The sequence below is a fragment of the Gopherus evgoodei genome, chromosome 1, assembly GCF_007399415.2.
Source record: "Gopherus evgoodei ecotype Sinaloan lineage chromosome 1, rGopEvg1_v1.p, whole genome shotgun sequence".
NCBI lineage: Eukaryota > Metazoa > Chordata > Testudines > Testudinidae > Gopherus > Gopherus evgoodei.
The window spans coordinates 212,099,244-212,387,601 of record NC_044322.1 but is presented as its reverse complement, the minus strand read 5'-3'; the positions used below and the strand labels follow the sequence as shown (position 1 = coordinate 212,387,601).

General features: G+C 45.4%; 5 protein-coding genes and 1 long non-coding RNA gene across 13 annotated transcripts in view; 4 read left to right on the top strand and 2 right to left on the bottom strand.

The window, feature by feature from the left end:
• Positions 1-25,707, top strand: part of VTCN1 (V-set domain containing T cell activation inhibitor 1) — a 40,297-nt gene extending 14,590 nt beyond the window's left edge. For 2 of the 3 annotated variants that reach the window (XM_030534522.1, XM_030534543.1), the window contains exons 2-6: positions 12,859-12,923; positions 16,642-16,989; positions 23,232-23,510; positions 24,653-24,819; positions 25,579-25,707. In XM_030534522.1, coding sequence (XP_030390382.1) covers positions 12,859-12,923; positions 16,642-16,989; positions 23,232-23,510; positions 24,653-24,774 — 814 coding nt within the window. In that variant the 3' untranslated portion in view covers positions 24,775-24,819; positions 25,579-25,707. Of the gene's footprint in view, positions 1-12,858; positions 12,924-16,641; positions 16,990-23,231; positions 23,511-24,652; positions 24,820-25,449 lie in introns of all 3 variants that reach the window. The other variant, XM_030534532.1, reaches the window with a different exon arrangement.
• A 3,042-nt stretch (positions 25,708-28,749) lies between these two features.
• Positions 28,750-54,707, bottom strand: CTC1 (CST telomere replication complex component 1). Of its 3 annotated transcripts, none has more exons than XM_030534499.1 (24): positions 54,626-54,707; positions 54,376-54,533; positions 51,912-52,161; positions 49,677-49,876; positions 46,006-46,150; positions 45,338-45,631; positions 45,026-45,154; positions 44,411-44,640; positions 39,470-39,644; positions 39,189-39,389; positions 38,857-38,983; positions 38,547-38,661; positions 37,132-37,594; positions 36,531-36,620; positions 35,821-35,964; positions 35,433-35,503; positions 33,673-33,782; positions 32,535-32,700; positions 32,115-32,201; positions 31,862-32,039; positions 31,244-31,308; positions 30,842-31,007; positions 30,584-30,710; positions 28,750-29,240 (listed from the first exon to the last, which is right to left on the bottom strand). In XM_030534499.1, exons 1-24 carry the CDS (start codon positions 54,686-54,688, stop codon positions 29,077-29,079), a joined length of 3,918 nt encoding a protein of 1,305 aa, XP_030390359.1. In that variant the 5' UTR covers positions 54,689-54,707; the 3' UTR covers positions 28,750-29,076. The 3 variants fall into 3 exon arrangements, with proteins under 3 accessions (XP_030390359.1, XP_030390370.1, XP_030390349.1); XM_030534489.1 differs by having other exon boundaries at positions 28,751-29,240; positions 46,006-46,153; XM_030534510.1 differs by lacking the exon at positions 35,821-35,964 and having other exon boundaries at positions 46,006-46,153.
• A 7,637-nt stretch (positions 54,708-62,344) lies between these two features.
• TNFRSF1A (TNF receptor superfamily member 1A) lies at positions 62,345-77,821 on the top strand. Of its 2 annotated transcripts, none has more exons than XM_030534461.1 (10): positions 62,345-62,530; positions 70,585-70,759; positions 71,289-71,417; positions 71,774-71,920; positions 73,796-73,874; positions 74,109-74,191; positions 74,423-74,545; positions 74,890-74,927; positions 75,770-75,920; positions 76,492-77,821. In XM_030534461.1, exons 1-10 carry the CDS (start codon positions 62,492-62,494, stop codon positions 76,758-76,760), a joined length of 1,233 nt encoding a protein of 410 aa, XP_030390321.1. In that variant the 5' UTR covers positions 62,345-62,491; the 3' UTR covers positions 76,761-77,821. The 2 variants fall into 2 exon arrangements, with proteins under 2 accessions (XP_030390321.1, XP_030390311.1); XM_030534451.1 differs by having other exon boundaries at positions 62,347-62,530; positions 74,109-74,200.
• On the bottom strand, positions 73,881-85,990 carry LOC115635545. Of its 3 annotated transcripts, none has more exons than XR_003996627.1 (4): positions 85,475-85,990; positions 83,889-84,002; positions 81,099-81,237; positions 73,881-74,108 (listed from the first exon to the last, which is right to left on the bottom strand). It is a non-coding gene; the product is annotated as an uncharacterized LOC115635545 (long non-coding RNA). The 3 variants fall into 3 exon arrangements; XR_003996626.1 differs by lacking the exon at positions 73,881-74,108 and adding an exon at positions 78,548-78,706; XR_003996628.1 differs by lacking the exons at positions 73,881-74,108; positions 85,475-85,990 and adding exons at positions 78,548-78,706; positions 84,583-84,978.
• A 340-nt stretch (positions 85,991-86,330) lies between these two features.
• METTL16 (methyltransferase like 16) lies at positions 86,331-130,572 on the top strand. The gene is given in 10 exon segments (XM_030534437.1): positions 86,331-86,520; positions 87,755-87,954; positions 97,777-97,875; positions 97,878-97,916; positions 107,482-107,597; positions 108,910-109,052; positions 113,550-113,619; positions 124,228-124,317; positions 127,293-127,466; positions 127,575-130,572. Coding segments are annotated over 10 exon segments (1,677 nt in total). The 5' UTR covers positions 86,331-86,392; the 3' UTR covers positions 128,193-130,572.
• Positions 130,573-133,950: 3,378 nt separating this feature from the next.
• On the top strand, positions 133,951-281,452 carry POLQ (DNA polymerase theta). The gene is given in 31 exon segments (XM_030534424.1): positions 133,951-133,982; positions 136,948-137,130; positions 143,416-143,546; positions 146,091-146,247; positions 153,078-153,186; positions 154,932-155,149; positions 165,571-165,732; positions 165,849-165,995; positions 167,828-167,860; positions 167,863-168,039; positions 175,869-176,011; positions 178,141-178,345; positions 187,904-188,043; positions 202,995-203,188; positions 203,547-203,671; positions 217,760-218,003; positions 225,747-228,994; positions 230,451-230,597; positions 231,189-231,385; positions 239,832-240,072; positions 241,545-241,738; positions 244,480-244,617; positions 246,709-246,883; positions 258,878-259,007; positions 260,930-261,048; positions 261,641-261,825; positions 262,609-262,720; positions 264,327-264,451; positions 266,297-266,450; positions 269,101-269,210; positions 281,145-281,452. Coding segments are annotated over 30 exon segments (7,743 nt in total). The 5' UTR covers positions 133,951-133,982; positions 136,948-136,961; the 3' UTR covers positions 281,259-281,452.
• The last annotated feature ends 6,906 nt before the right edge of the window (positions 281,453-288,358 follow it).

The following is a 288,358-nucleotide window of genomic DNA, read 5'->3' as shown; positions in this document are numbered from 1 at the left end:
TCCTGGGGGAGCAGGAAGGTTGACACCACAGGAGTGGTCTGGAAGCTGTTTGGGGCTGATGGGATGAGGTCCCAAACATGAGTGCCAAATCTGCGTACTGGAAGAGTCTTGGCAGGGATCACTGGTGAATGTGGTCCCTGGGTCTTCCTGATCTTCTATGTCCCCACTGGGCACTTCATGGACCTAGATGACCCCATGCTCAGACTCCATATAGAGTCTGGTGCAGATGTTGGAGCAGGAGCCAATAACTGGCCCACTGGGTGGCTGTTGACTTTGGTACCCTAGATTCCCCTTAAGGGCCCTGTGTGGAACCATGGCCCCTGAAGTTTCAGCCTCTGTCTTCAAGACATCTCCAGTGAGGTGGCCCCAGAGCCAGAGCACTATGTCCTGATGGGCTCAGCTGTGCAGTGGGCTGGAGAGTGGGACACCCCTGGAGAGAAGAGGCCTATCACTTTATGAGGTATTAGGCTCTGGAAAGATCAAGGAACATGATTCATATTGTGAGTATCCTTTCTGGCACTCTGGACTGGGCATGACCTCAGCACCAAGCCAAACCCTGTTGGGGAGAGCAAAAGTTCTCTAAATTCTATCTAAACTCACAATCTAACTTAATTTTCTTGACTTATATTGAACTATCACTTAGATTGAACGATTTTTGGGGAAGGGACTGTTTTATTCTGTGTTTGCAAAGCACTTAGCACAGTGGGGTTTTGGTCCATGAGTAGGGCTCCTAGGCTTTACCAGAATAGTAATAACAATTTTTAAAAACTAACTGTAGAAAGGGGCATTGAGTGATGGTCTGTGGACACTGGCAGGGGTTCAGCTTATGATCTCTAACAGCATATTAACTATAAACATTTCAATTGTCCAACTCTATCAGTGTCTAAAAAACAAATTTGAGGGGAATTTTTGCTAAAATAAATTAAAAAAACAGTGATTTCCCAAACAAGACCTCAATGTATTACTTAGGTTATTAAGAGCCACTGCTAATTCTTATGTTTTGAGAAAAAAATTTAGATATACATGCATAGGCACCGACTCCATGGGTGCTCCAGGGCTGGAGCACCCATGGGGAAAAATTAGTGGGTGCTCTGCACCCACCAGCAGCCAAGCTCCTCCCTCCTAGCCTCCTTCTCCCCCCACAGCATGCTGCTCCTCCCCCTCCCTCCCTCGCCGCATAATAGCTGTTTGGCGGTGCTTAAGACTTTCCAGGAGGGAGGGGGAGGAGGAGGAGGAGGAGAAGAGGCAGGGCATGGGTGGGGACTTGGGGGAAGAGGGTGGGGCTGAGGTGGAAAAAGGCGGGGTGAGGCGGGGACTTTGGGGAAGGAGTGAAATAGGGGTGCGTCGAGGGCGGTGCAGGGGCAGGGCCAGGGGCGAGCACTCACTGGGCAGAGGGGAAGTCAGCGCCTATGTTTATATGTTAGAACATTTGAACTTGTGCTCAATAAGTAAAATATGGTTCTTATGTTACCACATTAGCAAATGTTAAAAGTTCAGTTATTTGGGGAAAAAATAAAAAACCTACAATTTCTGCAGTCCTCATTGACTAGGGTAATATGATAACTGACACTAAGTACAAAACTCAGCACATTGTGTTCAGTGATAATTTGTAATCCATGTTGGATAAATATTTAATGTCCTCAGTTACAAAACATAATTTTCAATTATCTCATTAGTAGAGCTGAGCAAATAATGGATTTTTTGGTTTGCTGGCAAGTCTTAAAAATATATATGTATTGTTTTGGGTTGAATTGAAAATGAAATTTTCAGTAAATTGAAATGTTCAGAATTGGTTTCAGGTCAAATGAAATGTTTCATTCTGATTTTGAGTATTTTAAACCCCTTCTTTATTTTTAAAAATTAAATTAAAGAAATTTCCAAATGAAAAGTCATTTTGAATTGAAAAATGGAAACGTTTCATTTAGAAAATATGGTAATAAAATGCTTCATATGTTTTGGAATTTGTTTATTTTTTTCAGACCAAAACAATTCAGAGAAATGTACATGAATTCTTGAAATATTTTGGGGTTGCCAAATCTTCATCTTTCATTAAAAAAAAAAAGGTTGAAAAAACAACCCCAGCTCTATTATTAGCTGAAAGTTTCTTCTGCTAGGAAATTCATCTTGAAAATCTATCATATTAAAGACAATGTCAGCAGTGAACTTGCAAAACTATATTCTTACTTATATGTAGATGTGACTAAGTTTCAAAGTAAAAAAACCCAGTATCTGGATTCTACCATTCCAGCATAGACACGCACTATAAACATTTTGCAGCTCCAGAGGACAATCTATCCACTCAGGCCACTTCATGGCATGACTGAGGGAGGAATCAGCATTATCAATAAAATCAATTTGCAAACACCTAGAAGATAATGAGGTATAAGTAACACTCAGCATGAATTTGTCAAGAATAAATCATGTCAAACCAACCTAATAACTTTCTTTGATAGGGTAACAAGCCTTGTGGATAGTGGGGAAGCGGTAGAAGGCTTTTGATACTATCTTGCATGACCTTCTCACAAACAAACAAGGCAAATACAACCTTGATGGAGCTACTGTAAGGTGGGTGCTTAACTGGTTGGAAAACCATTCCCAGAGAGTAGTTATCAGTGGTTCATATTAATGCTGGAAGGGCATATTGAGTGGGATCCTGCAGGGATAAGTTCTGGATCTGGTTCTCGTCAATATCTTCATCAATAATTTAGATAACAGCATAGCGAAAACACTTACCAAGTTTACAGACAATACCAAGCTGGGACGGGTTGCAAGTGCTTTGGAGGATAGGCTTAAAATTCAAAATGATCTGGACAAACTGGAGAAATGGTCTGAAGTAACTAGGATGAAATTCAATAAGGACGAATGCAAAATACTCCACTTAGGAAGGAACAATTAGCTGCACACATGCAAAATGGGAAATGACTGCGTAGGAAGGAGTACCGCGTAGGAAGGGTCATAGTGGATCATACACTAAATATGAGTCAGCAGTGTAACACTTGCTAAAAAAGTGAACTTCATTCTGGGATATATTAGCACAAGTGTCGTAAGCAAGACACGAGAAGTAATTCTTCTGCTCTACTCTGCACTGATTAGGCCTCAACTGGAGTATTGTGTCCAGTTCTGGGCACTACATTTCAGGAAAGATGTGGACAAATAGGAGAAAATCCAGAGAAGAGCAACAAAAATGATTAAAGATCTAGAAAACATAACCTTTGAGGGAAGATTGAAAAAATTGGGTTTGTTTAGTCTGGAGAAGAGAAGATTGAGAGCTGTCATGATAACAGTTTTCAAATTTGTAAAAGGTTATTACAAGGAGGAGGGACGTAAATTGTTCTTGTTAGCCTCTGAGGATAGGACAAGAAGCAATGGGCTTAAATTGCAGCAAGGGAGGTTTAGGTTGGACATTAGGAAAAACTTCTTAACTGTCAGGGTCATTAAGCACTGGAATAAATTGCCTAGGGAGGTTGTGGAATCTCTGTCATTGGAGATTTTTAAGAGCAGATTGGACAAACACCTTTCAGGGATGGTCTAGAATACTTGGTTCTGCCATGGGTGCAGGAAACTGGACAAGATGACCTCTTGAGGTCCTTTCCAGTACTATGATTATATATGGAAATAATGACACCATCTAGTTAATTTAAGATTTTTGCTTGCATACAATTCTTAAAGCCCTGTTGACAACAATGGCAAAGGAAAAATTGGTGGCTGGCACTTTTATGGTCACTGTGCCAGTAGAATGGACTTTCATAATTTAAGGTGTCCACAACCATAATCTGTGAATTTCTAAAAGCCCTTATTAAACTATTTGACCCCAAAATAAAACATTTGATAATATAGGGTCTTCGTTTTGCCACCCTCAATCACTTGTGTAAATATTTATGGGATTAGGCCCAGAATATTGAAAGAATTCTAAAAAAAAAATAAAATTGAAGGCTGCCATTACTACAGAGGTCGAGTTAGGTTTTGATCTGTTGCACCTGTAGCCATTGCTGAAAATTTCTGTGTTGTTAATAAATGGTGACTATTTCCCAAGTGACGACTTCCATAGTTTTTCTTACATTTTTAAGGCCAGAAGGAACATGATCATCTAGTCAGACCTCCTGCACAACACAGACTATAGAATTTCACCCAGTGATTTCTGCATAGAGCTCACTAACTTGTGGTTGAACTAAAGTATCTCTGTTAGAAAGATATCCAGTGTTACTTTAAGATTTCCTATTTTGTAATGTGTGAGTCTTTTTAATGATAGTACTTGTTTGGAATTGCCATCTGCAACCTTACAAATGTACCTCAACAGAACTTTTCATTTATGGTATCTGCTCCATTATTCCGGTCAGGCCACTGCTTCTAGTCTGATATCCTGACTACTAGATTGAACCACTGAACCCTCCTGCTGTCATACTGGATGAAGCCATTAGACTAGCATCTCAAGTCCTGCCACTGGGCTGGGTTAGAGCATTGGTCCATCTAAACTGATTATCTATAGCTGCCAGTCCAGATCAAACCACTGGTCCATCTAGTCCTTCCTTTTTGTTTCTAGCCATGGCCAGGGTCTGGACTTCAGAGGAAGGTGGAAATCTGTATAATACTCCTGGCTCATTATTCTGTGCAAAGCATATAGGAATAGGATGAGAGTTAAGGAAATTCTTCCCTGACCGCTACAACAATCATCTTAAAATATGATACAGGAAATTTGATTGCATAATATCTGTTCCTGTTTTAAATGCTGCCTGTACATCTTTGGGGGGAAGGGATAGCTCAGTGGTTTGTGCATTGGCCTGCTAAACCCAGAGTTGTGAAGTCAATCCTTGAGAGAGCCACTTAGGGATCTGGGGCAAAAATCAGTACTTGGTCCAGCTAGTGAAGGCAGGGGGCTGGACTCAATGACCTTTCAAGGTCCCTTCTAGTTCTAGGAGATACATATATCTCCAATTATTTTTTTTTTTACTCTGTTTCAACTCTTTCTATATTTTCTATATTCCAGTGGGGTATCTCAATAGGTTTTATTCATCTGCCAGGAAAACAATTACAGGTGAAACCAACTCCCAGTCTATTGACAGGCCAATCCCTGCTACCAGCCTACAAGTAGCACTGAGATAAATAGCTGAAGTCTGTCAGAGCTCTTTGGCCCACAGGTAGCAGTCAGAAGCCTTTGATTTCACTAGCAGGAGGCTCTACGTGGCTTGGTGCCATGAGGAGCTGAGCAGGAGGGTGATTTTAACTGACACTCAAGCAATTACACTTTGGAGAGGGGCTCAACATGCACCAGTCTGCAGTGAGAGGGAGAATGTCACAGCCCAGTCTCCTGCACCAAAGGTGGGCCTACTGAGCAGGAGCATTATTTGCCAGCTCTGAAGGCCCCAGCAGGAGTGAAGTGTCCCTGGAAGTGAGAGAACAGAGATTGTGAGGGCAGTGAAGTGAGTGTCCAGTCTCTCCTAAAGTGAAGAATGAATGAATGCAGAGGACAGCAGAGCAAAGGAGCCCTGCCACCAAGCAGTGGGGATCCAGGCCCTGTGGGAGGGGATGGGGAAGTAGGAGGGTTAAACTGAATGGCATCTGGAGGGAGAGGAGGGCAAGCAAAAAGTATGAACAATGCAAATGTGTTCTGAATAAGCATCTAAACATTTGAGTACTTCTCCGACAGTAACGCCAGCTCTGAACCTTTTGAGGCTCCCTCCTCATCAGCCAGTCTGCTCCCCATGACAGACTTCTGAAAGGCACAGGTGCAGGCCTGATACTGATGGAGTTTTTGTGGCATTAAATGATAGACTGGCAATTCCTGTCCTGACCGTTATCTCCATCGCCTTGTCTACACTAGAACTGAGGCACAGTACACCAGTTAACTGGTTAGTCCCATTTGTTACGCAAACAGGTCTGTGGAGCCACACTAGCCACCACTGAACCAGTTAACGATTTGCCTGGTGTCTGAACTAGCCTAAGTTCCCTCTAAGCTGTGTGGCCGCACAGATGCACAGCTGCCTATTAAGCCCCACTCAGGAGCTCAGAGGCACCCCTCCTGCCAGCCCCAGTGCAGACCTCCCCTGGCAGGAGCCCCTCCCTCAGTCCGGCCCAGGCCCACTGGAATGGCTCAGCTGCCGCAGCTGGGGAGAGGTGCCTCTTCCCCTGCTCCGAGCTGTTGCGGCAGGAGAGGGCTGGGGGGAGTCATGTATCCCCACCACATTCCCGGGGAAGCCTGCACCTCCAAACCCTCATCCCCAGCCCCACCCCAGAGCTTGCACCCCCACACCCCAACCCTCTGCCCCTGAGCCCCCTCTCATACCCCAAACTCCTCATCCCCAGCCCCACCCCAGCCAGAGCCCTCACCCACCCCACCCCACCCCAATCCTCTGCCCCAGCCCTGAGCCCCCTCCCACACTACCCTTAGCCCCACACCTAATCTCCATATTGGTGCACATAACAAAATTCATTCTGCACATGGACTTAAAAAAATTAGAGGGGACACTGGCACTAGCCCATCTCTCGACCCATTCAGCTGCAACAGGGTCTTCTCCCTGCAGGAGTGTGGGAGAACATGTCAGGAGAGGTGCTGCTAGCTCAGTTCCTCTGGCAGCTGCGTTGGCCAGTGACCCCGGCTTTAACTAACTGGCCAAGATCTGGCCCCACACCACATTGTATCCCAGTCCCCAGACACGCCTCAGCAGCTTGCAACAAATGAACCAACTGTGGTTGGTTGGCTGAGGCACTGCATGGCTGGAGCCAAGGGTATTAGTGGAGACAGAGAGGAGATGCACTTTTAGGAGTGGTTAATGTGAGGGGCATTTCACAGGGAGGTATATTGGGCGGGGTATGGCTGAAGGGAACATGGGGTGGGGGGGCGGATAAGAGGGGATTCTCAGCCACCATTCATAGCTGAGTGTCTGGCTGAGACAACAACCAGAGTAGTGTGGCTGGGAGCTCCACTCTTTAAACTCCTCTATGGTGGGAGGCTATATGTTAGTGACCTCCAGCTACAATGGCACATAAATAATTGGATGACAGTTAATGTCAATCCTCCTGAAAGGGCTGGGCTGTGTAGCATGACTTGTAGCATGACTGAGTAATGACTAAGGAGCTTTTCAGTGTAGGTGCATAGGTATTATAGTTGTCCAGGAGGAACACAAGATGTTAATTTGACATTGCATTCTATATGATTTTATGAAAATATGCTAATGAGTGTGAATATAATGTAACTGGAATATGCTGCATGCAAAAGGTCTCTTGTAAGGTATCATTACAAAGCTTATAATCTACTGAGTGTGGTCATCCTATTTGTATGTATGTGTCATTCTTGTGTCTAAAACTAGAAATATGAAATATAACTCTGAGGGCCTATTGTAATAATGCAAAGTGTGGGCCATTAATGGTGGTTTGGAATCTTGATGGCTCCCATCAGCCAGGACAATTGACTGTGGATGGCTCTATTGGCAGGCAGGCCTTCCTGTAAGTCAGGCTGGGAGGAATGAAGGCTTGGGGCGTCACAGGACATGTGACCATGTCATCTGGTACTGATATCCATATTAAACCTGATGCTTTTCCGTTTAGGAGGGGTGGGGACCCAGAGAGACAAAAGATTCCCTCCTTTTGCCAAAGTTATAAAAGCGGGTGGAACAGAACAAAGGGTGCTGCAATCAGCTATCACCTGAGCTGGAACAAGGGCTGTACCAGAGGAAAGGATTGGGCCCAGACTAGGAAGGCATCCAGTCTGTGAAAGAAGCTTATTGAAACATCTGAAGGTTAGGTTTTATCCATATTCAGTTTTCTTACTGCACTAGGTTTAGACTTGCGTGTTTTATTTTATTTTGCTTGGTAATTCTCTTTGTTCTGTCTGTTACTACTTGGAACCACTAAAATCCTACTTTATGTATTTAATAAAATCACTTTTTACTTATTAATTAACCCAGAGTATGTATTAATACCTGGGGAGGGGCAAACAGCTGTGCATATCTCTCTATCAGTGTTATAGAGGGCGAACAATTTATGAGTTTACCCTGTATAAGCTTTATACAGGGTAAAACAGATTTATTTGGAGTTTGGACCCCATTGGGAACTGGGCATCTAAGTGCTGAGACAGGAACACTTCTTAAGCTGTTTTCAGTTAAGCCTGCAGTTTGTGGGACGTAGTTCAGACCTAGGTCTGTGTTTGCAGCAGGCAAGCGTGTCTGGATCAAATCAGGCAGCCACTGAAGTCCTAAGCTGGCACAGGAAAAATAGACTCAGAGGTAGTCAAAGCACATTGGGTGGCAGTCCCAAGGGGATTTCTGTGATCCAACCCATCACAGTTAATCATGGCAATTTTTTCTGGTGTAGACTAGGCCACTGTGACAGATTGCACCCCTGTATTCACCCCTTGCACACTATTATAATAATCTTTGTGCAAAGTATCCTTTGTGAGGCATCATTTAAAAATTTATAATTTGCTGGTCATTATTGTCCTGGTAAAATGTGTGTGGCAAAGTTGTATGAAAAGTTATAAGATTCCACTGGGGAGTAGCCAATCAATTCCTCAGAGACAAGGGGCAAGCTAACGTCTCAGTCAGGTGTAAACATAGTCAATGGGCCATTATCTCCTATATGGCTATTCATTGACAGGAAAAGGGGCATGGGCAGAAAAATCTACATCTTAGCAAAGAAATAGCATGAGGTTCCTGTCCACCCAATCTGCCTGTAAACATGATCCCAGCTAGCGATGCTTCTTAATTTTGACCAGACATCCTGTTTTTAAAGGAACAGTCCCATATTTAAGCTCTCCTGCAGGTGTCCTGACTTTTTCTTAAAGACAGGAAAATCGTCCCATATTTTCTGTCTTTTCTGCTTCCTCCCCCTCCCCCGCCATCAGTACTGTCAGGTCCCTGCTCACCAGCTACCCACCCATGAGTGTGGAGTGAGGGATCCAGTGGCCGAAGATGGATGTGGGTGGGTGTGACATTATTGACATAAACTGTGACTGTATAGATCATTATTACAACCAGGGTCCTATGATTGTACCAGTTCTTGTACAGAGGAAGCCAAGTGGGGTGTCTACGGAAAGGTTGTAGTTAGCTGGTTATGATTATGCTGTCTGTATGTGTATATCAGTTTTTTATTTGAAGTTACGAATATTGGTTATGTACTTGTTTTCTCCTAAGTAGCCTCAGTGAAGCATTTGGTCAACTTCTGGAGAAAGGACTATTCTCAGTAAGTGCCCAATCAAGAAACATTTACGTGACAATGGACTTTGGGAGATGCCAGTCGACATCTGAACTTTCCTGGGAATGTTCAAACTAACATGTAAAGACTGGCGTCGGCCTGCAAAAAGCTGAATTGTTCATAGACATGTGACTTGCCCAAGTGGCTACAGACTCCATCTTATTGCTGTGATTTTGCACAGGAGAACAAAGGGGTTTCCGCTCACAAGAGAGAATATAAAAGGCCCTGGAAACCCCTCCATTCTGTCTTCTGCTAGCTCAAAAGATAGCCTCTCCACCCCAAAGAGATGCCTGAAAGAAACTGGAACAAAGGACAGTAACTGTGGGGGTGTGAGTGATTGCCGGACCCAGACTAGGAAGGAGTCTAGTCTGTGAAAGAAGCTTATTGTAACATATCTGAGGGTGAGATTTACTGCATTTAGCTTCCTACTGTATTAGGCTTAGATTGTGTGTTTTTGTTTTATTTTGTGTGGTAATTTACTTTGTTCTGTCTGTTATTACTTGGAACCACTTAAATCCTACTTTTTATATTTAATAAAATCACTTTTTGCTTGTTAATTGACCCAGAATAAGTAAAAGTAATTCCTGGAGGAACAAACAGCTGTGCATATCTCTCTATCAGTGTTATAGACGGTAGGCAATTTAGGAGTTCACCCTCTGTAAGCTTTATACAGAGTTAAACGGATTTATTTGGGGTTTGGATCCCATTGGGAACTGGGTATTTGGGTGCTAGAGACAGGAGCACTTTCTAAGCCGTCTTCAGTTAAGTCTGCAGTTTTTCAGGGACGTGGCTCAGACCCTGGGTCTGTGTTGGAGCAGACTGGTATGTCTGGCTCAACAAGGCAGGGTTCTGACGTCCCAAGCTGCCAGAGAAAAAGGGCTCAGAGGTAGCCTCAGCACATCAGGTGGCAGTCCCACGGGGATCTCTGTGACCCAACCCATCACAGTGTGTAAAGCTGGTGCAGGGGGGAAGATGCAGTGCATGAGACCGGCCACTCCCCCTGCTGGTCTGTCAGCACAGCCCCTGCTGCGTGCCAGCTCTCAGCCAGCAAGGTCACACCCCTTGTTCCATTTCCAGCCAGCGCAGCTGCATGCTGCGAGCTGGTGAGTGCAGGCAGTTCACCAGGTGGCAGCCGGTTATGTGTCACCTCTGCTGCCCACCCATTGGCATATTAGGCTGCATTAGTAGGAGCATTGCCAGCCGATCAAGGGAAGTGATTATTCCCATCCATTTGGCACTGGTGAGGCCACATCTGGAGTATTTCATCCAGTTTTGGGCCCGCCACTACAGAAGGGATGTGAACAAATTGGAGAGAGTCCAGCGGAGGGCAACAAAAAAGATTAGGGGCCTGGAGCACATAACATATGAGGAGAGGCTGAGAGAACTGGTTTTATTTAGGCTGCAGAAGAGAAGAGTGAGGGAGGATTTGATAGCAGCCTTCACCTGAAGGGGGGTTCCAAAGAGGATGGAGCTCAGCTGTTCTCAGTGGTGGCAGATGACAGAGCAAGGAAAAAAGGTCTCAAGTTCAGAAGGGGAGGTCTAGATTGGATATCAGGAAAACTATTTCACTAGGAGGCTGGCGAAGCACTGGAATGGATTACCTAGGGAGATGGTGGACTCTCCATCCTTAGAGGTTTTTAAGGCCTGGCTTGACAAAGCCCTGCTTGGGATTATTTAGTTGGGGTTGGTCCTGCTTTGAGAAGGGGATTGGACTAGATGACCTCCTGAGGTCTCTTCCAACCCTAATCTTGTATGATTCTAAAAACTCTACTTTGAATTTAACATTATTTAAGATAGCCCCCCGGTTGCATATTTTTATTTTTCTTGTAACCATTTCTGACTTTTATGTCTCATTACTTGTGTTCACTTAAAATCTCTCTCTTTGTAGTTAATAAACTTGTTTTATTGTTTTGTCTAATCCAGTGTGCTTACATTGAAGTGTTTGGGGAAGCTCCATTTGATGTGACAAAATCTGTGCACATTATTTCCATTGATGAACTAACAGACCTATATAAATCTGTATTGTCCCCCAGAGAGCTGGGCAGCACAGAACATACACCTCTGGAGGGAAATCTGGGACTGAAAGTTGGGGGTCACCCTGCAGTATAACCAGGCTAGTGAAAGCCACTGTGTGGCTGGTTGCAGCACACAGAGACCAAGCTGGGAATGACTTGCTTGCTGGAGGCTGTTTGTGAGCAGTCTGAGACAAACAACTGGGATAAACAACTTACATACACTTTATGTGTTTTATGACATTTGTTTGTTACCTCCCCTTGTACCTTGTTCCTGATGTCCCAGACAAAACATCCCTATTCGTTATTTTGTTACACTCCAGTCTAGTACAAGATAAGATGGTTTATCCATACAGATGCTCCCCCGACTTAGGCAATCGTTCCATTCTGGAAAGCTTTGCATAACTCGAATTTTGCGTAAATTGTAAATGTATACCCATACGTTATGCAAAAATTTCCACAACTCGAAAATCCTATTTCTGGCTTATGGAACGTTTTCTGTAAGTGTGAATTTGCATAAGTCGGGTCTTGCTTAACCCAGGGAACGTCTGCACTAGCCTTCTGGAATGTATTTAGATAAATGTTTAGTGCCTGCTAACGCCTGTGTTTTAGCAATGCTAGCAGGAACTTTGCCACGTTCACATACTGGACAGTGAACATGTAAGCATCTGCTTTAATGCATGGCCTGACTCTGGTTCACAACCTCTGGTTCATACCTAAGGTCTTGCACCAGGCCCAGTATTCCAGACCCTTTCTCTACTAAACATGCAAGGTGCTGAGCTCTCTGTTTTGACACACCAAAACGTGTGTGAGTAGTCCCATGGGTTTCAGCAGGGCTCCTGGCATGATTACAATTAAATGTGCATCCGTGATTTACTGCCCCAAGGACAGAGTGCTGAGTACCTTGCAGGATCAAGTCCCCAAAACTCAGGCTAAGGTGTCAGAGGGACCCTCAGAACTGGAAGGGCTCCATTTACAGGTCAGAGAGGGCAGATACCACTCACTGGATATCTCACTGGTCTGAGACGGTTGAATGATCTTCCCTAAGAAGCAGGGACCATCACAAACCTCATCCACCTTCCACTCCAAGGGCAAGGTGCAGTTCGTTGTCTTTGCCGTCTCTGATATAAACATAGAACAACATGAGTATTAAAAACCAACCAAAAAACCAACCAGGAAACCCTAGCTAATACAAGACACTCCCTTCACTGTACATGCTTTTTCCCCCAGGGAGGGGATGAGAGAACAAACAACGTGTGACAGATGTTAGTCATGTTGCTTAATGCACTATGGGAAAATGCTCAGATACTGCAGTGATCAGACCAGTATAAGAACCTATATAGAATAGATATGTCAACAAAGGGAAGAAATACTAATGAATGAGATGAGCCAGCCTTTCTCCCTGTAAAAGTCCTGACCTGACCACCCACCCCCAGCTCTGCTGGTGCACCGCATTCCTGGCCTGCACAGCTCACTGCTACTCCAGTCCTGCAAATGTCACCATGATGCTAATCCACCTCACTTTTAGACCTGCAGCTCCCCGTTATCCCAGCTCTGATTTTCTTCCTTGATCAGAGACTGAGAACTATGCCCAAGTGTATGATAATGTTATGATTTAGAGGAGAGAGTCTGTTAAATAATTTTGTATTTTTTTTAATAGCATGATCACCATCATCATAATCCTGGTAGCAGTGATTGTGCTGATCATCGGCTTTGGTGTTTCAGGTATGTGATTACTCGGATTACGTCCTGGCAGCATTTTTTCCCCAATCTGAGCATAGTTCTGTTACATCTTAGTTGGTGTTTTGGAAGCACATGCCACTGGGCAATTATCCTGCTGAAGGATGGTCTTCCCTGCCCCTCCGCCCTGTGAGTTTGCTTCAACTGAAATTTTAGGCTTCTTGTGAATCTCAGAATATTTTAGTACTGGAGAGAGTCTATGATAACTTTTTTAATTGAGTCTGGGGTCCTGCATTCTAATCCTAGCTCAGACCCTAGAACGCTTTTTAGTATCTGCCATAGAATATCAGGGTTGGAAGAGACTTCAGGAGGTCATCTAGTCCAACCCCCTGGTCAAAGTAGGACCAACACCAACTAAGTCATCCCAGCCAGGGCTTTATCAAGCCGGCCCTTAAAAACCTGTAAGGATGGAGATTCCACCACTGCCCTAGGTAAACCCATTCCAGTGCTTCACCACCCTCCTAGTGAAATAGCTATTTCCTAATATCCAACCTAAACCTCCCCAACTGCAGCTTGAGACCATTGCTTCTTGTTCTGTCATCTGCCACCACTGAGAACAGCTGAGCTCCATCCTCTTTGGAACCCCCCCTCAGGTAGTTGAAGGCTGCGCTCAAATCCCCGCTTTCTCTTCTCTTCTGCAGACTAAATAAGTCTAGTTCCCTCAGCCTCTCCTCGTAAGTCATGTGCTCCAGTCCTCTAATCATTTTTGTTGCCCTCCACTGGACTCTCTCCAATTTGTCCACATCCCTTCTGTAGTGGAGGGACCAAAACTGGATGCAGTACTGGAAGCAGTGCTGAATTGAGGGAATAATCACTTCCCTCGATCTGCTGGCAATGCTCCTACTAATACAGCCCAAAATGCCATTGGCCTTCTTGGCAACAAGGGTGCACTGCTGACTCATATCCAGCTTCTAGTCCTCTGTTATCCGGAGGTCCTTTTCTGCAGAAGTCCTTTTCTGTCAAGTCACTTTGTTGTGTCAGTTTTCCCCCTCTGTGGAAAAAAACAGTATGTGATCACGTAATTAAAGACTGTCATAATGCGTATACACAAGAGGGAAGAATTAAGTTCCACAAGCCACTTGATTACTGTCATTTCCTGCCTTCTGAGGGTTTTTTCACTTTGGAATCTTAATAGCATTCTTTTAACGTAGTTTGTTTTGTATATAAGTTCCTAGGGTTTTAAAGAGGAAAAAACAAATTCTGTTTATAAGCAATTATCATGACCACCTCTTACACATTATTATGAGGATTTGCACTCACAACCTTCAACACTGGAGCACATTTGCAACTTGTGCTAACTGGACAGCTCTTCTAGCTGACAGCAGGCACAGACTGCTATACTCTATGGACCAGCTGCTACAGGATTCATATAATAGCGGGTTACATATGCAAGGAAAATCCATTATACAGTCAGCATAGCCAAGTACATAGAAGCTGTGTGGCTAAATAGAGCTACCAAATTAGAGTACTAGGTTCTGTTCCTAGTTCTGCTCTAATATCTCAGTGGGGTGTGAAGCCTTGTTTCATAATGTGCATTGTGAAAGACATGGTGAGTGGATGAAGTGAAAATTAATCTTATGATGTTTTGGCTCCTGGTCCAGTGCACCTTCCCCATGACCAGTGAAATCTGGTGGTGTGGGATGGAGGAGGGATAGAAGGATCCATTTTGTCTATGATTCTATTCGGCCTTTTATACAGCCCTCGGTACTGTAGTACTATCTAAAAGTGCATATGGTGAGATGACTAGTGATCTGTCATGTGTGATTGTTCTTTCTCTCTTCCTCTTCCCATGGAGATTCTGTGTGCTTTATGTTTTATTTTGTTTCAAATAATGTAATCTGTACACTTTGCTATGTGTACTCAAGACAGCAGGCTGAAGCAATGCCCCAGCAATGAAAGGGGATGAGTTTTGTGATGCTTCTTTGTTCCTGGGTAGTTTATTCTAGTTTTGGATCAGCCTCTGAGAAAGCTTTACAAAGATGAGCCCTAGCACTGTGCCTGAGGAATGGAGTAGTCAACCAGCATCCTCATTGCAGAGCTCTAGGCAATCTTTTAGGTATTCTTGTACCAAACTGTTGAGGACCAAGGCCTTGAAGTTGACTTGCTATTCTGTAGGAAGCCACCATAAAGAGCAAGAGCAGGTTTGAGATCCTTACAGTAGTCAGTGTTGCTGAGTAAACATGCTGCTGCATTCTAATCTAATTGAACTTTCCTGACAGCTGAGGGCTTCCTGCCAAGCTATATGGCATTGCCATAGTCCAGATGGGAGAAGACAAAGGCATTTATTACTGAGGCCAGGTCATCATCTGCCAGGATGGGACACAGTCTCCTGACTAGCTGTAGAGGATAGAACATGCTACTTGCAGTTGTTGATAGAACAGGTTGCTTGCCTGTATCCCATTCAGAGGTCAGTTCTGTTCACTCATAGGAAAGAACTAAGGGGAATCAGGAGGAAGAATTGTGTTTACAGTTAATACAATTAAAATTGGGAGGCCAGATAGCCAGCCAGGATGGCCCTAAGCAAATGTCTATCTCCACTCTGACAGCACATTTGATCCCATCCCTTTTTCAAAAGTGTTATGAATATTACTGATTGTGTCATTTGGTATGTATATAGTATCCATTATATAAACCCTTTTTAAATTGGCTTTGTTCACTTGCATTTATACTTTCCCCATTTAATGCCCTTTAGTTGATTTTTTTTCTTTTATTTCTGCTCCATATGTTATCTTTTCTTCCATCTTTTTCAGTCTATTTTCCTCTCCATATCACTGTTCTCTATTTCCTTCTCTTCCCCTTCTTTTCCCTTCCTATTCTGTGTTCTCTTCTGCCTTCTTCCAAATTTCCCACCTCTCTGTCCTCTCTCACTATAAATTCTTTCTTTAACTTCTTTCTATGTGTATGTACAGCACCTAGCACAATGTGATCTCATTTGGGGCCCTAGAAGCTAATGTAGTACAAATAAAAATAATAATAAAGGAGATAGAGGGGCTTAACTGCCTGACACAGTGCTTGTGGTCTGTTGCCTTACATACTTGCCTCGTTAGTCAGTGGCTAACATATTCCTCCTTTTAAAATTCAGTCTCCTTCCTTCTCTTCTTATTTCTTTCATCTGGATACAGGATGACCCAACCTGCCAGGTTGCCTTGGGTGTGAACCAAAGACAATAGGAGAGTTCTGTCTTAGAAGGGAAAAACCCTGAGTTAGGGATTCACTGGGCTGCCAGGCCATCAATACACAAGGGAGATTCAGCCCTGCTTCTGAGCATAATGGGAATTAATCTCATTAAAAACCTCCTGCTGTCTCCCTAGGGTACTTTGGGTGAGAGAGCCTATAGAGGAGTAGAATCAAGCTAGTAGAGAACATGCTTTTATAACCTTTATAGAAACGATTTTCTCTTGTTCTTTTGAGAGGAACAACTTTTCAGAGTGGGAAGGTACATTGTATAAACACCCAAAAGTGCTCTGTAAAAAGTCTTTTTATGAAACACAAGAACCAGACTCCAGTAGCGTTAGCCACACCAGGATCTGCAGTAGCCAGCTGCTAGTGCCCTTCTGAGGTGGTTAAAGGCATTCTGCCTCCGCCTTTGTCATTCACATTGCAGCAAGAGCCAATTAATGCCCAGGGTGTTCTGGCTTGCTGCTGTCCTTTACACATCACATTATCATGGCACTGGCACTGAACGTGTGCTCTTTCATTGCAGGGAGACGCTCCATCAGCGTCACCACACTAACCTCCGCTGGGAACATTGGGGAAGATGGCATCTTGGGCTGCACTTTCGAACCTGACATCAAGCTCAGCAACACAGAGATCCGGTGGGCTAAAGCTGGGGTCTCTGGGATGGTGCATGAGTTTAAAGGCGGCAAGGACCATCTAAAGGACCAGGATGAAGTGTTCAAGGGCCGGACAGCAATATTTGCAGAGCAGGTGATTGGTGGGAATGCCTCTTTGATGCTGAGAGATGTGCAGCTCTCCGACGCTGGTGCTTACAGGTGTTCTGTCACCACATCCAAAGGGAATGGAGAAGCAGGGCTGGAATATAAGACTGGAGGTGAGGAAAACCTAGTGAGAGAGCCAAAAAAGCCAAACCAAACCCAGAAGGAGTTGTTTCCAGAATTCTGTTACTGATGACAGGCCCGGCTAATGTAGATAGGCGCCATGCAAACTGAGCTGCACGGCTCTGCTCATACAGCAGAATCCTCACATTTAGCATCCTCTTCTATTCCACTCCAGGGTCCTGCCAGAGCTCTGCCAACTCATTTCTGTCCAAACATGCAGCACCCTCTTCTCTAACAGTCCTTGGACATTGTACACCTCTGTCAAGTCCCTCACTCTTGACCTACAGCCCTACTGCTAAATCCAGTGCTGGGGTCACTCCACCACTACACGTCTGCCAGTGCTCCTCAGTCCTAATCTGCAACAGCTGCTGCTATTCCATTCCTAAGCCTCGTGCCATAAATCACTCTGTGATGTGGGCAAACACCCTCAAGCAATCAAGGACAGTGTGCTAAATCCCGTGAACTTGCATTTGTACCTGTAGGGCAGTAAAATGAATCCATGATTCTGAAGATAGATGTCAAGTCACGCTACAGCCAACTCTGGAATTCAGCTTCCAGAGCTGTGTGAGCTTCCAGTTAAACATGCATGGGACCTCCCTGCATGAGAGTTTTTGATGAGCCCTTTGGAACTCAAAGGTACAAGGGTAAATCCAGGCATAGCTCCCAAATGTACCAGTCTTTTTCTGTGCTTCCTTCTGTCTCAACTGTTCCTGAGACTTGCTGTATCTTCCCTGTGGTTCTCTAGCAAAACATTTGAGTAAGGAGAAATGAGGGACTAAGTAAGTAATTCACTGTGGGGAATCTGAGGTTTGTGCCCTGCTTCAGAAACTGGCAGGTGTTTGAGACCTGGGAGTTGACAGGTTACTCTGCTCCTAGTGGAAGCAGTGCTTCCTGTCATGTGAGACTAGTGAAAGAGTTGCTTTCTTCTAACACTGCAAAAGGAGCTTTCTTAGGCCTTGTCTTCCCTGGGATTTTTGCATGACATCTGCTGCAGATTCTGCCATGCCAAGGGTATTCTCAAAAAGGGAGTTGCAGCCAGTTTCCTCTCCCTTTGTGCTACTCAGGGACAGGGCCAGCTCCAGGCACCAGTGGAGGAAGCATGTTCCTGGGGAGGTACATGCTAAGGGACGGCATTCCGTCCATTCTTGGGGCGGCTCAGTCCGGGCGGCTTTTTTCTTTCTTTCTTTTTTTGCTTGCGGCAGCAAAAATGGTAGAGTCGGCCCTGCTCAGGGCAGATCAGGACAGAGAATCTGGCCTTCTGGCCTTCATTAGTCCTTCTCTGTGCTAACTGTTCAAATTCACAGGGCTTTGCTTTACTTTGTAGATCTGTAAAATCATGCTAAGTTACAGTAGCTGGAGCAAACTTCTTGTAGAGAAAATATTTCTTTCATCAGTGACATTCGTGCATTCTGCCAGGTATTCCTGACATATCAGGATGAATTTGTGCAGCAGTTTGCTGTCCCCTTCATTCTCCCACTCGACTATATTGTAGATCTCTAATGGACGATTTAACCCACTGTGATCTGTCCAAGGGAAAGATTCTTGCTTCCAGGAAAATTTGAAAGCACTGCAGCAACCTCCTTCCATTCTCTGCCAGAATGAGGCATCTAGAATTATCTGTGGCCAGAAGTGTATTGCTGTAGGTCAAAGGATAAGAGGGTAGGGAAAGTAAACAAGAGAAATGAATGTAGAAGAGTTTCCTTGGAGCTTCCAAAGGAATTCAGGGACTTCCCCTCCCCTTTCCATGTCTTTGCTCTGGGAAATAAAATTATTTTTAAATGCCCCATTTATAAACATAATTTAACTTTTCTGCCATTGACTGTTTTTGCCTTTCTCGGTTGCGCAGCTGACTACATAAAGGGCCTGATTCTAATGTCAGACATACACATTATTTATAGGATCGACCCATCTACCTGGTAGTGATTTCATAGCAATCCAGGTGGGTCTTGTGTAATAATAATTAGATTTTATTAATTATTGAGTGACGGCATCTTCTTTCCATAGCTCAGATCAAAATTAGAGTTGAGTGAACTACTTCTAGCACAGAATTGATTGTCACATCTGTAGCCCTTTCCTGTTTGCCAGTTTCCCACAAACTTTGATCTTTGCTAATTTGTTCATTATTCAAAGACAATAAGAAAAATATTTATTCTAACATTAGTGCCAATGGGTTGGTCATATCATGGCTATTATTTCAGATGTTTACTAGTGGATCCTTGTGATTGTTCACCTAGTGATGCTATAGTTTCTGCTCCATGATTGGAGGCCTGAAACTTTTTGAAAATAGGCTTTAAATTACTAAAACATTGTCATGTTGAAGGTAGTCATGCAGATTCTTCAAGGGCAAGCCTCTGCACTATCAAATATTTACATGAGTGTTTGTGATACTTTTTACTTTGTATGAAAATTTTAGTTACATTCATCCAAATCTTTGACACAGACTGGTTGTGGTTAATCCAGTCACGTTTGCAGAAAGAGAATTAGCATGGTTGTGAATAGCATTGCAGCTAATCTGCAGGTTTCATCATACAGAAGTTCACAGTATTCATCTAGCAGTAGTTATAACTAGCTTTCCATTACTAGCTTGATATGTTTGTTTGTTTTTAACCTTCCTCAGAAAACACCACTTCTAGAATTTCTTATGGGTGCTCTCCTGCTAGAGGAGACTTTTTCAGAGCTATTTCAAGGTAACCAGATACAATATTTTTGAAGACATGGTACTAGCATAGTTGTATTTTCAAAATAAAAAATCAGGGACGCTGTGATGATATTTTTAGGGTCACAAAATAGTTATAGAAAAGGCAAAAATGCACTTTACAAATATGTGTTGGTATTACTATTGCCAGCTTGTGACTAAACAGTAGCACAAACATAATTCTTGGAGTGGAGAATATTTGTTCAGTACTTGAATATTCTGAATTAGTTTATGGTGAAACACTGCATTGACTTTGAGCAAAATAACTGCTTTGAGAGAGTCTACACTCATTTGACTTTTCTCTGCACTCCAGATACTGTTCATCACATTGAACATGTATTCCACTTGACTTTGTTCCAGGTAACACACAGCAATGAAAAAAAAACCAGGACAAACTGATTGGCATGGTAAATCTGGTATAGGTGTCTATTTTACATAAGACCACGCATTCAAAAGAGCTCAACCCTCACAATTAGGGCTAAATTTTCAATCGTGGGTGCTGACTGCTTCTGAAAATTCTGCCATAATAATCAAATCTATCGCTACTATAAATGAGTACAATGCCAGTCAATAGGATTTCACCTGCTTATGTCATCTTTGAATTTGTTTTATGCCTGTAAGAGCTCATTTCACTAAAGAGTTATATGGATTGTACGTCACTGGATGTAGTTACCATAAGTCAGTACATGCACATGGCGTCCATACATGTTTAATGTGCTTGCTGTTACACCCACACCAGTGCTGCCCTCAGCCATATGAGTGACAATGTCTTCTGGGCATACATCCCAGAGTTCCCAGACCCCAGCCACATTGCAGTGCTTTGAGGATGATTGCGAATGACCTTTGGAGACACCTTCATGAGCAGCCAGGGGAATTGTGAGAGGAGAGGTCAAACTCTTGCAGCTTTCACAATTTGAGGACCCTTCCCTGACAACCACCCATCACTGTTGGGGGAAAAAAAATCCCCCAATTCCTTGTGGGCTGGTTCTCCATGATAATCATGGATCCAGAAGTCACCAACTTTTTAAAAAGTTCCAGCCCAACCACATGGGCCCCAGTTGCAGGCCAACTTGTTTAGAGACTAATTTGCAAATGCTCTTTCTAGAGCATGGAGGCTGCACAACCCCAAAAACTGTTATCTCTGGTATAGCAGGGGTGGCAGCATTAGCAACTGACAGCCTAACAATGGGGGACTGAGCAAGAAGAACGGGCCTGTCGTAATTAGTTGAGTGAATGGCTGGATGGGCTTCTGGCGGGTGAAGTGCACACAGTCAATCAATATTATTAGACCAGGCCCAAGGGTACAAAATACTGGTACCTCATTGTTCTTCAGACCTAGGCTGGGCAGCAGCAGTTCTGAACTCTCACGTAAGGAACTCTGCTTTTCTGGAACTGAAGCACCAGAGTATCAGGATGCAGGGCCGCCCAGAGGATTCCGGGGGCCTGGGGCTGTTGGCGGCAAGCGGCTCCGGTGGACCTCCCACAGGCGTGCCTGTGGAGGGTCTGCTGGTCCCGCGGCTCTGGTGGAGCATCCGTAGGCGTGCCTGCGGGAGGTCCACTGGAGCCACGGGACTGGCAAGCTGCAGGGCACCCCCTGCGCGGCGAAATGTCTAGAGCTGGCCCTGTTTGGCAGCGGGGGGCCCCCGCCGCGGGTCTTCGGGGCACTTCGGCAGTGGGTCCCGGAACGGAAGGGCCCCCCCACCGCCGAATTACTGCCGAAGACCGGGTTGCACTTCAGCAGCAGGTCCCGCTTTGGTGGTAATTCACTGGTGGGGGGGGGTCCTTCTGCCCCCCCCCCCCCGCTGGCAAAGACCGGGAGCGGAAGAAGCTCCAGGGCTCGGCCCCGCAAGAGTTTTCCGGACCCCCTGGAGCGAGTGAAGGACCCCGCTCCAGGGGCCCCAAAAAACTCATGGGGGCCCCTGCGGAGCCCGGGGCCTGGGGCAAATTGCCCCCGCTTGCACCCCCCTCTGGGCGGCCCTGTCTGGATGAGAGGCCTTGTTGTCTGTGCAGAAGCTTATGGCAATTAGCCTGGAGGAACTGGCTACCTCTGATTGGTGCAGGTCACTTGGTAACCAGTTTGGAATCAGTAAATCCTCTGTGGATTCTGCAGTGGTGGAAATTTGTGATGCTATAAATCAGTGGGCCCCAAACTTTTTACCTCGCAACCCTTCCTTACCCTTGTCTGCACCCTCGGGAGCAGGCCTATGGCTCTGGGAAGGGGGGATGCAGACGGGGTAAGGGGATCAAGGCTGGGGCCACAGCTGGGGGCAGAGGGGGGAGTGGATCCTCGGCCAGGCCAGGCCAGGCCCCTCAGTGTGATGCTGGCAGCCACAGCCAGGAGCAGATCCCGAGGCATGGGCTGGCAGCTGGGGCCAGGAGCAGAGCTGGGTGGAACTCTGTCCCTGCCCCCTAGAGGGCTGGTCCTTGCCCCAGTCGTGCTGCCTCTGAACATTACTTGGTACCCCCAGATTAAAGACCTCTGCTATAAATGGTAGTAATTCTACAAGCACATTTGCCTATTTTTCTTGAATATATTTTCTCTTCCTTGTTGTTATGTGAAAGATTCTCAGAAGAGGGGAAAGTGGCTAGTTGACTAAAAGGGAAACAGTGACCCTGACTCTACACTTCAATCAATGTCAACTGGAAAACTAAGAACAATATTTTGCCCTCTAATCTTTTGGGTACAATAATCATAGGAATTCCTTTTCACAACAGTAAATAAAGTGTTCTGTGAGAAGTGTTTGGATAGCATTTTAAAAAGTGCCTGAGTTAAGAACACAGGGGGAATTGGTGCTCCTAACTCATGAAAGCACCTCTGAAACTCCCACTTTTTGTTTTAAGTTGACTGTCTCTTTAATTGTTGTACAGAGTGTTGTAGCCCTGTTGGTCCCAGGATATGAGAGAGACAAGGTGAGTGAGGTAATAACTTTTATTGGACCCACTTCTGTTGTGGGGAGAGACAAGTTTTTTAAATTATACAGAGCTCTTCTTCAGGTCTGGGAAAGGTCCTCCCAGTGTCACATACAAAATGTTACCCTCACAACTCCCTCAGGCTGCAGCAATTTGTACACTTACTGCTTCCACAGTGGAGGTTACAAGCCTTGTGAACCCCCCCAGAGGGCCCATTGCTGTCAGGGGCTAAGCACTTAGCTCCCACTGATTTCAGGGGGTGCTCAGTATCCCAGAGGGGATGCCTGGTTTCTCACAGGATCAGGCCCAGATGCAGTAAGGTTCAGGGTTATTAGCACTGTAGGTGCCTCAGTGGAACTTGTTAACTGTCTGGGGCTGAATGTAGAATTCCTTATACCTGAGCAACTTTCATTTTCCAAGCTAACTGCCTCGAACTCTGCCTGCCATGGAAGGATGAAGACTGATACTTGAATCTCTGGTTTCAAGGTAAGTAGGTACAGTGCTTAGATGTTACAGCAATAGTCACTCTAGAAATAAGATACAGAAGACAGGCACAGCAGGTATTTTATACCTGATGTCTAAAGGTTCCAGTTTTGTTCACCTCTCTTCTCTTTTTAACTGATTCTACAGCTTTCAGCTCTCCAGAGATGCACGTGGATTACAACAGCAGCATGGACACCCTGCGCTGTGAGGCTCCCCGGTGGTTCCCTCAACCTGTTGTGATTTGGACCTCACACAATAACACAAGGGACAATTTATCTGAGGTCTCCAACACCAGCTTCAAGCTGAACTCTGAGAATGTGACTATGAATGTGGTATCTGTTCTGCACAACATTACAGCTAATACTACCTATACTTGTGTAATCAAGAATGACATTGCCAAAGCTACAGGGAACATCAAAGTGACAGGTACCTTCCAGCACCACTTAAAGGCATTAGACATGGGATGAAGATGTGTTAACTACTGCATGTGGGCTCACGCGTTCTGGAATTTGGAGTTAGCTACAGAGCCTTTCCAATTGCTGGTTCTAATCCAGACCCCAGCTGGGGTTGGCTGGGTGGCTCAGGGGGACTATGGGACCTTTCACCTCCCTGTTGCTTGTTCTAAATCTGCTCCTAGTTTAGGGCTTGTCTACACGTACAACGCTGCAACTGCACCGTTGCACTGCTGAAGCACTTTAGTGAAGTTGCTACTGTGCAGATAGGAGAGCTTCTCCCATCGGCATAATTAAGCCACTTCCGTGATTATGGCGGTAGCTACGTTGATGGGAGAAGCTGTCTCGTCAGCACAGTGCTGTCTGCAGCAGGGTTAGGTCAGTGTAACTGCATCATCTGTGGGAACAGGGGTTTCACACCTCTGACTGATGTAAATTTGTGGTGCAGACCTGGACTCAGTCAAAGGGAAATTTATCTGAGCATATCTGAAAATATTCTTACCGAGTAATAAAGTCCACAGATCCACTGTGATGAGTCTTCAGCCTGCATGTAATTTAGGGGCAGAACTGGACCTGTCAGTCACTGACACTAGGGGAATGTATTGACAATTGAGAACTTCCGTAGCTGGGATCATTCCATTTGACGGTCTCTCATTTGAGATGGTGTTCACTACAGCTTGACAAGTCAAACTCTCTCCCCTGCTGCAGAGCACGGGAATAGAGCTGATAGTGCAAACATTTGGAAATTTGAAACTGTTTGATGAGCTCTCCATGGGGATACTTTCCTCTAACATAAAAGCACCTTTATCTGGATGACTGCAGATGTTCTGTTTGTTTCAAAAGTGGATTGCATCTTTTGGACCTTGTTGTTCTGAAGGAAATTTTCAGATAAACTCAGACAAATTTTCCTACACTTCACCATGCTGAGGTCCACGGAACTGTCACAATGGGAATTTCACAGCAGTGTGCCTCCAGGATGGGAAGCAGGATCATTCTTTACCCATGGACATTAAGGAAAGGAAACTCTGGATGCTCATCTTCCCTGTGGTGGGAACAAATACATGAATAAGATAATTGTGCCCTTCATTCTGGCAGTATTTTTTTCTTCCTTTACAGATTCCAGCATCAAGAAGACAGTTCATTTGCAGCTATTGACCACGAACATGGCATCAGGCTCCTTATCCCCTCTTGCCCTTTCCTGGATACTTCTGTCTCTCCTGTACCTGATGGCTTTGTAGTGCTTGATCTCCATAAAGAAATGTGAAGAGGAGTTGGAACTGGAGGTAAGATTGGAAGAAGTGCAGAGGACAGATCAGTGTATGGAGACTGTCATTACTGAGCCTTATTAAAGCAACAGGTTGGATCCCAGACCTCTGTGGCTATGGTAATAGCTCTTTTTGCTGGCTGAATCTCCCCCACTCCCGCTTTTGAAGCTAGCATTACAGATGTGTCCTTTCCTGGCTTCCTTCATTCTCCCACATCCCTCCCAACTTTCTCTGATTCTTTCCCTATATTCCCTCCCTCCTTCCCAAATGCTTATTCTTCTACTCAACCCCTTCTGCCTCACATCCTTCCCTGCATGGTCAGAGGCTCAACAGTGCACAGTGCAGCAGGAGACAGCAACAGGTAACCAACTAAAACAAAAAGCCATTGGTCTCTCCCTACAGGACAGATAGCACAGCTGTGCTGAGTCTGAGAAGAAAACTTCAGTTTTGTCTTCCCTGTTGGACTCAGAACTGTCACTATGGCCACCTTCAGGCATGGGGTTATAGAGAGGAACTGACTAGCAGCAGCATCAGATTAGTGCGGGCTTTGCTGCTGTTACTGGGTGGTTGGTTGGTTGATGGACCTGGGTTTAAAAAAAAGATGTCAGATGGGATGGGACGTTAATTCATTTTTCTTGTATCTGAAAGATGAAGAATTCCACAAGGATACCAGGCAAGATTAAGTAGGAAGGACGACGTCTTAATCAGAGGAATGAGATACATTTTCTTTCTTAGATAATGTAGTGATCAAAACTTTGTTTTTATCTATCTATAAAGGCTCTATCCATGATCACGCAGCTGGAAAAAGGACTTGCCACATTGGATCAGATCAATGATGCCTTGAGTTCAGCATATTATAATATGCAAATTGTGTATTTTTTTCTTAAAATGACCTATAACATTTGATTATCTAGGCCTCACTAATCTATCAGAATTCTCTGAATGTGTCAATAAAACAGTGGATGAAAAAACTGGTTGATAATTTATTTGAACTTTGTCGAAGACTTTTTAAAAGTCCCATACAGAAGAAGCTTTATAGTCATGATGTGAGAAGCTGGCTAAGAGAGAAAACAAAGGCTGGGAATAAATGAATTTTCATCATGGCAAAGGGTGAATGGTGGGGTGCTATATTAGGGTTTTGGTTGTTTAATATATATTAATTTGGAAAATAGTGATTTGTGAAGTAGCAATACTTGGAGATGACCCAAACTCTATTTAGGTTACCAATACCAATAAGAACCAAGGGACCTAACCAAGCTGAGTGAGTAGGCAACATGCTGGCAGATAAAATTCAGGGTTGACAAATGAAAGTAATGCATACTGGAGGTAATAATTGCCAATTCAGGGAAAGGAGCTGAGCATCACTGCAGACATCTCAATGAAAATCTCTGCTGAATGTGCAGAAGAGAACAAAATGTTAGCATGCAGAAAGGATGAGAAGGCAAATAATATGGAGAACATTATAATGCTATTATAAAAGTAATCTAGGATATTGTGTTGAGTTCTGGTCAGCTGCTTTAAAAAAAGATGTAGTAGAAGTAAAGGGGGTTCACGGAGGAAAACTGGTCAGGAACATTTTGACAACACTTTTCAATTGGAAAGTGCTGATTTATTTTAACAAAGCTTTTGCAGAAACATGTTTTGATGAAACTTTGGTTGGAAGATTTCTGATTCTGGGTGTGATTTCTAATCAAAAGCAGAGTGCACCACACCAGAATAGCCTGGTGGTTAGGGGACACATCTTGATTGTAGGAATCAAGCCACAGCCAGGACTTGAACTTAGGGCTCCTCATCACAGCTGAATGCTCTAATCACCTGGCTTTTCTAGGGGGGAAATCTCTCATTCAAAAGCTTTTCAAAAGTCTTGGATTCTTTCTGCATCGGAACACAAATGTTGAAACCGATAAAAAATTTTCACAAACAGAAATCTTGTTTTCCAGCCAACCCTATTCACAGATGGATGACAAAAATGATCTGTAGTTTGAAAAACTCTCATATGAAGAGAAATTGAAAGAACTAGGATAGTTTACCTTAGAAAGGAGCAAATAGGAGGGGACACAAATATATAAAATAAGCAATGGTCTAAAGACAACAGATTTCTAACTCCTATTTATCTTGTCTCGTAACACAAGAACTAGGGAACAGTCACAATGAAATTGAAAGGTGACAAATTTAAAACTGGTGAAAAGGAGAGTTCGTAACTGGATTGTTGAACATACTGCTACAGAATACTGAGGACGAGATCTTAGTAGGATTAAAAAAGATACTATAGATATTTACAGTAAAAGCTGTTTTATCCAGCACTTCATCAGCCAGAAAGTTCAATAAACCAGCATTTCTGATCTTCAGTGAAATTCCAGTTTACAGTCCAGTTGGCACAGGGCCAGCAGGGGGTTGGGGTGTGGGAGGGTGTGTGGGGAATGTGGGCTCTGGGAGGGAGTTTGGGTACAAGAGGGGGCTTGGGGCAGCAGGTTGGGGTGCAGGGTGCCAGATCTGGGGGGCACTCACCCCTGGCAGCTCACTGCAAGCGGCAATCTGTACCAGCTGCTCCTAGGTTCCCGGCCAATGGGAGCTGCAGAGCTGGCACGCGGGGCGGGGGCAGCACACAGAGCCACCTGCCATGCCTCTGCCTAGGAGCAGCTGGGACAGATCACCTCTTGCAGGTACCCACCCAAGGTGAGCAACCCCTGGATCTGGCACCCTGCAACCCCTCCCATGCCTCAACCCGCTGCCCTGAGCCTCTTCCCGCACCCAAACTCCCTCCCTCTTAGTTAACCGGCATTTTTCACTTACCATCACCACCCATTCCCTCAACATGCCAGATAAAACAGCTTTTACTGTATATGGATAGCAAGAATATTAAATGATTCTTCATATAGTAATTAACTAGTTATAGAGCCAACAAATGCTAAAGAAATTATTTATCAAATAAATCATTCAACCAGTAATGGCAGTAACATTCTACCAGCTCTCATCAGCATGCAGATCCACAAATCCTTTTGCTGGTCATACAATTATTCAGGCCTAATAACATCTCTCTAGTTTTAGGCTTTCGGACTGCTTGGAGAGTGAATTGCAGATGTTGGCTATATGCTACACCCAGTAGCATTTTGAATTTTCTCCCTAAATTTACTAGTCAGTTTTATTGTGTGGCTTTTTTCGTGTGTGGTTTCTATATAACCCTTGAAAAGAGTCGTTCTTCTAAGATGATCCTTAAGTGGGTCTTTTTGCATTTTGTGGGCAGTGCCTAATGTTAGCTTGAGGAGGGGTAAGAGACTGACACAGAGCAGCCATTTTGGAGCATCTGACTGAGTCTAGTGAGAAGAGCCAGAAGGCCAAAGCTTTCGTTATGTGGACTTAAACTTGTATGACTGTTTGCTTCAATTCATGTTCATGTGCCTTTTTAAAACCTGTTTCAGTCTGGCCAACTGATATCACAGCTCACCTCTTTGTTCATTGATATCAATGAACTTATTACTCTTCCCAGCTACGTGTCTTAGCAATATCTCCTCCAAACACGCAAGTGACAGGACCATAACTATAGGTTGAGGAATGCAAAGCACCCAGCCAGTCCATCCCCTTCCTCTGCACTTCACTCCTGGCACCCGTACGCGGCTCCTGGCTCAGCTTGCCAAATAGCTTGTCCTTAGGTGCATCACTGCCCCATATAATGCAAGGGGCTCAGAATTCCACTGGGTAGCAGGGTGCCTAGGACTGGCACTGCACTGCCTAAGTCCCCTTTGAATCTAGACCCACCCAGATGCTTTTCAAACCACTTTCTATGGGGGCTGCTGGTTTTCAGCTTTGATTCTGTGCCCCTCCCCATTTCTGCTGTTTGGTTTCTCAGGCAGGCAAGCCAATCTAGGCAGCTCAGTGCCCAGCTCTCAAACCTGGTACAAATGCTCTTCCGCCCAAGTTCTCTACAAACACCCATGGCAGTCTTTCCATTTTATTAAAAATACTTTTATTTACATTAGATATGATACTGTAAAATACACACAAACTGTATTGTGTCCAGCCCACAGCTGAGTGCTAAGAGGGGACGAGCACTTGTCACTCCCAGATTTTTAGCCCTCAATTGGCCATGTCAAGAGTCCCAGAATGACATCCCTCAGGAAATCAATTCCATCCCTCAGTCACTGACCCCAAAGCCCTAACAACAAACACCCTAGTCACAGCCCACAGCCTGTAGTCTCAGCCCGAACACACGTGTAGCCAAGCTGTAACAGAGGCTCTCTCATTCCTTCCCTATGGACAGAGGTGAGAGACCAGGCCTCAAGCTGAGTGACCGATCGATGTTTTGATCCTCTTGCTGCTCAGACCGCACAAGACTTTGGGATCTGCCTCCTGGATGTTCAGGCACGTCAGGCTCAGTCGAGCTCCCACTCGGGACACAAATTCCATCTCACCACACAGAAACCTTCTCGGCTGCAGTGAATCTAAGGAAAAGGAAAATACAAGTAGCCCACTGATAAGCTCACATTCCGTCCACTCACCCAGGACTGTGTGGCAACATAAGACTTGGAGGTTGGCTGCAGCAGCTGTTTAACAGATGCTCAGCAGTGCAGGACAAGAAGTGAACACTGTAACCAACCAACTGTGGAGAGACTAAGAAAGACAGAACGCTGGGTTATGGAAACCAATGCTCTCATTGTGAGGGAAAGAGCATTTTTACTTTTTATGACTAAAGTCAGCATGTAAGAATTAAGAGCTATGCACTGCTCACCCAGCAGGTGTATGGGGATAGGCACCTACTCCCACTAATGCCAGCACCAGCTTTACAAACAAGAAATTTACACCTCGCGTGAAAGATGTCATCTCCAGCAGGACAGCACCCTCACTGAGTCACCCATCCCACATACTGCAGCACAGTACCACTTTGGGAGCATGCTAAAGTCCTGGGCTCAGTGCCAACTGATAGAGGAGAGTCTCCCAGCAGCACAGCACCCTCTTGCACCAGTGCAGCATTGGGATCAATATTGATTGGTGGAAGATCTCCATGAGGTGCCAGCACTATGCACTCTGGGATCTTGCCAGCAAACTCCAATCCAAGTCTTGACTTGACCTGTTCTTGTCTGATATCAGGATCTTACAGCTTCCTAAAGATGACATCTGTGTGTTAGGAACATTGGAGAAGTGGAAACTCATTCCAGGAGCGAGAATATGCAGAAGTCACCACAAGAAGCAGCTCCAGTTCTCCAGAGAGCTCTCCAATAAGGATAGTGAAGACAAGACTCGATGTTTCTCATGTAAACAAACAATTCTCAGCAATAACCTTTCCAGTCTCTCTCTACATCAGAAAGAGCCAACAAAGGCAGATACACTCCCCTCTTCTCCCTCCCCAGACCTTTAACTGAAGTCTAAGAGTGACAACTATCCTGCTAAAAATTTTAGCAGAAAAATCCCACTTTTTCTGGCATCATGGACAGAACTTGAACATGGCAGCACCACATTCCTTCCCCCAGCAGCCTGACCTTTGAGAGACAGCATGGTCACTTTTCTAACCATAAATCCACCAAGCCATGCCAAAGCACATGAATCAATATCCCACACAGCCTGGCTGAAGTCAGAGGACCTTGCTTTGTGGATACTGGCAGGACTGACAACCTGGATGATTTCCCCTGGGCTAGCTCAAGAGAGGTGGCCTGCGCATCCTCCTCCTCCTCCTGGCTGCTGGGAGGACTTCCCCAGCCCTCTTCCAGCCACCTGGTAAGGTGACTCTTTTCTTGCCCTATCAAGCAGCGGTTGAGGCTGATGGTGAGAGCTGACAGCACTTACGCACCTGGCTGGGGAATCTTTGAGGACTTCCTGTCGAGGCTGAAAGCCAGCAGGATGGGCCGGCAGATGGCACGGCTCCTACACAGGCTCTTCAGATAGCAGGTGACAAGGTCTTGAGGCTCCTCCACACACTGAAGAAGGAACCAGAGTACTGTTAGCGAACCTGTGGAGTGAGCCAGATGGCTACATAGGAGTCTGTAGACTACCTCTCAACTTAGGCTCAAGACCAGCACCGCAGCTACTGCCAGAATAAGCCACTTACCCCTGGCCTGGCACTGGCTCCTCCATGCTGAATGAAAATGCTGCCCCTTCTCTGCACATTGCTCTGCACAGCTTTCCACTCCACAGGGCTCAGGCCTAACACTGCAGCCACCTGCTGATTCTTGCACAGCACCAGAGCCTCACCTGTTCCATCCTCCACCAGGATCCTGCAGGCCAAGTACAGATGGACACAGACAACGGCAAGGTCAGTGTGAAGAGCAGGCACACGTGAGCTCTGTTGCGCTCATGCCAAAGGGAAGTGACACAGAGTTCTAACTGGCTGTTCCATCCACGTCAGCTATTCTCAACCAGCCTTCACTGGATCAACTCTCACTCCCCTAGCGTGGTGGTCTCTGCTTCCTCCCACCCACCTCTTCCCACTCCCTGCCCCCCCAGTACTTACTTGGCACTGGCTTGACTCACTCCTGTGTGCGACGGGCAGGGTGGGCTGTGTCGGCTGCACCTCCCCTGAAGCAAGAGCAGAAATCAGAGCTGGGAGTGGGGGGAGGAGCCAATACTCCCTGTGCCGCCCCAAGTTAAAGAGCTTGTTAACTGCAGTCCCAAGGACAGTGTCTCAAGTGGAAGGAGCCCCCCAGGGCAGACGGTCCCTGGGCTAAGGGTTTGGGTGGGACTGAAACCCTCCTGCAGGAATGGAGTATGCACTGGGAAGGCAGAGCACTGACACTCTGCAGGATTCTCTCCTGCACAGCCCACCCACTCAGCCCAGAGCCAGCCCAGCCTGTGGCCAAGCCAGACATCAGAGTCACATGCATCTCTGCAACTGGTGGTTTGGGCCCTTTTCTGTCGTGGTGCTATTGTGTGAGAGGCATTAATGCTAGACACCGGGAAGGAGGGTCTGGCATTGGGAAAAGTCAGGAAGCATCAATTTCTCCTAAACTGTATTTGACAAGAGCTACGTTCCCAGAGAGCAGAGGGCAGGCTCAGTAAGACAGCTAACGGCATCTGAGCGGAAAGCACACGGCTCCCAGGAGCGCTCCTCCCCAGTGATCCCTGTGGGCACCTCTCTGAAGATGCTGCTGCAGATGGAGCAGATCCATTGCAGGGACAAAGCCAGGACACAGGACAAGTGGCAGAGGATCTGGCTCCGGGACAGGCTGTGAGGCTGAAGCAGCAGGTTGGACAGAAACACCAGCGAGGGGGACGTAGCTGCAGGCGACTTGGAGGCTATACCTGCAGGACTGGAAAAGAAGAATGAATAACTCGCCATGGAGAAAAACTCCCCTGGAGAAGAGTGAGGCAGAGCCCAGACTCACTTGGAGGAAAGGAACAAGCAGGTGGGCGGCAGAGCCAGGATGCTGATGCAGCTGGAGGCAATGTACGTGCAATAAACATTGTGGAATCTGCAACATAAAAAAGCAAACATTAGAGGCAGCTCTAGGAGGCTCCTTTGTCTAGATGGGCCGGGGTCTTCCTTTCGCCTTTGGCATGGTTCATGGGAATGGGCGTAGTAGCTGAACAGGAAGAAGAGAGAAAGGACAGTAGATCAGGAAGGAAGGGGGGCAAGAGATCAGGACAGGGAGCAGGATGCGGCCAATTGAGTCCAGGTCAGATCACAGGTCACAAGACCATGGGCCAAGGTGGATGGTGGCAGGGAGACATGTACCTGTGTGGTTGGGGAAAGGGAGTGTCTGGGGCTCGATCTGGGCTGATAGCTGTTCAGGGACTAGACGTACCTGGAGATTTTGCGCTGCAGATTCTGGAAGAGAATCTTTGCCCCGGGCAGCAAACCCCAGAGATGCTGAAGGTAGGCAACTGCTATGTAAACATCCAGCACAACAGGGGAGTCGGGAGCAGCTGAGACGCTCAGCTTCACACTGTGATCCCAGGGCAGGAGGGTCCCTAGGCATACAGAAGGCCAAGGACACAATGAGCTCACCAGCAGCTGCTCTATCCCACTCCCAGCTTGCCCTGCTACAGGCTAGTTTCAGTAGCTCTGCCCCAAACACCAGCCAGCCAGCACCCGGTCCCCACAATCATACATTAGTGTCCCCTGCTTCCTCCTGTACACATAGGCCCATGCGCCTTCCCTCCCCCACACTCACCTAAGACCAAGCACTTCTTCACTTGCTCCCAACACATCCAGGAGACAGAGCCCTGGTCCCTCCATTCATAGGTGCTCTGGGGCTGGTGCACTCATGGGGAAAAATTGGTGGGTGCTCTGCACCCACCGGCAGCTCCCTGACACACACCCCCTGCCCCAGCTCACCTTCGCTCCACCTCTGCCCCGAGCGCACCGCTGTGTCCTGCTTCTCTCCCCTCCCTCCCAGTGCTTATGGTGCAAAACAGGGAGGGATGGGGAGGAGGAGGAGGAGGAGGAATGTGGCACACATGGGGAAGAGATGGGGCTGGGGCGGGTATTTGGGGAGGGGTCCAATGGGGCAGGGAGGGGGTGGAGTTGGGGCAGGGCAGGCACAAGCACCCACCGGCACCAAGGAATGTTGGTGCCTGTGCCTCCATCACACAAAATGGGACACAGTGCCTCAGCCCCACACGTCCCAGGGCTGAGCATCCCCTTATATGGCACACATGGGCACCAAAGCAGAACATCTCATCCCATCCCAGACACACATACTCACAATGGGACACAGCAGCACTCTCCCCGACTCCCCCGGCCCCAGGGCATGATGTCCAACCCTGGCACGCACAAAGGCACTGGGTGAAATTCTCTGTCCCTCTGACACATGGACAAGGCTGCAACACCCTGGCATGCTCCCCCTCACCCCTAGCATATGCACAGGGAATGGGGTTTAGTGTCTTATCTCCTTCAGTGCAGAGGAGACCAAGCATTGCCAGAGGCAGGCACGTGCTGACCTTTCTGCCGCCGCGTGCTGCAGGGTGCAGACAGCTTTTCATTCCCTGGGGAAGCACACAAGGTCCGCTCCACTATCTCACCAGAGAAAGAGACAAGGGAGCCTGTGAAACTGAGAGCAGAGCAAAGAATTGGGCTCTGTCCTGCCACAGAGACCAGAGGCAGAGCCTGATGGCTGAAGAGATGCCCCATTCTGAGGTTCCAGCAACAGAGCAAATTTAAGGCACAGCCACTTCAGCACCTTCACCTGAGCTCATCTGTCCCAGGACCCCCTGGACATCGTAAGGCCACGACTACACCAGGGCATTACGTACACAGCCTGAATTCTGCCCCGTGATTCTTTGGGCCTCTTGTTGGTGTTCATCTTGGTCCATGTTATGCGGAATGTTGTCTAGCTTAGGAAGTGATGTGGTAGAGCAACAGACCAGGGTGTGTGGCAGGATAAAAGCTGGGATAAGAGAGGTGAGGGCAGGGGGATTTATGACAGCATTTTGCAGGGGAGCATCACTGTTGTTCAACAACTATACTTCATCTGCCTTCCATCAGGGGCCTATCCAACTCAGTTGTACTTTGCTCCTGCACCAGCCAGATAGTGGGCTAGAAACTCAAGCTTTCAGCATGTAAGATTCTTATCCATCTCTCCCCATGAGCTCTCCCATTCACAGTGAATCCCTGAGATGACAATGGGTGCGTATAGCACGTTTGAAGGTCAAGACAGAGTGGGAAGCATGTTCTGAAGCCCAGCCCAGAGCAGATCATGCACCAGTCCCTTCGCAATAAACCTAGGAGAGGCCCGTAAGCTCAAGGGACCCAAGACTGCAGCTGTCATGGTAAGAGTGGAAGGTCTTTAGCGGCTGATAGGTATAAACCCCACCAGGAGACTCCACAACTCTCAGCCATGTTACAGACAGTGTGTAGTGGGGCTAGTATACAGCAGGGCACAGTACCCTTGGCTCCCACTGAGGGACTGACACCTGGGGCTGCAGCACGTGGGCTGCAGACAGAACTTGGAAGACAGGCTTCTGTGGAGCTAGTTCAGATCACTCCTACACCCACAAAAGCAGAGTACATGGTTCCCTGCACACACTTCCTGTTGCTGGATCTGGAGAAGCAGGAGCAAAGGCAACAGGAAAGTAGTAGAAGGGAGGCATCAGAGCCTGAGGTGGTGTGAATGAGGTAGGAGACATTCTGAAGACAAGTCCTAGAAACTTACCTAAATAAGGTTTTGGAAAAGCAGAGGATTTATATACCCAAGTTAGAAGCTAGTCAGGTGAGGAGATGGAAGGGGAATCAGCCTTACTGTAGGAGCCTGGTGAGGGCTTCATTGCACAAAGTCACTCTATTCATATTTAAACACACTTTGAAAAGACCAGCATCCCAGCCCCATTCAATAGCCTTTGCACAGGCAGCAGAAGGTAGCCCTCAGACTTTCTGAACAGGACACTCCACACCCCCAGTCTCTGAGAGGGATTCAGTTGAGACCTCTTGCACCTAATTCCACAGCTCAAACTGCTTTGGGGTCCCATTCGGAAGGTCTCTCAGTTGTGATCTTGTCACACGTTATATGCTAGATAGGGTCAGGCCAGGCCAGGCCAGCACCTGCATGAGGGAGATTTCCAAAGAAACCCCACTGCATTGCAGGGGTTGGCGCAAGTGGCTGAGTAAAGTGCATTCCTCACAAGGAGCCAGCACTGACCCGTTTCCCAAGTGGTGGTCATGTCTCAGTGAGCCCAACACTACAGCAGAGGAAGGACCAACATACCTGTTGCTTAGTAGCTCTGGAATGGAAAAGACTTTCTGCCCCATTTCTGCCCGCTCTGACCCTGGGATCACCTAGAAAAGGAGGAGACACAGACTTAAGAGGATTACGATATGCACCCACCACCAATATGGAACAGCTCCACCCAAGGCCCATAACCACATCCATTCCTGGGGCCATGAAGCACAGAACCGTGCAATGCCGAGAGGCTACCATTCCCCAGCATTGGTTTCAGGGCAGAATGGCTTGGGGAGTGTTTTCTTCGCTTCTGAGAGACGTGCCAAAGCCCCTCGTGGTGTCCATGAGTGTTTTGTATGGTCTCCTGCGCCAGATCCCCAGGGAAGAACTCCTAGTCACTCATGGAAACCCAGAGCTATAAGATGCTGCATACCTGGGGCTGAGCCAGGCAGGAGATCCAGGTCTCATGCTGTAGGTGCCAGGTAGCTGAAACTATCAGGCACGAGGGGCAGCCCAGCTGGTTCAGAAGCCTCCCTTGCAATGGCGAGAGACAGGGCCGCTCAAACACCCCAAAGTCCTGTGAGAACAACAGCGCAGGAGGCACATCAAGGGAGGCATGAGGAGAGATCAGCAGGGGAGAGGGCCTCAAGCATATATGGAAAAAGAGGGGCCCAGGGACCAGGAGCAGAAAAGCCCTTGCAGAGATGCCTGAGGATTTTGGTGTAACACAGAGGTTAAGCACATTGACCCATGGGCAGGGTAGAGGCACCAAAGCCAGAAGGTGCTTAGTCTCCTTTGCTGTGACTCCTTGTCTTCCAGGGAGCCACTGCTGAGCCTGTAAGCGGCGCAAGGGACAGCACCATCCTGGCCAATCCATTTGTCATTCAGGAATGTGGATGTGTTGCTAACAGTACAACACTGAGTCCAGCAGGATGTTGGCTTAATGTGCTTCCCTTAACCCTCTCATGGCCACAGGGAGAGCAAGATTTCAATTGCAGGAAATGCCTTTGTTGAGCCAAAGAGTGACAAGCTATTCTGAGAATGATGAAAAGACGAGGTGGGGGTGAAGCGCAAGCCCCAGCTCTGGAGTCCCACACGGTGGCAGGAGGCCCTGCAGGGGGCAGCACCAAGGCCCCTCCTTACCAAACACTGGGGCACAACAAGCCAGTACAGCCCACCCGGGTGCAGGAATGGGAACCATCGAAGTGATCTTCCCATAAAGAGCAGCAGCACCTGGAATGGGACAAGAGAAGCTGATGAGAAGGGGACATTGGTGAGGGAGGTGGGAGGCACAGCGCATCATGGTGGGAGTGGGCAAAGGGAAGGGAAAGCACAGCCCCTCAGGGTGTCCTGCAGGGAGAGGCTGGATTACAAAGTGACAGTGGGGTGTGCCCTGTGGGGGAGGGGAAGGGGAGCACTTGCAGGGCAGAGAGAGAGAGGGTAAGTGGAGCTCTTTCTGGTGGGCTGGGAGTAGGGTGACCAGATGTCCTGATTTTATAGGGACAGTCTCGATTTTTGGGTGTTTTTCTTATATAGGATCCTATTACCCACCACCCACTGTCCCTATTTTTCACACCTGCTGTCTGGTCACTCTAGCTGGGAGGGAGCCCCTGGCATTCACAAACATCTGTGGTCAAGAGACAACCATCCTCCCAATCTCTGTGGACCTGGCTCCCCATTCCAAAATCCAGCTCACACCCTAACCAGAAGGGTACCCCCATGGCTTCCTCCAGCCCTCCCTTACCCTCTGCTGGGCCTCGCTGTCCTCCTTCTGATGGTTGGTCTGCTCCAGCTCTGGCAGGTTCCCAATTTTCCTGGGATGCCTCCGGAGCTGAGGTTTGTCCATCCAGAGTATGGTGGCCTGGAAGCTAAGCTGCAGCTCCTGCCCCTCTCCATCTCCTTCTGCAGCCGGCAGGTAGTTGCGTGACATAAGCCCCTCTTTCTGGGTGACCAGGAATAGACGAGACATGCAGCTGGTGCCTCTGGCACTGCTCTGGCCTCTATCACAGCCCTCTTCAGAGCCAGCTCCTGGGCTAGTCCCCTCCAACTTTGGCAGCTTTGCCTCTGGAGATCCCAGCTCAACTTTTGAGCTGCAAACATCCTTTTTCCCCAATGAGGGACTGTCACTGCTTGTGGGACCCTCTTGGACTTGCACCTCAGGCGTATGAAGAATCTGCACATCTTCAAAGCAGAATTGCACATACAGCCTGGAGTGAGAAAAGGGGCCAAGAGGAGGTATCAGTGCAGCTCCAACTTAGTAGGCAGGGAGGTTCCAAACTAGGCAGCCAGCAGAGAGAGGGAGCCTTGGCCAAAGGATCAGACAGCAGGAACGGATGGAGTGGAGGCCTGCTGAACCTAGTGTATCCAGGATAGACTGAGATGGGGGGTTTGTCCCAGATAGAGGAACCCTCCTCGTGCAGGCAGCTTAGGAGATGCACTTAGGCACTGAGATATCACGTTGATGGGCAACTTTATAAATACCTATACAGACATGGAACTGCAGGGGTATTTCACCACCCAGGGGCTTTGTGATGCAGGAAGCACAGGCTCAGTGTCACTCTGGCTCTTCATTTGACATGGACATAGAGGGACTAGATGAGAACAGGAATGGCCCCCTCAAAACAGCTGCCACCAGCAACTTGAAGTTCACAGAGAGAAACTGTGTGCGTGCGCACACAAGTTAGGGGTGTGTGGTGGTGTGATTTAACAGGAGCACATGTTGGGGAACTCCAGAAGCTGATGCCAGATGAGGAAAAAAGAACAGCCAGGAGGTTCAACAGCATCAGAGCAACCATCAAACACATCACCAGGGACCTGTCTGAACCATTGCATCTCAGGTAAAGGACAGTAGCAGACACGTATTTCCATTACTCTGGGACCGAGTGAGTGAGGAGGAAACAGCAAGTGAGAGCACTGCGCTCCTCCCCCCTTTACCTCTACCCACCCAAGGCTTCAGGGTGACTCTCCCTCCCAGCCAAGGGTCTGGAACTGCTCTCCAGGCTCTTGGGAGTATTCCCCTTTGCCCCATGCACCCAGCTGTAGGCACATGTCACTGTGGCCCAAGCTAGGGGATCATTTCCCACTTACATTTAACTTCTTTACTCCTCCCTTTGGGAGGTCAAGGCCTTTGCTCCTGAGCACAGGCTAAGGGGCACTTGCCTTGTTTCTCTGCCCCTCACATGTTCTAGGGTCCACAGCTGCTCCCAGGAGGGAAAGTCACTTTGAAGGAATTGCTCCACCACAAGCTGGTAGGTTTCCACCTGCAAAAGGGACCCTGCAAACATACCAGAGAGAAGAGCTCAGCCAACAGACAGGTAAAGCAGAGAGAGCAAGCTCAGTGTCCTTGCTCCCAAAGCCAGCAGGCAAGGCGGTGGGAGAGCTCAGCACCCCCCCACTTCCCTCCTGCCCGCCACCTGGGGCCAGCAGGCAAAGCAGCCAGGATCCCCCACTGGAGCGGAGTGGGCCGCACCTATGAGAGCTGTGTCAGCGAAGGGGCTCCCATCCCTGCGAGTGATCACACATGGGATCGAAGCACTCTTGTCCCGCAGCTGAAGGGAACCGCTGCTGCAGGAAGCTCTCAACACCCCCAGCAACACCTGCAAAGGAAAGGAAGCTGTGAAGAGAATCAACCAGTGTCTCTTTCATTACATCACTAGCAGGGAAAGCAGAGTTCACCTCGACTGGAGGTACCCACATGTCAATCAAGAGGAGAGAAGCCCCAGCCCCAGCCTCCATGTATCAAGGTGGGAGGAAGGAGGGGAGCTCCTGTAGGTCAGATAGCAAGGGGAGTTTAGTACGTACCATTCGGGGTTGGAAGCTCTCTGCTGAGAATGTATCATAGGACCAAGCCAGTCTGCGATTCAGCTCTTGGGTGCCCATGTGCTGGGCCTCCAAGGGGGACAGCAGCTGCGATGGATTAAAGGCTTCCTTGCTTCTTTGCTCAGCCACAGAGCGCAGCAGAGAAAGAGGTGGGGCCTGGCATGGGGGCTCCAGGGGCTGATACTAAATGATACAAAAAGCAAGAAACAAAATGAGTCTCCTCCCTTCAGACAAAACAGGGAGCTCAGGGAGCAGGGCCCCACCTGCTGCAGGGGACAGTGGTGCATTTCTGCTAGGATCTCTTGATGAACATCTCTCACTTGTGCCTTAGAAGGCACCACAGCGTTCAGAATGGGGACAAGAAACTTCTCCGCTACACCAGGGCCTTGAGGCATAGAGCGGATGAACAGCCGCCGGCACCCAACGAAACGGCAAAACCTGAGGAGGAGGAAGAATGATACAGATGTTAGTAGCTCACTCATAGCAAAGAAAAATTTTTGCATATACAGCAAGGATGTTACTGAGACACTTTCTTGGGGTGCCCAAGACCCCCCTGCCTCCAGCAAGAGGAAAATTTGCTCATGCTTAACAGGATGCCTGCTCCCTGACATCACCAGTTTGTTAGTCACCCAAACAATCTCCTCAGGGCTCTGCCAGACTTCACTTTGTCTTGAAGGTTAATCAATCGGTGTAACTCAATCCTCTTTGAAGCGGTACCCTGTGACATCCAGCTCCTGTCACCGGACACTCTCAGAAATGACTGGTTTGCTGTCCCCAGGGGAACAGTATACAACACACAAAGCTTGACTAGCAAAACTTGGGATCATCACAGCACTGAGATACACTTACAGTGAAAACAATCCTAAATTTATTATCAAAAGACTAAGATTTAAGAGATAATGAGGATAATGGAAACAGAAGTGGTTACATATAAAACAAAAACATAAAATGCAGACCTGGGTCCACACTTATCAATGGTTACTTTTCCTATTTAATAAAGGAGATTTCCCCCCAGAGATCCAGTCTTTTGCAGAACTAGCTGGTTTTCAGTCATACCAGGATCCAAGCATCCAACCCACTCTTCAAGAGGTTTCCTCAGTGAATGAACAAAACGTCTCCTTGCATTCTGTTTATTTAGGTTCTTCAAAGTTCATTCCTGCCATGACATGACAACCCCCTGTGGTTTAGTCTCCAGTGTCTTCCCATCCCCCTGTTTACTCTGTATGCAAATCTGGGTTCCATGGTATTGGTTTGCAGTGCTTGATTTACACAGCCACATGCAAGACAGGTGAATTAATGTCCTTCGCCTGACTCAAAACCTGTTTGCCAAATTGCCTTGACTTAGATTTTAAAACGTATGTTTAGTACATATACATAATTTCTTAAATATAATCCATGTACATATCACAGAATGTTTATGAGGATCAGTGTGATCCTGGCTTTCATATAAGATCTCATATGACATTCTTCATAGACAAATACTGTGAGAACAATGTGCTAAGTATAGTGTTTGTCAGGCCTGATAGGACTTGCTGTTACAGGACAATGAAAACTTTGCAAGCTGGTGCCAAGGAGCCTGTGTGTCACAGTTCTGCTTGAATGTAAGGTGGAAGCATGAGACTAAGGAAAATATAAGAAGGAAATATAGTGGTAGAGAGGGAGGATGTGAGGAGCAGGCGTACTTAGGGGACACAAGAGGGCGCAGAGAGAAAGTGAAGATGGAGAGAATGGCAGCTCCCTAAAATCCAGGGGTTATGAGATGGCAGAGTGGAATCCCCCTCCAATCAGGGGATCTATATTTTGTAAGGCCTTTAAGGTTCATTTTTAACATGAAATGACCCATGTATAAGTTGGGTATATGTGGCTCCCCTCTAAAGGCTCAAAAATCAGAAGGCAAATAAAAAAATTCCATCTTTTTGTTATTGTTGTTTTTAAATACATGTTGTGATTTCATTGGGAGGTCTAACGTGAGTTTTGACTGCCTGGAGTTTGCAATACTGGCCATAACAAGATTCACTGGCTGGAAGTTGAAATTAGATAAATTCAAAGGTGCAAGTTTTTAAACAATGAAGGCAACTACCCAGTGGGACAGCTTACCAAGGATGCCTAATCACTTGAAATCTTTAGATCAAACTGGATCTTTCTAAAGGATATGCTCTAGTGTTCAACCACAAAGTACTGGTTTCAATGCAGGAATCTATAAATCAACCAACCACGCCTCTCAAGTTAATTTGCACGCTGTAATTGCACTGGTTGGAATGAGTGACCAGAAGAGACTATACACGTGCAGTGACATTCTGTACCTTGGGGGAACACCTTTACTCCCATGTTCATGCTTTTAATATGATAGTGTGGTATTCAATGCAAAGTTTGTCATGTCGGATGTATTTGGAAGGCTCATGCTGTTCTGAGCATTGTAGTTACAGTAATGTTATAGGTTGTAATTTCACGTATATAGTTATGAGGCTGAAAATGTGTCCTCATGGCTTAAAACAAGGCCAGGCAAAAACTCTCCAGGAACAGAGGGGCAGTTCACACCTCATTAGGGCATGCATGGGACAAACCCAGTCCAGCCACACAGGAACAAAGGACACTGGCCTAGGCAGCAACAAAAGATCTGTTGGACTCTCGAGTGAGTCACCCCCTTCCCTTGGTCAGTTTGGGACTACGATGAGGTAACGCTCCCCTGACTCTGAAGGGCAGGGGGGCAAAGCCAAGAAGGAAAAAAAGACATGATCAAAGGAGAGATGTTTGCCATGTTCTCTCTTCTACCTCCATCTACAGACACCACCACCAAGCAACTGAAGCGCTGATCAATGAGGAGAACCTGGCAACCAGCCAGCCTGTGGTGAGCAGCATCTAACTTTGTAAGGGCACTGAAAGTGTTAAGATCAGCTTAGAATGTGTTTTGCTTTTATTTCATTTGACCAAATCTGACTTCTTGTACTTTGACTTATAATCACTTAAAATCTATCTTTTGTAGTTAATAAATGTGTTTGTTTAGTCTACCTGAAGCAGTGTGTTTGAAGCGTGTCAGAGACTTTCCTTGGGAAAACAAGCTTGGTACATATCAATTTCTTTGTTAAACTGACAAACTCATGAGCTTGCAAAGTCCAGTGGGCATAGCTGGACATTGCAACACGGAGGTTCCTAGGGTTGTGTCTGGGACTGGAGATACTAGTTAGCGTCATTCAGTTGCACAATCCAAGCAGCGGCTCGCCAGAAGTGCTCACTCAAGTAGCTGGGAGCAGCTTACATGCCAGAAGTTGTGCGTGAACAGCAGAGCAGGCTAAGGCTGGCTCCCAGAGTTGAGGATTCGAGTGACCTGGCAGATCACCAGTCCAGATAACACCAGGGGAACATCACATGCGCATCAAGAGTTCATACTGGTAGATCACTCGATTATCCTCAGGCAGGAAGAACACTATGACTGGACTGGCTCCATGTTTGTGTCTGAGGCAACAGGACTCCCTCTCCCGCCAGCCACCACTACCAACCCAAACATTAAAAAACTAGGAAATCCACACAAGTTATGTCAAACACACTACACAGCAACAAGTCCATTTGCACTTCATCCTATTCATCCTCCATCACCTTCATAAACAAACACTCCACTAAGATAACCATAATAACTATGGTCCTGTAGTGACGCAAGCATAAGATCTGAAATGTGAACCAGACTTCTTCACCCATTAGAAACAATTTCAAGCCATCAGTGACCAAAATCTACTAGAATATTTTACTTTTGGTTGCAGTTCAGAAAATTCTGGTCATTTCTAAATCCACACAAAAAGTTATACTTAAATTCATAGATAGACAAATAACATGCCAAAAGCCAACAGGAGAGGAAGGATGGGTCAATGGTTAGAACCCTTGTCTAGGACTTGGAAGAACTGAGTTCACCAGAGACTTATTGTGTGACTTTGAGCAAGTCACTTATCCACCAGTTCTGTAAAATGAGGGTAACAGTACTTCCCTACCACCTCAGATACTAAGGTAAAGGGAGCCATGTAGGTACAGGAGAACCTCAGAGTTACAAACACCTCAATAATGGAGATTGTTCGTAATTCCGAACAAAACATTATAGCTGTTCTTTCAAAAGTTTACAACTGAACATTGACTTAATACAACTTTGAAACTTTACTATGCTGAAAAACAATACTGCTTTCCCTTTATATTTTTAGTAGTTTACATTTAACATGATACTGTTCTGTATTTGTTTTTCTGTCTTTGCTGCTGCCTGATTGCGTACTTCTGGTTCCAAACAAGGTGTGTGGTTGATTGGTCAGGTCATAATTCTGGTGTTTGTAACTTCGAGGTTCTACTGTAGCTAAAATAGATAAGACTGTACACCGTTTGTTAATAAACCATGTACGACTAATTAAACACTTTATATACCAACAGTATGCATTGCTAACATACATACAAACCTCAAAACACAGACTATAGAAATTACATGGAAAAAACAAAGGTTACTGCAAGAATGTCTCTTACTACATTTTAATATTACAGCTTCCATAAAGTACAATATAATTAGAGGTCTTGAGAATACTGATGATGAAGGGAAGGTTGGGAATAGCACATTGGTATGTTTATTATACATACATAATTTTTTAAATTAAAGATACCCTCAGCAATAATCTATGAACTTCTTCTACCCCCCAAAATATCACTAAATTCAAAACCAACAAATTTTTAAAAGTAAGGGCAGGACCATGAACATCCTTAATTGTGTGAATGTTTTTTAAAACAAGACTCTAGGTAAGAAATGAACAAAGAACTGAAGATTGTAGCTAGCATCAATTATAAGGCTGTTTTAGCAGAGGATGTGATAGATATGTATTGAATGGGGACAGATGAAGACTGCACTTTCTGTAAATTGCCATGGACTGGCTGCTGTATAGGGTGTCTGACATAACTGCATGTCTTATTTTTTAATATTCAGGTTGGCGGTTGTACTTCAGCAACCTTAACTTTTCCAGAACAAAAACCATGTTATGTAACAGAACCCAGTAGGAAATCACAGAAACCAGCCTACAACTTCCCTAGGAGAGAAGAGTGAAGCAACCAGTGCATAAGCAGAACCATCAAGGACACAAAGTGTGTGCAGCGGAAGGGAAGCAGGGGGCAGGGATTTGTCTGGCAGAGCTCTGAATGGCCTACACAACCCCTTCCCAATGGGACTGGGGAAGGTGCATCCTCACCTTTGCTCCAGCATCTCCAACAGGCTCACCAGCCACAAATAGAGTGGCAGGCCTAGGTTATACCGGAAGAGCAGTTGCATGTAGAGATTTCCAGAGGAGGCTACAGGCTGCTGGAAGGTGCTAAGCCTTGAGAAACCCTTGAGAAGGACAATGCTGTGCAGACAGGCACCAAGGACAACAACAAAGGGGAAAGAAGCCAGGGGCTTCTGCAGGAGGTGGACGTCTCGGAGCTGAGAGACACAAACACATGACTTAATAGAGAGAAAACGGCCACTCTGCTGCCCCTCCCTAAAGACCCTCTCATCCTGCACAAAGCCCTTTGTTATTCCACTACATTTCTCATCAACCCCAAGAGGCCTTCACTGATCTGCTGCCACCTATGCAGGAATCCGGGGAGCAAATAGCTACTATCAGCCACCTCTAACCAGGCCCAGGCCCAGTCATATTCCTGATTTAGCTGGGTTCTGGACTACCCTCCTTGTTGACTGAAAGATTTAGAGTACTCCTACCCCCACCCTGCACACCAACCTTGCTCCACACACCACTACCCACTAGGCTGTGCCTCAGCCATCCCTACCTTCTGGTGTGCTTCAACTCCCAGCTGCATCACCTCACCTCCACACATGCTCCTGGTCGGAGTCCACGGGCAGAGTTCAACAGCTGCTGGTAAGCAAGGCACAGACAGATCTTGTTATCAAGCTCATAGAGGCCAGCCTGGGCGTTTAGTACTCGGGTGATGATCCCCTGGAGCAGGAGCACAGAGAAAAGTAGTGAGTTTACAAAGAGTGAAGAGGGCACTGGGCCTGGGGGAAAATGTGATCCCATAGTGCAGACGGTGCCCATGGGCCCTGCAGGGCAGGAGCTGAAATTCAGGGGGACGTGGTTCTGAAAGCAGGAATAGGGTGCAGGCGAGGGATAGCTCCTTACCATGTATGACAGGATCTTGGACTCTTTGGCTGGCACTGGCAACTTCTCATCTGTCAGCTCCAGGGGGAGCTGCACAGTGGCCTCAGGGGAAACTGGCTGAATTGGTCCTCCCCGCCAGGCAATTTCCAGAGGCTGCTCCTTCACCTGCTCTGCACAGTAGGGGAGGAGGCAGGAGGAGAAGCTGGTGACGAATACCTTGTGCCCTGATGCCTTCAGGCCGGACACACTCAATGCTGTCAGCACATAGCCATGGCCCAACTGGAGCATGTGGTGCCAAGCTAGCTGCGGAGGTTTCTAGAGCAGAGAAAGCAAAGTAAACATCAGCATCCAGTGCACTGGAGAAGAACCTTTCTTACAGCCAGTAGGTTCCTAGAAATGCAGACCAATATCTTCCCTGCTCCCAGGGCTGCACCACACTCCAGCCCAAGCCCCTGGAGCAGTGGAGCTGTGTATCACCTCAATGGTGGCTGCATTTCTGCAGGTTGCAATGATCCTTCTATGCAGTTTATCTAGTGCTATGGGACCCTTTGGGATAGAAGGTACCAGAGATATACAAGATCATTGTGAATAATAAAGGGATAAATAAGAATCAAGATGGGAAAAGGCTGACCTCATGGCAGGTCCTGAAAAGAACCAGCACAGGGGTACACAAAGCCCCAAGGACTCACCTGCACCAGCACTGGGACACAAGCAGCAGAGGTGAAGCACTTCAGAAAGAGGAAAAAGAACGTCTTGTGGTGGATGCACAGGAGGGTGCTGAGTCTGGCCAGCTCACCTGCCACATTCAGCTTTGCTCTTCTCTGATACGGAACCCTACTGGAAGTTGGGGGCAGGGGAGTGAAGGGGAGAGGAGAGATGGAAGCAGAACTCAGAACTAGGCCAACAACTAAGCCAAGGCGCACGTGTGGTGCAGTATGTACTACTCACGGAAGGAAAAGGTCCCAAAGGGGTAAAGTGGACTCTCCCTCTTCCTAGGGACGGGGATGAGGTTTTAAAAAATGACAAGCCACACAACTCTGTAATGGGTCTCAGGATACTCCAGACTGAGAATAACCTTGTTACCCCCTGGATCTAGGGGGAGGCAGCCTTGCTTATGGTGGCTGAGCATTAGCTCCCTACCACCACCAGCCTGTTATCCACTTAAGCACTCTCCTCCAGGCTCTGCCAGCCCTGTCTTCACCTTGCAGGTTAACAACAGGTGCACCCCGGTCCCCAAGTCCCCTTAAAACATTACACTGTGATATCCAGCTCTGACATTGGCAACTCACAGAAACCCAATCCTCTGCCCCTAAAAAAGCAGCATGTCCCAGTTTAGCTTAAATCATCATTCCAATATACCATACAGCACCTGTAATAAAACAAGGTTTATTTGACAAATAATAGAAACAAGAGCGAGTGAGGGATGCAAAACAAAATTATGATAAGGTGTTTAATTACATGATCATCTACAATTTCTCACAGGACTGCTGCCTCATTCAGTGCACAGGATGGGTGCTCAAAGGGGCTGAACAGGCATAACTGCATAGGCATAAAGCTGGCATTTCCTGACTTTCAGGTATTTGACTTCGCAACTGAAATAATGTTCTTTTAACATAGTTTTTTTACATGTAATACACAGTGAGAATATTAAATTTTACATTCTGACAGAACAAAAGGAGAATTCCAGAGCCAGCAACAGGATTATAGCAGAATTCTGGGTAAGAGATGTTATTCAAAGATGGAGATACACAGAAATAAGAAAAAGACTAAGAATACAGACAGGAGGACTCACAGAAACTTTTAAAAAGTTGTGTATGTTACATCTTTATTGTTCCAAGATCAAAAGAGTCCAGATTATCATAAAACAAATCTCTGCTACTTCAAAAGTTGACTTGACCCCAGAAGTCTGGCATGCACTCACACAGGAATTCTAAAACAGGAAACAGTTATAAAGAACAGGAAGAATCTGGCAAGATGATCAGGTACCAGTGACCAGCAGATTAATTTAAAGCAGCTATAGATAACAGATAAACATTTAAATATGCAGATATTAGGTTTCTGATTGGACATTTTGAAAGTGACAGATAAATAACATTAGCAGCAAAGAGTCCTGTGGCACCTTAGACTAACAGATGTATTGGAGCATGAGCGTTCGTGGGTGAATGTTAGTCTATAAGGTGCTACAGGACTCTTTGCTGCTTTTACAGATCCAGACTAACACGGCTACCCCTCTGATACATAAATAACATTATTTATCAAGAGATCAGGTGTCTGAATGAGACAATGTGGTGATGTCAACGGGAAACTGGATAAGAGAAAGGATGGTCTTGCATTTATATCACTGGACAGAGGCTCAGGACATGAGTTCAGTTCCCTACACTGCCACAGGCTTCCCATGGGACCTTGACCAAGTCACCTGATCTCCCTATTCTTCAATTCCCCATCTGTAAAATGGCAAGCCACATTACTACTTCCTTTCTCAGACTCTTTGCTTAACTTGTCTAGGTAGCTCTTCAGAGCAGGGACTGTCTCCTACTAAATGTACATAGAGTGCTTAACACAATGGGACCTCAAATCTTGGTTGGTGACTCTAGGTGCTACTGTGCTACCAAAAACAGAACAAACAAAATAAAAAACAAACAAACAAAAAAATGCCACAACATTGCAGATTTTGAGGAAGGAGAAACAAAAAAATCTGCAAAGAACATCTCTTGGACAAAAGAGTTGGAGACTCAAACGGCTGGCCACCATCACGTCGCACTCCCCATCAGTACCTAGCCTAAGCCAGGGAAGCTAATGATCCAACCAGCGGATCAAATTTGGTAATGAATCTTGGTCATGTGCCACCTGAGGCATGTTGCACCTAAGCTAAGAAGAATCACAGAAATCTGAAAGATCCAGATTCAGGTAAACCCTAAAAAACTTGCCAAAGTTATGCATTGCCACTATCTTTTCTGAATCCAAGAAAAGAAAAAAGAAAGAACGCATGAGCAAGATCCAGAGAAGAAAGGATTGATAGCTGCCTACCATCTACAGTACCACCATGAACCAAAGGCCATGGTGAACACGCACTCATCTTGAGAAGAACTAAAACAAGTTGCTGGAAAATTTCATGTATCTTGATGTTATGTATCAAAGACTCCTTTTATGCATGTGCTTTTATGCAAATGACAAATGCTCATGTTAAGCCAAGTTCTCAAGAGTACATACTTTGGCTTATAAAATTTGTATATGACTTAAATGGACAATTTGTCTTAGTCACTACTAATACATTTCAACTTCATTGTTTGGAAATATTTTTAAATAATTATATGACTAAAGTAGCTAAGACACACTGGTGTGCTCATTACAACCTCAATATAAAGATCTCCTTATAGCCTGCTCTGTTACAGAAGTAAAATCTATTAATGACTTATGCAAGCTTAAAGTAAACAGACATCAGAAGAAAAACTAAGATTCACCCAGCCTACAGCTTTCTCTAAAATATAGAAAATATGTCTTGCTGAATGACTAATCTTTTAGCTAAAGAGATTACCATTGCTTATTAAAAAAAAATGTTTAAACTAGCCTGATGTAGAATATTTTAACTGTGATTCACTTACTGGTGAAAGTCAAAAGAAACTATAAGCTTTTGATTTATTCTGCATATTTGGTGTAATTAACCTATTTGTCTTTGTGAAAGAGTTAAAGGTTTCACAAATACATACCACTTATCTACAATGTAATCTGAAATTATAAACCTGAATTTGTGTTTACTAAATGTATTGCTTAGTTTCCAAGTTTATAAACTTTAAAGATTATGACAGACATTCTGATTAGCTTAAATGGGCCTTTATCTTAATTAGCAACCTAATAAGGTTCTGAATTGTGATCTATATTGTGATATATATTATTAGTTCAGTATTTACGTTTAGAATTACCTACTCACAACTTGTGACTTTGATTACTGTGGTTCACTACTCCATCAGAGCTACCTGTTTATTTTAAATTAACTATTTTAAATGAGCTGTCACTTAAAATTAAATGCACATTTTGTTATCTTCATATCTTTTCTATTATTTCCTAAGTTTTACTTTGGTCATTTAAATCTATGGAGTCATGAAAGTTTGAATCTGTACCTTATCCAAGTTATGCAAACCCAACAAATTTTTGGAGTATAAGTTATTCATTGATTTAAATGATTTAATATACACATTTAGTATTATATCCACTCACTTGTTCTCTCATATATTCAACATGGATCTGACCCAATCAACATCTCCCTGAACAGGCCAGGTTCTTGCTGTGATGTAGAGTGAACCTGTGACAAATGGCAGTAGCAACTGCTGCACACATCGAATTAAGAGCATTGATTGTTTACCTGGTGCTGAGCAATTGTGCAGCCGTTGCTGGGTAGAAGACAGGGATGGTGTCAACCACTCTCTCTGGTCGAGGATCCACTGGCACTGGGTCTGCCAGGATTTCCACATATCCAGCTGAGCCCTGACTCGTCTGTGGTATGTATGCCCAGCTGGGGAAGAGAAACAGTAGCTCCAGCCACTCAGATTCAAAATGCAGGAGCTAAACCAAAAGAGAAAAGGTGCTGCCATTTGAAATATATTCACAATACAACTCCAGAACTAAGACAATTACAGCATTAGCCCAGCCTTCCCGTCGCACAGCACAAGCTCTCAGAGCTCATTTTAGAGAACAGATCAGTTCCTAGCAAGATGCTCATTTTGTTGCTCCCCAAGCAGTGGCAGTGACTGATCTGTAGAGAAATAAACTCCTTTTTGCTCCAAGAGAGATCCCCTAACTATAGATAGCCTTATAAACGCCTATGCAATTTTACTTTTGACGGGACTCTGTGCCAAAAAAGTAAAAATTCTGTGCCAAAAAATTCTGCATATTTTATTTGTCAAAATAGCACAATATAATCACACCATTTTCAATTATTTGCCGAGAAGTATTTTGAAATAAATTACCAAAATAATTTAAAATGGTGTGATTATATTGTGTTATTTTGACAAATAAAATATGAAGAACTTTGAAGAATTTAAATTTTTTGGTGTGGAATTCCCTCAAGAGTACCAGGGTTCTGTGTGGCACAACATGGCTGCGGGCAGCTTGGTGAGGGTGGGCAGGAGGGATCTGGATACACAGGGGCTCATTGTGGGGTTCTGGGTGCAGGAGGAATGGGACTCTGCACGGGAGTCCAGTTGAAGGTGATTAGGGTTCAGCGGGGGAAGTCTGGGTGTGGGGACTCAGCGGGGGTGTGTGGGTGCTGGAGGAGTGGGGCTTCATGGGTGGGTGGGTCAGGGTGCAGCTGATTGGGGCTCAGTGGGGTGGGAGTCTGGGTGTGGGGGGCTCCTGATGAAGGGGGTGAGGCTGGGGGGGGTGTCTGGGTGATCCTCGGATGGGGGGGCTCAGCTGGGTATGTGAGCTCAGCGAGGGAGGTTGGGTGCGGGGGTCCAGATGAACAGGGGTTGGGCAGACAGGGGGAGCAGCTCCCTGTACAGTGACACCCTCACCCCTCATGGCTGAGGAATGATGGTGCCAGAAAGTGGGGAAAGAGGTCATTGTATAGGGAGTCACTCCACCTGTCTGCCCAACCCCTGTGCATCTGGGACCCCCACCCCACTGAGCATCACATCCTGCACCCAGACCCCCCCACCAAGCTCCCCTTCCCCCACAGTGCAGAGCTTCCTGTAGCCAGAGAAGGTTTCTGTGGGTTGATCTGACCAACCCTGGCAGCTTCGTTGGGAACTCCATCCCTGTCCTCCTTCAGGAGTAGCAATTTGCTGGGCACTAGGAATAGCATTCCCTGGGCCTGGTTTCTCCCCTTCCAGGGTCCGGTGAGGATGCATTTACAGCCTCCTAAGTTTTGGCAGCACTTGGTATTTCCAGACCATATTTCTAATCTTTCTCTGTCTTCACAGGTGTTTGAAGCTCATTCCAATGCAGTACTCTCTGCAAATATAATTAACATTCTCTTCCCCCATTCTTAGATTATTGATAAGTGGCAAAACAGAGAGCCCTGGACCTCCATCACTAGTGTCAACCTCCTGTCCCTAATTCCAGATGCTGCCATTTACCTAGACCTCTTTTATTCAAGATCCTCCAGGAAGGCCTCAGCACGGTAGCACCCCATCCAAGCCAAGATTTGATATACTGTATCACATGCTTCATCGAAAGCCCAGCATAATTCCCCTGTTGCATTTATTTCAGCTCCACAGCTTGTAATTCAAGCTTACTGCTGTCAGTCCCATCAGTTTCTCAGAGTCTCTCTCCCAAAGTGTTTGCTCCATTACTTAATTAGTAACTGAAACGATGCTTCAATGGTAATTGACAGGAACAACCTTCTTCCCCTGCCTCTTTTCTCCCGTCATTCCCTAGTCCAGTTAAGTTTGGTAGTTAGCTCTTTAGCAATGAAAGAGCTGACATATTTCACCCTTTCTCCCTGACATTTGAACTCACTGCTTTCCCCTCGCAAGACACATGTTTGATCTCCCAAGTTACACAATCTTTTGCAAATTGTTTCAATCCTCCTGCGGTCTACAAGGTCCCTCAGAAATGTTACCAAGAGCGGGATCCCTCAAGCTGCCTGTTGCCATACCTCACAGGGAATTGAACCAGTGCTGTCTTGCACATACAGGTTGCCATCCATTAGCTTCTCTTTTCCCTCCTGCCTTCTTCCATCCGTCAGGTAGCCAATCAGGATCAGGTGAGTCCGTGGCAGAACACTCTGTTTGGGCAAGATGACCTCACCTTGGTGAGCCCATTTCTTGAAGTCACTGGTGCTCCACGTCATGTGACTACAGCAGGGTGTGCGTTGTTGGCACTGGAGGTCCGAGATGGAGATGAAGCTAGAGAAAAGGGAAAGAATGATAATATGAAGGGATGAGGCTGAAGGTGGGGAGGAAGAGCGACATTTAGACATTTTGCTGCCGCAGGTCAGGCTCAGCACAGGTGCAGTTATGCAGCCTTATATGTTGTCCCGACAGATTGTGCCACCATATGGGAAATCTTGGGGGTGAATGCAGGGCTGGCTCTAGACATTTCGCTGCCCCAAGCATGGCGGCATGTCGCGGGGGGCGCTCTGCCGGTTGCCAGGAGGGCGGCAGGCAGCTCCGGTGGACCTCCTGCAGGCGTCCCTGCGGATGCTCTACTGGAGCCGTGGGACCAGCGGACCCTCCGCAGCGACGCCTGTGGGAGGTCCACCGGAGCTGCCTGCCACCCTCCCGGCAACCGGCAGAGCGCCCCCCACGGCATGCCGCCCCAAGCACACACTTGGCGTGCTGGGGCCTGGAGCTGGCCCTGGGTGAATGTACTCATTTCAATGGCACGACACAGGGTTCAACACTGAAATGGACAGTGTGTCAGAAACACAATCTATTTCCACATTTACCCTGAGAGCACATTTACCCGTGAGTACCTCATAGGACTTTGGTTACATGGCTGGGCATACACAGGATTTGTGGAGAAATATTTGGGAACAGAGACTGAAAAATATACTCATCTGAACAACCTTTCTATGAGATGTGGGAGGGCTTTATCCCACAGTTTAGTAGAATATTAATGGGAGATTTCATGAGAAGACCAAGGAAACTGAGTGGAGTGAGTGGTATGGATGACTCTGTAAGGGGTACTCTCCTTTCTAAATCAATACTGATCCCATTTCCCCAGCAAGGTGCTTAGAGGTGCTGACCTGTAGCTAGAAGAGTGGCTGACTGTAGTCTCTGTGCTGCTTATAGGGAGACAGATCAAAACAATGCTGCCAACCTTAGAGTTAAATCTTCATCTTAACAGGCCTTACTTAAAGGATGTGAGGCTGAGAGATGCCAAATCAAAGAGGTCTCAGGCTCTTCTCTTCAACTGTAAGAATGTAGCCAAGCTTAAACTAAGAGACTGGATAAAGAGAAATTTTGCACACCATCAGATACTGTTAATGAACAAAGATGTGCCTAAGATTCTACAATGCTGAGGTTGATCAAGGCATTAAGTAGGAGAGTCATGGGCAGCATTGCCAGTTCATTCCCAACCCAGCTAGTTTTAATATATGTGCCTAGCAATAACAATACCCACATCACAGGCATAGGCCCTGTCTACATAAGGAAATTTCAGAAAAAAGTTCCCACCAGCGTCAACACCAGCATCAGCAACATTGTAAGCTCAAGTGTAGACGACGCTCCAGCTGTTGTTTTCAGCACTTGCACCTAGCAGTTAGTTGACAGGGTTCTGGAAAGGGCTGTGATGCTGGAATGTTGTTTACACTAGGACCCCCACTAAGTGCAGATGAAGTGCAGTTAGCAGCACTGTAGAATCACAGGGACTTGGGACATGTCTACACAAGTGCTGCAATGGCACAAATGCAGGTATGCTATGTAATACTGTAGCACAGCCACTCACTACAGCCACAAAAGGATTTTTCCATTGCGTAGTAAATCCACCTCCCTCTTCCATCCACTTAGTTGTGTGGGCCTAGGTCAAACTAACTGCGTTGTACAGGGTAGCAATGCACCTAGGCTGTCCTAACTTTCAGGTGTAGGTCAGCAGGTCATAGTCATGGGAGTCAACTAAGTCAAGAAGGCCTGTAGGGTTGTCCAAAAGAAGCCCACACCTCTGAGGTGCGACAAGCCAAGCAACTTCAGAGAAGCAAACTCTCCTGAAGGGCCAAGTGCTGTCACTGGCCAGTCATTCAGACCCAGACCTTGTGAAACAGTCATTCCAGTTCAACTCTGTTACATCTTGGCAGCGGGAGCAGGGCTGGCGGGCCCCGGACCTGCAGTTCCCCACGTGTAGCAGGGAGTAGGGGATGCTCCGCACCGAGGTGGGGCGGAGCAGGGATCTGACTTCCGGGGGGGGGCAGCTCCAGGTGGCGCAGATACGAGCCCCACCAGGGCACTTTACATAGCCAGGTTGGTGAGAGAGAACCACACTGTAAAGCCCGGAGATGATGGAAACCGCTCCAAGCCCGGGGGTTCAGCAGCCCCCCGCCCCCAGCCCCAGCGCCGGGGCAGGGGGCGCGGGCCCCAGGGAGCGCTGCTGAGGCGGGCAGGGACCCGCTTCCTCCCCGTTACCTGTAGCCCAGCGGGAGCTCCCCGCTCCGCCCGCCCCACGTGCTCCGCAGGCACCGCAGCACCAAGTCCGCCAGCTGCTCAGGGCCACCGCCGCCCGGCCCCGCGGGGCAGAGGGTCTCGCAGACGAAGGCCCGGGCCGCCCGCAACCAGCGCTGCTCCTGGGGGAGAGAGGGGAGAGCGTCAGGGGGGCCGGGGGGCGCGCGCGGGGGAAGGGGGAGAGAGAGCGCGCGCGGGGGGGGGAGTCACTTACAGCCCCACTGGGCTCCTCCATGGGCCCAGCACAGCTCCTGCCCGGCCGGCCGGGCGTCTCCATAGGAACGCGGGGGCGGAAGCCGAGGGGGCGTCACAGGTGTGACGTTACAGGCGGTGCCGGCTCCCGGCCAATCAGACCGGCTCCCCGCCGCCCCACCCCGCACGGTCGCTTGTGAGGTGCCGGGAGCTGCCGCGTGAGCAGCAGACCGGATGCGGGGGGAGGTGCGGGGCGTGCCCGGGCGAGCCGCTGCCGCTGACGTCCCGGAGTTTCCTTCCGCCCCCGGGCAGCGGCTGAGGCTGCCAGAGCCGCTTGGGGCTGCGAGCGGAGCCCCGCCAGCCCGGCCCCGTTGACCAGCGCAGCACGCGCGGGCAGGGGAGCGACGAGCGAGCTACTCCGCGACCCCTGTGTCGCTCGCCCGCAGTCCAGGCCGGACCGGGGTGCGCGAAGCAGGCCCGAGCGGGGAGATGGCGAGGGACTGGGAGGGTCTTGCAGCGGGTGAAGGAAGTTAAGGGGTAGAGCCTGTGTGTGGAGGATGGCTGGGGTAGATGGGATGCTTCACCTTACAGTCCCAGCAAAGCTAGTACCTGTCTTCCAGTAACATGGCAGCTGCACTGGTACCAAGCTGCGAGTAGGGGCAGGCATTTTTATCTCGCCTCAAACCTGCTTGTTCCTGCCCATCGCTAGTACTTGCACCCTTGCTGTCATTGGCACAGCCGCCCTGTGTGCGCTAGCTGCTGAAATACGTGTGCTAGTTTTGTTTCTTTAGCAAAGGCCAGGAATTAAGATGGACTCAGCCACATGTGGAGGTCAAAATAAGAACTGCTGGGATCTCTGCCATGAAGGGGAGTGGCTTTCCCGGACCTGAAGACCAACTTCTGTTGGAGAAAAAGACAAGCCTTGAAGCTTATACAAAGCTTTCCTTCAGGTCTGTGAAAAGTAGAATTCTGTGTGGCTCGAAAGCTTGTGTTTCTTACCAACAGAAGTGGGTCCAATAAAAGATATTACCTGACCTACCTCGTCTCTAATATGCTGGGACGGACACAGCTACAGCTGCACTGCGTACATGAAAGGGGGGAAGGTCAGGTTGGGACTTAGACCTCTGTGGAAGATAAAATGAGAAATACACCTCTACCCCGCTATAATGTGACCCGATATAACACGTAGCGCAGTTGCAGCGGGGCTTGGGTGGTGCTTTAAAGAGTCGGGCTCCAGCTGCTGCGGGGAGCCCTGGGCACTTTAAATCCCGCTGGAGCCCTGCCACTGCTACCCTGGGGCTGCAGCATGGGAGGGGTTGCCGGTGATTTAAGGGACCCAGGGCTCTGGCTGCTGTGGGGAGCCCAGGGCCCTTTAAATCACTGCTGGAGCCCCACCGCCGCTATCCCGGGGCTGCAGCAGTGGGGTTTGCCGGTGATTTAAAGGGCCTGGGGCTCCCCTCAGCGGCTGGAGCCCGCAGCTCTTTAAATCACTGCCGGAGCCCTGCCACCCCTGATATAATGGGGTTTCAGCTATAACGCAGTAGGAATTTTTGGCTCCCCACGACTGCGTTATAGCGAGGTAGAGGTGTAGTGTCCCACAGCAGATAGGTGAATTGGAGTAGGGCTGGATCTGTGGCCTATTTGGGAGGAGAGTGTGAGATTCTGGGACCATTCTGCCCATTGGTGCCCTATACAGAGAGCTGGAATTGGGGGGAGAGAGAGAGAGAGAGAGCCAGGGGAGAGGCTCTTGGAAAAGGTGTCTGATCTGGAGCTTCTCCTGATGGTGCTTTAAAGTAGTGACTTTATTTTTAAATGCAAATGCTTAGCAGGAGGGAGCAGATATTTCTTCCCCAGGGTTCATGTGTTGGTCTCATTCCCCTCTGTGACACTGTCCTCTGTTGTGCCAAGCTGTCAGAAGACTGAAGGTCCAGTAGAGTCCATTCCACGGAGGGCTGGCAGCTGATCTAGGGAAGAGGCTGAGGGAGAAGGTGTGTTTTCCTTACCCAGTGGTAAATCTGGGAAGTTAGTGCATCTTGAGGCTGCATTAACAACTATATGGAGCCCCCCTATGCCCTATTGTATAAGCAACCTCTAAAGGGGTTTCCAGGAACAGATACACTCAGGGAAAGCTAAAGCATGGGTGGGGCGGGGGGGGAGAGACTGCTGATGTGAAGACCTCTATGGCAGTGGTTCTCAACCTTTCTAGATTACTTGTACCCCTTTCAGGAGTCTAATTTGCCTTCTATACCCAAAGTTTCACCTCACTTAAAAACTCGGGCTTTGGGCTTCAGCTTTCTGCCCTGGCCCCCAGCTAGTCTAACGGTGGCCCTGGTGACCCCAGTAAAGCAAAATCACAGTTTGAGAACCGCTGATATAGTATGTAGAGCAGTATAAACCAGTCATTGTGTGAAATTTTAGTTTGTACTGACTTCACTTGTGCTTTGTATGTAGCCTCTTATAAAACTAGGTAAATATCTGGATGAGTTGATTTAACCCCTAGAGGACCTCTGCATACCCCCGGTTTACATGTATCCCTTGTTGAGAACCACCGCTCTAGGGAATCCTCTGAAATCTGCATGGATCTTGGGAGATTTATTGGTTTTGGAGACTGACATCTAGGGCAGTAGGGTAAACCTCATCCGCTAACATAATGACGTGAAAAGCTTGGTGATTTTTTTTCTTTATGGGGTGTGACTTCATCGTCCACACAAGTTATTACATCAGTATATTAGAATTTTTTTCTGTAAGGAACAATCCTGTATTGGCCATGTTCAAAGAAGTAGATAAGCTAGACAAGACCTAATGTGCCTTTTCCATCTCTACTGTCAGCTGGGTGCAACCTGGGAAGAGTTTTCCCTGCTTTTTTCTTCCTGCTGAGCACATCATATGGGCCAAAAGAAATCTGATGAGGTTCAGCAAGGGCAAGTGCCGAGACCTGCACTTAGGACGGAAGAATCCCAGGCACTGCTACAGACTAGGGACTGAATGGCTAGGCAAGAGTTCTGCAGAAAAGGACCTAGGGGTTACAGTGGACAAGAAGCTGGATATGAGTTGACAGTGTGCCCTTGTTGCCAAGAAGGCCAATGGCATATTGGGCTGTATTAGTAGGAGCATTGCCAGCAGATCGAGGGACGTGATCATTCCCCTCTATTTGACATCGGTGAGCCTCATCTGGAGTTGTCAAGGTATTATTCCCACTTTGAACATTAGCGTCCAGAAAGTGGGGACCTGCATGTACCCTACTAAGCTTAATTTCTAGCTTAGATCTGATAATGCTACCACCAACCAAAAATATAGTGTTTTGGTACACTTTTTGTCCCCCAAAATCCTTCCCTGGGGGACCCAAGACCCAAATCCCTTGCGACTTAAAACAGAGAGAAATAAACCATTCCCCCTCCTTTCCCCCTCCCAGACTTTCCCTGAGAGATACACTGATCCAAACTCCTTGGATCCTAAAACAGAGAGGAATTAACCTTTCCACCCCTTGTCTCCCCCCACCATTCCCTGGTGAGTTCAAACCCAGTCCCCTTGAGTCTTACACAAGGAAAAAAACAATCAGGTTCTGAAAGAAGAAAGCTTTTAATTAAAGAAAAAATAAAAATTATCTTTGTAAAATCAAGATGGAAAATGTTTACAGGGTCTTTAGCTTATATAGACTAGAGAGAGTCCCTCCTCCCCTAGCCTAAGATACAAGTTACAGCAAACAGAGGTAAAATATCCTTCCAGCAAAATACACATTTGCATATTAAGAAAACAAACGTAAAACTAATTCGCCTTTTCTAGCCAGTACTTACTATTCTGAACATGAGAGACTGTTAGAAAGAATGGAGGCAGATCTGGTTGCACGTCTGGTCCCTCTTAGCTCCAAGAGCGAACAAAGAACAACCCAAAAAGCACAAACAGACTTCCCTCCACCAAGATTTGAAAGTATCTTGTCCCCCATTGGTCCTTTGGTCAGATATCAGCCAGGTTCACTGAGCTTGTTAACCCTTTACAGGTAAAAGAGACATTAACCCTTAACTATCTGTTTATGACAGGAGTACTGTGTCCAATTTTGGGCCCCATGCTTGTAATAAACAGATAGCTAAGGGTTAATGTTCTTTTACCTGTAAAGGGTTAACAAAGGGAACCAAACACCTGACCAGAGGACCAATCAGGAAACAAGACATTTTCAAATCTGAGTGGAGGGAAGTTTTGGGTGTGAGTTCTTTGTTCTTTGTCTTGGTGCGGTGACCCTCTCAGCTCTGAGAGTGATCTTTCTATCTCCAGGCTTTCTAATCTTCTGTTTCCAAGTTGTAAGTACAAGGATAGTAAGACAATAGGTTTATATTGTTTTTTTGTATTTACATGTGTGTAGTTGCTGGAATGTGTTAAATTGTATTCTTTTTGGATAAGGCTGTTTATTCATTTTTTCCTTTAAGCAATTGTCCCTGTATATTGTCACCTTGATACAGAGACCATTTTATGTCCTTTTTCTTTCTTTTTATATAAAGCTTTCTTTTTAAGACCTGTTTGAGTGTTTTTCACTGGTTAAGGCTAAGAAATGAAGGGAGGGGGAAAATCTCTTTGTGTTAGATTTACTAAGCCTGACTTTGCATACCCTCTGGGTGAGGGGGGAGAGAGATTAGATCTCTCGGTACTTGTGTTTCAAGGACTTGAAGCAGGGAGTATCCTAGGGTCCCCGGGGGGGGGGAATCTGGGAGGAGGTAAAGAGGGGGAAGGGAAATGGTTTATTCCCCTTTGTTGTGAGACTCAAGGAATCTGGGTCTTGGGGTCCCCTGGGAAGGTTTGGGGGGACCAGAGGTATCAGGCCCTAAAATTCCTGATTGGTGGCAGCGATATCAGATCCAAGCTAGTAATTAAGTTTGGAGGTTTCATGCTAGCTTCTCATGTTCTGAACTCTAAGGTTCAGACCTGAGTAGGAAAGTTATGACAACGCTACAAGAAAGATGTGGAAAAATTGAAAAGAGTCCAGCAGAGGGCAACAAAAATTATTAGGGGGCTGCAGCAATGACTTATGAAGAGAGGCTGAGGGAACTGGGATTGTTTAGTCTGCAGAAGAGAGGAATGAGGGGGGATTTGACAGCTGCTTTCAACTACCTGAAAGGGGGTTCCAAAGAGGATGGTGCTCGGCTGTTCTCAGTGGTAGCAGATGACAGAACAAGGAGTAATAGTCTCAAGTTGCAGTGGGGGAGGTTTAGGTTGGATATTAGGAAAAACTTTTTCACTAGGAGGATGGTGAAGCACTGGAATGGGTTACCTAGGGAGGTGATGGAATCTCCTTCCTTAGAGGTTTTTAAGGTCAGGCTTGACAAAACCCTGGCTGGGATGATGTAGTTGGGGGATTGGTCCTGCTTTGAGCAGGGAGTTGGATTAGATGACCTCCTGAAGTCCCTTCCAACCCTGTTATTCTATGAGAAACCTTGGTCCAAAGACAATATGATCCCAGTTTGGAGTAAAGAAAGGAACTTTTATACAAGTCTCAAAGAACTTACAAACTGAAGGGACAACATCTAAATGAGGGAGTTCTTTATCATTAAGCCACTTAAACCATGCTGTTTTCATATTCTTTTTTTACCACATTTTTTTATTACTCTTTTAGTTCAGAGAGACAAGGTGGATGAGGAAGTATCTTTTATCAGACCAACTTCTGTTGGTGAGCGAGACAAACTTTCAACCTTACACAGAGCTCTTCTTCGGGTCTTTTAGTTCATTCTCTTAAGGCACATTAAATAAAGCAGGAGTCATCTGGAGATATAGTAAGCACAGAAACCTTGTTTCATGTTTAGCCATTTTTGTGCTTCCTTGCCAAATTGTTTAGGCAAATAGTGAAGAGACTTATCAATTTTCTCTAGTTTCTATTTTTAAATATAGCCATACGTAATTCCATACCAAAAATATATTAAAATAACATTGCCTAATGAAGCATCCAGAAGTCAGAATATGTCCCAGTTAAGATTTAATGGGCAACCTTAAGTCTACGTCCTGGTGTTTCTGTTTTACAATAGTCTTTGATTACTGGATCTCATACTAGTTTTTTCTGTAGGTCCTGTCTCATTTCTTAAGGAAAAAAAATTAAAATAACTCGTTTGGGTAAACAGCACAAAGACAACCAAAGTGAACCAGGGTTTGTGTACATCTTAGTATAGCCCCGTAACTGAACACTCTGGAGTTCTGTGATCACAGCTGGAAAATTGTGACCTCTCTTGTTAGTGCACTCCCCTTTCCGCTACCAGAGGAGGTTTTCTTATTTGGATTGTTTCTTGATTATTAATACAACCAAACCGTGGTTTAATGATAGTTAACCTAAAATTTTAAAAGGGTGGAAATAAAAGTAAAAGGCCAGCATTTATTGCCATGTTCAATGATGATAATACAGTGCATGTGGCATTCGCTTCCATTGGCAACATACTTCATATACATCCAACATACGTGAAAGCAGTGTGCACCTCACATTAATCAAACTTGCTTCCTGTCACAAAACCTTAACTCTGACTTCCTATTTAATTGTCTCAAGAAACTGGCACATCTTTAAAATTTTTATTAAAGCTAATGTTAAAAAAATTATATAATACATAGGTTGGGGAAAGAGTGTTGGTACATCTGGGTATAGTGCTTAGATTATCCACAAATACAAAGTTAGTTTTAAAAGTCATATGCACTGTCATAGAGTACATAATCAGCAATAACCCAAATTTAGGTGAATAGATTTAATAGTACAGTTTAGTTATTAGAATCCAAATACTTGGTACATCACTCATGGAAAGTTATACAGAGATTTGGTTGTGGAAAGCAAAATATATCAATAAGTGAAGATTATCCCTCAGTAATTGAGAATTTGGTTGGTTGTCCATTGAGAAAATACAATCCTACTCCACACAGTCCAAACATGGGTAATGTTATATTTTGCCGTTGTTGAGTTTGCTCATAAGGATTTTGCATTAGGATGCATTACACTTGCTTTATATTTTTGAAGGTTTTCTTTGTAACCATAAGAACTAGAAATTGGGATTAGGGAGAACAAGATAGCACCCTAAACCCCCCCCAGCAAAGTGCTGGTTCACCGATATGACTAGTGCTATTCAAACCCATGCCCCCTTGCCAGATTCCAAAGTCCTGCTGAAAATAATGGAGGTGTTAGAGCTGTTCAAAAAAAGTTGCAAGACACTTTTATGGAAAGTGCAAAATAAACTAAATAACCTCTCCATTATAACATATGTATATAAATATATATGTAGATACTATAAAGAGCACCAATTACTGGCATATATATATGTAGCATTGTTCATAGTAGGTTTAATAAGAGTTTTACACTGCAAATGGCTTCTTGAATGCTGCTCTTTACAAAGGGGTTATCTGAGTCTCATGTCTAGAGAGTCAAGGTGGGAGAGGTAATATCTTTTACTGGACTAACTTCTGTTGGTGAGAGAAACAAGCTCTCAGTCTTGTGGAGGATTTACTAGGAGGTTGGGGATTGATCTCTGGGTTTCTCTCTGACCCTTGAGGTGGAAGGGGTGGGTCTGTCTTCTTCCACAAGAATGAGGAAGATTAGTAGGGAATATGAATTTCTCCTACCCTGAGGGAAGGGTTGGCATTAATGAGAACAACTGAGTTTTTGTCCCATGGGGAGGGGAGAGTGAATGGGGTAAGGGCTGAATCTCTTGGACTCTGTGCTGTGGGTAGGGGAGGGTTAACTTTACGGTTCCATGTTGCCTCCCTCCTCTGCCCCCCCCTTTCCTGTTGCTTTCTCACCCTTTGCTGGCAGGAAGTTGCAGAAGTTACTAGTTTCAGTTTGTGTACGGTCTCTTGGTGCTAGATTCGCGTTAGCCTTGGGGGGCATCTCTGTAGACGGGGGTCTTATCATGGGGACGTAGGAGACGACAGAACCATGGCCCATCCGGAGCCTTCCCCTGCCTTGGTGGCTACGGTGAGTAACACTTGGGATGAGCACCTAACTCCCAACAATCAGTCACCAGGCTGGAGAGTCGGATTAATGGGAGCACAGGGCTGGGAGTGGTGTAGGTCTGGTTGGAAACTGCAGGAAGACTGGGAGGGAGTCAAGTCTCTGAGTTGTATCCCCAGGTCTGGGAGGGCTGTGGGGTCTGGTGGGTTAAAATGGGAGGAGAGTGAAAGTTAGGCAATCGGAGTTTTATTTTCTGATGTGCCTTTTGTGAGTCCCTTCCATTCTGGGGTCTCCTTTTCCCCCTCTGTAGAAATGGGATGGTACTGATACCCTGCCTCCCCTCATGAGCTGCTCTCTCCTCCACTGGTGTTGTGACCCCCTAGAACTGTGGTCCCCACATGTTTTACTTTGCCCCCCCCCAGCTGGGGCTGGGCCATGGCTCCTGGAGGGAGGGGTGTGGATAGGAGTAAAGGGGGCAAGGCTGTGGCCACAGCTGGGGAGCGTAGCCTTGGGAGGGGGCCGAGGCCCCTGTGGCAGGCCCACAGTCGGGGCGCAGGGCTGTGGGCGGGCCAGGGGTGGAGCTGGGTGGCACTCCCCCTGTAGGGGCTGGCCTGGGCACCAGGTGTGCCACTCCCAATGTTCCTCGGCAGCCCCCTGGGGTACACCTCACAGTTTGGGGACTTCTGCCCTAGAAAGACTGTGCTCCTGTCCTTGATGAGTTTTAGAGAGAGAAGGTTGTAGAGGTAATGTATTTTTCTCTGTGGGTGAGAGAGAGAAACTTTCCAGCCACACACAGCTCTTCTGCCTTTCCCAGACCTGAAGAAGAGCTTTGTCTTGAAAGCTTGTCTCTTTCACTAACAGAAGTTGGTTCTTTAAAAGTTATTACCTCACCCATCTTATCTCTAATATCCTGGGACCAACAGGGCTACAATAACACTGTATACACCTGATGAGTCATGGGAGTCCGTGAGCTTGCACTCCTCTGGTGGGGTTCCCTTACATAAGCTAGGCTGAAAGTTAGCCATATCCCACTTGGATTGGTGAGTGACCTGAGGCTGCTTTCTCTCACTGTAGTACCACAGGAAATAACACAACTATGAAGGAGATGCTTCTCCTGAGGTTCCCCAGCCACGTCCACAATCCTACAACATCTCTGCTTCCTCCTGCAAATGCAGTGCTCTTAACAGTCCCTGTAGTCCTCCCACCACCTACATTTCCAATACCCCCCAGTTCCACAAATTTGGATAATGAATGTTGTCTTGTGTTTCCTGTCCCTATGTATCTAATCTCTTCAGTAATTCCTGTTGCCTCATCTCCTGTGTCTAAGTCTCCTCCACTCTCTCTCATTCCCAGGGGTGCCATGGGGGGGGCACATCCCCCCCGTTTCATACCACATTATAATTTTACCAGTTGCGGGGGAGGGCTTGCAGGGGGGCTATTTTCCTTAGCCCTTTGTAACCACGCCTCCCAGAACTAGGTGCCTGGCCAGCAGCAGCTGCCCTCCAGTTACCCAGCTCCTGCCACCATGGTCCTGGCAGTCTCCCCTTCTTTGGGAAACTGATCCATGGCTGGCAAGGTGCTGGGGGACCTCGACCAATGCCAGAGGTGGCTGTGCCTGAGTGGGTCTCTGCTGAGCTGGTATGGGGGGAAAGGAAACCTGTCTGTGCTGGTGCCTCTGGCTCAGGAGTGAGAGCGTTCAGTGTCCTGAGTGTATGGCTTAGAGACAGCTTAGGTACACGCACACAGTCGCCCCGCTACAATCCTTCCCAAACGCACACACTCACAGTCTCTTACACACTCCCCCAACACACTCACTCTTTCACACACAGTCTCCCCAAATGTGCGTGCACACTCTCTCACACACTTGTATTATTATTATCATTGTTGTTACTACTTGGTACTTCCTGTCGAAATGTGCAATATACATATATACTCTGTAATTTTATTCTCTGTTATTTTAGTTTTTTTGACTGGTCTGTGCATTTCATAACTTTATTTCTCTTACGCTTAAATTTAATTATCTGAGTAGTGAATTCTAAAATGCCTAACCTGTCCTGGCTGGAGTAATTATCATTATTACTTTTATTACCATATTGTGCTTTGTCATTCATTATTTAAAGTGGTACAATCAAATAATATCCTTCTAGAATGTAAATTTAGCTTGTACTCACCTTAGCTGTGCCAGTTGTTTTTAAAATACGCTAAATACAATTTGAGACACTGTGCAGATGAAGGTCTCTTATTTTCAAATTGTATTCTTAATTATATTTGTAAAATAACTTGAAGTTTATATGAGAATAAATGTGGTTCTAAGTCTGATAGTAATGATGGAGTCAAATGTTACTAAGTCACGTACATGATTGTGATTGGTAAACATAAATGCCAAAATAATTAGAAAAATACATTTGTATTCTTAATAAAAGAGAAAAAAAACTTAATCAGATGTTACTAATTACGTAAATACCTTTTTAGTGGAGTGAAAAACAATTGACTAAAATAGAGTAGATAACAGCAGTAACACAGAGAGCAGATTTTATTTATTTCTATTAAAGATAGTGTACAAAGTATCAAACTTGTGTTTCTGATATCTGTGTTAAGGTTCCAAAACTGATACCTCAAAATTTGGGATTGGGAATATCTAGCTGTACTATTCCCTGATTGTTCTAAATTTACATGTAAACTTAATATATAGCTTTAATTGATGTTTGTATATATTTTTCTTTCTTTATAAAGAAAGTAGATACAGTGATCCTATCAGCTAATTTCTAGGTTATCTACAAAAAAAACCAATGTAAAGTTGCCCCTCCTCCCCCAACCTGAAATAGTGCCCTCTGATATTCCACCTTGTGTAGTCAAAGCCCTTCAGCACCTCCAGTTTCCTCTGCCTCTCCAGTGCTCCCTGTCTGGCTTTATTCACCCTGACTCTTGGAGTGATAGTTCAATTTGAGAAATCTCCAGGGAACCTGAATTGGGTTCTCCATGGGGGCCTGTGAAGCTGTGTTTTGGGGTTTCCACAGGGCTTTATATTCCAGGGGAATATTCCTGGAGTAGGATTCTTTAGTATTCAGTGACTCTAGGGGTTACTGTGTCACTCTGGTGTTCTCGCCTCAGGCAGCTGCCTCTCTTCCCTGTTCCTGACTTCCTGCCATACCAGAAACAATTAATTTTTAATGAGCTCCCTCCCTAATCTGTCTCTGACTCAGCAAGAGGTTGGATTTACAGGAATTGCAGTTGCTTTCCAGACCTGCCAGCCAGCCTGGAGATTTTAACTCCTCAGTTGCTGGCATTAGTCAGAAAGAAAGGAATCTCTCCTCTCCTAAGCAGCACTGGAAAATCACTGCCTTGCTGAGGGAAGGATTAAGTGGCATTTACCCCCTAAAACCTATATGAGAGTTAGTACTGACTCAAAGGGGAGAGTGCTCCCTTCTGACTCACCCATAGTTTTATGTGCAGTACAGCACCCACTAACACTATGTTTGGGCAGTGGGGTGAGTACTCAGGGATATGTTCTTATTAAAGCATGACTCCTGCCCCCCAAAATCATAATATTTTTTTACAAAATACGAATTGGATTTCTTTATTTGATTTTTGGGTTTTGAATCTTTAGGAAGCACTTGAGTCACATTGTCAAGCTTTTTCTCTGCAATTCTGAGGGCCAGTAACTTCCCTCTTTTAAAAAAAGAAAGTTGAGATTCTCATGTAATTGCGTGACTCATGGAGGTGGAAAAATACTGAACATCAAGAGATTTGTGAAATAGTCATGAGAGTTGGCGACATTGAAGCTTGCGTTCACCAATTAAATATTTGTATTCTTGCTTTACAAACGTTTAGCACAAAGAAACTAGCCTGCAGCCAGTGGAATAAATGTAATCTAAAAGTGTAGGGGCACAAGGAGCTGGGTCCACAGATAAGCTTGAATTTCCCCTCCTCCCAAAAGTCTCCAGTAGCATCAAGTGCTGTATTTATACCATAAAAGCCAGAGTACTTGTACACATAAGGGTTTGTTTACACTTGAATTTTTAGTTGTTTTAACATATTAACACTGTAATGTGACCGTAAATTCTAGTGTAGATGCTACACTAATGTTTGTTCTAGCACACAAACATTAAAACACTGGAATTAATATGTCTGGGGAAAAACTATTGTATAACACAGACGAATGACTTATTAAAACACACAGAATAGAGGAAGTGAGCTTACCTATTCTTTACATTTTAATAAAGCCTCTACGTTGTAAAATTTTGTTGTCCTTTGAAATAATCACTCAAATGTTTCTTCCTGAAGGAGATGAAAACTCAGCAAACTGATGATGAGCCTATGATTATTTCAATACTTTAGCCACTGTCTTCTAATTCCAATACTGTAGCCAACTTGTAATAACCAACAGCCCCTCTATTCCCCTCTGCAACTATTTATTTTCTTCCCCATTTGCTCCCTCTTTTTCTTCTCCCTTGTTGTCTTCCTCACCTAGTTCCTTTTACTTGCTCACATCCCCCTCACTTGTGGACATCTACAGTACTTTCAGGCTAGGCAGGAGTGCCTGTGAGGTGAACTGCAGAGGTGGTGGCTTTGGGTTTTGCCAGGCTGAAGATGGGCAGGGGGAGGGGAGAACGTGACTCTCAATGCCTCTCTGCACCAGCCAATAGCTGTGGTGGGTGAGGCCTGTGCATTGTATCACCACCAGGACATGCAGAGGATGGGCATATATAGGTGCTCTCCCTCCCCATCCCAACTGACAGGCACTGTAACAGGTGTAGACAGCTACCTGAGCTGGCAGAAATGTGGAACAGAGAGCTAGAACTGGCTCCTTGATGAAACAGCAAAATGCAGTACAGTTGTGGGGGTCTGGCCTAGATAACTACAATGGTATGCAATGTGTAATTTTGGGTTTAATTACCAGTATTTTACACAGCTTGAACTGCTTTCTGATTCTTGTTCCCTGAGGTATGCCTCAGTGACTAAAAACATGATTCACCAGCACACATGCTGTGGTTTGAACTACTGTTTAATGTGGGGAATAAATTCCATCCATTTTGTAAACAGACAGGTGTTAGCATATATTTATTCCATCTTTATCTGTGGAATGGGTCCACTAAAATCGAGTTGTAAATCTGACCATCAGAAAGCAATTTCTCTGGATTGCAAAGGATGTCTGAACCTTGTCCTGGTAAGTTGCTATTTATGGAGCATAACAACCTCCTTCAAAGTAGCTCATGCATGTCTTGCCAGTATGCTGCTTACTTCAGGGCTTGGTAGCTGTCACGGATTCATAAATGACTACTTCTGTAGACAAGCAGACTCACCCCTGTGGCACCTCCTGCTGGTGACTTCCAGGAATTAGCTCAATTTCCAGCCTGGAGCACCCTCTGCAGGCCAGTGATCCACCTGTCCTCTGGCCCCAAGTCCTTCCCTGGACCCCAGTGACTCTTAACTGGGGTGCTTCCCCCTGGCAGTATCCCACCAATCCTCCCAGGGGAATCCCCACCCCACTAACCCCACTTTGCCTCAGTATTGGCTACTGCCCAGTCTCCATCTAGCCCCCACACCCTGGGGCAGACTGCAGTATCAGCCACTCATAGGCAAAGGGGTTTGGACCTGCTGCTTTTGCCTACCCATGGGCTGCCCCCTGCAACACCCAGTATCTCTTGGCCTAATGCTAGGCCACAGCCTGTGGCTCTCCAGCTCCTTCACCTTTCCCCAGCCCTGCTTCACCCAGGTACCCTGTGTCCAGCAACCAGGCCCTTCTCCCTCTACAGCCAGAGGGAGACTGAGTAGGCGCCTGGCTCACTGCCTCTTATAGGGGCCAGCTGGGCCTGATTGGAGCATGGCCACAGCTGAGCCTACTTTCCCCAATCAGCCCAGGCTTATTGCCCCAGCCATAGCCCTCTTCTGGGCTGTGTTTAATGCCTTCAGGGCAGGAGCAGGGGTCCACCCTGGTACAATATGCATTAACAAAAGTCCTTAATAGTTCTTGGGGATTAGTTATTATGGTATTTTGTGTGTGTAAAAGGCTGAGTCATTTGTTTCATCTTTGGTTTATAGTTCTTTATTATTCCTCAGATCTTGATCAGTAATAAAACTTATTAACCTTTTATGTATTTGTAAAACCTAGAAATGGCTGTCTTGCAACTGTTTTCAGAAAATCTGATTCATCCTTGTCCCTTCATCTGTTATGCCTGAAGATGTGGTATCAGAGTAATCAACTTACATGACTTTGTGTTCTGTATGCTTGGCCTGGGCTTTTCTAGTATTTCCTATATTTATACTATGTACTTTATTTACATTTGGTTCATGTTTATAAATTCCCATGGTATCTTGTTGAAAATTGCTTCTTTGGCTAGAACATCAGCTTCATAATTATCAGACCACCTGCATGAATGCTCTTCCACTTTCTTTCCAGCAAACAATCAATTGCTATAATCAGTTCTTTGTGTCTAACTGGCTTACCCTTACAACTGTGGAATCCATCTTGCTTCCATGTGAGTTGGTTAATGGCAACTGTCCATCTTGAAAGTTGATGATATAAGTGCCAAAGCAGTTCAGTTACTATGTGTCATGCTACAGCATTGTGAGTGGCTAAAAAGACCAATTCTTGAGTGACTATTCCTGTCACAGATAATGTGGGCATAAAGCACAGGGCAAGAAGATAAAGTTGGTGCACTACTAGCTCTAGAGGCCTTCTGTACCGTCCTCTCTCAACCACCTCTCTTCAGCCTCTTTGAGTCCCTAGTGCACTGTATCACTCCAGTATGGCATGTTGCTAATTGCATCTTCCCAGCTTGCAGTGTTGATGTTGACTGTTTTCAAGTCCCTCTTGCAAACATCTCTGGACTTGAGCCTTAGAGCATCCCTCAGTTGGTTCAATATATCACACAAATGTGCATTTAAATACATTCTTAATCTTTCTTTGTTTTGTGGCAACTGAAAGAGCTGACGGTCTCTTACCTGTTATTTATAATTCATAGCTCTCTGACATTTTTTTGAGAGAGGAGGTCCCCCTCTTTGCCAGAATTTCATTTTCCTAACATTTCTGTAGCTTTGAATGGTTTTCACATGTGTAACTTTCTCTTAAAAATTTTTAACTTTTGAGAGGGGAATAGGATGTCATACAGATGTAATAGGCACCTTTGTATGCTTATCTTTTCCAAAACCCACAACCACAACACTTTATTATCTTTATTGGTTTAGCTTTCACTTTGCTAAAGTTCTCACAGCAGAAAAAAGTCTGTTTCTTTGCAGCTGGTACTAATCCCTTTCACAAGAGCAAGTTAGGAAAACATTGCACTCAAATAAAATTACAAAGAACTTATAAAAGCAAAGATCAAAACAATTTCACAGAAGCAAAGCAAAACAAGTACATTCTCACAGCACACTTCTCATTGAGAAGTCAGCCCACCCCAGGTACAAAGGAAAAATGTTATTTAACTCATTATGCCTATATAGGCCACCAACATATCAAGTGTTAGCCTTTAGATGTGTAGTGCATTAAAAACTTTTCACATAGGGTTTTCTTTCTTTTCTCACAGCCCAGTGTTTAACTTCTCAATAATCTGTGTGAGGTAACATACAAAATAAAAAAGTTTTTAAATGAGAAAGGAAAATATAATTTTTCTTTAAGGATGGAAATAGTAATAAGACTGCAGTCAAAAATATTCTCAGCTCACAGCTTTATAAATTATTTTGTTAAAGCAATTTCCCCAACCAAACACCGACAAAACAAAAACATTAAAATAAAGGTAGGGGGAGATACTCTTATAATTATAGATGAGTGAGTTACTGTAATGTTGTTACATTGCTCTGTCTTTGTAGTCCTGGAGCATATTAGTTTTTAAACAGTGAAATGTGTTACAAAAAAAGATTTAATCAGGAATCAGGTTGTCTTTCGCATGACTCAAGTGAAGGGATTTCAGTCCTTCCTTAAAATTCCATGTGGTTCATAGACCTTATATCCATTACAGTCTCTCTTCAAGCAGTAGGTCAGTTCAGTTGGTCTCATTGTCATGACAGGCTGGTGCTAGGCTCAGCTGTGAATTCTACCCAAGGAAATGTTTTCTCACAGTGGTCTTTTCCCTTTCCAGCTCATTCTAACTCTGGCCTGGGTGTGGGCTGAGGAATGCTTGGGAGTAGCCCCAAACTCAGATACCCAACAAATCCATGGGATAGCCCTGGGGAGAAAGAAGAGGGAGCCAAAGTGTCAGGTGGGAGAGTACCTACACTCCAACAGGACCCACTGCTGCATGAGATGCCACGCAGGTACAGTAGAGTGTAACAGTGAGTCTTTACTGCTAAGGCCAGAGAGGCATTACTGTTTCCTGAACTCTCAGTCCAAATATCTCTTGTTCCCAAGCTATCCCTGGTGAGAATGCCACATCCTGGGGTAAAGGAGACATGTACTTTTAGTCATGGGATGTCCTCTCCCCTTGTCCCTTCACCCTGGTGAGTGCATCCCCTGCTGGGGCTAAGGAAACATAATTTACCTGCACTCTCAGCCAGATGCTGCTCAAGACAATCTGCTGCCTAGGCAAAACTTCAGTGTGCACCCCTCACCCCTGCCCCATCCCACTACAAAATCACCCCACCCTTTAGCATGCCAGGTCACAATGCCATGGGAGGGCCACTCCCCAGAAAGCTGCTATCCTAGGCAACTGTCTACTTTGTCTATAGTTAGAGCAGCCTCTGAGCTCTGGGTTCCCCTGTCCCCTGCAGTGTCCCTGGCTCTCATTTGCCCTAGGAGAATGTCTGTCTATGCCTGTCAGATCCTTGTTAGGTGATTCTGTTTCAGGGACTTACTTGGCAGAAGACTGTCAGTCAGACATTCTTGCGACCCGCTGCATGCGATGTCCTAAGGGCACATTCACGGCTACGGATAACATTTTGAGGAAATGCATTAGTTGCCAACGGTGCCGTGCAGGTGAGTCTCACCCGTGGAATGACGGGGATGGGGGAAGTGGGTGGCGGTGGTGGGACAGGGACTGCAGGAGTGGACACGGGGATACGGTGGTGAGGAATGAGGATAGAGTGGAGGTGGGTGGATAGGGACAAGAACAGTGGAGGAAAGTGATAGGGACAGTGTTGGTAATTGCAGTGGAGTGGTGGTGTTTTGATGAAGACATGAGCCTGTAGGGAGTGATCGTCAGGCTCTTTGCTACCAACTCTTAGTTGGGGAAAACAGAGGATGATGATGTCTGTTTCTGGCCTGTACTGTCACCATGAAGAGGACCCAATGGTGGAAAGAGGGTGGAATCATCTCTCTCTCTCACCCCTCAGAATTACAGCAGATAACACTGTCTGAGTGCACTGAAAAGAAGGATACAGTCTGTGGCTGTCAGACCAACCAATTTCAGAGTGAACTCAATACTTTATTCAAATGTAAGAACTGCAGCCCATGCCACAACGGGACCATCCGGCAAAACTGTGAGTGTGACACAGACAGCTGCTACTGCTGCCAAGGCAGGCATAGCAACCCCTTCCTCCCACCCACTTGCCTTGGGGGAGCCATATCCCTTGTCTTGGTGTGATTTCTCTGCTGGAGCAATTTCTTGTTCCTTCCCTCCTACTGTATTTCCCTGAGTCCAGGAATGATGTCATCTTTTACAGTCTTCGCTACTCCTCCTTGCCCCCATGCAACCTTTGCTCCCCCAACACAGATTATATCTCTGTCCCGTACCACAGAGTGAATTTTCTCCCCCCCTCCATATACCCAGGAGAAATTTCCTGCTTCATATTAATTCCTCCCACCCTGCCTGTGCTGGAGCCAGTCCTTTCTGTCCTGAGTAAATTTTTCCTTCTGCTCTGGTGTGGATACCTGTCCCCCGCTGCTCTGGAGCAATGTCTTCCCACTCCCTTCAACAAGCCCTGGAAGGATCCTACTCTCTCATACACTCTGGAGCAGTTTTACACCTCCTATGTCCTGGAGTGATGCACTCCCACACTGTTGTAGAATCATTTTCTCCATTGCTCCCCCTGCCCTTGATTGATTTCCCTCTCCCTTGCATGGGGAAGTTTTTTCCTCTAGCCTCTCCCTGACTTGAGAGTCATTTTTTCTATACTCTCTCCTTATGGAGAGACCGAGGGTCTGTCTACACTTAAAATGCTACAGTTGCACCACTGTAGTGAGTCAATGTAGACACTACCTATGCTAATGGGAGAATGCCTCCCATTGTCATAGATAATCCACCTCCCTGAGAGATAATAGCTAGATTGATTGAAGAATTCTTCCATCGACCAAGCACTGTCTACATAGGGACTTAAGTCAGCTTAACTATGCCACTCAGGGGTGTGGATTTTTTACATCCCTGACCAACATAGTTAAACCAATCTAATTTTCTAGTGTAGACCAGGCCTTGGTTCTGCACCACCTCCCTCCTGACCTAGACTCACTTCCTCCTCCATCCACTTTCTCCTGTAGTCTGTTTTCTTTCTTTTCCCATAGTACAGCTCCCTCCCCAGTTGTTCTGAAGCAAGTCTCCCTCTCTTTGGGAATTTTCCCATTCCATATCTCACACCTTCCCTGGTATGAATTTCCCTGCCCATTAGGCGAGTCCCCTCCTCTGGCCTGCCCCTTCCCGTTCCAGCTTTCCTCTCTCTCTCTCTCTCACACACACACACACACACTTGCCCTACAGTGACTTCACTCCTCCTCCTGCCCTTGAGCAATTTCCTTCCCTCTCCTCTGACTTAAAGCTATTTCCCTCCTTCCTCCCCCTAGTGCTCTCCCCATCCCCCCATGAGTTCTGGAGCCATTTTCCCTCCCTTCCTCAAGTGAGTTTTGCCTCTCTCTGCCATGTCCTGCAGCTGGTGACTTCCCCTTGAGCAGTTTCCCTCACAGCTGCACTAGAGCATTTTTCCTTATAGATATTGCCCACACATGACACCCTCAGAGTGATTTCCCCCTCCCCCTGCCCTGATTGGCTTCCTCACCCATGCCTGCTGCTCTGGAGCCACTTCTCCCTCTCCTTCCCCTCCTGCTTGCTCTGTAGTGAATGTTTCCCCTTGTGCACCTCTCTATTTCCACCCTTCAACCCAGTTTCTGCTACACTGGAGCAGTTTCCCTCTATCCTGTGCCTGAGAGTGATCTCCCTGCTCTGGGATTGTTTTCCCCAACCACCATCTACCGAGGAGTGCCACACCTGCCCCCATCTCCTCCCAAACACTCCTGCCATCAAGTGATTCACCTTCCTGACAACAATTTCCCCACCAACAAAGAGAGATCATCCTCTCTCCACCCTAGAGGGATTTTCCTTCTCTGTCATCTCCCCTGGGGCTGACATTTCCCTCTTTTCTCTACAGGTACAAAGAACAGTGACACGATCTGTGTATGTCACCCTGGATACTTCCTGCACAAAAATAACTGCAACCCTTGCAGCAGGTTGGTTTCCTGTTCCTATGCTCCCCCTACTTGTGCAACAGTGAGCATGGACTCCATTAGATGCTGACCTTCGGCAGGCAGATTGAATAACCTCATCTTCCAGGCTCAGGCTGCCCCATAGTGCTGTCACCAGGCAGATTTGCAAGGAGCTGTGAAATGGGCAGTCCCTGGGAATACTTGATACATGGTGCCCTCGCTCCCCACATCACTCAGATTTCTGCTTCCCTCTTTCAGCTGTAATGAAGAAGAATGTAAGAAGGACTGTGCCACAGTGCTGAGACCATCAACTTTCCCCTCAGTGCAGGATGACTACTGGGGTTCGCAGGGTATTGGCATTCCTCCAACATTTGCTTCTGCTTTCACTACCAACCCCATCGCCATCTTCCCTGCCCTATTACTGCCCTATCCGTCCTCCTCTCTCCCCACTTTTCCTCTGCTTTCACTCCCATCCCCATCTTTACATGTTCCCTTTCCGGTCTTGCTCCTGTCCTTACTTCTACTCTCTCCCCTTCCTTCTGTTACTCACTCAATCTCTCTCCCTCATCTAGGTCATATCATCTTGCTCATTGGCCTCGTCGTTGTGCTTGCAGCTAGCCTGGGGCTACTCTTTGCAGTTAAAGTGATCAGGCAATACCGCCAAAGAGTGACAACTGCTATCTTTTACTCATGTGGTGAGTACAACAGTCTCGGTGGTAATACTGGCTGGACGGATTTCAGGGGGCTGGGGAGGGAGATACGGGACTCAGCATCCCATTGGTCTGACCTAGTGCAAGGATGGAGGTGCATGCCAGAGTAGATGAGCTCACTGTCCTGATCTTGGCAGTTCTTACAGTCTTGCATCTATTCTCACACCAGTGATGAGAATCCCTCCCGTGAGCTTGTTGCTGGGATTTGTGCAATTCACCACAATCCCTCGAGTGAAATCAGAGCTGTGGAGGCACCCATGGGGCTTGAGCTGCTTTTTCTGTTTATCTTGGATGGAAGGAACTGAAAACAATTTCTCCTTTTTTTTCAGTCTCTACGCAGCAGCCAAAGAAGGAGACAGTATCTGAAGTAAGCATGGCACTCAGTGCAGAAACCTACCTTCAGATTATCATTCCCTTCAGTCCCATTCCACCTGCCTGGGGCCCAGGGCAATGTTCTTCCCCCAGCCTGTTCTCAGGGTTCGTACTTTTGAACGTCCCGAGCATTAGGGCTCTGGGCTGTATACCTAAAGAGACAACTTCTCAGTTTCACAGACCGCCTGACTAGTGAGGAGTAGTTCCTGAGTTCCTATCCCCAGGCTTCATCTTGCCCCATTCTCTCTCTCAGGATTCATGCTTCTCAGACACTTGCAGATGGGTCTCATGTCCCCTCCATTCCCGCCCCAGACAATCCTTTATGCCTGGCCTGGCCAAGCCCGGCAGATTTAGCTCATTTAATTTCTCCTCAGAACTTGATCCCTCCACCCCCCTGAGCATTTCTGTGGCTCTTCTCTGAGCACCTTCAGTTTGTCGCTACCTCTTTGGGTTTAAGGGACTCCACAAGACTGTATAAAAAGGGATTGTCCCCTCCCTCCTCTGGAACTCATCTGAGATCTCTTAGAGCATTTGGCCCTGAGCTGGGCTCCTGGCATGACTCAGTTCTGTAGATGTTTCCTCTTAGACCCCCATTTTCTGATGCCAAGAGAAAGTTTAACCCTCTTGCTGTGTGGGTAAGAAATGTTTGACCACAGCCTCACAAATAAGGTGTCTGGGGGAGGGTCTCCTCCCTCATGGGGAAGTTTTAACTCCTGGGTCCCTGATCCACATCTCTCTTTACCTTGTTAAGTGTGCAGTGGCAGCTGTTCCCCTCAGATATAGTGGGTGTTGAGCTGCCACAGTGGTGATTCCAGAGTAAATACTTGTCTCTCACAGGTTGTAATGAACGAGAGGAAAGCTGCCACCTTTGCTCCTGTAACACCCCAGATCGAAAAAATGTGGACAGCCAATGCTGTGCCAAGGTCAATGGTTGAACAGGAGCTACCAGATTGTGTCAGACCTGCTGGAAAGACTCAACTCCCAGACAGTGAGTGCAGCTCCCCCTGAGAAACAGGATTTCTTCATGCACATGGGGGTGGGATGTGCATGTGCCTGTGCAGCATGTGCACCTGCATGCATATGTGCATGACAACTCTGTGCATCAGTTGCAGTCCTGTGCCCAAACAGATCTAGTACATATGAGTTCACATGTGTTGGTGTTTGCCTGAGGCCAGCGAAGAGTGGCCTGTTGCATGTGTCCAGTTTTGGACAGTCTTGTTTTGGTGAGCTTATTGCCTGCTGTACTTTACTCTGTGAATGCATGGCAGTGACACAGTGCAAGCATCTTTACAAGAATGGCCTGGCATGTGTGCACGTGTACGCAAGACCATCCCCGTGAACAAGCTTGCGAGGCCCCCCATATTCATTTGTAGATAGGCTCAGACCCAGATGTGACGTGTCTGTGTGATCGCTCAGAGGGGTGCAAGACCTGATTTGGGGGAGGTGCTTCCCAACACAGCACCATCATGTTTCTCACCCTAGACTACACTGGTGCCATTTGCATCCCCGCTCCACTTCCCCAGACCCTGCTGCTGATGTCCCCTTGCATGTTTCACCAGACCCTGTTGTTCTCTATACTGTGGCGGACCATGTCCTGCTGTCTCGGTGGAAGGAGTTTGTGCGACGCCTGGGGCTGAGTGACTATGAGATTGAGCGAATTGAGCTGGAGCAGCGGCGCGTGCGGGATGCCCAATACGAGATGCTGAGACAGTGGAGGCTGCAGATGGGCCAGGGTGCCACAGTGGAGCGCATCAGCTACGTCCTCAACCAGATGGAGCTGAGTGGTTGCAGCGAGGCTATCCAGGAGGCGCTGGCCGGGCAGCCCTAACCCCCATTCTTACCTCCTGCACAGGCAACTCTAACCTCTTCTGCTTTAGTGCTCACTTCTGTAGCTCTGACCTGCCTCTTCAGAGAGGATTCTAACCCATTCTGTCTTTCTTGTGCGTCTCCACCTCTTTTCCCCACCCACTCTGATATGTTTGTTGGGGTTGGCAGCAGGTGATGCTGGTGGAAGGTTAATGATCACTTTTCAGTAAACCACAAAGTTACTTATGCCTTCAAACCAGGACAAAGTCCTAGAGCAGCTGCCATGGGGGAGCACCTCTGAAAGGACAAAACAGATTGATTGATTCTGTGACCAAAACTTGGAGGCCAACATATAACACAGAATCCAACCTCCCAGCCCTGGAAAGGGAACGTCGACTGGGGTCCAGTCATGGATGTTCAGGGGTTGGATGGTGCCACCACAAGAAAGAGGGAGAAGTTAGCTTCCTGTTCCTCTATTGCTCGAGGGGAGTAATGGAGTTTCTCAGGTGCTGATAGGTCAGGTGAGATTGCTGCTATTTCTATAGCTCTTTTCTGCACCTAAAACACATGTAAAAGAGCATTAACAAAGTACATGTATATGTGTCACTGTGCATGGACAAGAGCAAGTGTGCATGGATGGGAGTGAGTGTGGCTTTGAATGTGTTTGCCTGTGTACATACATACTGGTTGAGAATGGAAAAGTGCATGCACATATGGTGGCATGAGTGCATCTGCACATCTCTGCTTACACTCAGGCAAGCCAGGCGTGCGTGACTGTGGCCTCATATGTGTATCTGCCTTTGGATGATTTGCTTAATCTGATTTAGCTGCAAGTATGATGGCATATATTTTGTTAGGGACTTCTGAATAATTTCACACTACTTCCCAGTCTCCATCCCATGAGCACTCACTGTTACATTCTTCCAAGTGTTAGCCCTTGTGAGATGTGGAGTAGCTAAGGGCTCAAATTATCCTCATACCTTTTGAGCATGCATTCTCTGTCTCTTGCAGAGGGCCAGGAGGATTGTTTTTTAAACTCTTGTAAATACACTAAACGCTCTGAAATAAAAGCCCAGTTTATAATCCTGCTTCCAGTCTGCATTTGTCCATGTAGTCTTCTCCTGCATGCCCCTGGAAGAGAGAGACAGGAGCAGGGGGACCCCAGAAGCAACCAGCATGGGCCACAGCCAGAGATGGAACATTGGATTTGTGGAATCAAGAATCTCCTCTTTTGTTCATAGAATTCAATTGTCCCAGAGATGTGGGGAAGTTGGAGAAGAGCTGGCTGGTTGCGAGTGGGGAAAAAGAGTGAATGTGAGCATGAATGGAGGCCTCAATACATTTGGAAGATTAGTTTGTTAATGAGGTCCCAGCAAACTTTAAGTGAACTTGCAAACAATAGACAGTTAATATTAAAAAATAGTAAAATCTCTTTGATTAAGCACAGGGAATAATTATAGTGAAGAGGCAGCTCCTCTATAGGTAATGTTAAGATCCCCTTTCTATTTAAAGCTCTGTAATAAAAAAAATGTGCTCTTAAATAGCACATTTTTGTAGATCTCCAAGTGCTTTACAAAGAAGGTCAGTATTATTAATTACAGGTGGGGAAACCCGAACATAGAAGTGAAATAACTTGCTTGTCATTGCACAGGTCAGAGGCAGTGCGTCAATAAAACCCAGATCTCCTAAATCCGGGTCTAATGTTCTATTCACTAGCCCCGCTTGCTCTTCTCAATTGGGGGCCAGTTCTTTTAATCAAATGACTTAACTTAGACAAAGTCTACACTACTAAATTAAGTTTACGTAAGTTACTTCGATGTACAGCCATTGCTGCAATTGACTCGGTTTTACATGTCCACACGACGCTTGTGTCCTCACCAGGAGTGTTTGCACCAATTTAGGATAGCTTCTGAAAAGTAGCAACAGTCAGCGTAAGGAACATAGTGTCTTCACCAGTGATACTCAGACCTCAGGAAACAAATTAGCGATAAATCAACATTACCCAGAAGTAGTAGTAGCGTGAATTCATTGTTTCATTTACTATAGTATTATATATTCATATTTAAACAGTATATATATAGTTCTCACAGTAAAATGACTGACCAAATATTATTATTTTATCAACTACAATTGGTTAATAACAGTAAAAGGATTATGATTGGTTAATAATTAAATCACACAGTATTTTAATATCATGTGCTGCAAAGAGCCACAGGATACACATTAAAGAGTCATTCGTGGCTTGCGAGCCTCTGTCTGTATATCACTGATATACACAGGGCTTGTGCAACCACTTAGGCAAACTAGGCAGCCGCCGAGGGCGCCTAAAAGCCCGCTCAGGCAAGGAGGTGGAGTGGAGGTGAGCTGAGGGGGGGGAGGAGGGCCACCTGCAGTAACGGGGGGGAGGGGGCGCACAGAGGAACAACTTCCCACCTCAGCTCACCTCCACTCTGTCTCCTCCACTGAGCACACAGCCCCCGCTCTAAGTCTCCTCCACTCGGCGCCGCAAGCCTGGGAGGGGAGGAGAATTGGAGCGACACCAGCATGCTCAGCGGAGGAGGCGGAGCCAAGGTGAGTTGGGACAGGCTCCCCAGACGGGGTTAGCTGCCACGGGGGGAGGGCTCCCCGGATGGGGTTAGCAGCCGTGGAGGGGGGCTCCCTGGGCGAGGTTAGCTTCAGAGGGGGGTAGCTGCTGGGGGGGGCAGCAGCAGGCTCCTCAGGTTGGGGGCTGGGTTAGCTGGGTGTGGGGGTGGCGCAAGGTGGAAGTTTTGCCTAGGATGCGAAACTTTCTTGCACCAGCCCTGGATATACACTGACATTGCGTCCATCTAACTAAATCGACCTAAGCGCTATGCCTCTCATGGAGGTGGAGTTATTAAGTCAGGGTAGTGGGTGAGTTACATCAGTCGGAGTTGCATTTTAGTGTAGACACTTGAGTTAGGTCAACGTAAGTGCCTTAGCAGGCTCAGCACAAAGCATTTTTATCCTTTTCACAACCTAACCTTTACTTGTAAACATACAACTATATAACAACAATTAACTGCTATAGGGTCACTAGATATTCAAAGACAGGGACACAAAATTTATAAGGGAAAGAAAATTTTCAGGATTGTTTAAAGCAACTACTGTTATTATCTTTGAATTTTATAAGACTCTTTTACACCAAGCATGCACTTAATTCGTTAAAATCAAATGATGTTAAGGTAAGTACACAAAGTAAACCAAAAGCCCTAAAAAACCTTAAAAAACCACATATTGTTGTCATCAAGACAATTTCTTACTATATTAAAGTAACAGAAAACACACCACATTCTGAACACTTAAAAAAGTACCATAGAGCATTCTTAAGACTATTTCATACACTGAAAGTCATTATCACATTTAGTACATGTGATACATATAAGCACAGGTATGCCTTACATCAGGGCTTCTCGAACTGGGGGTTGGGACCCTTCAGGGGGTCACAAGGTTATTACATGGGGGATCGCGAGCTGTCAGCCTCCACCCCAAACCCTGCTTTGCATCCAGCATTTATAATGGTGTTAAATATATAAAAAAGTGTTTTTTAATTTATAAGGAGGGTCGCACTCAGAGGCTTTGCTATGTGAAAGGGGTCACCAGTACAAAAGTTTGAGAACCACTGCCTTACACCAATGATTGATGCATTCTTGATGCCATGAACCATTCCAGAAAAGGTGGGGGGAAACCAAATCGCATACCGCAACATTTTTGTAAATGCATAATTGTCAATGCATTGCAATTCCATGAACAATTAAATCTAAAGTGGTAATCATATTAAACATTTAGATTTTAAAATACATTGGTCACTGCTTAATGTAATCAGTAAGGTACAAGTAATTAATGGTATGAATTATAACTGTACTGCCATATATCTCCAGAATCCTTTTGAATACAGTTAACTGTACTGCTTTGTATTTCCAGAGTCCTGAACACGTACAGTTGCATCATTTCATGCCTGCTCAAGCCAATATAAAAGGTTTTTTTTCACATTATCCCTGCTCTGTTTTTGATTCATATTTGCCATTTTACATGGTTCAGTTGACTGTCAGAGAAGTGACTGAAAGATGACAACTTTAGAAGCAATTTCTCTTTAATTACTCTTTTTTATTACAATATCTGCTACCATTGATGATAACAGAAGAAAAAGAGATATGGTAGCTCTCTATGGAGGATTCCCAGGCCATTCCTGTGCACATAAACAGCCTTTGTCATGGAGCACTCTCTGCCTACCTGGTGCAGCTACTCGGAAGCAAATAGATACTGTACCTCACAGTTTTTTTTTAATTAAACAGAGTATAAGAATGTGAACTCCAAATATTAATTGGATTTGCATACTCACCAGAGGTGCCTTCTCCAGCATCACGCTTGGCCATGATGCTGTTCTGTGACTGGCTGAACTGCTCCGGGGGTTACAAACAGTTCCTGGTTCTCTGGGAGAATGGATCCCTTGCTGGACTGTCTCCCATTCTCCTTAGTAACTGCAAGAGGGGGAAAAGATGCTTATCTCTCTCTGGCTGGTCATGTGCATGTTGAGCATTGCATGCTTCACAATGGGCATCCACTCATGTGTCAGCCAAATGCGAATGAAGGATTGTGAAATTAACAGGAAAAGCGGCAGGAGTTATTGTGTTTAGGGGTAAGACAATTAACTTTTGAAACTGTATCTGGCATGCAGATGAACCCCTAGTGATCTCTTCAATTTGTGAGGACAAGCTGCCAGCAAACTTCATCTTATGAGAAGAGGTCTTTTCAACCAGGCTTGGTTGGAAACACTGAAGATAACTTTTGGTGGGATAAACTTCTTAAGATAGAAAGATAACTTCTTAGTTAAATTTAAGATTTAGAAGGCATGTTATGATGTTGTTTTACATATAACCATATGTTCCGATCTCTTACACTGCTTTTTAATTTAATCTCTATTCTTTCTTTTTTCTTCTAACTGAACTGAAGTGCCATGCATAACACAGGAGCAAGGGTATAAGGTGAAACTGGGGTACATTGTTCCTTTGGAAACAGAGGATCTGAGATTTCTGTGGATATCCCATGATCAGGGGATGATAATATAGGGGGACACTCTGAATGGGCTCATGGTCTGGTGGACATCTGTTGTCAACCTACAAGGCAAAGACAGAGCTGGTGTAGCTCAGAGGATAGTGCTTGAGTTGCTGACAGGCTGATGTGTTAGGGAACCAATACCCGGCCAGCACAAGCAAGACCCCCTCCATGCTGGAGGGAGGTGGTGACAAGGTAACTCACAGTTCTGGATGCCTTAAGAAGCATTACAGCAGTCACAAAACCTTTTTAGAACAGTTACAGTAGGGGGTATGTGACTGTAAATTGATACCAACCCCCCTTTAGGCTGAGGCAGAAAAAGCACCATCTTCTTCTAATTGTTGCCAGTTCTTTTGTATCTCAAGAAGTCCAAGTAGTAGCTAGGCTCTGAGAAAGAGGGTGTGACAAAACACACCCCTGTATTCACACCCTACACACTATTGTAATAATCTTTGTACAATGTATGCCTTGTAAGTTATCATGTGAAAACTCATAATTTGCTGGTCAATATCATTCTGATAAAATATGTGTGATAACATTGTATGTGAAGTTATAAGATTTTTCTGTATGACATTAATATCTGTTCCAAACACCACAGCCCTGCCCAAGTAGAAGTCAGCAAACAGGTCTATCCTAAACAAATGAATGTGTGCCTGCCTTAATTTGTATTTAAGCAGTAAACAGAATCATCAAGCAGGAGGGAAAACACAGGAAATTCAAACAGGTGAAAAAAAACATTAGGGAATATCCTTCCACATAGACTCTTTGTCTCCTGGGTCTCAGCTGGAAATGTTTTTCAAGAGGGGGACTGAAACTACAAAAAGAAGGGAGAAACACCCTAAGGTACCCCTCTTTCTCCTCCTGTCCACCTCATCCTCTGCACCTGGGCAGATAAAACAGCTATTGGACTCTGGGGGCAGGGTTCTGACCTGAAAATTTGGTCAATAATCTGCTGGAACATGTAGTAGAAAGTTTGCTTTGCAACTAAGTTGGTTTCTCTAGTAGATATTAATAGGCATTTTATCTTTATTTTTCTTGTAACCATTTCTGACTTTTATGGCTCATTATTTGTGCTCACTTAAAAGCTCTCTTTGTAGTTAATAAATTTGTTTTATTGTTTTATCTAATTCAATCTACTTAGAGTGAAGTGTCTAAATAATTATTTAAGGCAATAAGATTGTATATTATTTCCTTAAAGCAGGGGTGAGCAAACTGTGGCTCAGGGGCCACACCTGGCCCTTCAGACATTTTAATCTGGTCCTCGAGCTGCTGCCAGGGAGTGGGGTCAGGTGCTTGCCCCGCTCTGCATGTGCTGTGGCTCCCAGAAGCAGCAGCATGTCTCTCCTCTGGCTCCTAAGCATAGGGGCAGCCAGGGGGCTCAGTACGCTGCCCCCGCCCCTAGCGCCACCCCTGCAGCACTCACTAGTCAGAAACCACTGCCAATGGGAACTGCAGGGTGGCACCCGCGGACATATCAGTGCGCAGAGCTGCCTGGCCATGCCTCCGCTTAGGAGCCGGAGGGAGGACATGCTGCTGCTTCCGGGAGCTGCTTGAGGTAAGCGCCGTCCAGAGCCTGCACCCCTGGCCCCCTCCTTTGCCTCAGCCCTACCCCCTCCTGCCCTTCAAGCCCCTCGGTCGCAGACCAGAGCACTCTCCTGCACCCCCATCCCAGAGCCCACATCCCCAGCCGGAGCCTCCTCCTGCACCCTAAACTCCTCATTTCTGGCCCCACCCCAGAGCCCACACCCCACAGCCAGAGCCCTCACCCCCTCCCATACACCCCAACCCCCAATTTCATGAGCAATCATGGCCTGCCATACAATTTCAATACCCAGATGTGGCTCTCAGGCCAAAAAGTTTCCCCACCCCACCTTAAAGGAATAATGGACTTAATCAAAATATACATATGCTGGGGACAAAGCAACAGTTACACTGGCATTTCCTAATTTTGAATGCTTCCCTTATTCCACTGTATCAGACTCAAACTTCTTGTCTGTACTCTCAAAGCCCTTCACAATCTAACTCTGCCCTACCTACCCGACCTTATATCTTACAGTAAGGTTCATGTCTGTCTTACCTCTACCGGTGATGCCAGCCCGCAAAACTCAGTTCTCTACTATGATAAGCACTTCTGTGGGAAATGTGCTCAGTCAGAATCCATCAGAATTCATCTCTTCAGAACTCACCTCTTCTGTAATGTTTGCAGGAAAGTACAATCAGATAATGGCTGGACAAGTGGCAAATTGTGATCACTGCTTTTCATTGGCTAAGAATTGTGCATATCCTTTTGTTTTATTTCATTCTACCCTTGCCCACTTGTGTCATCCACCTGTTGTGTCTTGTCTCTTTAGATTTATAAACTTTTTGGGACAGACACTGTCACTTGCCCTCTCTGCTTTCAGCACTTTAGCACAGTCGGGCCCTGGCCTGGTTGGCCTCTAGGTGTTACTGGAAAATACAAATAAAAAATAAGGCCATTGTGCTTGACAAAAGAGAAGGAAGAGTATGCAATACTATGTGTTTCTTCCGTCTCTTAATTATTTTTAATTGTTTTGTATTTAACCCCATGTTTAAATTCACTCTGTTCATAAATTTAACTATTTGCTCCATTATCTTTCTGGCAGTTATCTCTCAGGCGTTACTCAGTACATAGTTGATATCTACTTCCCTCACCCCAGGATCAGGAACAAGGTTAGTGTGGTAGTGTCTAGCACCACAAAAAGTGGTCCTTGCCCCAAAAAGCTTACAATCTAAGGTGGACAGATGCTCACCTCACCAATGGGTTATCTCAGAGTTTATAGTGGTGACCATCACTGTATCTCAGTGCCTTCCATGAAAAATTAACAGCCATGTCCCTAGAGCAGTGGATCTCAGCCAGTGTCCACGAGCCCTTTCAGGAGGTTAGCAGAGCCCCATGGCTGGCCCCTAGTCTCAGCACTGAAGCTGGCGCCCCCCTGCACCAAAGCTGGGAGCAGCACAGGGCTAACAATTGCACACCCCACCACAGCCAGGAGCGGTGCAGGACTGATGCCAGCACCCCCTTAAGCCCCCAAAGCCAGAAGAGGTGTGGGGCTGAAGCTGGGAGCCCCATTGCCCCCCCAAAGCTGGGAGCAACCCTAGGAGCCCCCCTCCATACACAGTATCTAGCTACCCCCTGCCTGCATCCGGAACTACTCCCCTGCCTGCACACAGCCTCTAGCTACCTCCTCCCTGCACCCTGAGCAGTTTTCAAACTTTTTTAACTGAGTTCCTCCTTTCAGTTATATTTTTTGGTTGCATCCTCCACAGCCGGGACAGGCTGGGTTGCCTCCTGAGTGAGTCAGGAAGTGGAGGTGGTGCTCCACCCCTGGACCTTGTGAGGTCCCTGTAAATAGAAGTAAAACTATGTCTGTGCCCAAGGGTCTCCCCCTGCCCAGAGCCCAAAGTTCCCCCACCCCCTGCTGGGTCCTGGAGTTTGTATAGCACCTTGAGGGGGGGCCTCAGCAAAGAAAAGGTTGAGAACCCCTACCCTAGAGGACTTTGCAATACAAGGTAAGTGTTAGGTAGATATAACTGGTGATAAAATTCTAAGTCATCAGGTCTCAGCATGTGATGGTGGTGGCAACAGCCATGATGGCCCTTATGATGATGCCAAAGCAGTACAAATATTCAATTATCGCACACCTGGCTGATTCCATCTCCTCTCAGGTTAAGTGCAATATGCTCAGCTAGCTGCTAAAACAATCCGGAATCTCCCCAGGGATCGCAGAGAAACCCCCAATCTGCCATTCTTGCAGACACACGTGGTTTGCAAGTGTGAAAGGAAACAACAGAGCAAGAATCCTATAAATCATCTTTACAGGTTAAAATGCCCATCCTGCCGCCCTCCTTCCCCTAGCAGGGACAGTTTCACAGCCAAGCAGAGCGCTTTCTCAGGGGGAGAGCAGGGTGTGGGAGCCTCAGCTCTAACCACCGTGATCGGCCTTGGGACTAGCTTGACGCTCAGACCCCGGAGCTGGCGGGGGAACATGCGGGCGCCGGGGCGGTGCCGGGCAGAAAGGAGGGCGAGGGAGCGGGGCGGGAGGGGACAATTCAGCTAAACTGACACCTCCAGCAAGGAGCGCAGCGGGCGAGTCCACCCTCGGCGCCTGCCGGAAATGGGGCCTCCAGGAGAGGGAGGTTTTACTCCCGCCCCAAGGCCCCGCAGCTGCTACGTGCGCCCCCTCCCGCGGGGAGGCTCCGCAGGCTCCTCCCTTCCCCGCGCGGGTCCCGCCTTCCACGGGGCGCGGGACAGGCGGAGGCGATGACCGCCCCTCCCCCGCTAGAGTCTCCCGCGCGCTCCCAGCAGGGGGCGGCCCCAGGGGGCGAGGCTGCGACTGGGGGGAGGGATTCGGAGACGCGCCTCATGGCTCCCAGCTAATGGGCTGCGCGGGCTGCCCGCAATGCAGGGTGGGAGGAGGCGCATGTGCAGTTAGAGAGGCCCGTGCGAGGGGGAGGGAGGCTCGCTCCCCTCGCAGCGCGCGCCTGGCTGGTTCCGAGAGCGGCTGCGGGGCCGCGGCCCGGTTTGCGCGCGTGACGCCCCGCCCCGCCCCCTCTCCCGCCATGGCGCTGAACAAGTCCATGCACGCGAGAAACCGCTACCGGGACAAGCCGCCGGACTTCGCCTACTTGGCGTCCCGGTACCCGGCCTTCCGCCAGCACGTGCAGACCAGCCTCTCCGGCCGGGCCAGGTGGGTCCCCGGCACCGAGGGGCTCTGACGGGTCGCGGCCGGCTGGGGACTGGGATTGTCCGCCGCCGTTGTACAGAGCCCCGCGGCGGCGCGAGCACATGGGGGAGGGCTGGGTCTGTGCCACGGCGTTCGAGCCCGATTCCCCGCTCCTGCCATCGCCGTGCGCCAGCGGCCCATGGGCCGGCATCACCGTGCCAGGCGCGCGCCCTCCAGGCTTGGCCTCCAGCGTCGCTCTCCTGGCAACAACCCTTCCCCCATTTAGCCAGCGTCGCTGGGAAACGCCCCCGACCCCTCTCCGCGCCACAGAGGGAGGCCTACCCCGGTGTAGCTCTGAGGCGTAGGGTTGCTGTACCGATACCGGCAGGTGCTACCCCTGTGGCTCTGAAGTGGGGGGAGGGATAGCTCAGTGGTTTGAGCACTGGCCTGCTAAACCCAGGGGTGTGAGTTCTAATCCTTGAGGGGGCCACCTAGGGATCAGGGGCAAAAATCAGTGCTTGGGCCTGCTAGTGAGGGCAGGGGGCTGGACTTGATGACTTTTCAAGGTCCCTTCCAGTTCTATGAGATAGGTATATTGCCATTAAAAAAGAAAACAAAACTCTCCATTACTTCACCACCCCGAGAACACCGTCCATACTTCGCATTGAAAGAGCCAGGGATCCTGTGGGGAAAACAATATGTGATTAGTCTTAATCAAAATATCCCTGTGCTAGGGATGGAGGTCTGGTTGATCTGGCATGTTTTGATCTTGGCAGTTTTGAGTGCTTGCCTTTCCACCTGCAACATTTTCCTTTTGTAGATGTTTACCTTTTTAAAATACAAACTGAGGGAATAAATTCGGTCATAATCTAATGGTTGTGGTAGAGCCAGTAGATGGTACAGAGAAGGACCTGTGTTTGGGTTTGTCCCAGAACCAGCATTTAGGGCTTTTTCCTTCTGAGACACTAAGGAATACTGCCTAAACAGTCTATGTAGTCAGCTTGAGTTTTGTTGCTGAAACTGAATGATTTTTGATGGATTTTGTTTTTATATGTAGAAACAAGTTTTCATCAGAACCATCCAATTTTAAGGAGATATTTCTTGGTTTGAATGCATGGCTTATGATTTTATCCTCACAATAGTTTTAATTAATGCTGCCAAGATAATTGTTACTGTAATGCATAAAACTAAATAATGGTCCTTGGTGCCAATTATAATGCAAGGATTCTTTCTGTTAATTGCATTTTATGCCTTGCAGCCTAAATTTCAAGGATCCAGAAGCTGTGAGAGCTCTGACATGCACTCTCTTGAAAGAAGATTTTGGACTTACAATTGATATACCATTAGAGAGGCTTATTCCTACTGTTCCCTTGAGGCTTAACTATATTCATTGGGTGGAAGATCTAATTGGTCATCAAGATGGTGATAAACAAGCTCTTAGGAGAGGAATTGACATAGGTATGTATCATATGCTTGGGATTAGACAACTTTCTGTTTGTCTGGTTCTTCAGTTTAAGAGTTTGGAAATGACATTAGCTAATAGATTTTGCTTTATATCCATTGATGGAGGGGTGGGCGGCATTAAATGTTCCAAACAACAAAAGTATCTGTGCTTGTGAGAGACTGGTTGTCCAATCTCTAGCCCAGGGTTCTCCAGACTTTGAGACGAGGGCCATATTAGATTTTTGAAGGGGCTCCGTGGGCCAAAGCAACTCTGAAAGAAATTAAATATATGTAAAATCATTAAAAAACAACACTACTCTACTGTGTCAGGGTTGCATTAAATTCTAGAACAGGTATAAAAGTTAATCGCTGAAGGTACTATGAAATCACACAATATTTGTCAATACATTTAAAAATCATTTCACTTTTTTTTATTTTATTTCTAAAAACTCACATTTGTTTCATGCAAATACTGTTTGGTTCTGTTAGTGCTGCAGTTAAAATTTAACCATTATGAAATTATTAATTTCCATCTTCTTTACTTCCATTATTTCGAGAATGTAATTAAGCATCTGGCTTGTATTTTTACTCTAAGGCAGGGGTCCTTGTCTGCTTGGTTACTGCAGCAAATCTCCCCTAAGTTGACTCCCCTTTTGAGCGGACACTGACTCCCAGGGGCACTCACTCTTCTGCACAGATCAGCTGAGTGCCCCCTCTCCCCCAGCTGCTGCTGGCAGCCTCTCCACCTGCCTTCTTTGCATACCTACTCAGCTGCAGCCTGCCTGTTTGCTTCTCCCTGTACCTGCTTGGCTGCAGCAATGACTCTCCCCTACGTTGGCTCCCATTTCGGGGGACACTGGCTCCTAGAGGCACTCACCCCCTCTGCACAGCTCAGCTGTGCTGTGGCCCCTCCCCCTGCCTGCTTGGTGTGGCTACTCCCCTGTTCGCCACTCCCCTGTTGGTTGGAGGGCTGGACAAATGGAAGCCCTGGGCCGGATCCGGCCCACGGGCTGTAGTTTGGAGACCTCTGCTTAGCCTTATTGGAGTTGGCTCCTTTCTGGACTAAACTTCTTCCCACAGATTTGAATAAATGCAGCTCTGTTCTGACGTGCAACACCTTTGCTTTCATAGACTGATAGACTTTAAGGTCAGAAAGGACCATTATGATCATCTAGTCTGACCTCCTGCACAATGCAGGCCACAGGATCTCACCCATCCAGTTCTATAACAAACCCCTAACCTATGTCTGAGTTATTGAAGTCCTCAAATTGTGGTTTGAAGACCTCAAGCTGCAGAGAATCCTCCAGCAAGTGACCTGTGCCCCATGCTGCAGAGAATGGCAGAGGCCCTGTTGGTTTTTCGTCTATCTGCCCTGGAGGAAAATTCCTTCCCGACCCCAAATATGGCGATCAGTTAAACCCTGAGCATGTGGGCAGGACTCACCAGCCAGCACCCAGGAAAGAATTCTCTGTAGTAACTCAGATCCCAATCCATCTAACATCCCATCACAGACCACTGGGCATACTTACCTGCTGATAATCAAAGATCAATTGCTAAATTAATTGCCAAAATTAGGCTATCCCATCATACCATCCCCTCCATAAACTTATCAAGCTTAGTCTTAAAGCCAGGTATGTCTTTTGCCCCCATTACTCCCCTTAGAGGGGTGAAGTTCTGGAACAGCCTTCCAATGGTTAGAAACCTTTGTTTAATTTCAATTCTAAACTTCCTAGTGTCCAGTTTATATCCATTTGTTCTTGTGTCCACATTGGTACTAAGCTTAAATAATTCCTCTCCCTCCCTGATATTAATCCCTCTGATATATTTATAAAGAGCGATCATATCCCCCCTCAACCTTCTTTTGGTTAGGCTAACAAGCCAACCTCTTTGAGTCTCCTTTCATAAGACAGGTATTCCATTCCTCGGATCATCCTAGTAGCCCGTCTCTGAACCTTTTCCAGTTTGAATTCATCCTTCTTAAACATGGGAGCTCAGAACTGCACACAGTATTCCAGATGAGGTCTCACCAGTGCCTTGCATAACAGTACTAACGCCTCCTTATCTTTGCTGGAAATATCTCACCTGATGCATCCTAAAACTGCATTAGCGTTTTTAATGGCCATATCACATTGGAGGCTCATAGTCATCCTGTGATCAACCAATACTCCGAGGTCCTTCTCCTTCTCCACCTTTCCCATCCTTGAACTCTCCTGAACTTAGATTATTCATTATATTGAATTGTGCTTTTGGTTAATAAATTGGAAAAAGATCTGCTCTTGAGGTTGTGAGTGTACTCAAATGAAATCTCTTAATTCAAATAACATTAGATTGCAGTGGTTCCTAGCTTCGAGTTGACGTGTGCAGGGTGGTGTTGTTCATTACTCTTTATATTGCTTTTGCACATGTGAATCAGATTCCTTACATGTTGCATAGTAACAAATTTTAGTGTTGCCTTTTGATCAATCTGCTCTTCTTGAATCCAGAGTCTCACTTCTACATGTATTTTTTAGGTACCTAGGCCTCATTTGTTTTCTTTAGTGTCAAATGACTTTTCAATTCAGAGCCCTTTTTGGTGCTAAATTACAAAGGGGATTTAAACAGACATCAAGGAAAATACTAGTAAAATTGCATATTGATATCTGTTCAGACTTTCTATATCTATAGAGATCAAACATACAAAAAATCTTTCCCTAAATTATTTGTCAAATGTCTGTCAGCAGCAAAACCTGCTTCGTCTACTGATTTATCTTGTGCTTAATCCAATCAGTTAAGAAAGATTTTCATGTTGTTTTTAACGGTTCTATACAAATATTTTTAATCTGTCTGGACAGGTATATTTTGTTATAGTTTAGCATCTGTATTCCTTTTTGGTTTTGTCATTAGCTAAATCTCTCCTCTATAATTTGGAAGAATTCTTTTTTGAAAGTAGTCCTGCATTGGAGGAAGCATGTTACCAATTTGAGAAACATATAGGGGGTCTCTGGATATCTATCCAACATTATTTGATTCAATCTTGTCTCTTCGCATTTCATCTTTGAAAGAAGGCTAAAATTCATGCTTTTCTCAAGGTTTCTATTTAGTAATTTCAGTAGCCACTTCACTTTCTCTTAACAGTGAATTCAATGCTTTCCTGGCATTTACGAGTTACTGTGTTGTCTTGTCTAAATTGTTTCTTTTCCACAAATTATTAACTTTATTTTGTATTTGTCAATGTGGTTTTGATTTAAATCAAACTGATTAAATCACTAGTCAGGAAGATTCGATTTAATCATATTTCTACATAAAAGTGCATTCTCGTGGTTGTTATAGCCTTAATACATATGCTTCACAACTCAGAGATAGATGTAGGTTTCGTTTTTAGAAGGTACACGCTATGCATGAGGGGTCAGCAACTTTCAGAAGTGGTGTGCCGAGTCTTCATTTATTCACTGTAATTTAAGGTTTTGCGTGCCAGTAATACATTTTAACATTTTTAGAAGGTCTCTTTCTATAAGTCTACATACAACAATAGTTTACTTGTATATTATAAGTAAATAGGTTTTAAAAAATGTTTCAGAAGCTTCATTTAAAATTAAATTAAAATGCAGAGCCCCTGGACTGGTGGCCAGGACCTGGGCAATGTGAGTACCACTGAAAATCAGCTCGTGTGCTGCCTTTGGCATGTGTGCCATAGGTTGCCTACCCCTGCTATACATTTTTAGTGATTTTATTTTGAAAACTTTTCAGATTAGTTTTACAGCTATATCAGAAAATGAATGATTGGTTATTAGTTCACCTCCCAATGATTCATAAATATCTTCAATTCAACAGGTAAATCATTAATATTTCGATTTTCTTGCCATGCTGTTATTAGGAGGAGAACATCACTAGACAGACATTTAAATTGGTTTATTTAACTAAAACAACAACAACATGTATTCTGGAATTTTTTAATTCAACAGGAAACATATAATAGTTTAACAAAACAAGCATATGAATTTTTGAGTTTTGTTAAACATTCAAGTTTTTCAAAATCAGGTTTGTTTTTGTTGTTTTTAATTAAAATAGTTAAATGAAATATTTAAAAAAACAAAATCAATTGACTGTGTCAGCCAGGTCAATATGAGAAACTTAAAATATTGGCTTCTGCAGCTAACTCAGTCATTTCACCTTCATTTTCCTGTTTGTTCATAATCTGGAAAAGAAAAACAAGCTTTCCTGCTTTTTCAGGTCCCAAACAATTTCTCAATTTGGAATGAATTAGTCCAAAGGAAGAAATATTCTTCTATACCAGCAGAAGAAGCTATTGCTGTTAAAAGTGAGATTATCACTTCAACAGTCTCTGAATTAGGGTGACCAGACAGCAAATGTGAAAAACCGGGTAATAGGCGCCTATATAAGACAAAGCCCAAAATATTGGGACTGTCTCTCTAAAATTGGGACATCTGGTCACCCTACTCTAATCCAAGTGCTTAAGTGACTTCCACCAGTTCAATGGTGTGACTTTCTTTAAAAACATCATCAGCAAACCTATTTATTGAATGGTTCACCCTTAGCTCTGAAGTTTATTATATTGGCATTATGGAGGGATCATTGCTGGATGTCCATGTCATAGCCAGCTCTTCTTCAGCAGTTAAGGTTTGACCCTGGTACCAAGCATTGAGGAATATTTGCAAAAAAATCAGCTGGAGATTGTGTAACAAAGCAGTCTCCAGTGGGAGACTTCTGAGAGTATCAATTCAGGACAAATTGCTTATAGCAAGGAAATCACAGCCCAAGGCTGGGGGTTCTTCACTACTAAGGCACACCAAACCAGCCAGACAGAGAGGACGTTGGTTTTACCCCACTGGCTAACCAGAAGTCCTACAAGCAATTCCCTCAGATGCTCCAGTTTCCCAGTATCACCACCAGTGCCACTCATTATGGGGACGAATGGTTAGGAAAACCAATACCCCAGTAAAAGAAAAAGGGTTCTCCCGATCCCAAAGGACCAAGCCCCTGATCCAGGTCATATACAAGTCAGATCTTACCCACAAATCATGCTGTTGCTAATCCCTGTGGAATCTAAAGGTTATTCATAGAAAGAAAGAAATATAGATGAGAGTTAAATTGGTTAAATGGAATCAAATACATACAACTATTGCAAAATTCTTGGTTCAGTGGTGGAATAAACTGCAGGCTCAAATCAAGTCTCTGGGTACATCTACAGATTTGGATGGGTCATTCAGTCCTTTGTTCAGAGCTTCAGTTTTAGCAAAGTTTCTCCAGAGGTCAGAAGCAGGATTGAAGACAAAATGGAGGAGATTCCAGGGCCTTTTGTATCCTCTGCCATGTAGAAGAACACTCCTTTGTTGTTTTTGGTCGAAAATCACAGCAGCAAGATGGAGTTTGGAGTCACATGGGCAAGTCACATGTCCACGCATGACTCAGTTCTTTACAGGTAGAGCAGCCATTGCTCATGTGCTACCTTGAACGTTCCCAGGAAGGCTCCTTATACTGGGATGGGAGTCTCCAAGGTCCATTGTCAGTTAAGTGTTTTTCTTGATAGGACTATTCTGAGTAAGTGCCCGTTCTCAAGAGCTGACCAAGTGCTTCACTGATGCTACGTAGAACCAAAAAACATTGAGATGCAAGTACATAGCCAACATTCATAACTTCAAATACAAAAATGATACACACAGCATAATCATACCCAGCAAATTACAACCTTTCATAGACCTTACTTGACCTCCTTTGTATAAGATTTGGTGCAATGATAGGACTTTGATTGCAGCAATGATCTATATGGTCACAGTTCACATCAGTGATGTCACAGATAGTGCTTGTCCCATTTGTGTTTTTTAATGCTTATAATTTGACTCTGTCATTACCTATTTCTCTCTTTAAGACATCACTCAGTTCCTTTCAAATTTCAACAGCATCAGCAATAAAACAGCTATTTCCCTGCATTTTGTTCGAAGCTACAGAAATAGGCTTCAGAGTCCTCAACATGTGTTCAACATTTCTCTTAAGCCCAATGTTGAGAACTTTGGCTGTGACAGTGGCATCTATTTTTTCACGATTTGTTCACAAACTGTCATCAGATTTGGTTCTTGATATAGTGCTCAAAAACAGTCCACTACTGAGTTCCATCGCACGTCTTGTGGGAGAGTTAGCTTGGCTTCTCCCACTTTTTTCAGAGCAGCTGCGGCAAAGTGGTTGCTACAGAAGCATTTTGCAATTTCAACAACATTAGCTTTATTTCTGGAACCCTGAAATCTTTGGCTTGGAGGTGCATCAAATGAGCACTTCAACTATGTTATGAGCTTGGACTTGCTTCACTCTCTTCTAAATAATTTCTTCTAATCTTGGATACATTTGCAGTATTGTCTGTGACCAAGCTGCATACTGAACATTTGAATTTTTTGTCACAGTATGGCTACGTCTTCACTACCTGCCGTATCGGCAGGTAGCATCGTTGCTTGGGGATCGATATATCGCGTCTCATCTAGACGCAATATATCGATCTCTGAACGCACTTATATTAATTCCGGAACTCTACCAACCCGAACGGAGTTGTGCAGTTGACATGGGGAGCCGCGGACATCGATCTTGCGCCGTGAGGACGGTGAGTAATTCCATCTTAGATACTTCAACTTCAGCTACGTTATTCACGTAGCTGAAGTTGCGTATTTGAGATCGATTTTCCCCCGTAGTGTAGACCAGCCCTTTATTGTTGCTTTTACTGCTACTCTTTTAAGTATTCTGCTGTATGTGCATTTCCTATGTATCAGTTATTTCTGTAAAGAAGACATTTCCTTCTTTTGTTGCCACACAAGCACATACAGCAGGATCATTGTGGACATTGCCCCACTCATCAAGACTCAGGTTAACAATTTTATCCACTAAACCTTTTGCACACTGCTCAATTTCTCTTTATACACTTTATCCAGCAATTTGCCTGCGACATCTGCTCTGTTGGGTGGACTGTATCTGGTCTTAACTGAACCATGTTAATGAAGTGTTAGTTCTCAATCATACAGAAAGGAAGGTTTGTTGCATAAACAAACAGGGCAATTTTTTCATCATTACCTCTGTAATTTGGTTCATATTACAAATTTATCTATATGATGGAGATTTTTTTTCGTTTTGCTACAAGTGATATACTGTGGCTGTGTGACATACATGATGTGACTGAAACACTATCATTGGCAATAACTCTGAAACTATAGAAAATGATGGTGATCTTGAAGGTGGATAGTCTTCAGAATCCTGTATGTTGAGGATGGATTCTCCTAAACAAAATAAGTCAGTGCAGTTATTTAATTATTACCACCATACTGCTAATTTAGTATTACTCACTGCATTCACTGACACTCAGTACTACTTGAAGGGTGAAATTGTAAAAGGAAGATCTGCCTATTTCAGCTATTTATTTTTATCACATCTGCATCTAAAATGATAGTACCATAGAGTAACAGCTATATTTTTTTGCTCAAACATGAGAATTCAAGAATGGTCCAGAAGGAAGACAGGCAGTCCTTAAGAAAGAAGTATGAAATAAAGAAGTTTACCAATCTGAAGATCCTCCATGTTCAGGCATGTTCCTTTCATCATCATCATCATCATCAACACAGCTTCCTCCTGAGAAGAACACTTCTCATGATGATGTTTCTTTCGGGAAACCAGGCCTTGCATTTCTTTGTTGCACTGTTTGCATTTTGCACGCATGCCTGTGTTACCCACAGGTAGAGGAACTTCATTAAAATATTCCCAAATTAGGTATCTTTTACGGCCTGTTGCCATTATAGTTTTTTCCTTTAGTGAGAGAATGCCATGGTAGATCTCAAATCAATGAATGCTACGCAGAAAGACCTCAAGACTTCTGGAATACACTGCTCAAACAGTTTCACTTTTGTTTCTACTGCCTGTCCCTCCCTTCTCACCTTTATCTCCAGACTTCTTGCCCAGTTCTGTTTCGTGCCCAACAATCTTCTATTCGTTGAACTTTTTGAAACTTTGCACTTTTAGGGAGAGGTAAGGGATTGACTCTGTGTACACAATTTTGCAGAGGGACAATAGGGCTTAGGTCTGTTATTTCTCACCTCTATATATTATTTATTTACTTAAAATTTTTGCTGTTAATAAGCATGTTATCTCTGGAGAGACAAATCCACATTTGAGAACTAAGCATCTCTGATAGTATCTTCTAGACTGAGCACTGAGTCCCATTGGGTAGGTAGATCAACCTAAATAATCTATACAGAAGCTCCTAGAACTCTGAGATTAGGTCCCTAGTCCATGAACTATTTGAACTCCTTTACAAAACTTTTTTAAACATTACATGACTATACTGTCTCATACTATAGAATTAGAATTTATAATCCCTATTCCATGATGAGATATCTGAGCTATAATGTATCTTTAGATAGGGTTTTTTTCCCTCAAAAAACATTTTATCAAAAAAATCTGATTTTAAATAAAAAATCCTCTTTTTAAAAATTACTTATTTTTATCCACCTGGTATTTGTTTTCTCTTGAGATACTTACCTTGCAGTATTATCCTACCAGCTTTCCAGAGGGTAGTTGCAGTTACCTTCCCTGTGTTGTTGTTTTGGAAATAATCCTGTATAAATGTTACATTTTTTTAATCTTCTTGTAAAGTGTTGTTAAACATTCAATGCTTTTGTTTATGTAAGAAACCTGTAACTACCAATAATTGTTCAGTTAAGGATGTGGTTAAAAAATGTGGCCTCTCACATTAATATTGTGTATCTTTAAAATATCTGTATTGAAGTAGGACTTTATTACCAGACGAAAAAGTATAATCTCTCTTTCTGGTGTCCTTCTCTTAATACCTCCACCAATTACAGTTCTCTATGAGAATTTGATAGCTGTAAGAGGCATTTTTTCTTTTTTCTCATATTCTGTGTTTTGGTCACTCTTAAGCAATGGTTTAAGGGCACAGTCAAAGTCTTTGCCATAAACTAGTCTCTGTGTGTTTTCAGTAATTCTTAAATCAGGGCTAGCGCAACCCATTAGGTGACGTAGACAGTCACCTAGGGTGCTAACATTTTGGGGGTGGCGACCGCAGCGGCCAGATCTTCGGCCGCCTCTGTCGGGTGGCATTTCAGGGGCTGGACCTTCTGCCGCCTAGGGCAGCAAAAAAAGCTGATGGTGCTCTTGTTAGTAATAATTAATCTAGGGGTGCCATAGCTTGTACAATGATGAGTGACTTTATGGTCACAAAATGTGCTATGTGACGTATTTCTCTTCCTATCACAAACTATCAGTTAAGTATATATCTAGCTTTTGTTCTTTGTATAGTTTTATCTTGGGAGTCAAACTTTTAGTTAAAACTTTAAACATTAAGAAATAACCAAGTCTGAAGGGGAAAAAATTTCCTCTTCTCATCATTGGTACTGTCATACAGTCACTAAAGTGAAGTAATTAATGTAAATTGAGAAATGCAGAAGAGAAATATTTTTGTAATTTCTCTTTTAAGTCTTCTGAATGTTTAGAAATATACTTGGTCAGTAGTGTCTGAATTAGTTACTGACTCCTGTTTTTAAAAAAAAAAAAAACCTGCTGAAGAAAAATGTTCAGTCTCTGACTTACCTTGTTAGTCCTGGAATAAGTGAAATGTTCTGCAAAATAAATTCATGTTTGAAAATGTTCTTTTTTTTTTTTTTTTTTAATTAGAAAATACAGAGGTATATTTACTTGTTGGGTAAAATGTTGATTAGTATTTAATATTGAAATTTATTGCTGTGAGTGACAATAGAAAAATGCACATCATACACTGTGTGATTATTTATTAAATTTAAATCTGATGCTTTACTTGTTTCACTAATCTAGTCTTTTGTTTATTTGCTGCAGGTACCGGGGCATCTTGCATCTACCCATTACTTGGAGCCACTTTGAATGGCTGGTATTTCCTAGCAACAGAAGTGGATGATATGTGTTTTAATTATGCAAAGAAAATGTGGAACAGAATAACTTATCTGATCTTATAAAAGGTACCATATATAATCATTCATTAACTTTCATTCCCCTTTGATGTTTTCACTTCTCCTGTTTTAAACAGATGTAATGATGTATAGTTGCCTTGTTCAGTGGCTAATGAGAATTTACAGTCCAGCCAAATATATGCTACCCTGATTTTGGTGTAGCAAAGAGTAACCACATGTTGCTATACCATCCCCATTGAAATCAGACAGCCACAATTGGTCCAAAAAGTTAACAAACAACCCAGTTCACTCTTATAAACCAGCCTGGACAGTTCTAGACTTTTGATGCTTATGCAGAAATCTGATTATTCATATGATAATCCAATCAAAAATCTTTAAAATGAAGTTAAGTTGCACAAAACACTGATAGATAACCTTTGATGTGAACATGACAGAATTCATACTGTTCCATGCTGCCCCTTACGTATGAATGCTGTTCCCAAATAAATTTGTACAGTCACTGCCCTGTGCTCCTTCAAATTGTTCCTCCTTTTTGTATGTGGATTTCCCTTGGTTATGGGTCTAAGATCTGGAGAGGGGGCCTGATCCAGCAGACTTCAGGAGGAGAGGGGTGTGGTAATCAGTCCCACTTGCTGTCCTTGGAAGGGAGTCCCTATGCTTCAAATGCCACTAAAAGGGAATCTCTCTCCTGCAAATCTTTGTAAGTCCTCGGGATCAGGGCTTCTTGAACCACCTAGGCTCCATAGGTAGGAGTGTGGTGCTCTCCTCAGATTGACCGTCTAATGTCTTCTGGACTTGGTCTTTTTTCCTGAGATCTGCTGGAAGTGGGAGAATGAGGAGGAAATGCAGCTATAGGATTCCAATGGAAAATTCCTCTTTCTTGGTCCTTCTGGAGAGGGATTCAGGAAGTGGAGCTTCTACCTCTTTTCCTTCCTCCACGGCTTCTCAAATGTTAGATTCAGCTTCCAATATGTAAGCCTTATGAGGCTAAGTCATGAGACTTCAAACAGTCAGCCTTAGATACTCATCAAAGCTTACAAACCTGCTAATGGGTTTAAGAGGCTCCTCAGGGGCTCACCCCCCTGTTTCCACATTCCCAGCCTTCCTTAGTCTTGTCAGACTGCAAGCAAAAATACAGACAGTGGGGCTAACAAAGCTGCAGTAACTCCTCACTTAATTTTGTAGTTATGTTGCTGAAAAATGCAACTTTAAGCGAATTCAATTTCCCCATAAGAATTACTGTAAATGAGGGGGTTAGGTTCCAGGGAAATATTTTTCACCAAACGTCCGTCCATCCATCCATCCACATAGTATAAGTTTTAAACAAACAATGCTGGTACACATTGATGATTGTGAAGCTTGGTTGAGGTGGAGGAGTCAGACGGTGGGGTATTTCCCTTACTGCTAAATGATGAACTACCAATTGGCCGAGCCCTCAAGGGTTAACTCTCTCTCTACACAAGGCAGCAGGAATGGAGGGAGATAAGCGTTTTCCCTTAAATCACTGCCTTGTTAATTAGATCAGCTTACTAAGGGTATGTCTACATCTACAATTTTGCAGCGCTGGTTGTTACAGCTGTATTAGTACAGCTGTATAGGGCCAGCGCTGCAGAGTGGCACTTACAGCAACCAGCTGCAAGTGGTGTTAGATGTGGCCACACTGCAGCGCTGTTGGGCGGCTTCAAGGGGGGTTCGGGGAACGCGAGAGCAAACCAGGGAAGGAGACCAGCTTCCCCGCGGTTTGCTCTCGCGTTCCCCGAACCCCCCTGCAAACCGCAGGGAAGGAGACCTGCTTGCTCGGGGGTTCGGGGAACGTGAGAGCAAACCGCAGGGAAGGAGACCTGCTTGCACGGGGGTTCGGGGAACGCGAGAGCAAACCGGGGAAGGAGACCAGCTTCCCCGCAGTTTGCTCTCGCGTTCCCCGAACCCCCCTGCAAACCGCAGGGAAGGAGACCTGCTTGCACGGGGGTTCGGGGAACGCGAGAGCAAACCGGGAAGGAGACCAGCTTCCCCGCAGTTTGCTCTCGCGTTCCCGAACCCCCCTGCAAACCGCAGGGAAGGAGACCTGCTTGCACGGGGGTTCGGGGAACGCGAGAGCAAACCGGGGACGGAGACCTGCTTATTACCAGAGAGGCTTCTTCAGGTATGATGGATACCTGCTTATTCCACGGAGGTCAAGAAAAGCACTGGTAAGTGTCTACACTTGATTACAGCGCTGGATCCTCTACACCAGAGACAAAACGGGAGTACGGCCAGCGCTGCAAACAGGGAGTTGCAGCGCTGGTGATGCCCTGCAGATGTGTACACCTCCTAAGTTGCAGCGCTGTAACCCCCTCACCAGCGCTGCAACTTTGTGATGTAGAAAAGCCCTTAGACACAGCTGCTGCAAGCTTCCTGAGTCCTGGTCTGTCCCCCCTGCTCTAAGGAAGATGGGGTAAGTGGGGTGGAGGAGCAGGGGGGAGGGAGACACCTTGACATTAGCCCCCTTCTTCCTTCCCCCCACCCCCCACAGCAAGCAAGAGTCTTGGGGAGCAGCTCCAAGGCAGAGGGCAGGAGCAGCACATGGCAGTGGGGGGAGGAACAGAGCTGAACTGCTGGCAGCTGCTGCACAGGGAACTTAGGGAAGCGGGGAGCTGATGTGGGCTGCTGGTCCACCCTGGTTCCAAGCTGCAACGGGCTGCTCTTCCTGCAAGCAGTAGACAAAGCAGGCGGCTGCCAAATTATGTTAGAAGGGAGCATTACACAAACGAGCATGTTGCCTAATTGAACAGCAATGAAACAACATTAACCAGGACGACTTTAAGTGAGGAGTTACTGTATTAAGATCTGATTGAAATTGTGTGTGGTCTCCTGTAAATCTCTTGGACCTTGTGAGGTGGTGGGACCCTAGTGCCACATAATGCTTATGTTGAGAGGGTGACCACTGATCTCTGCCCCCCTCCCCCTAACCCCATACATGCCTCCAGTAGCAGTGTTTCAGATTCAAAAGTTAATAGTGTTAGACTTCAGCTCAAGTTTGGTCCTGTGCACTATACCTCACCTAGAGGAATATGGTAAACTAGGTTCTGTCTCTATCCTCCCTTCCTGTTTTTAAAAATAAAGTGGTAGAAGATTAAAACTTGAACTGTGAAGATCTATTTTTAGTGTGTAATAATTCTGGAACTCCACATACAGTTCACTTAAAATTTAATAGTCTAGGTCTGAAGCAGAGAGAATTTTTCTATCAGTTTTGAGACATGGCTATTTGAGGGGTGAAAATCAGATTTATAACGAAAAGTCAATTTTAACCGTAACTACGGAGCACCTGCTATCGCTCTGAAAATAACTCTCATCCTATGATATATTGGTTATAAGAAAAGCTATTTAAGAACATAAGAATGGCCCTACTGGGTCAGACCAAAGGTCCATCTAGCCCAGTATCCTGTCGGCCGACAGGTTCACTCCCTCTGCAGCATCTGGCATTGGCCACTAACAGGTAATGATCAAGCGATCTCTCTCCTGCCATCCATCTCCACCCTCTGGCAGTCAGAGGCTAGGGACACCAATCCTTACCCATCCTGGCTAATAGCCATTAATGGACTTAACCTCCATGAATTTATCTAGTTCTTCTTCGAGTGCTTGCTCATATCCATTCCAGTTAGGTGTGCGTGCGCCGCATGCACGTTCGTTGGAAGATTTTTACCCTAGCAACACTCAGTGGGTCGGCTGGGCGCCCCCTGGAGTGCCGCCGCTATGGCGCCGGATATATACCCCTGCCGACCCAGCCACCCTTCAGTTCCTTCTTACCGCCCGTGTCGGTTGTTGGAACAGTGGAGCGCGGCTTAGCTGACCTCTGCTTCCCTAGCTACTCGTAGTTCTCGTGTTTATAGTTATATAGTTATAATCCTTTTATATATATATTTATATAGTTATACATTTTTTCTTTACTAGCATAGTTAGTTTAGTAATAGCGAGGTTCGGGGAGTAGCCCCTTCCCCGCACCCGGTGCCGGAGCCCATGCCTGGCTCACCGGGTTTTAAACCATGCTCGGCCTGCCACAAGCTGATGCCGACAGGAGATCCGCACGACTCCTGTTTGAAGTGCCTCAGGGAATTGCACTTGACAGCTAAGTGCCCCATTTGCAAGGCTTTTAAACCGAGAACAAAAAGGAGCGGGACTTTCACTTACCCCTCCGCCTTTTGCACCGAGCGATGATCAATCGGCAGGCAGAAGCGCCTCCTTGGCACCAGACCCTGCCGGTACTGCCAAGGCCTTTTGGCACCGGCTGTCGCCGGCACTGAAGTCGACTCGGCACCGCTCCCTCTCTCAGGTCGAGAGAGCCTACGACTCCTCCTGCCAGTGCCTGAGGGCTCCCAGGCACGCGCCGTGGTTGAGCTCCCTGCTCCTGCTTCTTCCGTGCCACCTGCACCACAGCCAGAGAGCTCGTCTACGTTGGATTGCCTGGCACCGACACCTGCCGAGGCACCGACAACATCGGCACCGTCAATCCCGGTCCCACGAGGGCCGTCTAATCCAGTGCCTGACAGCTCCCCAGCGCGCGCCGTGGTTGAGCTCCCTGGTCCTGCTGCTTCCATGCCACCTGCACCACAGCCAGAGAGCTCGTCTAAGTTGGATCGCCCAGCACCGACACCTGCCGAGGCACTGACGAGGTTGGCACCGTCGATCCCGGTCCCACGAGGGCCGTCGAATCCGGTGCTTTACAGCTCCCCGGTACGCGCTGTGGTTGAGCCTACTGTTCCCTCCACGCTGGAGACATTCCCAACGGCGAGGGATCTCATTGCCATGACAGAGTCGATGCTGCCTGACCCTGGCACCGCCGGTGCGGGTAATAGTCTCTTGGCAAGCCTCCCTTGATATGACCATCCTCTGTCGGCACAGCAGAGCAGCACTGTTCATGATCATGGTCCCGCAGATGCTCTAGGTACCGTCGGCACTTCCGCTTCTGACACCACTTGCAGTCCCGGTGCTGTTCTCCTCCTCGGTACCAGTCGCACTTGCCGCACTGGTCGGTATCCCGTTCGCAGACCCGCTACTCTCAGCACCGTTCCAGCTCCCGGCACCGCTACAGGCACCGTGACTCTGTCGCCGTCTTCGACGTCGAGCCTCGAGATCTTGGTCGACCTCCCGGCATCACTCTGGTCGCAGGTCTGGATCTCGTTCCAGGTACTGGTACGCCTCCCAGTACCGGTCCCCGGTGCCGAGTTGGGCAAGGTCCGATAGAGTCAGACTCTGCCCATCGTTTTTCAGCACCTCCGTGGCCATCCAGACACGCATCAGTGTCATCCTGCGCAGACAACTCTTGTTCTCAGGACCGCGATTCTGATGTGCCCACCAACAACCTGAGAGCCCATCAGGACCTCCTAAGGAGGGTAGCACTCCATATGGACCTCCAGGTGGAGGAGGTCCCGGAAGTAGAGGACCCAGTAGTGGGCATTCTATTGGCAGTTGCCCCACTAGAGGGGCCCTACCCATTTATTCGGACCATCCAGGCGAATGCCGATACTATGTGGCAGTCCCCAGCCTCTATCCCTCCTGCAGCTAGGGGAGTCGAGCATAAATATATGGTGCCCTCTAAGGGGTACGACTACTTGTATGTCTATCCTCCTCCCTGCTCACTAGTCGTTCAGTCCGTTAAGGAGAGGGAATGGCATGGCCAGCAGGCGCCATCCCCGAAATCGAAGGAGGCTAGGTGAATGAACCTACTCGGCTGCAAGGTGTACTCTGCAGGGGCCTTATAGCTTTGGGTGGCAAATCAACAAGCCTTGCTTAGCCGCTATAATTATAACACTTGGGTGACGGTAGTTAAGTTTATGGAGCTTCTCCCTCAAGACTCCCGCCAAGAGTTCGCTGCTCTCTTGGAGGAAGGGAAAAAGGTGGCCAGAGCTTCCCTCCAGGCCTGGTTGGATGCAGCAGACTCAGCAGCCAGGACTCTGACCTCAGGTGTTGCCATGAGGCACATCTCATGGCTTCAGGTTTCAAACCTCCGGCCGGAGCTGCAGTATACCATTCAGGACTTACCATTCGATGGTAAAGGCCTCTTCGTGGCAAAGACAGCCCCAGGCTGCAAAGCCTGAAGGACAACAGGGTCGTAATGCGCTCTCTGAGCGTGCATACGCCGGCGACCAACACAGGCCTTTCCGTCCCCAGCCACACCGTCGTACTCTGTGCCTAGCCAGAGACAGGATTTGGCAGACGGCGTGGCCGAGATGGTCGCAGACAACCATCAGGACCCCTAGAGGGCCAAGATCAAGGTCCCTCGCAATCACCACCGGACCAAAGACGAAGTTTCGAAGGTGCGCCCGAGGGGGCGTACCAGTTACAGGCTGGGATCCCACTCCTACTTTCTCCTGGCATGGTCCCAGTTAACTTCAGATCACTGGGTCCTACACAAGGTGGAGTATGGGTACCACTTCCAATTTGTTCCAACCCTGTCCCCCTTCAGGGACCCCTTTCACGAGCAATTCCTCTTACAAGAGGTGCAGACGCCAATGGACAAAAGGGGCAAGGGGTTTTACTCCCGTTATTCCCTAATCTCCAACTAGAAGGGAGGTCTCAGACCTATCCTAGACCTGTGAGGACTCAACCAGTTTATGATAAGGTTGAAGTTCCGCATGGTATCCTTGGGAACCATTATCCCGTCCTTGGATCCTGGAGACTGGTATGCCGCCCTCGATATGAAGGACACGTACTTTCACATCGCCCTCTTCCCTCCGCACAGGAGATACCTCTGCTTTCTAGCCAACCATCAGTACTTCCAGTTTAGGTCCTGCTGTTTGGCCTTTCTTCAGCCCCACAGGTATTGACCAAATGTATGGCCGTAGTCGCCGCCTACTTTTGCGACGTCGGATATGCGTTTTTCCGTATCTGGATGATTGGCTTATCCGAGGAGACTCCGAGACACACATCACTCAGCATGTGGGCATCGTCAAGGACCTATTCACACGTCTAGGCCTGATGATTACTATAGAACAATCCACTCTGGTTCCCATGCAGAGGTTAGACTTCCTAGGAGCTATCCTGGACTCTGACCCTAGCTGGAGCCTGCTTATCACAGCCGCGGTTTCAGGTTGGCAACAATCATCGAGGTCTGCAGACTTCCCCAACAACCTCGGCTCGCACTTGTCTCAGTCTCCTGGGTCCCATGGCTGCCTGCAAGTTTGTAACCAACCACACCAAGCTCCACCTCCGTCTTCTCTAAGTTTGGCTCAACTCGGCGTACCGCCCGGATAGGGACCCCGTGGTCACGATAGTCACCATTCCCTCGAGCACCCTAGGCTCCCTAGAATGGTGGCTAACTCCCTGGTGTGGGCAGGGATGCCATTCCATTTGCCCCAGCCCTCACTGTCCCTGATGATGGACGCGTCATCTCTCTGCTTGGGTGCTCACCTCGGTCACCTTCGAGCTTAAGGCCCTTGGTCTTCTCAGGAGCTGGCATTCTACATCAATGTCCAAAAATGAGAGCAGTCTGCCTGGCATGTCGGGGGTTCCAGCAGCAGCTGCGAGGCTGTGGTGTCTCAGTGTTTACAGCCAACACAATGGCCATGTGCTACATAAACAACCAGGGAGGGACATGGTCCTCCCCCTTTTGTCAGGAGGCCATCCATCTCTGGGACTTTTGCATAGCCCACTCGATAAATCTGGTAGCGTCCTTTCTCCCAAGCATTTGGAACGCCTTGGCACTTCGACTCAGCAGGTCTTTCCTATCTCACAAGTGGTCGCTCTGCCCCGATGTGATGCATTCTGTTTTCCAGAAGTGGAGACTTTTCCCCACATAGACCTGTTTGCTTACCGCAAGAGCAGGAAATGCTAGATGTTCTGCTCCTTCCAAGGTCTCTTCCCGGGATCGATCTCGGACGCTTTCCTGATGCCGTGGAAGGACCAACTCCTTTATGCCTTCCCACCGTTCCCGCTGGTTCATTGGGTGCTGCTCAAACTCTGCAGGGGCAGAGCGCGCATCATCATGATCAACTCCAGTGTGGTCCAGGCAGCACTGATACACCACGTTGCTCGACCTGTCAATAGCCAACCCAATTACCCTGCCATTCCACCCAGACCTCATAACTCAGGACCACGGCAGGCTTCATCACCCGAACCTGCAGTCTCTTCACCTCACGGTGTGGCCGCTGCGTGACTAAACCGGGGTAGCAGGAAGCCTTCCACCTGGTCAATGTACCTAGCCGAGTGGAAGCGTTTCTCCTACAGGTGCAAAACGCTTGATCTTACTCCTACTGAGGTCTCAATCCCCTCTATTTGGCCTACCTCTGGCCTACAACAGCAGGGCCTAGTGGCGTCATCACTGAGGGTACACTTGGCAGCCATCTCTACCTTCCACCTTGGCTAAGGTGGTTGTTCCGTGTTCTCACACTCTATGGGTTCGAGGTTCCTCACGGGCTTGGAGCGCTTACACCCTCAAGTACGCCGCCCAGCCCCAACCTGGGACTTCAACCTGGTTTTAACCAGACTTATGTCTCCCCCATTCGAGCCGTTAGTGACCTTCTTGCTGCTATACCTGTCTTGGAAGACAGCTTTCCTCAGGGCTCTTACGGTGGTTCCGCCATACACTGTTTCACAAAGACAAGGTGCAGTTACGACCACACCCGGCTTTCCTCCCTAAGGTGGTTTCAGCCTTTCATGTTACCCACACTCAACGCAATGGGAGCAACATTCGCACTCCTTGGACATCTGTAGACTGCTCACATTTATATTGCGCAGACAGAACCATTTCGTAAAACGCCTCCCCCCCCCAACTCTCTGTCGCGGTAGCAGACCGAAGGAAAGGCCTACCTGTTTCCTCTCAGAGGATCTCACCTTGGGTGATGGCGTACATCTGCACTTGTTATGATTTGGCTCATATTTCCCCAAGCCACATCACCATGCATTCTACCAGGGCTCAGGCTTCATCTGCCGCCTTGCTGGCTCGTGTACCTACCCACAAGATCTGTCACGCAGCTCCATGGTCCTCGGTCCATACCTTTGCTTCGAATTATGCTCTGGTTCAACAGTCGAGATGCTGCAGCCTCTGGCTCAGTAGTTTTACATTCTGCCACATTTCACTCCGACCTCACCGCCTACATAAGGCTTGGGAATCACCTAACTGGAATGGATATGAGCAAGCACTTGAAGAAGAAAAGACGGTTTACTCACCTTTGTAACTGTTGTTCTTCAAGATGTGTTGCTCATATCTGTTCCAACTCACCCTCCTTCCCCTCTGTCGGAGTAGCCGGCAAGAAGGAACTGAAGGTGGCTGGGTCGCAGGGGTATATATCTGGGCCCATAGCGGCGCCACTCCAGGGGTCACCCAGCCGACCCCCAAGTGTTGCTAGGGTAAAAATCTTCCGACAACGTGCACGTGGCGCACGCACACCCAACGGGAAGGATAATGAGCAAAACATCTCGAGAACAACAGTTTACAAAGGTGAGTAACCGTCTTTTTCTTATATGCATTTTCCTTTTGTTAGATGAAACTAAAGTTTGTGTTTCAGTGTAGTATGTTGATGTTAAATTGGTGGTATAATATGTTAATTATATCCTAAAGGAAGTGTTAAAAATACTTATGTAATACTAGAGTTAATTTTAATTCCTTACCAATAAACATCCTCTTTTTTTCTGCTAGTGGTTAAAGTACCACAGAAGACCCTTCTAATGGATGCACTAAAAGAGGAATCTGAGATCATTTATGATTTTTGCATGTGCAACCCTCCCTTTTTTGCTAACCAGTTGGAAGCCAAGGTACAGTATGTTGATTAGATAGATTGACTGTTGTACTTGCTTTTGTTCTTTCTAACAGGTAGGAGGGTAATGATACCGCAAAGATTAAAGTTTTTGAAGGCTCACTGTGAAAAACCTTGTGTCTCTGGGTTTTATAAACTGTCATTTCGTAAATGTATACATTTTTGATGATTTAAAAAAAAAAAATTGCAAAACCCACCAAGTCGCAATTTGTAAAAGATTAACTTAAATGAGGGTTTTAAAAATTTTTTTAATATTCTGAAGTAGGAATTGACCTGTGGCGTTCTTCCGTTAGTTGTATTCTACTCTCTCCAGTAGAATTAGCACAGAGTAGGCAGTCACCATGGACCTAGTGCTAGTGTGCCTCCCGTAGTGGTAGAACAGGGGTGCTAGTGGGCCTCAGTGATGCTAGTATGTCAGTGTCATAGCGTTTGTCTTCGCTATTGCGGTACCAGTCTGAGGTCTGGTCTGCACTGTTGCTTAAGTTGATATGAGTTATGCTACTCAGGGGGGTGAAGAAATTACCCCCTGAGTGACGTAACTTACGTTGACCTAATGCTGTGTCTACTGGTGGGAGAGCGCGTGTCGTCCTTCCCCCAGCTCCCCACTTACCTTCTGCCTCTCAGGGAAGTGGAGTACTAAAGTTGATGGGAGTGCTCCTGTCAGCTCACTGCGTCTTCCCCAGGCCCACTAAATTGACACCGATGCATCAATCGCAGCGGTGCCTATTTAGTATGCCAGTAGAGACAAGCCCTGACTCTAGACCCATTAAGAAACTTAGAATCTTGATCTCCATAATGACAACTTCAGCTTTTAGAAATATAGGGGGAAGTGGTGGTGTTAGCTAGATAATTTTACATTTAAACTTTGACATGTCCATGTCCTATGGTGCTTTGGAACCAGATGTTTAATGTTACTCTCATATAGCATCAATATATTGCTAACTCTTTTCTGTAGTCGAGACTATAGATTTGGTTCAATTATCTGTATTATCGTACCACCTAGGAACTCAAGTTGTGGACTGGGACTCCATTGTGCTGAGTTTCCTACAGACACAGAACGAAAAGATGATTTCTGCCCCAAAGAGCTTATAATCTAAGTATAAAACCATATACAATAGATGGATACAGACGGGGAGTAATAACCATTACATTGTTAAGTTTAAAAATATGTTGTTAGCATTTCCCATATAGAGTTGGGGTGCAGTGTTGATAGTGTTATTACGTGGCAGAGTGTGAGGGAGACAGCAGTATCTAAGGAAGGAAACTGTTCATTAATGGTTTAAACCTCAAACACTTCCTTTCCTGTCCAGGGAGTAAATTCTCGAAATCCTCGACGGCCCCCTCCCAGCTCTGTGAACACTGGAGGCATCACAGAGATCATGGCTGAAGGGGGAGAACTAGAATTTGTCAAAAGAATTATCCACGATAGTCTGCAGCTTAAAAAAAGATTGCGGTAAGGACTGGAGTTATAAAGGAAACTTCCCTCCTCCCCCCTCCCTGCTGTGGGAATCACATGGAAGGGACTTTTAACTGAGGACATTCTTGTTTTGGATGAAAATCCAATTTGTGACACAATCATCTTTCTTTTTTAAATAACCATAGGTCAGGGAAGTCCACTAGCTCATTTTGAGACACGTTCGTAACCTTTTGGATGTCCAAGGAACACAGTTTTTACATAAAATTTGAGGAGAGGACAGCTGTTCTCTCCTTCAGATTCATAGGGTGGTTGTTTTTTTTAAAGGCAGAAGGGACTATTATGAAGATCTGGTCTGACTTCCTGCATAACACAGGCCAAGGAAGTTCACTCAATGATTCTTGCATCTAGTCCTGCAACTTGCAGTTGAAGTAGAACAGGGGTAGGCAACCTATGGCACGGGTGTCAAAGGTGGCACTCGAGCTGATTTTCAGTGGCACTCACACTGCCCGGGTCCTGGCCACCAGTCTGGGGGATTCTGCATTTTAATTTAATTTTAAATAAAGTTTCTTAAACATTTTTAAAACCTTATTTACTTTACATACTACAATAGTTTAGTTATATATTATAGACTCATAGAAAGAGACCTTCTAAAAATTGTTAAAATGTATTACTGGCATGCAAAACCTTAATTAGAGTGAATAAATGAAGACTTGGTACACCACTTCTGAAAGGTTGCCGACCCCTGAAATAGAATATCTTTTCAAAAGAGACCCGGTCTTGATTTCAGGACACCATGGGAAGGAGGATTTCACATCCTGTGGTAGTCCGTCCAATGATTTATCACCCTCACAATTAAAAACTTGCATGTATTTTTTTTTCAGTTTGAATAATGCTGATTTTAAACTTTCAGCCATTGGATCATGTCACACCTTTGTCTTCTTGATTAGAGTCCTTTAGGATCACATCTCCTCTTTGTGTAGGCAAATGATAGTCACTGCTAGACCTTCTCTTTAACAAGCTAAATAGATGAAGGTCCTTTAGTTTCTCAGAGTAAGGCATTTTTCCAGACCATAAATATTCTTGTAGTTCTCTAAACTCTCTCCAATTTTTTTTAACTTCCTTTTCAAGTGTAGACAGCAGAACTGGGCATAGTATTCTAATGACTTCATCAGTGCTATATACAGAGGTAATAATTGTCTTCCTTCTCCAATCTGATATTCCCATTTATATACCTGGGGATCGAATTAGTTCTTATAGCCAGAAGAATGCACTGGGAGCTCATGGTCAGGCAGCTAACTACCTTTTTCTAGAATACCTGCTTTCCAGGATACAGTCCTGAAAGTATACTCCACAGTCTTTATTGCTTGTTTGGCTATATTAAAATATATTCATTTTGTAATGCTTTGGGCAACTCTCCATTCTTTTTCAGTTTGCATTTTTGCAGACCTCTTCATAAGATGCTCTGTTTTTACTGTCCAAGAAGTGGGAGTAGATCTTGTAGAATGTACTCTTACTGGAAGGCTGATAACACTTCCACTCTGAAGATTCAAACATAACTTAGACCAATAGGAGCTAGATCTAAAGACTTCCAAAGAAACATTTGTTTTTGTCATCAAAAGAAATTAAGAAAACATCCAAGTTCCTGAGAGACTTTGACCTATCCAGGAGCAATTTTAATGGCACTATGGCCAGCTAGGCAGTGCTAACTTTCCTTTTTAGAATGAGAGTGCTTGTGACAGGTGATATGAAGGTGTTGTGGTTTAGCTGAGAAGGTGGTTGTAATACCATATTGTCAGGAAACAGATGATTCCTTGATTTACAAGGCATTATGCTCACTGATCCCTCTTGTAGAGATGAATGCCGCAAGAAAGATCACTTTAGTAAGAGAAAACAAAGATTTAACAGCCATTGTCTGGGTGGCCTCTGGTACCAAAGAGCTGGAGTTGGAGGACCAGTGTACATCTATTGGCCTAATTAGATGAAGGCATCTGTCTTTTATGTCTTGTGTTTCCAAAATCTGGAAGAGTCATCCAACTTCTTGCTGCTATTTAATATAAGAAGTTGCTCTGGGGAGTTTGTCACTGCAGAAAAACTGACTTAATGCTGTGTTCCAGTCTTACTTCACTAGAGACAACTCAACCAAATGGCCAGAATATTGAGCTACCTTTTACATAGGAACTGAGACTTGCTGGCCCTGAGGTCAGCAGCCTTTCAGAAGTGATGTGCCGAGTCTTCATTTATTCACTCTAATTTAAGGTTTTGCATGCCAGTAATACATTTTTAATGTTTTTAGAAGGTCTCTTTCTAGAAGTCTATAATATATAGCTAAACTATTGTTAGTTTACTGTGATCCTTGGCCTTGCTTTTTGTTGCTGAGTTTTCCACTGTCTGGTATGTATTTGGAATCTTTAAGCTGCACGCAGACTTCTGAGTGATCAGTTGTTAACCTGCTCCGAGAGGGGCGGCGGACAGATTTCATGTGTGAAAATACCTGTTCTCACAGGTATGTGGATCCAAATGCTGAAAGCATTGCAAACGCAATTTTCTTCAAACAGTTAAATGTCATTGGCAGGAACATCCAGCAGGTCAGAAGAGGCCCCCATGATCTCTCTCAGTAGCTTCAAGTGCACTTCGCAGATCTCCAAACTTTGATACCCACAATTCTGAACTTTTTAACTGAATGAGCTTTTAACTGAAATCTTCAGCACCCATCCACTGAAATATGGACAAATCCAAGTTGCTTTTGGTGAACTTCTCAGGTTTAATTAGAAAAGGAAGCATTGGGCCAAATCGCTGGAAATCTTGAAATCTGTCAGAAAATTCTGATTCCTGTTCTTGCATGTACATTCTAATCTCAATGTCAAACACAGTGCGCTGTTCCACATGGCATGATAGTGATGTAAGCAGCAAATGAGGACTTAAAAATACCCCAGCACAGTGACGCTGGAACAATTTTTAAGATGGGAGTGCTGAGCTGTGCCCCCTCTTGCCCCTGTCTATCCCTCTCACTGTCTGGGGGCAGTGGGCCACAGCTAGGGGTGGCTGCAGAGCCCTGGGCTGGTGTCCGGGACCCTGGGCCGGCAGCAAAGCCCCCCCCGGGCCCAGTGACCAGGACCTGGGGCCGTCAGATGGAAGCCCGACTGGCAGTGGGGCCAGCAGCTAGTATCCCAGGCCAGCAGCGGAGCCCCCGGGACCAGTGGCCAGGATCCGGGCAGTGTGAGTGCCACTGAAAATCAGCTTGCATGCTGCCTTTGGCGCATGTGCCATAGGTTGCCTACCCCTGTGCTGGGCAAAGGAAGATCTTGATATTTTCTTTTTTACAAATAGAATATTCCACCTTCTTGGAGACAAAGGCATAATATGATTCAGTGACTGGAAGTTAAGTCTTGAAAATGTGCATGTTTTTTTCACTTCATGTTTCTCAACAGGGTAATGAACCAGTGGAATAACCTACCAAGGATTGTGGTAGATACTTCTGCATTTCGAAGTCTTGAGAAAACTATCCAGTCTTGATATGCAGATATGCTGTAGTTCAGCCAGAAGTTACTGGGCTTAATGCAAGAATTAATTGACGAAATTCTCTGGCTTATTATGCAGGAGGTCAGACTAGTGGTGTCTTTTGGCCTTATTAAAAACAAAAAAAATCTATTAATCTTATTTTCAACTGAATTCTGGTTTTATTAGATTCTTCATAATGGCACATGAAAATTGGTTTTATTTATCTCTTGTACCCATGATCACTTTAAAGCATTTTTATCTCTCAAAGAAGCTGCTTAAAATATGCAGAGAATACTGCATTTCAGTAACTTAAAGCTCTCTGGGTACAAAGTTTTAACAGTGTACTTAAAATTATTCCACTGGGCCCCAACACTCATCTAAAAATTTTTGTGGAAGTGCCCGTAAAGGAATTTTGGGAAATTCTGTTGAAGAACACAGACTTTTGCCTTTGGAAGAATCTGAAAGACCTGGATCCAAAGGAGACGGTAAGCTTCCAGAAGCAGAGTAATCTCTGCTCTCATCCTTCTGTTTGCCCACTGGTGAGTTATGGATTTAGAGAACTGGAAACTGGGAGAATTAATGTATCTACATTTCTCATAAGCAGCGATACCAGGGAGTGGGTCTGTTTTCTTCAGGCACAAGCTCTTATTTTGCTACTGTCATCTTCTCTCTTCATTCCTTGGAAAATTAAAATTGAAAGTTTGAAACAAATTATTGTAAAAGGTACTATTTTCCAAAGCACTTTATTTTTGAAAATGGGACCGTTAGAGTTGCTTAGAAACTTTTTAAAATTTTACCCAAAATCTAATATTGAAAAAATCCACTTGGATTTCTTTCCCAAAGATTTCTTTCCTTGGTCTCTTAGTTTATCCCCTTTCTCAAATCATACTACTGATATGGGTTTGTCACTGTTTAACTGGAGAGCATTTCCCCTCCTCTGATGCTTGCAGACCTCTGATGTGAACCCTTAGCAGTTATTTGCCATTTTCAGTTGAACTGTTTCTAAAACACCTTAATGTAAAATGTTGTCCACAGGTGGTACAGCTGCATGCTGGGAAAGAAATGCAGTTTAGCTCCATTAAAAGAAGAACTTCGAATCCAGGGGGTAAGTTTGTCTCCAAATACACTAGGGTTGCATGTACTGCTTCCTGATACTGTGCATTTGTTGCCTGTTTTTGTCCGTTAAAAAGAGAGGTTCTTCGAGTGCTTGCTCATATCAATTCCAATTAAGTGTGCGTGTGCCGCGTGCACATTTGTCGGAAGACTTCTTTTTACCCTAGCAACACTTGGTGGGTCGGCTGGGCGCCCCCTGGAGTGGCGCCGCTATGGCACCGGATATATATCGCTGCCGACCCAGCCACACCTCAGTTCCTTCTTACCGCCCGTGTCGGTCATTGGAACAGTGGAGTGCGGCTTAGCTGACCTCCACTTCCCTAGCTACTCATAGATCTCTTGTTCATTATTGTGTAGATAGTTATACTTAGTTTATCTGTTTATAGCATAGTTAGTGTAATATAGTTCAGAGGGGTTCGGGGATTAGCCTCTTCCCCGCACCCCTGTGCTGGGGCCCATGCCCGGTTCACCGGGTTTCAAACCGTGCTTGGCCTGTCGCAAGCCAATGCTGACAGGAGATCCACACGATTCCTGTCTGAAGTGCCTCGGGGAATCGCACCTGACAGCTAAGTGTCACATTTGCAAGGCTTTCAAGCCACGAACAAAAAAGAGTGGGACTTTAGACTTAAACAGCTCCTCATGGAGGCAGCTCTCACCCCTCCGCCTTCGGCACCGAGCGCTGGTCAATTGGTAGGCAGAAGCGCCTCCTTGGCACTGGACCGCGCCGGTACTGCCAAGGTCTTTCGGCACCGGCTGTCGCCGGCACTGAAGTCGGCTCCACACCGCTTCCTCTCCCCGAGGTCAAGAAAGACTAAGACTCCTGTTGCTTCTGTGCCGCCTCCACCGCAGCCAGAGAGCTTGTCTAAGTTGGATCGCCCGGCGCTGACACCCGCCGCAGCACCGACAACGTCAGCACCATTGATTCCGGTCCCACAGGGGCCATCGAGTCTGGCGCCTGTTAGCTCCCCGGCACGAGCTGCAGTAGAGCTTACTATCCCATCCACGCCGGAGACATTCTCAATGGCGAGGGATCTGATTGCCATGACAGAGTCGATGCTGCCTCTACCGCCGGTGCGGGTAATACAGTCTATAGGCAAGACGGCCTTGATAAGACCACCTTCTGTCAGCATAGCGGACCGGCACCATTCATGATCACGGTCCCGCAGACGTTCTAGGTCCCGACGGCGCTCCCGCTCCCGACGCCGCTCGCAGTCCCAGCACCGTTCTCCTCCTCGGTACCGGTCGCACTCGCGGCACCGGTCGGTATCCTGTTTGCCGGCCCACTACTCTCGGCATCGTTCCAGCTCCCGGCACCATGACTCCCGTAGTCGCTCCCGACATCGAGCCTCGAGATCTTGGTCGACCTCCCGGCACCGCTCCGGTCGCAGGTCCCGATCTCGTTCCCGGTACCGATATGCTTCCCGGTACCAGTCTCCGGTGCCGAGTAGAGCAAGGTCCGCTAGAGACAGGAACTCTGCCCAGGGCTTCTCCGCTCCTCCATGGCCATCCAGACACACTTCAGTGTCGTCCCACGCGGACAGCTCTTATGCTCAGGACCGCGATTCTGATGTGCCCACCGGAGTCTTTCAGGAGGTCCAGACCCAGGACCAAGGCCCACATCAGTGGTCCTTCTGGACACCTTGGGCGTACCATCAGGCCCAAGGTGCTCCAGTAGTTCTGTCTCACTCTGCCCCATCAGAGCACCGAGTGCCAGAGGCAACAGCTAGCCGTCCCCCTCCGGCTGGTATGGAGGAAGCACCAATCCACCCACCGGTCTCCCCGGTCCCACTGGAGCAGGAGGTTGCCCAAGAGCAAGAGGCCACACAGGACCCGCTTGTCCCCAGCATCTCCTCTTCCTCTTCTCCAGATGAGGCGGTGGCAGGAACATCCTCCTCGGGCCCTCCTCCAATTGACTTGAGACCCCATCAGGACCTCCTCAGGAGGGTAGCACTCAATATGAACCTCCAGGTGGAGGAGGTCCCAGAGGTAGATGACCCGGTAGTGAGCATTCTGTCAGCGGATACCCCCACCAGAGTGGCCCTACCATTTATTTGGACCATCCAAGCCAATGCCGACACTATATGGCAATCTCCAGCCTCTATCCTTCCTGCGGCCAGGGGAGTCGAGCGTAAATACATGGTACCCTCTAGGGGGTACGAGTATTTGTATGTCCATCCTCCTCCCTGCTCACTAGTCGTTCAGTCCGTTAATGAGAGGGAGCGCCATGGCCAACAGGCGCCAGCTCCGAAGTCGAAAGAGGCTAGGTGAATGGATCTGCTCGGCCGCAAAGTGTACTCGGCAGGCACCCTACAGCTCTGGGTGGCAAATCAACAAGCCCTGCTCAGTCGCTGTAATTACAACACCTGGGCAGAGGTGGGTAGGTTTACGGAGCTACTCCCTCAAGACTCCCGCCAAGAGTTCGCTGCCTTCTTGGAGGAAGGGAAAAAGGTGGCCAGAACTTCCCTCCAGGCCTCGCTAGATGCAGCCGACTCAGCAGCCAGGACTCTGGCCTTGGGTATTGCCATGAGATGCATCTCATGGCTGCAGGTTTCCAACCTCCCACTGGAGCTGCAGTATACCATCCAGGACTTGCCGTTTGATGGTAAAGGTCCTTTCTCGGAAAAGACTGACCCTAGACTGCAAAGCCTGAAGGACAATAGGGTCATAATGTGTTCTCTAGGCATGCATACGCTGGTGACCCAACGCAGGCCTTCCCGTCCCCAGCCTCACCGCCTGTACTTTGTGCCTAGACACAGACAAGACTTTGGCAGACAGCACGGACGAGGTGGGTGTAGATGCCAGTCAGGACCCCAAAGGGGCCAAAAGCAAGGTCCCTCGAAACCACCAGCGGGACCAAAGTCCAACTTTTGAAGGTGCGCCTGAGGACAGCATACCAGTTACAGGCCAGGATCCTTTTCCTCCCTTCTCCAACCGTCTCTCGTACTTTCTCCCAGCGTGGTCCCAGTTAACCTCAGATCTCTGGGTCCTACGCACGGTGGAATATGGATACCACCTCCAATTTGTTTCAACCCCATCCCTCTTCAGGGACCTCTCTCATGAGCAATTCCTCTTGCAAAAGGTGCGGATGCTCCTTGCCATGGGAGCAATAGAGGAGGTACCAAAGGACGAAAAGGGCAAGGGGTTTTACTCCCATTATTTCTTAATCCCCAAGTCAAAGGGAGGTCTCAGACCTGTCCTAGACCTGCGAGGACTCAACCAGTTTATGATAAAGTTGAAGTTCTGCATGGTATCCCTGGGGACCATTATCCCATCCTTGAATCCTGGAGACTGGTATGCTGCCCTCGATATGAAGGATGCTTACTTTCACATCACCATTTTTCCTCCACACAGGAGGTACCTTCACTTCGTAGCCGGCCGTCAGCCCTTCCAGTTTATGGTCCTGCCCTTTGGCCTTTCTACAGCCCCAAGGGTCTTTACAAAGTGTGTGGTCATAGTCGCCGCATATCTCTGCCGATGTCGGATACATGTTTTTCCGTATCTGGACGATTGGCTCATCCGAGGAGCCTCCGAGACACAAGTCACCCAGCATGTGGGCATCGTCAAGGACCTATTCACATGTCTAGGCCTTATGATCAATATGGAGAAATCCACTCTGGTTCCCACGCAGAGATTAGACTTCATAGGAGCTACCCTGGACTCCAGTCTAGCCAAGGCCTACTTACCACAGTCGCGTTTTCAGGCAATGGCAACGATCATTCGAGATCTGCAGAACTTCCCGACTACCTCGGCTCACACTTGTCTCGGTCTCCTAGGTCACATGGCTGCCTGCACGTTCGTGACCAAATACGCCAGACTCCGCCTCTGTCCTCTCCAGACCTGGCTTAACTTGGTATACTGCCTGGTATAGTCACCATTCCCCCGAGCACTCTAGGCTCCCTAGACTGGTGGCTGACTCCCTCCCTGGTATGTGCAGGGCTGCTGTTCCATCCGCCCCACCCCTCAGCGTCCCTGACGACAGACGCGTCCTCTCTCGGCTGGGGTGCTCACCTCAGACGCCTTCGTACTCAAGGCCTCTGGTCATCTCAGAAACTGGCGCTACACATAAATGTCCGAGAGCTGAAAGCAGTCGGCCTGGTGTGCCAGGCCTTCCAGCAACATTTACAAGGCCGTTGTGTCTCAGTGCTTACAGACAACACAACGGCCATGTATTACATAAACAAACAGGGAGGGACTTGATCTTCCCCCCTTTGTTAGGAGACCATCTGACTCTGGGACTTTTGCATAGCCCACTCGATAGACCTGGTAGTGTCCTTTCTCCCAGGGGTTTGGAACACTCTGGCGGATCAACTGAGCAGGTCCTTCCTGTGCCATGAGTGGTTGATACGCCCGGATGTTGTTCATTCTGTTTTCCAGAAGTGGGGATTTCCCCACATAGACCAGTTCGCTTCCCGCGCGAACAGGAAATGCCAGATGTTCTGCTCCTTTCAGGGTCTTTCACCAGGATTGATCTTGGATGCATTCCTAATGCCGTGGAAGAACTGGCTGCTCTATGCCTTCCCACCGTTCCCGCTGGTTCACAAGGTCCTGCTAAAACTCCGCAGGGACAGAGTGCATGTAATCATGATCACTCCAGCGTGGCCCAGGCAACACTGGTACACCACACTCCTCGACCTGTCGATAGCCAACCCAATTACCCTGCCACTCCACCTAGACCTCATAACTCAGGACCACGGCAGTCTTCGCCACCCAGACCTGCAGGCCTTTCACCTCACAGCATGGCTGCTGCGTGGCTAAACCAGTCAGAGTTGCATTGCTCTGCCTCAGTACAATAGGTACTCCTGGGTAGCAGGAAGCCTTCCTCTCAGTTAACGTATCTGGCCAAGTGGAAGTGTTTCTCCTGCTGGTGCGGAACGCAGAATGTTACTCCCACTGAGGTCTCGATCCCTACCATCTTGGACTACCTCTGGTCTCTTAAGCAGCCGGGCCTGGCGGTATCTTCATTGAGGGTGCACTTGGCGGCCCTCTCTACCTTCCACCCAGAGGAGAGTGGCCGCTCCGTGGTCTCGCACCCTATAGTTACTAGATTTCTCAAGGGCCTGGAACGCCTGTACCCCCAAGTACGCCGCCCTGCCCCAACATGGGACCTCAACCTGGTTCTAACCAGACTTATGTCTGCTCCATTTGAGCTGTTGGCAATGTGCTCGTTGCTATACCTGTCCTGGAAGACAGCTTTTCTCGTAGCCATTACATCGGCCAGACGAGTTTCCGAGCTTCGTGCTCTCACGGTGAACCCACTGTATACTGTTTCACAAGGACAAGGTGCAGTTGCGACCACACCCAGCATTCCTCCCTAAGGTTGGCTTCCGCCTTCCATGTTAACCGGGAGAAAAATGTCCTGGTCTTCTTCCTGAAGCCTCACTCATCACAATGGGAGCAACAGTTGCCCTCCCTGGACGTCCGTAGAGCGCTCGTATTTTATATCGAGCGGACAAAACCATTTCGTAAAACATCCCAGTTCTTCGTCGCAGTGGCGGACAGAATGAAGGGTCTCCCTATCTCATCCCAGAGAATTTCATCTTGGGTGACGGCATGCAGCCATACTTGTTATGACTTGGCTCACGCTCCCTTGAGCCACCTCACCGCGCATTCTACCAGGGCTCGGGCTTCGTCTGCCGCCTTCCTGGCTCATGTACCTATCCAAGAGATATGTCATGCAGCTACCTGGTCTTCGGTCCACACCTTCACTTCACATTATGCTCTGGTTCAACAGTCCAGAGATGATGCAGCCTTTGGCTCAGTAGTTTTGCATTCTGCAACATCTCACTCCGACCCCACCGCCTAGGTAAGGCTTGGGAATCACCTAATTGGAATCGATATGAGCAAGCACTCGAAGAAGAAAAGACGGTTACTCATCTTTGTGACTGTTCTTTGAAATGCGTTGCTCATATCCATTCCAAACCCGCCCTCCTTCCCCTCTGTCTGAGTAGTCGGCAAGGAGGAACTGAGGGGTGGCTGAGTTGGCAGGGGTATATATCTGGTGCCATTGCGGTGCCACGCCAGGGGGCACCCAGCCGACCCACCGAGTGTTGCTACGGTAAAAATCTTCCAACGAGTGTGCATGCGGCACGCGTGCACCTAACTGGAATGGATATGAGCAACACATCTCGAAGAACAACAGTTACAAAGGTGAGTAACCGTCTCTTTCTTACAAGTTACTGAACTATAGTTCTTTGGAAGGTGCTTTTGTATTATGGAGGCACTGGTAGCAACTCCGAAGTTGAGGTTAAGGAGAGTTTTGAACTTAAAGGAGGGATTCAGCCTCTTGTATGAGAAGGCACTGTATTCTCCAAGTTTTCAGCACTGATTTTTTGAGAATTTGCAAGAGCTGTTTTTCCTCAGTTAATTTGTATGCTATAAATATATTGGCTCTAATTAATTCAGTATGAGGACAGTACATATATTAAGAGTCCTCATTGATAAGTTACTTGATGATCTTTAGACTTAACAGAACACTGAATTGGCTCCTTGTGTTTTAAGAATCGGGTGTCTTACTCCTTCCACCCACAGCCTTGTCTCAGTGGGTTCCCTTAGAAGCAGCAGAGTCTGAGTAATGCTGTATATATTCAGTGGAAGAGTTACCCCCACTTAACACGCAGGCATGGGGGAGGTAGGCAGCAATAGAATCTTCCTGAACAGTGAGCTGTATAGCATTATCTGCCACTAGCAAGGAGTAGATAGCAGAATTCACACCTGCAAAAAAATGTTTCTGGTGGTTGTAATAGGTTCCCCCTGGGGTGCCACTTGAAACTCGGGTATCACTGAGCTCGCCTTTTCTGCCAGCCTGGACTCCCTTATACTGTCCTGCTGACCCAGGCCCTCAAGGCTCCTCCAGTGCGCGCGCACAGGTAGGGGCACATCCAGCTGCAGAAAGACATAGACACTGAGATCAGTTCTGCTTGGGATGGCTTAGCTAAGGAACTGGCCAGCACTCAAGTACACACCCCCTCTGGAGTGTAAACCCAAAATTGTATCATCTTGCACTGCACAGAGGACTGTATAGCATAAGCTCATAAAATTCACTTCCTCCCTTAATGTGGAGGAAGATATGCACAACATTTTGTTTCCCAGTTGTGAATTCCACAGACTGGTTTTAGAGAACACAAGAACAAGTTTATTAACTACAAAAGATAGATGTTAATTGATTATGTTAGCAAACAGATCAAAGCAGGTTACCTATCAAATGAAACAAACGTGCAAACTAAGCTGAAGATACTAAAGGAACTGCTTACAAACAGTAATTTCTCACCCTAAATGTTGTTTTAGGCAGGTTGCAGAGATTCTTGAAGGCAAGCTGCTCTTGCTTGCAGCTTAAAATTCCAGGTATTTCTTTCACAGGCCATACACCTTCCCAGCCTGGGTTCAGTCCTCTTCTTCTCACCCACCCTCTTTATTTCTTAGATGTTTCCATCTGTCATCCTGGGCTGGATTCAGTGAAGAACAACTCTTGATTGTCCCTTCCCTGACTTAAATAGGCTTTATATATGTCAGGAGCCCTTTGTTTCCCAGAGTGGTGTGTCATCGTCCTCACTCCTCCTCTCTCCCCCCTCCCCCAAAAAAACCCAACCAACCAAACAACTGTTATTCTATCATGAAGTCCAGTAGCAGGTGATTTGATCACATAATCCTGCAGTGTCAAAGCAGTCATGGATCAGATGCTGTTTGTAGCATCCCAGGAAAGCTCTTCAGGAAAGTGGGAACTGAGCATATTCAAAGACCTGTTGTTCTGCCTAATGGTCTATTGACTTGTCCCCAGCTAGCCAGCCAGACTGATTGCATTTTGTCTGGTGGGTGTTCCCCAGGTGGAGACACTTTTGTAGTACAGATGTATAGTCAATATTCCTAACTTTAGATAAGAAAAAGATACAGCATACAAATAGGATAATCATATTCAGTAAAACATAACTTTTTCAATGATACCTCACGTGACTTATCTTCTGTAAAACATATCTTAGTTATGCCATGATCACATTGACAATATCTCTATGAAGAATATTGGGGTGGCGGGGAGAAATTCACAGTGGCATCTTCTCCCAGGATATACTATTTTATTTAAATGTTTATGTTGGGGGAAAATAAATGGAAGACATGACTTCCACTACATGCTAATAAATCCTTTAAAAGACTTGGAAATAATTTTTTAAAAAATATGTGGGCTGTTAAGGCTGCTTCTAACTGCAAAGATGCAGTGCACTAAAATAAGTGATCTGAAGAATTGAGGTGCTTCAGATAGTCATATCTCATTCCTTTCCTATAACTCCATTATTTGTCTAATTTCCTGCCTTCCACCCTCTACACTTCACAGAAATGGCACTCACCAAAGTCTCTAATGACCTCTTCCTGGTCAGATTTCAGGGCCAGTGCTCCACTGTCTCATCCTTGACTTGTTGGCTGCATCTGACACTGTTGATCTTATTCTTCTCACAATCCTGCCCTCTCTGGGCTCTGTCCTTGGCTCCCTTTTTTTTTTCTTTTATCTTTACCTTTTTCTATGGATTATCTCTTGCACAAATATGGCTTTGAATACCATAGGGATGATGACTGGCAAATCTTTCTCTCGCTCTTTCCATTTTGAAATCTCAGCCCGTCTTTGTTCATCTCTTTATAGATGTCCAGCCATCAGCTGAAGCTTAACATCACCAAAATGGAATTCCTGGTCTTCCTTCAAACCCTTCCCTCTCTGCTTCTGTATCACTCTGGACACTGTCACCATCCTCTCTGTGGCTCAAGCTTGTAATCTTGACTTCATCTTTGACTCAACCCTCTTTGTTTTACACTTCCAGGATGTGTCTAAATCAGTGATTCTCAAACTCTTGTATTGGTGACCCCTTTAACATAGCAAGCCTCTGAGTGTGACCCCCCCCCCTTATCAATCAAAACCACTTTTAAAAAATATTTAACCCTATTATAAATACTGGAGGTGAAGCGATATTTGGGCTGGAGGCTGACAGCTCACGATCCTGAAGTAATAACCTTGTGACTCCCTGAGGGTTGCCACCCCCAGTTTAAGAACCCCTGGTCTAAATTATGATGTGTTTTCCTGCACATCTCCAGATCTGACCCCTCCTTTGTGCCCACACTGGTAAAACTCTCGTCCATGCTGTAATCTTCTCACGCCTTGACTACTGCAATTTCCTTTTCTTCTGGCCTTGACGCCTGCAGCCTCACTTCCTTGAAGTCTATTCACATTGCTGCTGTTAAGATCATGTTGGCTCAACGCATTGTCATCCTGTGTTTAGTTCCTCCTCTGGCTTCCCCCGTTTCACTGTATCAGAATCAAACTTCTCAAAGCCCTTCACAACCTAACTCTGCCCTATCTATCTGACCTTGTATCTTACAGTAAGGTTCATACCCACCTTACCTTCATCGGTGATGCCAGCCCCCAAAACCCAGTTCTGTACTCTGATAAGTACTTCTGTGTGAAATGTGCTCAGTCAGAATCCATCAGAATTCATCTTTTCAGAACTCCTCTTCTATAATGTTCGCAGGAAAGTACAACCAGATAATGGCTGTACAGGTGGCAAATTGTGATTACTGCTTTTCATTGGCTAAGAATTGTGCCTATTCTCCTTTGTTTTATCTTGTCTCCTTCATTCCACCCTTGCCCACATGTCTCATCCACCTGTTACGTTTTGTCTCTTTAGTTTTGTAAACTTTTTGGGAAAGAGACTGTCACTTGCATCTCTGCCCTGGCCTGGTTGACCTCTAGGTGTTACAGGAATGCGAATTTAAAAAAAAGACCACTTCTGTGAAGAGCTGCTTAACTAAGAAAAGAAGAGTATGCAATACTAGGTTTTTTTTTCCTCTCTTTCTTTCTTATTTTTAATTGTTTTTATTTAATTCTATGTTTAAATTCACTATGTTCATATGCAAGCTTGAATCGGATTCAACCCTCTGTGTTCTTAATGCCTTTGGTAGAAAACTAACCCTTATCATTCACCTCCATGAGCTCATGCTTTCTACCTCCAGCTATTTCACTGTCTCTCTCAAGCTCGAGTTATTGCCTTTCTGTTCCCATGGCATGAAACAAGTACTGGAGAGTTTGTCTTGCTGATCTCCTTAAATGCAAGGGAATATGTGTGTACATGAGGTATTCCTTCTCCTTCACCAGGGAAGTCTGAGTTCTTTTATAGTCCACCTACTAGGGAGGAGATGGTGGGGTCTCCTACCTTGTGTGATGGAGGGTGGAAGAGGGTGCTACCATAGCTACCTCGTAGGGTTATTGCAGTATTCCCATTTTGTAGAAGTGGCGGAAAGTGGTTTGCCCAAGACAGTACAGTATGTCAGAGGCACAGCTGGAATTAGAACGTGGGACCTCCCTAGCCTACCCTTTTCGCATTCTGTTACATCATAGTGCCTAAAGTGAGTTTAATTCTTAGGGATTAAAGGTGGATTTAAGTTGCCTTTTTTATTCTTGGTAAAGCTCTTTCGTGTGATAAATTTCACGTTGACACTGTTGGTTCAAAATCTTAATTTTATAACATATCTGAAGTTAGACTAATAGGTGTGCAAAACAGAATGACATTTAATTCACTAGAGATGAAAGTTAATGGCTGCCTGACCAAGTTTCTCCTTCACATAGGTTCCTAAAGTTACCCACACTGAATTCTGTCAAGGCCGTACCATGAGGTGGGCACTGGCATGGAGTTTCTACGATGATGTCCAAGTGCCTGTAAGTGCCTGTGTTTTGGTTTGTTTTTCATGGTCATCTACACTTTAATTGAGGGTGGCTTTAACAAGTATTTCCTCAACAACACAGCTATTCCCCTTCAACCTAGACTATAGGGCATAATTGTTACCTGAGCTGCATTTCCTGCATGGCAGTACAAACCTGCACCATAGCCAGTTAGAGGCTTGTTCTGCACACGCCCCCTCCCCTCCCGTCCATCCGTTACATGTCATGTGATGTTTATATCAAACCCAAACATACTTTTAGATAGGCTTGGCAGAATTAGATTTTTATCAGTAAATGCAGATAAACATTCATTTCACCGTACATGCACAAACTGATAAAATATTTTGATGATCAAAATTTATGGATAGGTAAAGTAAGGAAAATACTGCTTGAAAAAATACTAGTTTGGTTTAATTTAAGGATATTTATTTTGTATATTTTGACACGTGATGTTTGTCATAGTTCAGGTTGGGCAAGGGCAACCACACTCAGGCTTTCAGCTCCCCAGGTTTTGCCTCTTCTGGTTGGAGAAACATATCCCTTTCCTTTCTAACTGGGGTATTTCCAGACTTCACAGTTCCCTGCTTACACTGTTATCCCCAGCAAAGACTGGTTGCCTGACAAGATCCTGCTTGCTTTCTCTTAAGACACAGTTAACAGGTGCAATTGCTACAGTTATAAGGTACAGCACTTCCTATGCAAGCCTATTTGATTCTTAAGGTAAAAAGTATTACAGAGAAAACACATTTAAAAACAAGAAAAGGACCCCCACACGTGCTAATAAGTTTGCCAGAGTTAATCCGAACCATAGCATGGATTCTGACAGGAACAGTCCTTCAAACCCCCTACCGAAGGGGGATTTCTTGTGGTTACAAGTTCATCAGAGCTTCAGCTCAGAGCAAGTCCCCAGTATTATGAGGCCTCAGGAGGCCCATTCCTTCCAACTCTACCCTACTGATAGGGGTTCCTGTCCATTTGCTGGATCAGGAAGAAGGCCATGAGCCAGTTTAAAACCAAGCTATTTATCCAGAAACCCTTTCTTTGTCTGTTGGACTTGAAGAATCCAGTTTCTACTACAGTAGAACCTCAGAGTTATGAACACCTCGGGAATGGAGGTGGTTTGCAACTCTGAACAAAACGTTATGGTGGTTCTTTCAAAAGTTTACAGCTGAACATTGACTTAATACAGCTTTGAAACTTTACTGTGAAGAAAAATGCTGCTTCCCCTTCATTTTTTTAGTAGTTTAACACAGTACTGTACTGTATTTCATTTTTTCTTTGTCCGCTGCTGCTTAATTGCTTACTTCCGGTTCCAAATGAGGTGTGTGGTTGACTGGTAAGTTCACAACTCTGGTGTTGGTAACTCTGAGGTTCTACTGTAGTATATGTGCACCTTTCCAGGGAGGTGGCTTCTCTGGGGATGTTACAACCTGAGCGCACGTCCAGACTAACCCGCGACATCGGCGGGTTAAAATCGATTGCTCGGGGATCGATATATCGCGTCTAGTCTGGACGCGATGTATCGATCCCCGAGCGCGCTTACATCGATTCCGGAACTCCATCAACCCGAAGTGAGTTCCGGAATCGACACGGAGAGCCGCGGACATCGATGCCGCGCCGTCCAGACGGGTGAGTACCTCGATTTTAGAAATTCGACTTCAGCTACGTTATTCCTGTAGCTGAAGTTGCGTATCTAAAATCGATTTTAATACCTAGTCTGGACGTGGCCTGAGTGAATTTGCCTAATTACTGTCTATTGTTCTTCTATTTACCCTTCCTGTGACATTGTGTGTATTTCCATGAGAATACACACAATGTACCCCAAAGGCATTAATGCTAATTCAATAGGGTTTAACTTAATTCTATAAAGTTTGTTCAGAATATTCCATGATATTGTCAGTCTCATACTGGTGACAGTTTGTTTTTTTTAAATGGTCATAAAGCTTTAACGTTTAGAGTCTCAATGTCTGTCATTGATAATTGTCTGACCCCACCATAATTTCCCAAGCCTTTGAAAATTTAAATGGATAAAAATTAAAGCTTAAAAAAAATAAATATCTGTCAAATTTGTATTAAAAAACAAAAAAAACTAATTCTGCCAAGCCTCTCTATAGAGAGAACTCAAGTCAGCAAGGCTTCTCTGATGGGCTTCAGTGTGAGCTGCAGGTTCCCGAAAATCAGGCCACTTTCACTTCAGTGCTTAAATAATAATTTAGCAGCAAAAAATTACCCCCTTATGAACATCTGAAAATATCCAGGTCCTTAAACTCACATTAACAAGCTTCAGTTCAACTTACATAAGTATCTATATTAAATCAAAGCCTGCTTCTCCTTTTTGGATCAGTATGTGTATACCTTTTGCACAGGTGTTTGTGGTAACTAATTTTATAAGAGAGATGCAGTGATACACCTGTGTGTGATCAGTATCAAAACATTAATAGCTTTCAGATGTAGTACCAAGAGAAACACTTATAGTAATTTGACAAAGGGCAGCTGAAGGAAAGCATAATTGATTCTTTCTAATATCTTAAGGTAAAAGTCGCCCTTGTGCAGCAGGCCAGTACAAAGCATATGCATCTCTTAAGTCCTACGTAAAACCCTCTTGAAGGCTTAAGTGATACACAGGCCATGACAGTGAATGTACATGGTATTACAGTAGAACCCCATTTATGCGGTTTAATTGGCCCGGGAGCCAGATCAGATAATCAAAACACTGGGTAGACCCAGGAATGGGAAAATGTGATGCTTTAGTGTCATCTAGCCGCCACAAGAGAGATCACCTGCTTCTGGCTCTGGAGTCCTGGTTGTTCAGTAAATGTGGAGAGTCAGTTAAGGGAGGATCGGATAAACAGGGTTCTACTGTACGGACATTGGCATGATACAGACTCTTTGTGTCCTGGGTGTTAAAACCGTCCCATTAGTGTTGCACACTTCTGATGTTTGTAATTCATTTGTTTTGTTGCTTTTTTCAGTCTCCTCCCTCTAAAAGAAGGAAGTTAGAAAAGCCCCGGAAGCCAATTACATTTATAGTGTTGGCATCCACAATCAAAGAGTTATCCATCAAGGCTTCAGCTATGGGCTGGGATGCTGTGGAAGGCATAGCAGTGGTTACAAAGTGGATAGAAAAAATACTGACTGATCTGAAGGTACAGTATTAAGCATTACCTGTTAAAACAACATGCTGCTTTCAGGCATAAATGTAAACTTTTTTTAAAGTAGAGTGATTATAACGTTCTGCTGTTTTTCTACAATAGGTTCAGCATAAGTATGTTCCCTGTGGAGAAGATGAAGTTAGTCTGTTTCTAACAGCCATTGAAAACTCTTGGGTTCATTTAAGAAGAAAGAAACGAGAAAGAGTAAGGCAGCTACGAGAACTTCCTCGAGCTTCTGAAGATATTCTGCAAGCAATGGAAGAGGAGAAGAGCAGCCAGAAAGACTCAGACAACCCAGAGTGTGAACAAAACAAGACTGAAAACTTCGAAATGGGGTCAGTCATACTTGATGAGGATGTCAGCTCAGCCAAGAATGACAGGCAAAGGGAAAATTCCCCTACCAAAGAAGGGAACAATGAGGAACTCATGGACGAGGAGGACATAGAAGCAAAGCAAGAAGAAACGTTAGTTGGTGAAGACTCCAGTGATGCAAAGGAGGAGCCTGATGCTTCAGAGGATGCTGGCAATCTAACAATGGAAAAAGGACAAAGTCCCAAAGGAACTAGTGGACACTTTCTTTTTAAGTGTTTAATAAATGTGAAGAAAGAAGGGGATGATGCATTAGCAGAGATGCACTGGGTTGAAGGCCAGAACAGAGATTTAATGAACCAACTGTGCACCTACTTACGAAATCAAATTTTTCGACTGGTTGCTAGTTAGCCCTTATTCAGAATATGGTAGGAATAGGTCAGTTCTAGATTTTTTTCTGTAATCTTTTTAATAGACTAAAAGAAACTTTTTGTGCTAGCAAGGTTTTTAAGAAGAAATGACCAAAATTGAGATGAAAATCAACTTTATTTTTAAACAGATCCTTTTTTAAATACAAGGAATCATAGGTATATAACAATGAGGGGTAGGAGAAACAGTGCTTAAAAGCACTTCAGTGTTCTAGCTGTAAAATTGCTTCATAAATGGAAACCTATTTTAGCAGTAGCTCTGTAGTTGGTTTCATATGGCAACATTACAGCTGATTTCTGGTCTTTCTGATCTGAGCTGGTGGAAATGCAGTTCTCTTTGCTGAATAGAAATAATCATTACAATATTAAATTTTTACATCATTATTACTGCAGGAATATAAGGGTTTTTTCAGCCCTTACTCATATAGATTAGCCTGCAACTCTGTGTATTGTCTTTTGCAGCCAGGAATCTTCCTTAAAGGGATGGCACTTGCCACCCTCCTCCATCTCCCTTCCCTATGTGTTTGCCCTCAGCTGAGCGACATTTTGATAACAGGTGACAGTTTTTTAAATGACAGCTCATAAAAGCACAAAATAGTATGGGGGAGCTGGGTAGCTTTACAGATGTTCATGAATCTTTGAATTTTTGATTCCACTATTTAACAAATATCAGGATTTGCATAGATTTTTCTGCTTTTCAAAAGTTTAAAAATGAAAAATGATTTGTGCTCCTCCTCCAACATACAAGTTAAGAAAAATTTAACTGTGGCACACACAGTTTTAGACCATGTATCCCCACTGATACAAGAGATGAAATGCAGTGTGGTGGTTTCAAGCAATTATTTCTGAAAGATTGGGCTGCACTTTAAACTTAAATTTATTTGAAGAATTTAATGAGGGTGGGGTGAGAGAGAGGGAATTAGAGTATATGTCCCTCATCTCCAAGGACCAGAAAAACTCATCACAGAGGATAAAAGGTTGGATAGGAAAACAGATTAATATGATGAACAGTGAAGATGGGATGGGGATAGAATTCAGCTGTAGAACTCTCAGAATTTGGAGTACCCTGCTGAGGTCTTTTGCTTTTGCACGTGCTTCAGGACCCTGTGCCCTCTAGTTGGAGCCATACTGCCAGAGTTTCCTTGGCCACTGCTGTATCTGGAGTCTATTTCCCTCAAGTGCTATATCCCCACAGCAGGGATTCTGCATCAGGCTGCATTAATCTTCTGGTGGTTTTCACACAGGGTTGGTGGAGGAATTATGGGCACTGCTATCCCCATCCACCACCCAGCCTCCCAAGGGATGAGCCTGTCCATGCAGAGGTTCTCCACAGGGTGTGGAGAGGACAGGATAGTTGATGCTCTCTCTGGAAATGGCAAGATCTGTTAGTGGAGGGTTCTGAGGTGGCCCAGTGATAGGAAATGAGTTGCAATATTAAGTATGCATTATACTGGTATGGGCCATAGATATAAAGGTGAAATCCGCAATAGGAGAAAGATACATTATTGACGTCTTGTAGCAAATGCACCTACCTGCTCATGCTGTTGGGATCACTCTGAATATGTGTTACTCATCAAGGGTTCAAAAAAATTCAGCAGAAACTGTACATCTGTCTTTTGCAACACAGCAGGCCAGAGAAGCAAGATATGCTATTCAAGTCCTGTCCTTAATCTCTGAACCTCTGGTAAACAGTTACACAGTATTGGATTTGATATCATAAAATCGTTCTGGTACTTTGGTTTTTATTAAATTATTTTATTTGGATCAGATTTTAACAGAACTGAGGTGACTGAAAGGAAATGGAGGTGATACAATCTGACCTGGACCATTATCTTTTAAAAGAATGCACTAAATGTTGTCAAATTGCCTGAAAATGTCATGATTTCCTAGAAGTTTCGTATACTGCAAGTAAAATTAATACTATGGTTGTTTACCATAAAAGTAAAAAATTGAACATATTTGTATGGAAGAGACTCTAAAATATTTATGCCTTTGACTTAATGGATTCAATTTTGAGTTAGAAAGATCAATGTTTTTCCTGTGTAGCAGTGAAGAAAAATACTTCTGAGAGAATTTGATTTGTTCTCAGGTTTCACTAACCAACAGATGTCATGCTAGTTAACTATTTTATCACAGATAATAGGCAGTGGTTTATATTTGATTAGGAAAATGTGATATATAGCCCTTTAAAGTGGGTTATTGATTGTACAGCCCTGTGGTTCTCAAACTCTGGCTTGTAGCCTGCTGATTTTGCACAGAGCTGCTTCCTGAAGCAGTGATGCTTTATGTTAATTGTAGTTTAATCAAACTTAAGAGTTTTGAGAGGTTCTTTTGGACACCTGAACTATGTAAACAAAACAAAAAAAAAATCCAAGTCCCACAGAAACCAAAGCCTTCTGTGCCAGGTTTGGCTGTTCCATGAGCTTCTGAAAGGTAGTTTTTTAGTGCAAATTTACAAAGTATGGTCTTTTTGGAAATGTAATTAAAAATCAGAGGGCAATGTTAGCTCTAGGGAGAGGGGGATTTGGGACCAGCTGTTCTGTGTGGTAGCTTCCTTTGAAAACCAGCAGAAACAGAGGCAGCGCAACTAGCAAGGGTTGATCTTTATCATAGGAACAGTGCTGATTCTTGTGCTGCACAGGGCAAAGTATAGCATGCCTATGGTTGAGATGGCCAAAGGCTCCAAGGGAAGCTACGCTGCCAGGTAGGAAAGAGGTCCTACAGAAGAGAGGCAGGCAGCCTCTGGAGTGCAGCTTCCATCTCTAGCAGATTCTTGGAATTGGCAGGGTTTGGTGCCCATGTTCCCTGTGTTACTAAATATCCCCTTCCTCTTTTGAAAAGAGCATTTGTTGGGAGGGCTGCAAGTTGACCTTGACATGTAAGTTACTCATTTTGCACATGGGCTGAATCCAAATCAGTGAATCATGCTGCTTTACCAGTGTACCTCCATTTTCCATCCCCTTTCCACAGAATATGTAACTGACACAGTTTGTTGCTGAATAGAGCCCAGAGGTTATATATGACCTGTCCACTTGTGTAATATATCAAAACTCACATATAGCAAACTTTGTTCTCAGCGTTAATTGGACTGTGATTAGTATGGTTTATCGTGTCTTACAATATTATGGTTTCTGTTCTGTCCTTTGTTGATATACACATTTATTTTTGAAGCTTAATAAAAAAAACCCTTCTACTGAAAGAATAAGAAACAACATGTTAACTGGGATGCTAAACATAACATTGTTTAGTAGTGGAAATGAATTTCTGGAATTAACAAGAACTGTACAGCGAGAAAAATGAAAAGCTATTCATTCACTACATGCCTTAAATAAAAGTCAAGCTGCATGAGATGGTAGATATTTGAAGAGAGGTTTACTCTCCTTGCAGACAGATAAGTTAACCTTTTAACTGCTGCTGAATGTATGAGATAGAACGCAGTTGCTGAATGTACCAGGAACATTTTAACATGCATCTCCATGAAAAGCTTAATGGAGGACTTATCATTAAGTGACATAGGAAGGAATTCATGGTCTTTATCCTCCCCCTCCCTCTCTTCCCCTAATGTCTCCTGCACACTTCCGGAGGCACTGGGAGGGAGGGGGAGGAGCAGGGAGGGGATGCACTTAGAAGGGCAGGAAGAGGAGGGGGGCCGAGCAACTCCAGGGAAAATTAGAAGCCAGCTTAGGGGTTCACAAAATTTTTTGGAGAACTGCTAGTTTGGATCATTGTATGTTTCATGGCTGTTTGGCATTTGCCCTCTCTGACAAAAGTGAATCTATGAAAGTATTGGACATAGGTTATTCCTCCATTACTTTTGTTAACCAGCATGGACAAGGATTCAATTCTCATGCAGTAGCAGGCTACTTTTAATACGTGTGCTGAACAAATGTTACCCTGTTATTGGTTGTTCCTTTATCACAAAACCACCATCGCAAGTGGCAGTTATCAGTAGTAGCAGTTCATCTGTTATCTTATGCTCAGGCTGTAAACTCTTTGGGGCAGGGCCTATCCTTTGTTCTGTGTTGTACAACAGAGTGCTGGGTTATGCCTAGAGCTCCTTAGCACTATGGTAATAAATAGGCTATAGACTGGCTGGACAATCTCAAATCCTAGATTATATCAGGTCCGAGGAACACAGCAATGCAGCGTGGAGAAGCTTTACTGTTACTTTATCCCTTCTCTGGACGAATGGGCAACTATAGTCTCTGCGACTGCCAAAATGGAAAATGTGATCCCAGTTTTCTCAGGTGCTGAGGACGAGGGGGGAACAACGACCAGCAAGTGGTCACCTTTGTAAATCTGGCCTACTTCTACCCTGTGGAGGGGAGTGTTTAGGTGCTAAAGTAGTGCAGTTGGGGAGGTGGTGTCTTCTCAGATCCAGCTCCAAGATTTTTGCTGCCCCAAGCAATAAAAATTTTTTCGCAGCCCTGCCCCAACTCCACCCCTTCCCCGCCCCATTCCAACCCCTTCCCCAAATCTCCGGCCCTGCCTCCTCTCTCAAGTAAGCCACATTTCCTCTCCTACCTCTCCCTCCTAGAGGGGGGAGAACGCAGAGGTGAGCTGGGGGGGCAGCAGTTCCTCCCCCCGGGTTACTTCCTGCAGCCCTCCCCGTGCCCCCCCCCCCACCGCTGCAGCTCACCTCCACTCTGCCTGCTCCCCGGAGCGCGCCGCTGCCGCTCCCGCTCCGCTTTTCCCCCTTCTCTCCCAGGCTTGCCAGCTGATTCGCGCACCAAACCTAGGAGGCAGGCGGAAGAAGCGAAGCGGTGCGCGCAGGGGAGCAGGCGGTAGTGGAGCGGCGGTGAGCTGGGGGGGGCCGGTTCCTCTGGGTCCCTCCCCGCCCTCCGGTTACTTCCTGCGGCCCTCCCCGCTCACCTCTGCTCAGGGCCAGCTCCCAGCTTCTTGCATCACAAGTGTGTGTGTGTGGGGGGGAGTAGTCGGAGTGCCACCCCTTGGAGCACTGGTGCCTGGAGCCGGCCCTGTGTGGTCCATTGCTTGTTTAGTGTGAAAATAAAAAAGCATTAGAACTGCCAGCCGCATTGTGTCCGGATTTCCCAACGCCCAAAACCCAGTTGGCTGGTTCCGCAAGGAGGCCTGGATGCTGGACCCCCGTGCTTCCCTCTAGCCTGGGAACCTGGGCACCCTTGGGTGGGGCTGTTGGCTCCTGTCAGCTCCATGGGCGGGGAGCCAGGACCTCATGCCCGCGGGCACTGTGCGGCTGTACTTGCAGGGGAGCGGCTCCCCGCCTGGCTGCAGGACGCTCACAGCCTGAGGCGCGGTGCGAGGCCGCCATCAGGGTCTCGGCTCTCGGGGCAGCGCGTCGTTAGCCCTGGACGCTGCGGCTGGCCCGACCCCGGCTCAGACTCCCTCCCGCGGGCTTGCGGCTGGGGGCGCGGGCGAAACCTGACCGCCCGGCGCCAGGGGGCGCTAACGAGCTGAGCGTCCCCCGCCGGAGCCTCTCCTGAGTGTCTCCGCGGCCGCGCGCTCTCTGATTGGCTGGCCGCGCGCTCCGGTCCCGTTAGCCGGCACCCCATGGGGGGCGGGGGCGGCGCTGGGGTTTGAATGGCTGAGCGGGAAGATGGCGGCGGTTGGGCATTGGGGCCCCGTTCCCAGGCTGGTGGCGCCGGGAGGCCGAGGCGAGGCTGCCTGGCCCGTTCCCCACCCGCTCCCGGGGGCGGCAGCCAGTTCGGGTCCGCGGCCCCCGCCCGGCCCGTGCTGAGCCCCCCGCCCGGCCTGGAGCGCTCCCTGTGGGGCAGCGGCAGCCCGAGCCGCTCAGGTACCGCCCGGCGCGCCCGCTCCTGGGGGCAGGGGTGTGTGTGACCCATCCGGGCGCTGCCACCGCGGGTGGGGAGTCGGCTCCAGCCGTCGCGGGGGCCCCTGGCAGAGCTTCCGGCGGCGCCGGCTCCTGAGGCGTCTGGTCCCAGCCTGGGTGCGCCGGGGACAGGGCAGCGAGCGGCCGCACCCGCCGGGCAGCGGACGGGAGCCGGGCCCCGCGGCGAGGGCCACCCTGTGATGTCCCCTGGGCAGGGAGCCGCGGGGCGCAGCGCCCCTGAGCCCCCGGCAGGTTCTTCGTTCGGAGCACAGGGCTGTTTGGTACCAGCGCGCTGGGCGGGCCCGGCACTCAGCGGGTGGGGGAGGGGAGCAATGTAACGGGGAATCAGAATTTTTTCCCCTTCCTGGCTAGAGGGAGAGACAATGCCCGTGACTTGTAAATTCTTATGGGTCAGGAGCCGTTTGTGTGTGTTGTCAGCGCCTAGCACAATGGGGCCTCTAGGTGCTACCAAAACACAATTAATGCATAGTACTACTTCCATTCCTTGGGAGAGAAAAGGAGGCTCATAATGTGCTTTAATAAGGAGAGTAGAGCAAATTGGCAGGGTGATTCATTTGGATGCAATAAGCTGATTGCAGCTCCATGGTATCTTCAAGCACACAGTCCTGCGGAATGACTTTCAATTTAATGTTTAATATCCTGTGTCTTCATCCCCTTTCGCAGGTCTTCTGTAAACACTGACATCTCTCAGACTAAGCTTGCAGACATTTGCCACTTTATGCTTGATATAATGCTGTCAGATCAAGGCAAGCAGGGTTGGGCTGGGTCAGTGTTTGGATGGGACACGTTCTATAAAATGATTCAATAAGTGACACTCCTGAGTCACCTAGTGGTAGCTGGTGTTGATGGAGGCTTATACTGTGGGGTTAAAATTATCAGTGTAGATGTTCAGGCTTGAGGTGGAGTCCCGGCTCTGAGACCATCCCCCCTCACTAGGATCCAGCCAGAGCCTGAACAGCTAAATTGCTATTTTGTGGCTCTGAGCATTGGCCTGCTAACCCAGGGTTATGAGTTCAATCCTTAAGAGGGGAATTTGGGGATTGGTCCTGCTTTGGGCAACAGGTTGGACTAGGTGACCTCCTGAGGTCCCTTCCAACCCTGATAGTCTATGATTCTATGAATGCCAGCTCTGCAGTTTGAGCCTGAGTCAGTTGACCCAGGCTCTGAGACTTGTTGACATGAATCTATTTGTAATGTGTGTAGCCATACTCTAATTGCCCCTTGAAAGTCTTCACTCTGTTGTGTGGTACTGCTGCCTTTCATTCTTGAAGGGGATTGGGTTGCTTGATCCCTTTGGATCCTTAGTATCTTAGTTTCTGTGCTGTGGGATCTTTGAAGTTGAAAGGTGCTCTTTAAAGCTGTAGACAGTCTCTTATTTTGGGGGGGTAGGGAGTGAACTTCTTACCAGTGCTAGCTCTGGGAGGCAGGGTGTGCTAATGAGGGTTCTAAATTAGCTATGGCAAGGCGGCGGGGGGGTGAAATCTAGGGCAGAATTGTGGCAAAAGCTGAAGATTTCTGCTCATTGTGTAACTGCACTCATAAAAAGGAAACAATATTAGGATGAATAAGAAATAGGATGGAAAATATAAGGACCATTATAATGCAGGAGTGGGCAAACTTTTTGGCTCAAGGGCCACATTGGGGAATAGAAATTGTATGGTGGGCCATGAATGCTCACAAAATTGGTTAGGATGTGGGCTCTGGGGTGGGGCTGGGGATAAGGACTTTGGGGTGCAGAATGGTGCTCCGAGGGATTTGGAGGGCGGGAGGGGGATCAGGGCTGGGGCAGGGGGTTGGGGCGTGGGGAGAGGCTCGGGGGTGTGGTTCTGAGCAGCACTTACCTCAAGTGGCTCCTGGAAGCAGTGGCATGTCCCTTCTCTGGCTCCTACACGGAGGCGCGGCCAGGCAGTTCTGAATGCTGCTCTATCCACAGGCACCACCCCTGCAGCTCCCACTGGAACATGTAGGAGATGGAGCAGGGCCATGCTGCTGCTTCTGGGACCTATGTGGTGTGGCGCCCCAGCCGGAGCGGGGCTGAGCCACATGGTGCGGCCCCCGATCCAGCACCCCAGCCAGAGTACTGCAGTGGGGCCGAGCTGCGTGGTGCAGCCCCTGACCCAGCGCCCTGGCCCACCGGAGCGGGGTCGAGCCACGTGGTGTGGCCCCCGCCCCTCTTATAGTTCTATTAGTATCTTAATCACCCTCAACTGGAAGCTGTGTTCGTATGAATTGCCCCATCTCAAAAAGCAGGGAGTTCAGAGATGGGCAAAGAAAATGGCTTGCGATATAGAAAAGCTATCATATGCAGAGCGAGAGAATATTTTAGAAGGTAAATAAAAAGGGAGATGATGAAAGCATAGAATATAATGAATGGATTAGTGTAGGCAGATCAGGAATTTCTTGTGACCCTTTCTCAGATAACAGATTTAGAGATATTCAAAGAAATTGAAATACGGTGAATTAAAAACCGAGGGAGGAAATACTACTCATACAATGTATGATTAGCCTGTGGATCGTTGTGGCTACAAGCTTTAGCAGAATTCAAGAGGGACTGGACATTTAAGTGGATGGCAAGAATATCCAGTATTAGACTAGAAAAAATGAAAATAATAAGCAGTATTTTTGGAAGGGATATAAAATCTCATTCTTCAGGCCATAACCCAATCTCCTAACTATGAGAGGTTAGGAGGAAACTTTCTCTGGGGGGCAGGTTATTCTGTATGGTTTCTTGCACTTTCCTCTGAAGCAGCTGGTCCTGGGCACTGTCAGAGACAGGATCCTTGATAAAATGGACCACAGCTCTGATTCAGCATGGCAGTTCCTGTGTTTCTGAAAGTTTAGTGCATAAGTCATAAGTGTCATATTACTCACTATGCTGCCTCTGCTGATGTTGGAATTTTTCCCAAAGGGCGATGCCAACAGATGAATATTCCTGATGACCAAGCAGACAAGCTGCTCCTAGCAAGCTGGGGTCTTCCTGAAGTAGTTCTGGAGAAATACCACAGTCTGGGAGTAGTACATATGTTTGCATGGCAAGCAGAGTGCCTGATGCTTGGACAAGTCCTGGAGGGGAAGAACCTAGTTTACTCAGGTATGCAGACATCTGACTGAATCATGCACTGTAACAGGCTAAGATTTTGTCATGGATATTTTTAGTAGAAGTCATGGATAGGTCATTGGCAAAAAAGAAATATTCACGGAAGCCCATATGGCCTGAAGCAGGGCAACTACGCAGGGGCTAGGAGCTGCCTGCAGCAGCTGGGAGCTGTGGGATACCTCTGCCACCTGCAGCTCTGGGGGTCCGAGGTGGCTGGGAGCTTGGGGGTTTGCCCACAGCTGTGGCAGCTAGGAACTGTGGGGTGCCCCTTCTGCCTGCGGGGGCCAGGAGCTGCAGGATACCCTTGCCGCCAGTGGCGGCCGGGAGCTTGGGGGTTCTGCCACCAGCTTGGAGCTTGATGGTTCCTCTGCTGGTGGCCTGAAGCTCAGGGTTTTCCCGCAGCTCCTGGCCCCCATGGGTGGCTGGGGATCCTGCAGCTCCCAACCATTGCAGGCTGAAGTCATGGAGGTCGCTGGAAGTCACGGTTCTGTGACTTCTGCAACCTCTGTGACTAAATCACAGCCTTAACTATAGCTTCACTAATATAATATAAATGATTTTACTGCTGCTAAAAGGTGCTGGGCTGGCAGCTCTGAAGGCTGAAATCATCTTTGCCTTAGAGGAGATACAGCACAGATTGCAGCAGGGCAAGTTACTGGGCTCAGCTCACTGATGTGCCTCTAACCTGCTTTGTTGAGACCATCTCCAGATAGGAGGAGGGAATCCAGTCTCCGTGGCCATTTTCTTACTTCCTGTCATCTAGGAACTGAATGGAGACCCACTGGCTTGTTTTATATGAGTGACTGAACAGCCACCAAAGTGGTAATGACTTTTAGTTATTGTGGATCAGGGGCTGAGTATGAACTAGCATCCTTAAAGTGAAAGTCTCTGAGTAAAATTTTCAGACACGCCTAAATCCCATTTTTAAAAGTGGCTTAGACATTTAGGCACTTCGGAATATTTTCCTTCGTATGCAATTCTTCTTCGAGTGCTTGCTCATATCGATTCCAATTAGATGTGCGCGCGCCACGTGCACGTTCGTGGGAAGATTTTTACCCTAGCAACACTCAGTGGGTTGGCTGGGCACCCCCTGGCGTGGTGCCACTATGGCACCGAATATATACCCCTGCCTACCCATCCGCTCCTCAGTTCCTTCTTACCGCCCGTGTCGGTCATTGGAACAGTGGAGCGCGGCTTAGCTGATCTCCACCTCCCTAGCTATTCACTCGTTCTAATACTTATTGCATATATAGTTATTCTTTCTAGTTCTAGTTAATACTTTTATTAATTTTTCGTAAACGTAGTTAGTGTATATAGTTCAGAGGGTTGGGGATTATCCCTTTCCCTCACCTGGTGCCCAGGCCCATGCCTGGCTCACTGGGTTTCAAACTGTGCTCGGCTTGCCGCAGGCTGATGCCCACAGGAGACCCTCACGACTCTTGCCTCAAATGCTTGGGGGAATCCCACCTTGCAGACAAGTGCTGGATCTGCAAATCCTTCAAGCCGCGGACGAAGAAGGAGCGGGACGTTCTCCTCAAGCAGCTCCTAATGGAGGCAGCCCTCACTCCTCCACCTTCGGCACCGGGTGCTGGACAGGCCGCACCGGGGAGAAGTGCCTCATCAGCACTGAAGTGCGCCGGCACCACGAAGACATCTCGGCACCATCTGGCACCGGCCCAGAAACCTGCCCGGCACCGCTCCCTCTCCCTGCGAGCCAAGAAGCTCAAAGCTCCTGCGGCTTCACTATCTACACCGCAGTCTGAGCAACAGCCTAAGTCGAGCCGCCCGGCACCAGTAACTGCCGCGGCACTGACAATCTCAGCACTGTTGATTCCGGCCTCGCAAGGGCCGTTGAGTCCGGTGCCTGACAGCTCCCCGGCGCATGTCTTGGTAGAGCTCATTGTTCCCACCACTCCAGAGACATTTTCTACGGCGAGGGAACTGATTGCATTAACGGAGCCCACCCTGCCTCAACCCCCCGCACCGCCAGTGCGAGTTATTCAGTCAACAGGCAAGCCTGCCATGGTAAGACTGTCCTCGATCGGCACTGCCGAGAGGCACCACTCAAGATCGAGGTCCCGCCAGCGTTCTCGTTCTCGTCACGATCCCGATGCTGCTCGCAGTCCTGTTACCGATCTCCCTGTCAGTGCCGGTCGTACTCGCGGCATCACTCGAGATGCCGCTCGCTGGCCTGATACTCCAGACACCGATCCAGCTCCTGGCACAGTCGTCTTAAATATCAATCTACAGGTAGAGAAAGTCCCGGAGGTTGAAGACCCTGTAATAGACATACTATCGGCAGATGCGCCAACTCATGTGGCTTTACTATTCATCCGCTCCATTCAAGCCAAAGTGGACAGCATCTGGCAATCCCCAGCCTCTATCCCTCCCATGACCAGAGGGGCGGAATGAAAGTACATGGTGCTCTCCAAGGGGTACGAGTACTTATATACGCACCCTCCTCCATGCTCTCTGGTGGTCCAATCCGTGAATAAGCGGGAGCGCCGTGGCCAGCAAGCCCCCGCCCAAAATCAAGGGAGGCTAGATGTATGGACCTGTTGGGACGTAAAGTCTACTCTGTGGGGGGCCTCCAACTCAGGGTGGCGAACCAACAGGCCCTGCTTAGCAGATATAATTTATAATATCTGGCAGGCTGTGGGCAAGTTCACTGAAGTGGTCCCACAAGACTCTCGCCAGGAATTCCAGGCCCTTCTGGAGGAAGGAAAGAAAGTTGCATGGACCTCCCTCCAGGCCTCACTCGACACTGCCAATTCGGCAGCCAGAACCGTGGCCTCCGGAATCACGATGAGATGGATATCCTGGCTGCAAGTGTCAGGCCTACCTCCTGAACTGCAGCACACCATCCAAGACCTGCCGTTTGAAGGCCAGGGTCTCTTCTCTCAGAAAACGGACCCTAGGCTGCAGAGTCTCGAGGACAATCGGGTGATTATGCGTTCCCTCGGGATGCATACCCCACAGACCCAACGAAGGTCCTTCTGTAGCCAGCCTCGGCTCCCTTCACCCCCACCCAGGCCACGACAAGACTTTGGCAGAAGGCGCGGTCACAGTAAGCGCAGGCGGCAGTCTGGACCCCAAGGGGGCCACAATAACGGTCCCTCCAAACCAGTGACGGGCCCTAAACCGAACTTTTGAAGGTGTGCCCCAGAGCAGAGCACCAGTCCTTCCCCAGGGTCCCCTTCAGTTTTCCAACCACCTTTCCTCCTTCCTCCCTGCTTGGACCGAATTAACCTCGGATCGTTGGGTCCTACGCATGGTAGAATTTGGATACCACCTCCAATTTATTTCGCCTCCTCCCTCTCACCCCCCCTTCCCCGTCCCTCTTCAGAGACCCCTCTCACAAGCAATTCCTCTGGCAAGAGGTTCGTACGCTCCTCTCGATCGGGTCTATAGAGGAGGTACCGGAGGAATTAAGGGTCAAGGGGTTTTATTCCCAATATTTCCTAATCCCCAAGGCAAAAGGAGGTCTCTGACCCATCCTGGACCTGCGAGGACTCAACATGTTCTTGAAAAAGTTCAAGTTCCGCATGGTATCCCTGGGGACCATCATCCCATCCCTGGATCCTGGAGACTGGTACGCTGCTCTTGACATGAAGGACGCATATTTCCACATCACCATTTATCCCCCGCACAGACGGTACCTATGGTTTATGGTGCACCGCCAACATTTTCAGTTTGCGGTCCTTCCGTTTGGCCTTTCTACAGCCCCTTGCATGTTCACGAAGTGTATGGCTGTAGTGGCCGCCTTCCTCTGTCGTCGGTGAATACATGTCTTTCCTTACCTAGACGACTGGCTTATTCAAGGGACCTCCGAGGTCCAATTCACCGGACACGTGGGCATCATCACGGACCTATTCAGGCGATTGGGTCTGATGATCAATCTGGAGAAATCTACTCTGGTGTCCACACAAATAATAGAGTTCATTGGAGCCATTCTAGACTCCAAACTTGCAAGAGCCTGCCTGCCACTATCCTGGTTTCAGGCATTAGTTTCAATTATAAAAAGCCTCCGAAGCTTTCCGACGACCTTGGCTTGCACCTGTCTCAGCCTCCTTGGTCACATGGCCGCATGCACCTTTGTAACCAAGCACACCAAGCTACCCCTGCATCCCTTTCAAACCTGGCTCGCCTCAGTTTACTGCCCAGGCAGAGATACCATAGACGTGGTCACCATTCCTCAGAGCATTTTAGGCTCCCTCGACTGGTGGCTAACACCCTCCCTGATATGTGCAGGACTGCCGTTCCATCCGATGCAGCCTTCAGTGTCCCTAACAATGGACACGTCATCTCTCGGCTGGGGGGCTCCCCTCGGCCATCTTCGCACGCAAGGCCTCTGGTCATCTCAAGAGCTAGCATTGCACATAAACGTCCGAGAACTGAGAGCAGTCTGCCTGACGTGCCAGATGTTCCAGCAACATCTGCAGGATTGTTGTGTTTCAGTGCTTATGGACAACACAACGGCTATGCACTACATAAAGAAGCAGAGAGGAACTCGATCCTCCCCCCTTTGTCAGGAGGCGATCCAACTGTGGGAATTTTGCATAGCCAACTCAATATACTTTGTAGCATCCTTTCTCCCAAGGAACAGAGCTCGCCTGATCCTGGTCGCCCCGTGTGGCCCTGACAACACTGGTACACCACGTTGCTGAACCACTCGATAGCCAACCCAATCTCCCTGCCTCTTCATCAAGATCTTATAACTCAGGACCATGGCAGGCTTCACCACCCAGACCTGCAATCCCTTCATCTCACAGCGTGGCTCCTGCATGGTTAACCCAGTCGGAGTTAGGCTGCTCTACTCCAGTGCAGGAAGTACTCCTGGGTAGCAGAAAACCTTCCACTCGGTCTACATACTTGATCAAGTGGAAGCAATTTTCCTGCTGGTGTCAAACACTGAATGCCACACCCACGGAGGTTTCCATCCCCACTATACTGGATTACCTCTGGTATCTTAAACAGCAAGGCCTCGCTAGCTCATCATTGCGAGTGCACTTGGCAGCTATTTCTACTTTCCACCCAGGAGAAGATAGTCACTCTGTCTTCTCCCATCCTATGGTTTCGAGGTTCCTCAAGGATTTGGAGCGTCTATACCCCCTAGTACGCCGCCCTACCCCTTCCTGGGACCTCAACCTGGTCCTGACGAGACTTACGTCTCCTCCATTCGAGCCATTGGCAACCTGCTTGCTCCTATATCTGTCATGGAAAACAGCCTTCCTTGTAGCCATGACGTCGGCTAGAAGAGTCTCTGAGCTTCGGGCTCTGATGGTGGACTCACCGTATACAGTGTTGCACAAAGACAAGGTGCAGTTGCGTCCACATCCAGCGTTTCTCCCCCAAATAGTATCAGCCTTCCATCTCAATCAAGACATATTCCTCCCGGTCTTCTTTCCCAAACTGCATGCTTCTCGTCGAGAGCAGCAGTTATTCCCTCGACGTCCGTAGGGCACTCGACTTTTATATTGACCGGATGAAGCCCTTCCGCAAAACGCCCCAACTCTTCGTTGCAGTGGCAGACCGGATGAAATGCCTACATATCTCTTCTCAGAGGATTTCGTCCTGGGTAATGGCGTGCATCCATACTTGCTATGATTTAGCTCATGTTTCTCTGGGACATATTACCGCACATTCTACCAGGGCTCAGGCCCCGTCGGCCGCCTTCTTAGCTCAAGTACCTATCTAGGAGATGTCGAGCAGCTACTTGGTCTTCAGTACACACCTTTGCTTCCCATTATGCCCTGGTGCAACAATCCAGAAATGATGCAGCCTTCGGCTCAGCGGTTTTGCATCCTGCAGTATCTCACTCCGACCCCACCGCCTAGGTAAGGCTTGGGAGTCACCTAATTGGAATCGATATTAGCAAGCACTCGAAGAAGAAAAGACGGTTACTCACCTTTGTAACTGTTGTTCTTCGAGATGTGTTGCTCGTATCGATTCCAAAACCCGCCCTGCTTCCCCACTGTTGGAGTAGCTGGCAAGAGGTAACTGAGGAGCGGATGGGTCGGCAGGAGTATATATTTGGTGCTATAGCGGCGCCACTCCAGGGGGCGACCAGCCGACCCACCGAGTGTTGCTAGGATAAAAATCTTCCGACGAACGTGCACGCAGCGCGTGCGCACCTAATTGGAATGGATATGAGCAACACATCTCGAAGAACAAGTTACAAAGGTGAGTAACCGTCTTTTTCCACCTCTGGAGTCATCCAGTAGCTAATCGCTTGCAGTTTAAGTTTTGACACACTTTTCTTGGATCATATTATTTTAGCTCCTACTAGTGCTGGGAAAACACTAGTTGCTGAGTTACTCATCTTGAAGAGAGTCTTGGAGACCCATAAGAAAGCTCTGTTCATCCTCCCCTTTGTCTCTGTGGCCAAAGAGAAAAAATATTACCTGCAGGTAAGTGGAGTACAGGAGTGTGGGGGTATGGCACAAAGCTGTCAAATCAAATCTTTTCAGACCCTTAAACATGTGGAAACATTTGTATGAAATGCGGGAGGGGGCGGAATTGGAGCTTTGTGGAAGACAGAAATTCTGTTTTGCAAAGGATTTTGAAAATTGGTTTAGATTAGAATCAGAACAAAATCCGAAACATTGAAAGTCTCTGTGAAGGAATTTTGGGTTGATCAAAACATTTCATTTCAATTTCTACTTTTTATGTTGTGTGTGTGTGTAATTTATTTATAGTGTGTATATATAACAAAAGGTCATTTCAAAACAAAAAATATGAATGTTTATTCCAAAATCATTGAAACAGGATGTTTTGACATTGTTGGAATACTTGTCTGGTTTTCTTCTGAAACAAACTTCCAGTGTGATGGTGCTGGTCACCTCTCCTTCTGCTGTGTGCACTTCATCCTGCAGTAAGGCTGTCACGTTCTGGGGTGCAATCCAGATCAGAGTGAAGTTGTCACTGCCTGCTTTGCAAACCTCACAAGGCTTTGCTACTGTAGCTCCCAACCTGGCTTGCTCACAACCAGCCTACAGGTTACACACTGTGTGTCTGTGCACAGCTGGAGCCCTGGTCTAGCAGCTCTGACCCCAGCAGCTTGCCAGCAACACACCAGTCACACTTTGGCTTCCATTAGCTTTGGTTACTACTTGCCAGGTGACCCCAACACGCTCCCAGTCAAGGATTTTCCCCAAAACATGTGTTCTGCAGTGTCCAGCTGTTTCCTAGACAGTTCAGTTATGAAGGTTCATTGCCCCAGAAGTGAAAGTAAGATGGTGCGGTCCGGTATGGCATCCTGGCAAGAGCTAGTACGCCGTGCTGGACCGCATAGACTTCCACGGCGGGGATTGAAAGGGCTCAGAGCTCCCCGCTGCTGCGGGCAGCCCAGAGCCCTTTAAATCCCGGCCATGGCTCTGGCTCTGGCGGTGGGGCTGGGGCAGGGATTTAAAAGGCTCTGGGCTTCCCTCAGCGGCAGGAGCTCTGAGCCCTTTAAATCCCTGCTCCAGCCCCGCAAAGCTCGAGGTTCCCCCTGGCGGCCAGTGCCCCGGGCCCTTTAATTTGCCCCAGAGCCCCAGGGGGCTCCCAGCCACCTCTGAAGCTGGGAGACCCTGGTTGATTTAAAGGCTCTGGGTCTCCCAGCAACAGCTGGTTCCCCAGGGCCTTTAAATCTTGAGAGGCCACACCTCTTCTGGATGAGGCCACGCCCCCCTCAAGACTCCAGCAGTACCGGTAAATCCTGTAAGTTACTTTCACCCCTGCGCTATGGAGTCAATTTTCAACAATTTGCGACTTTAACTGGAATTACCAAATTGTTCAGTTTAAACACAGCACTGCATTATTTGTTTTTAGATTTAAAAATAAAATACATCTATTAACAGAAGAAGATAGGAGTTTAAATATTTCAAGTATGATAGAAAGTTAGAAGTTGCCAGCAAATAAAAGTGAAGACATGCATCTAAAAGTCTAAAACTTAATCCAGCAAGTTTTGATTCAAGACTTTAAGATGGCCTTTCTTACTCCCAGTCTTCCAGCAAGACTGACTCTCTCTTCTTGGCCAGGATCTCTCCCAATGGTGCTGGTGCCTTTGTCATCTTAGGTGAAAGAGAGAGCTTGAGGTCTTCTATCCCTTTCTTTTATAGGCCAGTGAACCTTTGAGGTGGATTCTTTGGAGGGTTACTCTTCAAAGTAATATGTATTTAAGCAGTAAGGAAAGTGACATGGAATCTGGTGATGAAGGGGCTTCATGCTCTTTATTCACCCACTTGTTTGGTAAATTGCAAATTGTTCTGTTCCTGCCATCTCCTCCTCCTGTCTTGAGGACCCTGTTTACCTCAATTTACATAGGAATGCGTGTTTACTACTTTTTTCTTTAGCATAAGTCTCTTTAACAACTTGTCTAGCCGAGGGTGTGTGGGTTTGAACTTGTTCTAGTAAGGTCATACAGGGCATTCACAACTTCACATATAATGTAGCAACACACATTCCACTATATTATTATTTGGCCAATTACACCTCTACCCTGATATAACGCTGTCCTTGGGAGCCAAAAAATCTTACCGTGTTATAGGTGAAACTGTGTTATATTGAACTTGCTTTGATCCACCGGAATGCGCAGCCCTGCCCCCCTGGAGCACTGCTTTATCGCATTATATCCAAATTCGTGTTATATCGGGTGGTATTATATTGAGGTAGCGGTGTAGTTATAAATGTTCAAATCATATTTCACAAGGCATATTTGGTACAAAGTTTATTACAATAAAGAGCAGTGACTTGGATTGCTCTGCTGTGGGGCGAAAAGTGCACAGTTGAATAGGAAACAGCAGGCACTAGCTGGCTCAGCCATGCTCTTAATCGGGTTATCTGATATAATGTTGAGAATATCTGTCTGTTTTAGAATATATGTACTGTGCTGATTCCAGTATGCAGCATATTCTGATTGCAAGTAAAGATTCTAATTCTGTGAACAAATGTTCTGTCTCCCCGGCACATAGACTCTGTTTCAGGAGGTGGGTGTGCGGGTAGAAGGCTATATGGGAAGTACTTCCCCTGCTGGACGTTTCTCAGCACTAGATGTTGCTGTCTGCACCATTGAGAGAGCCAACGGACTAATCAATAGACTCATAGAGGAGAACAAGATGGACTCACTGGGTAAGATGCTAGAGCCTGATCTGTCTGCAGGATGAAGGAGCATGTGTATTGTGTACTGTTAATTTTGAGATTATGTGCACTGTATGTTGTCAGTAGCTAGCGGTGTGGTGCTCTGCTCTTGTTCGATAAGTCAGCTGCGTGTGTTCCCTCTGTGTGCTGCCCCAGCTCTGCGCAAATAACTGACACAGCAAACCCCGAGAGATCCCCAAAGACCACAGACTCTAGTAAAGTACGAAGGAACTTGAGCCAGGTTTATTGTCAAACAAAGCACAATAATAGTTTCCTATAGACTTTACAGGACATACTATGAATATTTGCCCCGGGGCAATGGACACAGCTCAGTCAGTGGCAGGACACTCCGCTGCCCCCTAGGCTGGACAAAGATGCGCACTCCTGGACCTACTTTTATATGGTTACAGGACAGATTACTGATCCCTACTGACATACTGAGGTACAGCCCCTTGGTTCATTAGGGTGCTGTCTCCTCCTTGATCATGTTATTTCAGACAAACAGATCTATCCATCATGCTGTCTTGTCTTTAAGATGCACCTGCCTGTTCCTTGTTATGTCTGTGAATTGTCCTTGTATTGGGTTGTCCAGGTGCCATCTTGGCACAAGTTCCTCTTGTTAGCACTTACATGTGTGAATGCAGCTGCTTCTATCAACCCTCTTCTTGCCATCTTCTGTGAGCGAGGCCTGCCTCTGGCTCACAGCCTACCTTTTGCTTAGCAATGCCTGGAAGTACTTTGATTTGGCTTCAGGCCTCAAACTAGGCCTCTGACACAAAAGTTTATATTTCAGGGCCTCATCTTACTACATTATGTATGTTTAAGACCTTATTTTTACTCTACTCTTGCCTTGTAGTTCTTATGCAAAGGAGACAGTCTGTGGCACCTGGGTCTGTATCTCTGACTGAGACAGTTTTTAATTATCAGTAAGTGTATAGGCTGGGACCTGGCAGAACAATGAGATGGCTGCATCCTAGGTGATACCAGTTTTCTCCAGCTTGAATGTGGGGTTTGAAAGTGGAAAATCCCAGAAGGGGATCAAAGAAACCAGTTGTCAGACCAGGTATTTAAAAATGCAAAGGCTGAGAAGTTGAGGAGGGACTCCTGTGCGGATTTCCTGAGTGAGAGGGGATGCTTTTGAGTGCAGGGGTCAGAGCTGAGCTGGAGGGGACTCGGAGTCCTGAAAGGACACTGACCCAAATCTCAAAGAACCCTTGAGTGATGAGGAAATGCCATATAGGTGGGGTTTGACTTAAATCTATGTATTTCTTTTGCTGCCTAAAATAAAGGGTGTTTTGTTTTAGAAATCCTTCTTTAAAGAATACCTTGCTTTGCCTATCACGTGTCCCTGAAAAAGTTAAACTATAAACCAGAGTGCCCCCCAGTTTGCAGCTCTGGGAAAGAATGTGCTGGGAAGTCATGGGTGTGTTCAGCATGGGTCTTGAGGCCTAGGACTGCAGATTGGTACCCCTACTGAAATTGGCAGATAGAGAGACTGCATGTGCCAGAGAGGTTGTTGCCTGTCCAGACCAAGGGAAGTTTAAAAGCACGTTGGCCTAGCATGTGGGACCCAATACAGCAGCCTAGGGAGTGTCTAGAAAGGGGAACTTAAGTAGGGCTGGGACACTTAATATACAACTTGAGTGTGTATGAGAATCAGGGAAAATGGGGACTGTCCTCAAGGCTCCATGAGACGGAGGTGCTATCAAGGAAAATCGAGCAATCTTCCCTCTATCATGCTGCTTATATGCTTGCTTTGGGAATTCACTCAGGGGCTCTCTGTATGGCTGGAGGGTGAGTCAGTGGGTGGAATTTGTCGCTGTAGCTTGTCTGGGCTGGGCAATGTGACTGGGAGACAGTCCATGGATGGGACTTGTCAATGTTCATGGAAGAGACCCATAGGTAGGGTTTAAACAATGAATGGAGTCTGGGTGTGTCTTTGAATTCGTAGATCTCCTGTGTGCCAGATGGGCTGGCTGGGAAATGTGTATGTGTGGAATGGATGGATCGCACTTGTGGTGTGAAGTGGTGATGGAATTTTAGGTGAGGCTTTTCTGGGGCTGGTTGGTTGGAATTTATGGATGAGGCTAATCTGTGTTGGCTGATGTGACTAAGAGGGCAATAACCTTAAATTCTTTTTTCCAGTAGTAGTTTAAGAGGAAGCAAGCCTGCTGTCTTTCACAGTTGTGGACTTGCTGTATTACTGTGGTCCTAGGTTTTGGTGGTGCTTACTAAATAAGATGCATGTAAAGAGATGTGAAACCATTGGGAGTCTCTGGGTGTTCTGTGTGTATGTGAGGAGGAAGCTGTATTTTCCTAGCACAATCAAAAATTCATTCTTCCTTTGTGTTTGCCTAGCTGATATTTTATACACTATTGTTAAATCCAGAATCCCTCCTGCCCTGCCACTGGCCTGTGATGTATTTGGATTGATATTTTAAACCAAGAAAAGACAAAACTAAATGAATATTAAATTGTCAGACCCTCATCCTTGACTTTCCTGACCTGTGTGCATTTCATGCCATAATTTTTCTTTGTACCAGCCAGGTAGCTCTTAAAGACAAGAAAGTAAGAGAGAAAAATTAGAGCGTGATGAGTTTATCTTCTTGTGTAATCATGCGATGTACATATTCACGCATTGGACCCTGGAGACTACAGTGATTTATGTGCTATAAATACTTCCAACCAACCAGTGGGAGTGTGTGAATGTGCTAAGATAGCTGCAGTTTTTGATTAGTTCTAGTGCAATCTGTATGCCCCTCTTTGTGTCCTCATGGGGAATATTGCCAAAGGAGGGTCGTATAGGTGTGGAGAGTCAGATAAGTATATGATTAGGTGCGCAGAGCTTGTGTCTACTTACTGCTACCTCATTAAAATTTGTAAAATTGTCTTGCATTATTTGAAAGTGCAAACAAATCTGAGACAGACTGATGATAAAACATCATTTTCTGATATCTGATTATTTGGAAAGTTATGCAAAGTAACTAATTTCTGCCACTCTCACAAAAAAAATCACTTTTGGAGTAAAATAATCATGACAAATTTCATCCCAAAGGGTAATATTTGGAGGTAAATTTTAAAAAAACCTGAAAATACAAAGACTGAAAATGTCTTTAAATATAGCCAGCATCAAGTTACTGTAATGCTGCAACATTGTATCTTGACTCTTCTCATTAATTCTAATTTTAGACTACTTTTTTAATGGAGTGTTTTATTCTTTGAGATGAATTATTGAGAGACAACTGCAGCTCTGGCTGGATTTCATCTCAAGCTTGAGCTGTTTCTTTTGTTGGTGTCAACCCCCTGCTGCCAGCTCACATTGCCTCTGGAAATTGTTGAGAGAAACTCAGTTCCTGCTGCTGGCAGAGCTGTCTGTTGCCTAAGGCAGTTCAGAGCAATTTGATTTGAGTTTAATTATTATATAATTTATGCAGTTGCTTGCATCTTGGTAAACAGGAAAGGGAGAAGTTTTCTTTCAGTATTGTTTAGAATCAATGTGAGGAATAAATCTAGAGAAATTTTAGGAGAGCAGAATAAAGAAAAACCTCCTTCCTGTTAAACATGTCCCCTGGGGGTGGGTTTGTATTGTGTTACTAGTGGTAGGTTTGTGATTTAAAAATTAAGTTTAAAAAGTAGAAATTCCAAAAAATCTCTGGCTTTTAGCATTTTTGATATAAAAAACAAGTTGAACCTTCTGTGGCCGCCCTGAAGAACTGTAGTAACGCAGGGTTTGTCTTCACTTGCAAATTAATTCCAATTAAGGTAGGGTATGAATTTAAAAAGCAGTAGCCATTCTCAAATAACTGTAGACAAGCCCTCAGATTAACATGAGCACTTTGCCAGGAGCCCCAAGGTCTCACATTATTTGAAGACAAAAGAGCATATTGTAGCCATCTTCATTTTCAGTAGAGATGCAGTTTAAAGAGATTACAATCCCCCTCCCTCCTGCTTGCACTGCTCAGCTGGTTGCTGAGTTAAAAAGAATATTACATGCTGGGACTTGCACAACCAATGGAGACTACTTCTGTTTTAAAGATGAGGGTAGACTCCTTGTTTGATCTGTTGTGTCTACTTTGGTGGCTACAGTATAATCTCAACAGATGCCTCCATGGTACTGCTTGGAGAAAGAAGCCTGGCTCACTTGTGAATGGCTCAGATTCCCATACACATGGTTATATTGAGAGCTTGGATGTCATGCCTGAATAACAATAGGAGGTACAGAAGTTCTGGCCAATTAAAAGACAGCATTACTCTGTCTTTTGGGGGAATTCTGCACCACTGCATAATGCAGAATTTGCTCAGAAATTAATGTTCTGCGCAGAATTTCCTTTTCCCCCCCCCCAACAGAAATGGGCTGCAGAGCTGTTGTCTGCCACTAGGGGCTGCTGGACCTGGCAGAGCCCAACTTGCAAATAGAAGACACTGCTGGATGGAGGAAGCTGGAGAGTTCCCAACAGCTGCAGTTCCCAGCACGCCCTGAAGGAAGGAGGCGGCGTGAAGGAAATGCCACATAAGCCCTGGACCCAGCATCAGTCTGTCTCTGCCTCTGGATCCCTGGGCTCTTGGGGGGAGGGGAAGGAGGTAGGAGGTGGGAGTGTCTGGGCTGTAGGGTGCCCTGCGGCTGGGCTCTGGGGGAGGAGGTGGTGCAAGTGTCTGGGCTGGGGGGCACCTTATGACTGGGCTTTGGGAGTTAGGGGTTGCGAATATCTGGGCGGGGGATGCCCTGTGGCTGGGCGCTAGTGTCTAAGCTGTGGGGTGCCCCATAGCTGGGATCTGGTGGGAGGGGTTGTGGGTGTCTAGCCCCTCAGCTTGGCTCTGTGGGAGGATGGGGCAGAAAACCAGGTACTGGGTTATAGGGGTTTCTGTAACTATATTCCCTGGGGGAAAATTTTGTGTCTGTATTGTTACAGATGTAGTTGCTGACAGGTATTTTGAAATAAATTACCGAAATAACTGAAACTGGCATGATTATATAGTGTTATTTTGACAAATCAAATATGCAGAGTTTTGCAGAATTTTTAATTTGTTGGCACAGAATTCCTTCAAGAATAACACTGCATGGCAGAAAACCTCACATTTGAGACATGCCCTCCTGGGGAATCTGACTAAGACTAGTTTTAGGGAAGTCTCTTCATGCCAGACCTGTGAGGTGCTGCTGTTTCATTTTAAAATAAATAAATAAAATAAATCCTGTGCAGGACTTGAAAAACCCACTTGCCCTTGGTTAGTAGGAAGCTGTTGCAGTAGCCATCAGGTTAATGAGAATAAACGTGAAACAAGTGTAAATGAATGCAGTGTTGTCTGCCTGAATCTGCAGGCAGCTGTAGTACCTCTGTTGCACATAGTTTTGCCAAACTAGCAGATTGAAAAGTGATTGAACCATTGTTATTTTTCCTGCTTCTATTCAGTGTTTTGTGCTGTGGTCAGCAATGAAAATGACTAGAATCAGGTTAATTTCACTTTGATGTTGCTAAGGAAAGTTGTAAGAAGATTAAGAGGAAAGCATTGGTGCTATTCAGCAGGATGAGAGAATCCAAAACAGAGGCTGTGGGAAGGGGTAGAACAACATAGACACCGCTCTCCCTCAGCATGCTCATACAGCGGCCGGGAAGGAGACTTGGGGTTGGGAGAGGCAAATAGAGTATACACTTTTCTTTCCCAAGCTAGAGGCACAGACTATGTGGACACCAGCTAGCCAGAGGCTAATGCAAAAGATCGAACTACCAGTTATGTTCCAGAGACATTACTTTGGTAGAAATGTCATCACCTTCTCCTTTCTCAGTAGATGGCAGAGTTAAGTTGATCTTTTACTTTTATGTTGCTTGGGGGATGGAGGGGCATCTTTTCTCTCAGTCTTCAGCTATGTGTACACTAGGAGTGCTTTACCAGTGCTTTTGCCAGTATAACTTATTCTGGTTTGGTGAGCGAAACAAACTATATCAGTAAAAACAGTCTTTTACCAGTATAACTACATCTACGCTAGAGCTTTTGCCAGCATTGCTATGTCGGTAAAAAATCACCTCCCCACCCGACGTTGATATGCTGGCAAACTTGAATATAAACCTGGCCTAAGTGAGGTGAGAATGTTCGTTTCATCTAGAATTTCTCAAGTTTGGTGCAGTCTGGAAATTTAGAAAGACGTTGTATTAATTCGGATTGAGGTAGCCATTTTGGAATAACTGTGTAGACAAGCCCTCAGGGTAAATTTAATTTGGTGAGATGTTGAGGTTGAAAAGATGAGTGCACTGCTAGCTAGACTCCACCAAACACACTGTCAAATTTAACTTTCTTTTTTAAACAAAACAAATTTTGGAGGTAAAATGTCATGAAACTGATCATCTGCTTCATGCACTAATATCTGAGAAGAAACAGTGACAGGAAGCAGCAGAAATGTCTCTGGCATGCACAGGAATTTTGTAAATTTCAACCATTCATAATGGAATATGATGCTGAAGGGACGATGGAGGTTTGTTCTTGCTTTTGAGCTTTGGTGAAACTTCCTTCTCTGATGAACCAAGGGACACACCCCACCCATGTACTTATTCGCTACACTGATACTGACTTGGACTCTTTATACATTCCATGGGTGGCGTACCCAAGCCCACTTATCCGCTGACTCTTTAAAAACTCCTGCACCCCAATCTGGGTCTACGCTGGTTATGTGATATGTATGTATCTCGTGATCCTCATAACTGGTACCTGTAATCCCTCATAACTCAAGCCTGACCCTAGATGTACAGGACCTTCCCTCTTACTTGCGTATATTAATTTTAAACATTAACTTGAATAAAAATTTTAATCTGTAGTGCTTCTTTCACCAGGGATGGTGGTTGTGGATGAGTTGCACATGCTGGGAGATTCTCACAGAGGATATTTGCTGGAACTCCTGCTCACCAAAGTTCGATTTGTTACAGAGAAAGTTGCTAAAAGGTGGGTAGACTGGGGGTATCTGTCTTTTAATACTGAATTCTGAGCAGCTTCAATATTCAGGTTGTTCTCTGAGTTACTGGAGGTATGGATTGGCTCCAGGAATTTGAGAGAACTCTGGTCTAGGATCCCTCAGTTATTAAGGTTTCATCACATCAGGAGGCTATCACTATAGTCAAAAACCTTTTTCCTTGTATTTTTAAATTTGTGTTTAGTTGTAAAATTCATTCTTTTTCGGAAAAGAAATTAGGATATAGCTTCAAGTTCAAATATAAAGTAAGCTAATTTTTAAAATGTTTTGGATTTGTTGTTTCTTTCTTTTCTGGTGTCTTGTTTAATTTTTAATTCCTAAGCAAAAGAGTTTCTATCACTATTGCCTCCTTTAAGAGACTTTTATAACCTAATAGATCTCTCTATCAAAAATGTTTTGATATGTGTGAAAGAAGTATATGATCAGGCATCCTCTTTTGATCTTTGGTAGACAAGGGGACAGTTTGGAGAAGAGCTTTGCACCCAGGGTTGTAGGATTGGGATGAACCTTAAAATGAGGAAATTTTATTCCTCCCTTTTTCTTATGTTTGTTTGTTTTGATTGCTTAATTATAAAGATTATATCCAAAGGAAAAGCCTTAGCTGACTACAGCTATTTTCTGCTGAGTTATTCTGCCTGCTTACATGCATATTACCATTTGACGTGGAAAAGATGAAAAAGCAATGATTACAAGTGTCTTCTATACTAAATCATAAAACATCTACATGCCATAATATGATAATGAGCCCTTCATTACTCTAAGTGTTAAGCCATCCTGAGCTGGAGTAGAAAGCTTTGAATAGTTGTTGCTTTTGTGAACTTTCTAAGGAAAGTGTGTGTCATGGAGATTCAATTTTTTCAACATAATTCAGACCAGATGTGATCTATCTAGTTCCAGGACTCAATCTGTGTTGAGATGCTGCACAATAATTATATCTTTGTATATGTATTGGCAGTAACAGCATGCCAGCAAGGCATGTAGAATGTGCAGGAGCATACACAGTGGTGGATTAAGAAATATGTAATTTTTAAAAAATTGTACACTATTGTGGCAGACAAACTTTTTAAAAAAATCAATCCTGTATTCTGTGGTTAAAGTTATGGATGGGCCATGCATTTGGTGAGTGATTTAGCCCTAGTTTTTACACAGACTTTTTTTTTTTTTAAGTCTAACTAGATTCTTGCATCCTTATTTAGACATCTGACAAATCAGGCCACTTACTTAGAAGTGCTGAGGCATCCATTAGTTCTTTGAATTTAGTGGAAGCTGGTGAATGCTCATCACTTGAAAATAGGTTATGATTTAATTGAGACAAAATGGAGTGGATTTCATTGAGATATTTAAGCTTATGAAAGTTATAATGAAAATATATCTGCCCCTTTTGTTTCCATAATTCCATAACTTGAACATAAATTAATAACAAGGAAATCTTTAAAACATATTTCGAAGTGTATATAGTCAGTTTGTGGTAATCAGTGCCTTCAAAGCCTAAGCCTTGTAGCCACATCTTTTAAAATTATGAGTAATGTTATGATCAGCATATAACATTTGTAGTTATGTACGCTGAGAGGAGAGTGATCAACTTTTCTGCTGCAAGGTAGTCAATGTATTCCTTTGAGCATCAGAATTTCGGATTGGATGGATAGGATTTTGTATTCTGCACCAGAACATTGGCGTAGGGTTCTATTAACTTTCATTTTCTTTTAACCAATTATAGACAGACAAAGGAGAACGGTCCTGTTTTTGACAGCATACAGATAGTAGGCATGAGTGCCACCCTCCCTAACCTGGGTCTTCTGGCTTCCTGGCTGAATGCTGAGCTGTACTATACTGATTTTCGTCCTGTACCCCTTATGGAGTGGGTGAAAATTGGCCGTAATATTTATGACTCTTCAATGAAGCTGGTGCGGGAATTTCAACCCATGCTGCAAGTGAGGTAACTACTGATTCTTGCTAACTAGTGCTCCAGGATAACATTGTTTCTATTGTCTAATTAAAAGAAGACTCTTAAAATGTATCAGTAGATGTGTAATGTTTTAAGTAGCTGATGTTCCTACCCTGCTTGTAACATAGTGTGTGCACTCAAAATAAGGGCTAAAGTTCCCTTTTCCTGTGATTTGGTTTTTATTGGTAAACCATCTTAAAATCCTTCCCAAGCTAGGTTTTCACCAGCCAAGCTATCTGTCCCTATTCCCTTTGCCTCTTATGAACTAGATTGGAGCTAATTGGACACATCTGAGATAAAAGTTCATAGATCTAAGGAAAGAAAGGACCACTATGATCATCCAGTCTGACCTCCTGTATAACACTGGCCATAGAACTTCCTGAAAATGATTTGTTTTGAGCTAGAGCATTTTTATTTATATATTTAAAATCCAATCTTTTTAAAATGTTGCCAGTGATGGAGAATTACTGAATATCTTGGCAAAAATACCTTTGCATCTCTGCAGGTTTTGAGCATCTGAACTCAGAATAATACAACAGAAGAGCCTTTCATTCCAATGCTGGGTCCCAGAAACTGTTATCTGGTTAAAAATGTACACGAAAATTTCCTAGCTAGGTTAATTCAAACTGCTTAATCTTTAGCAAGCATCTTTTCTTTTTAATCCCTTTTTAAAACTACTAACAAAACCATTCAAAGCACAGGACTTGGTGGTGATGGGGGGTTTCAACTATCCAGACATCTATTGGGAAAGTAAATCTAGCAGGGCACATATTATTATCCAACAGTCCTTGGAATGCATTGGAGACAAGTTTACTACAGAAGGTGGAGGAAGCAACTAGGAGAGAGGCAGTCCCAAAGTTGATTCTGACAAATAGGGAGGAACTGGTTGAGAATTTAAAGGTTAAAGGCAGCTTGAGTGAAGTGATCATGAAATGATATGGTTCATGGTTTGAAGGAAGAGTAGAAGAGAAAACATCAGAATAAAGACAATGGACTTCAAGAAGGCAGAGCTTAGTGAACTCAGAATTGGTAGATAAACTCCCTTGGGAAGCAAGTCTAAATGAAAAAAACGTTCAGGCGAGGTAGCAGTTTTTTTTTAAAGTCACATTATTACGGGCACAAAAGCAAACTATCCCAATGCTATCCTGATCTGATGGTGTCAAATTTGCAATGAACTGAAGCTCAGCAGTTTCTCTTGAAGTTTGGTCTTGAAGTTCATTTGCTGAGCTTCAGTTCATTTGCAAATCTGACACCATCAGATCAGGATTAAACAAGACTGAATGGCTAGCCAACCACAAAAGCAGTTTCTCCTCCCTTGGTGTTCACCAACTGCTTGCAGAGAGGCCTCACCTCCCTGATTGAACTAACCTCATTATTCCAGACTGATTCTTGCCTGCATATTTATACGTGCCTCTGGAAATTTCCATTACATGTATCTGATGAAGTGGGTATTCACCCACGAAAGCTTATGCTCCAATACATCTGTTAGTCTTTAAGGTGCCACAGGACTCTTAGTCTGGATCTGTAAAAAAGCAACAACACAGCTACCCTTCTGATAGAGAAATAAAGGTACTGAGGCACCATTTTACAATATATTAGAAGCAAGAGGGAGGGTCAACGACAGCGTAGGCCCATTTACCTCAATGAGGAGGGAGAGACATTAACAGAAAATGCAGCAATGGCTGAATTGTTCAAATGCCTTTCTTTGTTTTTTGCCAAAAAGGTTCAGTGATTGGATGACTAACATAGTGAACCTCAGTGTAAATGGCTAGAAGAGGGAAAGAAGAGGGAAAGAACAAGTTAAGAATTGCCTAGATAAATTAGGGTATGTGCACGTGCAGTGTAAGCCCAGGTTCAGGCTGAGCCCAAACCCCTTTCCGTCTACACACTCGTCTCTCTCGGACTTAGGCTCAGATCTAGAGTCCTAGGACCCTGCAAGGCTGAAGGGTTCAAGCCCAAGTCAAGCGGTGACCCAGGCTTGAGCCCTATTGCTTTGCGATGTAGACGCAGCCCCGCTTGACTTGTCTCCTGGGAGTACACCAACAGTATCCCACAATCCCATGGGCGAACTTCCTTTGTCCTCTCTATCCAAACAATCTCCAGTCGACTCAATTGAAAATAGAAGCCATCCTTCCTGGGCATACAGCAGCAACTCAGTGAGTCAGCATTAATCTTTCTCTTGTCTTCTGATCACTGAGCTGCAATGCATCTTCGGAGAGCCTTCTGTGTTTGCAATGGAGACCAAGCAGAACAAGCCTTTTGTAAAACGTACTGCTTCATGGTCACGTGATTATAGCCAGATTTCGGTGAATCTCTGATGTGAGGCCAGTAAACCTGTTGACTTTAGCAAAAGTACCAGCAATGATCATGTGTACCAACAGACAGATAAAAAGCTGGCAGCTTTGCAAATTTTCCGGACTGGTGACCAATGCAGGGAGTGAATTTAGAATCTCAAGAGCGAGTACTGGAAGACCAGGGATCAGAAGCGCACCTTGTGAAACTCATAAGCCTCATGCCTGTTTTTATGAGGAGTTTGACTGGTGCTTGGCACTGCGCCTTATCAAAGAGCCAACTGTGGTGCATGACGACCTGGTCAGCCTGGATGTTGCCCAGCCTGGGGACTAATGGGAGCCAGGAGCAGGCTCCGAATGAGGATCATGAAGTGACTCTGTTTCTGAAACCAGCCAGCACAGGCTGTGGAACAAGATCAGCAGTCAATTCTGGGTCTGCAATAAACCCAGAGGAGACAGAAGCTGCCCCACAGCCAGATAAATTTCTGATTTGAATTAAAGTTTATTACTACAGTAATGGGAGGCATTTCTGCTCTAAGAACCAATCCAAAGTTATGAGACGCCTCAGCTACCAGCATGTATCCACTAATGGAGGATTGTTTCCCAGCAGTTTGGTGCCCCTGCCATCCCCCAGCATGTGGAGTTCAAAATGGTTACTGGGAAATGCAAACAGTAAAGAACAAGTTTAAAGAGTATTTTAACTCATGTTTTCTAGGGTCATTCATGTTTTTCTTAAAGTAATAATTGCTTTAAGTTTACCACTCTATAATCACTCAGTGTCTATGGAGCTGTCTGGAAGCAATGAACTTAGTGTGTGTTTGGGAAAATGTGTTCTTGGAGTGCTTGCTCATATCAATACCAGTTAGGTGTGTGTGCACACACCATAGGCACGGCTGTTGGAAATTTTTTCCTAGCAGCTACCCACCAGGCTGGCTATGGAGTCCCCTGGTGCGCCATCAGTATGGCACGCTATCTACGAACCTGCCTGACCCCCCCACTTCAGTTCCTTCTTACCGCCAGGGACAGTTGTTGGAACAGTGACTTCTTGCTTTGCAAGTGTCCCACTAATCCCTAGCTCCTCTGTTATCTTCTGTAAATATTTTGCTTAGTTAGTTGTTAGTGGTTTGTCTTGCTACTTAGCAGGTTGGAGGGGTTCCCACTCCAGCACAGGCCCCATCGGGGACTCAGAGTATGCAGTCCCTGGCTTCAAACCCTGTAGTTCCTGTGTGAAGCCTGTGCCGACGGGCAACCCTCTGACTCCTGTCTTCAGTATCTGGGAGAAGCCCACTAATCAGACAAGTGTAAGATCTGCAAGGCTTCAAACCTCGTACCAGGAAGAAGAGGGACATCCATCTGAAGCAACTCCTAATGGAGTCAGCCCTCTGTCCTCGGCAGGACCTGCCCCGAGTGCCTTGGGTGCGGAGCGCTCCCACTGTGGTCCCATCTACGGTGCTGAGAAAGGACCTCGCACGCTAACCCAGGAACCGCTGCTCCCCTGGGCCCCAGAAGCATTCTCACCGGCACCACTCTCATTCCCCACTGCCCACAAAAAAACAGGCAAAGGAGAAATCTCCTCTGCAAGTTGTTACTGCAGCTGTACCCTGGAAGGGAACAGTGCAGAGGTTGGGCCTATGGCAGCAGACCATTGAGCCAGGCACAGCCACGCGGGCCCCCGTCTTCCAGCAAGCCCTATTCTCCTGGAATCCCTGCAGCTGCATGTGGAGGAAGCTATGATGCCTTCCACCCCGGACACCTTTGAAGCTGCCAGGGGCCTTATCGAGATGATGGCACTTAAGTCTCCCACTATGAGGGACACGCCTCCACTCCCTCGGAGCATGGCACCATCCAGAGGCAAGCCTGCCATGTTGGGTCCATCAGCCCCTTTGCCTGAATCTTCGTGCTGCTCTGAGTCCTGACGTGGCTCTGAGTCCCGGTCCTGCGCCCATGGCCAACGCCAGTCCGACTCGCGGCGCTGGTCCCATAGCCCTGACTTTCGGAGCCGCTCCCACTCGAGGTGGTCGTCGGCATACAGGTCTTGATCCCATCTGAGATCCAGGTCCCATTCTAAGCACTGATGGGCGCGCCCCCCCAAAAAAAATTAACCAGCTCCTTTCCCTCCACAAGCACATTATTACAGGTACTATTCCCCCTCTTCCATAGGGCCATGCAAGTTGATGATGTGAGAACACAAAGCATCCCTGATTTCTGTTGCCCAGGTGCAGCCAACTGTAGTATATGCTGGCTGAGTGAACTGATTCAGCTGCTCCTTGTTGTGTTAGGCCCATTTAGGGGAAAATGGCTCACCTTTGGCTTCTCAAAGATTGTAAAGAATACAGCAAGTCCCAATAATGCAGACAGCATTGATGAGTTAGCATTCAAATGGGTCTGCTGACACCTCAAATTGGATTTTAATTTGCCAAAGCATATTCAACAGCCATAGGATCTACACCTGCTAAGAGTGTAATTAAACCTTCTTTTGCCCAGGCCTCTGAAATCAGGGTATTGCTTTGTAAGACCAGGCAAAAGGGGATACTTGGGGTCCCCCAGACTAACAGTGGGGATAGTGTTTGATGTTATTTGGTGGGAACAGTGTCCCAGTCTGTCCATGAATGTAGACTCCTGATTGGTGAAAAACTCTGATGTGAACTTTGGGAATGCAGGCCATGTTGACCTTCATAAATTGGCCTTGAGGGCCTGCATAACAATCAAGTAGTACACTTTGTGGTTTATGTACTCCTTGAGGAGGGCAAACTATGGGCACAGGAGTCCCATAGGTGGCCCCTGTGCAGTTAGGAAACCCCATTCTCCTAAAGCCAGCAGTTACTTAAGGAATATCTTTAATGACTGCCACCTTCGGGTAAACCACGCACCTTACTGCCTCAGAAACCTCCACCACCACTTTGTTCACAGTTGCCTTTCCAACCCCAAACTGGTTGGCAACAGACTTGTAGCAGTCAGGGGTAGCCAGCTTCCAGACAGCTATCCCCCCTCCTCCTAGGTTGTTAAAGCACAGTGGTTTCAGCATTGACTTGCTAAACCCATGGTTGTGAGTTCAGTCCTTCGGGGGCCACTTAGGGATCTGGGGCAAAAATCAGTAATTGGTCCTGCTAGTGAAGGCAGGGGGCTGTTCTAGGAGATAGGTATATCTCCAATTGTTAAACCTGCTTCTGGACTGGCAAGGGTGAGTGTGTCTTTAGGCTGGAGGGTTGGGGCAAGCTGCTCACAAAGCTGCAGAAATGTAGCTTTCTTCATACAAGAGTTCTGGATCCACTGCTCGTCATCCTAGGTCTGCGTGACAATGTGAGCCCACCAGTCTGTGCTTGTGGGCCAGCGTCAGAAGTGCCGGTCTACATAGCATCAGCTGGTTTACTGCTAAGTAAAATATGCCAATTTTACTTAGCAGCATCAGCCAGTGCGAGTCTGCCACGTCTCCGCCGCCTCCTCCTCTCACTTCATCATGAAATCTGTCAGGTGCCTTTGGTGGGTCAGAAAAAGCTGCCAAAATGCCCATTGGCACATCCCAGAAGCTTTGTCCGTTTTCTGACACAGGAATGAAAGCATAAGCAAGAGAAGTTTTTCAAAAGGCTGCTCCTCTCTGTTGCTGGCTCTGACCGCTGGGAGCACCCAGACTAAAATGACTCGACAGGCTGTGTTGGCGGGCTGTTCAAACTTCTTGTAACATACAGGGTGGGCAGTAAAGTTTTCTCACAGTGCATCATGATCAAACGGCTAGAGAGGTTGCATTTTGAGAGGGTGCTAGGGAATCTGCGATTGCTTTGACTTGGGTCTGCATGCTGCAGTGTGGACATCAGCAGCCAAGGTTCAAGCCCTGGTTAGAAAAATCTGAACATAGGGTTAAGAATCAGTGTAGTCACGCAAGCCCAGGATTTTCTAACCTAAGTCAGGTGACTTGTGTCCCACTAACCATAGGCTTATATTGCATTGTACATATACCCTTAGATGTCTTCAGGTTGGCAGTCCTAGAGGAGTTGTTTTCAATCTGTGGTCCACAGACCCTTGGAGATCCGCAGACTATTAAGATTTCCAAAGAGGTTTGCACCTCCATTTTACAATTTTTTTTAGAGGTCCGCATATGAAAAAAAAGTTGAAAACCACTATCCTAAAATATTTAAGGAATTGTCCCAAGAGATCTCTGAGCCACTAGTGATTATCTTTGAGAACTTGTGGAGGACAGGAGAGATGCCAGAGGACTGGGAAGGAGGTACTATATTTCCCATCTATGAAAAGGGGAATAAGGACAGGCCAGGGAATTATAGACCAGTCAGCTGAACATTGGTACCTGAATAATGGAGCAATCGATCAGTTGTAAGCACCTTAGAAGATAAATAACTGTTAACATGGATTTGTCAGGAACAAACTATGTCAGACCTACCTAATATACTTCGATAGGGTAACAAGCCTTGTTGATGTGGGGGAAGCAGAAGATAATACATCTTGACTTTAGTAAAGCTTTTGATACTGTTCTGACTGAAAGCAGCCCTGTATTCGCACCCCATACACCCTTGTAATAATCTTTGTACAAAATATAGCTTGTGAGGTATCATTTGAAAACTAATATCTTGCTGGTCAATAATATGGTGAACTGTATGTAGCAACATCCTGTGCAAAGTTATGAATTTCCCTTGTAAGATGATAGCACATGTTCAAAATCACATAGCTCTGCCTAGACAAAAGTTGTTAAACAGGTCTATTCTAAACACAGGAATGTGTGTTTATCTCAATTTACATATAAGTAGTAAACAGGGTTCTTAAGGCAGCATAAGGGAGAAATGGGAGTAGATGACAGATCTGCATTTTAGCATACACCAGGGAGGAGAGAGAGCATGGAGCAACCTTCACCACTGGACTCCATGTCACCCCCTTTACTGTATGAATAAACTTTTGCTTTGAGGGATAATCCTCAGAACAATCAACTTCGAAGTGTGACTGGACTATAAAAGTGAAGGGCAAAAACACCCCAATGTCGTCATCTCCTTATCTCGTTCCCTATTTCACACACTTTCATCTCAGAAGACAAAGGAACCAGCCCTTTGACTTTGGGGGAGTTTCTGATCTAAATATTTAGTCAGCAATATTGCTGGGAATTGTGGGGATTTTACCTTGGGCCAAGTCTAGCTTGTTAAGTTTTAGATACCAGAAAGTGTTTCATCTTTTTCTCTTGTAACCATTTCTGACTTTAATACCTTATACATATGCTCGCTTAAAATCTCTTTAAATAAACATATATATTTTTTAATATAAACTGTCCCATGTTGTGTTTGAACTAAACTGTTTGGTAACGCCATCTAAAATAGTAAACAGTTGAATATTAATCCCTTACAGGGCAACAGACTTCTGATATCTGAACTGCCCAGGTGAAGGCTGGATACTGGAGAACACATGTTTTGGGGGAAAATTTGGCACTGGGAGTGTGTTGGGGTCACCCTTCAGGTAGTAACCAAGGCTGCTGGAAGCCAGCATGTGGCTGGTGTGTTGCTGACAGGTGCTGGGGCAGAATTGCTGGACCATGACTGTAGCTATACACAAACACTCAGAGTGTGATCTGTATGCTGGTAGACTGTTTGTGAGTGGCCCAGGTTGGGAGCTACAACAGCAAAGCATTGTGAGGTGCCTAAGGTTGCGGGGCAAGCAGTGACACAACCCCATACTGGTGTGGATTGCACCCTGGAATGTGACAGCTGTCTCACATGATCATCTCATAAGCAAACTAGGGAAGTATATGCTAGATGAACCTACTTATACGGTGGGTACACATCTGGTTGGAAAACCATACACAGAGTACTTATCAGTGTTCACAGTGAAGATGGAAGGACACATCGAGTGGGGTTCCGTAGGGATCTGTCCTGTGTCCAGTTCTATTCCGTATCTTCATAAATGATTTTGATAATGGCCTAGAGAATACGCTTGTAAAGTTTGAGGGTGATTCCGAGATGGGAGAGGTTGCAATCTCTTTGAAGGACAGGATTAGAATTCAAAATAATTTTGGCAAATTTGAGAAATGGTCTGAAATAAATAGGATGAAATTCAGTAAGGACAAATGTAGAGTACTACACTTTGTGCAATTGATTATTCCTTCCTTATACAAAAATGAGAAATGACTGTGTAGGAAGGAATATGCAGAAAAGGATCTGGGGATTATAGTGGATCACAAACTAAATATGAATTGTCAGTGTAATACAGTTGCAAAAAATCGAACATCATTCTGAGATTTATTACCAGGAGTGTTGTAAGCAAGACATGAGATGTATTTCTTCCGCTCTGTTAAGCATTGATAAGGCCTCAACTGGAGTTCTGTAGCCAGTTCTGGGCACCACAAAGTGGGAAAGATATGGATAAATTGGAGAAGGTCCAGAGGAGAGCAACAAAAATGGTTAAAGGTCTAGAAAACATGACCCATGAGGAAAGATTGAAAATATTGGGTTTTCTCAGGAGAAGAAAAGATTGAGGGGTTGCGGGGAGGAACATGATAGTCTACAAGTATGGAAAAGGTTGTTATAAAGAAGAGAATGGTAAATTGTTTTCCTGATCCACTGAGGACAGGACAAGGAGCAATGGGCTTAAATTGCAGCAAGGGAGATTTAGATTAGACATTAGGAAAAACTCTAACTGTAAATTAAGTACTGGAACCAATTCCATAGGGAGGTTGTCATTGGAGGTTAGACAGACTCCTGTCAGGGATGGTCTAGATAATACTTAGACCTGCGTCAGTGGAGGGGACTGAACTAGATGACCTGTCAAGGTTCCGTCCACTCCTACATTTCTATGATTTTAAGATCAGCTCAGCCTGTTATATAAAATAAGCAAAATTTGAGAGAGAGTGGCAAAAATTGGATTTATTTAAACAAAAAGAACTATGATTAGAGATAATTTGGCATAACACGTGGAGGGATTCCAGAAACCAAAATAAATGTTTATAATTGGAATAACTGTAACTGTGTTTTAATTGAGTACTTTTGATGGGATCAGGTTGCTGCCCCTTTTTCTAGAGGTTACATGGCGATATGCTTAAGCTAAGTGGGCTGGAAAGCCAAATTTGTAGACTCAACAGCTTGAGGCAAGGAGTTTCACCTTTAAGGTGACCACAGCTCACTGGGTCCCTGGGATCTATCATTAAGGTCTTGGGCCTTTGTCATAATCCTGGAAGATGTCCTAACTAGACTGGGCAAGAAAAAGGAGCCAGATAACATCACCCCTTTTGCTGGGTTTGGCAGAATTCTGAACAAGACTTGTCACGTGCACTTGAAGTTTCTGCTACTGCTTTCTTTGTAGTGTAATATTGTTTTTCCTTCCCTACCTGACTTCTGCTTTCTCCTTTATTCCTCCTTTGGCCATCTGCTTAAAAATAATATGGTTTAACTATCCAGAACAAATCCATGTCAGAAACATGCTGTTGGCCTGTAATCAAAAAAGCAAGCTATTGACAAAGGTTTTAGTTTGACTAGTAAGAGTTTGTGTCTGTGCAGCTATTAAAATTACAGTATGTGCTTTGTCTGTAATTTCCAAGAAATCAGATTTTACACTTACACACACGCGCACACACACTCTCAGCAAGAAGTTATAAGTTATACTTTCTTAGTCTTTTCCTTCTTTTGGGAGTGTGTATGTTTGCCTTGTTTTGTCTTAAGAAGACAGAGTTGAACTTTAATAACCACTTGACCGTCATCTTTAATACCAGCTAAAGAAACTGTCGGACAAGGGAGTTTTCCATATAAGAAACTCTATACAACTAAAGGGAAAGAGAATAAGGGAATTGTTGAAGTTTTTACTTAACTTCTGAAGTTTCAAATGCTTTACTTGTTTTTTATGTTAATAAAAGGTTAAAAAGGTTTTAATTGTGATTGTAACAATGGGAGTAAGCTAGGGATAATTTGACACACATCTTCAGATTTATCTGTTGTTGGGCCCAAGACATGTATTCATCAGTGTACCATACTAATCCCTAGACTTTTGAAAGTCAGGAAAACTCAGCTCCGTTTCTTTCCCTTGTTTCTCCCTCTCAATTGGGATAGGGGATTTGAAGTGGGATAGAGCCAAAGTGGCAGCATTTACAAACCCTGTATGATACAAGAACTTGTTGAAAGAATTGTCTGTCTCAATTCAGGGAGATGAAGACCATGTGGTGAGCTTGTGTTACGAGACCCTTCGCGATGGCCATTCAGTCCTACTCTTCTGTCCATCCAAGAATTGGTGTGAAAAACTGGCAGACATCATAGCCAGGGAGTTCCACAATCTGCAACACTGGTCCCTGCAGCAGGCTGAGAGTAAGAGGGGATGAGAAAGGAGCTCAATAGGAGACTATGAGCTGCACTATGCCTTTATAGCAGAGTAAGCCTGCTGAGAGCTATAAAAATATTCATTCTCTCTCTCCTGATTAAAGGGTTTACCAAAACCTCAGCACTTTCACCAGTTGCCTTGGACAAGGAAGGAACAGAGGAGGTGATGGACCAGCTAAGGCGCTCACCGTCAGGTCTGGACACTGTGCTCCAGCGTACTTTACCATGGGGAGTGGCATTTCATCATGCAGGTATTGGAAGAGTTTACTCATTTCTCTTGAGCATACTATATAGATACCAAAATCTAGCTGGACTTATATTTAGTAGTCATTTTCTGAAGTCTTTAGTCCCTTTTTGTCACTTATAGGTAAATCAAATGTTATTGCCACCCACAGCTAAAGCTAAGCTTGAGATTATTTTTGTGGCCTAAAGCTTAACTAAATAATTGTGCGGTAAACCACCTTTCTCTATTAATTTCAACATAAAGGACAATGGTAATTTACAAACCCAGCTTTTGTTAAATGCTGGAAATATTGAGTTACAACCAAGACATGCTGTCAAAACTATTAGCCTTGTGAGTTAAGACAATGTACTTAACCAAACACTGAGACAGGAGCTGTTATTCTGTGTCTCTGACAAAGGGCGAACATGGAAAGAGAGAAAAACTGTCACCTTTAGTGGTAGCTACTATCTGTTTACTCCAGCTCTGCAATTTGTTTCTCAGATAGGTATGGTCCCTCTGGAAGGGTAGATTGGAAGCAAGGTCCAGTTGTTGGAAGAAGTTTCCTCGTCTGTCCTGATGGTAGAAACCAGTGGATACTGCATCAAATATGCAGAGACCAGAATCCAGAGACAATGAGGGTGTGTAGTTAACCTTGAGAAAAATCCTGGTGTGAAACTCTGACAGACTAAATGCTCTTTTGATCTCTAACTTGAAATGGAATATAATGTGCTGAATCAACCAAAGAAAGCTCTTCTCTCCCCTTGAGTTGTTTGGATGTCACTAACTGTAGTTAATGGAAAACTACTCAGGCTAATATGGCATTCTTTTCTGGAGACTTCCTATGGCCCCACTGACTTTCAATTCCTCTGAATTTAAAAAACAACCCAACCTTGAAGGTATGCCAGCAAAAGTTCATTTTTCAAAACAAGATTCCCAGTATGCATCAGGTTCCTTCTTGTCATGACTTTGAGTAATTTTAGGTCCTTTGTCAGAATCCCAGTTTAACAGCTCCTCAGTTTATAAGCCTTAAACTTGATAGTTTATCTCTTGTAGGGAAGCTGGTCTTGTTGGCTCTATTGTCACAACAGCCCTTTGAGAGAAGGCTGCAAAACTGATCAGGGGACCTGAGGAGAGTGACTTACGAAGAAAGATGAAAGAGCTGAATATAGGGAGATTGGGTTAGAAGGAAGAAAAGTCTACTAATATTTAAAGCCTAGAAATGTCAAGGAAGAAAAAGAATAACTTTAGGGTGGTGCAAGGCTGTGGACTTAGAAGTAGACTGATGAAATCATATAAACGGAACACTTCCTGGCAATAAGATTGATTAAGCTGTTGAGCAACCTCCCGAAGGAAGTGTTAAAGCCCTTCTGGATACTCAAAACTAGACTGGAGAAAACACTGGAAAATTTATTTTTGATGGTTTGCAGGGAAATGAACTAGATAACTTAGTTGGACTCCAGGTTCAAGACAGCATATCACAGAAATTAAATAGGGAAAAAAACTGTTAACTCCCAGCCTGTATTAAAACTGCTAGATCCAACTTTCTTCTGTTTATAAAGATTCTCAAATAAATATTGTGTTTGTCTGACCTTTTATGGCATTTGCAAGCCACTTTGGAGGAGCAAACTTCTAAATCATACTATTAATTAGAATAGTTAAAGGAAAACATTTCTGTAGAATTGAGATTATTTCAGCCATGCACTGCTCAAAATACTGGTGTGACAAGGCTCCATAGTTCTAATTGCTAATGGCAAGTGTTCATTAACACATGGGCTGTTCTCACAAGGCTTCTCTGCTGATGGTTATACTTCACCACAAACACGCCTTTAGTGTGTTTATTGAAAAGCATTGTCTCCTCAGGTCTTACTTTTGATGAACGGGATATCATTGAAGGGCCTTTCGCCGGGGATTGATTCGAGTCCTGGCAGCAACATCCACCCTTTCTTCTGGGGTGAATCTGCCTGCACATCGGGTAATTATCCGAACACCTGTGTTTGGTGGCAGACTCCTGGACATCCTAACTTACAAACAGATGGCTGGGAGGGCTGGCAGGAAAGGAGTAGACATAGTGGGTAAGTGGAGGCTTTATTAACATTTTCTAAGAACTATGTTAACCTAATTACAACCAGGGCAGTGCTTTACAATTAGTGACTAATCGTGATGAATTCCTTTGTTATTCAGTAGGATACAGTTAATCAAGATTAATTTGTTTGGTATTAATGGGGATATAATTTATAATTCCTAGGGGATTCTGTTTCATTGCATGAATTGATTTTGGTGTCTGCATGTCAGGTTACTGGAGGAACAGTCTATTTTCTTTGTTGAATTTCATGTCATGTCTAATACTCTGATCATTTGCTTTACTTGTGTGGGGTATGGCTAGTTTAGCAAGGAGTTTTACAGACCTTAAATTTGAGAGATTATGTTGAAGTTTTAGACCCAGATTTGGCAAACATATACCTTCCACTTTGATGAGTAACTTGAATTTATAAGCCTCTCTCCAGGTGAACTACTTGTTTTGTGAATCTGAAAATATTGAGTGCTTCCCTCTGGCAGTTCACAGAAAAAAAGTATCTTGAGCTGTGCTAGCATCAGTCAAGAACTCTTTTGGCATGGCAAGGCAAAGAACTTTGTTAATGTCAGTTTTATTCAGAATGGAAGTTTTATTTCATGGCTAGAATTGATAGGAATTGAGTTTTTTGCAAATATACAAACAATGTGGAGAGTATAAAGATCAAAATAAATATAAAACAGCTGCCCTGCTGAAGGCATTATTGGCTATGTGCTGGAAGTTGATTGCACTCTCTTTATAAATGGATTACTTCAGGGGTTCTCAAACTTCATTGCACTGCAACCCCTTGTGACAACAAAAATTACTACATGACCCTAGGAGGATAGGGGGTGAAAAGCCTGAACCCGCCCAAGCCCTGCTCCCAGGGTTGGGGGGCTGGGACCAAAGCCCCAGCCTGTAACCTGAGCCCTGCCACCCAAGGCTGAAGCCCTCAGACTTCGACCCAGGGCAGTGGGTCTCAGGCTTTGGCCTTGGCCCTGGGTCACAGCAAGTCTTAAGCCACTTTGGGGCCCCAACCCACAGTTTGAGAACGGCTGGATTAGATTTATGGCTACATTCATATTTAATGCACAGTTGCAGCTTGCAGACACTACATATCTTGAAAATGTAACATTTCATCTTGATTTGAGCAACTAGCAGCAACTCATGTTGTAACCTAATGTCTCTGTAGGACACACGCTGTGTGAAGAGGGAAGTCACATACTCTGTTGTAGAATTCTTGTAGCCTGCTGGTTACACTTTGACCAAACCTTCTGTAAAATGAAGTTGCTTGGCTTTGAAGCTCCTTTTTTTTTCCCCTCATGAGAGGAGGTGTTTTATTTTTACCTGTCTGACATGAACCTTAGTTTACTCTTGCACAGTATGCAGTCCTGAACATACGCTTATGAGTTTATAAATATACCCTCCTCACCCCATTCTGTAAAGCATTTTGGATGAAATGTAAATATAATGGCAAATACCAGCTGCTGCTCTTTCTACCACAGCAATTCATTTTCAAAACAACAACAACTTCCTTGAATGGATTAGAAATTGGTTGACAAACAGGGAGCAAAAGTAAGGTTTGATCTGAGAAAGCTGACAAACAACCTTCATCTGTAGCACAATAAAAAAAAAAATCTTTGAGTTACTGTTTCAGTGGTACCTCACACCATCAGGTTAAAATATACAGGAGGTTGAAGGGGATAATATTGGTGAAATTGTGGTGAAAGAGGAGATTGTATGCATATATGGTGGATATGTGTAGTCATTAGAGAGTATTGGGATGCAGTCAATGACCAAATATTAAAAAATGATCCTTGGTGATCCTCCTGGCACTTCCAGTAGAAATGGTCACTCAAAGGAAATGAATGGATCTCTCTTCTGCTAGTAGGTGCTTGGCTATTAGCATCTCACTGTAAAAAGAAAATAGCAAAACAATGGAGGCATGGTTCAAAAATATGAGAGGTTGTGGTTATGGAAGAATTACACACCAATTATGTACCCAGCAAAATTGAACAAATAGTTACTTAGATATTGGTTACCTTTTCTGTCAGAGGAAAGTACATCACCTGCAAAAAACAAGCAAATAAACTCTTCTCCCCCCACCCCTCCCATGCACACATCCACCAACACCTGTTCAATTGTTTTTAATAATATTTGATAGACATACCTGGTCTGTTAAGTATGTGTATATTGAGATTTCCCCCAATTTAATAAAATTGACATAGATGTTATAATGATACTCATTTAGTAATGTGGTAGCACCCTGTTACATAGAAAGATCAGATTACTTTATTCCCATATAATGTGTCTTTAAACAAATGCCAACTGTTGTAATGATAGTTTTTGTTTCTGGGCAGCCACCTTGATGTGGTGGAGAAGCTTGTGTATCCTTAAGACCCTAAGAGCAATGTCGTTGGGAGTCCTGTACTCCTGGTAGGGTCACCCATGGTGGTTAGGTCGAAGGTGAGGTACCAAACAAAGTGAAGCCCAGCCCACACAACACAACCCAGTATAAGATCTCCACGGCAGAGCAGGTGGATGAAGCAGGATCACTTCTCAATGGCTGCAAAAGTGGACACAGGCCTGCAACTGAGGAGAAACCCCCGGTCATGCTGGACACAGGCGCCTCTTCAGCCAATATTTGTGCGGTTTGCTAATACAAATGGCTCCACCACATTAAATTACTGACACACAGGCTTCTCTCACAGGAAGAACTTTTTCCCACCTCCACCCATAAAAGTTCTGTGGTGATGGACGAGTGGTGACAGGGACAGGTGAAGTGATCACCAGGAATCCCTAGTCACAGACCCACACACAGGCAGTGACTGCAAGATGGTCGGCATGTGCCCCTGGACTGAGATGGTCGGCATTATTGGCAGCAGCAATCACGACTGACCAGGCCATTTTAGGAACGCCTCTGTTCACTCCATATGGGGAAGGAGCTAAAAAAGGTGCCCCACACAAAGGCTTTCCCACCATACCCAATGGGATAACTGTGTCCAGAGGGATCACTCCCAATGCTGTCGGAAAAATGAAAATGTTTCTTGCCACTTTTAATGTCCATACTCTACTAGACGAATCAAAAAGTGAAAATACCCAAACACAGAACAGCAATTGTTGCCCAAGACCTCTCGAGGTACCACATTGACATCATTGCTGTCAGTGAGACAAGACGTGTAGGTGAAGGCCGCTTGAGGGAAGGGGACAGCAGTTACGCTTTCCTCTGGAAAGGAAAACCAGCAAGCAACAGGCGAATACATGGTGTTGGCTTTGCAATCAAGAACCTTCTAGTCAACTGCCTGACTGAGCTCCCTGTCAGCATCAGCAAACGCCTTCAATTGGCCAATAAGTCATTTGCTACCATTATCAGTGCAAATGTGCAAAGCACGACCTTGTGATCACAAACACAATCTTCAGACAGCAACAAGTGTAAAACAACTTGGCAACACCCATGTTCAAAACAATGGCACCTCCTGGACTATGTCATTGTAAGAAAATAGGATTTAAGAGATGTCCAAATCACTGATGTCGTGAGAGGTGCTGATTGCTGGACTGACCACTGCCTGGTGAGATCAGTCATGTCTATCTGGATTGCATCAAAACATAGAAAGCAATCCAAATCATACAGATGGCAAACATCCAAAGATTTCAGTCCTCAGTGCACCAAGAGAACTTCCAAACATTCCTCAGGGAAAAAATGACCATATGCACACTTGGAAATGACAACAACAAGTGTCGAAGACTGGGAAGCCCTAAAATAGGCCATCCATGAGGCTTGCGAGGAATCTCTCAGCTTTGCTACCCACTACTATCAGGACTGGCTTTACAATGACAACATTGAGATCACAGCCCTTTTGGACTAGAAGAGAAAAGCTTCCTGTGACTGGCAAAACCATTCATCATCTAGTCAGAAGCAAAGGTCTTTCCATCAACTCAAAGCAGAAGTCCAAAGGAGGATCTGAGAAGTCAAAAACAAATGGAGGGTGGGGAGATAGCCCAGTGGTTTTAGCATTGGCTTGCTAAACCCAGGGTTGTGTTCAATCCTTGAGGGGGCTATTTAGGGATCTGGGGCGAAAATCTGTCTGGGGATTGGTCCTGTTTGGAGCAGGGGGATTGGACTAGATGACTTCCTGAGGTCCCTTCCAACCCTGATATTCTATGATTCTATGGTGGGAGGGCAAAGCAAAAGAAATCAAAGCATTTGCTTAAAGACATGATATGCGGAGCATTTTTTAGGAGACAAAGACTCGGTATGGACCAAGCTCATGTGGCCTCTCACTGCTGAGATCCAGAGATGGTAGTACCCTTCTTAAAGATAATGAATCCTTCGAAGAGCGCTGGAAGGAACACTACCAAAAGCTTTTAAATCAAGAATCAACTGTGACGGATGACGATATTGACTCCATCCCTCAGCACCCAATTTGGGAAACTCTTGCCAACCGACCAACACCTGAGGAGGTCCGCAAAGCAGTTAAACGAATGAAGAACAATAAAGCACTGGATCCTAATGGCATACCAGCTGAAGTACTGAAAGTAGTGGGGAGAAACACTGACTAACAAGTTTCATTTGCTGCTCCTCAAAATCTGGTGCACCGAATCCCCGCTGACTTACGTAATGCTAACATAGTCACCATTTTCAAAAAGGGAGACAGGGCCAACTGTGGCAACTAATGAGGCACTGCTCTTCCTCTCCATTGCTGGGAAGAGTCTTGCTAGAATCTTACAAAATTGCCTGCTCTCTCTTGCAGAAGAAGTACTTAAAGAGTCCTAGTGTGGCTTCAAACCATCATGAGGCACCACAGACATGATTTTTTTTCAGCCAGGCAGGTCCAGGAAAATTTTCAGGAAGAATACCAGGAGCTGTATATGGCCTTTATTGATCTGACCAAAGCCTTCGACTCTGTCAACTCTGAGGCTCTGTGGAAAGTCATGTCAGTTTGGCTGCCCAAGCAAATTTATCACCACTGTAAGATTACTCCATGACCTCCATTCTCTGCAGTGGCTATACTACTGAGCCCTTTGTCATTCGAACTGGTGTAAAACAAGGTTTTGAACTGGCACCCATCCGTTGCTCCATTTTCTTTAGCAGTTATGAAAATGTTATCTCAAAACATCTGCCACAGGACACTGGCATCCGATATCGGACTGACAGCAATCTCTTCAACCTTTCTAGTTTCCGTGCCAGAACTAAAGTAATATTGACAACAATAACTGAACTCCAGTATGCACATGATTGTGCTGTAGTTGCACACTCAAAGGAGGATTTACAAACAGCCCTTAATTGTTTCTCTGAAGCTTACAAAAGCCTGAGGCCAATCTGAACACCAGCAAAACAAAAGTTCACCACCAGCCCGTTCATGGTCAATCATCAGACCCAGCAAGGAAGATTTTCATTGACGAAGAATTGGAAAATATAGAATACTTTGCCTATCTTGGCAGCCATCTGTCACAGAGGGCAGACATAAGTGTCAAGATTCAGCTGCACCAGCCTTGCCTTTGGCAGACTGTCTTGCTGATGTTCAACAATCACAACATAAGAACACACACTAGACTTTTAGTTTATAAAGTGGTGGTAATCCCAACTCTCTTCTATGGCTGTGAGACTTGGGTGACCTGTAGAAAACACCTGAAAAGCCTGGAACGTCAGCACCAGAACTTTGTTCGGAAGATCCTTAACATAGTGTGAGGATAGCTACACTAATGCCAGGGTTTTTACAGAGGCCAACATCTTCAGTGTTGAGACCCTGATTATCCAGCATCAACTGGGTGTGCACGCCTGATGTACGCTTACCAGAACAGCTGTTGTACGCCCAACTCACCAAAGGAGAAAGGAAATGGGAGGCCAAAAGTAAGGTTTTAAAGACATCCTTGAGATAAACAAACATCAAGAGAGGTGACATCAATACCACATACTGGGAGATAGTAGCCCAGGACAGGGATAACTGGCAAACACTTGTCAGAGAGGGAACGTCCATTTTTTAAGGAAAATCGCCTTGCCTTGATCACAGAACAACACCAGAAAAGAAAAGACAGACAACTGACATGCAGCGATCACGGCCCAACCCTGACATCCAACACCACCTATTATGTCTGCTAGCAAGCCTGTGGCTCAAGTATTAGACTCCTCAGTCACCAAAGGACCGATTGAAAAATAAACATCCTGGACCTCGAGGGATCACTGACAACAATATGACAAGGATATGTAAACTTGTTAAAACTTCCTAAATAGTGTGTGTGTGTATAATATAAATATAAATAAATTACTATATACGATTTTTTTTTAAGAATAAAAAGAGAGAAGAAATTTGGTTGACAAAAGAGGAAACAGAGACTAATTGTTACTGTCAAGACTTCCAAATATTGGAATATTGAAGTATCTGGGGACTTGAGTTTTTTCATTTGATCTGAGTAGAATTAAACTTTTTAATGTTTCTAAATTGGATTATTCCTACTTCTTCTGTGTTTGCCAAAACTGACTGTCTCTCTCTCTTTCCATGGGAGAAGTGAGCAGGACTGTTTAGTATTGAGGAGCAGAAACCACGAAATTGGCCATGTTTCACCTTTTTCCATTTCTGGATGGAGTTGTGCAGGATGGTGAATGGATTAGTTTCAGAACTACATACTGAACTAGCAGTTAGGGATGGACAAAACTTGTTGGATCATCCAGTTTTCTTCTCTCCAATGCAGGATTGTTCCTCAATGGCCAAAGCACTAGAAGAATCTGTCTAATCTCAAATGGTTAGCAGATTAGTTAGTTCTTTGTTTGAAAAGGAATATGTTTTCATCTGACTAAGATTGCTTGTTGTAACTGTTTAGCACCTATCCGGAGACGTTGGCTCCAAATGTTTAATACACTCTCCCTCACTGGGAAGGTATCTTCTTCCATGACTTTTTTCCCCTTGTGGTTCACTTTATTATTATAGATAATATGACAATATGTGAATGTCATAAATATGTCAGTGGACAGTAGTTTTGGTTCACAACTTAGGGACCTTTGTATGGCTTTCCCTGCCTCCCTTGGAATATCATAGGTATATGAATAACAGAGATTAAATTGTTAGCTGATACATTAATGACTTCAGTACTTTTATATTGTTTCAACTGTAAAAGAGAAACTTTAAGTCTGGAGAACAAATGGTTACTAAGTTAGTCTCTTAAGGCTACTGTCTTAGAATCTGTAAAGCTATCAGGATATTAATATATTTTCAGTATGTTCTGAAGTATTGCTGTCAGACTGTATTAGAGAGGTGTCATTCAAGTGCTGTGTAGTTTTATCATCTGAGCTGCCTAGTTTCTGTCACATTTCACTTCTGTTTTCTCTCTGGATTTGTCACAGTCATTTCATCCTACAACAGAGGAGAGAGAAAAATGGACTCCTCTGCCTATTGTGGAACTAGTCGACTTCAGGACAAGCCAAGGCTTTCTCTGTCCTGAATTTTCCCTAGTATTGGATCTAGTGAGTGCAGTGTCTGTTAATTAAACAGCATATGCCATCTAACTGTCATGCGCCTGTGGAGCCATTCCACAGCATTGGGTAAACATTGTTAAGGATTGTACATATAAAATTGCTTGGCTTTTTGGCCAATATCACCCAAAGTGTTCACAAGGTAATTCTCTGATAATGTGTCCTTACTGAACTTTGTAGCTATTACAGCAAAATGGGCCAGATATCTAGGAGGAATGTTACCTGCAGTATATTGAAATTTCTTACTCATGATCTGTGTAAATTTAAATGATGTTCCTTGCATGAATTGATAGCTAAATAGTTTAAAAACTCTTCAAATTATGTCTTAATTGAAAATGTAGCTTGCTTTTTTTTTTGATCTTTTTTTTTTTTTTTTCTCATAGGTGAGAGCATTCTAGTGTGCAAGTCCTCTGAGAGATCGAAAGGCATTGCTCTGCTTCAGGGATCACTCAAGCCTGTCCACAGCTGTTTGCTCAGAGGAGAGGGGGAAGGGGTTACCTCTAGCATGATACGAGCGATCCTGGAGGTATGGGGCACATGGAAAGGGACTAGAACTTCGTTTGCTCCATTATTCCACATAAGTTTTGGATGACTGCTTATGTGAGACTGTTAAACATACTTCACACCCATTCTTCTTCTGCTTCCCCATTACTTCATCCCAGACAGCTTCACATGAAAGTAATACATATTCATTTCAGTCTGTACTTGCAGCTGCAATGTAAAGATGGAGCTGAGATTGTTGTTAATTCAGAGAGGCAGTGACTCTGAAAATTGCATTTTGGGATTCCATCTTTGTGTCTCAGTGACTCCATATTAAATGTGCCCAGGCTATAGGTGGAAAAAGGTATCACTACTAGCACTGCATGTTTAAACAGAGATCTGAGGCAAAAGCTACACTACGAGCTAGAGGTGTGATACCCCTGTTTGTGTGCATATACTCGCGCTAGCTCTCATTGAGCTAGCACGGATATAAATAGTAGCATAGCTATGGTAGCATGGGTCGCAGAGGCATGGCTGGTCCATGCGGTGGATATATACTTTGCATAGCTCAGCTGTGCTTCTGTTCCTGCTAGCTGTGCTGCTATTTATACTCATGCTAGCTGAATAAGAGTTAGCACATGTATGTAGACTCATAGACTTTTAGGTCAGAAGGGACCATAATGATCTTCTCATCTGACCTCCTGCACAACACAGGCCCCAGAATCTCACCCACCTACTCCTGTAACAACCCCCTGACCTATGTCTGAGCTATTGAAGTCCTCAACTTGTGGTTTAAAGACTTCAGGGTGCAAAGAATCCTCCAGCAGGTGACCCATGCCCCACACTGCAGAGGAAGTCAGCCCCCCCCCCCCCCCCATGGCCTCTGTCTATCTGCCCTGGAGGAAAATTCCTTCCCAACCCCGAATATGGCGACCAGGGATACACAAGCAAGCCAATCACACCCCTAACTTGTAGTATAGACATGGTTTGAGAGTCAAACTAGATCGTTTAAATCATTAATACTAAGGTTCTGTAGACTAATTTAGGCCCTCGGTTATGCACCCCTTTTCTACTGATGTGATTAATTGGAACTTAGTAAGTAATTCTGTTAATGTACGAGAAATAGAATCCTGCTTGATCTCTCTTATGTGCACTCGTTCTGCAGGACTAATTGAAATAAAAAAGCAACAGAACTATTTTTTACCACTTATGTGAACTGATCTGACTCTAACATCTAGGGAGTAGATCTGTCCATTTTTACAAAGTTGCTTTTTAGGTTTTAAACATTTTTGTAATCCAGTTTCTTTCTTAATTGTTTTACATATAATCTCTCTGAAGAAACTATGTTAGTATCTGGAGAGTGGTCAGATATGCCCAGATTCTGTGTTTTTATTAGCAGTGAGAGGTGTACAGAGTATAGGGATCTCTAATTAAATGAACTGTTTTTAAAATGTAGCTCTCCAAAATGTCTCCACTTTTGTTGGTAGTTAGTTTTTTTTACTTTTAAAAAAAATTTGAATTCACTACAGAATGTTTTTGTTACTAAGTCTCCCCTTGCCTCCAGCGCTGAGGTAGTAACTCATGAAGAAAGAGGGTAATATATAATATAAAATTATAATACAAAAACCTCTACAAAACAGGAAAACGGTAATGGGATATGATATTTACATGTGTTTTTAAAAAACATACAAACCCACAAAACAAAAAACTTCAATAGATGAACAGCACTAGGGAGCATCCTGCTTCCTGGTTTGGTTTTTCTGTATCCAAAACTTAATGAATTATGTTTTACCCTTTTCTTAGAATCTCTCGGTGTCCAAGCAGTGAGTCTAGTTTTAATCTCCTTACCCTGAAAGGCTACTGTGTGCCTTACTGCCTCCAAAATGTTAGGATGTTCTTTAAATGGGGTTACTAATTCACCTTCTCCTGCAGTAAGCAATCTGATACAGTAGGCAGAGTCAAAAGCATCTTATCCTCTTTGTAAAATAAAGATAAACTGTCTTCACAGCTATCCTCCTCAGTGGTAGTAGGAGTTTGCATCTGTTTTACCACATGTTCCTGTCACACCAAACTTTTTCTTTGGACCCATTATAGATCATTCTATTAATTTTTCATGTCTTTAAATTCTATGTTACTCTTTTGCAACTATGATGATCATGGAATTTTCTTTAACAGATCATAGTGGGTGGAGTGGCCAGCACTCCAGATGATGTGCGGACCTACGCTTCCTGCACACTCCTTGCTGCCAGTCTGAAAGACAGAGATCAGGACAGTGAGAGAGATGAAGACAGAGCTCAGAATGGAGCTGTTGAGGCTTGTGTGAGATGGCTGCTAGAGAATGAGTTCATCCAGATTTTAGACTCTGGCAATGGAATGAAAGGTAAAAATGGATGCTTCTGGGTGTTATGCGTCCACATTGTCTGCTCTTTGAGTGACTGTAATCTAGAGACTTTTGGCTGGGCAGTACTTCAAGAGCTAAGTGTAAATTTATAATTAGCCTTCTGTGATTTAGCCAAAAAAGCTTTAGCAGATACTGGCATTTGATTAGGATGCCATGAATTCAGTTTTTTCATTAATTTATTTTTGGTATGTGTTTAAGAAAAAGCAGTTCTTCATGGTGTGACCTCTGCAGATCCCCACTAAGACTCATGTGTTCTAGCTTACAAGTCATGGAATTACAAAGCATATGGAGTATGTGAACACTGACCATGGACATGATATTTCGGATTCTTTAATCTTAGTTCCTCTTCTTTTGCTAGCAAAATTGGCCCTGACATTTTCTCTCGTTCTGTTTCACTAGACATTTAGTTTGGGATACTTTCTATTTAAGATAGTTAAATTTTTAATGTTTTGTTCAGTTAAAGATAAGAAATCTCATTGCTGTTGGTGTCTAAGGGTACATCTACACTACCTGCTGGATTGGCGGCTGGTGATCGATCTATCGGATCGATTTATTGTGTCTAGTGTAGATGTGATAAATCGATCACCGATCGCTCTGCCATCGACTCCTGTACTCCACCTTGGCGAGAGGTAGAAGTGGAGTTGACAGGGGAGCAGCAGCAGTCTACCCCGCGCTGTGAAGTAAGTCGACCTAAGATACGCAACTTCAGCTACGCTATTCTCGTAGCTGAAGTTTCGTGTCTTAGGTCAATTCCCTCCAGTGTAGACCAGGCCTTAGATCTAGCATGGTGATTCCAGTGAAACGTTATACTTTTAAAAGGTGTGCTTTGTGTGGCATAAAAATTCCCAACCCAGATCCCCAGCACATGTGGGACATCTGCATTTGGATTTTGATATGTTACGCTTTCACCCCATTAAAATTGCAGCCTCAGAGACTGTTTAATGTTCAGTTTGGGAGGCAAGAAAGTTACTTACTCATAACTGAAGTTCACTGAATATGTTACCTCTGTAGATCCACACTGGCCCTCCCTTTTTCCCTGCATCTTCAGCTGTTGTTATTAGCCAGAGGAAGTGGAGACAACCTGAGAAGGTGCAGTCCCTTTCATAATTTCAGTTTGGAAAGTGTTCATGCTCTTCTTACTGTTCACACTGTTTTCTAAGGTTCAGAGACCTTCAAGCAAAAGAGTGCCACTCCTACAGTTGCAATATATTTGGAGAATCCCAGCTGCTGGTCATTTTAGTGTTTCCTAATATAAAAATAAGAGAGACAACATGAGAATATTGAAGGGGGGCTGTATTTTTTTTTTAATTTTAAAAAGAGAAATATGTAACTCCAGTTTTGGACAACAGGAACAAAGGGGTGGGTATGACGGGGTTCCCAGGGTGCAGCCTGGTACTGTGGGACCACTGTGCCCCCTTAACTCTCCAGCCTGGGCTGTCTTTCACAATGCTTTACTAGTGACAAGCAGCAAACCCCTCCAGGTGCTGTGATCACTCAACACAAGCACATGTGGAGCCCCACACCCAGCTAGATTGAAATGAATGCTCCCAGAGCCACTCATGGATGACACAGAGAAAGGCACCAGCCAAATCTTCCCAGCCTTGTACCTCAGGAATATACTGTCTTGCATTGCTCAAGACGAGCAGTGCAAGTTTATTAATTGGTTCACTACTTCATCAATGGAAAGTGGATATACATCAGCCGTTGTGAACTTGGGCAGATTTACCAAACACTTCAGGCAAACTCATTGGAAAAGATAAAACAGTAAAACAAGTTTTTGACTACAAAAGAGGATTTAAATTATTATAAGTAAGGCTACCATTTAATCACAGAGGTCACGGCAGCCACGGATTGTGAGACTTCACTGGTCCTCCATGACTTCTTGGGGTTCAGCTGTCAACAGCTGTGGCTGGAGCCGAGGATGGGGCTGGAGCCAGGTCTATGCTCCCCTGCCCTGTGTTAGGGGCTGCAACCAAGGCCATGTGCTCCTACCCCATGGCTGCAGCTGGGGCCATGCCCTGCGCATCTGCCCCGTGGTGTGGACTGCAGCTGGGGCCATGTGCCCCTGCCCCAGGGCTTACGCTGGGGGGCTAAACCAGATCTGTGTTCTTCTGTCCCACAGTGGAGGCTGAAGCGGTGGCTGTGTGCCCCTACCCCACAGTGGTAGTTGTAACTGGGCCGTTTGCCCCTGCCCCACGACCCCTGCCAGGGGCTGAAGTGGAGGCGTGCTCCCTCTTCCATTGGGGGCTGCAGCTGGGGCTGTGTGCCCCGTTCCGCCGTGAGAGCTGTAACCATCCAGTGGCTTCCACCAGGGGTTGCACTGGGGTCGTGCGCCCCTGCCCCACGGCTTCCATGAAGGTCTGCAGCTGGAGCTGTGCATCCCATGCCTTGCAGCTTCCACAGGGGGGCTGCAGCTGGAGCCGTGCACCTTTCCCCATGGATTGTACAGTTATTTTTAGTAAAAGTCATGCACTGGTCACGGGCTCTGTGAATTTTTGTTTGTTGCCCGTGACCTGTCTGTGACTTTTACTAAAAATAACCGTGACAAAAATCTTAGCCTTAATTATAAGCGATAGGCAAAGATTCAGAGTTAGTTACCAATAAAATATAAGCATGCAGTCTAAACTTTCAACCCTATTAGACTGGGCAACATCTAGATTGAGTAGTTCTTCTTTGAGTGATTGCTCATATCAATTCCAGTTAGGTGTGTGCGCGCCGCGTGCGCGTTCATCTGAAGACTTTTTACCCTAGCAAAACTCGGTGGGAGGTCGCTGGGCGCCCCCTGGAGTGGTGCCGCTATGGCACTGGATATATACCACAGCCGATCCAGCCACCCTTCAGTTCCTTCTACCGCCCGTGTCGGTCGTTGGAGACAGTGGAGCGCGAGTTAGCTGACCTCCACTTCCCTAGCTACTCGTAGTTCTCATTCGTTATCGTGTATATAGTTATAATCCTCTTTTTTTCTTTACTAGCATAGTTAGTTTAGTAATAGTTAGTGGGGTTCGGGGAGTAGCCGCTTCCCTGCACCCGGTGCCAGAGCCCATGCCCGGCTCACCGAGTTTCAAACCGTGCTTGGCTTGCCACAAGCCGATGCCGACAGGAGATCCGCACGACTCCTGGTTTGAAGTGCCTCGGGGAATCGCAGGTTGATAGCTGAGTGCCTCATTTGCAAGGCTTTCAAGCCGAAAACAAAAAAGGAGCGAGACGTCAGACTTAAGCAGCCCCTCATTGAGGCCTCCCTCACCCCTCCACTTTCGGAACCAAGCGCCGGTCAGTCGGTGAGCAGAAGTGCCTCCGTGGCACTGGACCGCACCAATACGCCTAAAGACTCACGGCATCGGATATTGCCGGCAACGAAGTCAGCTCAACGACACTCCCTCTCCCCCGAGGTTGAGAAAGGCCAAGACTCCTGCTACTTCGGCACCGACCGCACCGCAGCCAGAGATTACGCCTCAGTCGGATCACCTGGCGCTGACGCCCACTGCGGCATCGACTAAATCGGCACCGTCGATTCCGGTCCTACAAGGGCCGTCGAGTCCAGTGCCTGTTAGCTCCTCGGCGTGTGCCATGGTAGAGCTCACCATTCCATCCACGCCAGAGGCATTCTCAGCGGCGAGGGACCTGATCGCCCTGACAGACTCGGTACTGCCTCTACCACCTGGCACCCGCCGTGAGGTAATCCAATCCATAGGCAAGCTGACCTTGATTAGACCACCCTCTGTCGGCGCAGCTTGACCGGCACCCGTTCCGATCGCAGTCCTGCAGACGCTCCAGGTCCAGACAGCGCTCCCGCTCTTGACGCTGTTCGCAGTCCCAGCACCGTTCTACTACACGGCACCAGTTGGACTTTCGTTCACCGGCTCATTACCCGTGGTACCTCTCCAGTTCACGGCACCGCTCCAGGCACCGTGCCTCCTGAAGCCAGTCACGACGCCGAGATTCGAGATCTCGGTCGACCTCCCAGCACCGATCTGGTCGCAGGTCCCGCTCTCGATCCCGGTACCGATATCCATTCCGGCACCAGTCCCCGATACCGAGGGGAGCCAGGTCCGTTGGAACATCTGCACGAGGCTTCTCCGCTCCTCCATGGCCATCCAGGCATACATCTATGTCCTCCTACGTGGACAGCTACTATGGCGAAGACCACGATTCTGATGTGCCCACCGGAGTGTTTCAAGAAGCCCGGTCTCAGGACCCAGGACCTCACCAGTGATCCTTTTGGACACCTTGGGCGTACTACCAGGCCCAAGGTGCTCCACTAGTTTTGACCTGCTCCGCTTCATCAGAGCACCGAGCACCAGAGGCCACAGTTAGTCGTCGTCCTCCACCCGAGACGGAGGACCCACTAGTCCACTCACCGGGTTCCCCGGTGCTACTGGAGCAGGAACCGGCGCAGGAGCAAGAGGCCATACAGGACCTGCTCGTCCCCGGCGTTTCATCTTCTTCCTCTCCAGATGAGGCAGTGGCGGGGACTTCCTCCTCGGGGCCGCCTGCAATAGACCTAAGAGCCCATCAGGACCTCCTAAGGAGAGTGGCACTCAACATGGACCTCCAGGTGGAGGAGGTCCCGGAGGTTGAGGACCCTGTAGTGAGCATCCTGTCGGCAGGTGCCCCCACTAGGGTGGCTTTACCCTTTTTCAGGACCATCCAGGCTAATGCAGAGACCTTATGTCAGTCCTCAGCCTCCATCCCCCCTACGGCAAAGGAGGTCGAGCGCAAATACATGGTATCTCTCGGGGTATGAGCATCTATATGTCCTCCCTCCTCACTGTTGTCCCATCGGTCAAGGAGAGGGGCACCATGGCCACAGGCCCCAGCACCAAAGTCAAAAGAGGCTAGGCGAATGGATCTACTCGGCCGCAAGGTGTATTCGGCAGGCGCCTACAGCTCCGGGTGGCAAATCAGCAGGCTCTACTGAGCCGTTATAGCTACAACACCTGGGCAGTAGGTGAGTAGATATACAGAGCTGCTCCCCCCGGACTCACGCCAGGAATTCTCTGCATTCCTAGAGGAAGGGAAAAAGGTGGCCAGAACCTCCCTCCAGGCTTCTCTAGATGCGGCCACTCGGCAGCCAGAACTCTGGCCTCCGGTATCACCATGAGACGCCTCTCATGGCTACAGGTGTCCAACCTACCGCCTGAATTACAATAATCATCCAGGATTTACCCTTCGACGGCAAGGGTCTGTTCTCGGAGAAGACTGACCCCAGGCTACAAAGCTTGAAAGACAAACAGGGTCATCATGCGCTCCTTGGGCATGCATACACCTGTGACCCAACGCAGACCTTTCCATCCCCAGACTCACCGCCCATACTTTGTGCCCAGACACAGGCAAGACTTCAGTAGATTGTGCAGGCGGGGTGGCCGTAGACGCCAGTCCGGATCCCAAGGGGCCTAAAACCACGGCTCCTCAAAACCACCAGCGGGGCCTAAGTCTACCTTTATGAAGGCACACCCGAGGACGGCGTACCAGTCTCAGGACAGGATCCTTTTCCTCCCTTCTCCAACTGCCTCTCCTACTTCCTCCTGGCGTGGTCCCAGTTGACCTCAGACCTCTGGATCCTACGCACTGTGAAACAAGGATACCACCCCCAATTTGTTTCATCCCCACCTTCCCACTCTCCCACCCGGGTCCCTCTTCAGGGACCCCTCTCACGGCAGTTTCCTCCTACAAGAGGTGCAGACGCTCCTCGCCATAGGAGCAACAGAGGAGGTGCCGCAAAACAAGAAGGTCAAAGGGTTTTACTCCCGTTACTTTTCTGATCCCAAGTTGAAAGGAGGCCTCAGGCCCATCCTAGACCTGCGAGACTTCAACAAGTTCATGATAAAGTTGAAGTTCCGCATGGTCTCCCTAGGGACCATTATCCCATCCTTGGATCCTGGAGACTGGTATGCTGCCCTCGATATGAAGGACACGTACTTTCACATAGCCATTTTTGCTCCACACAGGAGGTGCCTTCGCTTTGTAGCCAACCACCAGCGCTTCCACTTCACGGTCCTCCCCTTTGGCCTCTCCACGGCCCCAAGGGTGTTTACAAAGTGCATGGCTGTAGTCGCCGCACACCTCTGCCGACGTCGGATACACATATTCCCGTATCTGGACAACTGGCTCATCAGAGGGACCTCTGAGACACAGGTCAGACAGAATACAGACATTGTCAGGGACCTATTCACATGCTTAGGCCTGATGCTCAATGTGGAGAAATCCACACTGGTCCCCACACAAAGGCTAGACTTCATAGGAGCTACCCTGGACTCCAATCTAGCCAAGGCCTGCCTACCCGAGCCGCGATTCCAGGCAATGGCAACAATCATTCGAGGTCTGCAGAACTTCCTGACGATCTCGGCTCGCACTTGTCTCGGTCTCCTAGGTCACATGGTTGCCTGTACTTATGTGACCAAACATGCCAGGCTCTGCCTCCGACCCCTCCAAACGTGGCTCAACTCAGTCTACCATCCAGGCAGGGACCCGATAGACACAATAGTCACCGTTCCCCTGAGCACCCTATGCTCCCTTGACTGGTGGCTAACCCCCTCCCTGGTATGTGCAGAGTTACCGTTCCATCCACCACAACCTTCATTGTCCCTAACGACGGATGCGTCATCTCTCGGATGGGGGGCTCACCTCAGACACCTTCATATCCAGGGCCTTTGGTCACCACAGGAGCTGACGCTTCACATAAATGTCCGAGAGCTGAGATCGATCTGCCTGGTGTGCCAGACATTCCAGCAGCATCTACACGGCCGTTGTGTCTCAGTGTTCACGGACAACACAACAGCCATGTATTGTATTAACAAACAGGGAGAGACTCTATCTTCCCCCCTCTGTCAGGAGACCATCCGACTCTGGGACTTCTGCATAGCCCACTCGATAGACCTGGTAGCGTCCTTTCTCCCAGGGGTTCAGAACACTCTAGCGGATCAGCTGAGCAGATCCTTCCTCTGTCACGAATGGTCAATAAGACCAGACGTTATTCATTCAGTCTTCCAGAAGTGGGGCTTTCCCCACATAGACCTGTTCGCCTCTCGCACGAACAGGAAATGCCAAGCGTTCTGCTCCTTCCAGGGCCTTCCACTGGGATCAATCTCGGATGCATTCCTCATGTCGTGGAAGCACCGGCTGCTCTATGCTTTCCCTCTGTTCCTGCTGGTTCACAAGGTCCTGATAAAACTCCGCAGGAACAGAGCACACCTAATCATGATCGCGCCAGTGTGGCCCAGACAGCACTGGTACACCACACTAATCAACCTGTCCATAGCCAGCCCAATTACCCTGCCTCTCCACCCGGACCTCATAACATGACCACAGCAATCTTCACCACCCGGACCTGCAGGCCCTCCACCTCACAGCGTGGCTCCTGTGTGGCTAAACAAGTCGGAGTTACGCTGCTTCACTCTGATACAACATATACTCCTGAGTAGCAGAAAGCCTTCCACTCGGTCAACATATCTGGCCAAGTGGAAATGTTTCTCCTGCTGGTGTGAAATGCAGAATACTACTCCCTCTCAGGTCTCAATCCCCACTATCTTGAACTACCTCTGGTCCCTTAAGCAGCAGGGCCTGGCAATATCTCTGAGAGTGCACTTGGCGGCCATCGTCACATTCTATCCAGGGGAGAGTGGACACTCTGTGTTTTCCCATCCTTTAGTTACTAGATTTCTCAAGGGCCTGGAGCGCCTCTACCCCCAAGTACGCCACCCTGCCCCTACCTGGGACCTTAATCTAGTCCTAAGCAGGCTTATGCTTCCACCATTCAAGCCGTTGGCAACTTGCTCGCTGCTATACCTGTCCTGGAAGACAGTTTTCTTAGTAGCCATTACATCAGCCAGACGAGTCTCCGAGCTGCGAGCACTCACGGTGGACCCACCGCATACTGTCTTTCACAAGGACAAGGTACAGTTGTAACCGCATCCGGCGTTCTTCCCTAAGGTGATGTCGGCCTTCCATACCAATCAGGACATCTTCCTTCCAGTCTTCTTCCCGAAGCCTCACTCATCTCGGCGGGAACAGCAGGTACACTCCTTAGATGTCCATAGGGCGCTCGCTTTTTATAGCGATTGGACGAAGCCCTTCTGGAAATCGCCCCAACTCTTCATTGCAGTGGCTGACCGGATGAAAGGCCTACCTGTCTCCTTCCAGAGGATCTCCTCTTGGGTGACGGCGTGCATCCGCACATGCTATGACCTGGCTCATGTTCCCTCAGGCCATCTCACTGCACATTCTACCAGAGCTCAGGCTTCATCAGCTGCCTTCCTGGCCCATGTACCAATCTAGGAGATATGTCGCGCATCTATCTGGTCCTTGGTCCACACCTTTGCTTCGCCCTATGCTCTGGTCCAACAATCTAGAGATGATGCAGTCTTTGGCTCAGCGGTTTTGCACTCTGCCACATCTCACTCAGACCCCACCGCCTAGGTAAGGCTTGGGAATCACCTAATTGGAATGGATATGAGCAATCACTCGAAGAAGAAAAGACGGTTACTTACCTTTGTAACTGTTGTTCTTTGAGATGTGTTGCTCATATCCATTCCAAACTCACTCTCCTTCCCCACTGTCGGAGTAGCCGGCAAGAAGGAACTGAAGGGTGGCTGGGTTGGCAGGGGTGTATAGCCGGTGCCATAGCGGCGCCACTCCAGGAGGCGCCCAACCGACCCGCCGAGTGTTGCTAGGGTAAAAAATCTTCCGATGAACGTGCATGCGGCACGCACACACCTAACTGGAATGGATATGAGCAACACATCTCAAAGAACAACAGTTACAAAGGTGAGTAACCGTCTTTTTCTCACTCACCGAATATTGCAATTCATAGTACACAGGTTTCACCCTTGAACCCTGGGCCAGTCTCCTCTGTTGGAGTCTTCAGTCTTCTGAGTGTCTTTGTTGCTTGCAGCATAAGTGGGAGAAGGAGAAAAGGCCAAGCATAGGGCCACTGTGTTCTTTTTTTATACCCATAGTCCCATGTGCTTGGAGAACACGAGTCCAGGCATGTCTGGTGGGCATTCCTGAGTCTCCAGGGAAGGTTGACCAATTCCTCTGGTGTGGCCTTGTGCAAATGAGTCATTGAATTGTAGCTCCCTTGCTGAACAATGGCTGTTGATGGTTGTTCGACGCATGCCTGGGCATCGGTTACTTTCCTTTCTGTTGTCTCTGGGGAGCTAATATCTGACTGATTCCCCAACTTACAGCGTGTGTTAGTGACAACCATACTACACAATCTTTTATATACTATACTTATATACTAATGATATACATATTTAGATAGGCTACGATCTGCTGAAAGTATTGTTCTTTTTCCTGATACCTCTCATGGCCTAATGTATATACTATATATATAACAATTATATATAAATAAGGAATATGGGGGTTACATGGTGCTCCCCCAAGGTATAGAGTGTCAGTGTTAGTTTCCCATCTGTAAAATGGAGAAATACTCCTCTTCCCCAAAGACGGTTTATTAATATTTATAAAGCACTTTCCAAATTGAAAATAAAGTATTAGCTTTTGTGTAATATTAAATGCCTGTTTCTCTTACAGCAGAGGTCTATCGTCCAACACATCTTGGCACTGCTACTCTTTCCTCTTCTCTGTCACCAACTGAGGCCCTGGGAATCTTTGCTGACCTCCAGAGAGCTATGAAGGGTTTTGTTCTGGAGAATGACCTGCATATTCTCTATTTGGTAGGTTCCTTGTTTGTCTCTCTATAGCAGCTTTAGTTGTACAGGTGAGGGAGAAGAGAATACACAGTATTTTGGATTCAAGGATCTCTTACTTTGTTTTTGTTCAGGTGGTCCCTCATGGGAAAATGTTTTGAAAAGCATTCAATTCAGGGTGGATAAAAATTGATGACTTAAAAAATTAAATCAGATTATTTCATTTTAAATTGGATTTTTTTATTTAAATTAAATTAAGTTCCCATGCTTTTGGTTGGACAGTATAGTGGTCACTGAACACATTATGCACCTCCATGATGTTCTGTCCTGAGCCAAATCTGGCACGTTACAGGGTAGGATGTCTGAGGGACAGGTATCTGTTGATGCTGTTCAGTCATCATGTTTCAAGTCTTCTCGGGGTTTTTCCATCCTGCTTTCATTGGGTCAAAATTGGAGGTGATTCTTACAGGACAGTTGGAAAGTTGGTAGGCATTCAGAGTAGATGAGCATGCCAGCTTAAAAAACATTGGGTGACAGTTTTGAGAGGGCAAGACCTGTTTAGTTAGAAAACATCTCTTCATTTGACATGAAATCGTACTACTTGATGTTCTCAATCATTTGGTGATGCTTCATATGAAGCAGTGAGGGGCCATCTTTCAGTCCAAGAGGTCAGAATACTGACCATAGTAGCATTATATAGCCTCAGCTTTGTTGGTTTAGGAAAGATGTTCTTAATGAGGCACCTCATTATGAACAGCGCTTTTGCAGCGCAGGCTTCACATTTTCTCGGTGATGCCCCTGTTATCAACAACAGAAGTGAGATAGAGGAAATCACTGACAGTCTTGACGGGGTTGTCATCCACTAAGATGCTAGGGCCAGCAGTATGTTCGAGATTAAAACCAAAAATCTTCCAGTTGCCACTCTAAATTTTCAGGCTGACTTTTGCCACTGAGCTTTCCACGATTAGTTCATCTATTGATTCAGTAACTAATGCTATGTCATCAGCAAAATCGATGTCAAGGAGATTCTTATCAAGGCGTATGTATTGACTTAGTCCCTGGTTAAGCACCTAATTTATGATGGTATTGAAGAGTTCTGGAGTTGCAATGCATCCTTATCAAATGCCCAGTCTAATTTGGAAGATGATTTTTTTTTTCTATTTACAAGAACCTAGCTTGAGGAGGCATATAGAAGAGTTCTCCAGAGTTTGTCAGGAAGGCCTGCGAGTTTCAAGATCAGTCAAAGTGATTCGCTGACAGCAGAATCAAATGTGGTTGATTGTGCATTGTGGTGCATAAGGCAATGTGAACAGGGCATTTCAGTTCTCATGCCTTTTCAGTATGCTGGCGCACTGAAGAATTGCTCCATCATGGAATGGCTGGGAATGAAGCCAGCATATCGTGGTCTTCTCTTGCTCATTAAGATATCATTAAGATTAAGATATCAGTGGTCTTCTCTTGCTCAGATGAGCAAGACAGAAGGAAAAACTTTCCCGGGAACAGGTAGATGAGTAATGCTGTGATGTTGCAGCAGTCTTGTTTGCTGCCTTTACATTTCCAAAGCTACAAAATAATGCTTTTTTGCCAGTGGGACTGGACTGAGTCTGTTCTTCAGATGATATTCAACAACATGTGCAGCCACAAACGAATAGCTTGTCCCATGCTTTTTAATGCTTCTGCAGGAATTCCACAGTTTCCTGCTGTCTTATTTTCCTTAAGCTTTATTAGAGCACCTTGGATTTTGTTAATGGTTAATTTGCCAGGATCATTTTGTGTGGAATAGGTTGTCTTGGCAGTGGCCTTAATATCAGGCTCCAAAGAAACTGGAGGTGCATTTAGCAGGTGGATGAAATGTTCACTTCAGCATGCTATACACTCTACTTCTGCCTTGATTAGCTAACCAGAACTGGAGTAGACTGCACTGGCTGAATGACCTTTCTTGACAGTGTGGTCACGGAAGTGTTTATACAAGGAGGTGTAGCCTCCTGTTAAAAGTTTTATTAAGTACAGTGGCTGTGGCTTCGGCTTCCGTACAAGCTTTGCGATCAGCATGTATTGCTTTATTATGAGTGCTATTTAGCTTTACGATACATGACCGTATCATCTCTGAAATGAGCTGTGCAATGCTCTTTAGTGATGGGTAAGGTATTAAGGAAGATCTGGGGTTTCTTGTCACTTTTTTTATTTTTGAGACCAATGACAGTCATAGCATCATCAATTCTTCTTCGAGTGATTGCTCATATCCATTCCAGTTAGGTGTGCGCGCTCGTCAGAAGATTTTTACCCTAGCAACTCCGGTGGGTCGGCAGGTCGCCCCCTGGAGTGGCACCACCATGGCGCTGGATATATACCCTGCCGACCCGTCTGCTCCTCAGTTCCTTCTTACCACCCGTGTCGGTCGTTGGAACAGTGGAGCGCGGCTTAGCTGTCCTCCACTTCCCTAGCTTCTCTCCGTTCGTCTGATCTCTTGTTGTGAATAGTTGACTTAGTTCCTAGTATCTTAGTTTTATAGTTTACAGTTGTTAGTTAGTGTTGTACATAGTTTAGCGGGGTTTGGGCTTGAGCCCGTCCTCGCACCCGGTGCTGGGGCCCATGCCTGGTTCACCAGGGTTTAAACCGTGCTCGGCCTATAAAAAGCTGATGCCCACAAGCGATCCCTACGACTCATGCGATTCCCCGAGGCACTTTAAGCAAATCTCTGACAAGTGCCGCATTTGCAAGGCCTTTAAGCCGTGGACTAAAAAGGAGAGGGACTTTCGGTTAAAGACTCTCCTTATGGTGGCAGCCCTTAACCCTCCGTCCTCGGCACCGAGCGCTGACAGCGCTTCTCTGGCACCGGACCGTGCTGGCCCCGCCAAGACACCTCGGCACCGGCCTTCTCTGGTGCAGGGACCTGACTAAAGGCCTTCATCCTCTTCCATGCCCTCGGTGCAGACTCGCCCGGATTGCCCGGCACCTACCCATGCCGTGACACCGACACCTGTTGTACCGTCGACTCCAGTCCTGAGAGGGCTGTCGAGTCTAGTCCAGGAGAGCTCCCCGGTGAGACTCATGGTCGAGCTGATGGTTCCCTCCATGTCGGAGAGATTCTCCTCGGCCAGGGACCTTATTGCCATGACTGAATCGGCCCTGTCTCAACCCCTGGCACCGCCGGTGCGGGTTCTCCAGTCTAGAGGCAAGCCTGCCGGTATGAGACCTCCTTCGCTGGAGTCGACGAGCCGGCACCGATCCTGATCCAGGTCTCGACACCGCTCCAGGTCTCGCGGCCGATCCCGATCTCAACGCTGCTTGCAGTCCTGGCACCGGTTGTACTCGCGGCGCAGATCCACCTCTCCTCCCGGTCAGTACTCTCGGTACCGCTCTGGCTCCAGGCACCGCTCCTGGCACCGAGAATCTCGCAGCCGGTCCCGTCGTAGACTATCGAGATCCAGGTCGACCTCCCGGCACCGCACTGGTTGCAGATCCCGGTCTCGGTCTCGGCACCGATACGATTCCTGGTACTGATCAAATCTCCAACAACGGGAGCGAGGGACTCATACCAGCCTTACTCGGCTCCTCCATGGCCGTCCCGTCAGCCATCCCTGTCTTCTCAGGTGGACAGTGTATACACCCCGGACACCGACGTGCCTGCTGCCTTGTTTAGCGAGCCTCAGCTTCAAGAGCATGGTCCGCAGCAGTGGGGGTCCTGGACGCCCTGCACATACCATCAAACCCAAGGTCCTCCCCCAGGTCCACCGCATTCGATGGCCTCAGAACACAGGGCACCGGAGGCCACGATTACCCGCCCTCCCCCTCCTGCTATGGAGGAAGGGGTGACCCAGCCACAGGACTCCAAGCTCCCCAGGGAGACCGACACTATGCTTCAGGCAGAGCCCTCTTCAGACCCTCTTGTTCCAGGTCTCTTATCTTCGTCTTCTCCTGACGAGGCGGTGGCTGGAACCTCGTCGATCAGCCCTCCTCCAATTGACCTCAGGGCCCACCAGGACCTCCTCAGGCATGTTGCACAGAACGTGAATTTACAAGCCGAGGAGGTCCAAGATCCAGTGGTGGACATACTGTCATCCGATGCCCCCACTAGAGTGCCTCTCCCATTTATTAAAACCATACAGGCCAATGCCACTACAATATGGCAGTCTCCGGCCTCTGTTCCGCCCGCTGTGCGAGGAGTAGAGCGCAAGTACATGGTGCCCTCAAAGGGCTATGAATATCTATATGTACATCCTCCTCCTTGCTCCCTCGTCGTCTAGTCGGTTAACGAGAAGGAGCGCCATGGCCAGCAGGCACCAGCCCCTAAATCGCAGGACGCGAGACGTATGGACTTGCTTGGGCGTAAAGTTTACTCTGCAGGAGCTCTCCAGCTCCGGGTGTCTAACCAGCAAGCCCTCCTTAGCCGCTATAGCTACAATACCTGGGCGGCAGTGGACAAATTTAAGGAGCTGCTTCCACAGGATGCACGGCAGGAGTTCTCTGCGATCCTCGGCAAGGGGAAAAAGGTCGCGAGAACCTCCCTCCAAGCTTCCCTGGACGCCGCGAATTCAGCCGCCAGGACTCTGGCCTGTGGCGTGACTATGCACCGTAAATCGTGGCTGCAGGTCTCTGGCCTCCCCCCGGAGCTCCAGCACATGATTCAGGATCTTCCGTTTGAGGGTCAAGGGCTATTTTTGGACAAAACTGACCCTAGGCTGCAGAGCCTAAAAGACAACAGGATCATTATGCGTTCATTAGCGATGCACACGCCTGTAACTCAACGCAGGCCTTCCGACCCCAACAGCACTGCCCTTACCCTCAACCTCGGCAGAGACAAGACTTTGCCGGACCGCGAGGCAGAAACGGCCGCCGGAGACAATCAGGCAACCAAGGGGGCCAGAACCAAAGCTCCTCCAAGCCTCCCCCCGGGCCAAAACCTTCCTTTTAAAGGTGCACCCGAGGGCGTTATACCAGTTTCTTTGAAGGATCCGTCCCCGCCCTTTTCCAACCGGCTTTCCTCCTTCCTCCCTGCGTGGTCCCAGCTAACATCAGATCATTGGGTCCTACGCACGTTGGAACTTGGATACTATCTGCAATTTATTTCAACCCCCCCCTTCCACCCTCGTCCCTCTTCAGAGACCCCTCTCACGAGCAACTCCTCCTACAGGAGGTGCAAGTGCTCCTCGCCAAAGGAGCCATAGAAGAAGTACCAGAGCACGAACGGGGCAAGGGTTTTTTTCCCGCTACTTCCTGATCCCCAAGGCGAAGGGAGGTCTCAGACCAATCCTCGATTTGTGGGAACTCAACAGATACATGGTAAAGTTGAAGTTCCGTATGGTATCCCTGGGGACCATTATCCCATCCCTGGATCCTGGAGACTGGTATGCCGCCCTCGACATGCAAGATGCCTACTTCCACATAGCCGTCTTTCCACCTCACAGGAGGTTCCTCCGGTTCGTGGTCAACCAGCAGCATTTTCAGTTCGCAGTCCTCCCGTTCGGCCTTTCTGCAGCCCCAAGGGTATTCACCAAATGTATGGCTGTAGTCGCCGCCCACCTTCACCGCAGTCGGATACATGTCTTTCTGTATCTAGACGACTGGCTTATCCGCGGGACCTCCGAGATGCGAGTCCTCAGTCGCGTCCGCATTGTCAAGAACCTTTTCCTATATCTAGGTCTAATGATCAATTTGTAAAAGTCAACTCAAATCCCCACTCAGAGGACAGAGTTTATTGGTGCCACCTTGGACTCGACTCTTGCCAAAGCCTGCCACGGTTCCAGGCTCTCTCAGCCATCATCCGGAGTCTGCAAGCAGCGCCGCTAATTTCAGTACGCACCTTCCTTGCGCTCTTGGGCCACATGGCGGCCTGCACGTTTGTAACGAACTACGCAAGACTGCGCCTACGGTCCCTCCAATCCTGGCTCAACTCACAATATCGTCCAGCCAGAGATCCTATGGACATGGTCATCACCATTCCCTCCACTGTGCTAGACTCCTTCCAGTGGTGGCTAGATCCCGCCATGGTGTGTGTGGGGCTCCCATTCCACCCGCCCCAACCCTCAGCGTCCCTAACAACGGGCGCATCGTCCCTCGGTTGGAGGGCTCACCTCGGGCACCTATGCACCCAAGGCCGTTGGTCACCTCACGAGCTGGACCTCCACATCAACGTCCGAGAGCTGAGAGTGGTCCGCCTCGCTTGTCAGACGTTCCGGCAATGCTTGCAGGGCCGTTGTGTATCGGTATTCACCGACAACACAACAGCCATGCACTATATAAACAAACAGGGCGCCACGAGATCTTCACCCCTGTGCCAGGAAACCTTACAACTATGGGACTTCTGCATAGCCCATTCCATACACCTCGTCACGTCCTTTCTCCCAGGAGTTCGGAACACGTTGGCGGATTGCCTAAGCAGATCCTTCCTGTCCCATGGATGGTCGCTTCGCCCGGACATTGCTCTTTCACTCTTCCGGAAGTGGGGGTTTCCCCGGATGGACCTCTTTGCATCCCGCGGGAACAGGAATTAGAAAGAGACAGGTATTAGTAATGGGCGATTCGATCATTAGAAACATAGATAGCTGGGTTTTTGATGACCAGGAGAACCTCCTGACTTGTCTGCCTGGTGCAAAGGTTGCAGATCTCTTGAGACATCAAGATAGACTTGTGTACTGCTGAGGAGGAGCTGGTGGTTGTGCTACATATAAGTACCAATGACATAGGGAAGGATGGGAGAGAGGTCCTGGAGGCCAAATTTAGGCTGCTAGGTAAGAGATTGAAGTCCAGGACCTCCATGGTAGCATTCTCTGAGAGGCTCCCAGTTCCACGCACAGGCCCAGTTAGACAGGCAGAACTGTAGAGTCTCAATGTGTGGATGAGATGATGGTGGAGGGAGGAGGGGTTTAGATTTATTAGGAACTGGGGAAACTTTTGGGAAAAGGGGAGGCTATACAGGAAGGACGGGCTCCACCTAAACCAAAATGGAACCAGATTGCTGGCACTTAAAATTAAAAAGGTCATAGAGCAGTTTTTAAACAAAGGGCTGGGGGAAAGCCGACAGGTGCGGAGGAGCACATGGTTCGGGCATCCCTTAGGGGAGGATCTATTAATAGAGAACTCTATGTCCTAGTGAGGAACAGAGAATGGAAAATGATAAAATACAGGCAGGAGTCTGATCAGAAACAGTCAAATAAGAGTCCCGTTCAATTACATCATGTAATGGCAGACAGCTAAAAGGAGACAAGTTTTAAGAATGCTTATATACCAATGCTAGAAGTCTAAATACACTGCTACCTCGATATAACGCCACCCAATATAACACAAATTTGGATATAATGCAGTAAAGCAGTGCTTGGCTGGGGAGGGGGCGGGGCTGCGCACTCCAGTGGACCAAAGCAAGTTCAATATAACACGGTTTCACCTATAATGCAGTAAGATTTTTTGGCTCCCAAGGACAGCGTTATATCGAGGTAGAGGTGTAATTAAATTGGTGAACTATAGTGCCTCGTATTAAATTAGGATATTGATATAATAGGCATCACAGAAACTTGGTGGAATGAGGATAATCAATGGGCTACAGTAATACCAGTGTACAAAATATATCGGAAGGACAGAACAGGTTGTGCTGGTTGGGGAGTGGCATTATATGTGAAAGAAAGTGTAGAATCAAATGAAGTAAAAATCATAAATGAATCAAACTGTACTATAGAATCTCTATGGATAGAGATTCCATGCTCTAATAATAAGAATATAGGAGTAGGGATATATTATCTACCAGCTGACCAGGATGGTGATAGTGACTGTGAAATGCTAAGGGAGATTAGAGAGGCTATTAAAATAAAGCTCAATAATAATAATAATAATATGGGATTTCAGTCATCCCCATATTGACTGGGTACATGTCACCTCGGGGTGGGATGCAGAGACAAAATTTTCGATACTTTAAATGACTGCTTCTTGGAGCAGCTGGTCCTGGAACCCGCAAGAGGAGAGACAATTCTTGATTTAGTCCTAAGTAGAGCACAGGCTCTAGTCCAAGAGGTGAATATAGCTGGACGGTTTGGTAATAGTGACCATAATATAATTGTAAGTGGGCGCAGACTCACCTGGCAGTGCCTCCTGCTGGTCATCTCAGGGAATTAGCTTCCAGCCTCTGGAGCACCCCGTCGGCCGGTGTCATGCTACCGCTGCTGGCCCTTGTGTCCCTCCTGGACCCCAAGTGACCCTTTCACTGGGTGCTGCCCGCCAGGCAGTACCCTCAGTTTCTCTGGGTCTCCCGACTCAGGGTAACCCCCACCCAGTGCCCCCAACTTGCCTCAGTTGTAGGCTACTGCCAGTCATCAACTCGCCTCTTTGCCCTGGGCCAGACTGCAGTGTAAGCCACTCATCATAGGCAAGGTTGGGTCTGGACCTGCTGCCTCTACTTATTGCTAGGCTGCCCCTTTGCAACCCTAGTACTTGCCTTAGGCCCCCAGCTCGGCCCGCAGCCTGGGGTTTTTCCAGGCTGGAACTTCCCACTCCTCTAGCCTTCCCCCTGCCCTGCTCCACTCCCAGTACCATGCTCGGCTCCCTAGCAGCCAGGCCCTTCTCTCTCTACAAGCAGAGAGAGACCATTGGGCCTTCTGGCTCTCAGCCTCTTATAGGGACCAGCTGGGCCTGACTGGGATGTGGCCCCAGCTGTTACTGCCTTCCCCAGTCAGCCCAGGCTTTCCTTCACAGCCTCAGCCCTTTCCCAGGGCTGGCTTTAACCCTTTCAAGGCTGGAGTGGGTGACCGCCCTGCTACAGTAATTAAATTTAATATCCCTGTGGCAGGAAAAACATCACAGTGGCCCAACACTGTTTAATTTCAGAAAGGGGAACTACACAAAACTGAGGTTAGTTAAACAGAAATTAAAGGGTACAGCGCCAAAAGTGAAATCTCTACAAGTTGCGTGGAAACTTTTTAAAATACCATAGTAGAGGCTCAACTTAAATGTATACCCCAAATTAAAAAAACATAGTAAGAGAACCAAAAAAGAGCCACCATGGCTAAACAACAAAGTAAAAAGCGATGAGAGGCAAAAAAGCATCTTTAAAAAGTGTAAGTTAAATCCTAGTGAGGAAAATAGAAAGGAGCATAAACACTGGCAAATGAAGTGTAAAAATACAATTAGAAAGGCCAAAAAAGAATTTGAGGAACAGGTAGCCAAAGACTCAAAAAGTAATAGCAATTTTTTTTTAAGTATATCAGAAGCAGGAAGCCTGCTCAACAACCAGTGGGGCCATTGGACAATCAAGATGTTAAAGGAGCACTCAAGGACGATAAGGCCATTGTGGAGAAACTAAATGAATTCTTTGCATCGGTCTTCACGGCTGAGGATGTGAGGGAAATTCTCAAACCTGAGTCTTTCTTTTTAGGTGACAGATCTGAGGAACTGTCTCAGATTGAGGTATCAGTAGGGGAGGTTTTGGAACAAATTAATAAATTTATATAACAATAAGTCATCAGGACCAGATGGTATTCACCCAAGAGTTCTGAAGGAACTCAAATGTGAAATTGCAGAACTAACAACTGTAGTCTGTAACCTATCATTTAAATCCTCTTCTGTACCAGATGACTGGAGGATAGCTAATGTGATGCCAATTTTTAAAAAGGACGCCAGAGGTGATCCTGGCAATTTACAGGCCTGTAAGCCTGACTTTGCTACCGGACAAACTGGTTGAAACTATAACAACGAACAATATTGTCAGACATATAGGTGAACATAATTTGTTGAGGAAGAGTCAACATGGTTTTAGTAAAGGGAAATCATGCTTCACTAATCTACTAGAATTCTTTGAGCGGGGTCAACAAGCATTTGGCGGAGGGATAGCTCAGTGGTTTGAGCATTGGTCTGCTAAACCCCAGGTTGTGAGTTCAATCCTTGAGGGGGCCACTTAGGGATCTGGGGCAAAATCAGTACTTGGTCCTGCTGGCAGGGAGCTGGACTTGATGTCCTTTCAAGGTCCCTTCCAGTTCTAGGAGATAAGATATCATCATTAATCATGTGGACCAAGGGAATCTTGTGGGTATAGTGTACTTAGATTTTCAGAAAGCCTTTGACAAGGTCCCTCACCAAAGGCTCTTACATAAAGTAAACTGCCATGGGATGAGAGGGAAGGTGCTCTCATGGATTGGTAACTGGTTAAAAGATAGGAATTAAAGGGTAAGTATAAATGGTCAGTTTTCAGAGTGGAGAGAGGTAAGTAGTGATGTCCCCCAGGGGTCTGTTCTGGGACCAGTCCTATTCAACATATTCATAAATCTGGAAAAAGGGGTAAATAGGTGGCAAAATATGCAGATGATTCAAAATTTCTAAAGGTAGTTAAGACCCAGGCAGACTGCGAAGAGCTGCAGAAGGAGCTCTCAAAATGGGGTGACTGGGCAACAAAATTGCAGATGAAATTTAATGTTGATAAATGTAAAGTAATGCACATTGGCAAACATAATCCCAACTATACATATAAAGTGAGGGGTCTAAATTAGCTGTTACTACTCAAGAAAGAGATCTTGGAGTCATTGTCAATAGTTCTCTGAAATCATCCACTCAATGTGCAGTGGCAGTCAAAAAAACAAACAGAATGCTGGGAATAATTAAGAAAATGATAGGTAATAGGGCTGAAAATATCATATTGCCTCTATATAAATCCATGGTATGCTCACATCTTGGATACTGTGTGCAGATGTGGTCACCCCATCTTAAAAAAGATGTGTTGGAATTGGAAAAGGTTCAGAAAAGGGCAACAAAAATGATTAGGGGTATGGAACGGCTTCCATATGAGGAGAGATTAATAAGACTGAGACTATTCAGCTTGGAAAAGAAACAGCTAAGGGGAGATATGATTGAGGTCTATAAAATCATAATGGGTGTAGAGAGAGTAGATAAGGAAGTGTTGTATACTACTTCTCAAAACACAAGAACTAGGGGTCACCTAATGAATTTAATAGGCAGCAGGTTTAAAACAAGTAAAAGAAAGTATTTCTTCACATAATGCATAGTTAACCTATGGAACTCCTTGCCAGAGGATGTTGTGAAGGCCAAGACCATAGCAGGGTACAAAAAAGAACTAGATAAATTCACGGAGGATGGGTCCATCAATGGCTATTAGTCAGGATGGGCAGGAATGGTGTCCCTAGACTCTGTTTGCCAGGAGCTGGGAATGAGCGACGGGATGGATTACTTGGTGATTATCTATTCTGTTCATTCCTCCAGGGCACCTGGCACTGGCCACTGTCGGAAGACAGGATACTGGGTTAGATGGACTGACTCAGTAGGGCCATTCTTATGTACTTATGTTCTTATGTTTGTAATGACAAGTTCATGTGAAAACAACTGTAACACATAATTATGTTCTCTTCTTGGTACTATCTATAAGATGTATTTTAGTGAGGCTAACGATGGACATCTTTAACCTCTAGATTTATCTGACGAGCAGCTCCTTGGAGTCTTCCTTTTTCAGAGTTAACACTTTCCATGTTCCAGTACGTACAGAACCCCATCCAATAGATTAATTTTTATATGTCCTGAATCAGGTTAATCCGAAGCAAAGACAGTAGTGGCTTTCATAGCTGTTGGGTTGGGTGGGGGATTGCTAATCCCATCTGATGTAGGCCTGGGTCTTGCAGAAAAGATGAAAGAATCTAGGGTGAGCTTCACCCTCTCCAAGCAGGTTGGAGCCACCCTGTCTGGTGTGTTTAGTGCAAGATAGTTGGGCTGCCTACTGGGAGTATGGTTGAAACAGCTGGGGGGATACCACACCTGAAGCTGTTCTTATGAACTCCTTTCTCACCAATTAAATTTGAAAATTGACAGCCTGTGTTAAGGCCTAAAGATGTTATAATCTTTTTAAATCATTTAAATTAAATACAAAGAACATTACTAAAAGAATACATGTTTGCTGCTGAAGTTTTAAAGAAAGTTAAACCACTTGGGACTAGAGTTTGTTGAAGTGCTAAACCAGCTTTTGACAGCAGTAGTCTCTTTTGCAGGTGCAGAGAATATTTTCTTCATTTTGGTTCATTCAACTAGTTCAGTTCTATGACTAGTTCATTCAAGGTTAAGAAGCCATTTGGGAGTTGAAAAAGAAGGAAGATTTATTTTCCTCTTCCCATTTATGAATAAAAATAAGCTATGATAGGATGAACTCTACTACTTCTGAAATCTTGGACATAGTGACCAAACCAATGTTTTGTTTACTAACTACACATAATACTATTTTTGTTTAATAAATCAGTTGTAAATGCAAAACATATTTTGATAAACTGTGATAATTCCCCCCTTATGTATCCAGCATGTTTTTATGCATCTTCAAATTCAATTAAATTTCTATTCATCCAGAGATTGATACAAATCACAAGTAAAAAAAATTAATAATCCTTTAGTAAATAATTACATCATTTTGTTACATAATAAAGATGTAAAAATTACAAATCTGAATAAATGCATGTTGAGCTATATAATTGCTTAAATAAATGTGTATAGATATAGTGTATCCTCCTAGTTAGCAAAATGAAGCACCTAATTTAGTACAAAGGTTATATTTAGTGGCAAAATCAGTGTTTTATTGACTCAACAAATGAAACTCAACCCTTCTTTAAGAAAATAATTAAACTACAAATGAAAACATGATTAAAATCAATTATTTAAATCAAGGTTTTCTGCTTGCTGATTTAAATCATGATGGAAATCCAGTGATTTAAATCAATCCACCCTGATTAAGTTGGGAAACTATTCTGCTTCTGCAGCGCATATTATGAAACAGCTGCTGCTCCATAGTTGAGGTTCAATTGGTTGCATCCATTATAAACCAAATTTGGTATCTGCGTTCCTCAAACCCGTAGAAAAGTCTCATCTGTCTCAAAATTTGAATTTTTTGTCTGGAACAGAGGTAGAATTTTTCTAAAATATTTGGAGTGAATTGGACAAAGGTTTTCTGAATTGGACGTCCTCCTGAGGCACTTAGGCTCATCAAGCTGTACCTCAGACACCCACCGAGACTTCAGAGACTTATTGGACCCTGTCACCTATTCTGAGTCGAAGGAAGCTTGTTGGGGGCCAATCCCAACCTCCCTATAAGCTTTAAGAAAGTTTTTGGTCCCTGAGCCTGTTTGGCATATTTGGGATGGAGGTGCCTACTACAACTATGGGAGGGGAGCACTGAGGAGTCTGCTAAATCTGTTGTGGGGTGGGGTTCCCAACAAGACAACAAGGATCTGTGTATGCATGTTCAAGAAGCCCCTAAAAGCCAATTACAATTCCTGGAGAGGGAGTCATGAGCCTATAAAGATTAACAAGAGAGTGATTAGGTGTCCTGATAAGCCTGGTAAAATTCATGGGCAAGAGGGCCTTAAAGGAATGCTGTCCAAAAACTGATACTGTTCTTTCTCCCCATTAAATGTGCATCTTTGTACATATTGTCCTAATAAAGACAAAACACAGCCTTTGAAACAGAATTGCGACAGTTTGGAAATCCCTGCTGAGGAACTATGTGACCCATGCAAAACAACGCTAGGATGATCTGATTGTTGGGATCATAAACTGCGAGGAATGCGTGCTTTTGCCTGCTCTCAACTCCATGCCCCTTCTTGTTCTGTCATTGACCAGGTTCTGACCAAAACTGAGTGATTTTGTAGAGTGTGCTAGTGTCCCATATGTGCCTGCAAACTGCGTAATCAGGAAAATTTATATTTTGTTTCTACTTTCAGTAAGCAAAGCAGAGCTGCCTTGTATAGTATATAGCAATGCACTCCTTCCCTGCTGACATCTATTAAAAAGTAGAAAATGAAAGGATGAATTCTGTTCGTGTTCTGAGGCAGGAGATGTTAATGTAATGTATTTTCTCTCTGGAGTTTTCAAGCATAGCAGTTTGTCCAGTGTGTTTAGTTTGAAATAGTGCTCTTGCACAAAATATCCTTGAGATTCTTTCCCATTAACCTTGCCTAAAACCTTATTTGTAAACTGTTCATTTCCAAAGCAAGACTGGAGATGATTTTTGCCTGGAGTTGCTCTCCAAATGTATCCTATGTGTTATAGTTTTCTCTGTCTACTGTAATAATGGTTCTTAACTCTCTTAGGCTTGAATGTTCTGACTATACAAATCTATGGATGGCCTTCTTTGGAATTTGATAAAAAGAAGAAATATTTGTTGGCTAGGAATAGATAAAAAAGGCCTCCCTCTTTGGAATGGGATCCTGTTTTCAACAATTCTTACCCTTGCCAACATTAAAAGGGAGATGGAGGATTTGTAGCTGCGCCCCAGGCATTTTGCATTTTGTATTCTGTTAAATGTGTCCCAAGTACTGTTAACTAGTTATTTCGAAATAGTTTCTCTCCCTATGTTGATGTGAATATTATGACATTCTCTCTCCTGGTATTGAACCAGGCTGATTGAATTATAAACAGAATGTTTAGTTTTGTCCCTTAGTGGTTGAATTGTTTGGGTATTTTTGTTCCTATAAATAATAGCACAGAGATTTTTGTGCTGGGGTTTATCATGAAGTGAGAGGAAAAGTGGACTGCAGAACTCTACTCCTCTACATGATCAGATACCATGGCAGTGTCTAGCAAGGCTGCTGTAACTGGAGGTCCTGTTTCTTGGTGGAATGTACTAGAAAAACGTGTCTCACTGACGCTGATCTTAATAGACAGACATATGTTAATCAGTTATGTGATGTAAAAATAAAGCTATTGTTCAAAAGTCCTTATTTTTAATGTCTTGGGTTTAGGGAACAATCTGAGAAAGGGTCTGAACTGTGTAATCATGAGAATGTGTCAGAGCTCATTAGTCCAAACATTAAAAACTAGTTTGGAAGAGCTTTTACATTCTTCAGGGTATGTGTTTGACTCAGTGCATCTGAGTTATATGTAGGACACTGTAACCATATGTCCTGGATTACATTATTATTTATCCTCTTCCTTGCAAATGTAGTGCTATGCCTATTCTTGTGAAGTAAAATTTTGCTTTAAAGAATGAGACATTGATTTGTTTCCTTTAGGTCACTCCTGTGTACGAGGAGTGGACCACTATTGACTGGTATCAGTTTTTCTGCCTGTGGGAGAAGTTGCCTTCATCTATGAAGCGAGTGGCTGAGCTGGTGGGGATTGAAGAAGGCTTCCTGGCTCGCTCTGTAAAGGGAAAAATCATAGCTAAAACAGAGAAACAGCACAGGCAAATGGCCATTCATAAAAGGTAATAACAGATGGGTCTAAGTGCCTCGGGGAGGAGGTTCTAAAGGAGAAATGTGTGAGGAGATGATCCAATTGCTAGGTTCTGTTCTATATTAAAGCATTGTCTGGGATTGGCTCTGCTGTTGGCTGAGCTGTTAGCTAATGCAATTTGGATCGGTCCCTGATGAGTTTATCGATATTGGGTAAGAGATTTGTAGCTACGGGAAGTTTGGGTATGTGTTAAAAAAAAAATGGTCCGAGAAGTTATTTCCTTTATTTGTTACTTCTGGCCCAGAGTAGCACAGTAATGTGACATTACCACTAGCTTGGCCTGAAATACTTTATTTTTTTTTAAATTTCTCTATATGCTTTTTGTACAGGTTTTTCACCAGCCTTGCCCTACTGGATTTAATCAGTGAGATTCCCTTAAAGGATATTACTAAGAAATATAACTGCAGTCGTGGCCAGCTTCAGTCCTTGCAACAATCTGCTGCCACCTATGCAGGTGAGTCAAAAGGACAGAAAAAATTCTGGAGTTTTGCGTTATCTAGTTCTAAATATTTGGTCTTTCTAGTTTGTTACGGGAGAATATATGGTCCATCTTCTCCATATATGGCATTGTTGGCTAAAATGTGGCAGTGATAAATTTAGCCTATGCACTGTTTTAGCGCAATCCGTACTTGCAATTTGCTCTGTTATGGAAAAGCATCCTGCAGAGGCTACACCACTCATTGGAGGAGGATATGATAAATATGGAGAACTGCATGTTTGGAAATGTAGTCTACAAAGGCTGCATCTTAATGGTAAGTGAATATAATTTGTCCCATTTTAAGCAAATTAAGTATAGACTAATTCTGTGCTCCTGCCAAACTACCCATGTGGTGCTCTCAGGTGGACAAAGTTTGGATGCAGCTGATACTTAGTTCAGAGATTTCTCAGTTGCAAAACTAAATGGCTGAAAAATTGTAATTTTACAGTTGCCAAAAAAGACAGAAGCCGTCTTGTCACTTACCATAGCTTCTCAAACACTTAATAAAAAGGGTTCCGAGAGTGTTAATTTCCTGTCAAAATAGGTCTGGCAAATCAAAAGATAACAGGACACATGAATAAGAAAACTTTTTTTTCTTTCATCACCAAAGTCCTCGTAAACTCCACAAATGGGGTCCATGAATTTTAAAGAGTGGTCACATCTCCCAACTTTTCAAGGCCCAAATGTGGGATGCAGTGTGTGACAAAGACCGAAAATGAAGGGCACACAAAAATTATTCAGGAAGGAAAGTTTTAAATGTTAACAGTATTCATTCTGATAGTGTTAATAACTTCTTGTAATATCAGTTTCATGATTCTCTATTCTCAGTGTAAATCATTTTCAGCAATCAGTGAAGGGATATAAGATTTTTTTCAAGAACATAGGTATCTTTGAGGCTAAAATGATTGATGTCTCTTGAAATAAGGTGTGGTTAAGAGGAATGAATGCAGTTGTATTCTGAGTGGCTATAAAAGTGGAATTCTGTGTCTGTCTTCCCATGATTTCCATATCCAATATGCTCAGTTTACAGGTAAAAAGGAGTTGATTTTTCCTAGCACTGCTAGTCTTGCAAACGTAGTCTGACCAGTGAGAGTCAAGCTTGTTTTTCTCCATCTTACCCATTGTCATCAGTAACAAAGATTGTGTGGGCCATATATTCTGTGCAATCTGCCCCTGACTTCCCCAGCCAATTTTTGTAATTTTCATAGTTCAGGGAAGCTGCACCTGGATTTCACCTCAGTGGTCCACTCAAGGACACCCACTCTCAGATTTCCAGCTCTCTACCCTTTGCCTTTTTGCGTGGAGACCTATGTCTCTTTCCCGTCTGACCAGGGCATTTCCAGGCTGCACAGTTCCCTGCCTTTGATGTGTTGTTCCCAGCTGAGACAGTCTCCACAAGCACACCTACTTGCTTTCTCTTCAGAGACAGTTAACAGTGTGACTGCCCCTGGTTATTGGTACCACACAGCTCTTTCTATGCAAGCATATTTCCTTATTAGGTTAAAAGCACTACAGAGAAAGCATTAAAAGAATAAAAGAACCTAGATGTATGCTAATAAGCTAACCAGAGATCATCCCATCATCATCCCAGATGGAGCAGTCCTGGCAGGAGTAGTCATTCAACACACCACCCAAGGAATTTCCTTTGTGGTCACAAGTTCACAGCTTCAGCTCAGAAATAATATTCAGTATTAAGTGACCTCAGTAGGCCAAGTCCTTCCAAACCTCTAAGGACTGGGGCCCCCCATGGTCCAGGGGTTCTGTCCATCTGCTGGATCAGAAAGAAGGCCACAAGCCAGTATATCAGTTTGAACCAGTATATGTGCACCCCTCCAGGTGGATGACTTTAAAGGGTTGATAACTGAAGGAATTATATTGGCATATATCCCCTCCTCCTAGAAAAAGCCCTTAATGTTAAAAGCTCACTTTGTTTCAAAAGGTCCTTTGAAGATCCTTACTATCCCAAAATAGTACGTAAATATTTGTGGTTTTAATACAATGAACTCCAATAATGTTAAACTTACTTCAGTAAGGTTTAATGTAATTCAGTAAAGTTTGTCGAGAACATTAGAGTAGTGTCAGTCTATCAAAATCATTTGACTATATTTTTCTATCTATTGTTTCTTCTTGGAGCACCACACACTAGGGTGCGCATGCACCTCATGTGTGCCAGAGTGGAATCTTTTGAATAGCAGTGTCTGTTGGAGCTGCACATGTACAGCACATGTCCTCAGACCTCTCATCTGAGGGTATAAAGGCAGGGGGGCTGCAGCTGCCCTCAGTTCCCTCTTATTGCCAATGACAGCAAGACGGAACAAATGTCCAGGTCGCTACTCCTCAGTGCTTGCTATAGTTTGATAGAACAGTCATCTACCTACCTTTTTAAAATGTTCCTGTTTCCCCTTAGTTTATCAGCGTGGGACTATTTAAAACACGCACGCGCGCACACACACACACTCCCAATTCCACTAGGAGTTTTGCACTACCATGTGCCTCCTGGTAGACTCAAAACTTTAAGTCCTGTCCATACTGTGATTGCCTCATTCCGCTTATTGAGAGCCATAGCTGCTGCTTGTTTTCCCTTGATGAGAGCTAGATCTGTGCTTTGTCTGCTGTTCATTCTCCTCACAGGCACATGTTTCAAGCTGTATCCTATGGAGTGGTCAGTGAGTTGTCATCTCACCCTGAGGAGACTGTGCTCCTAAGACTGATCAAGCACTGAAGAAATCTTGAGTGCACCTGCCAGATGGCCCACTATGCCAAGTCCTGTCACTGAGGAAAAACACTGTCAAAGGACCCTGCATGGATGATCCCAGCACCAACAGTTCTGGCACCAAATACGGGTACTGAGGGACAAGGTTGGCTGGAGCACAGACAAAAGCATTGCTATAGGCACTGGTCAGTGTCCTCTCGTAAGGAGTGGTTGAAAAAACGATGTGCCAGAGAGAAGTTCACTAAGCCCTCGGACATCACAGGGGTTAGCAGCATGGGCTTGGTTACAAGCTCAGCATCAACAAACACACCCAGTACCAACCTCAGTGGCAGCATCTATGCAGTCGGCAATGCAAATGCTGATGTCAGCATTGGCTGCAGAGTCCTCTGCTCACATATGTTCCAGTGCTGCAATGGAGTCTACATCTTTACCAGAGTCTTCCTCGGCACAGAGACCATCATCACTACTGGCACGTGATATCATCCTGGCCCCAAGATCAGCTTACACCTTGGCACTGCTCTTTAACAAGATATACTCTTAATCCCCATCACTGAGCCATATGTTTTTGCCAGCATCAAGCATCAATATTCAGGAAGAAGATCCTATGTAATGGACTGAATGCTTCCCCATTAGAGCCTTCTCACAATCCTGGCATGGATGGTAATGGGCTGGCCAACCCCAGTGAAGCCAGCTGTACCAGTATAACATGCCATCTTAGTCCTACTGGGCCTTTTGACTCCTGGAGGCATGGAAAGGTGGTCCTCAATCTCCATTCCATCTCTCAAGAAAGCGGAAGAGATCCCATTCCCCATCAGCATTGCTGTCCAGCTTGCCCACACTGGACTGATATGATGAACATCAGACACTGGTTGAAGTGGGGTTAGCGGAACAGCAGCATCTTCCTTTGCCTCCTCAGGAATCTTCATTGTTCCCATATAAGGTGAAGTTTACAGCTCCAGTACCAGCACCGGATGATTTTAAGACATTCTAGGAACTGCTATTTAGACGCACAGGCCCTTGAGATTCAGACTTCAGTCATTCAAATTCCTTAGCATGGGCCAGATTAGCCCTCCCAGTTAACAAGGGGATACTTGACCCTGCAAAGGCATTATGGCAAATACTGGTCACCATTCCTCCTACCACCAAAAGGATGGAGGAAAAAGTATCAAGTGCCACCGAAGGGATCCAAGCACTTCTATGCTTACCCCAGTTAGGATCATTAAAAGTGTCTGTGGTTCAGGAGAACTCCAAATCCACAAAGAGGACCACAAAAGAAACATCCTCTCCCCTTCACTTACGGAGGAAGACACTTCTCATAGACTCATCAACCACGGACTGGGAAACCCATCCGAACCTCTGAGTACAAGGGATCTGGGGTCAAAAGGATATGACTCTCTTCACATAAATGTATTGAAGCTGTGATCATTCAGGCTATCCTGCATTCTGATCTCTTACAAAATTCTACAGTGCAAATTTTGATGGACAGCACATCTGCAACATGTTACACAAACAATGAGGTGCCTGCTCATCAGGCCTGTATCAACTTCATGGAATAACCCCAAACAGCCCTCCGCCTACTGGGAGTCAGCAACAATCTGACAGAATTTGTAAGCAAACAATCCATCACTAACCACAAGTGGCTGCTGTGGAGGTCCATCATACACCTAATATCCAACAATGGGAAAATCTGGGATAGAGTTGTTTGCCTCAATAGACAACAAGAAATGTCCAGCCTTTTTGTTTCGGAGAAGGCATAAGCTCAGGCTTGCTACAAGATGCCTTGTTCACTTGGTGAACCCAACCCAATGCAGTCTTGACCCAGGCTCCCATACCAAAGATCCTGGACTACCTCCAGGATTTAAACCAACTGGGTCTTTCATTCAGCTCCATCAAAGTTCATCTAGCAGCAATTTCTCATGTCTCTCACCTGTCCAGTACTGTTCAATCTTTTCACATCCTACAATATATAGATTTCTGAAAGGGCTACTTAACCTTGCGAAGCCTCTTGGAGCCCCTTTTGAGTCACTTGCAGAATGTGCTTACACCACTGTACCCTTGAATCGGTCTTCCTAGTTACCATAATTTCAGCCAGCAGGATCTGTGAGCTGCAAACTCTTACCGTTGATATCCCTTAAACAATGTTTCATGAGGACAGGGTGGTGGTGAGTCCTCATCCAGAATTTAAACCTAAGATGATCTTGAAGTTTCACTTAAATCATTCCATCAACTTGCCTGTCGTCTTCCCCAGGCTTCATTCTGAGTCAAGAGACAAACCATTTTTACACTCTTAAGTGTTTCAAGATTTTTATTGTATTATCTTGACAGAACAAATTCCATTAGACTATCATCCTGTCTCTTTGTTGTTGTTTCTGGGCCTTCGAAGGATCAAACTATCTCCTTCCAGAGGATATGGATCATACATTGTATATTGCGGTACTACCAGATGGCTGATGTACTGCCCCCAAATCTAAAGCTTGCTCCACTAGAGCACAAGCTACATCTTCCACTTTTAGGAACATTTCAGTATCAGAAATTGGTAAGGCAATCACATGCAGTACGTCAATTACTCTTTTTTTTTTTTAGACACTGTGCCCCCTCTCTAGCTGCAGAATCAGATGCCAGCTTTGGAAGAGGGGTATTACAGCCACTGTTTAAGACAATCTAGACTCCTCTGTTCCACCTTCCAGTGGGGCGCTGCTTGTTGGCCAGTGGGGAATCCACGCTGACACACATATGGTGCTGAAACTAGGAGTAGGGACAGGGGTGCTGCAGCACCCTCTGGTTTGAAGTGGTTTCCATTATATACAAAGATTTACAGTTTGGTTCAATGGCTCAGAATCCCTGCTATAAGAACTGTTCTAGCTTCCCTGCACACATACTTGAAGAAAGGACAGTTACTTGGTGTATGGTAACTGTGGTTCTTCAAGATGTTGTCTTTACTGTGGATCCTGTGACCTGCCCTCCTCCATTCCTGCTATTTTGGAGTGCTTCATGTCTGGGACTTGGAATTGGCAAGGGAACTGCGGGATGGTTGTGGCTGCCCTGCCTTTTAACGCCTTTGGATGAGAGGCTCGAGGACACGTATTGCACAGATGCAGCCCCAAACGACACTGCTATTGCAAAGATTCAGTGCTCGTCCACATGGATTGCATGCACACCACAGAGTGGGATCCACACTGACTACAACATATTGAAGAACCACAATTGCTATAAGTAACCATTTTTTCTATTCCTTGTAACTGTGTTCAAGACCCACAGGGAAATAGTGAAATTTATAGACAAAATAAGTCAAATATAAAAAGTAAATAAACAAAGTCTCTTTTCTCTCAGTTACAGTAATGTTAGGTGGTGGTTGTAAAAATAGACAATGTCAGATTAGTATTTTTCTCAACCTATGTATTATATAACTTTTTTAACATTAACTTTAATAAAAATTTTAAATCTGTTTAATCTGTATTGCAGTAGCACCTAGAGACCTCTATCATAGTTCAGGACCCCATTGTGCTAACTGTTTAATTTTTAGGTTGAAAACTAGTATCAAGAGGAGCTATCCAGAAGGAGCCAGCTTCATTGATTTGATTCAGACTTCATCCTTTGTTGTAGGCAAGAAAAGAGTAGGACTTCTTTTAAAAAGGTTCATAATAAAAATTTCTTTTTAAAGTCTCTTTGAAAGTTGTTCTCTAATAGTACGGAGAGGTGAGATTTGGAGAGGATGGAACAGTATGTATTGTGCTGCAAGTTATAGAGTCAGAATGAACTCTTGGATTGTTAGTTTGTAGAGGCAGGCTTCTTTCCTTACAGACACTTGAAGTTTCGATATTTTTTAAAGATTTTGGTACTTTTGTTCATTTGCGCCATGAACAAAAGAAACATGGTCTAATGCATAGCTTTTGCTGCAACATTTAAGAAAAACATGAGTTTTTAATCCTCTTTAACAGTGGTTCTCAAACTTTTTTTTTTCACGGACCACTTGAAAATTTCTGCGGGTCTCGGCGGGCCACTTAATGATCTTCCAAATGTGGTTTGTACCGATAGCTGACTATTGTAAAGCACTTTGGATAAAAGCACCATATAAAAAAACCTTAATAATAATAAACTGTTCTACAAATAAAAGCACAGAACTCATATTTTAATATCCATAATCTTACCTTTCTGATGTGATGGATGTGCCCTCTCTCCTCCACCGCAGCAGCCCCCAAGCTGAGGCTGGGAAGGAGGGGCATCTCTCCTCAGCAGCTGCAGCCCTAGAGCTGGACTTTCTCTGGCTGCCGCAGCCCTGAACATCCCAAATTCCCCCCACCCCCTTTCTCATCCCACTGCCCTCTCCCTCCCACCCCTATTCCTCGCGAAGACCACCACCTCACATTACATGTGCATCTTCTCCAGGCACCTAATTATTGGAGCCATGCCTGCGTGGCTCCACTAATTAGGTGGGTGGCCTTTCATTCTCGTGTTCAATCGCCCAGGTGCACACCTTAGAGGGAAATATCCACTGACCACCTGAATGGAGCTCGCGGACCACTTGTGGTCCACAGATCACAGTTTGAGAACCTCTGCTCTTTAACAATAACTGAATATTTAACATCTGGGCAACTCTGTTAATACAATGTTAAGGTTTCAAAAGTCAGGATGTACCAAAGCTAAGGCTGAATGAATATGAATGTGCAACCTTAGTTTCCCCCCTAATGTGTATACATTATGATAGTTATTAAGTATCTGAGAACATGCTATTTTTTTTTGTACTATTTATTTAGGAAGTATTAACAAATTTACAATGCTTCACATGTAATTATCAGAAAGGAAAAAAAAATCCATTACAGCTCTGAGAGACGTTATTCAGTAATATAGTCATCAGATCTCTCTATTTAACATACTGCAGAGTGAGCATCATTACAACATGTATGACGTCATTTCTAGTGGTTTTATTAAATTGAGTGAAATCACTATATACACTGTGGCAAGGCACCCCTTCTGCCTTGCTGGACTTAGTGCTCCCTCCTCTGGCAGGGAAGGTCCTGGGGTAGATCAGCCCTCTTCGGGGTTTGTTTATCAGAGCCTTCCAGGTAGGCCTTGGGGCAGGCCTGAGGAGGGCTCCTCTGCCAGACAAAGGGAAACAAGTCTATAAGGCACCAAAACAAAAATGGAATACCTTTCCCTGGCCCCCTCACTGGGGTAGGTGTTGTCCTGTTGCTAGCCCTGGGGTGTCAGTCCTTCTCCTAAACAGGCACTGGGTTTTGGGTGTCTCCCTTATGGGGAGGAGCGCAGTCTCTCACACTGGAGAAGCCTATCACCCTGCTGCTTCCAGCCTTGCAGCAGTTTGTCTCTCCCCACCTCTCCTCTCACCAGGAGAGAGATTTTAAAAGGTTTCAGCAAAAACAACGAGACGTCCTTGTGGCACCTTAGAGACTAACAAATTTATTTGGGCATAAGCTTTCGTGAGCTAAAACCCATTTCATCAGATGCAGCTAGGTTTCAGGCAGCCCTTAATTGGACTCAGGTTTCCCCAACTGACCTGAAGTAACCCAATCTCAGCTTGTAGGAAAAAGGGCCTTTTAGCATTTTAGGGCTAACATACCTGTTTTCCCAGACCCTCCTGCAGCCGTCTGGCCTGACTTTGTGACAAAACATATTTAACGGACCAGGCATGTCTATCAAATGTTTTAAAAAAAAAAAAAAAGAAAAAGAAAAAAAAAAAGACAGGTGTGCTGGTTTTGTTACAGGTGAAAGTACTTTGTATATTGAAAAAATGGTAACCAAATATCTAAGTATTGTTCTCTCTATTTTACTCAGTTCATAATTGGTGTGTTTTTCCATAACAGCAACCTCTCTCTTTTTTTTTTTTTTTTTTAACCATTTATCTATGGCTGGATTGTTTTTTCTCTTTCCAGTGGGAGGGAGCATCTTCTAGTAGATGAGACATTACTACTTTTCCTTTTGCGTGGTTATTTTCACTAGGAAGTACCAGGAGGATTACCAAATGTTCATTTGCTAATAAATATCCAACAATTTGTGAAATTTGGTCCTGGATACATCCCAATATTTTCTGACTGGGCATGTCCACCATATATTCATTCTCTTTCACCATAATTTTTCCAACATTTCTCCCTATTCAATCTCTATATACATATATACCTTACTGGTGTGCGGTACCATCGAAACAGTTTCTTAAAGAAATTTTCTATCATCATGCTACAGATTGAGGTTGCTGGTTCTCTTTTTCCAGAGGAAATCCCATTCCTCTAGGATAATTTGTCTATTCACTTCCTTTTTCCAGTGTGTCATATATGGACATATTTTGGTTAGGAAAGTTGTCTGCAAAAGTTGATATCAATTAGTTATACTTCTTTTTTGTTTTCTAATTGACTAGACCCCATTTCTTCTATTAAAGTTAGCTTTCTGTATAAATTAGCTTTTCTAGAAAGCTGAGAAACATAATGCCTAACTTGAAAATTCTGGTACTAAGTGAGACTGGGCTAGTTAAAGTTAGTTTTGATGTCTAAATAAGTTAGAAAAGTTCCTTTACTGAATAGCTGGCCATCCAGTTGTATTCCATGGCTCTCTTAGTGTTTAAAACTCTTGAGTTCGTGATTTTGGTTAAGATCTGGATTATTTTCAATGGGTATCATTGGCGAGGGAAAGGAATTTATTTTACCTCTAGTTCTATCCCAAACCCATAAAGTAGCCTTTGCTAAAGGATGTGTGAAAATTCCTAAAGGGTGTGATTTTTATCAATCCATGGTAGCTTAGCATTGTTTCTTTTGCCACAATTTTCTTGTTCAATAAAAACCCAGCTGACTGGCCTGAGGGTACTATGCATAGGGCCCTACCAAATTCACGGTCCATTTTGGTCAATTTCACAGTCATAGGATTTTTAAAATAGTAAATTTCATAATTTCAGCTATTTAAATCTGAAAGTTCATGGTGTTGTAATTGTAGGGGTCCTGTGTGTTTTGTGAGGGGGGTGTCTCAAGGTTATTGTAGGGGAGGTTGTGTGGTACTGCTATCCTTGCTTCTGTGCTGCTGCTGGCGCTGCCTTCAGAGCAGGGCTGCTGGAGAGTGGCGGCTGCTGACCAGGAGCCCAGCTCTGAAGGCCGAGCCACCACCAGCAACAGCGCAGAAACAAGGATGTCATGGTATGATATTGCCACCCTGACTTTTGCACTTATTCCTGCAGAGCTGGGCCCTCAGTCTACTCCTGCTTCTCTCTGGCCGCCCAGCTCTGAAGGCAGCACAGAAGCAACGATGGCAATACTGCGACCCCCTAAAATAACCTTGAGACACTCCCTCCCCATGAAACTCCCTTTTCAGTCAGGATCCCCAATTTGAGAAATGCTGGTCTCCCCCCGAAATCCCTATAGTATAGGGTAAAAGGACAAAAAAGACCAGATTTCGCAGTCTGTGACGTGTTTTTCATGGCCGTGAATTTGGTAGTGCCCTATTTGTAGCCTTTCCATATGGCGGGAACTCCTTTGTTCTAAGCTAAGTTCCCAGCCCAGTTTGTGGAAAAATACAGGTACAAAAATGGAGTTTAGTTTCATGTGATTTGATCACCTGTCCTGGCATGCTCCCAATGAATCATAGCAGCGATTGTCTATAGGCTGTCTGAAGCATTCCCAGAAAGGCTCACCAGGTGGGGATAAGCTGCTAAGGCCTATTGTTTCCCTTAATGGCCCATTACCTTGAATAGGCCCTTCACAGTCAGCTATCTAGACTGGAAGCATCTTGCCTAGTGTGTAACATCCAGGTGTAACCACATTTGAAATACAGATACATAGTCAATATTCATAACTTCAGATACAAAAATGACACATGCATGCAAATAAAAATCATAATTTTTCCATTGACACCTCACATGGCATATCATGTACTAGATGCATCATAATTATGTCATAATCATATCATAATCATACTACAGTGATGAATATGGGGTGCAGCATCGCAGAGATAATAGACGTTCCTCCGTGGTCCTTCTGTGTAGTTCAAATGGGAGATTTAACCCCATTACTTTGCACAGCTGCTTTTGGGCTAGTGTAAAGAGCAGTTATCCATTGAAGGAACTGGGGGCCAATGTCCATATGAGACAGGACTCAAAATAGAAAGTTTCACTAATATATCATACTATAGCTGAGGATATAAAAAAGTATACAACATTTGGTAGGTCTTGTACTATTCTGTATATATCAGACTGTCTGGGAAAGACATTTATGTGAAAAGTATACCAGATAGTATAACACAGAAAGTATAACATAGAAAATTAGTGAAAACATGCTGACATATATTGAAGTTTGGAATTCAGTTACAAATCCTTTTGAATGATTACATTGCTATCAATGATGCTTCATTAATATATCTAATTGCAATCACAATAATATGTCGTAAGGGGACATATTTCTGTCTGAGAATTATGTACCTACTACTATAGTTAGAAGTAATAGCTAACCAGATAGCTTTTTAATTTAAAAATTTTTTTTTTAAAAATCTAGACATATTTAAAGGGTTTTCTGTAAGAAATCAGAATTTTTTGAAAATATTCAACTCTGAAAAATTAAAGCTGTAGGCTTTTAAATAAAGTTAAATATTTAGCACCTAGAAATACCAATGAAAACATATTTTGAAAAAAAATATTTTTCAGTTTACTTGGACTTGCCTAGTTAGGAATATATTGATAACATTCAGATCTGTGATTTACAAGCAAATTCTATACTCAAACTTTCACTCATAAACAAAATATTTTAACACTATTTTAAAGTACATCCACTGTTTGGAAAAAGGTAATATCTGAACTTTATTAAGATAGTTTGAGGATAGGCCCTATGAAAACCTGGATATTTTTCTACGAGACAGTTAAAATAAATAAATATATATTAAAAAAAACAAAACAAAACCTCATGAAATATACAATATAGATCAGTGTGTTACTTTAAAAAAATAGCTTTTAAGACTGCTACCACAGTACTTGCTTAGAGGTGTCTCCAAAGGAAATTTTTTCTGCTGAATGTATAGTACGTTAGGACTAACAAAATTAGTAAAATGCATACATTATTGAGAAGATACTCTATGAAAAATCAGGTGGTGTTATAGTCTGAGTACAAGAATACAAAAAAAAAATGGCCAAATCCTACACATATGTAGGATTGCAGGAAAAAAATATATACAATATATTGAGAAAATAGTATGTGTTTTTATGTAATTAAATCTGTAGTATTTACATTTGCACAAAGGGCAGAATTAAGGATGTATGTTCAGTCTTAACTGTGGCACTTCCTGAGTTTTGATGCTTGAATTGTTCTTTTAATAGTTGTGATTGCTAGAATTTGAACCGCAAATGAAATAGTTTTCTTAGGATGTAAGCTTGGATGGTCCCTGGCACAGTTTTGGAGTAAGCTGCATTTCTGCTCCCTCCATGATATCCTGAAGGGCTCCCTCTTAGGTCTCAGGACTGCAGCTTGTACCTCTCTATGGCCGGTGGCCCCCTCTCTACAGCCACGGGGTTTAGATTTGCAGTCCTCCTGCAATTCATTGTGTTTATCCTAGCGCAGTGGTCATGAACCAGTCGATCACATTGATTAGTCGATCCTAGAAGATCTCTCAATCGATCGTGACCTCCGGTGGTACAGCAGGGCTGCAGCTAAGGCAGGCTTCCTGTCTGCCCTGGCCCCATGCCGCTCCCAGATGTGGCTAGTGTGGCCCCATGGCCCTGGGGGGGTTAGGGATCTCCCTCCACACACTGCTCCTGGCTGCAAGCACCGCCCCCATAGCTCCTACTGGCCAGGAACGGGGAGCTGCGGCTAATGGGAGCTGCAGGGGCAGTGCTTGCAGAGAGGGGCAGGGTGTGGAGCCACATGTCCCCCGTGCCTCTGAGGGACCAGAGGGGTGTGTTGGCCCCTTACAGGAGTGGTGTGGGGCCAGGGTAGGCAGGGAGCCTGCCTTAGATGCAGCCGTACTACACTGCAGACCAGGAGCCATCGGAGGTAAGTGCTGCCCGGCGGTAGGCCACTCCCCAACCTCTAGCCCCTTCCCAGAGTCAGCACCCCATACCTCCTCCTGCATCCTAAACCCCAGCCTTGAGCCCCCTCCCAGAGCCAGCACCCCAAATTCCCTCCTGCACCCCAATCCCCAACCCTGAGCCTCCTCCCAGAGTCAGTACCCTGTACCTCCTCCTGCATCCGAACCCACTGCCCCAGCTCTGAGTTTCCTCCCAGAACCAGCAACCTGTACCTCTTCCTGCACCCCAACACTCTGCCCCAGCTCAGAGCCCTCTCCTGTACCCAAACTCCCTCCCAGAGCCTGCAACCTTCCTACACCACAACGTTGTGCCCCAGCCGAGAGCTCCCTCCTGCACCCAAACTCCCTCCCAGAGCTTGCACCTCTCACCCCCTCTTCACCCCAACCCCCTGCCCCAGGATCAGTCCAGAGCCCCCACCCACACTGTGAACCCCTCTACCCCAGCCCAGATCCCGCACCCCCTTCCCAACTCCAGCCCGGTGAAAGTGAGAGAGGGCGGGGTGGGGGAGATGGAGTGAGTGAGGCGGGGCTTTGGGGAAGGGAAGGGGCACGGTAGATACTGGGTTGCCTTTAAATTCAAAAAGTGTTTTTGGGCATAAAAAGTTTGGAGACCGCTGTCCTATTAGGTCTGACCTTAGTTCACGCACCTGTAGTTCATTCACTCTTAAGGGATAATGGCAGGGTTACGATTGACCAGCCAGCTTTCATGGAGCACAGTATGTTTATTTCAGGACAAAACATGACAGAGGAAACACAGCATAAGCCAATAAACCATCTTTGTGACATATGAAGCTTGCCAGGTGTCATCAATCTGCATTATGGAGACCCTGATAGGTTGCCAAAGTCCTTCAAATCCTTCCAACAAGGTTTTGCCTTCTTAGTGATAGTTTCATGTCAGTTGGAGGATCAGAGAGAATCACTGACTCAGTTCAGTCTTCCCCTTTATATGAAAAGTCTGTTCTTTGTCTGCTAGGCCTCTGGAACCCATTCTGAACTAGTATGTGCAGTTCTTCTCTGGAGTTGTTTGCCTGTCTTGGGAACTCCCACCAGAAGAGTAGTACTTCTGTATTGGCAATTTCCTGAACAAATATTTCATACAGAGGCTATAGCTTGTTCCCTAGTTATCCAGCATTTTTCTGACTGGGGCGTAGGTCAAAACGTTTAGCAACATAAGAGTATTATTAGACTGGGGAATCAAGAATGCTGCCTGACTTGTAAAGAGAGAATTTTTAGTTTAAATTATATTATTTTTGCATGTTCAAACTGATATTACAGAGGAAAGTGGATCTAACTTTTTAAAATTGAAGTTAAATTAAGCCCAACAGAATGTAATTTTCATGTTCCAGGGATGGTAACAGTTTTCTCTAACCGTCTGGGATGGCACAACATGGAACAGTTGCTCTCCCAGTTCCAGAGTCGCCTCACCTTTGGAATCCAGAGGGAGCTGTGTGACCTAGTTCGGGTATCTCTGCTGAATGCGCAGCATGCCAGAGCTCTTTATAATGCTGGCTTCATCACAGTAGCTGATCTTGCTAAAGGAAATACTGCTGAAGTGGAAACTGCCCTGAAGAATGCCGTACCATTCAAAAGGTGAGAGATCAACAAGTTGTCAACTTGGACACCTTCTTGAGTGCATTCCTTTCCACTATACTTGGAGTTAAGTAATTCAGTCTTGACTATATGAGTTCCAAGAGTACTTCTAATGAATTAGAGCATGTGATGGTTACAGGATAAGTTTGGGAGTACTAGGTTCTGTTCCTTACTGTTCTGTTGACCCACTGTATAGTTTTGGGAAAGTCACTTTATCTCTCAGAGTATGTCTACGCTGCAATAAAATATCTGGGGTTGGCCTGTATCAGCTGGCTTGGGCTGTGGAGCTATAAAATTGTAGTGTAGATTTACGGGCATGGGCTGAGTCTGGTCTCTGGGATACTCCCCACTTTTGGGGTTCCAGAGCCCAGGCTTCAGTCAGTCCAAATGTCTACAGCGCAGTTTTATAGCCCCACAGCTCAAGTCACGCAAGCCTTAGTCGGCTGAGCCAGGCCAGTCACAGGTGTTTTATTGCAGTGTAGACTTACCCTCAGTGTCTGTTTCACTCCCTGCTGAACAGGGATGATACTTCTCTACTCATCAGGAGTGTTCTAATTAGGTAATCCATGTTGTAACATAGTCTGAGATCCTCTGCTAGTGTTATGTTAGAGAAAACTAATAGTACAGAGTACTATTGTAAGGATTTAACTGGACAACTAAGTTTGTGAGCTGGTTTGTCAGCAAAAGGAACGCCAACTAGAAACTCGTAAATTCAATTTTGCATACCCAGTAAGAGCCATATTAATTATGGAGGTGTCTGTACATTTCTTATTTAAATTCAAGTTGTCACTTGCAGAGGCTGCTAACTATTTTACTTGTGTGATTCCACCATGGTTTTGTGGGGGTTTTGTGAAGTTTGTGCTTGAGGTACCTTTTTAAACTACATCATTGGCCAAGCTAACATTATAATAAAGCAAAAGTTTGTCCATTCAAAAAGTAACCCATATGACATGTCTACACGGGTGAACTAAGGTAAATCCCTGCAGAGAATCTGTTCTCACACTCAAAACTGATACAGTTATTAAGTGTTCCATTATAACGTGAACATGGTTTCTTCTTCGAGTGATTGCTCATATCAATTCCAGTTAGGCGTGTCTGCACCAGGTCCACGGTCATCCATAAGTTTTTCCCATAGCAGCACCTGTCGGGTCGGCCCCAGAGCCCCCTGGAGTGGTGCCTTCATGGCGCTCGATATGTGACCCCTGCCGACCTGGCACCGCCTCAGTTCCTTCCTACTGTCAGGGATGGTCGTTGGAACTGCAGTGACCTGCTTAGCAAGCTCTCCTCATTTTTACTAGCTTTAGTTTAGTTTACAGTTATTCCTAGCCTCATTAAGTTTAGTTTTAGTGTTTTCGGTTACGGCAGATAGTTGTTGGGAGTGGGTGGTCTTCTCCTTCACCCTATGTTTCCCTTTGAGACTCGGGGTATGCCTAAGTCCTAAGGGTTCGAACCCTGCAAGTCCTGCAATAAGCCCATGCCAATGGGTGACCCCCTCCACCACGCTTGCTTAGTGTCTGGGGGAAGCATGCCAAACAGACAAGTGTAGGATTTGTAAAGAGTTTTTCCCCAGAACAAAAAAGGAGGGAGACTTTTCCTCAAGCAGCTCCTTATGGAGGCAGCACTTAGACTGCAACTTACATCTGCTTGGCAAGACCCAGCACCGAGCTCATCGGTGTGCAGCTCCCCAGTGGCAGTGGTAGAAGCGGCACCACGGAAGGACTCTAGGAGAGACCCACGGCATTCTCATTCCCTGATGCAGAAGCGGCACCGAAAGCAGGGGAGGAATAGATCTTCGACTCAGAGACCCACCCCTTTTGGAGCTGGCCAATAGGGCCAAAGACTTTAGAGCTGGCACTGTTGACTTCAGCCCCACAAGGGGGACCATCGAGTCTAGTGCCGTTGGATTCCCCGAGCCAGGTCAAGGAGGAGCTGGAATTGCCATCTACCCCAGACACCTTTGAGGCTGTGAGGGACCTCATCGCCATGATGGCACCGCAGTTCCAAGTCCTTAAAGTCAAGCCTTCGGTACTGCAATGTGTGGCACCATCTTGAGGCAAAATGGTTGATGCTCCATCCTTCAGCACTGCTGCTCGGAGTCCCAGCGCTGGTCGCACTTGCAACAATGCTCCAGGTCGCACCAGCCCTCGCAATCACAACATCGATCCTCATACTGATTCTGCACCCAGCACTGGTCCTCCCAGCACCAGTCCGTGTCCCTGCACAGACCCCGATTGCGGCGCCACTTGGCACTTCCCTGGCCATCACAGTCCCAGTCCCCGTCTTCGGACTCAGAGACAGGGTTTAGATACTCAGAGTGGGGCCAGCACCCGTCAGGCTGTGGAAGGCCTGAAGTGGGGGCAGGGCCATGGCCTGCGCAGAGGCAGGGACCAGTGCAGTGGCCATTTCGGATGCTGTGGGCATGCCACCAGGCCCAGGGCACCCAATCCAAATGTTCCGGTTTGGTGACCTCTGAACCACAGGTGCCAGAGGCATCAGCCAGTTGCCCCATCCACTTGGTCGCACTAATTCCCATGGAACTAACCCCAGTTCGTGAGCCTGTTCCAGGTGTGATTGGCCCTGGTAGAGAGGCGGGACAGGAGGCCCCTGGAGACAAAAAAGTTCAGGAGGACCCTGTTCCCCCATTAGCCTCCTTGTCATCCTCCCTGGACGAAGCGGTTGCAGGCACTTCTGTCTCTGGACTGCCCGCATAGACAGCCGTGCCCACCAAGACCTCCTTCGCAGGGTAGTGTGAAATATAGGCTTGCAGGCCAAGTAGGTGGTGGAGTCAGAGGACACGATAGTCGACATTCGGGCCTAGGAAGGCCCGTTGAGGGTGGCTCAACCCCTCATCAAAACCATACAGGCCAATGCTAAGACTTGGAGGAGAGGAAGGTGATCAGGAACAGTCAACATGGATTCACCAAGGACAAATTATGCCTGACCAACCTGATTGCCTTCTATAATGAGATAACTGGCGCTGTGGATATGGGGAAAGCAGTGGATGTGATATATCTTGACTTTAGCAAAACTTTTGATACGGTCTCCCACGGTATTCTTGTCAGCAAGTTAAAGTAGTATAAAGCTGGCTAGATTGTCAGGCTCAATGGGTAGTGATCAATGGCTCGATGTCTAGTTGGCAGCTGGTATCAAGCGGAGTGCCCCGGGGTCGGTCCTGGGGCTGGTTTTGTTCACCATCTTTATTAATGATCTGGATAATGAGATGAATTGCACCCTCAGCAAGTTCGCAGATGACACTAAACTGTGGGGAGAGGTAGATCGCTGGAGGGTAGGGATAGGGTCCAGAGTAACTTAGATAAATGGAGGATTGGGCCAAAAGAAATGTGATGAGGTTCAACAAAGACAAGTGCAGAGTCCTGCACTTAGGAAGGAAGAATCCCATGCACCACTACAGGCTGGGGACCGACTGTCTAAGTAGCAGTTCTGCAGAAAAGGACCTGGGAATTACAGTGGATGAGAAGCTGGATATGAGTCAGAAGTGTGCCTTTGTTGCCAAGAAGGCCAATGGCATATTGGGCTGTATTAGTAGGAGCAGATCGAGGGAAGTGATTATTCCCCTCTATTCGGCATTAGTGAGGCCACACCTAGATTACTGCATCCAGTTTTGGTCCCCCCACTACAGAAGGGATATGGACAAATTGGAGAGAGGCTAGCGGAAGGCAACGAAAATGATTAGGGGACTGGGGCATATGACTGATGAGGAGAGTCTGAGGGAACTGTGGTTATTTAGTCTGCAGAAGAGAAGAGTGAGGGGGATTTGATAGCAGCCTTCAAGTACCTGAAGGAGGGTTCCAAAGAGGATGGAGCTTGGCTGTTCTCAGTGGTGGCAGATGACAGAACAAGAAGCAATGGTCTCAAGCCATCGTTGGGTTCCAAGCAGGCCTTTTGAAGATGCGCCCAAGGATGGCGTGCCAGCCTCAGTTCCGGATCCTTCCCTGCCTTTCTTGAATGGTCTGTCCCACTTCTACTGTGCTTGGTCCCAAATAACTTCAGACTGCTGGGTTCTCCATATGGTAGAAGTGGAATATTCTCTTCAATTCTGCTCCTACACTCCCTCCCACCCCCCTTCCCTGTCCCTCTTCAGGGACCCTTCCCATGAGCAACTCTTTATCCAGGAGGTGTGGGCACTCCTCGCCTTGGGGCAATGGAGAAGATTCCTCAGGAGCTCTGGGGCAAGGGATTCTATTCCCGATCATTCCTAATCCCCAAAGCCAAGGCAGATCTCAGACTCATTCTAGATCTGCGAGGACTCAACAAGTTCATAGTAAAGTTGAAGTTCTGCATGGTCTCCCTGGGCACAGTTATTCCCTCTCTGGATCCAGGAGACTCGTACACCACCCTCGAGATGAAAGACGCATACTTCCATATAGCTATTCAACCTGCACAGAGCAATTCTTATGGTTCGTGGTTGACCACAAACTTTATCATTTTATGGTCCTTCCATTTGGCCTTTCAGCATCCCCCCACGTGTTCACCAAGTGCATGTCGGTCATGGCAGGTGCAGGTATATTCGTACCTCGACAACTGGCTTCTCAGGGGCTGCACCAGGGAGCAGATGGAGTCTCAAGCCTGATTGGTCAGATCCACGTTTGAGAGAATGGGTCTCCTTCTCAACTTGAACAAGTCAACCTTGGCACTGACCCAAAGAATAGAATTAATCAGGGCGGCGTTGGAGTCGGTTCAGGCAAGAACACTTTTGCCAGAGTCCTGATTCCAAGCCATGGCAGACATCATTCAAGGTCTCTGACAATACCCGACCACCACAGCAAGGGGATGCCTGAGTCACCTTGGCCACATGGCAGCCTGCACTTACGTGACTTGGCATTCCAGACGGAGGCTCAGGTCTCTACAGGTGTGGCTCACTTCGGCCTATCACCCGGGACATGACAGCCTGAATTCAGTGGTCACAATGCTGGAGCAGGTGCTCGAGTCCCTTCAGTGGTGGCTCAACCCTTGGATAGTGTGCAAAGGAGTCCCCTTCAACAATCCTCAGCCTTGCTTGTCCCTAGTAATGGGCATGTCACCTCTGGGATGGGGAGCACGTTTGGGAGACCTCCAATGCAGGGCCTTTGGTTGCAGGATGAGTTCTCCCTCCACATCAACATCAAGGAGCTGAGGGCAGTGCGACTAGCATGTCAGACCTTTCAGGCCTGACTACAAAGTCAGTGCGTAGCAGTTCTGATGGACAACACCACTGCCATGTTTTACATCAACAAGCAGGGTGGAGCCCAGTCCTCTCCCCTATGTCAGGAAGCTCTCCAGCTGTGGGAGTTCTGCATAGCCCACTCCATTCACCTGGAAGCATCCTATCTACCAGGAGTTCAGAATGCACTGGCAGACCACCTCAGCAGGTCCTTCCGCAATCACAAGTGGTCCATCCAACCGGATGTCATACATTTCATCTTCCAAAGGTGGGGGTTTCCCCAGGTCAATCTGTTCGCCAGCTGGAGCAACAGAAAGTGCCTGATGTTATGCTCCTTCTAGAAACAGAGCCTAGGCTCAATCACACATTCCTGCTATGGTGGCGAGGCCACCTACTCTACGCCTTTCCCGTTCCCTCTCATGCACAAGGTCCTACTCAAGGTCCGCAGGGACAGGGCTGAGATAATTCTGGTGGCACCAACGTGGCCTCGACAACATTGGTACACTACACTCCTGGAACTGTCAGTGGACGCTCCAATCACGTTACCTCTCTTTTCCGACATGATCACTCAGGACTACTGTCATCTTCATCACTCCAACCTGCAGTCCCTCTGAGACCTCAGGGCTTTGGAGCTTCTGCGCTCAGAACAGGCAAGGGAAGTCCTACTTGGCAGCAGGAAGTCCTCCACTAGAGCCACATATCTGGCAAAGTGAAAAAAATTTAATTGTTGGTGTGACCAGTGTCGTACATCCCCTCTCCAGGCACCTGTACCTCTCATCTTAGAGTACCTTCTGCGCCTGAAACAGCAAGGCCTGTCAGCGCCTTCCATAAAGGTACACCTCATTGCTGTCTCGGCCTTCCACCTGGGAGCATCTGGACTCTCTGTCTTCGCCAACCCTGTGGTTGGTCAGTTCCTCAAGGTCTGGAACAGCTACATTCTCAGAGCAGACAGCCTGTCCCTGTGTGGAACCTTTACTTGGTCCTCTCCAGGCTAATGGGGGCCCCCATTTGAACCTCTGGCAACTTGCTCCCTTCTCTCTGTCGTGGAAGGTAGCCTTTCTCATTGCCATTACTTCAGCAAGCAGGGTGTCTGAGTTAAAGGCCGCTACCTTATACGGTTTTCCACAGGGAGAAGGTGCAACTCAAACCTCACCCGGCCTTTCTTCCTAAGGTGGTGTCACGCTTCCACACTAGTCAGGACATTTTCCTGCCTGGTTTTTATCCTAAGCCTTATGCCAGTAGCTGTGAGCTGAGGCTGCACTCCCTGGATGTTTGGAAACTTCTAGCCTTTTCCATTGAGCCATTCAGAAAGCTGAACAGTTGTTCATAGCTGTGGCAGACCAGATGAAAGGACTCCCAGTCTCATCTCAAAGAATATCTTCCTGGATCATGTCATACATCCACACGTACTATGAGCTGGCCAAAATACCAGCTCTGGGCTCGTTACAACACATTCCACAGGCCTCATCTGCTCCGTTCCTGGCCCAGGTCCCAGTACAAGAAATCTGCAGGGCAGCAACTTGGTTCTCCGTACATATGTTCACCTCTCATTACGCCATCATCCGGCATGCCAGAGATGATGCAGTTTTCGGCAGAGCGTTGCTACAATCAGTGTTTCCTGAACTCTGACCCCACCACCTTGGTGAGGCTTGGGAATCACCTAATTGAATTGATATGAGCAATCACTTGAAGAAAAAACGTTTTCTCACCTTTTCGTAACTATTGTTCTTCGAGATGTTGCTCATATCCATTCCAAATCCACCTGCCTTCCCCTATGTTGGAGTAACTGGCAAGAAGGAACTGAGGAGGTGCCAGGTTGGCAGAGTCATATATTGAGCGCCATGTAGGTGCCACTCCAGGGGGCTTCACAGTCAACCCAACGGGTGTTGCTAAGGGAAAAGCTTTCTGATGACTGTGAACGTGGCATGCACACACCTAATTGAAATGGATATGAGCAACAGATCTTGAAGAACAACAGTTATGACGTGAGTAACTGTTTTTTACCTGCAGTTTCTCTACACTTTGTATGGACTACATCAAAGGAAAATTTATATTGGTGGCCTTGATCCACTTCCTAGTAAACAGCTGTCCCTATGAGAAAATCCTAATTGTTCACCTTGGGATCCTTTGTGTATAGCACTCATTTAAATTAATGGGCATTCTCCACATGGTGGGCTTTCAGGACTGCTAATTGTGAGCTGACATAGTGGAACAGTGCTAAGTCCATAATTACCTGCTGTTACATAGGTTGCTCCAGGTTTCTGTCACACCGAGGGAGGAGTGAGGGCAAATCTGCATGGGGGCACTGCACTGCAGCCTTAGCATGGTCACTCTTATACCTTCTACTAACACTACATTCACTTAAAAAACAAAACAAAACCCACAACCAAATGCTCGTTTCCTAGAAGATGTAGCCTGTGTGGTCCAGAAACATGTTTTGTCATAATGGTTCATTGAAACTACTATCCTAATTAAAGATAAGAGCACAGTAGTATGGTGCTTGCTTTGATTGTTTGTTATGGTCAGTATGAGTGTTTCTAAACAACTTTCTGTCTAACTTCAAGTTGTTTTCCTTCCCTTAGCATTCGTAGGGCAGTGGATGAAGATGAAGAGGCAGCTGAGGAGCGTCGGAATACCCACTGTATCTGGATGGTGGGAATGAAGGGCTTAACCGAAAGTGAAGCAGCATCCCTTATTGTGGAGGAAGCTAGAATACTCCTACAACAGGACTTGGCTGCGATGGGAGTGCAGTGGAGCCCAGATTCTTTTCTTGAGTCTGATACATCTTCCATGACCAGCAGTGAATCAGAGTTGGAGGACAGAAAATGTAAACTGAATGGGGAATGTTCACTAGGGATTTTAAAAGTATTCAGCAGTGAAGGGTACAGAATTCTACCTGATCATGGCACCAATTTTCAAGCTGGGAATTCTTCAGATATTAAAAAGGGAAATAAAAGGCTGTTAAATGCTAGTATGTCAAACCCCAGACCCCAAAATGAATTGCAGGAAGATCACACCCAGACAAAGGAGGTAAATGGTGATGTCGTCATGTACAGTGCTAGAAAGCGGCCAAATTTGGGCAAAGGTAAAGAAAACAGGGAAGTTACTTTTCTGACGAAAAGTGAGGCAGGCTCTGGGGCAACAACTCAAGAATTCCCTACTGAGAAGGGAAAGAGACCAACTTTGAACTTCGCTTCATGGAAAACTTCTAAGGCATCTGGGTATAGGAGGACTATGGACACTAGTTTCAGTCAAATTGAGGGCAGAAGCGCTGTTTCAAAACAGCATCAGTTGCTGCTTGATGAATCAAGGAAGCACAGAACAGAGATAAATGGGCCCTCTGTATCCAGTCATAGCAAGTCTAAAGCTAAATCTTTTTCAGATCGAAAGAACAAGGAATTTGGAGAAAACAAATCATCTGCTCACAAGCTCTTCACTGTCAAAGGCTCAGAATCTTTACAGGTGGACAAAATGCAACCAGAGAGCAAAGAGATAATGGAGGAATTACTTACAGAGCCTTCCACTACTAATAAATCCAATTCTAAAGAAACAGTGAATTGTCTGGAAGCTACGGATACTGTAGTGAGAGATGCTCCACCCATGAATATGGAGACAGATGATACTATGCGAGACCTGGGAATTTCTAGCAGGTCAGTGAAAAATGAATACATGTGTGTTAAACAGAGCAAAATCCAACCAGTTAAAAACTGTGCTGAAAAGATACTTGCCAAACAACAAATGGTTCTAGGCACAGATCTTTGTAATGATGGAACCAGCAGTTCTGCAAACATGCATGTGAGCACTAGTGCTAGCAAACAGAAAGCTGTTTATTTTTACCCTAATGAAAATAAATCCTTTCATTTTCAAATTCAGAATGACGGCAAAACATTTGCTGAAAAGCCCAATGGAATATTGTTACAAACTGGAGGCGTGGGTAAAACAGATAATCAGCCGGAGGATTTTCTGAAAGACTCCACCGTAAAATCCAGAGCCATTTGTGTTGCAAAAGATATTAAAAATGGTTATTCTCCTGATCTGTATTCAGTTTCCAAAGAATTTGAAGACAGCTTCCAGTTGGATACACAGACTGATAGCATATTACAACAGCAGGTGGCAGCTGAAATTGCAAGACAGCAGGGAGAAAAAGATACAGAGCAGGCAGAGATATCTGTGCAGAAAATCTCCATGAAACTACACTGTGCCAGCACTTTACAAAATGAAGATGTTGCAAATGAAAAGCTAGCTGCAGCACTTAGGAAAGTGATCTGCTCAAATCCTGGGACAAGAAATACCACAGATTTACATTGCTCTAATGCTTTGGGCTCTAGAAGCCCTAATTTACAGCCTGCAATGAAATGCACAGAATCTGCATTTTGCATTAAAGGAAATGATTTTTCTTTCACTGACTCACAACTATGTAGCTTTTTACAGGGTTATCAGACCCAAAATTCAGTAAAGGAAAGTGCTTCTAAAGATCTTCAGAAGGCAGTTTCTCCTGCCAATGGCCAGTGCCCTCACACTGTGCGTGTACAAGTTGAGTGCCATCCCCATCCTGAAACTAGTCTGAATATGAGTGACAGTTTACTGTTTGATGATAGCTTCAGTTATGTCAATGGCCCTCCAGATATGCACACAAGTGAGGCTGAAGGGGCAGAATCTGGGGAGCAGAAGGTTGTGACTCCTCCCCCTAAAGCCGCTTCCAGCTCTTTTGCTGACATTTTGCATCAGCAGAACCTGGAGCACATTCAGGATATATTAACTGTCAGTGTAAACTGGAATGAGCATCAGCATCCAGCACAGTTTAATGATGCATCTGTTATATTCTCTGATATAGATTCTTTGCAGATAGCGGAAGCTTTAGGTAATGTTGACTTGCCTCCATGTCAAGGAGACGCTCCGTCTGCAGCTCTTGTTGAGCTAGGGATAAGAAAACCAAGGCATGAGGAGGAGGATCCCAGGCCAGAGGACACAAGACTGGATCAAGGTGAAAGGCCCCAGAATGCCCAACAAGCTGTGGAAAAGAATACCAATCCAGTGGTATGGTCTGATCATTCATTTGACTTAAGCCCAGGGTTGCAAGATATTTTAGACAGATGGCCTAGTCCTTCAGATAATAAACCTGTTGTTTTAAGTCCAAGAGTCTCCTCCTCAAAAGGAAAGTTGGTAATCTCAAATAGTAAACAAGAGCCAGGTGCAATTTCTGAATTCAGCTATTGTCAGAGAGAGTCATTATCCACTTGCCAGGATTTAAAGAACTATTTCAAAGTTAGAGAGAGCAATAAGGAAGCCCTGGATGTTCAGAAACCAGATTATAACCCTCTGCTGCTCAAGGGAAGCAATAGAATATCTGACCCCCAGCCGGATATCAGCAAAGGACTTATTCCTCCAACACCTCCTAAGGAAGCTGTTCCAAAAAGTTTTGGCACATCTCTGACATTTGTAAAAAACAAGAATGTCAGCCACATAGATGAAATTTCACCTTTTCAACCACAGCAGAATGGCAAACCTAGTTCAGACCACCATATAGAAACACTGCTATATAAGCCTGGTAATGAAGACACATGTGAGGTTTTGCTTGAGTCTAACCCTGTAAAAGACTATTCTATTATAGACCCAGGCTTTTCATTGCAATTATCTCCACATGTTTTGCCACTTATTTCATGTAGTGCTGAGAGCTTCACTGTTATTGATGTGGCAAGTGACAAAGCTCTCTTCCAGACTTTCATCAGAGAATGGAGGAACAATAGCAGATTTGCCATCTCGGTGGCTTGTGAAAGAACAAATTGTCTCTTGTCCCCCAAGTCAACTATAGGTGGCAGATTCAAACAAGGTCAGTTCCTCTTTCACATTTCTACCATGTTAAATTGTGAACCATACTCTGTTTAGCCTGAGGAGTTAATGGGAATGACTGTAAATTTATTCCTTTGGGTTTATCTAAGTGAGAGGATAAACTGAGTACTGAGATCCACTATAGAAGGAAGGACTTGGGTTTCAGGAGGGAAGGATGAATAGCACTAGGTGAATCATTTAAAGGGTGGATCTGGGAAGATGAAGGTGACTGGAGTGTGGGATGGTCCCAGCCTTATTTGAAAGGCTACCAGCATTACCACCCTGCAGTGGACATTAAGTACTTACTTGCTTCCTGTATTTATTTGCAGACTCTTGTTCACATGATCACTCTCACTCGGACTAATTAGTGCAATGAGCAAATATGAACTGAAAACATATCACATCCGTCATTTTAAAATGGAATGGTGTTGTAGTCTTGTGGTGATATAGGAGAAGATACATAAATGGCTTTCATCTTGGCAGCAAATTCAGAAACACACATAAGCAACTTATTCATGTCCTCTGTTAGCCAGGCAGTATTCCTTACAGATATTGTGGGCTGATCTGAGGTTAAATACTTTCCAATTTACAAAAAGTTAATTTGGGTAGATTTAGTAGTTTAGCTATGAAATTCAATCCAGTCCCCAACCCCTCAGATCCTTGCTGTACTCTTGCACTTTTTCATGTGTAGTATTCATATTCTGCAACTCTCCTAAGGGGCTGATGCAGTGGAAAGAAGGCAGCCATTCAGGAGCAACTGGGAGGCTGATTCAATTAGAGTTTCCTTAGTGAGAGAAGGATTACTTCTTTTGCCTTTTTCCAAACCTCTGCCCCCATCTTTTAAGAAGTGTGAGCAAGCAGCAGCTTCCCTTCATCTGTCTCAGGGGAGGAGATGGAAACATCATCAGCAGCTTGTCTCTGAAGCTCTCTGTGCCTGATTGCAAAAATCCCCACATGTACTGTTGTGTTTTTAATTATACTCCTTATTCCTATCTTAAAACACACACCCCACATAAAAACAAAGAACCAAGGAGTTAAACACTGGATGATTTGCCTGAATATAGGAACCAAACCAAAAAATTTATTATCTCAGCAACAAGAATTTAATAAATAATTTTGACTAAAAATGAGATGTGCCCCAATGCAGGGTGAGAGAATACCATTATACCCCAACTCTTGGGTATGTTATGAGGCAGAAAGCCAGATCTCTTTAAGGAATCCTAAGTGGTTGTTTGTGTTGGGCGCCTTACTATTCTAAAGTTACTGGTTAAAAAGAACTGGAGGTACAGGGGAGGAAGAGAGAGTCTGATACATATAAGAGAATTAAAGCATTTGTGCAGTTTTAAGAATTCCAGGCTGTGTTGGGTTGTTTCATTATTAGATTTTTTCAGTTGAACAAACTGCTGTATTTATGGATGCTGTTTTAGGATTATAACTTTTAAAAAATGTTTGTTTAGTAAGATCTCCCCAGCGGATCCAGGTTAAAGATGATGGGTTTCCTATCAAAGGCTGTGAAGATATCTTGGTAGTTGGATTGTCTGTATGCTGGGGTGGAAAGGATGCCTACTATGTCTCATTGCAGCAGAAACAAGATGACCAGACTGGTAAGTAAGGATTGCCAGATAGACCAAACTGCAAAACAGCACACGTTTCAGGGAAAAACTGTGAGGAGATGGCATCCAAGAGTATGTCCCCTGTGACAGTCTCTAACCCAGTTCAGTTGTATGACAAAAGCAATCAGCCATATTCATCATTAACACCCAGGGCTGAGAGGGACATGTTTGCCACTGTTTCATATATTTCCTGTTCCTCCATTTCTAAAGGAGGCAGTGAAGTCTGTTGGTTACAGAAAAGGTCAAGAAAGCATTGAGTTCCTGGCTGATCTGCTTGAATGTGACCAAGCAAGTCACTATATTTCCTTGTACCTCAGTCAACCCACCTGTGATGCACAGGTAAAAACAAAATCTCGGTGATAACCAGATACTACATTTGAGCTATTCTTTATAAATAAACTAGTACTCCGTTAGTTTCTTGGATCCCTACTGCATCAAAACAATATAGATTTATTATTTGTTCAAGCTCCAATTATACGCTTTGTGTTTTCTGTTTAGGTCTGGTAGCTTCAAAGAATCCCACATTCTCTCACCTCTTTCTTTCCATGTACTGAATAAGTTAATTTGTGTGTCTTATCTCAGAAATCAGTGCCAGCTTGGCACCACCTCCTTTGGATCAGAACCTGTCTGTGACTGAGAGATTATGTCAAGTACAGTCTTGCTTGCAGAAGGAATCTGAGAGCGCGCACTCACTTGTCATGTACAACCTCATCCAGCACTATAAGACTCTTCTGCTGGCTTGTGGCATCTCCCTGGAAGGAAGTTTCGAGGACCCAAAGGTTTCAGAAATTAAATTTTTTTAATTCGTGTAAAACTTCCATTCATTATTTAAACCAATGAGTCTGGGTAGCTTTTAGTGTTTAATGCTCTGCTCAAGTCATTTGTTTTTTTTATTTAGTATTGACAGAAATGTTTGTTTTCAAAGTTTTTGATGATGTTATTTTAAAGCTAAAGTAATAGAAGTCCACGTTAACTAATATTTTACATTTACTTCTTACTATGATTTTTTTGAAGTTTCCCAGTATCTGCAATAGACACAGAAAGGGCTCGGTGGTAAGAGTTTCACCCGGGGAGTTCTGACTTCAAATCTTCATTAGGTCATATATGGAAGATGAGTTTGGATCTCATACAGGTCTTAATGGCAATGCCAGCATTCCAGAGCTCCAATTCCATTGGTACAAGAGGCCTGGGATGGAATGGCAGAAGAGGTACCTAGGCTCTCACTAGTACCACCAGTCCCTCATTTCCAGAAGAACTATGTTCATGCTTAAGTTTGAGAGGAGGGGAAGGTTCCACTGGTTGGAAATCAAGGAAAGTGTTTGAAAGAGTTAAAAACCAGCCTGGCCCTGCTTAATAAAAAGCGCTACCACTTTTAAGTGTGTGTGTTTGGGGCGGGGGGGGGGGGAAGGGGCGTGTCGTTGGTGATGTCTTTCAAAGTTCACTTCACAGTGTGAAACATAATTTAAAAAAAGAGTTAAAAGAATTTTAAAACCAAATAAAAATATTGGAACAGGAAAACTTCTTAAACTTTTATAAGCTGAGTACAATGTAAGGGATTAACATGCTCATCAAAGACCTGAAACAAAGACAAGGAGAATAGAACCTGTTTGGGATCCAGAGTGTGTCTCAACAGAAACACTTTGTTAGCCATCACCTTGATTTCATGTCTCCAGGGGCCTTCCAGGTTTTTTTTAAACATTACTTTTTCACAAAACGTGAAGTTCTAAAATTTTCAGAAGTGATTGAGGGGCCTTTCTCAGCTGCTACACTAGATTCTCTTAAAAACATTTTGTAGCTTGAACTTCATAGTTGCTGAGCACTCTCTGCTCCTGTTGAAGCCATCTCTTAGTGCCTCTGGAAAATTAGCCCATTGATTCAAATACTTGGAAATAGTGTGGGGGGGAGAGTTAAGCTTTCTATCTCTTGGACACTGAAATCTCTGGAACATTGCTCTCCTGTGAGAGAGCATGCTTCAGAACAACCCATAGGTCTTCCTATTTCTGTAGCATGGCTTAAGGTGCAGTTTCATTTGGACCAAAAAGGTATTGAGGCATATAAAATAGACTGGATAAAACAAAGACATTGGTTGGTGCTTTAGGTTCCTAACCCATGCAGGTATCCAGTATAAATGCAACAAGTGTACTTACAGAAATACCCACACTTATTGTGTGGCTGAAGGCATTGGTGTATAGGCTTCATGGTTCACTACTAACCCAAGTCATTCAGGTCTGAACTACAACTTTTTCTCATGACCTCTGCATATTCCTACTTGTGAGATCAAAGCACCTGAGCTACAAACTTCCGGCGTCTCCTGGAAAGCAGTGTCCATTGGGGCCACCTGCCCCTCCCCATCCTGGAGGGTTCTGAGGGTATGAAAAGGGAAGTGGCACCAGCCACCCTTTTGTTCCTTTCTAACTGCCCCAGGTTCAGCGAGCTTACAGCACACAGCATCCTCTATACTGTCCTCATAGTTTTTCTTTTTTCTTCCCTTTTTGAGGAAGATTTTATTTATAGTTAAGTCAGATTTTCTTTTAAAAGATCTGAGGAGATGTTGGTCCAGCATGGTCTTTGATTGGACCTGCAGGAGTGGAAGGGCTGCCTCACATTCCCCTACCAATCGGGAGGCTCCTCAGGGCCAGATAACTAAGCTGGCACAGCATAAATTCAGCATCAGCTGCAGAGACTGTGCCCCAGGAGCAAGTTTGCTCACCTTAGCCTAGCTTGGATCCGGGGCTGCAAAACATGGATCTGGATCTTCAAGCCTAGCATGCATCTGCGGCTGCAAAATCCAATATCTGGCAGCCCAGAGTACATCTGGGGCTGCAAAATCTGGATCTGCATCTGGAAGCCTAACATGTATCTGGGCTGCAAAATCTGGATGTGGCAGTGTGGAGCTCGGAGCTGCAACACCCAGATCCATAGCATATTACTGATCCAGAGATATTTAAAAAAAAAATGTGTATGGATCTGTGGCAGATAGGTATGACTTTGGATTAAGGATCAGACCCTGAATTCAGTTCAACAGTCAAACATGAAGGACTGCCAAACAGAGTTGCCAAAAAGGGATTCAGTTGCGTGACATCTATCCAGTAAGAGCATCTGACTATTGAGAGTCACTTGTTTAGTGGCTCTGTACCAAGAGACCCCTGATCCACGTAGGTCAGTGGCATCTGGTATTACATTTCCAACAGCTTGATCTTTTCAGAGATGCTTTCCTTACTGACTCTGTGCCCAGCACACTGATGTAAGCAAGTAGATCAATGTGGAGGTCTTCACCACACTAGAAAGGGTTAGTACAAGCTTCTGATCAGATGTGGAATGGTGGATCTCTGTTACAGGGTAGTGTATTCACATTGTGCTTCCTGTTTGGCCATTTTTCAGATGCACACACTTGATACCCTGATTGTCTAGGAAAAGGCTTTCCTATTCCAATATCCCATCTATCAGGCCCTCATCCTGAATATGAGAAGAAATGGACTGATCCATTCTTAGGCCTGGTCTACACGACAGGGGTGGAATCGACCTAAGATACGCAACTTCAGCTATGAGAATAGTGTAGCTGAAGTCGACGTATCTTAGGTCAACTTACCTCGCGTCCTCTCAGTGCAGTGTCGACTGCCGCCTCTCCCCCGTCGACTCCACTTCCTCCTCTCGCCGCGGTGGAGTACAGGAGTCGACAGCAGATCAACTGGGGATCGATTGCTACCTGTCGATCCAGCGGGTAGTGTAGACATACCTTTCGATTCCTCTACTGTGAAAAGTTGTAAAAATTAATTTATTTGGTCCTGGAACTGTCAGTTCTTTGTTCTTGGTAGGAGCTGCTGAGGTTCTGTTGAGATCCCAGCCAATTCCTAAGGGCTAATTCAATTTCCCAGGACCAGATTTACAAGAACTTGATAGGCTAAAAACTGATGCCAGGTTCAGAGGCTGCCTTAGGATGTGAGGGTACTATACCCATCAAAAGTTCTATTGATTCTGAGATTCATAGATCCAAACATTTCTTTGCTACATATTCTCTGTAGGAGAAACAGCATACGGTGTCACAGGATCCATCTTGATGTTCCAGAAAGGACTGACTGTTGTCTTCAGAGTCTCTTTATAACCTTGTGACGAAGTGGGAATGTTCTTAATATAATCTCTGAATACTGTGTGGGTGCCTCAGTTTCCCCTATGCCTTTCAAGTATCTAGGTGGTAGGATAATGGCGTGTGATTATTGCAGAGTGTTAGAAGGCCAGTGTGATGGTATCTGCACGGAGAATGGCCGACGCCCTGTCTCCTGGCAACTGATGGCCTGGGCTCCTCCCCTGCAAAGGTGCCAACTAAAGGTGTTGGAGAACAAAAAGATCAGGTGGCCTCCTGGCCCGAGAAAGAGACAAAGGCCAGAGGAGAAGTTGGAGAGTTTCAGTTTGGAACTGGCAGGGGAAATGGAGGGAGACCTGGGGCCGGGGTCCAAGCTCCCTGCCCCCCAATAAGGACCTGACTGAAGGGGTCCTGTTTTCTGTACCTGCAAGACCTGTTTTGGGCTGTGTTCCTGTCGGCTAACTAAACCTTCTGTTTTACTGGCTGGCTGAGAGTCATGGTAAATCACAGGAAGCGGGGTGCAAGGCCTTGTCTCCCCTACACTTCCTGACAAACCCTTGAAGGCAAAGGCAAAAAAAAAGACCTAGGAGTTAAGTAGTGCATAACCCAGGTTCTGCAGAGCTTTCTGTGAGGGGTTGAGAACCACTCTGATATTCCTAGAATCTGACATCATAAATATGCTGATGAATTCATGTGTCTTATTTCTCTTAGGAGGAAATGTTAGAACATTATTGAGCTCTGGACTACCTCACCTCGATCACCTTGATCAATCAGTCCTTCAGCCCTCATAGATTGTGCCAATCACAATACATCTTCCATTCTTCTCTTACCCTGGTGTTCCTTCTCCATGTGTGGCCATGCCTTTTCACAATAAAATTTTCCCATCTCTTTGGAGGTCAGCTGAGTGGTCGTTTCAGTTCCCGTGGGTACCATTTGGCAATAGCTGTAGTCCATCAATTGTCAGTGAGCTAACTGTATGCCTGGTCCATTGCATTTTACTGTACCTGCTTTCAGCAATGACATCCTGCACTCTACTCTGTTATCTGGGCTACCTACCTTCCATTATAACTAGTTCCTGGTTCGAAACTAGGAAGGAGAATTTTCAGATCTGCTTCTGGCTCCACCATAGAGTACAGTGTCTAGGATTGGGTAGTGTCTTTGGTAGCCCCCTGTATGGGTACAGGAAACATGCAGGGGCACCCATTCGTACTTTACCAAGCCTTTCTAGGAACCAGTAGGGCACACAGGTGCAATGTAGCAGTCAGCCCAGTGTTTCTGAAGGTCTCAGTAAACATTCCTTCCATCTTGGAAAGAACAGTTACACCTAAGGGATGAGACAATATCATCTACACTTAATAGTGACTGGGGTTTGTTTCCTCATCACAAACTGAATATGATTTGCCACCTGTCATATAATGTGGACAGTAAGACTGTGTGGCAGTGGCAAAGTGCTGTCTGGCTATATTAACACCCTGATGTTTGTTATATTCATCTCTGGGTTCCAGAGACAGAATTCTTTCTAATTTCCAGAAATATTCCAGGGGGTACTCCCCAGTCTGTGCCATTGTCACATCAGCTTCTTTACACATACCTCTGACTGGAGTCAAAGACGACCTCTGTCAATAAAACTATATCTTACCCCTTGGCCTTTCTGTGACAGCCAGTGTTCCATTAGATGCTTGACTGTTCTCCCTGAATGGCTGGGTGTCTGTCTGTGTATCTACCTGAACTTCAGCAAAGTATCTAAATGGTTCTTCCCTAATAGTTTGCGCAAAGAAGCATACTTTCATACGCATTGAAGCCTTGGTATATTCCAGACTTGCAAACTTTCTGGTGGTGGACAGATTCCTTATTGAGGCAGTTACATGGTAGCCTTCATACCAGGCTACATCTGAGGCTTCAGCAGGGTTCTTTGTGATTCTGCCACCTTTTCTTTATGCAAGGAACACCTGAGCCGGCACACCTCAGTGCTTTAAGATGCCTTGTTTTGTAAGAGAGGAGAAGAACATGCCCTTCAGGGAAGTCCTTTGTCACCTTCCTGCCATTTGCAATAATAGTGCTAGAGGGTGTAAGGGATTCTTCACCTTGATTCCCATCCACCCCAAGGTTTGTGATCGTAGTAAGAGGTGCATTTCCATGTAAAGTACTGGAGCTGAGAGCTATTTCTCTGACTTGCAAGGCTTTTCTCCCCTTCGTAAAGTCCAAATCTGTCTGAATTCTGTCAGCATTATGGGAATGCATTAGACAGCCCACTAAAGAGGGGTTCCTATTCATAAAGTTCGATATCCTCATTGGGTGGTCAGATAACATCTTTCCCTGATAGATGAGCTATATCGGCAGGCTCTTTGAGAAGAGTTTTCCATTCAGCAATACAAGTGTTCTAGCAAGGGCTCCATCTGATATCTTGTTTTACAAGTGAGGTAAATGTCAGTTAAGTCCCTTCCCAACATGGATACCATGCTTCTGTATGGTTCTGATCCAAAGACAAGCAAGTCCTAACATCAATACTGTATTCCTTGCTGTCTGTTGCCCATAAGTCTATTGAATTAAGAGGGTTTTTTTAGTGTTAGTCCATTTAGTATCAAGTTGCTGTCATTAGTGAAGGTTAGAGATTGGCAATTCTGTCATCAATATTGTTGGTATGTTATTAATATCCATAAAGTCCTGCTTTCCAAACTACTTGGTCTCTTGTGTGTGAGATAAGGTGGAAATCTACTCAGGTTTCAGGTTTCTCTGGTGGACATCTAGACTCCAGATTACTTGTACTGTTGATTTGAGTGTTATGCTGAGGTCCAAAAGACTCTAATGAAAAACAGGAGTTTGACTAGTCAAACCTACTCTATATCTTGAAAGATCTCTCCCATCTGGGCACCTCCTGAGGGGGTGGATCTGATAAGGTCTTCCGTAACTGTTATTTCAGGTTGTTTTAATGAAGTTGCCATTCTTAATAGCTCAGATAGTCACAGTGATGCAAGCGTCTTTACCAGAAATATTGCATTCTTAAGAATAGGTAGTCCTGTCCACATCTGCATCCCAACAGTTTAAGGTGTCTGAGATGTCCATCTCTTTCAGACCACTGGAATGTCTGCTTGTTTTTGGCCTCCTTTACGTTCACAGGTCCAGGTATCATACTTCTGCATATTCAGAGAACTTAGTCATTATTTATTTCAGGCCAAAGATTATTTAAAACTTCCCCAATCCCTTGGAGAAATGGAGCTGATGGGAGGACCCAGTCTGTCATGGTCAAAAGGTTGTCCATCTATGCAGTATGTGTCACAATTATTATGATGTGGGAGGACTTCAATCTTCTGGAATTGTCAGTCCGCATCCAAGGCAAAGGCAGCATCTGTGGTGTGCCCTCACATTATATTCATTGTAGCATATTATATGACTGACGCTACAGCTATATGCGTTTTTAGCAAAAATATCCCACATTAAGACTTGTTTTGGGAGAACTAGATCGATTACTTCTATTCGCTGTTGGCATTCAGAACTGATACTTGTTTGGCAGTTCTACTCAGTTTGGTCACCTAGAATTCCTCACCTGGCCTTCCTGGGGGTTGTACTGCTTGCTAAATTACTGCAAGCAGGAATATGCAGAGGCCATTTGAAGAAGAAATGAAGGTTATTCAGTGGAACCACAGTTCTTTGATATGAGTCTCTGCATATTCACACTCACCTTTCCGCTTCTTTGGAGTCTCAGGTTAGGAATTCCTGAATTAGCAGAAGGAACTGAGAGGTGGTTGGGGCCACTCCCTCTTTCATGCCCTTGAACTCCTTCAGGATGGGAGAGACGAGTAGCCTCAATGGACACTGCTTCCCTGAAGGTTTCGGAAGCTTACAGCACAGGTAACTTGATCTCACAATTGTGAATATGCAGTGGCTCATCTCGAAGAACCTTGATTACAGGTAAGTAACCTTCATTTATATTTTGCCATAGTATTGTTTATATATCAGTGAACACTTAAACAGTTGGTCCCCTAGGGCTTTAGAGTAAAGGCATATAAATATCAATGTCTTCATTTATGTTTTTTTCATCAGTAAATCTGATAGATTATAGACCATTTTGTTTGTAACTAATTACAGAGCACATAGGGAATCAATAGATTTTTTTCTGTGTCTTTTACCACCTGGCAAATCACTAAAGCCTGACTTCGTACTTATGACTTAAATTGAAATTTGTAAATCACCTCTGATTGATTTAGTCACTAGGAGATATTGCCATTATTGCTTATATAAAGCAGACCAGCCTTCAAGTGGAATTGCATGATGTCACTATCAAAATATGTAGATAAGCAAACTGTATCTAAGATGTGCAGCACAAGAGAATACTTAGCTTTTAGTATGATGATGTAGAGTTAATGTAAAAAATAAAATGACTTTTTTTTTTAAAAAAAAAAGCAGCTTGCTCTGCTCCCTATGTGTAGTAAAAACTGTTTACTTTATTAAACATGCATTTTTGTCGGTATGTTTTTTTACTCTGTTTTGCACTTAAGCACCACTATGGAAGAGTGAGCTGGATTCTCTTATGACTCATGCACCATCAACAGAGCTGTTAGTTATATTTCAGTTTCAGGGTGAAATTTTGATTTCATTAAAGACAGTGGGCTTGCACAGGGGTTACTGAAAATAGAATTTGGCTTGTTGAATCCTTATTACTAATGCCGATATGCAAACAGGAGAAGAGCTCAGCTTCTCAGATCCCAAGTTGATGGTAAAGCCAATAAAGCCACTTTTTACAAAGTCAGTTTTCAGAGAAGTCACATTTTTAACTATAGTTTTCACATTTATTCCATCTTAGCTTTTAAAATTGTGTGTTATACAGAAAGGATTATTGACTGAGGGCAACATTTTTGTGTGTGTTTAATTGACTCCGGATAAAATTTTCAAAAGTGCCTTAAGTGACTTTCAGTGAGATTTAGGCTTCTATATCATTCAGGTGCTTTTGAAAATTTCTCTCTAAATCTTTTAATTTCTTCCAGGAATTATTCTAACTCACCTACTTAATCAAGAAAGCTGATACTTTGCAGATGTTTGAAGTTAATACTAACGTTAAGAATTTTTGGTCTAATTCCCAATTAATATTTTGTTGAAAAATTATAATCAATAAAAAGATTTTCAGGATAGGTTTCTCTCCATTTTAGGTAGCATGCTGGCTGCTGGATCCTGGCTCTAAGGAGCGTACCCTTCACAACATGGTAACCAACTTTCTCCCTCACGAACTGCCCTTGCTTGAAGGGGTGGGAACTGGCCAAGGCGTTCAGAGCCTGGGACTTAGTGCCAATGCTGATTACTCTGGCCGGTACCGAGCAGCCATAGAATCTGTGCTCATCTTCAACATCATGAACCAACTCAATGCCTTGTTGCAGAAGGAAAATCTAACAGGTAGGAGGACCTGGAGGTAATCCCATGAACAGACTAATCTGCTGAGACCTTTTCACTATGTATACATATGCGTGCATTAAACTATTTTGAGTCCCTGGTATATGGGTCTGCAGGCTCAGTGGCTTTGCACTGAAATTTGCATTGTGGAGTTGTCGAACCTGGCAGCACAACATGAATAATTATCCGGTTAAAGTAAAATAAAGGTTTATATTTATATATTGTAAGTGGATCTTGTTGTTACTGAGGCCTGTAGCCAGTTTCCTTTCAATTGTGGCACATTATACATGTGAATGGTCTTAGTACTTCTATAACACCCATCACTGTAATACAGTAAAAGCATTGTTATCCAGCATGTTGGGGAATGGGGGTGGTGGTGCTGGTAAGTCAAAAATTCTGGTTAACTAAGAGGGAGGGAGTTAGGGTGTGGGAGGGATTTGGGGGAGGGGGTGAGTGTGGGAGGGGTTTCAGAGTAACAGATTCAGGCAGTGCTCACCTGGGGGGGCTCCCTGCAAGCGGTGACGTGTCCCTGCTGCTCCTAGGTGGAGGCATAGCCAGGCAGCTCTGTGTGCTGCCTCTGCCGCAGGCGCTGCTCCCACAGCTCCCATTGGCCACAGGGTGAGGGCAGCGCACGGGGCCCCCATTGCCATTCCTTCACCTTGGAGCAGGAGAAATATATCACTGCTTCTGGGGAGCTACACAGTGCCAGGTAGGTAGCCTGCTTACCCCACAGCAACCGGACTTTCAATGAAAATAAGAAATGCCGGTTTATAGAGCTCTCCGATTGGTAAAGTGCCAGATGACACAGCTTTTACTGGATCTAATATAAAGAAAATAATTGGGCTTTGAAACCTTTGTTCTGAGAAATAAACATGTTTTATATCAAGGAGCTTAGGAAGTTCTGTGTTTAGGTTTTATTTTATTTTTCTGGAATAATACAAGGCTGTATAACATTTCCCTGATATAAGGCTCTCCATCTTCCAACTTCATTGCAGTCCATTGCAAACATCTCCATATAATATGCTGCATATTTGGTTCTCAAGAATGGTCATAAATATTGTTGAGACAAGGTGGGTGGGTTGTAGTGTCTTTTTATTGGATTCAATTTTGTTGGTGAGAGAGACAAGCTTTTGAGCTTACACAAAGCTCTTCTTAGGTAAGCCTTTTTGAGCCAGACCTGAAGAAGAGCTCTATGTGCTCTCAAAACTTTTTCTGCTTACTAGCAGAAGTTGCTCAAATGGAATATGTTATCTCACCCACCTTAGCTTTCTAATATCCTGGGGCCAATGCAGCTACAACAATGCTGCATACATAAATATTATTGTCATCCTGGGATTAGAAATTTACAATGAGCATGAGCACCCATTGTAGTCTGAGTTTATAAATCTAGTTTATTTGGTATTTGCCAAATTCAACTGAAATAGACCTTCCATTGATGTTATAAACTCATTTCTTGGCTTTTCTACATATTTCAGATGTTTTCCATAAAGTGGAGATGCCCACCCAATACTGCTTGGCCCTGCTGGAACTGAATGGAATAGGTTTTAGCACAACAGAGTGTGAGACCCAAAAACATGTCATGCAAGCTAAACTGAATGAGATTGAGGCCCAGGCTTATCAAATGGCAGGCCACAGCTTCTCTTTGACCAGCCCTGATGACATTGCAGAGGTATTTCAAGGAGTTGGGTAGGGTGATTGGATCTGAGGGCTGTTAGATTAACTTATCCTATATTTGGGTAAAAATCGTGATGGGTGAAGTGTGTGTGTGATGATCAGGGAATTGTACTTTAAGGAAAGACAGAAACCAAGTTGAATTCTGATCTAAGTTGGTTTTCCTTTTCAGCCATCATAGGCCCCAGTCCTGCAAGGTGCTGGGCACTTCCTACATGATACTCACCTCCCAGTGACTTCAGTGGAAGGTGAGGGTTTGCAGCACTTTGCAGCAGGGCTTTGGAGCGGAGCTTGGAGCTGGAGCGTGGAGCAGCTCCGGAGCAGTGGAGCTGCAGGTTTTTGCCTGGAGCTGGAGCGGAGCTGGAGCACAGCTCTAAAGCCCTGCTTTGCAGAATCAGATCTTTAATTTGTAAAGATGCTGTCTGCAGCCCATGATGTATGGAGTGTGCCTCTTGTCAAATTGCTGCCAGAATGTTTTGGGCTAATACTGTGAGACTAGAGGCTTGTCTACATTCTGGCTTCCTGTGTGGGTATTTATTCCACACTAAAATTGCTTTTGTGCAATTTAAATTAATCCATTTGGATTAAGGTAAACTGCACAAAGGCACTCTTAGTGCAGAATAAGACTGTCCACACGGGGAGTTAGTGTGGAATAGCTATTGCACTTTAAAGTCACGATATACCTTATTTTGCTGTAGCTTCCCCATGTAGACAAGCCCTAGAGCTACTTCATTACTACATTAATATTGTCTGATTTCAAGACACATTGATGTTTGTATGCATGAGCTGTGACATCGCATAGTCTGACTGGTATATGAACTGATTTGTGTTGACCAGTTACTCCTGCCCTCGACATTTCAGCCACAAACAAATGGAAATCTTATTTTAAAAGTTTTGAAACAAGTACGCTAAGCTTGTCAGAACCTGTAAACTCATTCATACAAATGAATCCTTCCAGAAAGACTCAAGGAAATTAGTTATTGATAAATTCGCAATATATAATACTTTTCGTCCAAATGGATGCTTTCTACACGTGCTGTGTGTGCTGATTACAGCAATAAATTGGAATTACCTTGCCGTTTCCTTTCGACCAGGACTAATTTTAACATTGCAAACCTTTAAGAAGTTTCAAACAGCTGCCATTTAAAAAAATGCAACAAAAATATTTTTTTCTTTCCTGCAACTATGGAATTTACCCACAGAATAATACTGGTCTGAAACCAGTCCTGAACTAGTGATTAACATACGGTCCAATGTTTTGTGACCAATCAGGGCTAAGAAATAAAATTAAACCTCTTTCTAAAATAACGTTTCTGTGAAATGTTGCATGTACAGAATGATAATGATTTGATGCAAAGCTTTAGCACTCATTTTAGGTGATCCATATAATTCTCTTGTGGCTTCACCACTCATGAGTCATAGTTTAAGGCTAGAAAGGATCATCATGTCTTCTGGTCTGACCTTCCTGTATTTCACAGGCCACTATCACCAACCAGCCACCTGTACACTAAACCGAAAAGCTGGACTTAGACAAAAATGTTACAGCCCTCAGAAGGCTCAGCTATTTTGTGTCAATGGCAGAGAACAGGAGGAACTGAGTGCATCAATATCTGAGGTCCCTGCAAGTAGGGAATTGGTTGAGAGATACCAAGGCCATCCTGGCAAATGACCCACACCCATACTCAGCAGAAGGAAGGGGAAACCTCCCAAGGTCACTGCCAGTCTGACCCAGGAGGAAAATTCCTTCCTGACCAACATATGGCAATCAGGTAGAGCCTGAGCACATAAGCAAGAACCACCCAGCCAAAGATCTGAGAGAAAATTCTCTATACTACATCAGATTACTGGCCTGGCCCACCTCACCCTACCCTGTGTCCCATCTCCAGCCATGGCCATCTCTGATGCTTCAGAAGGAGACACAAACAAATAAAAACTAAACCCAGAAATACGATCATTCTAATCTCATGCCAGTAAAACCTTTATGCTATACAAATGTGTGTGAAAATTACTTCCGCTCGTGCCTGCCAGCTCTAGAATGAAATGTAGCAGCTGTTAAATAGTGTAAAATATTACACAATAATTTAAGACAAGAATCGTGTATTATTAGTATTACTATTTATCATTTTCATCAGCGTGCCTGTGTATCTCATAAAAAATAAATATTTCATCATGGCTAGTTTTTTAACTGATAGACATTTTTGGTAGAAAAATTCCAATATTCAAACTATTTGAAGCTAATTCTGTAAATGATAGTTGCCACCACATCCTTCAGTGCATTTTGTTCTGCAGTCTTGTCCTTGCTAACATTTTTTTGCTTTTCCCCTTCCTCCTCCCCCCCCCCCCGCCATCTCCCCCGAGGCCTTTCCATCTCATTTGACATCTTAACTTTTATTTTCATTACAGCCGGTCATTAAGAAGCATGGATACATGTAACATCACTTTATAGCAGTCAATTACCTTATCTAGAAGCAGAGCTCCCAAACTTTCAGGATTAGAAAATGAGATTTTAGACTACATTTTGTAGTTAATTAAAATAAGGAGGAACAGTTGAGGGTAACACAGTTCTTTAATCAGCTTTTTAATTAATGATTTTTGTTTTAATGATTTAATGATTTAATTAATCTGGAGCATTAGTGCTGTGCTTTGGTTAGCATATAGGCTATTTTAATGCTCAGAGTCATTTACTGTTTTCTTCTGGGATGAAAATATAGATACTTACTGAAATGTGGTCTCTTTTAGGTCTTGTTTTTGGAGCTGAAATTGCCACCAAATGGAGACGTGAAAATACAAGGGAACAAGAAAACTCTGGGTTATACCAGAAGAGCTACTGCTAATGGAAACAGGGTCAGGTTGGGCAAGCAGTTCAGTACAACCAAGGTACAGTTGAAGCATAGTTCTCATCTGAAAAATGACTATCAAAAGAACTCCTTGTTACTTCACAGATCTGCTCCCTGTATGTGTGGGAGTCAGATCTGCTGACTCTGACGAAATATAAATTTTCCTACCTTCTGCTTCTGTTAGCACTGGAGAACCTATTCACAGGGGTGGCGCCAGGCACCAGCACGCCAAGCGTGTGCCTAGGGCTGCAAGCCGCGGGGGGTGCCCTGCCAGTCGCTGTGAGGGGGGCAGGCAGGCTGCCTTCGGTGGCATGCCTGCAGGAGGTCCACTGGTGCTGCGGTTTCGGTGGCAATTCGGCGGCGAGTATGTCGAAGCTGCAGAACCGGAGGACTTCCTGCAGGCATGCCCCTGAAGGCAGCCTGGCTGCTGTGCTTGTGGAGGCAAAATACCTAGAACCACCCCTGCCTATTCAGCTCTTGGGATGTGGGCTGGATTCTGTTCTGCCTTCTTCATCAACAGAATTTTAACCAAGTGCCACTCTTCTTCCCTCAGTTACGACTGTGCCTTACGGAGAGACTGAGGTGTAAGCAAGGACATAACTCTAAAACAGTAGATTTGGATGCGTTTAAGTCAGAGCTGAATATGGTGTGCAGCATTTACTGTCAGCCAGAAATAGCACTGATTGAGTTTTAGATCCCAGGTTAAATGTATAAGGCTAACGGTTGGAGAATCTCCCATCAATGAGTCAGTTGTTCGTCTTATTGAAAGGTGCTCAGATACAATGGTAATAAATGCAGTATAAATACCTAAGTAGATGCATAGAAAAAATATGGTTCAAGTGTAAATGGAAGAGATTTGCTTTGGGGTCATATACAAGTTCTTATGTGGCAGAACGTAGCTGATGAATTTTCCCTGTAACCATTCTTGTGTTCTGTGCTTCACAGAATTAACTTTCAGAAGCACAGACTTGTTGGGGTTTTGAAATTTAATATATTGGTAGCACGTATAAGATCTAAGTCCAAAACAGGACTGTCAGTTGTTAACTGTTGTGGAACACAGTGCTCATCCTGACTGCCTGGAGCTAATTACTGCTTTTGTTGGGCAAAACATATTAGCAGATTTTTGTGTTCCTTATTTTCAGGACTCATTAACTTTTATGGTGTTCTCCCAGTATCCCTTTGCTCCAATATGACAAGTGTGTTGACAAGCAAATACTGATCCCAGGAAACCTTCCAACAGCGAGGAGATGAGGCTGTTAGTAGATTTTGCTTCATGTTCAGCACAGGTGTGGCACAGCAGAGGCAACACAAAGGGGTGAAGGGCAGAAATTAAGTGAGAATATACAATGGGTTGACTAACTTTTATGGTGCTGAGTGCTGTATGGAACTGCTAGGAGCTCAGGGGCTGTACTCGTATATAAATGTGCATTATTATATGCCACCTTTTTTGCTTTTGCCTGTACCTTCCTTGATCTATAAATAGAAATTGCTTTTTGACTTCAACTGCAAGGTTTTAATTACTAGTGGTCACTTTGTCCCAGGATGAGTGTGATCAAGGTCCTTGTTTGGGCACTCCTAATGTATAGATAGAAAAGGCACAATGGTGTAAGAACAGGAAGGAGGCGAGTTCATGCTGGGAGAGAAGAGACAACACTGGGATGGTGCAAGTTATAATTTCATGTGACTTATTTGATGAAGCAAGTGTCGGGGGTAGCCATGTTAGTCTGTATCCACAAAAACAACAAGGAGTCCGGTGTCTCCTTAAAGACTAACAGATTTATTTGGGCATAAGCTTTTGTGGGTAAAAAAAGCCTCACTTCTTTAGATGCATGAAGCAAACTCTAAAAATTTTATTTAGGACTCAAGTCACAAGTTAATTCTAATAATTGTTTCTCTGGCTGCATGTTATTACAGCAGCTACGTATCACGGCATTCTTGCTGCCCATACAGCAAATATAAGCAGAACTAATGTTCATATAATATTGAGATGTGACTAGAAAAATTGAAGACTACTGTAAGTATATCACTCCCTTTAGATTAGGATTTATCTTCTCTGCAGAACTGAAGAAAGTCTTTTTGTAGAACTTGTAAGACAGCTAATAATATATCTGTTCTGCTGTTACCTTTGTAGGATGTTTTGGAAAAATTAAAGGCCTTTCACCCATTACCGGGCCTGATTCTAGAATGGAGGAGAATCACCAATGCAATGACCAAAGTGGTGTTTCCACTGCAGAGAGAGAAACGTTTGAATCCTGCATTGGGGATGGAGAGGATCTATCCTATATCTCAGACTCACACTGCTACAGGTAATAAGATGTATATGAAATCTTTTCTGTTCACAGACAGTGGCAACCTCTGTGGGCAAAGAGGAAGAGCTCAGTATGTTCAATATCTAACTTTCCAACCAAACTAAGGATGACTATTTTAAATACAGAAGAGTGCTAATTTGTATTAAGATTAGAGCCTTTAAAATTTTGTATAGCTTTGCACTCTTCCAGCAATATTACTAGAATGTTGTGTGTGTGTGTGAACATATAAGTTTCTGGTGTATCCCCACAGATAGTTGCAGCATTTGGTGGGATCTTCAGTGTTTAAAACATTTCTGGGGCACCTTCCACATGAGGATCTCAAGTTACTTAAAAAACACTAATTAAATTTGCCATTCTGCTTCTCTAGAGTATTATCCTAACTTTACAGGTATGGAAATTGAGGCACAAAGCAGGTATGTCACTTATCTAAGGTCCCACAGAGTCAGTGGCAGAGGTGGGAAGAGAACTCATGAGTGTTGACTCCCAGATGTTGCATTTTACCCACAGAATTATTTGGTTTTATTAAATATCACCTTTGACTATCATGGATGAGCTGACATTCTTTGTTTGTGGTGTGACATACCCAGACCAGTGCAGTACAGGAGTCTGGTAGAGGGCAAATATACTGGTCACTGGATGAGTAGTTTTCTGTTCCCTGAGTGACCAGAGCAGGGGCTGCACTAGAGGAATCAGGAACCTGCTAGAACCAATTAAGGCAGACAGGCTGATTAGATCATCTGCAGGCTAATCAGGGCACCTGGGTTTAAAAAGGAGCTCATTCCAGTCAGGGGGAAGGAGCCAGCTGAGAGGAAGTGCATGTGAGGAGCTGGGAGCAAGAGGCGCAAGGAGCTGAGAGTGAGAGGGTGTGCTGCTGGAAGACTAAGGAGTACAAGTGTTATCAGACACCAGGAGAAAGGTCCTGTAGTGAGGATAAAGAAGGTGTTTGGAGGAGGCCATGGGGAAGTAGCCCAGGGAGGTGTAGCTGTCTTGCAGCTGTTACAGGAGGCACTATAGACAGCTGCAATCCACAGGGCCCTGGGCTGGAACCCAGAGTAGAGGGCGGGCCCGAGTTCCCCCCAAGCCTTCCAACTCCTGATCAGACACAGGAGGAGTTGATCCAGACTGTGGGGAAGATCACTGAGGTGAGAAAATCTGCCAGTAAGCGCAGGACCTACCAAGGTAGAGGAGGAACTTTGTCACAGTGGTTATGTACTTTTTCCTTTTCTTATGGGTGGATGTAGTCCTGACTGCGTTTATATAGTAATGCCATAAATATAAGATATATAATAAAAGTATAACGTTTATTATATTATAGTATTTTTTTGTACTTGTGTTTAAGCTTTCTTACTGTGCTCTTGATCTTTAGATTCTGTAGCGTGAAAATCTTTTAGGTAACATTTGAATAATTAAAAAATAGAGCTCTGAAAATCTGTAAATGTTCTTATAGGAAGACCCTGCAAGCAGATCCCATTACTCCCTTCCCTTCTTTCAGTGTTTTGGCCCTCTGGCCCCATTCTCCATCTTTTGTTCTTCCTCCACTCCACCTTTTGACTGCCCTCATGAGGCGAATAGACAGGATTCCTGTAAGTGCCACTGGCTGTGGATACAAATATAGTGGGACAATGTTTCCATGCTAAACACTTTCTCTATTTTGTCCATCCTTTCATTTTTCCCCACATATTTCTATACACAAGAAAGCAATATGGTCTTGTGTATAGGGTACTGAATTGGGAATAAGAAGGCCTGGGTTTTTCTTTGCTGCTCTGCCACTGAGTTGCTGTATGACATTGGGCAAGTCATTCACTTCTCAGTTCTTTCCCTGATTCAGAGGAATTTTTTAAAAAATACTTTTTGATCTACAGATGAAAAGCCCTATCGAAGAGTCTTCTTGTACGCTGCCAGGTATATCAAGAAACTCAGTGCAGGGTATGGATATCCATTATTTTTGTATGAGAAGAGAACACACAAATGTAAGCCTATGAATGGAAGTCTGTAATGATTCAAAATCAGTATGGTTATGTTTTCTACATAAAATGCGGGCATGTTCCAAAAAGATGCACACTTACTTATGGTACATCTATACATGAGGAGACTGTGCTGTTTGTCACAGTGGCCTGACAGTAAAGTCTTTCTACGTAACCATCCCAACCTTGTGTCACTGTGTTTTTTGATCTCTGGAATGGTGTGCATGATCTTTGGAGGGAGCTGTGACCCTTGCAGTGGGAGATATTTTACTCCTTGGAGGAAAACGGCCCTGCCTGCACACACTCTGGCAGAATTTCTATGCTTCTTCGCAGAAAATGGCAGGGAAGCCGGGAGGGGAAGTGGGGGAATGACCATGAGTGCAGTTTGGGGGAGGGCGGATTTCCCGCCCCCAAACAGAGGTGAGGCATGGGGGGAACACAGGGTTACATGCCACTGCCTGCCCCCCTCATTTCTGCAAGTGCAAAGCTGCCCAACTGAAGGAGGCTGGGTCTCGGGTCCACAGACTCTGCAGTTGAACTCCGCCTCCTGGGTCCTAGTGTCAGTTGTGCTCCCCTTCTGTGTGCTGGGAGTCTTTCTGCTTTCATGCAACAGTGAGTGTCTGCGGTGGGGCTGAGTAAGGGGGAGTGGGGGAAATGAGGGAAGGGGGGAAAAGGCAGTGGAGAAGAAAGGAGGGGGTGGAATAGGGCAGGGGGAGGGGAATGTGGAAGTGAGGGGATGGGGCAGTGGGATGAGATAGGGAAGAAAAGGAGATAGGGGAATCGTGGGGGGACTTGGGAGCCCAGCATGTAGGTTCCCCCATTTAGTAGGCTTATCAAACCCTCATCCTGACAAGCCCCCTACTCCCACCCCATTGAGCCCCAACCAACTGCACCTGGATCCTCAAGCCATCAAGCCCCACTCTCCCAGCACCTGAACCCCCCTCACTGAGCCCCATACAGCCAGATCCCACCCCCACTGAACCCCATCTCCCTCTATGCAGACGACTCTTGCTGAGCCCCAACCACCTTCACCTGGATCCCCTGCAGAGTTCCATTGCCCCTGCACCTGGAACCCCCCAACCAGCCCGTTCATCCAGATCTCCCACTGAGCTGCCTGCACCCAGCTTGCCCACACAGAAACCTCTCATCCCACACCTGAATCGCTTGGAGTTATTTCCTGCATCTGTCAAGCTCCACTCACCCACTGTCCTCCCCCCCGCGTGCCTTGTCCCTGCTCCTCTGCCTATCTCCAAGCACTTCCTGCTGCCAAACAGCTGTTTGGTGGCACTTAACACTTTCCAGGAGGGAGAGGGGAGGAGTGGAGAGCTGCATGCTCAGGGAGGAGACGGGGCAGGGATTTGAGGGCGGGGTGGGAAGGGGCAGAGGCGGTGCCTCATGAAAGGGGTGGAGTGGGGGCATGGCCAGGGCATCTTGGGGAGGAGGGGGCTTTTGTACCTTTATATGAAAAGGTGTCAGTGATGCAGCCCTTGGGCCAATGTTCTAGCCCTCATGTGGCCCTCATAGTGATTTGAGTTTGAGATCCCTGATTTAGACCATTCATTCCTGACAAGTGTTTGTCTAACCTGCTCTTAAAAATCTCCAGTGATGGAGATTCCACAACCTCCCTAGGCAATTTATTCCAGTGCATACTGCTGTGTTGTCCTGGGTGGCAGTGAGGGAAAAGAGTCAAAGCACTCTGGCAAAAGCCATCTTCTCTGCCCTCAACATCAAAAAGGGCAGAGAAAAAGTACTATATCTCGGCCAGCGGTTTGAGTACATGTACTCTCACCTTTCCCCTGGTTCACTGTTGGTTGCTGCCGCCGCTGCCAATGAATGAGATAGGCGGGCAAAACTGAAGATGCTAAGAAACTTAACCCTTTGGTAGTAAGGTGTATTTTACAGCCAGCTACAACACTTGGGATTTGATGGCCAAGTTCAAGGACTCTCTGCCCCAGGAGGCAAGGCAGGAGTTCTTGTCCATCTTGGAAGTGGGCAAGGCACTAGCCAAGGCGCCTCTGTTCAAGTGGCATTGGATGCAGCCAATTCAGCAGCATGGTCAATGGCATCGGCCATTTCCATGTGGCGCAGTTCATCGCGGCACTCCTAAAGGCTCTCGCCCGAGATCCAGTTGTCAATCCAGGACCTCCCCTTCGAGGACAATGCTCTGTTTTTGGAGCAAACGGACACTAGGCTGCATGGGCTGAAGGATTCTGGGGCCACCCTGCGCTCTCTTGAGTTGTACGCACATCCGGCCTCAAGGAGACACTTCCGGCTACCTCTGCCGATATACTCGGGTCTGCCTTGGCAGAACTCCTGTAGGAGGAAAAACAGAGGCCTTAAAGGCTGCCAGTCTGCCCCATCCTCCTCGGCCCCACAGTCAGTCCCATGCGCCACTCAGGTGGCCCATGGCGAGCATTTTGAGGGTGTGCTTGAGGACAATACACCAGACTTGCCTCGGGATCTGGCCTCCCTTCCATTTTTGGATCGTTTGTCCCCATTCCTCACTGAATGGGCCCGAATTACCTTGAACTGTTGGGTGCTCAACACCATAGCAACTGGTTACACCCTGCAGTTTTCCTCTACTACACTCCTCCCTCCCATCCCTCTTCAGGTCCCCTTCTCATGAGCAACTCCTTGTCCAGGAGGTGGAGTCTCTCCTATGCGTGGGGGCCATGGAGGAAGTCCCTCTAGAGCTAAAAGGAAAGGGGTTCTATTCCCAGTATTTCCTAATACTGAAGGCCAAAGGGTGACTCAGACCCATCTTAGACCTGCGTCGCCTCTACAAGTATCTCAAGAAGTTGAAGTTTTGCATGGTCTCTCTGGCGTCCATTATTCTCTCTTTGATCTGGGAGATTAATATGCCACCCTCAATTTGAGAGACACTTACTTCATTATTTCAATTTTCGGTGGACCCAGGAGATTCCTCCGATTTGTAGTAGGCCAGGGTCATCATTAGTTCGCTGTCCTGCCATTTGGCCTCTTGGCAGCTCCAAGAGTTTTCACTAAGTGCTGCCGGTAGCACCTTATCTGAGATGTTGCAGTGTACAAATCTGTCCATACCTCGACAACTGACTTATCCAGGGCAGATCTGGGGCAGAAGCCCAACACAACCTCGACCTAGTCTGAGCCACCTGTCAGGAGTTAGGCCTGCTGATTAAATGAACAAAAATCTACCTGACCCAGTTCAGACAATAGAGTCCATAGGCGCAGTTTTTGACTCTACTGAGGCCAGAGCTACCTACTGGAGACCCAATTTCAAGCTATGCCAGAGCTCATCGAATGCATCAGAGCCCATCCGCTCATGACTGCCTGGGTATGCAGCATGTACTCACATAGTCTGGCATGCAGACTCCTGCAGATGTGGTTGGCATTGGTCTACACCCCTGGTGGACACCATTTGGATTTCCATTGAACGTTCTGTCCTCTCTAACTTGATGGACAGAACTGTGACTGGTGTTGGCAAGGGTTCCCTTTGTAGCCCCACTCCCATTGGTGATGTCGGTCTCTGATTGCCTTGGATCTGGGGTTGGGAGCCCACCTTGGTAACCTCAATACGCTGGGCCTCTGGTCCCAGGAGGATCATTCTCTCCATATAAACGTAAGGGAGCTCAAGGTGATACATTTGGCCTGCCAGGCATTCCTTACATACCTAAAGGGCAGAATGGTGCAGATCTTGATGGACAATACTGTTGCGATGTTCTACATCAACAAGCAAGGTGGAGACCACTTATATGCCCTGTGTCAAGAGGCTCTCTGGCTGTGGAACTTCTGTGTGCAGCATGCCATTCATCTCTAGGTGTCACACCTCCCAGGAGCCTGGAAGTCTGGTGGATCTCCTGAGTAGGTCCTCCTCTCCGCAAGTCGTCACTCCACCAGAGGTGGTCAACGTGATCCCCCAGAGGTGGGGGACTCCCCAGGCAGTCCTGTTTGCATCCATACTGAACAGAAAGTGTCAACAGTTTTGCTCAATTTTTGCGGTTTCGCCAAAGGCTCCTTGTCCAATGCCTTTCTGCTCCTGTGGATGGGGGTGCTTGTATATGCTTTTCCACCAATACCCCTGGTGCGCAAGGTCCTCTTGAAGGTCAAGAGAGACAAGGTGAGAATCAGCATAGTGACTCTGGCATGGCCGCGCCATCACTGGTTTCGCACACTTATGGATCTCTCCATAGCAGCCCTGCTGGAACTCCTGCTCCAGCCAGACTTATTCTCACAGAACCAGGGGCGTCTGATTCCCCCCGCCCCCCCCCGGAACCTAGTGTCCTTTCATCTGACAGCATGGTTTCTGTGTGTCTGAATGCAGAGGAATGGGCATGCTTGGCGTAGATCCAGTGCATCCTGCTGGGTAGCAGGTAGCCCTCCACCAGTGCGACCTACCTGGCCAAGTGAAAACGTTTTACGTATTGGGCCTCAGGCTCGGGAGTTTCCCCTTCCAAGTCTTCTCTGCAATCCATATTGGACTACCTGCTTTACCTCAGACTCCAAGGCCTGGCCCTTTCGTCAGTTAAGGTGCACTTGGCATCTATCTCAGCCTTCCATCTTCTGATCCAGGGCAAATTGATCTTCTCTCACAAAATGATGCTCAAGTTTCTGAAAGGCTTGGAGAGGCTCTTACCCTCAAGTCTGCGACCCAATCCCTCATTGGGTCTTAAATCTGGTTCTCTCTCAGTTCACGGGTCCCCCACTTTGAGCCACTGGCATCCTGCTCTTTGCTGCTCCTCTTGTGGAAGGTCGCCTTCTTGGTAGTGATCACCTTGGCCCAGAGGGTCTGTCGTGACTGCCTATTCCACCAGAGTGCAGACTTCTTCAGCAGCCTTCTTTGCGCAGGTACCAATTCAAGATATTAGAAGAGCTGCCACCTGGTCTTCAATCCATACCTTTGTGTCCGACTACGCTATCACCCAACAGGCCCAGGATGACACCAGCTTTGGCAGAGCAGTGTTGCAAGCAGCATTACTGTGAACTCTGAGCCCACCTCCAGGGACACTGCTTGTGAGTCACCTAACATGGAATAGAGACGAGCAAGCACTTGAAGAAGAAAAAATAGTTAGTTACCTACCTTTTGTAACTGTTCTTCAAGACATGTTGCTCATGTCCATTCCATGATCTGCCCTCTGAGACACTGCACTCTATATAATTTTATAAAAATATGCTAATGAGTGTGAATATAATGTAACTGGGATAGGCTTCATGCAAAAGGTCTCTTGTAAGGTATCATTGCAAAGCTTATAATCTACTGATTGTGTTTATCCTATTTGTATGGATGTATCATTCTTGTATTTGAAACTAGAAATATGAAATATAACTCTGAGGGCCTATTGTAATTATGCAAAGTGTGGGCCATTGATGGTAGTTTGGAATCTTGATAGCTTCCATTAACCAGGACAATTGTCTGTAGATGGCTCTGTTTTACTTGTAAGTCTTCCTGTATACGTGTGTGCTGGCAAGTGGGTAATGAAGTCTTACAGTGACCCGTGATCATGTCACCTGAACTGGAATCCATCTTTAACCTGGTGCTTTTCCATTTAGAAGAAGGACTGGGAGCCCAGAGAGGGACAAAGGTGTCCCGCCTTATGCAGAAGATATATAAGTGGGTGGAACAGAACAGCGAGGGGCTGCAATCATGAGAAATCCCCTAGCTACCACCTGAGCTGGAACAAGGACTGTACCGAGGGAAGGATTGGGCACAGACTGGAAGGCGTCCAGTCTGTGATAGAAGCGTATTGAAACATATCTCTAAGGGTGAGCTTTTATCTGTATTCAGTTTTCTTACTGTATTAGGTTTAGAGTTGCGTGTGTTATTTTATTCTGCTTGGTAATTCACTTTGTTCTGTCTATTATTACTTGGAACCACTTAAATCCTACTTTTTGTATTTAATAAAATCACTTTTTACTTACTAATTAACCCGGAGTATGTATTAATACCTTGGGGTGCGGGACAAACAGCTGTGCATATCTCTCTATCAGTGTTATAGGGGGCGAATAAATGAGTTTACCTTGTATAAGCTTTATACAAGGTAAAATGGATTTATTTGTGGTTTGGACCCCATTGGGAACTGGGCATGTGGGTGTGGGAGACAAGAACACTTCTTAAACTGCTTTCAATTAAGCTTGCAGTTTGTGGGACGTGGTTCAGACCTGGATCTGTGTTTTGTGTCTGGCAAGCGTGTCAGGCACAGCCAGGCAGGGCTCTGAAGACCCAAGCTGGCAGTGAAAGCAGGGGCAGAAGTAGTCTTGGCACATCAGTTGGCAGCCCCAAGGGGGTTTCTGTAATCCAACCCGTCACACTCTCCTTCCCCGTTGTCGGAGTTGCAGGCAAGAAGGAACTGAGAGGGCACAGGGCCGGTGGCGCCCCATATACCGGCGTATGAAACTGGGGCTCTAGGGGAAGCGGCAAGTGAGGGAGGTGAGGGACAAAGGTGTCCCGCCTTATGCAGAAGATATATAAGTGGGTGGAACAGAACAGCGAGGGGCTGTTCTGTTCCACCCAGAGCCGTCCCTATGGATACCACTAAGGCAAGCCTGCACAACTCGTAAAGCAGCGAGTGCCATATTACTCCAAAGAAAACAGTTGAGGGCTGAACCCCTCCTCCCAGCGCCGCCAAGCCGCCCCAAAACACAACACTCCCCCCAGCGCCGTCCAGCCCCCCTGAAATACTCCTTCCCCCGCCCCCAGCACCGCCCGCCCCACGGAAACAAACCCTACTTCCCCAGCACTGCCTCACCTTAGTAATATGTTATAGTGGGCCCTTAAGGTAGTATAATTAAGGTAAAAGAAAAAATATCTTTGCTAGAAGTAGAACAAGCTCTTCCCACAACTTTATCAATTGCCCTGTTGAATGAATGAGGTGTGACTGAGGAAGGTGTGGAAGGCAGGCACCTCCAGACATCTGCAACTCTTGGAGAGGGGATGGGAGCGAGACCAGATCAGTAGAACAGGTGAGCCACTGACTCCTCGCTTGCCTCTCAGCCCCCCGCACCTCCCCTGGCTCCCCTACTCAACCCCCACCACTGCCTGCCCGCCTGCTTGCATCCTCAGCTCCCCCCTCCTCCTCGGCTCGCCTCCTCATCCCCGGCAACTGTCCGGTCGCCCGCCTCTTCATTCCTCCTCCCTCACTTGCCGCTTCCCTACTCACCTCCCGCAGGCTGCACAATGAGCCCACCTACTCATCCCCCGTGGGCCGCACAGTGAATCCACACGGGCCGCATGTTGTGCAGGCCTGCACAACGGGAAAAATTTCTGGCAGCCATCCATGTGGCCACACACACACCTAACATGGAATGGACATGAGCAACACATCTCGAAGAACAGATAGATAGGTAGAAAGGAAGGTAACTGGGTTTTTTTCCGGGTGTTGGGGTTTCCTGATGTGAAAGGCTATGGTAAAATACATTTAAAAAACAAACAGGAGTTCCTAACTTGCCTAGCACCAGAATGTTAAAAGCAGTGTTTGTCTCTAGATTACGAGGAGCATTCTAACAGTATGCAGGAAAATATGAATTTCAATTCAATGTCTTTTTAGTATGTAACATCACTCAGTTGGAGCAACACTTAGAGTAGGCCTTCTGAAGCTTTGGGAGGGGTGAGGATTTCTGCAAAAGCTGAAATAAGAAAAATACAAATTTAAGAATTAGCATAGGATAACATTTGTTTATCCTTTTCAGAGTTCAGGTTTTAACCCTGTGTTGAATATTAAAATCCACTCTTTCTGGAAACTGTAAATCGGTTATGTAGGAGATGAAGTCATAAATGAAATGGTCAAATGCAATGGAGGAGGATTTCTTCAGAGGATCAATATGTGCATCCTTTTAAAGCTTTGAGGACCATCTCTTCTGCCTGTCAAACCTGATTCTTGGCAGATTTGTTCCACGAGAAGTCCCCTCAGATTTTTACATAAATTGAAAAGCAGCAGGCAGTGTTTTATAGGTACAGCTGAGTAACTAGTGAAGAAGCTGTCTGTCTGGATACAAGATCCAGGAATACTTTAATCTGTGTCTTGTTTTCATCTCTAATATATCTGTCTGCCTCCCACAACCACGGGTATCTCTGTACTCTGTTGGTGTCAGGGATATGTCTATGTATTTTTACTTTAATATTTTATTGTGTTCACTGACCCAGCACCAAACAGTGGTTAACTTTGCTTTCATCTCCATAGTCACCCCCGCTTTTCAAGTACATCATGATCTTGCATAAAATAAGCAAAACTTCTCATGGAACTGAAACTTGGTTTGAAAATTTTCAGTTCATTTTCTTACTATATTATATTCATTCATTGTTGATTTATTAGACGCACGTGTCCAAAACTCAAAGTGTGCTAGTAATTTAAAAAATCCCCACCAGCACTCTGCTGAATCAGTACAAAATGCTGCAACATTTCACACGGTAGAGTCTGTGTCCCTTCAGTTCTCCAACCCTGGAACAGCTCTTACATTGCTTTGGTGTAAGAACGCTCACTCTTGGCCTGTTCACACACAACTTCCAGTATGTAAAATCGCTCTCAGTTGTGTTACATGAATGCTCTGGCTAGCCAGTCATGAATTAAACTGCAGAGCAATACCAGCAAGCACTCTAATCCCAGACTTTCCCCCCAGAAATATGCATCTTGTATTGTTGAGCACACTACTGAACATTGCAAGTTCATAGGAAGTCTATTATTTCATCAAAGGAAAATAATATGCACCAGCCTTGTTATCCCAAATGGAGTTTCTCCACACACTTCAACCAAACACAATGGCTAAGATAAAACAATAAGATAAGTTTATTAATTACAGGAAGTTAGATTTTAAGTGATTACAAGTAATGATGCATGAAAGCCAGGATTGGCTACAAAAGAAATAACCGGGTAAAACGCAGGCTAATATCTAACTTAACCAGTTAAGTAACTTTAAAAACAAAGGTTTTGACTCACCATATGTTAAAAGCAGTCTGTACTAGCTGAAAAGCTGTCCAGCCAGGACCACTCTTCCCCCAGTTGAAAGATGAGCCTTTACACTACATCCTTAGCTTGGCTGATTTTGCCTCTGTGTTGCAGGGGTCTCTGATAAGTGCATTTGTTATGTAGAGTTTGGGCTGAACTATTGAAATATAACAGATCAGAAAAGGATGGGCTATCACCCTGCAAGGACACTGTCAAGTACATCTCTCTCTGTGTTTGTGACCTCTTTAAAATCCTCAAGTCACTGTGTTTGGTCAAGGTGCACCTGGCAGGCATTTTGGCAATCAAGGCAGATTGGTCTTTGCCCACTGCATGACAGCGTGGTTCCTGAAAGGCCTGGAGTGCCTTTACCTGTATGTCTGGGACATGGTTCCCCCTTGGGACCTGAATCTTGTGCTGTCAAGGCTGATGGGTCCCTGCTTCGAGCCCCTTGTTTCACGCTTCCTCCTGCTTCTCTCCTGGAAGGTCTCATTCTTAGTCGCTATAACTTCGGCCTGTGGAGTGTACAAAATCAGGGTGCTCACATTGGAACTGCTTTACACGATCCAGCTACGTCTGCACCTGGCCTTTCTGTCCAAGATCGTCTCCCAGTTCCATACTAGTCAAGACATAACTGCCAGTCCTTTGTCCAAAGTCTCACACAATGGATGAGGAACTGTTTTGTTCTATCTACGGGCCCTGGCCTTCTACGTAGATAGAACAAAACAGTTCTGTAAGGCAACACAGTTGTTCGTTGCTGTTGCAGATAGGATGAAGGGTTGCCCAGTGTGTGCCCAAAGAATATCATTGTGGATCATGGCCTGCATCCGCTACTGTTATGAGCTGGTGAAGGTGCCCCCACCAGCGATAGTAACAGCTCATTCAACTAGGGCGCAGGCGTCCTCAGCAGCCTTCCTTGCTCAGATGCCAATCCAAGAAATTTGTCGGGCTAAGACTTGGTCGTTTATAGTTCAGAAAGCAGTGATTTTGACACAAGGATTTCCTTTGTTTTCTGCTCTGCACAGAAGTGTGTGTGTGTTCAGATGTATGCTATGTTTTCATTTAACAGTTTCCTCCTTGGTCCTTATTTTCTTCTTGCTTTTATTTCATTTTAGGTCGCATAAGCTTCATAGAACCTAATATCCAGAATGTGCCGAAAGATTTTGAGATTGAAATGCCAACCTTGATTGGAGAGAGCCCACCATCCCAAGCACAAGGGTGTGGCGTTACTTTTCCTGGGGGCAGGTAGGAATGTGGCCAGTGGCGATTCCACTTGTGCTATTTCTGTTAACTTGATTGCCTTGTCATTTTCTGGTAATTGCCTACCTGGCCAGCCTGCAGTAATTCTCCTAACTTTTGGCTCCTAACCTGGTCCTTTAAAGCGTCCTTATTAGACAGCTCTGATGTAGCCAAATGAGATGATGATACCAAGCCCTGCATGGCAAATCCCTGATTCAGTGGCTTAACTGGGAAATTTTTGCTGAAGAGATTTTTCTCTGTACCCCCCTACTAGCCACTCCTACCTTCTCCATCTGTCTTTAAAATTTTCTTTCCATAACCTCCTGAATCCTCTTCGTTTCCTGTAGTCTCTGCTCGAAAGAAGAGAGAAACCAGAAAGGAAAGTAAGGAATCACTGCTGGCAGGCGTCCTCTGCATGCAGGAGTCGAGCTGCTTCCAGGATTTCCCCTCAGCAAAGGGGTACAGGGCTCAAAATGCAGATTACAAAACTATACTAAAATTCAAACTTCAGTCTTCCACCTCTGGACTCAGATACACTCACAGCAGGCAGTACCCTTGGACTAACAGCCAGAGTAGAACTGGTGGCTGATCTCACCTGGAGAGCTAACTCAACCTGGGTGGGGGATGTTTTACCAACAAAGCTCTACAAACTGGGAGTCCTTGGAGAGGGAAAGGGCCAAGCTTGAGGGATCTTGCTTTCAGGTCCCCAGAAGCCAGTTCTCAGGGAAAACCCTGCATGCAGGTCTGGGACTCACCAGCTCCCCTGCCCCATCCAACCACCCCTTCTCCCTGACTGCCCCTGGAACCCCTGCCCCTGACTGCCCCCTGCCACCCCATCCAAGCCTCCTCTCATTCCTGACTGCCCCCCGGGAGCCCCTGCCCCATCCAGCCACCCCTTCTCCCTGTCCTTGGCTGCCTCCCACTACCTCATCCAATCCCCCCCTCCTTCCTGACTGGCCCCTGGGGACTCCTGCCCCATTCAGCCCTCAGTTCCCCACCCTCTGGCCGTCCCGACCCCATCCACACCCCTGTCCCTGACCACCACTCTGAACTCCCCTGCCCTCTATCAAACCCCCTCACCCCCTTACCACATTGCCTGAAGCACCAGTAGCTGGTGGTGCTACAGCCGTGCCACCCAGAGCACCGGGACAGGCAGCTGTGCCACTCAGCAGCTCATAGCACTGGGTCAAGTCCTGGTTCTGCAGCTGTGCTGTTGTAGGAGCTCACAGCCCTGCCCCCCAGAGCATTGCGTTGTCAGTGGAGCAAGCTGAGGCTGCGGGGGAGGGGGAACAGCAGGGGAGGGGCTAGTTGCTAGCCTTCCGGGCCAGGAGCTCAGGGACCGGGCAAGAGGGTCCTGCAGGCCAGATGGGGCCCACGGACTGTAGTTTGTCCACCTCTGCTGTAGATGTTCCTTTGTTGGGGAGGATATAACACCTCTTATGGTAAACTACTATTTTACACTTGGTAATGCTTCGCCCCACTCTGGAGGTTTACAGTTTTAGCAAACATTTTTATGGTTACAGAGCAAACATTTAAACATGACTTTCTACCATGGGATACAGATATTACAAGTAGAATTAATACAAACAGCATCCTACAAGCATTCCATAATGTCTAAACACATTCTTATAACTCTAATATCTATTTTAACAATACTAACGCACAGACAATCCAGCTGTGCACTTGTTTCCAGCTATGCATTTGTCAGTGTTTAGTGAGGCCCAGTGGCTATGGCATGAGCTGGAACCTGATCTGCCAGTGTCACAGATGATCTGCCAGAGTCAGACCTCCAAGGAACAATACAAAGTTATTATGACTGTTTGTTTTTTGCAAATGGTTAGTCTGATTTTAAGTCTTTGTAACCACAGTTGATGCAGCAATAGGCACTGTAAAAAATCAGTTGAGTAAACAATGTTTTGTCTCCACAGAGGTAGAAAGCGGTGCAGTACCTTGCCTTGTGGCCTCAAGGTTCTGTCTGATGAAGGAACCAAAGAAAGAGGGATGCCATTTTCTGTTAGCATGAGGCATGCTTTTGTTCCTTTTCCAGGTAATGATTTGGTATTGCACTGTCTTGTATCTTTTCATTGAGTTAAGCACATAGCTAATGAAAATCTAGCTCTAGTAGTGAAGGGAGGAAATGCTGATATGTACATCTTTTTGGGTAGGCTGAGTGGCAAAACTCTGAGCAGCAGCAGAGGCAAGCCCTGAAGAGGTTGGGACAGGATAGCAGAAATGAGTTCTCACCCAGCCTCAAATCAGCTAAAAGTATTTGCAATGGAAGGCAGAGGCATGAGAAAGAGAAGCTACTAGAGCATCAGTCATATTGGTGAAAAGCTGTTCAGAACTGGGGCAGTAGGTGTAACTCTGTATGCAGTAGTCTGTTTTGTATGAGTCTCCACTGCCTTTTTCCTGGGACAGCCCTGTATTTACACTTATCTAAAGCTGCCAGTGTGAATGAGTGGAGAAATCTCATTTATCAGTGTGTTGCATTTTCTTTGCTTCTGTGTAAAATGATGACCCAAGTGCAAGGTAGATGAGGATCTGGTTTGTAATTTCTTAGGTGATGGACTTGGACATGATATCTGAGTGTTAATTTATGAAAGGTTATTGTTTGGATTCATTCGGTCTGTTGGCTGCAGGAGGTTTAATCTTGGCTGCTGATTACTCCCAACTCGAGCTGAGGATCCTTGCTCACTTATCCCAGGATTGCCGGCTCATCGAGGTCTTGAACAGTGGAGCTGATGTCTTCAAGAGCATTGCAGCTGAGTGGAAGATGATTGATGCTGATGCTGTTGGAGATGAGATAAGGCAACAAGCCAAGCAGGTAGTCTTTGGTAAAATTTCTAAACTCCATCAGACATAGCAACTTAATGAGTAGAAAGGACTTGATCAAAGGTTATTATTGAAGTAAAGGAGCTTTCTGTCTCTTAAAAAACCTGTTTCCTTTGGCTATTAGATTATAAAATGAGGGAACGTAATTCTCCACCCCCTCCAGGAGATAAAATAGTTGCCATGTGGCCTCTATCCAGAATATTTTTAAGCACCCTGTCAGGAGGTTTTGATTGTTCTATCAAAAAAAACTATCTCCAGTAAGATGGGAAGAGGGAGATGGGGTTCATAATTTTCTGCAGTCATCAAAATACATTTCGGATTTGAGACTAGTATTGTATACTGTTGGCATGAACACATCAGAGCTTAAGCTAATAGCTGCAAATTCTGAAGATTTTCTAGTCTTTTTTTCCCACCCCCATTACTCTTAAGTGGATTATTTGGAAAATACGTGAAGGGAAGTTGAATTTTTATGGTGTATCAGTTACTTGCCTCTTCTAAAAGTAGGATACCGGACTGGATGGACCAGTGGTGTGATCTGTCACAGTAAATCTTATGTTACTCAGAAGATTCACTTTCAAAATTGTATCCTTGAAGTGTGTGATAAATGTCTTTCTCCATGAATGCAGAGTTATGATATCCCTAAAGCAACAGGATCCAGACTGAAATCCTAAAATCATATTGGGATTTACTCTTTTCCACAGTTTAACTTTTGTGTAATTCTGCTCTCTGAATCGCTAACCATGTACTTGTGATTCTGCTGTCTTTTCTCTGACAGATTTGCTATGGAATCATCTATGGAATGGGAGCTAAATCTTTAGGAGAACAGATGGGTATTGAGGAAAATGATGCTGCCTGCTACATCGAATCCTTCAAATCCAGATACCCAGGTAAAGTACACATTTGTGGTCCTTATTCTCTTCCCCCAAATTCCCTACCACTCCTGAGACTGGTTCAACTCATAACTCCTTCTATGCCTAAAGAAAAAGCTTTTCAAACTTGTATGTGTACACAAAGTAATGCAGTCTCTGCTTCCACATATACTCTGTGCCCCTGCTTGGTTAAACTATGTCCTGTAAATTAAATGCCGCATTACTTTAATTATTTTGTTGTTTTGACCATCAATAAGTCCACCCTGGAAGGTTGATTTTTAAAGCTCCCAACTTAGAATAAGTTCCTTATTAGAACATGCAGCTTTAAGGATATGTAATATTTCTGGACCTAAGGACTCTATTTGTCATTTGTAAACACAACTAGTCATCTTCCATGTTGAATGATCTTTTCCACATTGCCTTCAGCTTTCATCACATCTTAAACAGCTTTGCTTCTAGCCCTGCCATTTTTATCTGGCTGCTCAGAGTAGCTCCCACACACTTTATGTGAAGATATCATACTTTTAAGGAGCATCTCAGGTTTCCTTGAAAGAACTGTCTGAACAGGGGAGTAGCATTCAGAAAATGAGCAGAGGTCAAGTGGGATGAGTCACAGCAAGCTTTAATAGGAGAGCTTGGAGCTGAGCTGGAAAATAATGAAGTGAAGAGTCAGTGCTCCCTCACTGGGTCTGTTTTAAGGTTATCGCTGATAACTTTTGAGTTGTCTCCCATCTTGACTGAGGTCCATCAGAATATGACCCCCACTATAATATACAAAGGAAGCAGTATCTCATAACATTTCATAATACAGAACACTTACATGTAATACCGATTCAACATACTAAATTACACATATATCAGGTAATGCTATCTCTATTTTACATACTTTTCTCGTTTAGTATATCATGTTTTTTTAACATTTTTTCAATTTTTTTCAAGTCCTTAAAAGAATCTTTCTGAAATCCTAAAACTGGAGGAGTTTTAAAAATGTAAATCTTTGACCACTTCAATACAACTCTCATCCCCAACGGACAGCACACCCTTACTTAGAGTTTCTTTTTACTGCCCAAGACACATTCTCTCCTTTCCTTGCCGTTGGATGAGTTCTTTTTGTTCTGAAGATCTGACGTCACACTGTACGGTGCATCAAGGATTCTGATTCTTTCTTTCAATTTATTCTCCTCCTCATATGTATCCCTTCAGTGCCACCGTGAGTCCTGATTTCCCAGAATAAAGAATAAATAGAAGTGGTATAACATTGACATCCTACCACTTGGAATATAGTTGTGCACAGCTAGCTACAGCCTCATTCTCCTCCCAGTCATAATAAACTAACTCAGGAGAGCTGAATATACACCTGAAAGAAAGATCCCTCATTTGCTTTCCCTGTCTCGCAGGGGCAATGAGAAATGTAAGGACTTCCTGTTCTCTACATATTAGTGATGTGATATTTGGGATTCCAAAGCTAGTGTCAGTGCCTTAGCGCAAAAACAGAGTATGGAGTAAACATGAAATAACAGATGTTCTAGCATAAAGAACACAATACAGTGAGGGGGTGATGGAACTCTGGCTGGCTGTGTGGAATGATGGGACATTCTTTTTTTTGTTTGTTTCCTTTTCCCAGGGATTCAAAAATTCCTGAGGGAGACGGTGAAGAAATGCAGCAGAGATGGTTTTGTGCAGACCATCCTCGGGAGGCGCAGATACCTGCCAGCTATCAAAGATCCAAACCCTTACAGCAAAGCTCATGTATGTTGAGAACCGTTCTTTCTGAGCAGTAGAAATTCCAGCTGTACTGGACGGCAGTTATTTCCTCACTCTGAAGTAGTCATCAGTGTGAAGGATGGTTAGTTGGTTATGGACTTGCTGCTTCTCTGTAACATGACAAAAACAAATGGGCATTTACATAGGTATACTAATGTTCATTGGGGGTTCAGCTGGCAACATTTGGCCTGAGGTTGAACTCCAGGAGAGACCCTTCAACAAGATTATTATTATTTATAATAGTAGATTATATAATAATAATAATTAATAATGCAATTATTTATAATAGTGCCTGTACAGTGCTTGGTGCTTTCCAAATATGGAGGAATGCGCCATCTCTGCCCCCAAAGAACATGTCATCTAAAAAGATTTATCAATCAAATAGTTTTGAACACTTTAAAAATAGCGTCTTTCATCACACCATCAGTGTGGCTTTACCATGTTCATTCATGGCATGCATGTTACTCCATTCCATTAGTTCAGTGTTTTCTTAATTACCTTTTTAGAGCTTTTTGCTCATACTCTGAAGTAAATCTGCTGCAGCTTGGTATGCAGAAATCATAATGGTTGTAGCCTCACTTCATGACTCCTCATCTAGGAGTTGCAGTGAGTTATTTATTGATTTAAATGGGCACAATTTAAAAAAGTAGAGCAATGTTTAACCCTTTGGGATAAACAAGTCCCACCCAACAGTCCTCATGAATTGCATATTGTCTGGATTTCATCAAAAGATATTTCAAATTCTATACTTCTGCTAGTTAAAAAAGGGGCCCTTTAAAGGAAAACCACAGTGACTAGACTATGTATAGAAAATGTTTTGGAAGGGGACTCTTAGAAATATCTGTCACTGTTTTGCTATTTCCCTAATAGTGAGTTGACTCGGTGGGGGAACAGCCATTTTCCTGACACAGCGTTATACTTCTCGGTAGGAGACTCAATGTTATAATTAGGACTCAGTGGAAATCCAGATACCAAATAAATGCATGGAGAAACAGCAGACTTTCAAAATTGGTACAAGAATTTGGGCTTTTTATTTTTATTTATTTATTTATTTTACAAAAAAAAAAGACTATTTGGGTTAATTTTAAAGTTGCTAAATCTTATAGGTGCGACTTGATTAGACTGTGAAGAGAGGCAACTTCTGTTCAATTTTTACTTTTAAAAAATTATATTTAAGACCCTTTTATAAGATATTTTATTTTAATTTCAGCTTCCTTTAAATTTTCCTTTATTAATTTCAATTCGGAGGGGAGGAAAGAACCACCTGTGAAGAGAATTTTCTTGTTTGAGGAGGGCGTTAGTAGAGAGAGCTTTTTTTATGTGAAAAACCTGCCCCGTAACCATAGTAATGTAGCTTGTTTTGGTTTTTGAACAGGTTGTAATGTTCTGACTGGCAGATTTGCCACAATAGATCAGACCTCTGATCTGTGAAATCAAGCATCTTGCTTCTGGTGGTATCCTATACTTGATACTTTGCAGGAAGGCACAAGCACCCCATAATGCATCCAACTAGTTGTGTGATTGTCCTCTGCTGGACAAAATCAGACCTCCACAAGTGTGGTGGTCTCCCTGTAAGGGCTGGTGGCTGATAAAGGCTTATCAGCCTTAGTACTAATAATTGCAAGTATTTGAAAATTCTTCTCTAATGACTAGAGGCCTGTGGTTTGTGTAAGAAACTCTGACTTCTCTTCCCCATGCCAGTTTCTTGAAACTGTGTGTCTATTTGTGGTGTCTATTTGTATGTCACCATAGATTTTTTACGAAGTGTGTAACATATGGGGTTTATACCATGGGGTGAGTTTTCAGAGCTTATATCTTTGTAATCCTCAGGCAGAGCGCCAGGCTGTGAACACAGCAGTTCAGGGTTCTGCTGCTGACATTGTCAAAACAGCCACTGTGAACATTCAGAGGCGGCTTGATGCATTCCCCTCAGCAGTGAAGTCCCATGGACATGTGGAGAGCTCATTCCAGAGCAACAGGGCAGGTACGCTTTCATTCTTCTTCATATGTGATGTCAAAAGTCCAAAGCTGATAAAAGTAGCTTAAAATAAAAGCCTGCTATAGCTCGGGGATTTGGGCAAGTGGTGGGGAATAAATATTTATTTTCTTGTACCAGACTTGTCTGTCTTGTTGCGTTGGATGAGCAGGCAAGTCCTAAGGAGGAATGTGTGCTCAACTTGTGAATGAGAACAAAATACTCTGATCTGAAAACCCTAATTACCTGAATGGTTCAGGGGGCATATCAGAAATCTGGATAATTGAACTAGGAAAACAGGATTTCAATTGTGCTAAATCCATGATGTTACTACTGATTTGTTTAAAAAGGAGTGGACGGGGGAGTGCAAATGCTTCGTCTTCAAAAGCAGTGAGAAAACACCAATTGTAACAGGTTGGCCAAAGAATATAGTTTCCATTAGATTTAAGTCTGGAGTTTGTTTTTATTTAAGGTATAAAGATATGGTACAAAGCTTTTGTCAACATCAATTTGAGCTGGCCACACTACTTATGAATTAGCAGTTTCAATTGAATTATGCGGCTCATTCCCATAGGAGTGCCATTAAAACCTTTATGGCACAAAACATGTATATTTACCCATATATTTTAGACATGTTACATTAAGGGTCATAACAATTTTAATTGGCTCTGTATTTCATAGCCCTCCACCTATGTAGTAAGATTGTCCTAATACTGACAGTCCAATTTACAAGCCTTGGAGAGAGAGAAAATTAATAACTAATCTTCAGAGTCAAGTCAATAAGTCAGGTAGCTTTTCTTTGCCCCAAAATGCCAAGATTAGAAGGTTTGACAACTTGTGATGTGCCAGGGCTATAAATAAATGACATATCGTTCAAAAGTATATGTCTGCATGGAGGGAATTTCCAGTCTTCCAGTAATAAGCATCCTGATGGCTCATGGATTATAAATTTGTCACTGGTGCAGGACTGAACGTTATCCATCTTGCCCTTCTGGAAAGTGTAACTTTAGGAGGGAAAGAAGAGAAACATTTGTAGAAGATTTTTTTCTTTTTTTAATGGTGATGGTTGAAGTTTCTCAGAGGTTTGAAATGTTAGAAGTTATCCCAGAAGAAGCGAACTGGTGGGCAAGAGGCAAGTGAAGTGGTCAACAGTGCAATTTATCCCATGGCTATCCTACTGGGGGGGAGCGGAGGTGTGTTTTATAATAGTCATTTTAGGACAGAGGTGGGCAAACTATGGCCTGCGGGCCCCTCTTGCCTGGCCCCTAAGCCCCTGGCCCGAGAGGCTAGCCCCCGGCCACTCCCCTGCTGTTTCCCCTCCCCCGCAGCCTCAGCTCACTGTGCCACCAGTGCAATGCTCTGGGTGGTGGGGCTGTGAGCTTCTGGGGCAGCACAGCTGCAGAGCCCGGCCTGACCCGGTCTCTGTGCTGCGTGGTGGCAAGAGCGTGGCTGTAGTACTGCCAGCCACTGGTGCTTCAGGCAGTGCGGTAAGGGGGGAGTTGGATAGAGGGCAGGGGAGTACGGGATGGTGGTCAGGGGGCAGGGGTGTGGATAGGGATCGGGGCGGTCAGAGGGCAGGGAACAGGGGTGGTTGAATGGGGGCAGAGGTCCTGGGGGGGGGGGAACTCAGGCACAAGGGTGGGTTAGGTGAGACAGGAGTCCCTGGGGGGAGGGGAGGCCTGTCAGGAAGGAGCTGGTGGTTAGATGGGGTGGCGGGGGTTCCGGGTCTCATCAGAGGAGCAGGGGGTGGTGGATGGGGAAGGAGTCCGGGGTGGGGGGCTGTCAGGGGGCGAGAAGTAGGGGGGGTCAGATAGGGGCCAGGGGCTGGGCCATTCCTGGCTGTTTGGCACAGCCTCCCCTAACCAGCCCTCCATTCAATTTTGGAGACCCGATGTGGCCCTCAGGCCAAAAAGTTTGCCTGCCCCTCTTTTAGGTGTTAGACTGTACTGAGGATTGAATGAAGCCATTGATAGCTAGTATTTTGTCTGAACTGGAATCTCTCCATTTGCACTCTCACCTGCCATCTTCTAGGTCCCCATTTTTAGCTCTTAACATGGAGCATGCAGAAGGGATTCTGTTTTTGGCGGGTGTGGCCTGCTAAGATCCCATGTACACATCTGTTGTTTAGTGTTTTGGGCAAGGACTGCTTATGTTTTTCAGTAGGAGTAGCTGCAACTCCAGATCAGTGGAGTTGGCTGGGTAAAGCCTCACTGGCTATTTAGAATTAGCTATTAAAACGGTTTTGGAAGGGGAGCCGAATTCTAATTCATTGCCTGAGAGAACATTATACACCAAGTTCTCATTAAACCTGACGTGATTGTGTTTAAAATTTGCTTGTAGAACAGATGGTCTGAGAGAAGTGGTTGTCTTTGGGTTTTTTCCCTAATTTACATCTTCATAATTTAAGACTAGAATGTTTGTATTTGAAAAGCTTTGCATTAACAGTCTTTGTTTCCAGACAGTTATATGAATATTGATATAATAGAATAATAATGATATTTTATATATGTACCCTTGTGTGCATGGATGTTTTTTTATCTTGGCGCTCTGCCATACAATTCTTGTTTGTAGCATTATGAACATATATAAGTCTTTGGGGCTAAACCAGATATGATTATGTGTAATGCTGGTTAACTATGTATATATTTTCCCTGTGTAGGAAGGTTGGAAAGGAGAAGAAACAGAGGGATGTTACAGAGTGGAGGTTTCTTCATCCTCCAGCTCCATGATGAGCTCCTCTATGAGGTTGCAGAAGACAGTGTAATTCAGGTAGGAGTGTGTTTGCTTTTCCAGCCCATGTAATTTTCTATAACAAACCGGTTAAGTTTCCTTTCTAGAGGTCTGCCTTCTATTTCTTGAGATGTCTGCAGACTTGCCTATAAAAACAGTGTTTCTCTTAAGGCCAGATGAGTGTACAGAGAGTAACAGGGTCCAGGGCTCTTTGAGTAAGACAGGAAGTCCCCTGGCTAAAGTTGTTAGCTGCTAGCCCAAAGCAGTGCTGCCTTGGCTTAGCATGCTGGTGACCTAGTACCTGCAACTTTCTTACTGACTCAGGGTGGCAAAGTAGCTCCTCTGTGCAGCTGCACTGGATGTGTGTACTCCACCGGCAACTTGGTATTGATGGGCAGTTTTTTCTCCTTACTTTGGGGAGTCTTTGAGTTTGGGGGTTTTCTGCTTCATGGGGCCAACTTGGCTTCATGCATTGGGTCACTAAATTTATTATTTATTTATTGTAGTTTAAAATCTGTTTGTGTGGGAAGGAGGACACTGTGCTGTTGGTGCTTGTTGTCTCTTTGCTTGCCTCAGTTTTTTGTCTTCCTGGATGTCACCAAAGGAGCAGCTTTGAAAAGTGTCCCAGGTGCAATCACAAAATATTTATCACAGGCAAACTTACTCACTGTTTTTATTGCCTGGAAAAGGAACATGGCTAGCTGTGCTGTTCCGTCAGTGCCAGAAGTCTCGTGCCGAGTGTGTGTGTCTAGATGCACTCCTTGCTTCATTTATGACCACAGATAAATCCAAAGTGAAGTTAGCCCAGAATATTTCCAATAACAAATATTATGATATGCTGGAATTAAAAAACCCCGTCTGGCACTGAACGCTTCAGTGCAGATCTAGAGGGAAGAGTCCCCAAGCTGTGCTTCCACACCTTCAGTGTGTCTGGCTGACTCTCTCAGGACAGAGGGAGAGTGCTCTGCAGGTGCTTGGCATCGATTTCAAGCATGTAATGCTCCAGACACTCAATGAGGCATGAGACAAGGAGATCATATTTGACATCTTTGACTCCTGGATGGGATACTTCAAAACCTCTAGTGACTCAGCTTTTACGTTTTGTCTCTCCTCAAGTATGATGGAAGGCTATGTACCTTGTATACCATTTGGCAGGCAGGCTAAGCCAATTGGTAATAGGCTTATGGGAGTGGTTTCTGGATCAAAGAGAAGCAGATAATATCTTTCTAAAGTTGGGCATGCCTGAGAGATCTTTTCTCCTCTTCTCTCCAGCGAGCACCAAATGCTCTTCTGCACAAAGTGTCAAGTGAAGGCTGTGTTGAAAGATGACATCTCCATTCACTACTGTTTGGGAAATGTTTATGTACATCTTTCCTCTCCCATTACTTCTGGTTCTGATTAAGTTGAGGTGATATAAATAAAGATTCCATTATCTTAATGGTCCACCCACTGGCAAATAAGGTTCTCAACTCCATTTAGGACTACAAGTGGCTATTCCAGAGCATCTCATTATATTACATCACACAGAACAGGGACACCTCTTGACATCCTGCTCTGAGATCCCTCTCCTTATAAGCTGTTACTCTAAATCAAGAATATGGTGTTTTTACGCAAGTGCAGCCTTTTTAGCTGCCTGGAAGCAGTTTGACAGAATGAGATACCAGTTCAGATGGCAAGGTGGCCTGCTGTGAAAAAGTCTGATATGGATCCCTTCCTGCTTCTCTGTTTGGTTTTGTTCTTCACTTGTCAGTCTGCATGAGCCATACTCCCTTAGAGTTCACCTCTTCTATTTTGTCTTTCCACGAATGCACTGAAGGTAGACCAGCTTCTGGGACCTCTTCTTCAACTTTGTTAAGGCTGTGGGTTCATGTTTCTAAAAGGAGGTCATTTTCCTGGTGGCAGACATCAACTCCTCAACTGAGAGAGCTTCAGATGGTAGTTGACTGGTCCAACCATTTTTTAAAACTAAGTTTTTAAAGATAGGCTGGTGTTTTTTAAAAAAAATCCCAAATTCCTTCCACAGGTGTCAGAATTCCACCTTCTGCATCCGGTCAGTAGTTTTCTCCACATTTACACGTCCATTCCAGAGCGGCCTTTCTCCTTAAGACTGATATGAAAAGGTTCTAATCTTTCAATCTGAAGTGGACTAAAGTTCCTTTAGACTATCTAGTCTTCTGCACTTTGACTCTGGATCAATATGTCATGCTGTCTCCAAATGAACTGTGGCCATATATGTTTTCTGATGCATCCTTCATTGTTATTTAACAGGCCTGCAACTTCATGGTCACCTTAAGATAGAATTAATATCAGCTTCTGTATTGCCTGCCTCAGAACTGTTTCCATCCAATAGATTTTTTGTGCAGATGCCTAGAATCCCTTACATATTTGCACAAGGTATCATTGCCTGGAATCAGTCTTGCATTTCTACTCCAGATTTATCTAACTAATGTTACAGAATCTGTTTCCAGCTGGGCTAGTGATCACCTTTTCCCTCCTCCCTTCATATTCATTTTGAAGGCATGTTTCTGTTTTGGATTGTTTTTTGGTGGGGTGAGGTGGTTGACCTCCTGTATAACACAGGCCCTGAGACTTCTTGTTGAACTGGATCAGAGGTAGGCAACCTATGGCACGCGTGCCGAAGGCGGCAGGCAAGCTGATTTTCCGTGGCACTCACACTGCCCGGGTCCTGGCCACTGGTCTGGGGGGCTCTGCATTTTAATTTAATTTTAAATGAAGCATCTTAAACATTTTAAAAACCTTATTTACTTTACATACAACAATAATTTAGTTATATATTATAGACTTCTAGAAAGAGACCTAAAAACGTTAAAATGTATTACCGGCACGCGAAAGCTTAAATTAGAGTGAATAAATGAAGACTCGGCACACCACTTCTGAAAGGTTGCTGACCCCTGAACTAGAGCATATTTTTTAGAAAAACATGGAATGTTTTAGTTTTCAGATTGGATCAGAGAAAAGTTTCTCTTCTCTACTGGTGCCTCATGTAAAGGTTTTAGCATTATGTTTTTTGGCTGCTACAGCAGTTCTGGTCTGTGGAGAGTTAGCCTGGTTACATGCATAATGCTAGCTACAATTTATTTCCAGCTGCTAAAGTGCATTCAAAAACAACAAAAAATATCTGTCTAACCTATGTCCCTAGTCACCATAGTATCTGAGCACCTTCCAAGCATTTTAGAATAGAAGCAATGATAATCTCTTGCTTTCTCTTTTCCCCTTCCCAGTCTGTAGGGAAACATGTGATTCATTTATCGGGTTGTCGTTTGTGCATGTGAGAGCGAGAAGAACTCAGTTCTGCAAATGGCAAGCTCTCTCTAGTTTAAGTTCAGTGCCTGTGGAAGTTTTGTGTCTTGTGCTCATAAGATTTCCACGGTGCTTGACAGCTTCATCATTTTGCTGGAACATAGCGGTAATTGGAGGTCATGGTCAGTGGGAGAGGCAATCTCTCAGGCATCTAGGACCAAAACTGGGGAGGACTTTGAATATCAGGACAGAGACCATGAATTGGACTCTGCAGTCAGTGTGGAGCCCATGCAGTCTGTCACAGTTACCAGACATATTGCACCTCTGACCACTCTCCTTGTCTCTTCAGATGCACCCCTTCTGGCCTCTAGCCATCACTTGACTTGGCATGGAATCAAGCCATTCTCCCACTCACTAACCAGGTCCTGGGCTGCAGTCACTTGTGATTACCTGAGAAGACCTGACTTGGGTTCAGTACTTGCAGTTAATTTCTCTCCAGGAGTTTTGACAGTGATACTCAATGACCAAACAGCATTCTTAAAGCAAATGATTAATTATTTAGTACAAATGCATTTCAGAAAAACAGATCTTACAACAATAATCCTGTATTTATGTGTACCTGCTTCTCCCTAAGGCTTACTGTTCCCTGGATGTGGGGAAGGCCCAATTTCTTCAGGCTGTATTCACAGATTCCTGGTTCACACTACGGGGTTAGGTTGAATTTAGCTGCCTTAGGGCGATTTAAAAATGACTGCGTCCACACAACCAACCCTGTTCTGTCGACCTAAAGAGCTCTTAAAATCGACTTATGTACTCCTTGACGAGGGGAGTAGCACTAAAATCAACCTTGCTGGATTGAATTTGGGGTAGTGCAGAGGCAAATCGATGATATTGGCCTCCGGGAGCTATCCTAGAGTGCTCCATTGTGACCGCTCTGGACAGCACTTTGAACTCCCATGCACTAGCCAGGTACACAGGAAAAGCCCCGGGAACTTTTTAATTTCATTTCCTGTTTGGTCAGCGTGGTAAACTCAGCAGCACAAATGACTGTGCAGTCCTTCCCAGAATTGTAGCATGTAAAATGTTTCTACGCTCCCCCTATCATCTCCATCCCTGAGGTTATCGCAGATTAGAAGGCGAAAAAACCACACTCACAATGGCATGTTTTCTGAGCTCATGCAGTCCTCCCGCATGGATAGAGCACAGCTTAATGCATAGGGGCATTCAGTGGCAGAGGCCAGGAAAGCATTAAGTGAGCATGAAGAGCGGAGGCAGGATGTGATGCTGATGCTAATGGTGGAGCAAACGAACATGATGAAGCATCTGTTGGGGGAGCAAACGGACATGATGAAGCATCTACTGGAGCTGCAGGAAAACCAACAAGAGCACAGACCCCCACTGCATCCACTGTATAACTACCTACCCTCATCCCCATGTTTCATAGCCTCCTCACCCAGACACTCCTCACCTAGCCACTCCATTGCAGAGGATGGCTCACGCAACAGAAGGCTGTCATTCAAACAGTTTGATTTTTAGTGTGGCTACAATAAGCAATGTGGCCTTGTCCTTCCCTCCTCCCCCACCCCACCTGGGCTACCTTGTCCATTATTTCTATTGATCTAAAAAAAAATGAATCTATGGTTTCAAAACAATAGTTACTTTATTTTGAAGGGGGGAGGTTGGTTGGCTTACAGGGAATTAAATCAACAAAGGGGGCGGGTTTGCTTCAAGGAGAAAAACACAACTGTCACACCGAAGCCTGGCCAGTTGTGAAACTGGTTTTCAAAGCCTCTGTGATGTGCAGCGCACCTTGCTGTGCTCTTCTAATTGCCCTGGTATCTGGCTGCTCAAATTGGCAGCCAGGAGATTTGCCTCAACCTCCCACCCCACCATAAACATCTTCCCCTTACTCTCTCAGATATTATGGAGCACACAGCAAGCAGCAATAACAATGGGAATGTTGGTTGCGCTGAGGTCTGACCTAGTCGGTAAACAGCACCAGCGAGTTTTTAGATGTCCAAAGGCACATTCTAACACCATTCTGCACTTGCTTAGCCTATAGTTGAACTGCTCCTTACTACAGTCCAGGCTTCATGAGGCATGGGAGGAAGGTGTAGGCTGGGGTAGGTACGACCTCACGGTGCTGCCGGCTGGGAGAGCAGCCTTAGGCAGAAGCCTCCAGCTTGCATGATATTCCAAACAGGACTGAATCTCCATGAGACGAAACTTAAAGAAGAGAATGACCTGGAGTCTCTGGCTCCCATTCAGTGCTCTAAGAGGAGGATGGCCATGTCTGTCCAGGCACCCCTGATCGATTTCACGGAGGGAGGATTCCAATGAGTCCTTCTAGAGCAGCAGTACCACATCTGCCGGCAGCACCAGGAGCACCAGAAACAGATCCCCCGAGCTCATTTATGGGGAGCAGGAGAGCAGAGTTGCAGGGGAAGAGGTGGAATACCAGATGAGAGAGATTTGGAATTGGGGAACTTGTGGGGGAAGCTCAATGGCTTCTCCTGGTGGCCTGCAATCGTCGTCTCCTACAGAGTCATGTCCAAATGTCAGGCAATGTCCGAAATGCACTGGGTGCAATGGATTGGGCACGGGAAGTTCTCCAGAGTTTCAACAGAGGTGGGTCTGATGGCTTTTAGGCAGCATTTCAACCACACCACGTTTAATAAGCTGGTCTACTATCGACAAGCCATACGCCATGCCCTCGAGGTTGCTAGGAGCTGGGCAGGAAAGACTTGCCAGAACCTCGGCCAAGCGGCTAAAGACTAACTTCTGTAACAACAGCAAGGAGTGAGTGAGGGAGGACCAGAGCAGAGAGCAAATAGTTTCCGAAGTCACAAACAACAACAGGAGCCTTGAAGACAGTTGTTTATCCTGCAAGAGAAAAAACCCAGCCACATTCCACCCACTGTTTGAGGGGGACCTTTGCCAGATTTGCAGGGATAGATTCCTGGAGCTCTTCTACATGTACGATGAGGAAGGGAACCAGTCCTACTGCACCGTCTGCTGTGAAGGCAAGGAGCTGCTGCTGTGTAGCAATGCCAGGTGCTTCTGTGTCGAATGCTTGGAGGTCCCGGTAGGGCAAGGTACCTCGGCCAAGGCAAAAGAGCAAGAGCCCTGGAGCTGTTACATGTGTCAACCACAGAAGTGCTATGGAGTGTACAGTGCTGACCAGACTGGAATGTATGGCTGCACGACGACTTCACCAGCGACAAAGGACAGGAATATGATGCACCTAAAATCTAAAAAGGCCTGCACATTTCCCAGAGTCACTACCCTTGATAACAGAACATCAATGTTTGCATTGGCTACTTGGATCACAGCAGCCCCCACAGTAGACTTGCCCACAACAGCAGCGGTGACAGTGAGCTGAGCGGGCTCCATGCTTGCCATGGTATGGCGTGTGCACGGGTAACCCAGGGAAAAAGGCGCAAAACAGTTGTTTGCCGTTGCTTTCACGGAGGGAGAGGTGACTGACAACATGTATCCAAAACAACCCATGGCAATGTTTTTGCACCATCAGGTATTGGGAGCTTAACCCAGAATTCCAATGAGCAGCGGAGACTGTGGGAACTGTGGGATAGCTACCCACAGTGCACTGCTCCATAAGTAGATACTAGCTACGGTAGTGAGGACACACTCCACCGACTTAATGTGCTTAGTGGGGACATACGCAATCGACTTCTATAAAATTGACCTAATTTCATAGTGTAGACATACCCAGAGTCTCTCTCTGTCAGCCTGTCCCCTTGGACAGCCCTTGATAATTGAGCCCCGCTGTTCCTCTCTTGTTTAGTGTCTTTTGATCTCTGGGCTCCCTGCCTGGCAAAACAAGTCTCGTATCTTTGTTGGAGACAGGATATAGGCTCCTCAAGGCTAACAGTTCCTCCATTTTCTTGTAATTGTCCCCCAAGTGTTTTGTGTGGAAGTTCCTTATTTGCATCCATTTTGTTGCTTTCCTGCTCATTTTTCCCATAGTCCCCTATTAGGCTAGATCAATGGATTCCTGCAAGAAAGTCTTATAACCCAATATACAGTAACTTCCCATTACTGAGCAGGCCCTATACAATGTTCATAAAATTATTACATCTCAGTATTCTTAGGTTATTATATGGCAGTTCCACAGCCATCACACTGAGATCAAGCACTAGGGTGGTTTGTTCATGGTGAGTTGTGTTGCTAAACTGACAGGCTGCAGCAATTTATACCAGAGAGGTTTTTCAGGGTATATGGCTTATTCTTAATATAAATTGCAATTACCAAGCCAGGAAGTTAGGAATGTGTGCTTCACTGTGGCCAAATCTGTGTCTGATAAGATAAGAGGGGGTGCAAACTTCTGGACAATCACAGATAGATACTGGACCTCCCAGGAAAAGATGTACATTTCAGAGAAAGAGAGCTGCTCACCTGTCCTCCAAGACCACCCAGTCATCTTCAAAGCAACAGTTTTGACAGGTCAGTCAAGGGTTCAAATCCTTCCACGCTTCTGGTTTTACAGCTGCATCCATTTGCCCACCCCATCCCCTTTGGAGACCACCTTTCTCATTTCCATCAGGCTTGGAGGCAGATCACTACAAATGAATGGATCTCAGAGGTCATAATGTTGGGTTGTATCATCCATTTTACATCCTTCCCACCCTTCCACCCTCTTCCCCATCCCTTTTCAGGGATCCCTCAGCTTTCACTGAGACAAGAAGTTGAACTATGTCCTTCAGTTAGGAGCAATAGAGCCAATCCCTTCTCATCACAAGGGAAAAGGGTTTTACTCAAAGTAGTCTAAATAATAAGATGGGTGAACTAGAGTGCCTCGTGTTAAAGGAGGATTTTGATATAATAGGCATCATAACAACCTGGTGGAGTGAGGACAATCAATGGGACACAATCATTCCGGGGTACAAAATATATCAGAAGGACAGAACAGGTTGTGCGCGGTGGAGGAGTGGCACTATATGTGAAAGAAAATATAGAATCAAATGAAGTAAAGATCTTAAATGAATCCACATGTTGCATAGAATTTCTATGGATAGTAATTCCATGCTCTAAGAATATAACAGTAGGGATCTATTATCGACCACCTGACCAAGACAGTGATATTGATGATGAAATGCTAAGAGAGATTAGAAAGGCTATCAAAATAAATAACTCAATAATAGTGGAGGATTTCAATTATCCCCATATTGACTGGGTACATGTCACCTCAGGGTGAAATGCAGAGACAAAATTTCTCAATACTTTAAATGACTGCTGCTTGGAGCAGCTGGTACAGGAACCCACAAGGAGAGAGGCAACTCTCAATTTAGTCCTGAGTGGAGCGCAGGAGGCTGGTCCAAGAGGTAACTATAACAGGACCGCTTGGAAATAGTGACCATAATATAATAACATTTAACATCCCTGTGGTGGGAAGAACACCTCAATAGCCCAAAACTATGGCATTTAATTTCAGAAAGGGGACCTATGCAAAAATGAGGAGGTTAGTTAAACAGAAATTATAAGGTACAGCGACTAGAGTGAAATGCCTGCAAGCTGCATGGACACTTTTCAAAGACACCATAATACAGGCCCAACTTAAATGTATACCCCAAATTAAAAAACACAGTAAAAGAACTAAAAAAGAGCCACTGTGGCTTAACAACCGTGTAAAAGAAGCAGTGAGAGATAAAAAGGCATCTTTTAAAAAGTGGAAGTCAAATTCTAGTGAGGTAAATAGAAAGGAGCATAAACACTGCCAAATTAAGTGTAAAAATGTAATTAGAAAAGCCAAAAAGGAATTTGAAGAGCAGCTAGCCAAAAACTCAAAAGGTAATAAAATGTTTAAGTACATCAGAAGCAGGAAACCTGCTAAACAACCAGTGGGCCCCCTGCACGATCAAGATACAGAAGGAGTGTTTAAGATGATAAAGTCATTGCAGAGAAACTAAATGAATTCTTTGCTTCAGTCTTCATGGCTGAGGCTGTTAGGGAGATTCCCAAACCTGAGTAGTCCTTTGTAGGTGACACATCTGAGAAATTGTCACAGATTGAAGTATCAGAGGGGTAGCCGTGTTAGTCTGGATCCGTAAAAGCAGCAATATAGACTAACAGACGTTTTGGAGCATGAGCTTTCGTGGGTGAATACCCACTTCGTCAGATGCATGTAGCGGAAATTTCCAGGGACAAGTGTGTGTATATATATGCAGGCAAGCTAGAGATAATGAGGTAGGTTCAATCAGGGAGGATGAGGCCCCGTTCTAGCATGCTCCTAAACGTCTGTTAGTCTATAAGGTGTCACAGGATTCTTTGCTGCTTTTACAGATTGAAGTGTCACTGGAGGAGGTTTTGGAATTAATTGATAAACTTAACATTAACAAGTCACCTGGACCAGATGGCATTCACCCAAGAGTTCTGAAAGAACTCAAATGTGAAATTGCAGAAAATATTAACTATGGTTTGTAACCAGTCCTTTAAATCAGCTTCTGTATGCAATGACTTGAAGATAGCTAATGTAACACCAATATTTAAAAAGAGCTCTAGAGGTGATCCTGGCAATTACAGACCGGTAAGTCTAATGTCCGTACCAGGCAAATTAGTTGAAACAGTAGTAAAAAATAAAATTGTCAGACACATAGAAGAACATAAATTGTTGGGCAAAAGTTAACACTGTAGTGAAGACAAGCGCACATTAAATAATATGGGGAGAAGACTGAGCCTTCCAGGACTCCACAGCTGGGGCCTTTGGAAGTGGAAAGCAGTTGTCCATATCGACTCTGGGGGTTCTGTCTGAGAGGAAGGGCCTGAGACATTTCAGGGTGTTTCCCCTTCACTCTTGCAGCCTCTTGGAGGCAGAACAGAAATATTTGGTGATCAAAAGAATCAAATGCTGTAGAGGCCCATCTGGTGAGTATGGACAAGAAGAGAGAATTCTCACCAGAGCCACCAGTGGTGTCCTGTCCTGAAGCCTGACTGAGAGGGATCCAGGGCCAGGGTATGGATCCCTATAGGTGACACTGAATACTGTGATTAACTATCTTCTCAATTAGCTTGCTTAGAAAAGGGAGATTGAAAGTGTGGTGAAAAGTTTCTTTAGCCCTGGCTGGATTATTGCATGCTTCAATTTTGGTGGCAGGTTCCCTGTATCAAAGGAGGTGCTGACTATCTGCTGGATGGGAGTACCAAATATTCTCTACTCTCGTTCACCATTCAGAAAGGGCAGGGTTCAGAGTATGCTGATAGCATAAATGTCATCAGGGCATCCATGGCTGCTAATTACGTGTATAAATGAATATTTTCCTAATGATGCTATTCCATGAAAGCAATCGTTATATGTTGCATGATGGCAAATTGGAGGGAAGGTGTCCATGAGACGATCTGCTGGGCTAAAGAGACATCCTTGGAAGGTTTCGTTCTCCAAAAATGAGAATCTGTTGTGTTACTCTCTTCTAAACTGAAGCAGATTCCTTACTTGTAATGCATGTAGTCAGGGCTGATGTGTAAGCAGGGCTGGCCTGTGCTCCACTTCCCCTCCAAAGGCACTAGGAGTTGTCAGTGTTTTAGAATTTGCTGATCAGATCCAATCTGGTTCTTCTTCTTAGGGTCAGTGCAGAATTGCTCCTCCCAGGACACTCTTTTGTTTTATCAAACCCTTTAAAAGTTCCAAGGGATACAGCTTTCACTACTTCCCTGGAGAGACAGTCCTACAGCCCAGTATGTCTCTCAGGGCACATTCCCTGATATTGAGTATTTTTCCTATTCTATTTCTTAATTTCATGCCAATGCTCCTAGTTACATCCCTATGTATCACACTAAACAATTCCTTTCCCTCGCCAAGATTACCATCATGCAGATCTTCAGACAGTGCAGACTTTTATGTTCAGCACACCTTATCCCTTACTTTGTCAAGCTAGATATATTAAAGCAGCTTGCTATAACTTGAGGTTTATTTCTTCACTATGTATTTTCTGTACCCTCAATGTCATGATTCACATTTCTGATATCAGTAGCATACACTGAATGGAGAATAGAAATTTTTGTGGGACACTGGTCCATTTGAGTCTGAAAATTTAAAAAACTTACATTGGGGAGATCAATCAGGCAAGTGGGGAAGAACTATGGCTGGCTTAGATTTTTAGAAGAAAAAGTTGACATTTGTACAGTGGGTACAGTATAGTATGTTGTAATACCTCTTTCAGTATGTTACATATCTGTGTGATTATGTATTTATTGTGATCATGGGTATTATGACATTCCATTGGGACGATTTTGGTAAAATTATTGTTTTTCCAATTGCTTATAGCTGTCTCTTGTAGAGGACCTCTTATACTGACACACTGAGCTCTTTATTACTGGGTATCCTTGCTTTGTGTCTCTCCTTTTGTGTAGCGCCTCATATGATTTGCTTTAACTTCTCTTGTTTGCATGTTTTGGGAAGAATGTTTGGTAGAATCTGTTTCTGGCTAAAGCAGGAAGATAGGTCTCCAGTGTATGCAGCTCCTTAAGAAAGTGTATTAATACTTTCCTGAGTCTCTCCTTTCATATATCTTAATTGTACTTGAAACATTCAGTCAGACTCCTGTAAATGGAGAATCTATCCAAACACACAAACACAGTGGAGAGCTCCAAGCCTCTGACCTGCCAAACTAATGATGATGAAATGGAGCACCTGAAGTGTGTGGCTCCAGATCCCTCAACAGTGCATTGAAAATTCTAACCTCGTTTGTTTCCTTGCAGGTAGCTCAGATTGTCAAATTTGAGATGGAAAATGCCATAAAACTCTCAGTGAAGCTGAATGTTAAAGTGAAAATTGGGCCTAGCTGGGGAGACCTGCAGGAGCTGGAATTGTGAGCATGAAGCAAGACCCTCTCACAGTGATGAAACTTCATGCTCCATGGACTCTACAAGGCAGGTGCCAACTTACACAGGTGGAGACATTATTAACTGCACACTTCTTAGTAAATCCATCAAGTTGGTAGCTAATTGGTGCTTTTCTTTTTACTAAGCATTTTACAGACTGGCTTCTTAAATGTGTTTTGAAAGCCTTGTATGAATTCCCCAGGCAGACTTCTCTGTGAGGTCATATAGCTCAGCAAGGAGTGTTTACAGTTTACATTTATTAATTTCTAAATGCTAATATTTAAATGAATTCTCGTTAAAATATGTAAATTGAGGCTATGGATTTTAAAAAACCCAAACCTAATGAATTTGCTGCATCTGAAATTAAATGGACTTTTTAATACAATAAAACATGAGTCACTCAGGAAGTGTTCCTGCAGAGCCGTGTACAGGAGAAGAAATAGGATGCCACTGTATTTGTATTTAATGAAAAACTTTGTGTATGTTCAACACTTGGAGCCCTGCTGTGAGCCTCATGTGATGCCAATATTTTTGGAGATGGTATTAAAGTGTGGAGATGATTTTATAAACAGGTTGTGTTTTATTAGTAGAGTGTTGCCTTGTGGTGTGCCAGAGCAGAGAATTCTCTTTGCTAGAAGGAACGCTGTCTGCATGCTAGGGCCTTGATGTTTTAAGAAAATCAGTGGTTTGTTGTATCTCTGTTGCCTCCATGCCGTTCATCTTAGAATTGACCCTTGGAGAGTAATGTTGTTTTTGAATAAAAACAACACATCTTTGAAAACCTGCAATGCTCAATTTAAAACAAATAACAAATAAAAAAAAATAAAAACCTTACCTGGGGAAAATCTGGAGCTGGGTGACCAGAAGAAGCAACTTTCCCAGTACATGCATTTTGGGGTCTGTCTTGTTGATGAGTCATTTATACAGTAGCTGACTTCTTGCTGTAAATGACTTAGCCTTAGATACCAATCTTTCCCCTACTTTGGTACAATTACTACTGGTCAACCTGGGTGGGAGATTGTCTAGATTCACGTCTGTGATAACATCTTCACTTCAGTGCCTGTTACTTAGCCTCATAAACATGTAGAACATTTTTTCTAGGAAAGTGATACTGGAGCAGGCCTGAGGTCTATCTTGGACAGTCTCCTGTTTCCAGCAAATACCAGCACCAGCTGCTTCAGAGGAAGGGGTTAGAACCCCCCATTAGGTCCTAATCCCTAAATGTTAGACATTTGGTTTAAACCTTTGAGGCATGAGGTTTTTGTCTCCCTTACAAAATATCACATTAACATTAACTATTATAACTTTGGAATTCGTGTTATCCATATAAATGTCTGGTCTCAAATTTGCTGCCGTTTACTTTCATCAAATGTTCCCTTGTGTATTATGAGACAGGGAAAACAGAAGCTCCCAATCTGCCTTCTCTAGACCATTTTTTAGCATATAGACTTTATCACGTCCTCTCTTATTCATCTCTTTTCTAAGCTAAGCAATCCGTCTTTTCACTCTCTCCTCATTTGAGAGTTTTTTCATCATCTCATTTCTGAACTCCCTTTAATTCTGTAAATCCTTTTTTAACCTACATCTAGATGGAGTACACTTGCACCTTTGGCTTTTGAAAACAACCAGATACTGTGCTATTGCTTATTAATTTCAAGCATGGCCATTGTGCTGCTGGAAGGGGTGTCTGGAATTGAGATTTCATGAACACATAGTGAGTTTTTAAAGATGTGAACAGAGCCCGAGTGCATGGGGTCTGACTGCTGGGCCTTGTTCCTCTGAGTGTGCTGTTGTACTGGGGAAAAGACAAATGATGCTAACTGAAAAATAACCACCTTTGTTATACTACTGAGCTTAGTCCTGATCTGTCCTGCAACGCTTATGTCTCCTCCAGTGTTTTACCTTCAAGTCACACCACCTTCACTGTGTCACTATCACCCTCTGGGTGTCTGTCTGTCTAGGTTTATGTGCTATTTGTTGCCACGGTATCTGACACCTCTTGTATACTTCACCCTCCAGTTCAGCTGCAGGAATCATGCTTGTTTTCTCTCCTTTTCCAAGCTATTAAAGCTTAGAATTAACAGATATGGGCCTTGGCAGCAAGACATTAGCCTGGTGTCTGCCCACATGTGTACACTGAGCAAGGCTGGATGAGCCAGTCTGAATTCATTACCTAGGCACCAGAGACTAATGCTTTCCTTTGCCTGGGTGCCTGCTTCAGGCCTCAACAGGGACACTCGTTTCAGTTACTCCTTCTTTGATATATTTTTATTTTTCCCTCTTGAGTTCTGTTTTTAGAACTCATGAAAGGATGAACCTCATACACAGATTTTGCTGAGAATATGTATGTTGGGATGCTAATGAATAAAATGATTGGCACAGAGTTAAACTTTATTTGATAAACTCATTGGATTCATTATAATTAAGCAATAATTTAGAGCAAAGAAGAAGATAAAAGGTGGTCACTGCTCTGATGGTGAGGACGCTGCTGCATTTGAGTCGTATTAAAATTCTGAGCCCCTGCCTGCTGCTATTTTTGTACCTAAATTCGAATTAGATTTTCTTCAATTGTTAGCAAAGCTAAGCAGGAAAGAAGGGGAGGTGGGAGGGAGGGCTTTGCTGTTAGTTTGGTGGAAGTAGTCTTTGAGGTTAGGCTTTGGTCATTGGCAAAAACAAATCTCCAAAAGAGACTAGAAGAGAACTTGCTGAAAAAAGGAGCCATGTTAAGTGTGCTCCTGTCCGTCTGAACTTTAAATCTCTCTGAAATTGGGCTCTTGTCCTTTTGAATGATTTGTTGGAGGAATCCTTGTGCTGAATTAATGTAGTTAGACCTTAGCTCTGACTCTACTGGCATCTTTAGAAGATGCCTGTTTTGCACTGTAAATTGATAAGCAGGTTGAAGGGGGAGAACTGGCTGTTGGGATGTTCTGATCCACACACTGCTGTGCTGGGACTGAGCAGATATTTAGTTGGAGGCTGGTTTTGCTGTTTTGAGGCCTGGAGCCTTGTTGCCAGTGACTGAACTGACTTTGTGACCTGGCTCTCACGTCACAGGCCAAAAGGGTATCTCCTCTTCTGTTTCCACAGGCAAGATGCAGCCTGTCAGATGAAGGGTTTGTTTTCTGCTCCCCAGTTAGTGCATCTCTCTCCAGTCTGCTCTTGCCTTCAGAGCCTCACCACCTTGCCCCTGGCCTAGGCAGCCCAGAAGGAAGGGGAAGAGAAAGGGCATGTCTACGCTGCCCAGCAGTTTGGGCTAAGGACTAATCTACTCTAGAAATGCATCTGGTAAGACTGTCTGTGCCGATGGGAGAGAGCTCTCCCTCTGCCATAATAAAACCACCTCTGCAAGCAGTGGTAGCTATGTCAGCAGGAGAAGCTCTGCTGCCAACATAGCACTGTCCATGCTGGCACGTAGGTTGGTGTAACTTGCATTGCTCAGGAAGGTGGCTTATTCACACCCCTGAGCGACATAAGTTATACTGACATAATCTGTAGTGTAGACAAGCCTTAAGCAGGTGTTAATAGCAGTGCACACCAAAGTATTGTCCTGTAATTCCCCTGTGTGGATTCTGAGGGTGTAAACTAAAAGGTCTGGAGTTTCAAACTTGGGACCGTTTCAGTTCACACCCGGCAGTGTCCACATGGGGGTAGTTACAGCACAGCACTTGGAGACATGCTGCTATTCACACCTCCTTAGTTTGAACTCTGGAGCAGTGTACACAGGCCGAAGAAACAAAGAATGATGTGTGAACGGGAATGAGAGGAGAAAGTGAGGTAAAGGTTATGTTTTACTGCTGCAGTGTGTTCATTCACTGTGCTCCAGTATCCACACAACTTGCTGTTCTCATTCATGTTCTGTTTTTGCTCTTGCCAGGCTGGCTGAAGGTCCAGCAGGATAAGGCAGGTCTGTGTCTGTCAAGAAGTAATCTTTCCCACAGCCTAGTCATAGGAAATAGCTTTGGTTCTCCAGTTCTCCATCAGAGTCTGTCCTTGTGAGAAAGTAACAACCAGATAGCCACTGAGATTTACCGACAGTGCTCCTGAGAGGCTTCAGAAAGATTATTGCTGGGTTCCTGGGTAGTCGTGACTTCCATCCTGCTGGTCAGTTTATCTTGGAGGAAAGAATATCACTGTAGATTGTTTAGCATAAGCCAGATGATCTTAATAAGAGTAATGGTTCCTGACAAGCAGAGCCTTCACCATCTGGTCCTTAGTGGACTTGTTTAGCATTTGGGCTTTCCATTGGTGGAATGGTTTGCCTCCAGCTACTTTCAAAACCAACACCATTTCTGCTTGCAAAGCAGAGCTCTTCTGGAACAGAGGTATTGTCATGGAATTGAGTCCCGGGAGTTCAGAAAAAGTTGGTCATGTGTTGCTGCTATCTCAAAGATGTATTCAATTTCCCCTAAGGGTATGGTCTACACGGCAATAAAAAATCATTGGCACCAAGTCTCAGGGCCTGGGTCAATGACTCAGGCTTGTGGGACTCAGGGCTGCAGGGCTAAAAATAGATGCTCAGGCAGGGAGTGTGGGCTGTGAAACCTCATGAGGGGGTGGGTCTCAGAGCCTGGGCTTCTGCCCAACTCTGAATGTCTACACTGCAATTTGTAGCCTTGCAGCCCAAGCACTGTGAGCCTGACTCAGTTTGACCCAGTCCACCCACAGCTGTGCTGCAGGTATTTTAGAGGTTTAGCTTTTTAGGTATTGTTTGTTTTGCTTTTGGCTTTTTTGGGCTCTGGTGGGAAGAGCTGGCAGTGCTTTTTTGAAGTTGATGTTGTTGGCTTTTGGCCCCGGCCTAGGGGCTAGCTTGATTTAGGTGTGGTGGATTTAGGTATTTTGGTTTTTACTTGAATTGCAGCATGGGAGGAAGAAGGACTGAAAAGGGCCAGCCCACGGGGTTGGAGAGGCTGATTTTTTACTTTTTTTACATAGACCCAATTTTTTGGCTGGATTTGGTGAGCAGGTACATTAGCGGGTAAGGACTGAAATTGGGCTGCATACTTGATTTGGAGAACAAACCGGGATGTTATTTACATACAAGAGATAAGTAGACCCACCAGGTAGCTTAATATTAGCTAAATTGCGTGTTAGGATAGAGGAGAAAATGGTTGGCAATTTAAAATATTTTTGTGGTAGCCGAGTTTAGGTTAGCTGTTTTGCCCTTTCGGTTTTTGGATTTGTTTATGTAAATTCAAAGATATTTTAGCTGTTTTGATTTAGGGGAATACCGAAAAAGGGATTACACAAGTTTATTACCAAATAGCAAGCAGTACCTGCTGGAATGGCAGTTAGGATAGTGTGAGGATTAGGTACCACGTTGTGTTTAGCCTGGACAACTTTATTTACTGCATGCAAGTTTTGGACAAATTGGTATACGTTTTTTTTTTTTGGATTTGTGTTAGGTTTTTTGACTGGCAGAATGGGGGTGTTGAAAAGAGACTTGGTGCGAACTAGCACTTTTAACTGTAGGACTGTGGTGATAAGGTTTTGGAGGCCTAGCAGAGCTTTTTTGGGGATGGGATACTGACGAATTTGAGGAATTACAATGCCTGGTGTTAAGGTTATACGCACTGGTTTTGTTCGGAGAGTGCCCAAGTTTGTTTTTAAAGTGCCCCATAGGGAAGCTTTTACCTCCTGTCTGAGTCGCTTGGGTAGGATTGGGTTTGCAGGCAGGATTGAGTCCTCTGAAGCCTGGGTTAGAACAGCACACAGCTGGGGAAGTTGGTTTTGAGGTAACTGGAGGACAATTTTGTTGTTTGAAAAAAAGATTTGAGCATGCAATTTACACAACAGGTTTTTGCCCAAGAGGTTAACTGGGGAATTTGGAGCTAGCAAAAAGGCATGGGAGGTGGAAACACCAGAAATTTTTATAGTAGTCTTTTGCAATACAGAACAGTTAAATGGCTTTCTGCCTATACCCATTACCGGAATACTTTTATTTATGAGGCTTCCCTTCTTCAGCTTGACAGTAACAGTGGAGAGGGCAGCCCCAGAGTCCAGAAGACAAGAATATGTTTGGTTTTTTTGACTTTTTTTTTTGAACACCGGGTAAAGACTATTTATTTAATATGTAATTTAAAGGGCTATTTTTAGAGGGTTTTTGCTGAGACCCACCCATCTCCCTTTCTGGCACTTAAATAAAAATTAAACAGAAAGAAGGAGGGAATAATAATTTAATTTAAAAAAATCAAGCCAGCAATTTTTGCTTACACTGACTGCTACAGGGGACGGAACAGAAAGATTTTAATATGACCTTAGGGCTTTTTTGCATGCTACGGCTTTTACCCTGAGGAATTATGAACAAGAAGCTTAGTTCCACCCACACACCTAACACCCAAAAGTATAAGACAGAAATAATATAACAAGAACCCAGAAAGTGGTTTTTTTATCCTATTAGGGCTCACCTTATCGGAGCACGAACCCCAGGGGCCACGGTGAAGTGAGGAAGAGGGGCTAAGCACCCTGGTGGTGCCGCTCCTAGTTTGCTGCAGCCGTCCGATGTCCGAGCTAGGAGAGTCCCATCTGGGGTCACCAGAAACTGTTACCGAAATGTTGGGTTTGCCTAGCTGAGAGCCAATGACAGCTAGGCAAGGATAAGGAAAGGTTGCTTTATTTTGCAGAAGAAAGGAGAGTTTTGTACCTTGGTACAAAAAAACTTTACTTCATACAAAAACTAAGAATTTTTTATACACACTCACACACAGGCTTTGGTTGTGTTAGCATTGATTGGTGGTTAGCAAACCCTGCACTTTTGCAATTTGCTTTGCAAAAACCAGCTTAGGACCAGCTTTAACTGCCTTAAGACTGATAAGGGAAGACAGTTTAAAAGTTTAGGCTGCTGTGTTTGTGAGATGTTTAATTTTTTTTAATGGTTGCCAGCTATTATAGAACTACTAGCTGTTAGGGGGTTGCTGCTGACTGTTACAGCAGCATAGATGTGTGTCAGCTCATTGCTATTCACAGTGCCATCAGAGGATAGAGAAATTGCTCATTCCTGGGGCTAAAAGCTTCTTTTGTTCCATTCTACTGCAGAGTTAAGCACCAGCACTTGGTTCTTCAGTGGAACCTGCCCTCCCTCCTCTAGGTGCTCC

Excerpts from the sequence above, each read along its gene's own strand:
- CTC1 (XM_030534489.1), bottom strand. The coding sequence starts at position 54,688 with ATGGAGACGCCCGGCCGGCCGGGCAGGAGCTGTGCTGGGCCCATGGAG. Across the intron at positions 45,155-45,337 it reads CCAAGATCCTGTCATACATG|GGGATCATCACCCGAGTACT; the intron begins GTAAGGAGCTAT and ends CTCCTGCTCCAG. Across the intron at positions 39,390-39,469 it reads ACCACTGTCCCCTGCAGCAG|TATCAGCCCCTGGAGCCCCC; the intron begins GTGGGGCCCTGC and ends TGTATCATTTAG.
- TNFRSF1A (XM_030534451.1), top strand. The coding sequence starts at position 62,492 with ATGGCCCATCCGGAGCCTTCCCCTGCCTTGGTGGCTACG. Across the intron at positions 71,418-71,773 it reads TTGCCAACGGTGCCGTGCAG|AATTACAGCAGATAACACTG; the intron begins GTGAGTCTCACC and ends CTCACCCCTCAG. Across the intron at positions 74,546-74,889 it reads TGCTATCTTTTACTCATGTG|TCTCTACGCAGCAGCCAAAG; the intron begins GTGAGTACAACA and ends CTTTTTTTTCAG.